We start from the raw sequence: 229,273 nt of genomic DNA, 5'->3' as shown, positions 1-229,273 counted from the left end.
GACAGCTATCAAGATAAACAAAATCCCACTTTGTTGGGATAAAATCCTTTTTTGGGGGAGAAAAGATAGACAGAAAAGTTAACTTCCCTGAAAATGCAGGTTGAGTTTTTTTTTTGAATCGACGTAGTCACTACTCCAAATGGCTAAATTATCCTGCATGAGTAAGTTAGAAATTAGATGTTCCTGAAAATTTTATACAGACTGCTACATAGGGCAGCCATCAGGGGGGGCAGGGGGAGAGTTATAGGGGGCCCGAGGGTAAGGGGGGCCCAGTCACGCCACACTTACTTGGCCACCTTACTGGCCACCAATTTTCTTATAATGTGGGGGGGGGCCTGACCACCAATATCTTTTTATTTTTTATTAACATGTGGGAACATGTGGGAGCAGAGCAGTCTTTCCTTGCAGAGAGCCAAAACCAGACTGACTGTTGCTGACTGGGGCCTGCCTTTTATACCCAAGGCTCCCAGCATGCTTTGTGGTTCTGTGATATTATACATTTTAAATTAAACAAATATTAAATTTTACAAAAACTACAATTGCAAGCCATACAAAGGTCTGTGCACAGCTGCCAATCATTAGGATACACCCTTGTATTTCATCAAACCCAGAGCAAAAAAAGGTGTTTCAATGCTGAGAATGGTGTAGGACAGACACAAGAAGTAATGAAAAGAGATTAAAGGGGTTGTTCACCTTCCAAAACGTTTTTCAGTTCAGTTGTTTTCAGAAATAAAGACTTTTTTTCAATTACTTTCCATTATTTATTTTTTACTGTTTTTCCAAAATCTAAATGTAAATTTTAATGTCCCTGTATCTGGGAGTCCGGCAGCTCAGTAATTAAGGTGCAGACTCTTAACTGCTACAATTTTGCAACATTTAGTTGATGCATTTCTCAGCAGCATCTCTAGAGTTTTAGCAATTATTGTATCAATTCTAACAGCTGCCTGTAATGAAACCCAGAGATTCTGCTCAGCAGGGACAAAGATAAGCAATGTATCAACTAAATGTATCCATTTAGAACATTTTACAGGGTCCGCTGCTTTAGAAGGTGAAAAATTACACTCTACACTTCAATATTAGAAAACCGGTGACAGAAAATTGAAAGTAATTGGAAAAAGTTGTTATTTCTGGTGATCTATGTGAAAGCAACTAGTTGTTTGAAGGCAAACAACCCCTTTAAGAAAGAGATTGTTTTTGTTTGTGCTGGCCAGCAGAGGTAGAAAAGAGAGAGAAGAAAGAAAGAAAGTAAGTACTGTCCTTCACAGATATCTCAGAAAAAATATATGTATTATTTAAGCCACATGACATGGGGCCCCTATGCCTCCTGGGAAGGCAGGGTCTGCTTCATCTGTAGTTATGCCCCTGTTTGTATCTGATAAAACAAAATTGTATGCTGGCACTGCACATATCAAATTTACACCTACAAAAATACTTCCTAAGTACAACATATCAGTTCTTCCAGGACAATGTAAATAGATGCCCCTCTGCTGTTCACCTTTAAATTAACTTTTATAACTGTTTTAAAACTTGTTAGAGAGGGTGATATTCTGAGACAATTTGCAATTGGTTTTCATTTTTTATTATTTGTCGTTTTTGAGTTATTTAGCTTTTTATTCAGCAGCTCTCCGGTTTGCAATTTCAGCAATCTGGTTCCTAGGCTCCAAATTACCCTAGCAACCATGCACTGATTTGAATAAGAGACTGAAATATGAATAGGACAGGCCTGAATAGAAAGATCAGTAATAAAAGGTAACTACATTTGTAGCCTTAGAGGGCACTTGCTTTTTAGATGGGGTCAGTGGCTCCCATTTCAAAGCTGGAAAGAGTAGCAAGAAGAAGGCAAATAACTCAAAAACTATAGAAAATAAACAATGAAGACCAAATGCAAAGTTGCTTACAATGGCCATTCTGTAACATACTAAAAGTTAACGTAAAGGGGTCTTGTACCTGGGACAGCTCACTTGTTCAAATTCCAAATACCATTTTACAAAACATATTAATTAAACGTATTGATGACTGTGCAGCTACTAAATACCCATCACAGGGTTGCCAAGTTGGCGGTTTTCCAGCCAAATTGGACTACTAATTTAAAGCCCAGGCCAGTTTTGAAAGTACAAACTAGCCAAGATATTGATTTAGGCTACTTTTTAGTTCTTTGGCTGGTTTGTACTTTGGAAACCAGCCAAAGTTTTTTGGGTTTTTTTTGCCCTGATATGCCAAACCTGTGTCTCCCAATGCATGTTGGGTGATGTAGTTTTTGTTTAACAATTTGCCAACTGCTTAGTTTAATGTAAGGCTACAATACAAAGCATGCAATGGGACTGACTTGTGTAGAAGTCGGGCGTTAACAGATTTTGGGTTCTGTACCCAGGGGCATCCTGGCCCCTTCACCGCCCAAGGCAGCAGCAGTTGTGCCGCCCCCCTCCCCTGTGCGCCTACCTTTTTAAGCCTGAGGGGGTCTGGGGGGGGGGTTCACCAGGGCAGCAGTGAGGACCAGTGCACTAGCTCAGAGAGCCTAACTGCGCTCTCTGCGTTAGAAGAGTCTAATTTCCGGTTTGAAAACCGGAAATTCGGTTCTTAAAGTACCAGGAGTGGCATTTTTGCTGCCCCTGGTACCTAGTGGGGAGACTGTCGCTTGAGGCGACAGTCTCAAGTCGCCTCATTGGCGAAGCACCCCTGTCTGTACCAGAGTCTCCCTTCACTCTTTTCTCACATTATCTGGTGACTTTCCTTAATTTTAGACAATTTTGGGGCAAAAATCAGCTTGCCACCAAAATGTCTAGAGCTTGACCTGTTTTACCAATATTTATTGTAATTGTATATGTATTATACCTCCTGGCTCCCCCTCTGTAGTTACACCCCTGGTTACGGGCAAATCTGTCCCATTTTGCTTCATGGAAATATTTGAGAAAATTAAAAAAAGGCATATTTTCACATACATTTATTTATTTGACTTTTTTTTTCACTGCACATATTGTGCAACTTTTGAAGTGCCTCTTGGCTAGTTTTGTAGTTGACTTTGCAACCCTGACCCATTAGAAACGAGTTGGTGGAGCCACAAAGAAACCCTTTAAAACCCTTTTATTTTTTTGACGTTACTGTTCCTTTAAGGCCACTGGTTCGCTGCACAGCGCTGTTTTTGCATTTCAGTGTATTTATTTTGCCAGCTGTAACAGTATAAAATATACACTCGTACGAGTAAAGTAGCTAAAAGAAAATATACTTTTGAAATGATATGTGTGTCGCAGCGAGCCAGCGATAAAGCAAACAGGAAGAATAAATAGCCTGGGGCGGAAAAACCTGACAAGAAAATAATTCGCAAGTTCCAGCAGGTGGCGCTGCGTCCCCTGCAAGTGACACTTGGCTCGGTCTGAAGCGCTTTAGTTTGTGTCGGTACTGATTTTGGAAAAGTGACAAGCGAAAGGGGGGTGGTTGAGAAAGTTGAGAGAGGGAGGCAGAGAGTAAAGCCAGCTCCTACCTTTCAAAGCCCTCCGGAAAGGAGAAAAAAAAGTTTGGCTCCATTAACTCCATCAGAAAGGCAGAGGTAGAGTGGAGCTCGCAGCCTGAGGGACCGGGAACGCTCCGAGGCACCCCCAAAGCGAGCAGGCGAGAGGTACATCCCGGGGAGTGGAAGGACCCTGCATCCCGAGCCTACGGATAAATGATTTATTGGCTCTGCACATCCAGAGGAATGCACGCAGCCAGGCACCCCTGCACCTTCCTACTCACGGTCGCCCTGCTGGAGGCTGCCTTATGGGGATACACAGCACAAGGTAAGGGGGGCTTTCTCTGGGGTTTGGAATTGCAGGTTTTCTACTACAGCAGGGCTGGGACTTTAACATGATGGAACCATCCATTGTTATGTCAGGGCTAATTCATGCACTTCAAGGCTCCAGCTCAGAAATGCTCAATTCTTCATGTACAGTCAGTAATAACTTCATAGTACTTCATGTGTGTTTCATAACATATATTTACCCTTCCCTAGTAATAATAGTATATCTTTCTTGGGGGAGGGGCCCCATCACATACAGGGTAATAAAAAGGACATACAGTGACATATTCACAGCATTTCAATTTGTTTGTTTCTTTGGAAATATTTTTTTTTAATAATTGCAATCCGTAGAAATTCTCTGACATCTGTAGAAGAAAAAGGGTAATATTGGGACTGTTTAGTATTATGTGTATCAAAAATGTCGCCTCTTTCTGTGATTTATAAATATTACATGAATATAGATATAAATCTCAATGGCCTTAATTCCCCTTTCAACCTTTTAGCTACTATAATACTAAACCATGTCATTTTTATGATTTAATAACAGTAATATTAATACTGTGCATAGAATCATCACATAATGCTCTCCTGTCAGTTGGTTTTGTTCTGGTTTCTATGAATGTAGGTCAAGCTAAGGCCCTCAAAGGGTGCAATGTTAATGTACAGCCAGGGCCCCTTGAATAGCATGCTGTTCTTACCCAAAGAGCTGGCAGTCAGAGGCTTCCTGAAAAGGAAGGAATGCTGCATAGCTGAAATATTCATGCATGCTGAGAGTAACTTCATACTTGTACCTAGTGTGCTGCTGAGTTTTGCTATTACTCATTATTGTTTTTATTTTTAAAAAAAATCCTGAACTGAAACCAGACAAGTCCCAGTAAGACATTCCGCATGTGCCCATTTTTTCTCTCCGGCAGATAGATTTCAATTTCTTCCAGGCTCCCAAACCCCCCCCCCCCCCATGTGCTTTTAATCTGTTTTAGGCAATGACAGAGATAGATGTAGGTATCTATCATTTACACACTTTTTTTTTGTTGATTGTCACCAGCAATCCACAGGGGAGAGAGGAATACAGATAACTGGTCACTTAGTGGGCTCATTTACATTTGTCAATACAGTAATATACAGTTAGCTGAATGTGCTGATTTTAACAGTATTCTAATGCACAATTAATAGGGCATTCTTAAGCAGACATAAGGGAAGAGTTCACGAAAAGCTAATAGGAAAACCTAAGGCATTCTCTTTTCTCTGCAGGGTGCCCTTAACTCTGTGGCAACACATAATAAGAATTTAGGGCCCCAACTGAGCCTTTCTTTGAAGAATCAAACAGGCTCACAGAAAGTATTATGCTGCTGTCCTTTAGGTTCAAATGTTTAAATGTCACGATATGCCACTTTCTCCCAGAATCAAGCACAGGCCTTGAAATTGTGAAATCTGCCTCCATGGCAATGGTCCAGGAACTATGGACCTAAACCCAAATGCCAGGAACACTCAACTGGCATGATTCATCTGTATTTTGCTTGTGATTAGTTTCTCTAAACGGTAATGTGCTGCTGGACACTGAAAGCACACCACAGCCTTGCCAGCACATTTCCCAGATGAAAAAACCTGGAGATTTTGCTGGCTTCTACCATCTCCATCAAAATAAACAAATTATCATATGTCTGTAGAGACTAATTCGCGTAAGTGGAAAAAAAATTTCTGTGGCTGAATTACCCTTGCTGTTTCATTGGTCCACGTTTGCTGTAAAAACGAGAGCAATAGCAAAACAAGGGTTAAAAAGTTTACACTAAGGACAATTTCTGCTTTGCACTTGGAGAACTGTGGACTTAAACTGATTTTTACTGTCTCTTTTTGTTGTTTCCATTTGGAATGAAACATAAAAGCAGTACGGTCATTACTGTACAGTACCGTATGATTAAGTGGAATCAGCATGGCTGCGCAATTGATTAGAACCAGATTAAGGTTTTGGAAAGGAACAATGCCGTCCTAATCAATTTAAGAGATGCATTTGACACAGCTGTCATTGTTTTACTTCTGAGCTTCTATTATATACAGTGGATCGGGCTGAAGCCTTTTGCCTCCAGTCACCAAAAATGATGCCATTCATTTTAACAGGCCAGTTGGGTGGCATGTTTACTTCATTAGTTCAGCATGCCTCAGATGTTTTGCATCCAGTATTTATTTGTTTCTGCAGTGCTGACTTGCTGCACGAAAGATTAGATACGCTGTCCGTTATTTCTTTTACGCAATTTTAAAGGCGATCAAAGGTTTTGAAACGACTGTATATATACAAACTATATATACAGTATTAATTTTACCGCACAGAAATGCTTTATAGGCCCATATGCAAGGGCCCGCTCTACCTATTTTATAGTTCATTTCCTGTTTTTCATATGTATTTGTATGTTCAATGCATACATGCAGCACTGCAAAATATGTTGGCACTCTATAAATATGTTTTATAATATATCCATAATAAGAATGATAGCAACATTTTTATTGAAGAGAATAAGCCCCAAGGTATTACATTCCTTCCTGGGTCATCTGCTCTGTGGCCTTTCTCTTACTTCATGGCGTCAGCTCACATGGCTTGTGTGACACATGCAGACTGCATATCTGAACAGTTTTGCTCATGTGCATGTTCCCGGCACCGAGGGGATTATCACGGGTTGCTCTGGATTGCTGTACATGGCAGATACATCACCTCAGTGCTAAACTCTATGCTCTGAGGCAAAAAATTTTTGGACTTTTGTTGCCTTTGAAAGTTTTACATTTTTGTTGGGATTAAGTGACCGCATGCAGATGGGACAGTTTGCCCCAAGTGAACCTTTTTATATTCCTGAAGGTAGAACAGGTCTATGTAACTACAGGCTTTTGTGCTGGTAATTAGGCCTTTAAAGGTTTCTCATGGCTCTAGGCCTGCCCTAGAGCTAGAGAGATTTTTGATGGTTTTATGGATGAATTTGACATCTAACTCCAGTATATTGCTATTATTATTAACACTTATTTACATATCCTACAGTTCTGCACAATAGAATGATTTATATATCAAACAATTTACTACAAAAAGTAATCCATACATACATTAGGCCCTGCTCAATAGAGATCATAGTCTTAAGATCATCAAGCCTGGATTTGTGGAGAGGCCACCAAGCCCTGGGCCAAGGGCAGCAGGATTTTAGGGGGCGGCACGCTGCCCAACCACACCCACATTAGTTCAGAAACACTGGGGATGCGCAGGAGATGCGATCGTTTTTTAAATTTCCCGTAAAAACATTTATCAGCCAGGAGGCGGTTCCATGAGGTAGAGGAGTGTGATGTCACAGGGGCATAGTTGTGATGTCACATGGGCGGAGTAATGATGACGAGGTGCAAACCTAAGTCATGGAGTGTGGAATCGGTAAGTATTCGGTAAGAAAGGGGTGCTGGGGATGCATTGGAGGCAGGCCGGGAGCAGTTTGAATGGTGATCACAAGTTTACCGGCAGCTATTTTGCCGGTAAATTTGTAATACTGGTCCCGGGCCTTGGCTGGTATTTTACCGGCTAGGTCGTTGAAATACCGGTCACGTGGCAACCTAATTTCTCTGGTCCCGATGATGAAAATTTGAGCGAAGGGAGGGGGGTGACGAATTACAGCGGGCCTAGGGGTGCCAGCTATGCAAATCCGGCCCTGAAGATCATGTGGTTATTATGGTGCGTATAATGTGTCCTTTGTAACAGTTTGGAAGCTCTCATATAGAACCATCATTTTCTGTTACTGATTGCTCCATTTATCATACCCACCCTGCTATGATTTGTTTACTAATTTCTTCTCCAAATGTATTTTGATAAGTCAGACTATTGATAAGTCAGACCTTACATTCTACCTCACTGTTATGCAGTTCAATTATAAAAGTCTGTGCAAGTAGGGAGTAAAAAAAGTTCATAAGAACAGTAGTTAAAAGAAATGTATAATACAACTTTCTTCGTAAAGTTTCAAAATATTCCTAGAAATAAACAGATTCCTTCCTGAACAAAACAAACAGCTATTTCTTATACTGGCCCCTTTTCCTGTATAAATATTCACATGTGAATCAAAAGCACAGACATCCAGAGTAAAGTCATTTTCTACTTAGGCTGACTTAGGCAGTAATTATCTTCTCCTTAAGGACTCCAAAAATTGTACTTTTCCCTGCCTATTCTTAAGGATTTAATTTTGCTCTGAAGTCTGATGGACAGTATTTAATATCACACCTCCGGGATGCATTCTCAGAGTCACTTTGCTATGTACATGGATGGAGCGTTACAAAGCAGTGGGTCTGCCCTCACTTTAATCTAATTTACAGAGCCTCAGTTAAAAGTAAACAAGGCTCTATGGTATGTATTAAGCATATATCAAAAGTCACCTGGTGTAGTGCTTAAGATACAATGGGATCTGTTAAATTACTATTCATTACTACCTGCTGTTGAGCCCTTGTGTCTATTTGCCTGCTGTATTGAGGCACAGAATACATATGCATGTGTTTGTCAGCAAAAGAGCATCATTGTTCTCTGTTAACTGTCAAAAACAGCAATGAAATAACTAATGGGATTGAATTTATTGTACATCTGTATATCTTGTAATTGGTTTAGATCATCTGTGAATCTTAAAAAAGAGAGGAAACAAAATAAAACAAGTGGTATCCAGCCGCTTAGCCCTGTTTGTCCCGCAAAGGCTTAAAACATGTTGCAGGCCTCTGGCTGTAGAAGTGTTATCAGCTGTGCCAATACTAACATGCACAACCTGCAGCCTTCTGGCTGTTTTAGAACAACTCCAGAATCCAAGCTGTCAGGATGGGAGGGGAGTCTGCTAGTTTTTATTCACAGCAGCTGGGGGGGCAAGTCTGAAACTTGGTATCAGGGTCAGACTGGGCCGTTGAACCCTGCTGGCCCAAACCCGCTCCCTGCCGGAACCTGTCACTGCTGCCTCCAACCTCCCTCCTCTGTCCCGATTGAAAAAAGGTACACACGCACGAGGGGGTGGGCAGGAGGGGGTTGCTGCAGGGGCCCAGAGGAGGATTTGCTGCAGGGGTGGGGTGAGCCCCAGGCACCCCAGTCTGACCCTGCTTGGTAATAACCAAAATCAACATTGTTCAGGTAGGAGAGAATATGGGGCTCAATTATGTCTGCAGACGCAGTTGGCAACTTGCAATTTTCGCTACAGAGATCTGCAGCTAATACCACTTTTATTAAAGGAACTAGTGTCGTAATACGCTCTTACACTTCCGTATAAATCCGCTTAGAGCTGCGCAGTCCTTGCAGCTGACACAGTCCAGCTCTATTTCTAAGGCAGTAGCATACTGAGGCAGCTTTTTTGCTGCCCCTGGTAACCGGCTGGGCACTGCCAACTGGTGCAAATGTTTCTACTTGCTTCATTGGTGCAGTTTCCCTGACTCTCTCTTAATCAATGCCTATATTGTGTCCAAAATGACAGTGGAATTTTGGGGAGCAAAACAGAGCATTGTCAAAACTCAAAATGGCACTTTGCTCACCCTGTCAGGGTAAGTGAATGCACCCTAATGTTACTACAAGGATAAAGTGCACTGAGATGAATATTAGTGTTGGGTCTCTTTATTATGTACTCTTTTTCTCATTCTTGGCAGAATTTGTCTCTGACTGTAAATATATACAGTATATAGACAATATTAAGTATTAAGCACCCATTTATTGTAGAATAATATACAATGAGATGGCAATATAAAACAGTACAACCACATTTCATGCAAACACAGACAAAAACATGTGATAAAGTGGCCCTGCTGTTTAGAGCTTTGTATAAAGGCATGGGATAGGCACCTTTCCCATTGAGTTAGACTGGTCTAAGATAATAGATTTTCGGATTTGGCCTTTTTTTCAGCATCAGGATATAATAAATCTTGAAAAAAATTAGGGTTTTTTCCTCTAAAAAGTCGAGTTTTCTAGTAAAAAAAATAGAATTTTTTGAGATTTCACAACTCAACCTTTAATACATAACCCCCTAAATGTGCATACAGCTAAGTGAATAAAGCACGAGGCCGAAGGCTCATGTGTATTATAATATAAGATTATAGTCTGTTCTTACAGACTATACACATGGGAGAACAGGCAAGGCATCAGTTGCACTGCAAGTAGTGTAGGCCCAAAGCTGTGCTTACTAACTGTTGGGGGTGGGAAAGCACTGAGGAGACTGGTCAATTACAAGATGTGGATTGATTGCACTGCTGGACATGTCATTTGCATAAGAAACTTAATCAAACAGCTCACACATTCTTATGCATTCATGGACACACACACATCCTCACAAGAATGTTAAAGGAATATCTAGGATAGCAAACTAAATGCAGTGGTGGCAGGTTAATTGTTTAAAAAAATTATAACAAAGTGGCCCATCACTGTTACACTGTACATATCTTTAGCATATTCCCTATGCAGATGGGAGTGGAAGCATCATTTTGCAGAAAGAGCTGGTGGTTTGGTTCTCTGAATAATTTTTCATCGTATGTTAGTTTAGAATTGAAGAGAACTTTCCAGCTGACTTGCACTGATGAGTGCTCTGATTTATACTGTACATACTTCAGTTGCTATGCAATCCATTTCTTTGCCTATAAAAATAGCAATTCATTACCAGTTTTATTCCTTGTCATATTTTTTTGTTACTTCTGCTAACAGTGCCATCAGCAGATTTATTTTGGTAGGATAGAGATCATATTAGCAAAACAAACTTATCACAATCCATTATTTGCAAGGTAAAAGGAGATAAAAGAATGTATTAACATTGTCATTCTCAGTATTACAGTCTCTTTTGCCAGAGCATAGTTTATGTCCTACACTGAGTTTTGACTTTTGTGTATACAGCTTTTTCTTGGTGCAGATTGTTTTCTATTTATAATGTTTGGGAATTGCCTGCAAATTTAACACACTAATGAGGGAATGTAATATGTTTCTTCAAAGCGTGTTTGTAAAGACCATTGTGAATGTTAGCCACCATGTTTGTGTCCTTTTTGATCAATTACAGACTTCCTCACAAAGTTTGTGACCAAATGGCTTTTGCGACCATTCTAAGTGTATGAAACTCCAGAGCAGGTGTTAACGCTAACCTTTGCTTAGCAATGTTATATTCGACAGGAATGATTTTACATTGCGAGCAGTGCTAAGCATTTTAACATTGCTTGCGATATTAAATTAAATTCCTCCTTAAGTGATTATTTTCCAAAAAAAATTGGGCAGGAGTATTTCATTTGAAATCACATCCATGTGCTACACTTTGCTGCAACTTCCATTTATTAATTTGGAATTCATTCTGTAATGATTCCCAACATCTTGGCTATCACTGTTAGGATGCGGTTATGTCGGAGCTCATCCAGCGTAACAGCGTCTCCCAGACGGCCGCGGCTCTCGCGAGAGTTTGGTAAACTCCAATACTCAACTCAAAAACTATGACCCGCATCGAGCGCTGACCATCACTTCCACCAGAGTCGCTAATATTAATATCAATTCGGCTTTATTAAAACACACATTGTGACAATAATATGGCAGTGGGTGTACAAAAAACGTATGCGGTCCGTGCCTCTGTGCTGAGCATAGAGGCATGAAATGCGTACTTTTTTGTACACCCTCTGCCATATTATTGTAACATTGTGTGTTCAAGGTTCAAGAGTTTTTATAAAGTGTTGAATTAAGATTTATCATAGAAGCAAAGGCAATGAAATAAAGGGGCCTATTTATTGAAGCTTGAATATTTCTGGTCGAGCTTTTAAAGCAGAAAACTCAAATGAAAATTTTCTGGTTGAGCTTTTAAAGCGGAAAACTCATTTTTTTATTAATAAATATTTCTTCTCTATGGCTTGGTAGATCTCAGAGATCGGAACAGTCCACTTTATAAAACAATAATATTGTGTGTGGGTTTTTTTTACAATATTAATTTCTGAATTAATAAGACCATTATTAATTTTCAGACATTTTTTCTGTTATATAATTGGGTATGCTTTAATAAATGGGCATACCAGGACAGAACTGCTATTCATCATTTTGCCAGAGATATTTATTTCTGACCTTATCTTTCTATTAGAAAAAATTTCCCCAATGCACAGAAAAGTAGGTACGACTGTGGGGCCCTGCTGCCTCTATATCTAAACCACTGGTTATGGATATTGCAACATGCAATCCTAAGATAAACAAATATGTATGAATTAAGTAGGGTTTGGTCCACCCATGCCCCATTCAACCATATTTTTTGCATGAAACTGTGATTTGGCTTCTTCACACAACATTTAGGGGCTGATTCACTAAATTCGAGTGAAGGATTCGAAGTAAAAAACTTCAAATTTCGAAGGTTTTTTTGGGCTACTTCGACCATCGAGTGGGCTACTTCGACCTTCGACTACGACTTCGAAGGATTCGAACTAAAAATCGTTCGACTATTCGACCATTCGATAGTCGAAGTACTGTCTCTTTAAAAAAACTTCGACCCCCTAGTTCGGCAGATAAAAGCTACCGAAGTCAATGTTAGCCTATGGGGAAGGCTTGCCTAAGTTTTTTTGATCGAAGGATATTCCTTCGATCGTTGGATTAAAATCCTTCGAATCGTTCGATTTGAAGGATTTAATCGTTCGATCGAAGGAATAATCCTTCGATCGTACGATCGAATTTTCTGCGCTAAATCCTTCGACTTCGATATTCGAAGTCGAAGGATTTCAATTCCTAGTCGAATATTGAGGGTTAATTAACCCTCGATATTCGACCCATAGTGAATCAGCCCCTTACTGTATTTGTTTCTTTTTTGAGGAAAGACCTGTTTGTGCCTAGTTGTCCCTCTTGGAAACCCAGTGATACCAATGTTCTTGTTTAAAATTTCCAGCTCATTTCCAGCTTTGGAGTATAGTGACTTTGTGATACTATTTTTCTAGACTAGTAATAAATATGGTGGCACTGGCTAGGGAACCTATACCTTCTGTGACAAATAAATTTTTTAATGTAATTATGTTCATTAGATTACACTGGGAAATGTATTTCCGCAATGCAAACTTGCGTTAAAGGTGGTATTAATTTTTATTTTTTTGGTGCAAATTAGACTTTTTATTACATACTTTGTGCACTGGTGCAAAATAAGATTATTCATATCTGAAAATAACTTCATCCATATTCAGTCAACTTAATGGATCTTGTTACCACCTCCATTAATTATCCGTGTGTGTGTATAAACTTATGCACAAATGTTTATTGTTGAAATATTGTGAATCAAGTGGCAACAAAAACGCAGTCTAATTGTTAGAAATTTGTTCATCCTACCCAATTTTAAAACAGGCAAAAAAAAAAAAATACCCATTACGACTTTAAAATGGGTACTTTTGATTCTAGTGGAAATAAACACTTGTGCGTTAATTTGGCAAGCTGAAGACTCTGCAATAAATCAAAGCACATCTAGAATAAATTTCCCCAGTGTTCTGGTTAATGTACATCAAGCATTTGTGCAGATCAAGTCCTCATGCATTTATGAAAGATTTCCCCCAAAAGTGCTGTGGATGTTCTTGTTTAATTTTTATTTCTTCATCCCCTCCAGCATTCATCATTTCTTCTATACAAATATCTTGAAAGAAAGCATAAGGATTTCATTTATCTCAAAATAGTTGTTTTTACAGTGTCGAGAAGGCCTTGTGAGGCCGGTTGCAGTTCTGAAGTTATTTTGGTTTAGCAAATGCTCCTGAGACATACTGGAACAGAATGGTCTGATTTTCTAAAGACTGAGCAGTGAATGAGGATTTGCTACTTGCAACCAGACCACCTCTTTGTACTGTTTAATATCTCTCATGCAGGCTCAAAGATCATGAGAGGGAAGACATGCAACCTGTGTCTGGAAAGTGCAACACTTTCGGCATATCCTCCTGGATCATGTTGATGAGTGCCATGCCACTCAAAACATGCGGCCAAGCACAGAGTAAAAGAAAGCAACCTATCTAATACACATAATGTTGAATATTAAAAAATAAACAAAAGCTTAGGGCAGAACAATTAGCCCATTTATGCATGAAGCAGGTCTTTATGTTGCTCTGTGCATGTTGTTGCATTCACATGCAAGCATGCTCTGTTTAACAGAAGTCTGCCCCAAACTTGAAAAATATACATCTGCAGAAACACCATATGCCCCTAACTTTTTGCCTTTATTGGACCAATATGTACAATAAATTATACTTCTATTTAATTCAGGCTCAAAGGAAAGCTATACCCTGAGAATGAATACTTACCACCAACATATAGTTTATATCATATTAAGTGGCATATTAAAAATCTTACCAAACTGAAATATATCAGTAAATATTGCCCTTTTACATCTTGTAGCTTGAGCCACCATTTTTATGATATTGTCTGAGATCACCAGAACAGAAATAATGCAGCTCTAGCTGTAACAGGAAGAAGTGTCGGAGCAAAGGACATATCTTTGTCCATTCATTGGCTGATATAACCTAACATGTATGTGTGCCCTGAATCGTATGATCCCAGGAGGTGGCCTTTAGTACTTAAAATGGCAATTTTCTATTTAGGAATAACTGCCAAAAAAGTACCTACCAAAAAAGTATGTTTTTACAAAAATGGTTTATTTATATGAAGCAGGGCTTTACAAGTGAACTATTTTATGTGATGTATTTTTATAGTGACCTGCATTGTTTTATTATTTATTTATTTATTTATTAGCTAGTTTTAAGAATACAAGTTAAAACAAAAAATACTGGGGCATCACTAAACAGGAAGCAGAGCCTGCAGCTGTAGGGGTGCCCAGGAGGTATAGGTGGCCACATGAGGCCCTAATTAATAAACAATTTCAACATATATTGGTTAAAAAGGTCAACCTTTGGATATGTTGGGGGCCCTACAATTAATTTTCTGTAGAGCCTGGTAACATCTAGTTATGCCACTGAAAGGATATGTCGAATAGCAAAAATGAACATGTCACATTTTGATCGCTGTATGGTACAGGACAGCTGCCAATTTTGGCAGGATGTAAACACCCACCGATTATAGTAGTATATATGGCATAGCAGTACCACTGTGTTGCCTTCAAAGATGCTACTGTTTTGGGTTCCACATTGATCTATATCACAGAACAGATTTACTGGTAACACACATTGTACGGTCATTTGATCATACATCCTTTGTATGAGGTAGGGCGATATTGAGTTAATCCGATTGTTCTGCCCTAGTGCAAAACAATTGGATTACAACACAGGAAATGGACGCTGACGGGACGAGGACCACATCAACTAGCCAATGCAGTCCTCGATTGCCAAGAAAAATCAAACCTGCCCAATCAACATCTGGACATTTTTTGGCCTGATATAAATCAAGGAGACCCTTCGGAATGCCCCATATACTCACACATACAAAGACTGATATCGGCAACTTTAATCTGCCTGTGTATGGCCACCTTAACTCTTGGAATTGCTCACTGGTCATCAATGTTTAATCTAATATGGCGGTTAGCATTTTTGTTCTGTGTATGCATAAAGCTTTTGTGTGCACACCGATTTGTTGTGTTTACAATTGTCACAACTTATTTGAGTGCATTAAAAGAAACACTGATTCCTTAAAGGCAATCTAAACCCAAACAATGAGTCACTGCATACTTACTGCTAATATCTCACAAGCCACTAAAAACAGAAATTGTATTAACGTTTGCAATAGTAGTGGAGGAGTGCTGTTTTTATCCAAATATTCATTTTTTTGGATTTAGATCCCCTTTTGATTAAATTAACTTAATTAAAGGAACATTGTATGGGCACTTTAGAAAATTTTGAAGTTCTGAAATTGTTATAATTGTGATATATTGTAACAGAACTATGTTTCTATTAAAAGGTACAGTTTGGTGTAATCAATAATATTTATACCCTGGTAAATTCTTAGATATTAACAAGGTAATGAGGGTAATATATACATCTGACTACTCAAATATGTTCATTTATTTTTCTGTGCCTGTTTCCAGTTTTAACTTGTATGTGATTAATTCTTTTTACTCTTTTACAAAGCTTTTTTTAATACAGTCATACAGTGTAATTACTTATAATTACATACAATAAATCTTAGGAAATGAGACAAAACCTATGGGGAAAACTAGCTGCAACACCGTTTATATCCATCCTAATATATTAGTTTCATAGCTGTAGGTATATGGTGTTTTATGTGCCTGTTTTACTTTGCACAATTCTACATCAATGTGTTTAATGTAATGCAGTTAAATAAATATATAAACAGGTATTCATACATTTTTAAAAACTATGGATATGTTACAGTAGTGACTCTGTACTGTAGATATACTAAGATACTTCATTCAAGTGTACAGCTTTACTTCCACCTCGAATGCTTTATCAGAGCAAATTTTGTACATCTGTATGGATGAGAATGCCGTTGCTCAGAATGCTTCCCAATTAACATACCTTGCTGTTGGCATGCAGTACCCCCATTATTCATTCTTTATAACTGCCAAGTGTTGAACAACTTACTTGCAGGCAAGATGCTGAAGATACACTCAAATGGAGGCTGTGGATCAGTGCAGGATGCTACAATTAGGCCCATAAATCTTTGAACAGAGACAAGTTTTTTCTAATTTTGGTTCTGCACTTTACCACAATGAATTTTAAATGAAACAACTCAGATGCAGTTGAACTGCATACTTTCAGCTTTAATTAATTTGAACAAAAGGATTGCATAAAAATGTGAACTAAAGCCTTTTTTTTAACATCACTTCATTTCAGGGGCTCAAAAGGAATTGGATAATTTTGGTTCTGCACTTTACCACAATGAATTTTAAATGAAACAACTCAGATGCAGTTGAACTGCATACTTAAATGAAAACCCTTTGCTGGCAGCTTGAAGTCTTGAACTCATGAAACTACTCAGATGCAGTTGAACTGCAGACTTTCAGCTTTAATTAATTTGAACAAAAGGATTGCATAAAAATATGAGGAACTAAAGCCTTTTTTTAACACAATCACTTCATTTCAGGGGCTCAAAAGGAATTGGACAAATTAAAAAACTGAAAATAAAATGTTCATTTCTAATACTTGGTTGAAAACGTTATGCTGGCAATGACAGCCTGAAGTCTTGAACTTATGGACATCACCAGATTTTGGGTTTCCTCCTTTTTAATGCTCTGCCAGGTATTTACTGCAGTGGCTTTCAGTTGCTGTTTGTTTGTAGGCCTTTCTGTCCGAACTTTAGTCTTCAACAAGTGAAATGCATGCTCTATTGGGTTCAGATCAGGTGACTGACTTGGCCATTTAATAAACTCCTGGGTTGCTTTGGATGTTTTTTGGTCATTGTCTATCTGTATTATGCAACACCTCCCAATCAATGTGACTGCATTTGGCTGGATTTGAGCAGATTTGATCAGACTCTGAACACCTCAGAATTCATTTGGCTGCTTCTGTCCTGTGTCACATAACACTAGTGTCCCAGTGCCACTGGCAGCCATGCACATCCAAGCCATCACACTGCCTCCACCGTGTTTTATAGAGATGTGGTATGTTTTGGATCATGAGCTTTTCCACATCTTCTCCATACTTTTTTCTTGCCATCATTCTGGTAGAGGTTGATCTTGGTTTCATATGTCCAAGAAATGTTTTTCCAGAACTGTGCTGGCTTTTTTAGATTTTTTTTTTTTTTTTTTTTTTAGCAAAGTCCAATCTAGCCTTTCTATTCTTGAAGCTTATGAGTGTTTTTTGCCTTAAAGTGCAACCTCTGTATTTACTTTCATGCAGTCTTCTCTTTATGCTAGATTCGGATATCGATACGGCTACCTCCTGGAGAGTGCTGTTCACTTGTTTGGCTGTTGTGAAGGGGTTTCTCTTCACCATGGAAATGATTCTGTGATCATCCACCACTGTTGTCTTCCGTGGACGTCCAGGTCTTTTTGCGTTGCTGAGTTCACCAGTGCTTTCTTTCTCCGGATGTACCAAACTGTAGATTTTGCCACTCCTAGTATTGTAGCAATTTCTCGGATGGGTTTTTTCTGTTTTTGCAGCTTAAAGGCCCCCAAACACAGGTAGATATAAGCTGCCCGGCAGACCGAGTAGGCAGCTTATTGGCCCATGTGTGGGGCCATCCGACGGGCTTCCCCGATCGTCATCTTGCCGAAAGTCGGGCAGATCTGGATCGGGCAGGGTAAAACATCCCGTTGGATCGCGACCGCATCTGTGCATCTATGCGATCCCGCAATCCGACTGCCTGTTTCAGATACATTGTGATCCGATCATTGGGCCCTATGGCCCACGATCGGATCAGCTAAATATCGCCCACTTCCATGTGGGCATATCGGGGAGAGATACGCTTGTATGGCCACCTTAAGGGCTCCTACAGACGACCGTTTTAAGCTGCGCTCCCCTGCGTTCCATTTTTATGCGTTCAGCCGCAGGGGAGCGCAGGAGTAGACGCATTCAGTTTTTTTCAATGGGGCTGTACTCACACAGTCGCATGTAGGCGCCGAACACAGGAAAATTGCAGCATGTTGCGTCTTAACCTGCGTTCGGCGCCTACATGCGCCTGTGTGAGTACAGCCCCATTGAAAAAAACTGAATGCGTCTACTCCTTCACTCCCCTGCGGCTGAATGCATGAAAACGGAACGCAGGGGAGCGCAGCTTCAAACGCTCGAAACAAGGATGGCTTGTTTCATCTACATGGAGAGCTCCTTTGACCGCATGTTTTCTGTTCACAGCAAAATCTTCCACATACAAGCACCCCCCCCCCCTCAAATCAACTCCAGGGCTTTTATCTGCTTCATTGATAATGACTTAACGAAGAAATTGCCCACACCTGCCCATGAAATAGCCTTTGAGTCAATTGTCCAATTGCTTTTAAGTCCCTGAAATGAAGTGATTGTGTCAAAATAGGCTTTATTTCCTCACATTTTATGCAATATTTTTGTTCAACCCACTGAATTAAAGCTGAAAGTCTGTAGTTCAACTGCATCTAAATTGTTTCATTTAAAATTCATTGTGGTAATGTACAGAACTAAAATTAGAAAAAATGTCTCTGTCCAAAGATTTATGGGCCTAACTGTTAGCATCAACTGATCAGTGTACTGCAAAGATTTATTACAACTGACAGCAAGAGTATTTACCTTTTATTATTTAGTGATGGTGAACCCTTCACAAATAATTCAATTTTAATTCTAAACATACTGTGTATGATTAGTTTTTATTAAATTAGTTAGTTGGTGTGCCTTTATGCCTCTATAGACATATATTTGTTAAGGCCCTCCTTAACTCATAGAACTGTAAAAACAATTAAGCTCAAAGATCACCCAAGCTATTATTCAGGACAGGTCTCCCATTCTCTGCATCACTAACTACCCCCCCCCCCCAGCTTGGGAACCTCTGCTTTAAAGAATTTAAGGAGGACAGGTTTATAGTTTTCTTAGTGATTAAAAAAAAACGGCAATGGCAACAAATTTAGTTCCCTAAGTAAATAGGAAAATCAGCAAACAGTACAAGACACAGTATGCAGAGTGCAAAAGAAAGGCAGGGATTGGCCATTTTTTTTGCATACTGCGTCTGGGTGTGCGCAAAAAGCTGCAAGCTTCTACGCTCTGAAACGGAGTGCAGAGGCCTTAGGCTATTTGCACAGACCTATGGCTTCCTTCACTAATAAAGCACTGTGGTATATTAATGAAGGGCAGTCTGTGAAGCAAACCCCCTCTCACCTTATCTTGGGTGTCTGAGTAATGGCAGGAGGCGCAGCCCACATCAGGGCCCTGTGTAAAGCGTTTACCTGGCGGTCAAGTGGGGGTGCAGCGGGAACGCCTTCCGTGTTTGCGCATGTCCTGCTGAATTTGTAACGTGCCGCTTCTGGGTTTCAAGCGTCGATGCGCGTGACGTTGTAGTGCATTGTTGCGAAATTCAAATATTTAAAAGGCTCACGTCCAATTGCTCATTGCACAACACAAGGTCTATTCTTACAGTTCCTGGGTGCGTTTTCTTAGTGTTCTGCCCAATTCTTGACCCTGCCTGACCCTGACCAAGCCATACCCGTCTTCACTATTGCCTGTACTTTGACCATTCTTTTGGACCCTGCCTATAGCAGTTATATTGTGAACTGTCTCTGCCTTTCACCTGGCTCTCGATTTTGTAATGCACGTCCTGATTTGGTATTGACTCGGCCTGTCCTTCAGCACGCTCCTATTCTCTGTTCCTGTTGCACGTCTGGTTCCCTTGCTCGACCAGAACTCTCTCTTAGGTCCTCTCACATTAAGACCTGACGGCATCCGAGTAGTGGAGGGCTCCTCCTCAAGCTAAAGGTGGTTGATATAGGCGAAACAATGAGCTGTGACCAGGACCTTGGGGCCTGTTCTGGGCTTTGAATACCTAACGTCACACCCTGTCCTTACCGCCTTCTCAAAAGCATGCTATAAGGTCAGGGCTAACTGCCCTGGAGTTAGTGTCATTGAGCACCGTATTTTTCATCCAGCCCTCAATACAGAGTGTAGTGCACAGGGGGGAGCAGGAATGACCTCTATTATATGCAGATACGCATCCATTGTTCACCAAACAAAAGTATTTTCATAGTTTTTTTTAAATTCAATAGTCATTTTATGCACCTTTCCAAAAGTGAGCATTCCATCAGCAACAAAACATATACAATGTTTCTCTTGTGGTATATTTTTATGCACCTCAATTTTAGCCTATATCATGACAGGCTTCCAGATGGTCCCAGTCATAGCTAACTGATAGCAATTCATTTTGGACCACACAGGTTTAAACCTCATAGTCATGATGTTGACATTATACATTCTTGGTTAAACTGTGACATTTTCATGACCATTTTCTATTCCCTCTTAAGGTCTTATTGGTGTGCTAAACCAAACTAAAGCTGGCCATAGATGTAAAGATTTTTAAAAGATCCGATCATCATCGTGAGACCACGATTATCTTGAAACGATCGTACGAATTGTCCATCAACTAAAAAGACCGATTTGCCAGGAAAACAAAGGGTAGCTGCCTGCTTGGCCCTGCAAACATAGATAGATTGCACTGGGGCCGATAAAGATTTTTAAACCAGGCTGATCAATTTCCTGAGATGTGGGCCGAAAAATCGTAAGATGTTCGATCGTTCAAATCCCACTAACCGCACGAAAATCTCGAAGGATTGGTCTGACTTCGGTAAAATCGGTCGTTTGGCAAGAAAAATCTTTGCGTCTTTGGGGAGCTTAAAACACTAAAGCAAAGTCCTTTTTAATGAGCCAGTACATACAGTGTTGTATGTAGGTGTTAGGTATTCTGCATTTCTAGCATGAATATTTAAAAACATTTACTTTTTTACTTATTGTAGTGCTTTTTGACCCATGTCATGAATATGTATTATCTACAGTTAAATTGAAAACAACTGGATCCTAGACTGGGTATTTGTTTATGCGACAGATTAAAGATGTTTGCAAACATAAGACATATGAACAAATACACAAGAAATGGCAAACAAAAAGGGTTTCAGTTTCAAAGTGTTTTTTTTACATGTACTGTATATAAATAACTAAAATATGTCTAGACAAGTGGACCATCTTCATTTTTTTGTGATACTTTTTTTGTACTACAGAATGTGTTTCCCATTTAACATTTGGGAATATGCCACTGCATATTCCAAAAACGTATTTTACCTTGTCTTGCCATTCTTATTTTAATTAATTATGATGCATAAATGGGAAGAGTTACTCACAGGACCTAAGTATACATTGAACCTCTTTATTAAGACCATCTCTGAAGTACAGGTTTATCAGCAGCTGCTGTTACATGGGTGATTCACCCTATGCGTATGCATTGAAAGCAATCTAATCGGTCTGTCACTGTGTGAACAGGCACGATTTTGGCCCTGTGTGCACAATGATAGGCAGATTCAATTCCTGTAAGTGGATACACACATAGGCTGTAGGGGGCCGAATAAGCAACAGGCGTCTAGTAGTGAGGCAGTAGGGGGATGCATTAGTGTTTTCTTACTGCTGGTAGAGAAACTGTGTGACAGTAGCCTATATGTTATTATCCTGACCATTCTTGCTTTTGCTATTTACTAATCATGATGCATTCATCAGTTCTACAAATCTCAAATTACCACTTCACAGATGCAAAGCGAATTTTACTGCACTACTGATTTATTAGTCCAACTCTCTGCACACTAACTTTCATGTGCTAAAGCAGGTCACATACATAGCAGTTAGTGATGTGCGGGTCAGGGTTTTCCTGACCCGCACCCGACCCTAACCCGCCCTGCTCCAGCCCGCGCTCGCCCACACCCGCGCTTCCGGGGTCCTTTTATATACCCGACCCCCCCCCCGCCGATGACATCACAATGACGTCACAAAAGAGGCGGGGCGAGCAGACGCAAGACTATAAAACCGGAACCCAGAAATCAGAACCCGGCATTTGAATGTGACGGGCGGGGAGAGCAGGAGAAGAGCTCAACCCGCACCCGCCACCCACGAGGAGCAGTCTGAAGTCGACCCGAAACCGCGGGTCCCGTGGGTATCGGGTCGACCCGCACATCACTAATAGCAGTGTTTAAGGCCCCAGACAAACGGTTTTTGGTGCGGTCCGCGCGGTGGTTTTAAAAAAAGCTGGCTGCCGCGTAAATATGATAGCGTAGTGTGCCATTGCCAATGCTTGAAACCACTTATCGTATTTACGCAGCGGTTGGCTTTATGTAAAACCGCTCCTCATTTCCGCCTTTTCCGGGGCCTTAACGGGAAAATATACCCCATTTCTGAAATGAGATAATTCTGTTTGCATATGTAGAAAGTGCATAAATGCTCCCTGAGTGTATTTTTATTTTTACACATACATACCTGACTGCACAGATTGAAAAGAAAACATTACCCCATTACCATCCCCAAACATCCCTTAGGCTGGTTCAACCCCTCCCTCAACTTCCCTCAAGTTACATTGTGAAGTGATGGATTCTGGGAATTGACATTACTCTTTGTGTCGGGGGGCAGATGGGCTGACTTTCACCTCAACTACAATGTGGCCTAATTCCACTGAATTGAGAGGTGGATTGCTCCACGGTGGTGACCTGTACATTTTCGAATTGTCAGATGACCCTGTAAGATTAAAAATTTTAATATTTCTTATAATTGCAGAATATGTTGGTTCTTTATAAATACATGATAATAATAAAAATTGCATATTCAACTCTGTGAGTAAAACTAATGGATAGAAGTGCCTGGCTGTTATATGTGTACATGGAATTTAAGGCAATTACAAACAAATTACATCCATTTTTTCCCCATTGCAGTCAATTGGCTGTGTAATTATTGGTCCCAATGACAAATATTACTGGGGAAGGGAGAAAGTCTGCTTACCTGGAACACTGACCTGTTCACCAACCTCCATGCTGCCTGTAAATTAAAGGTGTTTGATTACACTACTCACACACACAACTGTCAGAACAATATGTAAAAATACAGTAAATTCTTAATTCAGAGTGTATTGAAAGTAAACTCAGTATTTTACATCCAACCATGGGTCATGAATAAAAGCACTGGGCATTTTAGTTACTTTGAAAAGAGGAAGGGATATTGATAATTCTGATAATTCTGCAACCTCACATGTACCTGAACCCATATAGGACTTAATGATTCCCTTTCTTTAACTTTAAAATATTTACAGTCTGGTTATAATTTGTATTACTTTCTTTATCCTCATTTTAATCTGTTTGTATAACAGGTCCTAATTTATTTTACCGTAAGATTTACAAAAAGCTATCAATGTGAAATTACACCCATAGCTTTCCATGGCCTTGTCAACATATAGCACGGGTATAGGCTCGGTTATCCGGAAACCCGTTATCTGGAAAGCTCCGAATTACAGGATTAAATTAAAGACTCCATTTTAACCAAATAATTCAAAATGTTAAAACATATTCCCTTTTTCTCTGTAATAATAAAACAGTATTTTATACTTAATCCCAACTAAGATTATATTAAGCCTCATTGGAAGCAAAATACATTTATTGAGTTTATGTAATGTTTAAACAATTTTATGTTCTTCACTAAGGGGTTGATTTATAAAGGATCGAGTAGTGTTGTCCACGAAAATTCAAGTTTTCTATTTTTTTGGGGGGATTTACAAAAAAAAACTTCAAAAAACTTCAAAAACACATCATATAAAACCTGTCGCAGTCATGTAGGAGTCAATGACAGAGGTCCCTTGAACCATTTGGATGTTAATAGCCTTCATAATGTTTGGGTTTTTTCGGAGGGTTTTGCCTGAAAACTATCAATTTGGGCAATTTTAAGCTTTTTTTACCACCTAAAACTCCGAACTCATCCAATCAAGTTTTTTCCAGTTTTTTATTAAAAAAATCTCTAAAATTCTAAAATCCCAGTAATGTATGGAGTTCCAAATTACAGAAAGACCCCTTATCTGGAAAACCCCAGGTTCTGAGCATTCTGGATAACAGGTCCCATACCTGTGTTCTTAGAAAGGGAGCATTATATAAGTTTGCTTTACATGAAAAACATGTGCATAGCAGATGAAAGCAGCATCATTGTCATGCAGAGAGGATTGACAAGAATGGGAATGTTTGTAGACAGTTAATAGAATTAGGAAGTGTCAAGTAATGAGTTCTTTAATTGCTTGTGGTTTTTCATTAATTAGTGAGGATGAAAACAGTACTCAAGGACAACCACAGATTATGCAAGCTTGAGCACATCAGTTATTTCCATTTTGTGGAATTGCAGGGGTTGGCTTCCCATAAGAAGACCAATGTGTATACCTGCTGGGAGAAAATGTGCCTTCCTATACTGTATCACATAGTGTTGTAATCACTGGTGTTAATTATGACTTTATAAACCTGAATGTTGCTATCTGAAAAAAAGCTGGCAGCAAGATAGACAGGGTTTTTTCCTGGGAAGGCTCAATAAGATTTGCTGCTTGCCCTCTTGTAGTGCACTTGCCCTTTTATCTGGATAAAAGGCCCATGACCACCAGTGCAGGTTTAGGTCTCCATATATCTGGAGACAAGGTGCCTCACAACTAGGTTAGCCACCTGTTCGGTTTTTTATCGGTCTGGTTGATCCCAATGTTAATAATAGGGAAAAAAAATAAATATATAGGAAGGCCAGTATTTTTTTCCAGAAAAGGTGGAAACCCTACTCGATCTGAAAGCAGAGTTATAAGTAAGTCTTTTAACTGACACTATGGGACTGATTTATTAACATTAACATGGATCTATAAATGAGCAACTAGTCTTGAGACATTGCATTTCTGATCGAATTTATGACTATAAACAATATATATATAGATATATATAATATACATTTTTGTTTTTTTAAGCTATGTTTAGTTACCAGAGATATTATATTTAACATGATATTGTGTCTGGACTTCTATGTATACATATTTACATGTCACAAGTAACCTAATCATCCTACCACACCATTGTTTGGTATCCAGCTTTCTAATGTCATGACCATAAACCTTACATCTGTGTGAATGGTTATTCTTATGCACCATATTCAGTTTTGCACTAGATCGGAGAAACCCCAGTACAGATTTTCAGTATCATTGACCCCTTGATCAAAATCCTACAACTGAATGATGGATTTAAATGGTCCAATAGAATCAGAGCCGTTCCCATTGATTTCAATAGCACCTCGACAACTTTTACCTGGCGATGGTGGTTTTTACACTTAATAAATCTTAAATTTTTAGAGCTTTTTAAATAATGGGAAAACCACAAGTTTTTAGAGATTAGAGGGCTATTTACTAATTTTCGAAGTTGAGGGGAAAAACCGTGCAAAAAAAAAAAAGGTGTCAAAATTTGTCTCTTTTTTTTCTTGAACACTAGCTTATTTAAGAAATAAAATGTGATTCCTGCATGTGATTCTTCTCAGAAAAAAAAGTTGCATGCATATAAGAATCACATTGTTCCATTAATTTTCCTTGAGGCTAGGAAACTCAAATGTTTTAATGAATTGGGAAAATAAATAAAGTTCTTAGGGACAATTCCCATTGACTTCTATTGAACCTTGCCTTGAATACTGAGTATTCAAGGTTCTGAAGAATATTCTCAAGTATAATCATGTTCAAGTTTTTTCCTTGTGCTTTTCCCTTGAATTGTAAAATTAAAAAAAATGTAAAATGCTAATTTGAATTTTGATAAATGGGTCCCATAGGATTCAATGACCCATTTGCTACTTTCAGGAGTGTCTGCTTCTGCTTATGTAAGGGTGGAGCATTGCTTACATCCTCTTCAATACACATGATTTATCCTAAATCACCACCATAACAAATAACTTCCTAAAACATGTTAGGGCTAATAAAAAATGTTGTGGTCATCATGCAAAATCTATATGGCGAGACAGTGATTTGTCCAGCACAACTGATATAGTTAAGTACAGGAATACAACTCATACTCCTCATACTAAGCTTACACCTAAAAATGTTGTAAGAGATGTGGCCTACAGCAGATTTTAAGTTTTTGGGGTTCTTGCGCTACTATTTGTGTTCTGGCTCCATATCTGAATTTAAAAACTATCACTATAGACAGGCTCCACTGGCAAATGCTTTCCCACAAAAAGCTTTTGGATCTGTGGCATTTTTGCCAAGGAAGAATAGAGCAAATATAGTACCTTGTGTCACTAACACTAATGAAACATTGTTATTTTTTTGAATATATCAACTATCAGATAATAATATATATACATATATATAAAAATGCGTATAGTCCGCACACCATAAGATAGAAATAACCTGGGTGCTAGTCCAAGAGGTAAATGGATATAAATGTAAAGAGACAGCACTCCAAGGATTTAAAAGACGAGATATAGTGTCAAAAATAGGTAGGTTTATTGATACCTGAGGTATCAATAAACCTACCTATTTTTGACACTATATCTCGTCTTTTAAATCCTTGGAGTGCTGTCTCTTTATATTTATATATATATATATATATATATATATATATATATATATATATATATATATATATATATATATATATATATATATAGATATAGATATATATAGATATAGATATATATATATATATATATATATACAGGAAAAAAACGAGCACTCACAGGCTTATCAGTCTAGTAACAGTGTTTTATTTAGCAAAAAGAAGCTTCTTATGGAGAAAAGCACTCAAACAAGTATCAGAAGAAATGTACATACTTCTGAGCAACTTTGGGTGAATCTTGACCATCTGAAAGATCGTTCCTGCTCATTGTGTGTGCAAATCTTTGCAGCACCCCTGCTGATCCCCTAATGGGAGAAAACAAGTGAGGGGGTCAAGGTTTTATGTTTTGCCCCTGTACTTACATATACTTGGCAGGGGGGAAGCCATGCCATCATGAGATTTACCTTGTCTGTCAGAAAGAAAAAATCAAAACCTTGATATATTTTCTGCACATAGCCCTTGTTCAGCATCATTGTGGGGCAGATTTACAAATGGTCGAATATAGAGGGTTAATTAACCCTCGATATTTGACTGCCAAATGTAAATCCTTCAACTTCGAATATCGACAAAATCTCCCTGAATCTCCTCGTGTGGCCTTACCCTTAGGTGGCGAAGTAGGGGGTCGAAGTTTTTTTTAAAGAGACAGTACTTCGACTATGGAATGGTCGAATATTTGAACGTTTTTTTAGTTCGAAACGTTCGATGCGAAGTTGTATTCGAAGGTCGAAGTAGTCAATTCGATGGTCGAAGTAGCCAAAAAAAACCTTCGAAATTCTAATTCTTCACTCTAACTAAGTGAATGTGCCCCTGTGTGTTAGGAAAAATTCACAGGAATATTATCTACATTTATATATTTATCTTTACTGTGTTAGAACTGCAGCTTTTCATAGAACAATTTGTAAACATCAGTCTTTGTTACTGTTGGATAATAGCATAGGCACCGATGTACTGCTTCTCCTGTCTGTCACAATAAGTTTAGGTAGTGATTTTGATCATGCAGTTCAACCAGCTGGAAATGCACAGATCAAAAAAGGAGTGGTGATATGAAAGGTTTGATCCTTTTTGAAGTTAATTACACCTAAGTGATTCTTGCATAAAAGTTCTTGTAACATTGTGAGATGACCACATGCAGGTCAGTTTATAAAGGGTATGGGTCACTGCATGCCACAGTTTTGTACCCTCCATTGTCCTATTTCCCTATTATGTCACATAAGGTGGAATAATTAGGATCAGAAAAAGAATAGAGATACAGCATGACATTGATGAGCAAGGCATCACAAGTATAACTGTGCACGTACTGAGCTACTTTTCACAAAATCAGCACCATATGTAAATGTAACATATTCACTGTCAAAAAATTGTACCTTGAAATCCTAAAGGAAAAGGTCCTGTCACTGGAAAAAGGGCAGTAGTATCAATTGAAAAGATCAAGATAAATGTATGCCCTTTTTAAAAAAAAATTTTTTGAATAAAGTTACACAGTGCATTATGATGTTCTTGTCCAGGAGTTGACTCTTTATTATTATTATTATTAATAATAATAATAATAATAATAACAATAACAACAAGTTTTTATAGAGCGCCAACATATTTTGCAGTGCTATGCAATAAATGGCTGTATACTTATCTCCCAACATTCTGGAAAAGGAAAGAGGAGCACGCGGAACAAGGCAAATTTTTTTTGACCATGCCCCTTTTTGCGGCCACACCCCCTAATTACCACACACCCCTAATTACAAAGGTGCCCCATTGAATGCATTTAGCCTATTCGTGCTGATTTGCAAGCTGAAGAGGGTCGGTGGAGCATGGAGTCTCTTTGTGGAGAAGCTTGCTGTAAAAATGATGTGTTATACAGATATGTCAGCTTGCCCGGATTTACAGGGAGTTACATGATTTTTAAGCTCTCTCCCCCCACTCCCCATACACAGAAAGTAGTGCTACACAATCAATCTCACCGATCTTTGCAGCGTCGGGTGCCGACTGTGACTCTGTCTGCTCAGGTCTGATCCAAACTCCAAAACATATTTCAGCAGCACTCACGGTTCAGTAAAAATATGAAGTGAACGTTTCGGGCATAACCAGCCCTTTATCAAGCTTCCCCCACTCCTATTACAGTGGGCTAATCCCCTGTATTTTTTTTCTTTACAATTTCTTTCTAATTGTGCAAACAGAGTTTTCCATGTACGCATGTGTAACACATGTTGGTTAGGCCATGCCCCTTTCCCCAGGCTACGGCTACAAGGCTGGGTTTGTATCCTGCGTACCCTCACACCCTGCAGTCCTAGCACGCCAGCTGTCCGAGGCCTTGTGGTCCTAGCGCCTGCGGTCCACGTGTACCCCCGCAGGAACGCTGCATTCCTAATGTGGCTGGGCGGCATGCCACCCCTAAAATTTTGCCACCCAAGGCCCAGGCCTTTGTGGCCTTGTCACAAATCCGGGCCTGCCTGGCTACTCCATTGACATCCCCGGTTATAAGTTGCGTTTATGTTTCAATGTACCTGTTTTTAACTCAAAACTTTGAAAAGGCTTTAGTGCCCATATAAATGCTTAATGTAATGTACAAATCACCCCTTTATAACCACCGGAAACGTTAACTCAGCATAGTTACCTAGAATTGCATTTTCTTTCATTATGCAATGAAAAGACAATACAAGTCTGTACTTTAGTTAGGTAGCTCTGACTTATACAGGTCACCCCTAAAATGACTTAATTGAGGCAAGAGCAGGGTAAAATTCCAGGTGTTTGCCCACCCCCAACCCTGAGAAGAATTAATTTCTGATGGTGATTTGTGCATTTCTGGCTGCTAATGCACACTGGTGTGATTTGTAGACTATCCCAGTATTTGAAACATTTTATTTGAACAGAAATAATAATTATTATTATTATTATTATTACTGAAAACAATGCTAATGGCTATATTTACATGAATTCGACAATCTTGTATCAACTTTATCAGAGCAAATATCTGGTATTTTGGTGACTTATCAGTAATGCACCACTACTCCACTACTTTTATAGACTTTTTAATGGATTTTCTGCCAAATTGCTGCCCATTGTTAAAATTTATTAGGACACAGTGACTGTTACTTGAGCTCCTTTACCTCCCCTCTATAAATAAATTAGCGGTTAATAAAAAATGCGGTTAGCCAGTACTGATTATACACTTTTCCCAGTGAACGAACTAAAAAGGTAACTTTTTGTTATCCGTTAATTATGAACCTCTCCCTTAGGCACAGTAATTAAGGATGAGCTATAATGACACGTATTGCACAAATGCAGAATACAGTCTGCTCTGAATGTTTTGACAAACCAGTGCAGCTAATAACATCTCTGAGGCTTACTTTGTATGCAGGCTCACTGGTCCTTACATTGCAGTTAATTTATTTTGTTTCACTGTATTGAATTTCATTTAGCCCTTTTTTCCAAAATGCATAATCCATTATGTATGGTATGCTTAAAGGATTAGCATCTTTACAACCAGTTTTCTAAATGTTTTTCACTCTTGGATTAAAATATCTTTTTATGCAGAGCAGACCATTTCATGTTCAGTATTCGGCACTGGGTTCGGTTTTCTTGAAGACTTAATAAGAATATCTGTTCAGTTTGCATGGCATTGTGACCTCAGCATTGGCTCTCTTTTTAGCAAGCAAAACATGTAATGTTTTTATCTATCATATATCAAGCTTGGAATAATAAACATTACCTGTAACTTGGTCCTAATATCGTTAGTTGCTGTATACTGTACCTCAAGAGGGACCAATGGAAAATAAAAAAGTGTTAGGGCTCTTTATTGTTAGCAAAGAACAGAGCTTGAGATAGTGGTAAGCTGGCCCCAAAACTTCATGGCATGTTGTATTCCCAGAACTGTTATACAAAGCCAAAGACAAGCACATTTGACAATAGGGTCATGGCAATGCCCTATGCTGTCACAAAAGAAGCTTGGTTACTACCCAAAATATTACAGAATGAACATAGACTGCTTCTATCATATCAATTTATGGGTGTAGACATCACAACATGCAACTGAATTTTCCCAGCCACGGGACCAGAGGTAATTATAAAAGTCCATATCACTAATATTTTTCACCCCATAATATTAACTCTAAATGGGGTTGCTACATTAGAGCTTAAACAAAAATGCAGACCTCCAGTACATTTATTTACATTACTTTTCCTAGAAGAAACACAATTCATTCTTTACAGCCAGCTATCTCATGTTTGGTTTGAACTTTCTTTGTCTATTTTTACAATAGCTTTGTAACACAAGGCTCCAAATGTTTTCCCAAGCCTGACAATAACATGTTTATAAAAATGTCAGAAAGATAAACGTTTTAAGGTTGTTAACTGACAAATTAGAGATTCTATTCTGTCAGTCTAAATTAGAGATTCTTCTCTGTCACTCTAAGTTAGAGATTCTTCTCTGTCATGCTATTTTTTCAAAAATCTACAACTGTATTAATACAGCTGTGTCATAAAGTGGAGTAAAGCTGGCTATATATGGGCCGATAAAAGCTGCCGACAGACAGAGTTGGCAGCTTATCGGCCCGTGTGTGGGGCCCCAACGGGCTTCCCCGATTGATATCTGGCTGAAAGTTGGCCAGATGTTGATCAGGCAGGGTTAAAATCTAGCCTGATCGTGGCCGCATCTGTTAGTTGATGCGGTCCTGCGATCTGACCACCCGTATTGGCTGCATTATGATCCTATCGTTGGGCCTTAGGGCCCACGATCGGATCAGCCCTATATCGCAAAATCGACAAACGAGCGGATCTTTACGTGTAAGGCCACCTTAAGGCTCATGGGTAAGAATCACTTGCTACTTAATTCCACAGAACAATGATTATTATATCCTTTATTTATATAGCTCTGACATCTTACACAGCACTTTACAGAGACTGTTCATCATTTACAGCAGTCCCTATGCCAGTGGAGCTTATAGCCTAATTTCCTTATCACAGATTGGACAGGTTTTTTGCAAACCAATTAACCAGTCTGTATGGAATGTGGAAGAACATTAGGTAACTCTCAGAAATCACATTTCTGGATGATACCCATGGGTACATGTAAGAACTCCATAGTAAATAGTGCCACCCAGTGACTAATGGTTATACAATGTATTGTTTGATCTCAGTAATGATTACAGGTAAAAATACATAGGTGAGCTACCATTTGCAGTTTGCTTTTACACAGGAAGATAAACGGGAATCAAATGCAATTCAAAGCTCTCAAGTGAGCCATTGAATTAATTTTTTTCTCATATAAAATAGGACATTTCTTGCCAATAAATATTTGTAGGTCTCAGATGAACAGATTGTAGTTATTGGATGAACAGATATAAACTTTAACTGTAAAACAAAAAGATAAAACACGTTATGGTGCTTTAAATGGATTTATAGTTTAACTCATACAGACAGAGCATTGCGCCTCCCATTCTGAATTGGACTGTTTAGATCACTTGAGATCGGTTGAGTGTTGTGATGTGATCACTGGCAAACAGTGTTGTGTAGAGACGCACAAAGCCTTTTTTTTTTTTTTTAAAGTTATCTAAGCTTGAAATCTGTTGTTTTGATGACTGGATTGATAGAACATGTATTTATTTATTTATTTCAATTTAAGTGCTGTTTTCAGACATTATTCAAAAGAAAATATATCAGATTTAAGTGGCAGATGTGTAGGAAGGTAAGGTAATTTTACATCAATGAGAAGCTGCTATGAGATTCAAACTTACACTATCTTGATTCTAAACTGTTGTGGCCCAATGTTTTAAGCCACTGAGCTACATTTTTATATCCATCAGCTGCACCATTTTTATCTTTCAGCAATTTGCAGTTAAGCATGGAGGCCATATAGTTTGGTTAGCTAATAAGCATACAATTGCTGATAAATATACATTTGAATATGAATGTATGTTGATTGGGAAATGCTATTTATTTTGAGTCCACACAGACTGGCCCATATTTGCTAATTAAGGGTTGAACAATTATTAACTGTTTTTTTAACCTCCCTCCACCAATTCCAGTGGTTGATTTTAAAAAAATGTATTACACACAAAGAAATGTATGTAATAACTCCTTAACCATATGATTGCCACAACTATGACAAAGTCTTTAAATTAGAAGTACACGCTCCTCCCAGTTCTCTCTGTCACCAAACACTTCACTCTGAATAAACCATGCCAATGCCTTTGGAAAACTCAGATCTGACCACTACAAATGGATTTATATTTCCAGCCGGGCAGTTATTTAATTTCCTCTTGGAAGTCTTCAAATGTTGGCACTGTTCAGCAGCTGGCTACTAGCCAAACCCAAGTACACCATCATTAACATTATATATGCTGGAGTTCAAGACATTTAATAAAAGATCCATCCGTGTTTAGTTTTCAGCTTCACTGCTTATTTCTGGCTTAATCCATCTAAAAAGCAAAAAGTAAATGTGAATGTGCAAAAATGTAAAGATTTTTTAAATAAGACTGAATTGTCTTTTTTAACTTTACACTTATTTAAATTGTTACATTGTCACCTTATGCTTTGTTGACTGTCTTCAGAAATCTTTGTAGATCAGAGATTGTCAGTGTGGGTTTTTTGAATACTTTGTACATATCACATACTGTAACTCTACTGAAATGGAAAAATGTTGATTTGTGGTCTGTCACTATGTAATTAGAGGGATACCATGGCTCAATTTAGCAGTTATTCCAGGAATAATTGTGTACTTAGTGGAGTGTAAATATGTTTTCTTCCTTATTTTTAGAACAAGCTATTAAATTAGAATGTGCAGATCATTTAATATGGACTTTTATTTGGATAAGTGAGTAATTGGTATGCACATTTGCAACTGACAGCATCTTGTTTGTGCATTATTTACATTACATGACCAATATCCAGAAATATCTACACAACGTAAAGGCAGTTATGTATCATGTATTGAATAAATCTTGGAACCAGGCTATCAAAATCAGTGTGCCATTTATTAACAGATTTTTATCTAATTTTGTGTTTTGAATAGTTTTCTTTATTTCTTGAGAATTACTTTATCTGACTATCACTCACTTCTTGATAAACTATGATACCTTAAAGCTGGTGGCACACGGTAAGATTCGAGGGAGATTAGTCACCCAGCGACAAATCTCCTCTTCTTCGGGCAGAAAAATCTCCCTGCAATGTCTTCCCGCCGGCAAGAATGTGAATTGCCTGCGGGATGGCACACGTAACGCTTCATTTTCCGAAGTCGCCCAGTTTCACAGGGAAACTTCAGGCAACGTCAGAAAACCAAAGCACTACGTATGCCATACCACCAGTCCCCTTCTCCTAAGAGTCTGTGTGTGCATGCATGCACAAGATTTCAATTGTTGTGCCTAGAGTGCTGGGGATTTTATGTGGGAGATTTAAAGAGGTATGAAATCTCCTGCACATCCCTAGTTCTCCAGAACAAAATTTAGATGTGCTCGTTCTAAATCCTGGCCTTTGTGGCCTTCCCACAAATCTGAGCCTAACTGCCAACATTCTGCTTCACTTCCTGTTGTACTTGTGTTCAGGAGTATTATGTTTGCTATCACTAGTGCGGAAAGGGCAATTGGGCCATCCTACACTAAGAGATTGAATAATATGTTCTTGAAGTCACTACCCAATCAAGGTTCCCACCCTGTTTGCAACTTGCCTCAAGGCTGTGCCCAGTGGTATGAAAAATAATGAATACCAATGGCAGTATTGCCAGTGCGCACCTCAATCAGCCTAGACACATGAATATGTCACACAGACACATCTGTATTTGCTTCTGCACAACAACCTAGAAGAAGCCACTTCCTGGATGAAAAGATCTTTCATACATGCACCAAGATAAACAAATTGGGAGGTAGAATGATATGTTATTTGGGGTGGTTATTATCTTTACGACAGAAATTTTAATTTTGCGTAGTTCCTTAAAAATATTTTTTTTATACTTAATGAGCAAAGCAGTCATCACTTTGTACATCAGTGTGTACACTTTCTTTTGCTATTCATTCTACTCATACAAAAGAGTAATGAGCTGATGACTAATATGTCTATTTAAAAATAAACACGCCATTGCCAATAATACATAAAAAGGATTTTAGAAAGCTGGCTATTACTTAGAAATTATTCCCATTACTCTCCGGATAACACTTTTAATGATCCGAATCACATAATATTATGGATTGCTGCTGAGATGCCATTTTTCTGTTTTGACAAAAGCTGCATGTTATGCTTTCATATAATGTATTACTTTCACGATACTACTACACATGAATTTGGTTACCTTGGATTCATATCACTCTAGTATTACCACACAAAAGCTGCAGGTGCTCAGTGGCTCTTGAATATGTGCATTCATGCATGGATAGCGTGTAGGTTACATGACTATTGAAGGTCACATCGTTGACCACTCAGGAAAGAAGAGATTGAGATATGAATCCCTTTTATTGCACTGGCCAGAAGTGTTGCTGGCAATGTGCCAGAATTGCCTAAAAATGACTATATTTTGGGGGATCCATTAAAGCCAGTATTTAATTAGGAATCTGGCTGCCAAATTCCCAGTTTTTGTATAGTGCTGAAATGAATGCTCAGCATAATCCAAACCTTAAAATGATTTTAATTCAGTGGGCAACTGATTGTGGCACATTTTTTTTCCAGATTATATTATTTTTATGCATTTTTCTCAATCTGACTATGCATATTAGGTTTCCAGTTCAGTTTGGTATTTAGCCAGATCTTCTGTGGAGCATTTCATATTAAGCCAAATAAAAAAGCTGAATTTGCTTCATCCCTACACTATATCATTCAAATATGTATTTAAACCCTATCTTACTGATGTGTTATAAAACATGATCTGTTTTTCTTTTAAACATTCTACATACGTTCCCAAGAATGCCAGCATGTAACCTAATCGTGTTAATTCCAAGGGACACAAGAAGGTTTTCCATGTTTGTGTGTAGGGTTTTGTCTTAGTTCTCTGGATTTTGTTTGTATCTTGGCCAGAGAAATGAAAATTACATTTGCACTGATTGGTTTATCTGGTAATGGATATATCAATGTTTCTTGAAAATAGCTCATAATCTTTAAATAACCAACAGAAGATTACTAACAAGGAAATTACTTTTAGCTTCTTTATTAGGCCTTGATCTCAAAGTGAGCACAAGGGAAAGAATGTACTCGTGAATATCTATGGTTGGGGAGTTATAAGAATGACTTTTAAACATAGTTCATTTCTGGCAGGAAATAGCAATTCAGTCCCTTACAACATTCTGAAGAACTGCTAAGCACATTTTATGTGTTTAATTTTGCCTGAATAGGCCTGATACTAGATATAGACTGACAGAAAGATTGCTGTTCTGCAAAACAACAAAAGATTCAACTTTAGTCACTCAAATATTTGCAGGGGTTTTGTCCTCATGGATTATACTCCCTCCCACTGTCGTTGCACACGGAATACTTAGGTAATAAGTATGGGAACAGGAAGCAAGGTATGTCAAGTATAAAGCCTGACAATGAACACAATTCTAGTAAAGGAGACATAGACTTAAGGGTTGAGGAGAGTGATGGATTACTCTGCCTGGCTTAATCTTCATGTTTATTCACAGGCATTTTATACAAGGCTTTAAAGCAAAATATATTAAGGCTCATTTACCTAATAGGGCAAAGCACTAGGTGCAAAAAAATGTATACGAACATTTATAGTGGGTATGAACAAAATAGTGTGCTCAGGCACAAATTATTGAGAAGGCATTTTTGCATAGACATTGTGTTCATGAATGCAATCACTCAGGGGTAGGCACAAGATGCAAAGAGCATGCATAAGCGTAGGCACCATATTGTTTTTTACAAAGGTGCTTTTCATTACAGACACAGCAAGAATAGGATTCAGAAGGGCATGATCACGAATAGGAAAAGGATCTCTTGGATTTGGCAGATGATCTGGAGATCATTTGAAATTTTACACTTTTGTAATATATGTAGCACAAATCCAAATTGCAGTATCATGAAGGTTATGGGCATATGAGAATGTAAGACTTCCTGGAAACTTTGAGGCGGAAGAGGGAGACAATACCATAATTAGAGAAAAACCACGGGCAGCCATAGATTTATAAATCTGATCAGTCCATGCATGCATAAGCAAAGCAACATAAAACGTAGAAGCTAGAGAAGAACTGACCACTTGGACCGTTGTAAGGAGCAAGTTGTGAGTCTTATTATTACAGATATTGGTTCTTGGGACCTAGAATCTTCTGGATAAGGGACCACCATACCTTAAGTCTACTAAAAGTAATTTAAAAATCAATAAAACCCATAGGACTGTTTTAAATGGTGTAACTATAGAAGAAGTAGACACTGTGGTTTTGGGGGGGGCATGGGGCTTGGCGCTGAGTTGTTACCCCACTGCTGTTTTCCTATGATGGATTTATGCAGCTTAGTTAGGGTCAGTAACATGGTACTGTTTTATTATAAAGTAAAAGGAAATCATTTTTTAAAAATGTCAATTGCTTCCTTAAAATGAACTATGGTAAATGGCCTTCCCCTAATTCGGAGCTTTCTGGATAACTGGCATATGGACCAGGTATCCCATGCCTGAATTATTATTTTGTATTTATATGAGTAAATGAGGTAGACAGTGCTCATTTACCACACATTATGTTAAAAAATGGGATCACATGTCAAAAGTACTGCAAAAATGTCTGATGTGTTTCATGGCAGCTTGCCACCACTTCACTTCTCCTGAATAAAGTGAGTTTTAAAGAAAGATATCCTGAGTGGTAAATGAGCACTGTACATCCCTACTTTCTCTTTTGAAATATATGCATGCATGTGAACCGGACATATCTGGACATTGGCTACTCTTCCCCGGTGTTGGCATTGTAGCACTAATTAGGGCTAAATTATTCCTTTTATACAAACTCTTCCAAGATATATATATGTAGAGCTTTTATTAATCCTATGCAGTGCATCTCTGACACACCAGAAAACAAGGAAATAGCTTTTAATTAGTGATGCACCAAATCCACTATTTTGGATTCGGCTGAACCCCCAAATCCTTCGCAAAAGATTTGCCGAATACCGAACCAAATCTAAATCCTAGTCTGCATAGGCAAATTAGGGCTGGGAAGGGGAAAACATTTTTTACTTCTTTGTTTTGTGACCAACAGCTAAAAGGCCATTTAAGGCCTGAAACTTTGCTGTGATGCCCAGAGATCTGCAATAAAGGCATTTTTATCTGGAAAAGATTGAGTGGTGCTGTTCTATTCTACTGCCGTTACATGTGCCAGTGGGCAGTGGCCACTGGGGAACGTGCACCACAACACCAAAAGAAAAGGTGTAAGTAGCTGTGCTGACTATTCTACTTTCATTGTGACAAAAAGTCACACGATTTCCCTCCCGCCCCTAATTTGCATGTGCAAATTATTATTTGGTTCAGCCTGGCAGAAGGATCTGCCTGAATCCGAATCCTGCTGAAAAAGGCCTAATCCTGGATTCAGTGCATCCCTAATTTAATTCTGCATGGATGCAATTATGTTAGCCGCATAACCCCCTTGAGCCATCAATGACAATTGGGGTAAAAAACATGCCATCTTGTGCACATTTTCACTGGTAATTGAGCCGTAATGTATAAATCCTGATTATTGCTTTAATGGTGAATATATACTATTCCTTACTTTCCCAAATGAATAGTTTATCTTACCTTACAGAAGGATAGTTCTGCTATCCATATGTGTTTTGATGCTACTCAGTCCTGCGGTATAAGGGATAAGAGTATTACATAATGTAATTCTTATAAGTTCTACAAAGTGGACTTGGCTCTCTAGTTTGCAAATAGTCAGGAAACATAAAACATTGTAGCAGTATGTTTATCTCAATGTCAGTGAATAAATGTATTGGTATGCAATGTGTACATGTGCTAATGGTGGGGGCAGCAATTTTGTGATGTTGCCATATGGTTTGATTTAATATTTTTGTATTAAAAAAAAATCCATTGCATCCTCTTTCATTTGTGTTGAAATGTTGTATATAATGTGTAGGCCGCAGCACAACAACAAAAATCCATATATAGATATGTCAAAACTACAACTTTTACAATGTTAGTGCTCAAATTTGGACTGACTAGCTGTGATTGGGCTGTCGAGGGGCTGTTTGGGTCTCTGTGTACTTGGAATTCCAGGGCCTACTCTGACTCCCAATCTGGACCTGGTAGTGCTAGATTCTAAACTCTGCATCTACTAAGATATTAGTTCTTTAGAATCACCAAAGGTAAATAACTATAAATGTACGACCACTAGATGGGATAGTCAGTGTCTACCGTGAATCAGCTGGGTCAAGCAATATATGAACTCTCGTTTATAGGCTAGGGCCAGATGATGTATATATCACGGATTCTCTGCAGGCCCTGCTGCACCCCTAGCCTTTTACATGGATGGATGGATTTTGCGGCGAAATGCAAAATGTCACATTTCAGTGCCGAAATCTGCTGAATCTGCCTTCACCCAAACAGAAACAGTGCTTCCGGGTGCAGGCAGAGAAGGAGCAGAAGCTCATTCGGGGAGTCGATTGTTTGCCTGCAGAAAAACGCAGGTGGAGGTACACCTGTGTTTGGCCCTAGCCATAAGCAACTATGTACACCTTATAATCTGTGCACACAATAGTTTACAACCTTATAATTTTTGCCACATGTAGGGAAAATCAATAGAAGATAAAGTCTATATTTTAATGTACAAATATTTACATACAGCTATAGGAAACCAAACACACACACACACACACACACACACACACACATATATATATATATATATATATATATATATATAAATAAATATATATATATATATATATATATATATATATATATATATATATATATATATATATATATATATATATATATATATAGTCCACGAGGTAGCCAGCACTCTCAATAAATTGTCCAGATTGCCTGGGTGCAGTGTCAAAAATTTCAATTTAAATCCACTAAAAGAGATCCGCACTCACAGGTCTTAAAAGATTATAAAAAGTTTTATTATTTAAATGCAAGACTAATGTTTCGGCCTCCTCCGAGGCCTTTCTCAAAGAGGAGGAGGCCGAAACGTTAGTCTTGCATTTAAATAATAAAACTTTTTATAATCTTTTAAGACCTGTGAGTGCGGATCTCTTTTAGTGGATTTATATATATATATATATATACCATGTACATGTATGCAGTATACCGCTTGTATAACTAAGTCATGATCATACTGCCCACTGCCTTGTTTGCTTTCAATAATAGCATTCTCTTAAAAATGAGAGAATGGTTTGTTTCACCAGAGAGCCTGAGGCCGTGTCTCTTCCTCTCCCATGCCAATATTTTGTTGCATTTGTCAACATTAGCAAATGTTACGGCAGCATTGTTTGTGTTTTAAAGCCTTGTACTCCCTTGTAACTTAAATTCTAGCTGGTGGTCTTGGAAGCAGCCCAAAAGAAGGTTTGCTTGATAATTTGTAATGTGTCTGCAATTAGCAGTGGTTTCTCTAGATGAAAAGAAAGATAATGAAAATGAATGGGCTCCAAGTTAAGGTCAGGCCTTCAGCTTTCATAGACGTTCCATCTTTCTTCTTTTAGGCAAAGTGCAGATAAATCTAGCAGCTTTAAAGTAACAGTCCATTCCTGAGATTAGTTTGGAAGCTGTAGCTCCTCGTGGCACTTTGTAAGCATATACCTTGTGATGTTTTGCAAGTATGTCCCACTCTTAACTAAACGTATTCAATCATAAGGGTTCTTGTGTCTGTCTAGAGAAAATCCTCTTATTAAACATTCTTCTAACTAGAGCTGTCAGTGTGAAGGGTATTGGCATGATATGTCGACTGACAAATACTGGCATGCAACTTAATAAGAATTAAGAAAACAGTAGTACTAAATAAAATCAAATTTTTGGCCTGTGTGAATGCACAGTATATACAAATAAACAGGCAGGATCAAACAGGCCCATGATATGAATATGTTACTACCAACCTGAGGACCTCAAAATTTGGTTGGTATCTGGAAATGTAGTTCAACACCTGAAGGACTACAGACAGCGCTAACACCATATGCCTCTGATGTATCTTTATAGGTATAAAATACAAGATAATCTACATATTGGCATTCAGATGAGCAGGAGCTTCCATACTGCTTGCCGTTGTAGACGACAAGACAACAGCTTTGATGTTCTAATTTCTATCTGAAAAGAATTGTCAATCTTACTTCTATTAAGGCTCACTTGTAAGTAGGAATGCCTGAGAAGGTGCATACTGCATACTGCTTATACAGCAATCTGTGTTTCTGTAGTAGCTTCTCTTTAAAATAAATGGCATGAAATATAAACTGTCATTATTTTTAATTTCCAAGATGATTAATTGCCCCTAGTTTACAGTAAAGCTACTTTTTCAACATACCCACATTACAGTGGAAATGCGTGTATTGCACCTTCAAGAAAATTGTCAAAAATGCACATCTCATTAAAAAATGATTATGAAGGCAAATTACACTACAGGGCTGGATTACAAGCCATTCATTATATCATTTAAGGCCAGACTACCTGATTTATTATACTGTCAGAGAAGTAACAATTCAACAAACCTCCACTGGTCTGTTTTTCAATGAAGCATCTGAGGTGAAACAGAAAGGAAACATTCTTAATTCCTATATGCTTAATCATTCTGAAATACTTAACATGCTGTTCTCATATCCTAAAAACTTCTAGTTCAAACCTGCCATGAGCATATAGCAGATCTTTTGAGGAAAATGGAGAAATCTTTTATCAAATTTACAAATTTATTCAAAATGCACCCTAAAATTAAGAACCTAACAAAATGCTCAACTTGAAGTACCTTGCACTTTATGGTTATGGTAATTTTGATAATAGTACGTTAGCTAGAGTAGATAGGATTTATTGTAACTTACTGTATTTAGAGGAAGACAGACCTTTCAGTAACTTAATTGTATATAGCTAGAGTAAACAGAACTTCATTGTAACTTTATTATATCATTGTAAAGTTGCACTATGTTAATTGTCTAGTCTGTGAAGAAGGCATTCAAGTAAGAACTTCATTGTACTATGTACGCTGTACTCTGTACATATGACAATAAAACTCTGAATCTTGAATCTATATAAATATATGTATTAAAAGGCTACAATGGGTCTAGCTGCTTCGCTCCTGCATCCTCATTGCCTCCTGCACTCAAGTTAATGAGCCTACACCATACATAACATGCTGGATAAGGCTCACTTAAGTGCTTCTTGCCCAAGCAGACATTAAGAAAGGGGTAATATAATCAGAGGAGCAAAGTTTGCCCCGATTTTTATAACCCATATCCTCAATTAGTGGAAGCATCAGTGGTGTACCAACATGGTGCAGTAAACTTTGCTCATGTTGCTACATCACACCTGATGCTCCCTTGAAATGGAGCAGACTGCGCTTTTCTCCGTAAGCATAAAGAACAGGGCAGCCATGAAAGCAAGGTAGGTAGCATATAATTGTAGCATCATAGATTGGAAGCTCTTCAGAATAGACTACAAATGGAGGCACAGTATTATTAAATATTTTGGCATGGGTATTATCCAGCAAATGTATCATTCATTAATATGAAATTTTTTCCTAAGTAACACTAGGATACTATGAACATTCACAGTAATTATATGAAGTACCATTTTTATAAAAGCTTATTATTGATAATACCATGCAATACCTCCCAACTACCCCTTTTTTTTACGGGTCAGTAACGATTTTGACAGCTCAACCCACAGTTTCGGATTGTTACTGAAATGTCCTGACTTTCTCTTTGATCTCCTGCACTGAACAGCCAGAAAAAGATACAACATTTCTTAAACTTAATTGGCTTTTTTCAGAGAGCCAGACATTGGCTTTTCTGACAGGTGCACTTGGATACTTTTATAACAATTTAAGATAAGAAAAGAAGCAATTGTAACAATTTAAGATAAACAAATCTCTTGGGGAAACTGGCTTGCAGCTTAAAGGGCAATTCACCTTCATTAGCAAAACTACAAGAAATAAAAACCACAGAAATGTGTTCAAACTTTCATAACCTGCCAAATTTCGTAAAATTAACATTATAATTAGGGGGCAATTTTTTTGGCTGCAAAAGTGTTCACCACACTACGCGCGGCAAATCTTTTTGTCCCTCTTTCTGTTTCCAAACTGTTGGGAGGTATGCCATGTTCCAGAAAATGGCATAGCGGGTTCCCCATATGTTTATATGCATTCAGAAACACATACAACCATGTTATCTATTGTTTATAGATACAAAGTAAAAATCACATGTAGAATCATGTGATAGCGTTACAGTCTAACAAAATTCAATTGAAGAGTCTAAAGCCAAGGAAATCCAAGGCATATTTTCTCATATTCAGTTCAAAAAATGCAATTCAAGCAAAATGATTTTTCATATGGGAAGTTTAAGTATTATTTTTGTTTTACAATGTGAAAGAGAAATCCAGAGATACCTTAGAATTCAGTTCACATACAAGAGCAGAGGGGGAGAGAAGTTTAGCATGGCCATTGCAGCAGGGGGCTAATAGAATTTTTCTACTTTATTCAGAGTAGCAGAAAAGTTCTCATCAAAATTCTGTTCTCCATTCTAGAGCTTAATGACAACAAGATGTCTTACGTTTTCAGGGCAGTTGGTCTATTTTTTAAGCATTTAAAGAGAGGAGAAAAGGCTTGGTGGAAAACCTGGAAAAATAGAAGCGCTGCACAATGTCACAGGGAGCCGTTATCAGCAGAAACAATGAAAGAGTTAACTGTAGGAAATTTTATTTACATCTGTAGGAAGAGCTACTGTTTAATTAGCAAGTTTCAGAGGAACAACATATGAGCACAGTATGCTGGATTTCTTGTTTTGCATGGCATGCTACCAATGTTATCAAAGTAGAATAATCAGCTACTAAAATCAAATCGATTGCAAGCTCTTGCAAGTTGGGCCCTCTGTGTTCATTAGGAAATGAGCAAAAATTACTGAGCATTCCGCTCATCCGCAGGTTTGTAACCAACAGTGAATAAACTTGAAGCCGAGACAACCACGACTACCAATTCAAAGACATCATACCAATGTGCTTTGCATCTACTTCCAGCAAACCAGTTCAGATGGTGGATGTACAGTATTATCCAGTTAAATCCTGACTGCTTAAAACATAACCTCTATTAGCAATTAGCAAATGTTTATGATTGCAATTAGCAATAATTAGCTATCTTCCGGGCACATGTTACTGTGCGGTATATGCTACAGATATATGCTACGTGTCTCTCCTAAGTTTAAATAGGCACCTAATGGCATCTTACAAATTCTCGCGTTGCGAGATTGCATGGACGTCACATGATACTGCGAGGTATAAGCTACAGGAACTTCCCAAATCTTCCACCCTTAAGGAACAGTAACACCAAAAACTTTAAGTATCAAAGTAATTCAAATACAATGTACCATTGCTCTGTACTGGTAAAATTGGTGTGTTTTACTACTATAGTTTATGTAACCAAGTTGCTGTGTAGCCACGGGGACAGCCATTCAAGCTGGAAAAAGGGAGAAAAGACGTAAGGTATAAATATCCAAAATACGGAAAGATCAATTATCCAGAAAACCACATGTCCCGAGCATTCTGGATAACAGGTCCCATACCTGTATTAGACTAATCACTACATTGACTGGTGTTTCAGACCCATTGCTTGGAAGTGGTATATAAACAACTGAAAGTGGATGAAATACAATTCTACTAAGGAACAAACTCACATTAAGAAAACCAAGCTAATAAAATCCAACATCTCAGGACAGAACATAGTCTTTGTTTTCATGCAACTTTTCTCAAAAATGCAGAGCATAAATGTATTATTGACTAACACAAATTACAATGATGGCATAGATCTAAATGTTGAAATGATATTTCCACTGACTAGAAATAGGAGAAAATGGATTTAAAGATTTGGAAAATCACTTTCCTTAACTATGAAATGTGTATTTTCATTCTCAGTTAAGACTTTAAGTGCCAACTTTTGTGGCAGGAGAATGAAATGAAATGTGTTCGCTACATGAAAGTTCATCTGAGATTCTCTTGGGAATTTTATGTTGACTACAAAAGTCAGAGCACAAGAAATGAGATATTGAGGTATTTTACCTTGGAAAAAATAACTGCTTTAGAATGGAAATACTTAAGGGCATTATTTGTGACTGCATCTGTTATAGGGATTTCATACAAGGTGGTTTTAACTGCCTCACCTATTGTGAAGGAAAACAACCTCCACGGTGTAAATGAGCAGCTCAGCAGCACAAAGCTTTGAAAACTGAAAAACAATATATGATCCAGCACCATTTTACTAATGCATCGGAGTGGCCAAAAGTGTGACATTTTAAATATTAATAAGATGGAAATGTATTCTTGATTTATCCCTGTCTTTTATAGCCCTTGTGTAAGTTTAGTATTTAAGCCAGTACAAATGATCTAATTCTCCTTTAACGTCTTCCATTGGTTGATGGGGGATTTGGTCTCCATGGGTGGCAAAAGTCAAATGAAAACATTATTCGAGAGCGTTCTTTTCTCTAATTATGTTATTGATTTTAAATTGTTGTAAACCTGACTTTTTCTGTATAAGATGTGATTTGTATTCAGTTTTTATTAGCTTGTGCCTTCCACCTTGCACAAGAGTGGTCTTAAATAAGAACAAGCATAAGGTAAAATCACAACTAATTTGCTATTATAATAGAAATATTAATATCACTCGAAAATAAGTTATCCTCACTTTAGCATATGATATTCCACATAAAGTATAAAAAGTGCTTTGGTAATCAGTCAAAAATCTGGCAGTGTTGTGTTTCACAGTAATGTTTTTAACTTTGTCCATAATTCTGCTGTTCTCAGAAAGAACCCATTAAAGCAAAATGCGTGTTTTATTATAAAGCCAATTATTATCTCCTTTCAAAAGAAAAGAGGTTACATTTTCCATGTAAATGCTAAGGACTGAGCCATGCTAAAGGTTGGAAAAGTGCAACCATAAAATCTTTCTAGGGCATGTGAATAACTTTTGACCTAATAGAAAGCAACTATTTGGCATAGGGAAATGGGGAGTCTGAATTGAAATGGTTAGAGGGAACAAAACTGCCTTGTCTTTAGTTTCTGTGATCCCTCGGCTGGAGGCTTTTTGAAATTCACAAGGAATTAGGCCCAGCTCTGAAAGACTGTCGGGTTAGATATTGTTTGAGAAAAACACTGTTTCGAAAGAACCTAGGGCCCCTGGTGATTTACTAACCTTGCTGAAAAGGCTAGCTGAGGCAGAAATTCCCAACCGGGTTAAGTGAAGGCAGGTGTTCAGCGGACTTGGTAAGCTATCCCTCTCAGTACTAACAAAATGAACTCCTTCCCTCCCTGTCTTGCAGAGAGCAAGAACCTAATGTAGCTAGCTAGCCAGCTTGTCTTGCATTTAAAATAATTAAAGGGTGATTTGGCATTGGTGTTTAAACACATTTACTGATTGCCAAGCTCACAGCTGTGAATTATTTAAGTACACAAAAATGTTATTATGTGTGGAGTGACATGAGTATTGTCACACAAAGAATAAAGCAATACAGAATGAATCGCTTCAAGTATATTTTAGAGCAGTGATGTTTAACCTGCGGCTGTTGAATTTCTGCTGAAGCATAGCACTTAGCAACATCTAGGGTGGGTGGTACACAATTTAGGCATCCCCACATCCCCAAGTAAAAGGGAAGCTGAAGTATGATAATGTGATAACAAATATAATCCATGCTGGGGGTTGTTTTCCATTAACAATAGTTCTCTCTGATTCTATTAAAGGACACCTAAACCCCAAAATAAATTGATGTAAAGTTTCTCACAGTGATCATTTGAGCACTTTTGCAATTTACATACATGTTCTATTTTTAGTGGGGTTTCTATTTAAAGGACATAATGCCAGTGACCCTAACTGTCTATCCACTTTCTATGCTGTTCCATTCAGTTAAAGAGGTCTTTCACCTTCCAAACACTTTTTCAGTTGAGTTGTTTTCAGATTGTTCTCCAGAAATAAAGACTTTTTTTCAGTTGCTTTCCATTTAAAGTTGAATGTTCCTGTCTCTGGTGTTCCAATCTGGCAGTTGAATTCAGGTGCAGATTCTGAACTATTACAATTTTGCAACATTTAGTTGATAGGAGCTTCTCTGGAATATTAGCAACTATCAATTCTAACAGCTGCCTTTAATGAAACCCAGGGATTCCATTCAGCAGGGCTAAAGATAAGAAATGTATCAACTCAAAATATATCAAATTAGAACATTTTAGAGAGTGAACACCCCCCCCCTTCCAAAAGCTGCAACTCATAGAAAATAAAAAGTAATTGAAAAAAGTCTTTATTTCTGGTGAACTATCTGAAACCAACTGAAAAAAGGTGAACAACCCCTTTAACCTATGGGTTTTCGACTAGCAAATGAAAACGCTGAAAGTAGAAAAGTAATGTAAATTGCTAAATTGCTCAGATAAGGAACACAAGAATATGAATTTTGTGTAGAAATCTGTTCCTTGTGTATGGTCACAGGCCAATGAAATGCCTGTCAGTGCACTTACACCACAGAGCAGATGGAAGTGGATCACCTTGTGTGGCATTAGCATTACACAGGAGAATTAATGGAGTCGTTTGTGGAACAGCCGCTGCTGTGATCTACGAGTATTTTTTCCACCAACTGCCCAAGAGTAATTTAAATGAAGCCATACCAGATTTAATGGACTGTGACTAGTTTCACCTAGGACTAGATTTTATAGTATACAAACAAGGAACTATGGTGCATCTAAAAGCGAACATTTGAAAACCCTTGCTGTATAGTATAAATAAGAGTAAACTCCCATCACTGTTTATAGTTTCTGTTAGAAATAGTCAGTGAACCGTGGAGCCTGTGGAGACACTGTGCTGTAACAATTTACAGTAAGCCATATATTTGTGCCTAGAGGCAGATTACAGTGGAATCGAGTATTTCTGGAAAGGGTGTATAACAAGCTGAGTTGTAGATAGTGTTGATAAAGCTACAATGGAATGTCTTCTCTGTGATGTGCAATAAAGATATTGCTTGGATGGTCCTGCTACTGTTGACTTTTTCTTCCTAGGAGATTTCCCTAATGTGAAATGATAGCAGCTCTTTTGTTTGTGTAGAATACTTTGTGCATTTACAGCTCCCACCATTGCCTCGTTATCTGTTTTTTTTTTGGGGGGGGGATATGAGTTGTTCTGCAGTATAATTTCCAAGGCCTGTCTGTCATTGGTTTTAAAAGTCATGTTGCATGTACATCGGCTTCATGGTGAATGGTTTACTTTATATAAAATAATGGATTGAATTTGGACAAATTGGCAGCAGGGAAATGAACTGCATGTAATAGTAATTGTCAATTCATTAGTAAAATATGTTAGTTCTAATTTAATGAACCTGACAGCAGCACACTGCAAACCAGTGTGAAGCCTGAAGTAACCGATAAGGTTTTCCAGTAAGCTGAGAAAACTATTTCCCTACTGTGTCCCCATACAATGGTAATAGGCAGAATTATATGAATTCCCAATGAAACAATATAATACAGGTATGGGTTCCGTTATCCGGAAACCCATTATTCAGAAAGCTCCAAATTATGGGAAGGTTGTCCCATAGACTCCATTATAATTAAATAAACCAAATTTTAAAAAACGATTTCCTTTTTTTTTTAATAATAAAACAGTAGCTTGTACTTGATCCAACCTTAGATATAATTCATGATTCATCTATTTTGAAGGCAAAACAAGCCCATTGAGTTTATTTAATGTTCACATGATTTTTCTAGTAGATCCAAATTACAGAAAGATCCGTTATCCGAAAAGCCCCAGGTCCCCAGCATTCTGGATAACAGGTCCTTTACCTGTAATATAAAATACAAGCAAATGGTAATTTTTCCACTGGTAGAAATATTTATTCTATGTATGAAAAAAGTAGAATTTGTTATGGAACATTTTTGCCAATGTTTGTTCATGCACATTTTTTTCCTAGAACAATTTGCTGAAACACTTTTCAAAATTTTTTTCAGGCATTTCATGGTTTTCTGACGTAACATGTTTCACCTGTTCTGATGGGGCTCAAACCCTATGGCAACCGTTCCTTTTCTTTCATTTTTGCACATGAAAAAATACTCTTTTAGGACAAACAATATTTTTTGTTTGTTTGCTAAGCTCAGTTGTTTTGCATGTAGAATAAAACTTCACCAATGTAATTTCACCATCCATTTCCCCTGCTTGGGAAAACATGTCATGGCAGGCTTATTTCCACTTTAACTGCATACTGCATCATTTAATAGTTCCACTCCAGCAGAAGTCTGCACTGAAATCTGTTTTTTAAAAGAGCAAACAATTTTTTTATATTTAATTTTGAAAGCTGACACGGGTCTAGCCATATTGTCAGTTTCCCAGGTGCCCCAAGTCATGTGACTTGTGCTTTGATAAACTTCAGCCACTCTTTACTGCTACACTGCAAGTTGGAGTGATATAACCTGACACCTCTACTGAAGGATTTGTTTGCATTGCTAAAGGTCCCACCTAGTGGTAGACATGAGAATAGCACCACAACCCAGGTAGTGGTTAAATGCAATGGGAAGGGGAGAAGCAATAGCTGTCTCAAATCAGTTCCATAGTGATGTGCTGCCTCCTTCTCAAAGCTCACAATCAGGCACAATCCATTTAGATGGCTGTAAACTTTTAATTCAGCAGCTCTCCAGTTTGGGTCCAAATTACCCTAGCAACCATTTGAATAAGAGACTAGAATATAAATGGGAGAGGGGCTGAATAGAAAGATGAGTAATAAAAACAATACATTTTTGACCTTACAAAGCATCTGTTTTTAGATGGGGTCAGTGACCCCCATTTGAAAGCTAGAATGATTTAGAAGAAGAAGGTAAATACTAAAAGGATTACTAAAAATAAATAATGATGGACAATTCATAAGTTGCTTAGAATTGGCCATTCTATAACATACCAATAGTTAACAGAAAGGTAAAGCACCCCTTTAAATGTTTATCTTAATTATATGTAGATACATACATTTGTTTCTTAAATCTTTATTATATAGTTGTATGTCTTCCATCCCACAACATTTATGCTTGCTGCAAGCAGGAGTGTATATACTTCTAGAATTATATAAAGATCCATAAAGTTCAGAGAACCATCTCATGCAGCATCACAAATACTTTTTTTAACCTCGCTGCTGGCTTATATTAATTCTGTTGTATGTATGAAATCTACACCGTGGTGGAATTGATCCCAGACTGATCTGCTGGACTGATAAACGAGTAGGGTTGCCACCTTTTCCCCCCAGAGGAGACCGGGCAGGGGGTGGGGCTGTGACACGGTGGGGTGGAACCGTGACATTAAGGGGCAGAGCTATGACACAGCAAACGGCGATTGGCCGATAGCTGTGTCAAACCCAATTTCTTCTTTCTTCAAATTTCCTAAGGCAAACGCATGCACAGTTGTTGAACGAAATAGCAGAGTTTTTAGTTAAAGTTTGGCTTATCTTTCTACTGCGCATGAACAGCGGCGCAAAGAAAGCGGAAGACGGAAGAGGATCGATCCTCTGGTATAACCCAGTGCAGTTTTCTGCTGATAGGAACACTGGCCCGGGGTTTCAGGCTGGTCAATCCCTAACATTTTGCACCCTCACGTGCACCAAGCCTTTCCTTCTCCTTTAAGTCTATTATAAAATAATTTAAACATGAAATAAACCCAATAAGCTGGTTTAGCTAACAATAAGGATTGATTATATCTTAGTTTGGATCAAGTACAAGGTACTGTTTTATTATTACAGAGAAAAAGGAAATCATTTTTAAAATTTTGTATTATTTGATTATAATGGAGTCTATGGGAGACAGCCTTTTTGTAATTTGGCGCATTCTGGATAATGGGTTTCCGGATAACAGATCCCATACCTGTATAAGCCACGCAAATTGCATGTTTACCCAATTATTACTTCTGACACAAGCCACTTTGTTGCGATTTCAGCCTAAGGTAGCTTTATTGTCATTTAATCCATGCAACAAAGTTCAATCATTTCTTACTGGTGATGTTAAAATAGCAAGTTCATTGGACAAGAGGTATTTTCAGTGATATTAATTTTCTGCAGGGTGATACAACATTTTACATTTCTTCTCAAGAGATTTTTATCAGTGATGCTGCAGCCCTCTTGCTTAGTAATTCTTACCACATGGCTTTCATTTAATTTGTTTTCGTCTCCTTGCTTTCCTGCAAGGTTTTTTTTTTAGCCCAGATAAGTTAAAAACTATTAAATACATATATCTATATTCAGATTTTGTGGTTGATGATACACAAGCCAGGATGGCAACCAGCAGATCAAAAGGCATTTGCCAAAACTTGCTTGCGCTGAAAAGCTCACTGGGGGGGCCATATCATCAGAAACAAGACCATTATAGAGCTTACCTTTAGAAAAACGTTTATATTAAGAAACTGAACAAAACCTTACAAATGTGTTTGAATGCAAAGCCGTTTTAGTCTGAAGTGGCTGCTTTGTACCTTCTGACTCTATACACAAAAGCTGTAATAAGGGCGCTCAGCTGAAGCACATTCCTGCTATTATTGTCAGTGCACTGATCCATTAAGCCTAAAGCAACAAGAATTGTTTTTGTCTTATGCTGGTTCATGCACATGGTTCAAAATAGTTCCTATTAAAAGGAAGATAAAACCCATCAATGAAACTGGTCTGTAGCGCTGGGACATGTAGCTGGCAATCAGGGTTGTACAGTATTATTATTGTGAGCATTGTCCTTATAGTAGTGCATCTATTCAGAGTCTATAACATCACTGTCATTACAAAATATTTTATGTGTATATTAAGCAGCTATAGGGGATATTCATTATTATGGGCAGCCTTAATAATTTAATTTTTTTTATTTTCATTATTCTAGACCAAAAAAAGCTAACTGCTGATTGGGCATTAAAGAAACAGCACTGGGGAAAAATTTGCCTGTGTTTGTGCATATGGCTTAGGAAATACTATTATTTTGGTTCTTCTGGAGAATACATAATGAACAACGACAATAATAGAGTTGTCATGTTTTGGCATCATTGCATCTAAAATGGTTAGATTTAAGGTGAACCTTCACTTTGACATAATCCTATCAACGATAGAATAGGGTCAGTATCACTACTAAAGTTACTGACCCTCTTTTATGGTTTTTTTTCACTTACCTACTTACTATTGCTGGGCTGGTAGCTTGATCCACATGGAGTACTGTTTACAAATGTACACTATGTTGTAGGAGGCCATTAGCACAGCTCTAAAATCCCAAAGGAAACAGTGAGAACTGAGACCATTGGAATCTTCAATCACCTGCATAGTTGATTAGCCCTGAAACCTACTTAGCTAAAGGGCCCAGTATTGCAGTAGAAACTGCTAATCATGTTTAAATGACTCAGTGTAGTAAAATTAGGGTAAATGGAAAAAAGTACTCTGAAGCATTGTCAGATTTTAAATTGATGCGCCCCTAGGCCAGCCTGCAATCGGTATTCTAAACCGACCATTCCCCGCACCTTTGTTTATGGCATTTAAGCATTTGGAAAATTGTGTTTAATTTCATACTTTACAACAGAGCCCCTTTTATTAATGGTTTTGTCCAGGGCCCACCAGAACAGAGGGGCCCGCCATCAGCCATTTCATTTGGCTAGCATTACTTTTTAAGTGAAGCAACCCCCAGAGACAGTTGGTCTTGGTTTGAATCAGTTGATATTTTATATATATATATATATATATATATATATATATATATATATATTATATATATATATATATATATATATATATATATATATCCTTTTCTTCTTAATTACATGTTTGGTCTTCTTTTAACCAGATACATGCACAATGATTAGGTGGTCCATTAACAATAATAACAACAGAAACTAACATAGCACTGAATAGTCAGCTAGCCCTAATATAAATATGAATGTGGGCTGGCAATCTGCTAAGCTCATATCTTTGCCCTGGGCCCAGCAGCGCGGCCCTGCTTCATTCTTGTGTTTGAAGTCACTGTGACATTGTGGATTGCTGTCATTATATTTAGAATTCAACATCAGTATATCAAAATAATTTTTTTTTCCAGGAGTGATAAAATACATATTATTTTAAATGTCTCACTGACACCTTAAACATTTGCCACCAAGCAATAGATACCTACTTCTACCTGCATATTTCCTGCCTATAAACCATTATTTGCCATCCTTTTTTCAGTTGTAAGCTGCAGTTTATAGAAGTCAAAGCTGTTTTATATCACTGGGATGCAAAGCTTGCCTGGGCTTACCAGTCAGTTTTATTGCTGCGTTCTTGTGTGCGCTATGCAATCATCTGATTTCATTGGCATTTTACAGCTATTTCAAAGGAAATTTATGAGGGGCAAAATAACACCATAAAAAGACTTTCAATTGTGTGCTTGTGCAAGCCCGTTCCACAGAAACGTAGCCAGGTTAAACAGGCCTTTGCGCAGTGGTAGGTAAAATTTATTACAGAGTGTGTGAAACCAGCATTCAGCAGGTCTAAGGAAAGTAAAAATGAGCCAGTTTTCAAACCAAATACAGAAGATTCTTCAGTCTATTGGAAACCTTAAGTACAGCCTTAACACTGCTAGAGGCTGCATACAGGTTGAATATATATATATATGTATGTATGCATGTAATAGAGCTTCAAATAATCCTTGAAGTGGGCAATTTTTCATGGCTTGCCAACAGCAAAATATAGGACCAATCTATGTTAAGGACAAACCCAGGGGACATCTGATGCCAGTTGTTAATCTTATTTCATGACACAGTGGTGGTCCCCAAGTATTTAATGACAGACAGTGCTGGTCCCGAAAAATTTCATGAGACACAAAAGTACCTGCTCCTAAGCAGTTCCTGACATGCACACTGCAAGCCTGTGCCCATCAGTGGCCCCATTCTCTCATCATCAGGCGGCTGGGAATTACTATGTGGGTGAGACTTTGACAAGCTGCCTGGAAAAAGGAAGATTAAGGGACAGTCTGACACAGTGAGCTGGTAGGAACTGTTTCAAAAAAAGGAGGACTTTTGGCAGTTAGGTTAGTGTTGGATGTAGTTCAGCACTATCATTGGACTAGGCAGGCTATTACTATTTACTGTTTATTATCTCAGGGTAACCCAGAAAAGGAATTTATCCAGCAAAACTCAACTGACGAAATCATGATGTGCAGCAGTGGAGGTGGAAGGTGGAAAATCCAGCACTTAGGCCAGGTCTAAAAATGTCAGTCACGCTTGCAATCAAGTTTTAATAGCTGGTAAACTTGTAATTAAGCAATAAACTTTACTCTGTGTGTTAAGCTAGCCACAGACATAAAGATAAAGTCGTACAACGTTTGGTTTTATACAATTTTTGAATCATGTGCAGATCCTCCCGACGTTTTTCATGCTTGGGCGATCAGTCTTTTAGTCGATCAGACAGGTTAGAAGATTTCTGCCGGATAACGATAATATTCCTGCATGTATTGCTTATCTGACAATATCAATGGGTACCTGTCACTAATATTTGTCGGACATAACTTCCCTACAATTGCTGTCTGTCAATTCATGGCCAGAACATTGTCTGATTTGTTCTCTTTACCACTTTAATTAATCCGAATGGTTAGTGGTAGGTTGGAAGATTGCACGGCACGATCGTTCGTCTGACATAAGGCTATATCTGCACGTCTATGGCCAGCTTTACTAAACAGTCCTGAAGTTCAGCAGATTGGCTGTAGCTAAGGGTACTAGTATACTGCAGTGGTGGTGAAATTTAGTCTGTCCTTGGCAGCAGTTATTTATTGTTTGAAAGTGAGTGTCCAGCTTTATGGGTTGCTCATTAAAGATTCCTGCAGGAAGGAAAACATCCTAACACATATGCAGCATGGCCTATGAGTATAAAGCTATTTCCACAGCTGAAGACTGAATCCCTGTTGAATACAAATAAAACTAAGTAAATGCAAGGATTTAAAGAAATGAGCCAGGCTGAAGAAATGCCAGAAGTAAAGCCTATAATTTACAGAAACCACAGATAATCAATGATAATGACTCTACGGGCCAAGAAAGTGAAATGTAATAATATTAATTATATCAAGCAGGAAATTCCCGAATGAAGAGTCATAAAACCAGGGCAACATGCAATAAACAAACCCCTCGAGGCTGTGATTTTGAAGGCATTCTGAAACATTAAAAATAACAGATTCTAAGAACTGGTGAATGGAAAGAGTGAACACATCAGCTCATACATGACAGTTTAGAGAAGGGATGTCACACCTTTTTTGAGCCCTCTTACTAGAGCCTTGCGGAGCATGCTGAGAGTTTTAGCTCAGTTTATTGGCCAAACTGTACCCGTGCAGCACGTAGCATCCTTTTACTACTCCACTACTACTAGCCAGTCCAAGTGTACTTTGAGTGCAGCCTGTGTATCTGGTAGCCAGAGCCTGGCAAAGATAAAGATCTATATTGTTAGTTTGAGAGCAAAGTACTCTTATTCAAAAGATTCACTCTTATATTAAGCTATTAGGCCCTAAGCTTCACAGATCAGTTTATTTATTGTGGCTAATAAAGTGTGTTTTACCCCATTAGTGAATATGCTGATTTACAAAACTTTTTTTATGCACAAATGTTACTAAAAATGCTTTATTTCCCCCACATTTTTGGAATTGTATTGTTAACATTTCAGGGATTTTATATAATATAATGGTAAATATAATATATATAATTATAATAATGGTAAAGATACCTGGTGCTCCAAAGGTAGAGGCTCGGCAACCTCACAAGAACAGTTCAATAGATAAGAATCCAATGGCACACAGGATTGATGTAAGCAAGACTGCCTTGCGTGTTTAATGCGGAGTGCAACGTTTCGGGGTCACGCCCCTTTGTCAAGCATGCAACGTTGCAGTCTTGCTTGCATCAATCCTGTGTGCCATTGGATTCTTTTCTACAGATGGAAGATCAGCACACTCTGTCGAATAAATGCTCTTTTATTTCACATACTGATTTAGCATCTTATCTGTTTCAGCCCCACTTGGGGACCTTTCTCAAGTACCCCCTAAAGTAAAATATAAGGATATTGATGATATTATAAGTTACAGAGGAGTTCCATGACCATATAAAAGGTTGAGTGTTTTTATACAGGTCATGGAACTCTGAGGTGGCTTCTAATATCCTCATATTTTGCAACAGGGGGTACTTTACTTATTATAATACACAGGTTTCAGTGAGTCTTTTTTGACAGAAATGACATCATTAAGCTCAGATTATAACCAATGACATCACTAAGCACCGTTTATAAGGATATACGTTACAGGATATATATATATATATATATTTATTTATATATATATAGCGCAAGAAATGAAGATCGCACTCGCAGGTCTTAGAAGTGATAAGTGTCTATTTATTCAGTGGACAATCGCTGACGTTTCGGCTGACACGATAGCCTTTCTGCCTTTGAGAAAGGCTGTCGTGTCAGCCGAAACGTCAGCGATTGTCCACTGAATAAATAGACACATCACTTTTAAGACCTGCGAGTGCGATCTTCATTTCTTGCTCTACTTTTAATCCTCAACAACGACTGCACCCAGGCATAATTAATGTCATTATCGTGAGTGCCAGTTTTCTCCCTTCACTATATATATATAGTTCAGACGACGGTTCAGAGAGAACCGAAACGCGTTGATGTGGGGTAGTTTGTAACACTCCAATAAAAAAGTATTCTTCACAACACCCATGAGTGCTCTTAAATGATCTAATATATATATATATATATATATATATATATATATATATATATATATATATATATATATATATATATATATATATATATATTTACACACACCATGTCACATCTGTTTTTAAATGCCTTTTACTGATATTGTATGCACGTAATACTCTTTTTGCTGGATTCTTTTATTCCCTTTTATTCTGAGTTGACTATATATATATATATATATATATATATATATATATATATATATATATAGCATTTCTGGAATGCTGTGTTTTGCCACATCCTTGCATGAACATTTTATGCGCTTTGAAAGAATGATTTCAGTTGTAACCAGAATTGTACCAATTCCCAGAAGACACTTCTCCCAAGTAAAGTTCACCAAATTCATTTTGAAGTCCATTTTCCAGACGTGATTCTTATTTGTTTTCAAATTTTTCTGGCACACACTTCTTGAGATGAAATTAACAGTACCGGTAAGTCTTCCAAATGCCTTTGTGATTTCTGTTGCACAGAAAATGATTAACTGTAGGAGTGCAAGATGGGCAGTGACTCACTTTTTACTCATTAATCATAGCAAAAGAGACGTTCAATTTATGCCTTAGAAGTTTTGTCAGTGTAAAATGAAAACTTAATTGATGTCTGTGAACTTGGCCAACTGCAAGATGAGTAAAACGGAAGCCTACCAGATGTCGACAATACCTAATCCTGTAAAAAAAAATAGACATTTTATACTAGATAACAATTGATGTAAGCAAGTCTGAAATTAGACATTCTCCCCTCACTTATTGCATTTTTGCAAATGAGTGGAATATGACATATTCTTTGTCAGTTGATCACAATTGAATTTTGCCATTTACAGTATATATACTATTGTTTGTTTTTGTGGTTTTTTTTTTACAATGGGCGTTATGAAGTAGTGATGTGGGGGTCAGGAAAAAGTCAACCCATACAAGAGCCTAACCCACAAAACCTTAACCTGCACATGATCGTAGCCCTGCACCTGACTGTAGCCTGCTACTTCTGTGTACGCCTTTGGTTCTAAGATTGGGGCGTTCGTTTACTAAACCGCGTTAAAATGATGCTCATGAAATATAGACAAAACTCTTGCCAAATATGTGTCGAAAAATACAAATCGAGAATTTTCTTGTGTAAAATATGTGATCACCAGTTCGCTGAAAATAATTGTACGTAAAACATTAACACCAGGTTAACTATTCAGCAAAATGTGCTAAAGACAAAATTGTTACTAAAATTTACTGCACCTATGTAGTGGCATTAAATTATTTTTTTTGCCAGAAAATTCTCAAGGGGACAGGAAATATCCTATAACACCTTTTTTGTATGGTATCTGTATAATATATCATGATGGCTGATAGTATTTTCACAATCACTTAATAAAGTTTATCAGTTTTGAAGATGCATATCTGGACAGAAGCCATATGTCAGTAAAAAACTGCATAATAAACGCCACAAAAAAAAGTTATTTTGAAACTCGCTGAGATAAAATCTAACGTAAGCTGGTACATTTGCGTAATTAACACCAGTGATCAAAATGATTTCCAAGCGCATCGCCATTTAGTAGACTAGTAGAAAAATTTTCGCAGTGATAACTTGTGGGAAAAAGATGGACGCATTTACTGGTTTAGTAAACAGAGGCCAGGGAATGTTTGGCAGCAGTGGAAGAGTGTTTTCCCCCAGTCTGGCCCGCAATCCAACCCTAACCCGCAGTGGTTGGATACATTTCAACCTAGACCCGCCCCACTGGTGGTAAACACGTCGGTCACCGCCGGTTTCAAGTCAACGTGCACATCACTATTATGAAGGTCTGCTAAGATTAGCTAAGGCGGCAAGCAATATGTTAGCTCCCATTCAAATGTTCTTATATGCACAAATGGCTTTACCTTATACTTTCATATGATAAAAATAGCACTCATTAACATGGTGGTTAAAGGCAACAGCTGTAGCTCCCCAAATGTTTGCACAGCGCATACATTCTTTACTGACATGTCCCTGATAATTGACAATTTGCTTTCTCCTCAGAGGATGGAATTTTGAAAAGCATAATAGTCCACGTTATGTTTATCACCCTTGTCAAGCATTTTTTTCTCTATATTATTATTTACATGTTATACTTGAATCTGGTTGCTGAAATGTTAATATAGCAGTGGCTTAGTTGGGTCTCTTCTGTGGTGTTTGTGCTGCACATCCTATAACCCCCAGCTGATTCACCTTAGTGGGTTATTTATTAATGGTAGAATGTTAGGTTTTTTTATACCTCAAATGAACTCGAATTAACTCACAACTCAAATGGTATCTTATTTAAGAAAAATTGAATGGAAAAAAACTTGATTCTGCGAGTTCAAGTTGCAAAACCTAAAAACTTGAATTAATTGAGTTTTCCACGTGCTCTTAACATCTTGAAATGGTTCAAGGGACCTATACCATTGACTCCTACATGACCGCAACAGGTTTTAGATGGTGTATTTTCAGATTCCAGCTATTTCCGGGGTCAGGGTATAATAATATGACAATTTTTTATTTTTTTTTAAATTCGAAGTATTTTTTGACCACTTTTGACCAAAAAAAATAACCTCGAAAACTCAGATTTTCGTGGAAAACACAACTCAAAAGTTAATAAATAACCCCCTTAAGGGTCTGGCCACACGGGCAGATCCGGGGAGATTAGTCGCCAGGTGACAAATGCACTCTTCTTCGCGGCGACTAATCTCCCCGATCTGCCTTCCCCTGCCTTCTGCCGGCTAAAATGTAAATCGCCTGGGGGCAGGCACACGGAACACTTTGTTTTCCGAAGTCGCCCATAATTGCCTCACAAGGAAACTTCAGGCGACTTCTGAAAACAAAGCGCTCCGTGTGCCTGCCTCCAGGCGATTTACATTTTAGCCGGCGGAAGGCATGGAGAAAGCAGATCGGGGAGATTAGTTGCCACGAAGAAGAGGAGATTTGTCGCCTGAAAACGAATCTGCATGTGTGGCCAGACCCTAATGTCAGTAGCAGCAGATTTAAATGGCTTGGTTTTATGTATTCATAAAGTATTTAATTTTTTATGTAAAATATCTGCATAGACATGAAATGAACATATACAGATTCAAGCCTTTTTTAAACTCTTTTATCTATTTACAGTACCCTAATAAAGACAGCTAAAAATACGGCAATACTGTTGTGAGGGTAGGGGGCGAAGAATAATGTTAGCACTTCTTTTTTCGTATTACCTTATTTGGTTTTAAAGGGTTCTGAACTGACACTACTCTACCTGGCAGCATACCCCAGTTTTACCCACCTGGCACTATATATTATTGAGGTAGCAAATGACATACCTATAGCAATATATGGTTAGATATATTTCTAAAACATATTGTTAGTCCTGGCGTCTGAGTATGTGTGGTAACGATCATACATCAAGTAAATTAACTATTTCATGCTGACTGTAACCTATTTTAATTGTGTTTGCACATCTGCCAAATAAGATGGAAGTATACAAGTAAATTTGCTGTGCTTTATTTTTTATATGCAGTTTGCTTTATTAATATTCAGCTGCTTGTCCCATTGCTGCAAAGGCTTCCCATATATTCGTACCTTGTGATTCTCGGTAATGGTGCACCTCCATCCCATGTTGTTTGTTATATACTAGTGTCACGCTTTATAATAAAGCAGAATATGATCATTTTATATGGTGTAAATATGTTTGCTTATTTTATTTTCACTTTTGCATTGTAAGGTGGCGCTTGTAACAGGACAGTCTTGTGTACTTTTGGATTGACTGGGGTTTGCCAGATATAAAGAGCTATTATTGTAGATGAAGATTCCTGTGATATAATTTGACATAATGATAAGATTGCAAGGTTGAATAACTTCTGAGATGTTTGAAGAAATGAGCATAATTACAGGCCCCAGTGTATGAAGAGGACAATGAACCAGTCATATTGGGCTATCAATAGCTCCTTTCTTTGAAAACCAAGTTACCACAGTTAAGGCTCATATTTGCAGTATCTATTAAAAATAGCGATTAAATACACATGTATCCACACACATGCCCTCACACACACATAAACCCGTGCACACACACATTAACTACCAGGATTATGTACTCAAGACAAACTGGGGCAGTTATGGTATTAACTGTGATCATAAAATGATCACAGTTAATGCTTTTAAAATAGACTTTCAATTTTTATTCATATAATTTTAATACTGGTATTACTTAAATAACAAAGCATAACGAATATATATTTTAAAGGTATAGTGATTATTTTTTTAAGAACTATGCATCAGGCTAGGGATGCATCTGTCCCATAGAATCCAGTATAATAAAATCATCCACATTTTTAAAAAATGTTTTTCTCTGTAATAATAAAACAGTACCCTGTACACAAGGTGCACAAGTACACAAACAGCCTATTGGGTTTATTTAATATTTACATGATTTTTCTAGTAGAATTAATGAATGAAGATTTAAATTACGGAAAGATCTGTTATCCGGAAAAACCTCAGGTCCTGAAAATTCTTGATAACAGGTCTCAAACCTGTATTATGTTCTTCAGTCTTCAATAAAACCAAATACTTTGGAGAAAGGACAAGGATCCCAAACTCTATTTTAAAGCAACACTGGCGTGGTTCACACTCAGGGTCTAAAATGTCCTACAGTTGCCCTGTGAACACTTTAATCTCAGTCTAGTTGAGAATCTGTCCACTGTCCACAAATTTGCATGAAAGAATGGGCCAAGATTACAGACAGTGTAAAAAGCTCAAACAGACCTGCAACTGCTTTATGATAGATATATATATATAATACAAGATTCCTCTGCACTCAACCCATTATCAATATATTTAAGACAGAGACATTTTGTGCATACTGCTACTAAAAAATGCCTTACCCTTTAAACAACACAGGGATTGTTTGTCCATATATTGCAATATATTTAAGCTGGCCAACTACGTCAAAGTCATCCCATATCTGGCCAGTCCTATGCTCAATTTTCATCTGATTCATTAAGAATTCTATGGTTTAATTATACATTTTATAAAAGGGACGAATACGTTTTACCTGCAACTTACTAGCTGCTTTCAAAGTAAAACTCCCAAACTTGGCTGCCCTTTTATTAGACACCAGTGGGATCACCTGACTATAGTTGGAGGGGGTGGGAGCTACAACATGGAGCTGGTCACTGCTCCTGTATAACTATAACAAACAGGGGAAAGTTGTGCTCACCACTAGTTTTTAAAATCCGTCCCTTTTATAAAATGTATAATTAAACCATAGAATTCTTAATGAATCAGATGAAAATTGAGCATAGGACTGGCCAGATATGGGATGACTTTGACGTAGTTGGCCAGCTTAAATATATTGCAATATATGGACAAACAATCCCTGTGTTGTTTAAAGGGTAAGGCATTTTTTAGTAGCAGTATGCACAAAATGTCGCTGTCTTAAATATATTGATAATGGGTTGAGTGCAGAGGAATCTTGTATTTGTCTATATGTTTTTGTGGTCACACCCTCATTGCACCCCCGCCTAATGATTTTAAAAACTAGTGGTGAGCACAACTTTCCCCTGTTTGTTATAGTTATACAGGAGCAGTGACCAGCTCCATGTTGTAGCTCCCACCCCCTCCAACTATAGTCAGGTGATCCCACTGGTGTCTAATAAAAGGGCAGCCAAGTTTGGGAGTTTTACTTTGAAAGCAGCTAGTAAGTTGCAGGTAAAACGTATTCGTCCCTTTTATAAAATGTATAATTAAACCATAGAATTCTTAATGAATCAGATGAAAATTGAGCATAGGACTGGCCAGATATGGGATGACTTTGACGTAGTTGGCCAGCTTAAATATATTGCAATATATGGACAAACAATCCCTGTGTTGTTTAAAGGGTAAGGCATTTTTTAGTAGCAGTATGCACAAAATTTCTCTGTCTTAAATATATTGATAATGGGTTGAGTGCAGAGGAATCTTGTATTTGTCTATATGTTTTTTGTGGTCACACCCTCATTGCACCCCCGCCTAATGATTTTAAAAACTAGTGGTGAGCACAACTTTCCCCTGTTTGTTATATATATAGATATATATATATATATATATATATATATATATATATATATATATATATATATATATATATATATATATATATACAGGTATAGGATCCCTTATCCGGAAACCCGATATCCAGAAAGCTCCGAATTACGGAATTGCATGGAATGTCTCCCATAGACTCCATTTTATCCAAATAATCCAATTTTTTAAAAAGGATTTCCTTTTTCTGTGTAATAATAAAACTGTAGCTTGTACTTGATCCCAACTAAAAAATAATTAATCCTTATTGGAAGCAAAACCAGCCTATTGGGGTTATTTAATGTTTAAATGAATTTCTAGTAGACATAAGGCATGAAGACCCAAATTACGGAAAGATCTGTTATCCGGAAAACCCCAGGTCCCGAGCATTCTGGATAACAGGTCCCCATACCTGTATATATTGGGTTTTTTTTTTAACTTCCCCCTTCCCCGGGATCTGTTTTGGAATGCCAAAAACCTCAAACTCAAGTTGCTTTAAAATAGTTATTTCTAACATTCATAGATCATAGATATATATGTGTAAAAGTTTTAAGAGATTATCAGAGGTTAATTATGGCAAGTCCAGTTGCCCTATAAACAGCAATGAGCACTTCTAAACGTAAACAATAAAAACAGAACACAGTAGGGGGCCAATTCATTAACTTCGAGTGAAGGATTCGAAGTAAAAAAACTTCGAATTTCGAAGTGTTTTTTGGGCTACTTCGACCATCGAATGGGCTACTTCGACCTTCGACTTTGAATCGAAGGAATCGAACTTAACTTCGATATTCGAAGTCAAAGGATTTTCATTCCCAGTCGAATATCGAGGGTTAATTAACCCTCGATATTCGACCCTTGATGCATCTGCCCCTTAATGTAGGTGTAAGGCCACACACAAAGTAAATCAGCTTATATCTTTTTAGAAAAATGCACCAGAAAGTTATGAATATGTTATAAAAAATTATACTGGATCAACTTGAACTTGTGGGCCTGTTAACATAATTATTAAAAAAAATGCACCAAAACAAAAAATGCAGAAACTACTTTATTTGAAGGCAAGGCTGACAATCATAAAATAAAAGCACCATGTATTAAAGTTGCAGATTAACTAGCTCTGTTAATTATATTAGGCAGATGATTGTTATTACTGTGCTGAGATTTTGTTCTTTAAGAGTTCGGGCTCATCATTAATCCCTTTGCGACCACAAAGTCCTACAGAGCTGCACTTCATAACCTTTACAATGTGTTGTAGGTCCCTGTGGCTGGGAAAGGACAATCTGTAATATAATAATGAAAGAGAAAAAAAATCTGACTTTTGGGAGCCAGTGACCCATAACAGGTAATTTCCTGATGCTGGCAGCAATGATTTCAAACCAGAATGTCACCTAATCATAGTGTAGGTACTTTAATAATATGCTTTTTTCTTAAAAAAGTGTGAAGCACAATGACATCCGGCAGTAAATATACATTAAGATGTATTATAAAAACATAATTCATCACAAGTGTTTTCAAATGAGAGCCTTGTTACCGTATTCCACTTCAAAAATAGAATGAAAGCTTCATTTCCTGTATTTTTATGTTTCTTGTACCATAAATTTGTTCTGTCTTTATAACGGGTAAATTTTATAGGATTTGCTCTCTTATACATGAACCATGTACTAGAATATGACTACATTAGATGTCTGTTTGCTTATTTTTTCTGAAATAAATCCATCTCAAAGAAAGGTCAGTACATTCCTCTATTTATTCAGTTAAAAAAAAATCCAGATCTGTCTTGGCGAGTATAGTTCAATTTTTAATCAGTGTGGTATTTCCTCTTCCTGGAGGCCACTGGGAACACCTGTGTTTTTCTTAAAGAATCTGGGAAGGATGGTGGGACATCCATGAATTTTAAAAATGTGGAGAAGATGAGGATTATGTTAAACCTAAGTCATTTGCCTTCAAAGGGGACAATTCCTAATTACTTATTAAGTGTGGGTGAAAAAATTGACATCTGTGCTAATTTTATGGAAGTTTCCTTCCTTTTTTCCCTTCATACCCAGATTTATCCTAGGCCAGAGATTACGCTCGCACCCAAAAAGTGTTTAGGTAGTTTTGTGCATCCCTTGCATATTGTCATATAGCTTGTTGTGCCCAATGCAGAGGATGCACAATCAGTCGGAAGCCTCTATAGGCTGTAATTGAGTTGAACTTGTTCTTGTGTGCCTGCAGATACATAGGGGCAAATTGACTAAGGCGCGAAGCGCCGAACGCTAGCGTTTTTTCGCTAGCGTTCGGCATTTTCGCTACTGCGCAAATTCACTAACGAACGCTGGCGTAGTTTCGCTAGTGTTACTTCGCAACCTTACGCCAGGCGAATTTTCGCTAGCGACGAAACTACGCAAATTCACTAACTTGCGCAGTGTAGCGAACGCTACCTTTTACGCTAGACTTCCTTCGCCACCTCAGACCTGGCGAAGCGCAATAGAGTAGATAGGGATTGTTTCAAAAAAAGTCAAAATTTTTTCTAAGTCCCAAAAAACGCTGGCGTGTTTTCTACATGATGGCTGATAGGCTGAAAAAAGATCGAAATTTTTTGGGGCTCCCCTTCCTCCCCCCTACTTTTCCTGACTCATGGCAACTTACCTAGACAGTGGGCACATGTGTAGGGCAAAATAAAATTTTTATTTGCAGATTTGAAGGTTTTCTAGGCATTTGTAGTGCAGATACGTGTTCCTCCATTGAAATTTGAATTTCGCGCCGTATGCAAATTAGCCTTCGCTAGCGCAACTTCGCTTTATATAGCGAATCAACGCTAGCGCAACTTCGCAAACTTACGCTACCCCTGTGCGCAACTTTGCATTTTAGTGAATTTGCGGAGCGCTGGCGAAAATTCGCCTGGCGAAGAGCGGCGAAGTTGGGCCTGGCGCAACTTCGATTCTTAGTGAATTTGCCCCATAGTCTCTGTCTCCCATTTAATACTGTCAAGTTATGTAGTACCTGTATATGCTGACAGTAGATGCTGTTTTTAGACAGTTTTGCTTCTGTTAGTGAATCATTGTTACTGTTGCCACTGATTCATGTTTAAGTCAGAGGTGCCATTGGTGAATCTGACCATATTAAAAGAATTGAACTGAAGTCCCCAGTATTTAAAATCCCCCCTTTCTGATCCCCCCTATTACATATCAGGAATTTCATTTTAGTCAAAAAAAAAAAAAAAAAAAAATATATATATATATATATATATATATATATATATATATATATATATATATATATATATTTATAATATATATTTGAGCTTGAGTAAAATCTCCACTCCAACATCAACTATAATTTTTATACCTAGATTTATAGCAAAAAAAAGTAATGGAATGGGGTACTTTATAATTGTAAGGCATACAATGATAGCAAGGATACAATAATATTTTTGCTGTCACAAACCTGACATCCTGTATTCAACACTGATTTTATGCATCCTCTTGTGTAATCACCTTTCCCCTACTCTCTCACATATGGCTTTCATAAAGCTGCATGGCACTGCTGACACTATATCCCTCCTTTTCAAAAACAACAACATTGCATAGGCAGGAACAGGCCGTCTGTCTCTGTGCTATCAGCATGTATCCTGGGCCTGCTGTTTCTGACACTGGGGCTTTTCAGTTTCTTCTGAATGTTTTGGAAACATTATGAAACCAACCAGGCTTTGGAAAAAAATGTATCTTCCTGCATGAATGATGCATATACTGTAATGCCAGTGGCACATGGTAAGTTTTGCCGCCCATTCGATTAGAGCCATGTGTCTTTACCCTAAGGGTTGAGATGCTAGAAAGGTGCACTACATTACATTACTTTCCCACATCTTATGTGAACATGATTAAAGGAACAGTAACACAAAAAAAAAAAGTGTTTTAAAGAAATGACAATTTATTGTACTGTTTCCCTTTACTGGCACAACTGGTGTGTTCAGAAACACAACTATAGTTTATATAAATAAGCAGCTGTGTAGACATGGAGGCAGACAAGCTCTATAGTGTACAATGGGATCTCTTATCTGTTGAGTATCCTGTGCCCAGGGCTGTATTTTGGTCCAATGCTGCCCTAGGCATTGGACCTAAACAAAGGCCCTTACGTCGTGCGTGTAACGTCACATGGTGGAAGTCACGTCGGCACGTCGTGCGTGTGACGTCACTTCTGTGCAAATCCTCAGGCCCTACCCCCTCACCCCCCCAGCTCCGTCACCAGATTTCCTATGGAAATCCGTGGCGATGGGTTGGGGATTTTTTTTTTTTTTTTTTAAAAACGTAACAGTAAAAAATAGCCACTTAATATGAATACGCCCCTGTCTATGCCTTTTCTGCTTTTTCAGTTTTGAACGGCAGCCCCACGGCTACACAGCCACTTGTTTATATAAACTATAGTAGAGTTTTTAAAGCAAACACACCAGTTGTACCAGTGTAGCCAAAACATTTTCATTGCTTGGTGTTACTGTTCCTTTAAGCCCTGGATAAACAGATATTGGATCAGATTTAATTCTAGGAGATACATTTTTTTCCTAATTTAATTGTAGATGTCCCATCTACTTTAAAGGAGTTATCCATAATGTCATCTACTTGATGACATAAACCATGAGAAAACGGTAACGGAATCTGCCCAATTATGGAAGTTATTTATTTTAGGTTTTTTTATACCTCAAATGAACTCAAAAGAATTCACAACTCAAATTAAATTTTTTTCTTTTACCCTAGAAAACTTTTCGTGCAAAAGACAACTTGAACCTTAATAAATAACCCCCTTTGTGTAAGCCCCATGGCACTCTGTACTATTTACCACTGATCAGTTGGTTAGTTAAGTCCAATTAAGTGATAGTCCAAGTGGCAACAGGCTACAATTTATATTTTTCAGCCTAATATGCATGTCACTCAGTGTCGGACTGGGACACCAGGGGCCCACCCAAAAACCTTTGACCAGGGGCCCACCAAGTAATCTTAGACCAGGAGCACACTGCTATTATTCTTTCTCTTCTCACTTAACCTCTATTCTCCTAGTCTCTTTTCTTTACATACTATAATACTATAATCTGTTATTCCATTTTATTTAGCCACTTTGTTCTCATTGAAATAGGGAATGGCCATGAAATAGGCCAAATGTCTAGCAGCATGAGGGCCCACTGGACTTTTCCTGGTATCCCGGTGGACCAGTCCGACACTGATGTCATTACTGGTGCAACTTCAATGGCAGCCATTACTTGCAATGTCGTTAGCTGCTGCTGCAAATAAAGAGCAAAAACATAGTATTCTGTGGGCCCAAAGGATTCAATAAGCAGTAAAAAGGCTCCATGCCTCAATTCATATTTAGTTCTCTTGAACACCTAGGGGCATATTTATCAAGGGACTAATTTCGAATTGAAAAAACTTTGAAATTCGAATTCAAAAAGACCAACCGAAATTAAGTTTATTTTGGTCGAATAGGTCCGTTTTTGATCGAATAGGTCAGTATTTGGCCGAATTCGAATCGTATGAATTGAAGGAATAGCGCATTTGATTGAATTCAATTCAATTTTTTTCCACAAAAAAGTCCACCAATTGATTCCAGATAGGTTCTAGGAGGTCCCCCATAGGCTAAAACAGCAATTAAGCTGGTTTTAGATGGCGAATGGTCGAAGTCAAATTTTTAAAGAGACAGTACATGATACATTTCAATATTTTCGAAGTACACAAAAAATAGCTTGAAATTCAAATTTTTTACATTCGAAAATTCACCACGACCTGTGATAAATCTGCCCCCAAAAGTTTCTCAGGTTCATGAAGATTATGGAAAACTAACATTGTCACATCACCCAAGTGGGTTTTGGGAGTCAGGTTGTGGTCTGAATCTCTATGAGTTACTTTACCTTCTCTTCTTAAGTATATAGCCCTAAGCACTAATTTTCTTTGCTCCACTGGGCCCCTTTTCTCTAACTTCTTTCCCGATCAGTGAACTCTTTGAGTTTGTCCTTCATTTCCGTGACCATCTTCAGGGTTTCTGTGTTATTAATAACAACAGCTGGAAGGGAACTGACATGTCAGTTCTGTTATCTATTACACATATTATATGTGTTCTTTTTACAAGGTTGGCATATTGCTGGCAGCTTACAAGAGGCGTGCAAAGCAATTGCATTTGTTGAAAGTATTATAAATGTAAACAGACTAATAGTATACTATAAAGTCCAAAAGAGCATTTAATTTACAAATGATTCATATATATTTATTATAAAGGCTTTCCTGAAGGCAGCCCTACTACTTACAGAAAAAGTGTTAATGCAGTAGGAGACAGTTTTACAGCACAATGATGGCTCTGGCTGAGCTGAGGTCAATAAAATGGCAGGCCACTTGTAAATCTTGATGAACACGCACTTAATGAAGTTCTCGTCACAATTCCCTTTGATGGAGGAGATACCTGTGGTGCAAGAGATGAAAGTTGCATTCCTACCTCTCCTGGAATATTTAACCTTCAGTAATAACTCACTCATGCAACACCTTTTTTGTGAATCCTGCAAGCCTTTTCATGGAGGAATATGTTGTTGCTGACATATATCAAACAGAAACAGATACACTACTCACCTTTATTCTAGCCTTCTTAGGGAAGAGACACACAGCCAGATTCTGGGAGATTAGTCACCCGGCGACAAATCTCCTCTTCTTCGTGTCGACTAATCTCCCTGAACTGCCTCCCCTGCATTCCCATCCATACGATTCTCGCCGCCAGCGGGATGGCACTCAGAACACTTAGTTTTCCGAAGTTGCCTTGCGACTTCAGTAAACCAAGTGACATCTCACCGGTGATTTACATTCTAGCCGGCGGGAAGGCAGGGGAAGGCAGTTTGGGGAGATTAGTCGCCTCGAAGAAGAGGAGATTGTCGCCGGACGACTAATCTCCCCAAATCTGACCGTGTGTCTCTGCCCTTACAGTCAGTGCGGGAATCCAAAATTAACCATGACTCCGTAACAAGTGATTTATGGCAAATTTAGGATTTTAGAAAAATGTCAATATGGACTAATATGGATCTCTCTCCAATAGTTAAAATGTTGCTAAAGATTTAACAGTTGGTGCTTGTGAGTTTTTATACCTCAATAATCATTACAGCAAATTGAATGTGATTGCAAAATCAAGCACCTGTAGACACAAAATACAAAGGGAGCTCTTTACCAAGAACATGGTTCCATAGGTCCATGCTAAGTCTTGCACCTACTTAAACATTGGTGCAACAGATCAGTATAGATTACTTTTTTTGTTATGGCTTTTTAATCTTAGTACTGTCTTCTGATAACGAGCCCACTGGGTTTTTCCTCTGATGATTTGTTTTTCCATATTGTTTCCTTATTTAAAAGGCTGTGGTGTATTTTCTGACATATATTTGGGGATGTCTCTTGAAGCTGAGAATAAGATTTGCCATGGAAACATAGGAATATGAGACCGTTAACTCACTGTAAGACTGGGGTGTAAAGCTTGTAGCCCCCTTAAATCCTTTTCCAGTCACCCAGCTGCAAGCAAGATATCCCAGCCCTAAAACCTCTATGCAGTCAATATGAAGCCCCAGAAGCTTTACATCCAGTTATCTTTTGTTATCCCAGCTGAACTGATTGAGATGGATATATTTTAAAAATGGAAGTTGCTCTTTCTATATTTCTTGTATTCACAAAGGTATTTTGATTGAAATAATGCCAGCAGTTTGTAGAATCCCCTAAGTAAATATGCTATACAAAACACATGCTGTCTTGCATGGAACAATAGATTTTTAAGGCTATATTTATTATATCAAGTTTTGAATGCAGCACTACTTGTGTGTTAAATGAATATAGTAGGCAGTGCAGTGGATATTGGAATCTGTGAGCTGTAGTTCATAAATAGCCAGGGGGTCGATAAAGTCTTACTGCAACTGTCTTGGCCAGCTCTTACAGGTGCAGCAACATCCTGGAAAAGACGTACCGTATATACTCGAGTATAAGCTGTCCCGAGTATAAGCCGAGGTACCTAATTTTACCTCCAAAAGCTGGGAAAGCTTATTGACTCGAGTATAAGCCTAGGGTGAGAAATGCAGCAGCTTCTGGTAAGTTTCAATCAAAAAATTGAGGGTTTCTGCTCCCATTGGAGGTGCCGACGTCTCGTTTTTGGATGCCGGCGACCATTCTTGGACGCCGGCTAATATTCTTGGAGACTGTTCTTGGATGCCGGCGACTATTCTTGGGCGCCGGCAACTATTCTTAGGCGCCGGCGACTATTCTTAGGCCCCGGCGACTATTCTTAGACACCGGCGACCGTTTTTGCGCTTGACCCGAGTATAAGCCGAGGTAGAGTTTTTCAGCATATTTTGGGGGCTGAAAAACTCGGCTTATACTCGAGTATATACGGTAGGTCTGAGGGGAAATTGATTTTCTTTATTTTGCCTCTGCATGCAACTACTGCTCTGTGATACTTCCCAAAAGATTCCTTTTGGGTCCTCCTGTAATTCTGCTCCAAAAATGGCAAGTTTGTAATTATAACATACATAGATATATAGGAGAAGGAAAGGTACGAAAGCAATTTATTGTCAACAGATTAGCCACAATAGTGCAAGCTATAACACTATATTTATTCTGTAGAATGCTTTACCATACCTGAATAAACAGCTCTAGAAGCTCTCTGTTTGTTTAGGATAGCAGCTGCCATATTCACTTTGTGTGACATCACTTCCTGCCTGAGTTTCCCTGCTCCCTGAGGGAAGGAAGGAGGGGGAGAGAGGAGCAAACTGAGCATGCTCAAGACCTAGCCCTGGAGGTTTAAGCTGAAAACAGGAAGTCTGATACAGAAGCCCATGAGTACACAATAGAAGGAAAGAAATGTGGTGCTTCTTTTGACTCAGAGCAGCATTACTTTGAGGGTTTACAGGTGTATTTATATAGACCTTTCTGATAAAGCTTACTAAGTTTTAGCCTTTCCTTCTGCTTTATGGGCAGTGCTTGACTGCAGAGTGGACATACCAGCGGTAGGCAACCCGCGGCTCCGGAGCCTCATGCATCTCTTCATTCTGCTTGCTGTGGTTCGGTCTTTCGGCTTTGCCTGTCACGTCGTCTATACAGCCCTCGCACTTGCTGGCGGCTTCTTGAGTGTGCGACCGTGGTAAGCTAGCTAGCGGTGCGAGGGCTGTATAGATGTCCCAGGAGTGACAGGCAAGACCGAGCTGTAGCAAGATGATTCATCTTGGTTCTTACCGCGGTCACACACTCAAGACAAGAGAGGGAAGATCAGAGCTTCAGAAACACAAGTCACATTAAACAGATGAGAACACTAGCATTTAATAGGGCTATTCAGTGTTTCATTTATTTCAAAGTAGACCTACACATGCACACCACTTCTGTTTGTTGTATTCTGTTGTTGTAACAGTAACAATTAAAAAAAAAAAAAAAAGGTTAAAACTTTTAAAAGTTTGTAAGCTGTGTTGTGTTTTGCTGCTCCAGACTATTTTTCTTTAGTGGGGGCAAAATGGCTATTTTTAAAGATGCTGACCCCTGGGATATACTGTTTAACTTAGAAACATTTCCACGAAAAGTATACCAGAAATCAGTTTTTTTGTTCCTTAATGTAATATAATTTGTAACAGAGGGTTTTTGTTGAGAGAGTTCAACCATGCTTTGATCCATATATTTTTCTCTTGCAAATGCTGTGGCCATAGTTGATCTAATGGTAAACATCTGATCTTTTTTTGGTTATAGCATTATTATTATTATTATTATTAATAATAATAATAATAGCATGCACAGTATATAAAGCACCAGTATCTTCCACAGTTCTGAGTGTTACCACATGTATACACACAGCATATGGAGTCTATCAGTGCATGCTGCAACAGAGTGTGTGTCTTTGTCACTAACCATTTGTAGACTGCTAGACATAATTTATTAAACACAAGACCTAAATTTGGGGTAATTGTCAACATTACTATTTAAATTGTCAGTAGTCAATTATTAGTTTCATATGAACATCACGAATGTCATTATTGTTTGGTTATACATTACCAAGCAGTGCTGAAACTGTGTGCAAATATGAACAATTTCATAAAAATATTAATACCAAACCAAATGTTGTCGTCCAATAAGAACCTGTCAACCTTGCATTAGACAATATTGGACCTTAATATTGATTGTGAGGCTTGAAATAAAGGAAGGCATATTTAAAAAGCTCAAGAAAACTCACAGATGCTGCAATAAGATTGAGTTCTTTTGAGGTTGTGCTGTGCTTATCAGTCCTGCTTGGCATGCCACAATTTATATATTTACATAGTTAAGTTGAAGAAAGATATAAGTCCATCATGTTCACGAGCTAATCCTGTTGGGTTAGGTGCATAAACGCTATCTGAACTTTCAGAACTAAATATAAATGTTTTGTTTCTCTACACCAGGCCCGGGCCAAGCCGGCTGGGTACCCAATGCAATCCAGCCAGCCACTTTGCCGCCTCCCCGGCCAGTGGTAGGCGAAAAAAGAGGTACGTGCTTGGTGCTCCCACTTTCATTGTACCTTAGGCATGTACCTCTTCTGCCTACCCCTAGTTCTGGCCCTGTTCTACACATACATACCTGATTCCATAGATTGAAAGGAAACTGTATGGTTTTCAATTTACATTTGGGGTATATGCTTTCTTGTAGCGAGCACTATATAAACGGGTCCAATCAGGACCTGATTTGATGAAGCGGCACCCAAGCTTGTGCCACTTGCGACCCCCCCTGCCCACAGGGTCCTAGCGCCGGCCACAGCGATCTCAGTCACAGAAGCACTGGGGAGCTTGAGTCCCCAGTGCTCCTAAGGATGCAGCTGGGTGGCATGCCACTCTAGGCCCGGGCCTTTTTGGCCTCGCCACAAATCTGGGCCTGGGTCCAATACCACGTTTCATGTATTAAAATTTTAAAGACATGCACAGTATCTCACTTCAAACATTTATTTGTGCAAAATCACCAATAACAATATACATAACTCTGAGTCATTGAAAAACCTACCCTGTATCACACCACAAGGCAATGTATCCCCCTGTCTGCCTACCTCATGTCAGCCACTCGTGACGTGTTTCACGCTATTGGGCTCTTCATCAGAGGAGGACACTGTCTTGTGGTGTGATATGGAAAAGGTTTTTCAATGTTTTTTTATATTGTTATTGGTGATTTTGCACAAATAAATGTTTGAAGTGAGATACTGTGCATGTCTTTAAACTTTTAGTACATGAAACTGTATGGTACTGTAGCAAATGATTTATCAAAATCTAAGTAGATAAAAGTCTTCTTCTTATATCCTCATAGAAGGCAAATTACATTTGTTTGGCAAGATCTATTGCACATAAAACCATACTGGCACAAACTCATAGTACCTGAATTGTCAGTTATGTAAATAGGGGCACAGGCCATGCGTCCCCCAAACCCCCCTGTGTTCTGCCTACCCCAGTGTTTCCCTCTATAGCTCCCTCCTCCCCTCTCCTACACCCGCACCTCCCTCCTCCTCTTCTTCATTGCCGATCGTCAGCCGTGTTTGTGCGCACAGTGAATAGCGGGCTGGCCAGCTGGGTTGTCTAGGGGCCTGGTTGGCTTGGCCCGGCCCTGCCATGCATCACAGAACTGAGCTCTTTTAGTATCCAGGACCGGATGGTATACATCCAGTCCTGTACCTTTGTCTACTTTCACATGTTCTATTATTTTTAGAACCTCCTCCTGAGTAAACCAGCCTTCATTAGAATTGTGTCTATTAAAAAGATACCCATAGTTAACTGGTGTAAACAGTTCAAGGTCTCTTTTTCCCCTACTCACATCAAACTATTTATTTCCCTCTAAAGAGCACCATCCCTTCTTGCTTAATTTTTTCTCTGGTTACATATTTAAAAAATTATTTTGGATTTATTTTGCTCCTCGCAGCAATGCACTTTTCATTTCCTATGTTCACTTGTCAAATGGCTTTTTTTTTTTTGCATGATTTATTGGCTTCTTTTCACCTTATAAAAGTTTCAGCTGTCCCAGCGAGCTTGAATGCTTAAATAAACATTTTTTTCTTACTAATCTCATAGCTAAACATTTTATCAAATCATAAAGGTTTTACATTTTGAGGTCTTTCCTTGCTCACAGTGTTGATAGTAAAATTGTTAAGCATCATTTTAACAATATTGTATTTTCCTTCTGTGTCTAACAGTGTGAAAAGTATTTCCCAGTAATATACTGTATATCAGAGATGCCCTTATATTGCCAAAGTTTGCACACCTAAAATTTAAGGGCTCATTTAAGATTGCTCGTGCTGAAAAAATGTAACCCCACGTGAGTTTCCTAATCATACAGGGGTTTGTGCCAAATAAAAAAGCTAATCTTTGTAAGTTTGCCTGAATGAGCTTTTTTACTGAAGAAAAACAAGCAGTTTTAATGGGCCTCCAGTGTCTTAGTTACTTTGTTATGGAGGTGGCATATCATTGGCAGGGTTTTTTTGTGTTTGTTTTTTTTAATTAAATTGTATTGTTTCCCTTGCGGGTTCTATTATGTTTTTATTGCTTTCAAGATTTGACCTAAAGAGCAATGAAGTTGCTATATAAATTGTGATATTACAGCAGACAGTTGCCATTGTAGTTCACCTTACAATGAAGAGTATTTGATGTGTAGAAGGACTGTATTTGAGAGTCAAATCCTTATTGGTGGAGGGGGGGTGCGTCACATATTACATCCTGCTGTGCCCTTTATGTGACTGGTCATAAAAAAGTCAGTTCGGTGAATTCTTTTACTACCTCTTTGCCCCAAAGGGAATGGAAAAATACTCAAAATAAATGCAGTCTTTAACCCCTTTCTTGCTGTGCTGCCTTCTCCATCAGAGAACAATAATACCATCACAAGGAGTGAGTTTTCAAAGGCGTTTTAGTCATAAAATTCCATCCCAAGTCTTGTTAACCACATGGCAACTCATTTCTGTCCAGTGGTCTAAATACAGCTGGACAAAAGATAAAAGAAATGTTCTGTGTTATTGTTTTTATTAGATCACTGGTGGATACTCTTAAAGATACCATTTTCACAAGCATTTTCTGTGCTTACACAAACATAAGAATGGTCATATTTATATTTATAACTATTACCTTGGACTTAAGAAGAATATACAATCATGAGCTGTTAAGAAATTGAGCAAATATTGTCATATATTCATGTAGTGTCAGCAAGTTAGGCCTTGCTTTATAATTACGTTATCATACATGATTCATAAAAATAGGGCTAATAATTCTTCACCAAGGATTACATTTATGATTATTCAAAAATAGTTAGCATGCCAGAGTATCATTCCTTATGAATGGATGGATCAGGCACACATTTCTAAACTATCATTCTGTGGTCCTTAAAGGAGAAGGAAACCCCCTGGGCGCAAACACCCTCTCCCCCTCCCCGTGTTGCCCCCCCCTCCTACCTGTCCCCCTGGGCAAATGCCCCTAACTTGTTACTCACCCCTCTGCGCAGGTCCTGTCCACAGAGTTCACAGTCGCCATCTTCTCCCACGCGTGTCTTTTTCCTGCTTTGACCGGCGTCTTCTGGCGCATGCGCAGTAGGAACAGTTACCGGTACGGATCTACTGAGCATGCGCCGAATGTCACAAAGTGAAATCTGAAAACTTTGTGACATTCGGCGCATGCGAAGTAGATCAGTACCGGTAACTGTTCCTACTGCGCATGTATCTGAGACTTGTCCACTTACTCCTTTATAAGTTATAAAATTAACTATTTAGGGGGTTATTTATCAAAGGTTGAATGTTAGAGTTTTTATACCTCGAATTAACTCACAACTCGAATGGTATCTTATTTAAGTAAATACTCAAATGGAAAAAAATAGATTCTGCAAGTTCGAATTGCGAAACCTGAAAACTCCAATTAATCAAGTTTTGAGCGGAAAAAATTGGAATCCTTAAAACCCTCTGAAAAAAATCATAAAACATCAGGCTGTTAACATCTGCAAATGGTTCAAGGGACTCCTGCCATTGACTCCTACGTGACCTTGACAGGTTTTAGATGGTGTATTTTTGGATTCATGCTATTTCCAGGGTCAGGTATAATAAATCTCCAAAAATTTGAGTGTTTTTAAAACTATATAAACTTTTGTAATGTTTAAACCTAAACAGCCCTGTTACACATTTGTCTATATATTGTTTAGGTTCTAAAACAGTACAATGGCTGACATGTTGCTGGATTAGTCAAAACAGTTAATGATTGCAGTCCCTTTACGTAACATATATACTGCTTCAACTAATACTAAAATCACAACATTCTGTTCAGGGGTAATTTTGTGCTACCTGCCATTTAACTCAACAAACTTTTTTTTTTCACAGTACAAATAATAATTATCCATGAAATTGTCTCATTTTCCGTTATCAAAAGAAGCTTGAAGATCTTTCAATACGGATCCTTGTCTTTTTGAAGTCTCAGGAGAATTAATGAGACAAATATTTTCTCAGGCCTGTAAAATAAATGAAAGACCAAGTAATGCGAAAAGCATTTGTCATCATGGCCATCCTCTTTTTCTGAATAAGGGGGAGTGTGCAGGGGAAGAATTTGACTAATGTGGGTACTCTGTGCTTGAGGGATCACTGTGCACATGTGGCCATGACCTTGTGCTGAGAATCCATGAAAGTGAAACTTTCCTCTGACACATGATCTGCGTTGTCTAACGTATGTTTATTCAGCTATCATGAAGTGAGTACTTAATAACCTCAAACTTGTTAAATTCCACAAACCTTTTTCTCCATGCCAAGATTTATTTCAGTGGGGCACTAAGCAAACAGATTTATTTCAGTGGGGCACTAAGAAAACAGATTCAACCAATTTGTCAGTGCAGCTTTCTCTTCTGTAATTATTATAGCAAAGGATTGTGTTTGCTTTAAATGGTTTCTTGTTGTTGCTGCAACATAGTTTAAAGTGGGGGTTTTAATGGTTTTCTGCTAATAAAATTGGACAGTTTGTAGAACTACTTAAAAAGAAATTTCTAAAAAAAAAAAAAAAGTTTTCTAAAGAGAACTAAATATATGGTGTGCACCTCAATAGTAATCTAGGAATCAGCAGCATTTGTTTTAATATAAAGCCATGAAAAAAGCTGTAAAGCTATAGTCTCCATAAGGCTTAACCCATGTCATGTGTTAATCTGCACATAATCATATGCAATAACAGTATCATATGTAGACAGGGTATTTAAAGGGATCAACCAACCTCGTCCTGAGATTCCATCAATTCCAAGCTAAATCACAATGACTCTTTATCCATAACTACTAGCAATTATTTTATAGTGTAGGTCTTTAATACTGTGTTTCTGTAACATTTATATACTTTTTTTGCCTCACAAAGATGGACATGGTAGAGTGGTCTCTTTAAATATCCAGGCTCCATAATAGATTGTTTATGGATGTGGTTTAAAAATAATTTAAAATATATTTATTCAAAGAAGATTATGGAAAAAAATTACATAGTATACTTCTTGTCATATAAATACTGACATTGCCAAACAAGTTGATCTGAGACCGATTTGGCCACCCACATGCTGGGCCAAATCAGGGTGGCTAAGGTGCTTCTTGGGGACAGGGTTTAAAAGTTGCATGATTAATATCTGCTATTTTTGACTAGATTTAAAGGGATACTGTCATGGGAAAAATTTTTTTTCAAAATGAATCAGTTAATAGTGCTGCTCCAGCAGAATTGTGGAAGAGCAAACAGATTTTTTTATATTCAATTCTGAAATCTGACATGTCAATTTCCCAGCTGCCCCAAGTCATGTGACTTGTGCTCTGATAAACTTCAATCACTCTTTACTGCTGTACTGCAAGTTGGAGTGATATCACCCCCCTCCCTCCCCCCAGCAACCAAACAAAAGAACTATGGGAAGGTAACCAGATAGCAGCTCCCTAACACAAGATAACAGCTGCCTGGTAGATCTAAGAACAACACTCAATAGTAAAAACCCATGTCTCACTGAGGCACATTCAGTTACATTGAGAAGGAAAAACAGCAGCCTGCCAGAAAGCATTTTTCTCCTGAAGTGCAGGCACAAGTCACATGACCAGGGGCAGCTGGGAAATTGACAAAATGTCTAGCCCCATGTCAGATTTCAAAATTCAATATAAAAAAATCTGTTTGCTCTTTTGAGAAATGGATTTCAGTGCAGAAGTCTGCTGGAGTAGCACTATTAACTGATGTGTTTTGAAAAAAATCATGTTTTCTGATGACAGGATCCCTTAAAGTTGGGCAAGCCTGTCAGTTAGCCACATACACAGGCAAATAAGTTGCCAACTCAGTATGGAGATACCAAGTCAGCTTTTTTTGAGCCATTTATGGCCACTTTTACTTCCTAATTCTTAACTCAGACCAAACGGATACTGCCTGGTGCTGGGTCAGATTGTAGTTTAATATTCATATTTTTTCTCCACTGACAATATACTGCATTCCTAGTAGGACTACTGACTGATGCAGCTTTAATATATGTCATGCACTTTATGTTCTCAAATGGTTCTGGGTGATGAAAAGGTTTTGTGACAGGGCCCATAATTTATAGTTGTGTCCCTATTTAAGAACTCTATTAGTGCAATTGCTCCCTCCCCCCACTTAAATGTATATAAAGGTATTTTTAGTCAGTGGAGTACTCTTGTTTAGTTCAGCATGCAAAGCAAATTGTACTTAAAGGGAATGAACCGTTCCAGTCCTTGCCTAGAAATGCAAAGGTTTGCACTTCTATGTAATGTTAACCCCACACCACTTAAAATACTTAAAATGGACCTGAATATAGCTCAGAAACAAGTAGTGTTGGGCATAACTGGGTATAATCAGGGAGACATAAATAAAAATACAAAACTCCCTAATAGTTGCAAATTGGTAAGGGTTTATGTAGTTTATGAAGTTGAATTCACTTTTTAGTGCTACAGTCTCCCCATAATTAGCAACCCTTTCTATAGTGGTAGTACATTTATGTTGCAGAACTGTTGTGCATTGTGCATTACACACATCAGGCAAACTAAAGGAGTTAAAAAAGCTATTTATAATTCATTCTTATCCAGATAATTACATTATTTTGCTAACAAATGTATGCATTTTATTCAATATTGTGAATTGTGAGGAATTTTAGGCATATATTTGGTTTAATGTCCCTTAAAGTATAAGAAAGATCAGTTAGCATCATTAAGTTTCATTAACATATCATTAAATTCAGCCACAAATCAGCTTAGCGCAGCATAAGTATGAAAGAGGGTTCTGGATATTGTCAATTTATATGGCATTAGTAAATACTATGTTATGATTAATGACCACTAATTTAGTTTAATGCAAAATTAAAGAGGCTAAAGAAGTTCATTGATTCAGTTTTTGGCGGTTCGTGTTATTTTAATTTTCAAATAAATTCAGAGCAACGTTTGAAAGTGTGATTTATAGTTCTGTATAAACATATTTGTGGTTTTAAAAAAAATATATATTTTATAAAGTCTTCTTTTGATGTATGTAATTACAGTGTAGAGTTGTGGCAATTGCATTTTGTTTTTGTTACATTACTCTTCTTTGGTGCTTGCTTAGAGGCCTATGCTGTGTAGGGGCTAGTTAGCTATAAAGTTATTCTGATTATGTCCTCTAAAGGTTTATAGCCAATATAAGTCATTTTAAGAGGCATGTACCACAGATGTCTAACAGATCATGTTTTAAGCTGTAAAATTTGGTGCTTTATCCTATTTAACATTTGGAAAAAAAAGAATGGAGAAAAAATGTAGAGTCCCACTAGTAAGTAATCTACATATATACTAATATTGGGTATTTGGTAGATTTTTTTCATTTTACATATTACAGCCAACTATGAATTAAATGTGACTGTTGGAAAGTCTATTAATCTTAACTAAAGATTAACATTTTTCAATTAACTCATTATTGTTTTGCTTGGGGTTACTGACCCTGTGTTACCTAAGGATTATAGCATTTGTAGCTATCACTAATTTGCTTTGATGAATCACCATTCATGAAAGAAGAGCAACAGTCCGCCCCAGAGCCAAATCCTTTGCCTTTCACGTGACAGCAGGACAAGATGTATCATCAAACCAGCTTCTACTTTTGAGAAAAGTGCCAAAGGAAAATAAATGTTGCTATGTCCATTCAGCTGAATTTAGCTTAAAATAGGCTAATGGATGAAGTCTGCTTTGAACTCTTGGATTAACAGTTTTACCAACATCCTAAAGAAATAATGATTTAATTTAGTAAACATTACAAAACTTCCTAGCTTTGAACAGACATATAAAAAATAACTGCTTGGTCCATGTTGTCTGCAGTTGTCTGCCAATTAAGTACAGAATTCTAGTTTTTAAAATGTATTTGTATCCTTCCCTTGAGTCTTTGAGTTCCTTTGTGGAGGTAGTCCCCACAACATCTGCGAGAATACTATTCTATTTGTTTATAATCTGTTTTTTGAAGAGGTCTTTCTTTTACTCTAGTTTCATACTGTGTCCCCTGGTTCTAGTCGTGTTCCACTGCCAAAAATGCTTCTCTTATGATCTCTGGTAGAGCTGGGTCACAGGTTTTCTATGAAGAAAGCAGATGAATTGCCAGAACAATAGCAAATGGGTGCAAATAGGATGCAAATTTGGCCAGATTACAGGCATGTTGGGGCATTGCTGGGTGAGATGGCTGGGGCAAAGCTTGACCTGAATTGTCAAAACTTTTCATTTTAAATGCTAACAGGGGTAAATGAAATTAATTTGTATGTTTAAGACTAAATAATGAACAAGACAGTTTATTACAGTGAATTAGCAAAACTTTTTTCATTTTCACTGTGCAGCTTTCATAGTCTTCATTGGCCTGCGCTTTATTTTCTCATTTAAGGTTGACTTGATTCCCACTATTTAATACTGTGGTTTTTGTTTTGTTTTTGTGTCTTCAGAGATTATTTGGCCCCATGCTATCTGCCAGACCCCAAACATCCTTACCAGTTATGCCCAAAACATGTCTAGAAACTTCCACAATCCCTGCCCATTTATTTGCAAGCCCTGACCCTATCCTGGTTGCCCTGGTCCCCTACCAGTGCTGAGTCCGTGACTGTCACCCCCTCCTCAATGAAGCACCTGTAGCAGTCCCGGCTATATCAAAGAGAAAATACAAGGCTGCAGTTATAGCTTTTTATAGTCCCACCATGCCTTGTAATGTTTTATTATTTTGGCTGGAAAAGCAAATGAGGGATGCTGTATTTACATCTTGGAAAAGTCTTACTGTGATGGCATGTTAAGAAATAACAGAATATACCAAATACTAGTAATGCGTAAGTGCGTCAGAAGAAAATTAATGGAGCCAATACCAGGAAACCTATGTGCTCATGCTAGGAAGTGGAATTCTTAAATTACTTGTTAGCTTATAGACTTTCTTTTAGGATAAACTCCCAAGTAGATTATTTAAATATTCTGCAAACGCACAGTTTTATTTCATCCCACAATTATACTGTTTGTATTCTGTTGATAAGTAGTGCTGGGGTTGCTATATATATTGGCTTCTAGTCCCTTAGTATTATTATTGTGAGGTAGACACCATGTTCAAGCATTATATATACAGTATATAACTTTTATAAATGTACAATAAGGCATGGTCAAGTCACCAAGGCCTATATTTTATATTGAACATGGATTGGACATGGATGGGCACAACTGATGCATGTTGCATACAGAATGTCCCTGTATCTTTGCATTACATACATTTCAGATTTGTGCACAGTTGGTTTCCAGGCAGTGGAAAGCACATACAGACACAGTCGATACATGGTTATGAGCTTTAGTTTCCCTTTAAATGTAAATAAACCTAAGTACACACATACACTCATATTTAATGAGCCTCACTTATATGTGCTGACATTTATTGAGGAGATCTTACCATTCTTAGCTGGGTTTAAAAGTAAATCATGTCCCTAGCCTGTATGATTCCATAGTTTAACTTTTGTTGCTGAAAAGTGAACTTTTGTGAAACAATTTTGTAGTACTCTAGAGCTCTATAAAGCATACAGACAGCCATAACATGCCTTTGTTTTGATAACTATATCCATAATGCCTTTGACTGAAATGTAAAAATATTGCTGATTCCATCTCTTAATATCAGGCTTTTTACTCCCTTTGTAGATAGTAAAAAAATGTTTTATTTGCAAGTGGAAATATAAGACTAAGCAGCATATGACTATTTCCTCATTGGTCCTCAGAGGATGATGTAGTTCTCTTAGGATTATACTTGATACTTTTTTTGGACCATTTATCTGGCAAGCATCTTTTATCACAGTGTAGCCGGCTAGTATGAGGAATGTTAGGTCTAAATGTGTGTTGGCTGGAATGTTAATTCAGAAATCTCACAGTCACCAGAGTGTTGTAGGAACTGTTAAACCTCAACCCATTTCCTCTGGCTGTAGAGTTGAAGTCTAAGAATGATTGCATGACTGTAAGCCCTAACAGTATGCCTGTCAGCAAATAAATAACATAGCCTACCTGTGGGTGATGTCATACTGAACAAACTATCCACACCAGTTCACCCCAAGGGAAATCCACCAAGCTGTGTGCATTTGCCCTAATGTTCAAGCCACACAAACCTTTCTCTACATGGGAACTTGATCATCAGCCTCCTTGAACCACTGCATTATAGTGCATCCATCTTATGTCTGTAGATACTGTGGGCTTGTTGGGCACACTTGGTCACTAGTAATCGTCTAAATGGTTTTGGGATTAATCTTGTTGGACACATTGTCGCATATGGCAATTCTTTGATGGCGATTGACCAGTCACAGATACTATGCTAGGACGTCATGAGTAATGGTGGTGATGTTTTATCTGGCTGCACCCCCTTTTTTTCTTGTAGGCAGGCAATGTTTTACCACTAGTAGTATATAGTATAAGATTCAGACTTGACAGAATACATTAATAAAACAAGCTATGTTTATTTGTCTTATGCTGTAGTTGCTTTAGAGAAATTAATATAGTTTATTGCTTAGAATTCACTGAAAAATTCCTTCACACTAATTTCAGTCGCAATTATCTGGACCTATTTGTGCACTCATGGGTAAGGTATTTGTTGCTTGAAAATTATGACTTGTTTTTTGCTGACTTGGTTGACCAGTGGTGGAACTATTAACTACCAGTTCAACAAAAGTTCTGGAATTGCCCTGTGTGCTGTAGCACCAAAGAGTAGGTTACCGGCATACATGGGACATCTGACAAAGGGCAGCTTGCAATATAAAGCATTTCCATTTGCATGACCTTTGCTCACTTTAGGATTATCCTTTAGGTGACATTTGCTTTCAGCACCTCAAATACACAGCTATTAGTTTGTATGTTAAACATGCCACTGATCCATAAAAAACTCTGTTTTGCTTCTCTTCTTACTAACCGCTGGCCCTGCAGTAACAGCATGAACATGAACCGTTTGCTTGGGGCACTTTTATTTTACACATGAATGAGGGTTTATTAGTTAGGGTGTGAGTTTTAGTTGTGGATCACAGGTACTCATATCATTTGTTGACATTCACTTTTCACAAGTCTCTCTGTGCCTTTAATTTTTCTGCTTTTGGGTTGTGGCCACAACGTTGAGGCTTTTCAATAATGCATTTAAATGGCTGCTGTTTCCTCTCTTAGGAATTAATGTTTTTTCTAGTGAAGATTTACATCCATACTCCCTAAACCTTTCTATCTTGAAGGTTACGCTGCTTTCCTGCCATTTTCTCAGGATGTTTGTTTGGAAGGCTTAAAGATTTAAGTGGTGTAGGATTTGCTTTTCATTTCAGATCCTTGTGTTGGTAAAAGATTTCTGAATTTGTGTTGCAGGCCACCAAGTGGATCCATTGCTGTTTAGTAATTGTTTTTTTACCTTGTCTTCAGATAACTTGTAAAAGTGCCAGCAGAGTGTTAACCTTTAGTTCAGTATTGCATGATAGGCAATACAGGTATTGGATCCATTATCTGGAAACCGGTTATCCAGAAAGCTCCATTTTATTCAAATAACCCACATTTTTAAAATTGATTTAATTCTTCTCTGTAATAATAAAACAGGACCTTGTACTACTTAAACTAAAATATAATTAATCCTTATTGGAAGCAAAACCAGCCTATTGGGTTTATTTAATGTTTACATTATTTTCTAGTTGACTTAAGGTATGAAGATCCAAATAAGAGAGAGACCCATTATCCGGAAAACCCCAGATCCAGAACATTCTGAATATCAGGTCCCGTACCTGTATCACAATACTTTTAGTTAGTGTAGCTTTAAAAAATACAAATACCTTGTTAATTACTTAGTGCCATCATCCTGATGGTAAGCTCAATAATGGTCCAGTTTTCTTATTTTCTCCAGCAAATCAAACCTAGTTTTATTATAAATCCCAGTACCCCATGCTAACCTAATATTAATATGTATTTACATTATGTAATTTAAATATTATTACAATTTGTCTTCCCAAAGTTCAAAATTGGAATGCAAACCACCCAAGTTTATCCACAATTCAGCATTCTCCCCCCTCCCCCAGTGTAATTGTGGATGCCTGCTAAGTTGCTATATTGCTGTCCATTTTATTCTTATTCTTCTAGTTCTTATATATTTTTTATCGTTTTTTAAATATTTAATATGATGCAATTATATTACAGGTACATATTTCCTGCAGCATAGCCATAGCAGAATATGTCCAAGTGCTTTTAGTTTAAAATATACAGACATTCAGAAAATGTTATCTATCTAATTGATTTTCAATTCTCCATTAGGCCTGCTTGTGATAAGATAAGTATAAATGTATAAAATATTGTTATTAATGACATTATTAGAGCTATACAAAAACTCTAAAATGTTGAGTATTAAATCTAAAGCTTGGAATGTAGAAAGAATATCTGTTTTATTGTCTGCTCACCATTCATGTTTAATGACCTTTGCTTATGATGTTTGACCCCAGTTGCAAACACCAAGCGATTCTGTCATTGCAGTGCTTTGTGATGTAAGGTGTCAGCAAAGCGCTCTATAAACAACGTGTCACTTTTATTTAGGTTGGGCTTGGGAGGAAACAATAATAAACAGAACCATGAGACATGTGAAACATGAAGTTGGTGCAGAACATTTATTTTTAAGAGAGTTTGTAGACACCACTACCACATTTATTATGTACCGTGTAAATAAATAACTCCATAGAGACCTTTAGAAAGACCAACACTACCTATATTTATGCAGTGGTGTATGTTTTGCTGTAGCTTATATCAGTGTGTGTCTAAGACAATTTGTATTCTTTAGTGCATTTATTCACGTGAGAACTGTTCTTTTATGCACTGCTGAACAGGCATTCTTGTGTATATGTAAAATCTGTAGCATTAGTCTTGCTTTGGAAGAATAAAAATTATTATATTCATCTTGTCCTTTCACAAGAATTAAATATTTAGTGAATGTTGGCTGTATTTGCAACCTTATCACAGAGCTACTCTACATTAGAAATACAGTACATCAGATCATTCACATTTGAGGAATACCCAACAGTGGTTCTGTTCCCTGGGTGTGCCTTCTTGTCACCATTCCAGCATACATACTGGGAATCTTAGATCAATTCCCAAGATGCTAGTATCTTTGATGTTGTAAGGCCCTGTACTTCCAGAAATATACATCAGTTTTAGAGCTGAAATAAGAATTCTGGATAAGCCCCATCCTAAGAAGTAGTTTTTGTTTTATCATTACATTTAGCTGGACCTTGAAATGAGAGCCTAGGCTGGAGTTTAAAAGAATTCACATATTTTTATATAACACTAGACATCACTGCTCAGTGGTGGGATTTTATATATTCTAAAAGAAATGCCACAACAGATAAAAGAAAGCGGAAGACCAACATATGGTATGAGTTTTGAATGTTAGAATGTAGCTAAATAAGCTACTTATGACCATGAGGATGAACATTTTAAACTGATGTTTTTATGCTTGTTTTTTTTAGCAGATATGTTTAATCTGGTCAGTAAGCACTTTCTTGACATTATTCTTGGAGCCATGACAGAGAATAAAAGAAAGCTCCCATTCTCATTCAAGAATGAAAACAAAATGTGTGCCAGTTTCAGGTATCACATAGAGGGGTCAGTTGGAGTTCACAGTACATGAAAATAGGTGCTAAAGCCTTCTATGACACAAAGATGGCAGCCATGATATTGCAGCATCGGCATTATGGTGATTGTATAAATATAAATACTTTATAACAATAAGACTATATTCAAAACACATCAGATAATAGTGCTGCTCCAGCAGAATTCTGCATTGAAATCCATTTCTCAAAAGAGCAAACAGATTTTTTTATATTTAATTTTGAAATCTGACATGGGACTAGACATATTGTCAGTTTCCCAGCTGCCCCCAGTCATGTCACGTGCTCTGAACTTCAATCACTCTTTACTGCTGTACTAAAAGTTGGATTGATATCACCCGCCCCCCAGCAGCCTAATAACAAGACAATGGGACGGTAACCAAATAGCAGCTCCATAACACAAGATAACAGCTGCCTGGTAGATCTAAAAACCACACTCAATAGTTAAATCCAGGTCCCACTGAGACACATTCAGTTACATTGAGTAGGAGAAATTGCCCGCCAGAAAGCAGTTCCATCATAAAGTGCTGGCTCTTTCTGAAAGCACATGACCAGGCAAAATGATCTAAGATGGCTGCTTGCAGTGTAAACAGTGCAATTTAGAAATAAACACTACATCATAAAAATCATGACAGAATCCCTTTAAATGGACATCTATTTCGATTAGATGCTCTCAATAGGGCCTGCCTAATGTTTTCATTAAGAAATATTTTTTGTTATTCATGGCATTTAAGAAGAAAATAAAAGCACTTCCTGTCACTTCCTGGTTCAGACAACCGGAGGAGTAGCTGATAAAACGTATAACTAGTCTACTGAGAAGTGCTCAGATAATAAGCTGCTGAAAGGTTGAAGCTTAGGGAAGAGGAGAGGTCCCTAAACAAATTGCTCTTTTATAGTGGCAGTGGTAAGAAGACATATTACTAATTGATGCTTTATAATGGCAAAACAAAATCCTATATAATAAAGTTGAAGTGTCTCTGCGTCCAGTCCCTGTGCCCGTGGGATTGCGCTACTGCGCATGTGCCCCACGGACCGTCTCTGGCTTTTTTCATAACCCGGAAGCTCGACCCTGTGATTTCCGCTTCTGGCTAATAACCCCACTAAGGAACATGGGGAGCCCAGAGTTGTTGTTGGACTCCAGTATCCGCCTGTGGGTCGTGCTGCCCATTGTTTTCATCACTTTCCTGACTGGCCTTCTGCGCCACCATGTCACCCGCCTGCTGCAGGGGGAAAAGCGCCCCAAACTGGAGGCCCTGATTGACAGCCAGGTGCTGATCCGGAGTCGGATCCTAAGGGAAAATGGAAAATATATCCCCCGACAGTCTTTCCTCATGAGGAAGTCCTATTTCAATGATAACGAGACTGGCTTCTTCAAGAAAACCAAGAGGAAAGTTATCCAGCGAAACCCAATGACCGACCCTACAATGAGGACCGATATGATGAAAGGGAACCTCACCAATGTTCTCCCCATGATTCTGATTGGGGGCTGGATAAACTGTGCTTTCTCTGGCTTCCTGACAACTAAGGTTCCATTCCCATTAACACTGCGATTCAAACCCATGTTACAACGTGGCATTGAGCTGGAATCACTTGATGCATCATGGGTCAGCTCTGCCTCCTGGTATTTCCTCAATGTCTTTGGCCTGCGCAGTATGTACACTTTGCTCTTGGGACAAGATAACGCCGCTGACCAAAGCCGCATCATGCAGGATCAGATGACGGGGGCTGCCTTATCTGTGCCACCGGACACTAACAAGGCTTTTAAGGCTGAGTGGGAAGCTATGGAGATCACAGAGCATCACTGGGCTCTGGAGACTATTGAGGAAGTTCTGATCAGTCAATCTGGCACTTGCCAGTGAGCAGTAGATCTGTTGTACATTCACATTCATGTGCCAAATAAAGAGTATTTTTCCTACACATGCAATTCTAAAAAAAAAAGTGTCTTTGCGTCCAGTCCCTGTGTCCGTGGGATTGCGCTACTACTGCATGGACCGTCTCTGGCGAATTTTTTATAAACGTTTGACTACATATGTTCTAGCGCCCGTTAATCTAACGGGCTTAATGTCTAGTAGTTTATATAAATACATTTACATTAAAAGAATAGGCAGAAATGGCCAGCTGGAGCAGCAGGACAAAATGTTAAGTTAAGGGTACATGATATTACACCAGTTCTATTGAATACCTGCTGACATTATGAAGTGGACAAAAATATCTGCTGTTACAGAGCGATTAAAATATTTTGACCATGCCCATTTTTTGGCCACATCCCTCAAATACCACTGCTATTTTACACATTTGGCAGGTAACATATTGAACATATTTTTGAGGGGTTTAGGGCCATGCTTTATGTATTATTACAGTTTTGCTAATAAAGGTGAAAGTCTCAGTTCCCCCAAGAGACTTATTAGTTCAATTGTATCTAAGTGCAGATGTTGAGTATTCTGTGCTCTCTACCAAAACTTCCTTATCTCAAATGTTTAAAAGTATGACTCGCTGCTTTTAAGAGGATAGAGGATAGAGGAAAGTTCTACAGTTGCAGAAAGAGAAGGATAAAAACACCCATCTGGTTACATTATTTAAGCAACATTACCACACACCACTGTGGACTCCAACATATTTATGTGTGCACTCACTTGACTAGAGACATCTCTACCAAGTATAACATGTACATAATGGTAATGCTCTAGACATTTCATTAAAATAATCCTGGCCTCTTTTCATGGCATCAGTGTTCTGGTCTGGTTCACTTATCATTCTCAAGATACAAACATATGAATGTAGGAATGTGTATAACACAGCCCTAATCCACAATGTTTCTTTTGGCTTTTCTTTCAATAATATGGTTACATTTTGCATGTTCTGGCATCAAAACACATTGTTTGCAAGGGAAAGACACAGGTTTCCTCCGTGAATGTGGAGAATGCATGCTAGAAAATTACACTTACTAGTGGTGAAAAATGTATTCACGACTGGTATGTCTAATACATCTTAAATGTCTACATGTCAAGCATCAAGACACTTGAGATATATATATATATATATACATATATATATATATATATATATATATATATATACACACATATATATATATATATATAGTTGAATTGTATAAATGTATAATGTATGTGTAAATGTCTGTTTGTTATAATCACGGCTGGTTTTAGGGTAAACCCAGTATCAGTGCGGCATCTAGAAGGAACAAAACATTAGTAGAAGTGCAAAGAACACATATTTTCAGTATAGCCACTGGGGTTGCCCAGCCTGCAGTTGTCCATCTATTGTTAGACTGCTGCAGCTAGAGGGTGCAAGCTGTTCTGCTTCAGTTGTATACCCCCCCCATATGGGGACCCTAGCCTTTCTACACTGCCAACCCCCCTGCTGTCCTGTTTAGAATGCTCTTCTACTGTCAGAGCTTGCATTTAACTGCATTTCCCTTTAACACTACTGGAAAAGTTAATTAGGTTGACCAGAACATCAGACACTCAATTTTGGATTTTATTCAAGTTTTCATTAATCTCATGGCTTCAGTAATCATATCTGTCCAATAACATAAAACATTTTATAAAGTCAACTCCTAATTGGGCTTTTTTACTTTACAGCCGTGTAAAGCTGCAGGGGTTGTAGCACAAGTACAGGTTTAGAGCTGCTCAGCGATTGAGACCAGCGTTGGAAATGGCAGTCTCCCTGAACCACAGCAGTGTTATTACACTATTTATTGCAGTTGTTAAAGTGGCTTACACTTGATCTTGGGCAGTGCCTCATTAGGAGTATTTATTTTATTTACCAATATAGTTAAACTGTCCTTCCTACGTAACAAATTTAAATACAACAGTGGCATGACTTAAAGTTAAAGGGGTTGTTCATCTTCCAAAAAATTTTTTAGTTCAGTTGTTTTCAGATAGCTAACAAAAAATAGACTTTTTTTCAACAACTCTCTATTTATGATGGTTTTTCTTAAGTTTAAAGTTAAATGTTTCACCTTTTTATGTCTTTCTGAAGCAGCTCTGTGAGGAGGGTGACCAGCTCTGTAAACTGTTCTAAATTGATATATTAGTTGGTCCATTTCTTATCTTTGGCCCTGCTGAGCAGAATCCCTGAGTTTCAATAAAGACAACTGTTAGAATTTATACAATAGTTGCTAATATTCCACAGATGCTGCTGCAAAATGTATCAACTAATGTAGCAAATTGTAACAGTTCAGAAACTGTGCCTGGATCACTGAGCTGCCAGACTAAAAGAACACAGATATATTAAACTTTAGTCTTCAATTCTGGGAAAACTGTCAAAATTAAAATATGGAAAGCTACACGAAAAGTCTTTATCTGACAATGCAAATAGGCTCTGTACCTCGCAGTAGAAAATATGCCTAATTCATAAGTGGAAAAAAAGACTGATCATTTTTCCAAGGAAGGGGCAACTCTGTCTGCAAATGTGTCTTGAAAGTGCTCATGAGCCAGGACAACAGCAAACCTTCTATGGTCCTCTATTTCTAATAAGCTGTTGTACATCCAAAAAATGATATGAACAGTAATTACACACCAGGCAAATATAACAGCTTAACACACCATACCTATGTCATGAGGCAACCCTATATGGCAAAGATTCTGGGGAATTTGTAGTTGTGCTTTTCTAAGTGTCATATCATCATATTAAACTTTTCTAAATATGAATATATGAGTGTTTCTTAAATCGGACCCCAGCATCAAAAATTTTGCAGGAAATTCGCAAATTTTTCTGTGAAACACCCCAAATTTGCCCATCACTATTTACAATGTAAACCCATCTTAATGGGTAAATATAGGTAAACAACATAAAATATAGACTTCATATTTTTGCAATATGTTTGAATGTAAAAATATACAATATAAAATATTCTGAAGTACCACATGTAAGTACTGTTATAAAAAAAAAAACCAGTACATCTGGCTGTTGTTGAATTTTGAACAGTTCTCACATTTTACACAAAATCAATAAACCCCTTTCAGAGAAGTTGTGCATTTGGAATTTCTTGGTATGTTTAAAGGTAGCATTTGGTCACAGAAATTCAAACATATGCCAATCCAGCTGTTTTTCTCTAGATCTCCCAGATGAATTCACAATGGATTTGGTATTCCCAAACCGGTATCTATAAATTCATTGTTATGTCACAATAGCACAAATTTCAAGGGAAAGCTATTTTTTTCCATTTGTTTTTTTTTTTAAAAAAACAGTTTTTCCCTTCAATAAAATCAGGGAAACAACTGGGCAAAGTCCACTGGGAGGAAGGACAGTGTATCTGAGTTGAAACATCTAAAAAAATTAACATGTTCATTAGGCATGTATATATATCATCAACACCTTTTAAAGGGATCCTGTTATCGGAAAACATGTTTTTTTCAAAACGTATCAGTTAATAGTGCTACGCCAGCAGACTTCTGCACTGAAATCCATTTCTCAAAAGAGCAAACAGATTTTTTTATATTCAATTTTGAAATCTGACATGGGGCTAGACATATTGTCAATTTCCCAGCTGCCCCTGGTCATGTGACTTGTGCCTGCACTTTAGGAGAGAAATGCTTTCTGGCAGGCTGCTGTTTTTCCTTCTCAATGTAACTGAATGTGTCTCGGTGGGACATGGGTTTTTACTATTGAGTGTTGTTCTTAGATCTACCAGGCAGCTGTTATCTTGTGTTAGGGAGCTGCTATCTGGTTACCTTCCCTTTGTTTGGCTGCTGGGGGGAAAGGGAGGGGTTTAATATCACTCCAACTTGCAGTACAACAAGTCACAAGCTGGGAAATTGACAATATGTCTAGCCTCATGTCAGATTTCAAAATTGAATATAAAAAAATCTGTTTGCTCTTTTGAGAAATGGATTTCAGTGCAGAATTCTGCTAGATCAGCACTATTAACTGATTCATTTTGATTTTTTTTCCCCATGACAGTATCCCTTTAAGTAAACTCACTGACAATTATGTTCCAACATTTTACTGGGCAGGATTTACTGTTAAAGCAAAGAAAATAAATGCTTACAGTTGTGAGATTACGTTAAAATAATTTCATATCCAGTGAGGACAGTATTAAGGACAGCTAAAACCCCACCAAATTCATATTTATTTGTATTTTGACACAATACTTTGTTACCATTTCCCATTGAAAGCAATACTATTCATCATACAATAACTTTTTCTAGCATACACATTACATAGGTCATTTTGCTTCTCCTGCTCTAAGCAATTCTATGCTCACTAAGAACCTCTATCTTGGAATATTTTGTTTAGATACTGCTAGCATTTATAGTTGCTCTTTATTCAACATAGCTGAATCTGTATTCAGGCCTTAGGTCAAGCTGCAGTTGTTGGCTAAGAGGGAAGTCAGTGAAGATACAGAGAAGGATTACTGGCTGTTGTGACATGAGCTACTGTAGTAAACATATGCCCTGGTGCTCTGTAACCCCAAAGTCAATTTCAGAATGAAATCTTGCTGAAGCTACATGTAGTATATTCCCTTGTTCAACATGAAGTCAATGAATTGGGCTTGTGCAGAACATAGTTTTGCCTGTTGTTCAATCCTGACAAATGTAAGGTTTTTGTTATTTTTAGAGCTAAACAGGGCAAACAGGGAAATTTAAGTTAGTCCCTGAGGGGTAGATAATTAGGGGGAGGGTGTTAAAGACTGGTATTGAATTACTTACCTTGTAAGGAACAGACATGGAGTAGCTTCAATAACAAAAGAGGAACATACATTTTGGCAAAAAGTAATTAACTTATTGCCAAAACAAATTGTTTGTGTTTAGTTTCAGTATGCTAAAACAGTAATTTTCTCATTGTCTTTCACTAAAGCAATCGCTTTGCTTCTACATTGTTCTATTGTCTAATTCCATCTCATAAATGTGTGTGTGGTATTTTGGAAAACTGCTGAATGAGTGTTAATGTTGATCAAGGTAGTGATTACATTATTTAAATTAAAAACATAAATCTAGCATATGTGTTTGTTGGCAGCGAATATAGTATAGCAATTGCTTATAAATCCAAGAAGAATGTGAAATAGCTGTCACCTGTTATGTATCCTATTCTGCCTATTCATATTTATACTATTGTACATTTCCAAAAGACACTAGATGAGACATCTTCAAAATGTACATAAACTTCTTCAAATCTGGCATTTAGCATCAGTAGTAGTAAATGAGCAGTGTCAGACTGGCCTGGTGGGACACCAGTAAATGTTGTTGCTATAATTTGTAATCCTGAATGGCATATGGATTATACTGTACAAGGCCGGGCTGGAGTTAGGGGTAGACACAAGAATCCTGTGCCTAGAGCTAAGAGAGCAGTGCTGCAATGCATTCCTACTTGTTTAAGAAGCCCCTATACCATTTAATGTTGTATAAAATCTATACTGCAATTTCTTGTAGGGTAAATTCTCCATTTACTTTCCTTTAATGGTAAAAATGGCTTGGCATTATAATTGAATTACGTGTAATCCTACTGCTTCATAAGGACAGCTAGAAAAAAGTCAGCATTCTTTCTCTCTGTTACAGTATTTGTTTATAGTTTCCTGAATGGTACATTCTTTTGCTACTGCATTCCAAAACAACTCAAAGCAAAAGCCAACCAATTATGGCTTAAGATCTAAAGCATTTAAAATTGCAGATAAATGTAATGTTCCTTTTAATTAGCAGGTATTATTTTAATTTGAGTTTCAGATTTTATTTAGGCAGTGGTGCTGATAATACTGAGTTGATTTCTGTTAACCCCTTCTTATACAGCCTGGCTGTAAGATGAACTGAGAACGTTTCTACTCAGTAATCCCCTTTAATTTTGGAATTGTTGCCAACTGTCTCTAATTTTCAGGGTCTGTCCCTGGTTTTAATTAGCTGTCCCCTGTAAAATGATGACCCCAGCAAAAGGCTTTGGTTTATAAAACTGACTAGCTGTAAAGAATAATTTTCAATGTATAATTCTCTCTATGTATAATCAATATTGTATCCACAACTTTTGTTTAGTTACTGTCAAGGTGTGTCCCACTATGCCTATTTTCACAAAGTTATCATGAAGCACTAAGGCCTAAGCACAAAGTGTCCCTGTAAAATAAATGGATGGAATATAGGGTGGGTTGGAGAACCAATTCGTATGCGTTGTTTTATGGTCACCAGTAATGTTGCTTCAATGTGTAACAGGATGCCATTTTAAATAAATCTTGCTAATGGATATTTAACCACATATAAATACTGTTAAGTGATATATGATGAAAAATACATTTTATTTACGTGCCACTTGCAAGAAAAAATATAAATGCCTTTTAACATATGAAAAAAGAGCCCAATCATTTAGACCTCAAGTAGTTCTTATGTTCTAAGCTTTCATTGGGAAAAAGGACTGCAGAAGGAGAGTAAAAATTATATTCTTTTTAAAAAGCCTTTTCAAGGAAACATATACCCCCCAGTTAGATGCAAGGTCATTCAGTTGTTGTTAGGTAAAAAAAAAAGGCATACGGGTAACACTGGATGAATGTGGCGTGACAGGTGGCATTTGGGGGATTTTAGTATCCTTACAGGACAGATTTTGTAATAAACCTTTTCATACGTTTATATATGAACATTTATATGTATGTCCAGTTTTAGTTTTATGATCTACAAATATAATTCGGTTGGCTAGTGTTACACTTCTCTATGTAGCAGTCTTTCAAGGAGTCTATGAAGTAGTTAATTTGGTCAGTAATGCCTACTTCATATCAGGTTGTGCTCATAGACACAATACCTATAATTGTCAGTTCCTAAAAATATTATACCTATAACTGGCAAATGGGTGGGTTTATGTGGGATGTGATCTGTGGTAAAACAGTATTAAACTAGCCTAATTTACTAAGTGTGAAAAAATGGAGGAGAGGCTTCCAGAAGAGAAGGACGGACGGAACATCATCAGGCTCATATAAGATAAAAGGTCAGGCAAATAAGAATACATAACTCCCAACCGTTTTTCAACAGTACCAATTTTGACAACTCAGCCTGCAGTCCTGGATTGTTATTGAAATTTCCCAAAATTTTCTTTGATCTCCTACACTGATGATGCCAGAAAAAGATGCAAAGTTTCTAAAACTTAAAGGGGTTGTTCACTTCCAAACGCTTTTTTCAGTTCAATTGTTTTCAGATTGTTCACCAGAAATAAAGGCTTTTTTCATATACTTTCCATTTTTTACCGTTTGTCCAAAATCTAAGTTTAAAGTTTAATGTCTCTGGCAGCTCAGTAATTCAGGTGCAGACGCTAAACTGTTAAATTTTGCAACATTTAGTTGCTACATTTTTCAGCAGCATCTCTGGGGTATTAGCAAATATTATATCAATTCTAACAGCTGCCTGTAATGAAACCCAGAGATTCTGCTCAGCAGGGACAAAGATAAGAAATGTATCAACTAAATAAATAAACATTCATTTTATAGAGAGTCGGCGACACCCCACTTCCAGAGCTGCTTTAGAAGGTGAAAAATGTAATGAAAAATGAAACTTTACTCTTCAATATTACAAAAACAGTCACACATAGAAAATATAAAGTAATTGGAAAAAGTCTTTATTTATGGTAAATTATCTGAAACCAGCTGAACAGGAAAAAGTTTGGAAGGTGAACCTGAATTTAATTAAATGAGGCTTTTTTGCCAGAGAGCCCAGAATACTCATCGTCTGCATTTAGATACATTTCTAACTATTTAAGATAAGCAAAGATACAATTGTAACTATTTAAGATAAGCAGGTCTCTTGGGAGAACTGAGACTTGCAGCTTAAATGGCAATTTACCTTCATCAGTAATAACACATACAACATTGTCCTAAAATCCCCAGAAATGTGTTCAGACTTTCCATAACCTGCCAAATTTTGTAAAATGGACATGATATTTAAGAGTGGGGTCACAACATGGGCATGGTCCAAAAAATGTCCACTGCACTACACGTGGCAGAACTTTTTGTCCCTCTTTCTGATTTTCAAATGTTGGGAGATATGTAGCATATCGTTTAGCCTTACAGTGTAATGCAACCACTTCTTCACCTTGTTACATTGGTGGAGTGATGGTCTCTGGGACTTTGCATTCTATAGTGGGTGGTGCACAGATTCTCTGGAGAGGCTTCAAGTCCTGAACCCATCAATCCAAAATGGAGCATGGTGAAGTAGAGGTTGCATTACACACTGAGCCTAAGGATACTAAGGTACTGGCACAGATACAGGCTATTGTGGTTTTCTTTTAATCTGTGTGAAAAAAATAACATTTTTGTAAAGTTTAGGTAGTTTGGGCATTTATGCACATTTTTCTAAATAAGCCCAACTGAATGAGCTAATATCAAATAGGGGATATATTGCCTTTAAATAAGGACTTGCAACCATTTTAAACTTTTTTATTTGAGATAGCAAGTCTAGTATACATCATACCAATTTTGTATTTGCATTCTTTATAATGCGTTTAAAAACAAGGAATAAAGACAATTGTCCTAATAAGGGATAGGTTAGGATTACTCTGTTACTCGAATGTGTATTTTATTTAGTATCCAAAATACACCAGAAGCAAGATTCACCATTCATTAACTCTCATTTTTACATACACTAATATAAAAAACTACTGTACTTAAACCTTTTCTTTTCCTTAGGGTAGAACCTGTTTTCTTTCAGTGACTAATACATAAAATCATCTAGCAAGTTATGATTTGTGACGGAAATATTAAACAGTTAGTTGATAAACTGGAAATAATTCAATATGCTAATCCTTAAGGAGGAGGACATTTAACTTTAGTAGCTACACCCAGCTTAGGCAATTTAATTTTATGATGTCATTGTTGATATATGTTTTATGGGACATTTTTCTTTCTGAGATACTGTCTTGTAGAAAAATATTATCCAAATTTCTTGGCAACATGAATAAGATGCCAAAATACGGAGATCGCAAATTATAAAGCTGAGAGTTTTTTTGTCCACATGTAAAGTAAAAATAGCCTTATATTGAACAAAAAAATTATATATATATATTTCTTTTTGATGAGCACTTAAAAAGAAAGTGAATGTAACCAGGTCTAGGAATTATGATTATTTTCCTTTGAAGCAACTACTTGACTTAACTGGCGATGATTCTGAAATTTCACAAGAGAAACTCTTTCATGTAAAAATGCTGTTAAAACATTATTTGTACCAATGTTGTAAACCTTAATTTTAGACCCTAAAATTTAGAGAGCGCAAGGATTATTTTGATATCAAGGAGAGGCTGTGTTATGTCTTCAAGGAAGGGTGGGTTTATGTAGTTAAAAGACTGGGGAGTATGGAATATCAGAACCTAACTAGAAAGAAGGAAATGATAATGCTGGTTATACAATAATGTAATGTGATTTGCATTAAAAAAAACAATCACAATTTCTGAAACCTTGGTCTGACCTTTTCAGTCATTGACAACAGTTGGAGAATAAGATGTAGTTTATCTTATATGCTGTAGCACCCTTCCCATTAATGGCTTTAGAAATCCCTTTCTTTTAAAGTGCAGCAAGTTATTGCAATAGCTCTCTAATAAAGATGAATCCAGCTATTTCATTTTCATTAAAATCCAGCCGCCTGTGCTGCAAGAATTTCAAGTAACTCCAAGGGGCAGATTTATCAAGGGTTGAATTTCGAAGTGCAAAAAACTTCGAAATTCGACCATCCAATAGGCTAGTTCGACATTCGAAGTCGAATTCGTAGGATTTTTAACATCGTACAATCATACTATGATCGTACTTCGAATCGAACGTTTCGAACGATTTAATCGTACGATCATACAATTTCACTTCGACTTCTAAAAACTTAGCCAAATGCTGGCTATATGTTCTAGGAGGCCCCCATAGGCTAACATAGCAATTCGGCAGATTTAAGGTGGCGAAGTGTCAAAGTCGAAGTTTTTCAAAGAGACAGTACTTCGATTATCGAATGGTCGAATAGTCAAAGCATTTTCACTTCGAGTCGAAGTCGAATTTGGCCTATGCGATGGTCGAAGTACCCAAAAAATACTTTGAAATTTGACGTTTTTCAATTCGAATATTCACTTTGAATTCACTTCGACCCTTAGTAAATGTGCCCCCAAATGTTCTCACATCATTGCCTGGTTAGAAAAAAATAAATAAACAGCGACGGGATTTTTTTACAGTGTAAAACTAACTGCTAGTTTATTAGTAATGTATAAAAAATGGTGTTCTATTATGTAATGACCACCAACAGAGGGGAAAGGGGGTTGGAAGATCAGCAGCAGAAGAACCAATGGGCCACTAAAGTGGATTGTGAAGTAACATGCCGCCTCTCTTAACAGTAGAACCAAAGGCCTACTAAAATCTATTGAATTAGAAACATGACAGGTAATATAACAAGGAGAAGTGGAACGTGTGGAAAAATGAGCAGTTTGTATATATGAACATTTCTTTAAAATTCCCTTTATGATCTTAAACTTGATCGTAGGCATCCCAGTAAAGCAAAGTGGGAGGGAAACCGTGACAGCTAGAAGCTGCACTGTACATAATGATAGCTCCAACCTGCTTACATGTAAGCTGTCACGGCTCCCCCATGTAGACCATGTGCATTTGTTTAAGGCATTCTGGTGTTTAAGAATGGAGATTATAAATATCTGTCACTTCGTGCTTGATCTTATTCTTTAGAAAGGCTTGCTTTTTCAACAGTGAGCAGTTGAACCTCTAAACCACCAATATATCACAAGATAATTATTTATTTATATCACACAACTCATGTTCCCCAGTGCTGTGCACTAGTGAAAGAAAATGTAAAAGTAGAGCTATGCAAATGCATGTTGACTGGCTCCTTATAATAAATAAGTATACACTCACCGCTTGGGGTTTTTTTTTATTCTTTTGGCTTTTTTTATAGGGTAAGAAAGTGGAAACCTTGTGTTGCATGCTACAGGCCTACAGCAACTGCTGGATACGTATGCTGGACATAAAAGGACCTCTTAACACAAACAAAATACCTATTTACGACCTGTGATGAACATCAGGTTTTTGGATTGACAAAAATTAAATTTTTAAAACTTATTGCTGCATTTTTGTAGGTGTGTGTGTGAATGTACAATGTGCATAAAGGCATTTGGTAAGTAAGTTTAAAATGCATGAATAGTAATATTAAAACATTAATAAAAATGTATAGACTCATAACTTCAAATGGTGTTGCAACCAACAGGTTAATAGGCACTATGTACCCAGTGTCACTGTCTCAATAAACATATAAACATATTTTTTATCATAATTATTTAAAGCATAAGAATATTCCATAGTAGTACAATGCCTTTTAATTCACTGTCCCTAGAGATCTTACACACTGGATTAACTATGAATCCATCAGAGCAGCCACAATGAAGCCATTCAACTTTGACTTTCGTGTTGTATTGCATATATCTTAATTTTCCTGGAACAGTAATTTCCTTTTTGACCTCTATGGACATTAAATGTGGAGAGCACAGCAATAAAAAAAATCTTAAAATGTCAGATGAAATTGCATTAAATGGGAATACATAAGCCAAGTAAAACATACTTAAGTTTTGAAGAGCTCTACACCAAAACATTAAAAAAGCTATGTTCTGAATAGGCTGCATCCTGCTTTGAGCACTTCACCTAGACAAGCAGTAAACCATAGTACACATGCCAAGTTTACTAAAACTTAGTATTCAAGAAAAAAATCAAAAAAAGTTTCCATAACAGCTCAGGCAATGGAAAAATAGATGCAGACAAGGCCTAAGCCCTTGCCAATTAGCCCATCTGCCTGCAAATCAGTGTCATTCTGTTTCACTTTAAGACAGCTATTTAAGAATGTGGGTACAAGCTGACACATACTTTATTGCAGTTTTATAATTTTGTGCTTTTGCTTGCAATTGTTCACAAGTCATCGTAGCTTTTATCCAGTCCTCAGCATTGAACCCATTGTCATCAGTTTATATAAAAATGAGAAGGTATCTGGTGCCGCCTGCTAGGAAATATATCTTTATAATCCACGCCGGCTCTTCAGGCAATTTCTTATTTGTGGTCTGGGACTGAAAGCATAATGGAAAGTTAATGTTAAGGAAACATCACATGAAAAAATGTCTGTAGAATCACTTTGCATGGTAAAAATAGTGAAATATATTAGGAAAGCTGATGGAATCTCCATATGAAGTCATACGTCATAAAATTAACAGTTCATTCGATTAAGTGATTTTTTTCTCACCCTATACATTATTATTAGTTCTTGGTAGAAGGGAGCTAGGCTTCATATCAAAGTTTACTCTTTCAAGGATGAACTTTAATTTCTTAAATATAGATATGTGGCAATATCATTTCCAGCCCTTACAGGCTTAAGCTTGATAAAGATCTTGAAATATTTGTTACCCTGTTTCCTTACCTACAGCAAGTGCTGACTGCTCTTTATTAGGGATGTACCGAATCCAGGATTCGGTTAGGGATTCAGGGTTTTTCAGCAGGATTCTGATTCGGACGAATCCTTCTGCCCTGCTGAACCAAATCCAAATTCTAATTTGCATACGCAAATTAGGGGCGGAGAGGGAAATCACGTGATTTTTTGTCACAAAGCAAGGAAGTAAAAAAATTCGGCCTTTTCATCTTTCATGACGGGTTCGGCCGAATCCAAAATAGTGAATTCCATGCATCCCCCTACTCTTTTTGCACATCACTGGACTAAAAATCCAGAATGAGGTGCAGAGAGCAGTGATCAAAAGTGCAAGGGAGCCTTTTACTTTATGACTACCCTGACCACTGATATGCATTGTGTTCCCTGTAAATCCTTCACTGTGTATAATAAAAGATGGGCAGAAGGGGCATACTAGGCAATATTCCTCCTCTCTAGTATGCAGCAGTGGCAGGCTTTAACTCCATTTCACACAGAAAGATGTTTCTTGAAAATTCTAAGCTATCTTCTTCTCTTCTTTCTTCTTTTCTTTGAGCACAGGCAGGGTCATGCACAGTAGAGTCAAAAAAGTTGACATTTTGTTTCTAAGCAGAAGAAGGTAACGTACTACAGAAATACCCTGGGCTAGTGCAGATTTTGGAGAACGGGAGCACTGAGCCAGGGTGTCAGCAATGCTATTGTTATCACTGGGGGTGCCTAACATTTTGGCACCTTCAGTGATTTTAACTTAAAGGAACAGTTTGGTGTAAAAATAGAAACTGGGTAAATAGATATTCTGTGCAAAATAAAAAAAAAATATTATTTTAATTAGCCAAAAATGTAATCTATAAAGGCTGGAGTAAGTGGATGTCTAACATAAAAGAACAGAACTCAACTTTCTGCTTTGCAGCTCTCTAACTCTTAGTTAGTCAGCGACTTGTAAGGGGGGGGGGCACATAGGACATAACTGTTCATTGAGCTTGCAATTGATCCTTAGCATGCAGGTAAGATTCGAAAGAAAACAGTTATGACCCATAAGTCACTGATTGGTCATTGCCTGGTAACCAATCAGTGGAAACCAAGAGAGTTGCAAAGTAGGAAGTAGTGTTCTGACTATTATGTTAGACATCCAGTCACTCCAGCCTTTATACATTACATTGTTTACTAACGAACTAGATTGAAAACATTTTTTATTTTGCATATATTTGTTTACCCAGTTTTTATTTTTATACTGAACAATTCCTTTAAGGAGCATCTTACCTACTTTTCCTATGTAGAAAGAAGTGGCAAATGTACCTACTTCTCTATGGAAGGTTGGGTAAAGGAAGTTGTTTATACTTTTGTACATTGGTAGAAATCACTTCTACATATTTTACACAATTTGCTGTGCACATTTAATGAAGTCCTAACGTGAGCGATAAATCACGTTAAATCTGCATGTAATGCAGATTTTTGTTTCAAGTTACAACTAGCTTGTATGTACACTACAGCCACTTATTTAAAATGTTCTGATTCAAACAATCAAGCCAGAGGACACAGTTTTTTTCTGGCTATAGAACATCATAAAGCGGCCTTGCTGGGTCTGTAACATGTTTAGAGTCACTCAGGCGGCAGAGCTAAGATAACCAATGTCTGAAACACTGATTTTACCATGTACAGATGCTGCCGTAATCTTTTTGCATTAGGTACTGTCAAAGAAGGATCACAAAGTGCAGATAAATCTATGACAGACCTCCAACTTTTTTAGTAATCAATACAGGGTTTTATCTCCTGATTACTTCCTTGGTTTTCAACAGGAGTTATGACATTATAAAGGATGAGCCAAAGAGGAGGGACAGTTGAAATTGTGTTTTACAGTGCTCCAGGCATGAACAGTGTTTAGTATACGTCACGCATGACTTTTCTTAAGCTGATTAACATTCTTTTCCAGGCTTACAACAGGCAAGAGTAACAACTACACTGTAATATAGACACATTTCAGTCATCAATGTGCCTCACTTTTAAATGTCATTATGCAACTTCTAGAATCGTAACATTTACATTTCTTCAGCTATTTTTATTGTTTGGGAGGGGAAATGATACAATCTTTATATATTTTACACTATTGCAGAATTCCTTGTTATTGTCTTATGCTTAAGTTTGAAAAAAATGTCATAATGTATTAAGTGGAATGTAAATTTAATATAAGAGTAGATTCTAGTGGCAAGTCTCAAAGGGATATAGGTATAGGATCTATTATTTGGAATGTTTGGGACCAAAGATTTTCTGGATAAGGGTTGTTTCTGTTATTTGCATACCTTTATCCTGCTAAAAATCATTTAAAATGTAAATAAACCCAATAGGATTGTTTGCCACCATTATGGATTCATGTAGCTAATTTAGTACAAGCTACTGCTTTTTTTATTACAGAAAAAAGGAAAATCATTTATGAAAATTAAAATTAACGATTAAACGATTGTATCACATTAGAGAACATTATAATTTTAATTATTGCACTACATTTTCTAAAGTAATACATTGAAAACCAATTACTAAAGCAGAGATTTATATTTATGCTTTCTTAAAAATTAGTAGAATTGGTGCGCAGCATGCAGATGTGTGAATGAACACTGTAATGACTGAAGCTAATTTATATATTTATAGGTTATGACTTGGTCAGATTTTACCAAATGTCATGGCAATAAGGTGCCGTTTGCGGGATGGTGTTTTGATACTGTTTATGGATGAAGTTTTCTATTCTGTGGCTATGTAAAAGTAGTATATTAACCAACTATGGCTTACTGAATAATGCTAGTTAAAAATGGGCCCTATTTTTGGTTATTCCCAGTACCCTCTGATGGATACCCTGGCCGCCATACCAGCAATACATACAAAAATGCAGATATATAAGTCTTTTAAAGCGGAATTATGTGGCCATGTGCCCACTGAACCTGTAGAAGTGACTTGGGCTGGTTGCACACCTTTGCACCCTAGGCAGCAGCCTCTATTTCCTAACTCTTCTTACAGCCCTGATATGTTCTTAAGCTCTTTGTGCTGATTTAAATAGGGGCAATGACATTTTTCTGCCTCTGGGAAAAAGTTAACATAGCCATAGCCAGTGTGTGGTCAGCTGGATGTTCAGAATCTTCTTCATATATGGTCATTATTGAAACATCAAGGAAAAGTTCTCTAGAACGTATATATATATATATATATATATATATATATATATATATATATATATATGTGTGTGTATATATATATATATATATATATATATATATATATATACTTTTTACAAAATTAATCTATATTGGGAAATTCAGGCTAGAGGCCCAAGGCATTCCAGATGACACTATTCTTGAGTTCATAATTGTAATTTTTTATTAATACTTCAGAGCTGAATAATTTTACAATATTCAGGAATGCTACAGCTGTCTAGTTCTGGGATGAGAAATTCTAACATAAGTACAAATGGCACCATTATTTATTTAAACAGAGCCAAAACACATTTTCAAAATACTCAAATAGCATGTGTGCATATTTACATGTTTCCTGTTTATTATGTGACTTGTATATTGTTCTTTCACAAGGCTGATGGCCTTTTCTCTGCTGCTAATATGTAAGAATTTCACAACTTTGATTCAGGGTTTTGGAAAAAAGTGAAAATGAAATGCCAAAGTGCATGCTATGCAGAAGGCCAAAAGGGCCAATTAGATAATAGACTGTATACAAAGCATTATACTAGAGAATAGTATAGGTTTGTTGTGTTGTGTAAGTGCTTGCAATGTTTCAGTAGATTAGCAAACAAATATATTTTAGCAGATGGAATTAAGATACTGGAATTCTGTTTAACTTTACAATTTAGGTTTAGTTGTTGCACAGGAGTTATTTGTTGTTAAATAAGGTTTATTTAACTCTGTGGCCAAACTATTAACTTGCTGCTTGAAATAATGTATACTTGGCTTTTCAACATTCTGCTTTTCATAGTTGTTTCAGGCTGTAATGACCAATCTTGTAGATTTGTTTTTTAATTCAGCATTATAATGAGTCATGATGAGAAGTGAGTTCCATTTTTCCACATTAAATAGAAAATGCATTTGTGGCTATAAATGTTGGTTATACTCAGCTCAATTAAGCAGAATTTATAAATCTACCTATTTTTTTTTTATCATGTTTCATAAAATCACTACATCAGCCAATGTGAAGTTGTCAATTAATAAGTGTATAATACACAAGAGCCATGAATATCCTGTAAATGATATCTTTATAAACTGTGCTTAGTGATGTCATTGGTTATAATCAGAGTTTAGTGATGTCATTTCTGTCACATAACTCTGTGAAACTTGTGTATTATAATAAATAACGTACCCCCTGTTGCAAAATATGAAGATATAAGAAGTCACCTCAAAGTTCCATGACTTGTATAAAAAAAAAACTCAGCCTTCGGCCTCCTGCTTTTACATGGAACTCCTCTGTAACTTATAATATACATATATTAAACAAGAGGGAGTACTTTATTCACTATATTAATCATTAATCAAGGAATACTTGATAAATTCGCCATTTATTTTACACATCTTTTTACACCATTTTTTTTGTCAAATTTAGTTTTACACCCGAAAATTAATATTCCCCTTCTTGTTCTAGTTTATGTGCGGCAGCCCTGTTTAACGCTATTTTTTTTTTTTTTAGAACACAGGGGATTCTTTTAGGAGAATTCTGTTGCAGAGGAAAGTTTCCAGTGGTTAGAATAATTAATAAACCATGACTTATTTGCCCTGAAAGAAAGGGTCATATTTATGGGAACTCACTATGCCTTGGGTTGGCATGGAACAAATATATTTGTGTGATTAACTACCGCCTAAATAATGAGCCATAAGGGTTACGGAGTAAGAATAAAAGATCAGCTTTATGCACTGGCTGGAAGGTTTCCTCAGCTTACCTCTTTATTTCATCTTTCTGTGGCACAAGGTCATGCTTTGACAGTGTGGTTGCTCAGAAACACTTTGCAGAACACTTTGGTTTCACACATCAAGGAGAAGAGTAACCAAAACCAAAATCCACTGCAGAATATGACTCACATCTGTATATTTACACATTTATACTTATATTTAGAATTGCATTTTATTAATTCTTTTTAAATAGTGCCTATACTTTTCAAAAAAATGACGTTTGCTATTTTATGATTTTTTTTATATTAGCAAAGCTCACTTAAAAACATTTCTACTATTGAACAAGGGTAAGGGTTTTTTTTAATGCAATTTTGCTACTATAACTATTGGAATTGTATCCTTTTGTTTATTGTTTTTATATAAGTGGTTTATACTAAACTCTGTAACTGAGAAAACTTTTTGGGCAATTTAGCACTTGCTGACAGCAAATTAATTTTACAAATGGCATTTTATTATACTGTTTTATGGCAAGAATCTAAAAATGAAATGTAAAGTAGATATTGCTTATTCTTACTATTAGAGCAGTGATAGAGCTAACACTATTTTTGAAAAAAACATATTTTTTAATTTGCTACCAGTTTGGAGCAGACAGCTGAGCCGTCATTCTGCTGAAACACTCTGGACCACTCTCCAGATGAAGAGCTCGCAGTTTCCTGCTGCTATTTAGAGACCAGACAAACTGACACTTGTATAAACATCTCTAGTCTCACCGGATGACTTTTCTGCTGTTTCCCTTAAATTGGATAATATAGCCCTTGTATGGAAGTCTTATGTGAGAGAAACTAATAGACCCTCTGCTGAGCTTTAGGATATGTATTATGCATTTCATGTGTCTGGTACACATAAAGTGCTCCCTAGGTGGGCACACAGATTATAAACCAAATATTTATTGTCACATTTAAACAGGTTTTTCTGGATCCATAGCAGTGTGGTATTCATTAGCAGGATGATATGGGGCAGGCATGCTTGAGTGGCTGGCCTTTTTTTTTTAACTGTTTTAAAACATTTGTTTTTTTATTTTAAAAGGATTGTTACAGTATAAGGTTCAGTGGTGGTAATTTTAGTTTGAAAGTCCAATTTCGGTTAAATGTCTTTAAAAATATAGTTTATGACACCAATGTATGTATTAATGCTACAGAACATTGCCCAAACCTGTGTTCCAATACAGAAATGCATCAGTGCACTTATACCCATGGGAAGAAACACAGAAAGATTTCAAATTCAGGTCTTCGTCCTGAATTTGAGGCTTGGGTTAAACAGTTGAAGCTTGGGTTGGCACCTGTCCAGTTCAAAATTGCCTGCCCAGATTTCAGAACTATGAAACCCAACCAGGACTCTCCCCTGATTGACCTGCAGTTTGGCCAATTACAAGCCACAATGTGTTGCCATATATACTGTATGTATCTTGTTTATGCCATATTGAAACACTGGTTACTTTTTAGTTAGATGGAATTCTCTAGACACCTGTATATAACTTCTTGTTACATTTATGTATTTGATTTATGTGTTAACATAGCCTGTTTTTGGCTCAAGGCAGCTTTTTATTATGGATGGTGTTGTGTGTACATCATGTTGTTAGTCTAGGAATATTTATGTGTGTGTGCATACATATCCGTATTTTTCCCAATAACAGTTAAAACAGCTCTGTATTCTGGATACTTTTTGTGTTTCTTTACAACTTGTGTAGCTGTGTGGTAGCAACTGTTCCCTTCTATTGTATATACTGTTGCATCCCAGGTGGTGCTGCATTGGCACCCATCTAATGAGTGCCACAAAGGTATTAATGCTTTCCTAGGGTGTGTTGGTGACACATGTAACCTGATTTTAATTATATATGTATGGAGAAGGATGGAGAAATGTAGAGTAAGACCCATCTGCTTCCTATAGTCGATGATCTAAAAAAAAATGGTGTCTTTGGGCTGCATGGAGCAGGAATTTATTGAAACTCACCTTGTTCTGAACTTGTTATTTGATTTCTGCAATTACATTGTTGATTTAGTACACAGCTTGCTTAATTACCTTAATTTCACCCCATAAAACAATTTAACCTATTTTTTTGACCCAATTTTCCAAGTAAATGTACAGAAGAGGTTTTGAGCCGTTGTCTTTGGTTCAATCTTTGGCTTAGTGCCATTTAAATTATTTTAGCTTTATCTTCCCAATCCATGTATTAACATTGAAGTCAGTTAGAACAGTGCAGATTCAAACAGCAGCCTGTGAACTTACATTTCCTCTGAAGAGGGGCACGCTGAGTGATTGACATCCAGGAATGTGAAGCCTGACGAAGAACAAAGTTGCAACTCAATGTTGTCTGGCAGATTAAAGCAGTCATGCCACCAAAATTTACATATTTGTCCTGAGTTTTTATCGAGGTGTTCCTGATTAGCAAAGGCATATCATTTCAGGATCTTAGGCCCTCCACAGAATCACTTTAGACACAGGTGTTCTTCCTAACAAGACAAGGGGAAGTAAACTTAAGTTTAACATTATGTAGGTAAATTTAAAGCAATGTTTTCATAATTATAAAAGTGTTCAAATGCAATTCCCGCCTTGTACTTTTTTGATTGTAGTATAAAGTCCAGTGGTGGTAACTTTAATTTGAAAAAATAGTTTTGTTTAAATGTCTAAAAGGAATAGATTTTTACCTCATTAAAGAATTAAAGAACTTGCAAGGCATTGTGGGAATTTAATACTTGGAAATTGAATTTTTCAGTGTTACGTTGTTTATTGGTATGTGTAGTTAGAACCAGCTGTGTAAGGGATAGCAAGGGACAGGCTTTGTTTGGAATTATATTAACAACTATTCTTATTTGTATTAATGTCCAGTAAGTTGGAAAATAGCTTGAAACAAAATCTGCTTTCTTTTAATAGAATGTTATATATGAGTTGCACTTAAAGGGAATCTGTCGTCATTTTAAACTTTTTTTTTTTTTTGCATTTTTATAAAAACAACACATCCATAAACACTGTCTGGCAAATAAAATGTTAATCCACAAATCCATATATAAGTTATTTTAGTTTGTATTTTGTCATGGGGGCTTCCATTTTTGCTCATTACACATTCATCCTGTGCTGCTCTAACAGCAGGCTCATCATTACCTGTGTGCTTGGAGGCAGCCACTCTGTAATGAAAAGCCAGGTCGCACTACGACATGAGAATCTAGCTGTACACTCCCCCTCCCCTCTCTGCCCATGCGTGTGATGTTTGGAGGAGAGAGGTCACATGGTTTGCAGGGAAGCAATTACTTTCACTTTCCTACGTTCTGCTCTACAGCTGCACTAGCAGCCCCTCCTCCCACAGACACTATCAAAGCTCCTGCAGTTCTGTAAGTTTGATCTCTGCTTTCCTTTGGAGGGGGGAACTTTGGAGGGGGGAACTTGCTTTCCTAGTTTGTTTTACTGGTTACTAGATGAGGTAAAGGAGCTGTGAGTTCCCTCTGCTATCCACCTCACACACACTGCGCTCCTTTCCTGCCTGCAATACTTCTTTTTTCATTAACTACTTACTGCCTCCTTTCTCCTGAGCTATTTTAACCCTTCCTAGACTTCCTCCTAAGTTTCCCTGGTTTTCAAGTATGTCCTCCTTATTTTATCCTTTTTTTCTATTCCCTGTCATCAGTCCTGGGAGTGTACTCCTGTGTTTCTGCCATTCATTTTTGTGTAAACAAATATAATAAACTATCTATATAAAATATTTTTTCCAGTGCCCAAAATGAATTGTGTGTGTATGTATGTATATATATATATATATATATATATATATATATATATATATATATATATATATATTTATTTTTGAAACGTAAGTGGGGGCAGTGATCACAGGACTATCTTATTTCAGTCCTTCTGAAGTGGTGTCAGTGGGAGCTTATCTTGATTCCTGCCTATTGTTCAATTGACAGGCTCAGCAGACAAGGCTCTATTTACATTACAGCAGCTTGTAGGAGGGAGGGGTAATGACATCACTCCAACTTGCAGTGCAGCAGTAAAGTGTGATTGAAGTTTATCAGAGCACAAGTCACATGACCTGAGGGCAGCTGGGAAATGTCAAAATGTCTAGCCCCATAGCAAATTTTAAAATTAGATATAAAAAAATCCATTTCTTGTTTTGAAAAACGGATTTCAATGCAGGATTCTGCTGTAGTAGCACTATTAACTGATACATTTTGTAAAAAAAAATTTTTTCCACGACAGTATCCCTTTAACTATTAGTATGTTATAGAATAGCAATTTCTAAGCAATTTTCCAATTGGTCTTCATTATTTTTATTTATTTTTTTAGTTTTGGAATTATTTGCCTTCTCTTTCCAGGTTTTCAATGGGGGTCATTTAGCAACACTGGGCAAATTTGCCCATGGGCAGTAACTCATGACAACCAATCAAAATGCTGCATTAATTGTTCTACTTGCAAGTGGCTTTAAAAAGCTAATCACTGGTTGCTATAGGTAACTGCCCATGGGCAAATTTGCCCTGTGTTGATAAATGAGCCCCACTTCATCTAAAAAACAAATGATCTGTAACGTTACAAATGTATCGTTATTGCTACTTTTTATTGCTCATCTTTCTATTCAGGCCCTCTCCTATTCATATTCCAGTCTCTAATTCAAATCAATGCATGGTTGCCAACGTCATTTGGAACCTAGCAACCAGATTGTTACAACTACAAACTGGAGAGCTGCTGAACGAAAAGCTAAATAACTCAAAAACCACAAATAATAAAAAAGGCAAACCAATTGCAGATTGTCTTAGAATATTACTCTCTATGTCATAATAAAAGCTAACTCAAAGGTATATTTAAATTGCCAGGAGTAAAAGGTCTTGCAAAATGATCTATATGTTTCATTGGCTTTGTTATTGAAGGGCACCACTTGCCCAAGTTCCCCTGACAATATCAACAGAGCAGTGAGTTTGTGGTAGGTGGACTAGAAAGAAAGCTAGAAAACAAGTGCAGGAACACCCTGTAACTAGTTGCTGACTTAATATCACTATTCTGCATTGGTATTGAAGTTGGGTAGAACAGTAAGAGAGTATGGGTATGAGAGCAAAACAGAAATAGGTTGAGAAGCATGTGATAAGAAGTAACTTTCTTGGACATAATTTATAATCTTTCTTTTTAATGTGTTGTAGAGTATTCACAGATTCATCTAATGTTCTTGTAATGCTTTAAATATGTAATCAATAGTCTAAAGATAATGATAAAAGTAGATATGCTAAATATAAAGGAAACTTGTTGTTTGTGGGCGGACTTCACTGGCACAAGATCACTAGATATAAACCAGTAATTAATGATTTATGTCTTAATCCAATCCCAAAGTGTTAAACAGCATTAGGCCATAACCAGAATAATAATAATAATAAACGTCTTCATGAGAAGGGGATAGAGAGGCAGACTACTCATCTTTTAGCAGCTTCAGGGTGGCCTGCCCTCTATATGTTTTCTTATCACTAGCTGCAGTACAATGCATTCTATATACAGTCAATTCAAGAGACTGGAAGATAAGAGCCTTATAGGAAAGTATCAAAAGGCATATTATTCTGCAGAAAAAACACAATATACAAGAATAAACATAATGTAGTTTCTTTTCCCCCCACAGATTTAGATGTTTGATTGTTGGTGAATTAACCAATATTAATCCAACTTGGATAGTAATTTTGTAATATTGACACATATATACATAAAGTTCCCCTCTTGGCTTAAACTTGATCTAAAACCCTCCTCTCAACATGTTTGCATTTTACATAAATATTTTATTTTCAGTAGTTTGTGGGATGTTTGTCTATGTGTAGCTCCTACATCACCCCTACTGTCTGAGCTATTTGAGCTTGACATGGGCAGAGACTGATAATAACTATCTCTGTAAATATGTTGGTGCTGTGTAAATAGCTCATTGAAACAATAGTACTAAACAAATCACCTCTTCTGACGTTTTGTTAATATTATAGTTTTAGTTCTGCTGAGAGGCACTGCAAAATTGCAGACCACATGGAAATATAAATCAACAATCTGATTTAGTTAAAGGGGAAACTCACCTAAAATGTAACCTTTAGAATGATGTAGATAATATTAATTTGCAATTAGTCTTCATTTCTTTTGTGGGTTTTGAAAAATGTATGGTTTTGTTCTGCTTTATTTTTAAATAAAGGGTATGTATTTTTACATACCCTGGCAACCAGGCAGCAGTTTGAAAGTCAGAATGGAATCTTAGTAAGGGGGATTGTAGAAAGACAGCTAAGCAATTAAGAATAGAAAGAACAATAAAACAGAACCCTTATTAGATATCTGTTTTTCGTTGCTAGGTTCAAAACCAACTGCTTTAAGCAATCCAGTATAATTTTTTTTAATATTGTTTATGTCTGTAGGGTGCAGTACATTGGGCATTGCAGAATGCTACTGTTCAAACTAAGATTTAATGGCAGCATAAGCATGGATATATGATGTTTTTCTCTTTCTTTACCCCCACAGGAACTGATCTGTTCTTTGCTGCTGATTTAGTGCCCACCTCATCATGGAACATGTCCAGAGACATAGACAAAGGTAAAGATGTAGATTGAAACTGAGTTTGGTTGTTTTAATTCACCCATCTTTGATGTGACATAATTATAATCTCAAACTAGAAAAAGAAATCCTGTTCACCCAGCAATCATGTTGACATTTAATTACTGACATTTCGAAGATTTGATGTTAATGTTTGTTTTTCTGCTAATAAAATGTTCCACATGGCAAAAAATGTTTCAAGATGTGAATAACTATAGAATATGACCTGTGTAAAATATTACTTTGTCTATTTTGGGGACTATAATATTCAACACAGTGAAATTCTTGGGGTGGCGATTAAGCTCCATTAACTGCAACACAATTGCCAGATTTGACATGGGAACTAACCGATTAGTTACGCAATGCTCTTACTGCCTTAGGATTTCAAAAACCTTTGGTTTTATATTTTGGCAAATAGTGTGCTTATCTGCATTAAGAACATCATTACAACCTGTTACAACAAACTTAAAAGAAAATACATGCATTCCTCCACCAATATATAAACTGTTAAACAGCACCTTGTACTTGTTCGTAACCAAGCTAGAATAAATCAGTGTTGATTACTAAACAAGCTTATTGCTTTTTTATGCTTACATGTTTGTACTAGCCTTAAAGCATGGTGTTCTAAATTACAGAAAGATCATTTCTTCACAAAATCCCTTGTCTCAAGATTTCTGAATGACTCAGTATTCAGTAGAAACAATATTTGTGCAAGTTGCTCATCGCTAATCTAAATAAAGAAAACCATGTTTCTGTCTGCAATGCATGAATGTATAATCCTGTATTTTTTTTGCACTGTTATCTGTAGTATAAAATAGATCATATGCCATGATACATTGTAGAGGAAAAAAACTAGAAATAAGTGCTAAGTGTTTGTACCTTCCATAAATATAGCAGAACCATATATCCTGTATAATGCATTATCACCAGTTTTGGTTATGGGCTTGCACAATTCAGAGCATCTGCTAACCCTCTTATTGAAAATTGGTTCTCTTATTGCCTCATAAATCCAACAACTGAGGAAGTTCCTTAATCCAAGTGTGATAACAAGTGATGGTTGTGTGACATATTGGCTCAGGCTAAGTTACAGGTGTAGCAATCTCCTCTTGGCTGCAGCGTACCTTTCAATAGACAGATGGAAATTGGATAGAATTCTAGAGTTTTGAAATTAGGAGTATCTGCACAAGCACTTGTGTTTGGATTCCAGACATCCCATGTCTGATAACGAAACATATTTCAAAATAGGTCCCATTTCTGGCAGGTAAAGGAAGTCAAATGATTTCTGTTTTACTGTTTTTCTTCACAGCACCCAAAGTGTTTTAAAGGGTAAGGATGTACAGTTTCTTCCAATTAGCAAATAAAGACTTTTTGGTATAGAATGTATTCTTTATTTATGTTTTAAAAATTGTCTCAATAATAGTTGCACCATGAACTGGAGCCTTAACATGGCAATAAAACAGTTCATTTGATATGTTATGGTGGTCTTGATGCGGTTGAGAGGATGGCAGGAGAGCATGCAATTTAATGCTGCATTTTTTGCACATCTTTATAAATTTGCCCCCTATAGGGCAATGACACATGGGGTAGTTTATAACCTGTGGGAAAACATGTCACCCATGGGCAACAAAGCTCCATTGTGCCATGAGCCTCAAATCAAAGAAATGGGAAAGATACCAATAGGCAAAGAGGTTCTGCTGCAAAAGGTGCTTTTATTCACCACCTTTTTCAGCAGAATATCTGCTTCTATTGGTAGCTTTCCCATTTCTTTGATTTAAGACTATTTTGCGGTGGATGAGAGCAAAAGTATACAATTCCTAATTGTATTCCTAAGCAGGGTATTTATACTAGCTCTATACTATTAGTCCTGTTTGACATTAGACTTAAGTTGGCCAGAGATACACCGATAATATGGTACAAAACTAATTTTCGTATGATATTGGTGCATGGACGGTGGGGGACAAGCTGACCAATATCGGCAGAAGACTTAGCTCGTTGATCAAGCTGCCTTTGAAGGCACCCGAATATCGACCACTGTGCTGAATCGTTAGATACAGGTACAATGCTTTTGTTTCTACATGTATATCTGACGATTCAGCTCTAACACATCTATATTGAAAACAACGATCTATGGGGTATATTTATCAAAGAGTGAAGTTAATAGTGAAGTTCCGCCACTAGAGTGAAATTCCGCCACTTCCCATTCATTTCAATGGGGTTTTTAAAGTCGTATTTATCAAAGGGTGAAATTTCACGTTCACCCATTGATAAATATGCCTTTCAAAATCCCATAGAAATGAATGGAGAGCTGCGGAATTTCACTATAGTGGCGGAACTTCACTCTTTGATAAATTTACCCCTTGGGGTGAAATGTAGGTTATCTTTCTAATGCTTCCATTCAAGAGAGCAGATGCAGGACAGCTAGAAAATACAGCAAATAGTTTAATATGCCTAGCTAATGTAAAAAATGGCAAAGCAGATTATTTCACTGCTGAGCATATACCGGAAAATGCTATTTTTCTGGCAAATGAAATGTAATTCTGCTATCACTTCATAAAGCATTTTTTTATTAGGCAGATTTCCCCATCAGCCTATGTCATTAACAGATGGATTCTAATGTCCCTAATGCACATCTCCCTGTGATGTGCTGTCTCTTACCTTTTCCATAGTATTTTTAATCATACTCATAAAACTGAAAAGCACAACGAATAAATTGCATGTACTGCATGCAGTATGTAAAACAGACTGAGATCAATATTTCACAACCAGAAGAATTGGGTTTTATAGATAATATTTAGCTAATTGTCCCCAGAAGTAATTCAATGCAATGGAATTTTGTGTATTGCTTTCTCATTAAAACACCTGTTGGCAGGTGAGAGATTAAATGGGCTTTTAGAGAGTCATTTGGTGGGTCAGAGGGTGGTGCATTAGTTTGCAATGCTGCTTGGCATTGTTTGGGTTTGTTTTGCAGTATTTTATTTGCATTACTTTCCTCCTACTAGTCAAAAACTAAGATTAGTTGGTTTTTGAAAAACAGCATTTAATGCCTTGTGCAACTGGGGCATTATGTTGGTTGTATATTATATGAACATGAACAACTTTTCAAAAGTATAGCTCTTGCTGCTTGTTATACACTGGCAGGAAGGGGATGCTGGTTGCTGTAGTTCATAAGACCTCAGTTGCTGTGAGTTGATGTGGCTGTTGTATTTATTGCTTCCTCAAAGATCACACAATTTTTACACCTCATTAAACCATTTAGGGGAATGGTCTCCAATGATCACATTATTTTAAGCCCAGAAAGATTGTATATAATCCTGCTGTGATTAATTTGAAAATAATCTTGCTTTTGCAAGTAACCACCAGTATACAGTGCTCCCTTTGACTTACTCTAGGTGTATGATATTAATCACATATCAAGCACATCTATAATTCTAAATTATGGAACTATTTTGCACAGAAGGCCAATGTATGCATGACTCTTGAACACTGTTGGGCTTGGAACTAGTGGAGTACCATAGGGGGCCTAGTTTCATGAATTTCAAAATATATTCAGCTCACCTACTAGTAAATGATATTTACCTGACATGGGGAAGCACGCATCCATCCATTATATGCACAGTTAACTTTTTCTTCCCTGCTTTCTCTTTTCCGCTTTCTATCTTGAAACATTCAGTAAATCATGTCCACTAATGATCACGGGATTTGGGTTTATATATTTAAATGCTCTGTTAGCAACCAAAGCAGTAAATTACTGTGAGTCTGTTTAAACATTATTTCAGCTACAGTACATTTGCTTCTATTGTTTTTTTTTCCATTGAAGTAGTTGAAAGTGCATTTTAAATGATAATTTGTGTTTCATTTACAGCACATGTATGAATATTTATGGGATGCAAAGTACTGTACTGAAAAGCTATAAATAAAACACATATGTTCTCAGGGTCCCCAAAGTCAACATCACAGTTAATTCTTGCTGATATATTTGTCTTGAGCAGCATAGTAATAAATTAGTAATTAAACACACTATATTAAAAATATTTGCTCCCTTGTCTGACACCCCTTCCTAGCTGAAGACATAAACTGATGAAAAGGTCAAGAGATGTGGTACATTTTTCATTCCTGCTAGAACAGACACTAAGCAGGTGAAGTTATTGTTAATAGAAGCCAGATCTATGGAAGCCATATGTATATTTTTGAACTGAATAGCTTTATTTTTGTGGCATAACATTCCCCAAAATACTTGGTTACTGGCTTCAATTTATTAGCGTTGGCAAGCTTCTGTTTTCAGGGTCAGTAGGTTCCCTCTCGGCCAGAAACTGGTAGAAGCACAAATTAATTGCTTGATATTCTTAATGAAGGGGCCATACAATGAAAGTTGCCAAGTTTGTATCAGGTCTGGAAACCCAAAGCAGCCAGTCAGATGTTGGCTTTGAAACAACTGACCAGTAAATCCTGCCTTCTGATTGGTTACCAGACATTTCCCATACTTTGACCTTTATTATATTTATTTATTATTATTATTTATGTCAGGAACATCTGGGGTTATGTCAATATTAAGGAAGTAAGCTACGCATACCAGGGCCGGGCCAAGGTATTTTGGCGCCCTAGGCAAGAGCTTCCATCAGTGCCCCCCCCCGCTGGGTCTTGCATTACCATTTCCCACCTTACCATTCATATTGCCCCATTTGTACCTGTGCCAACGGCAGTCAATCCCTCAGATTGCCCCCAATCTGTACCTATTCCAACAGCAGCCAAAAAAAATCCATCATATTGACCGAATTTGTATCTGTGCCAGCAGGTGCCAAAAAATCCATCAAATTGCCCCAAATATCTGTTTACCTGTGCCAGCAGCCACCCTATTGCCACATATACCTGTGTCAGCGGCAGCCAAAAAATCCACAATATTTCCCACAAATATGTACCTGTACCAGCAGCTGCCAAGAGGGAGGTGGGGAGTGCTTCTGCCCGAAGAACGAATCATGGTCAAGAGGGGGGTTGGAACATCGGTTTATAAAATTTAAAAACTATTAAAGGTCAAGCAAAACAGAGTTTAAAAAAATCTCCCCTTAAAAGTGCGCCCCCATCATGATTGCGCCCTAGGCGGGCGCCTACTCTGCCTACCCCTAGTTCCGGCCCTGACGCATACAAAAGTTGTGAGCTAGAATTCCCACCATGCTCAGTCAACTAAAAGTGAACTGAAGAAGAGCAAGAGGAGTTGTGGGTTTGACATCATTGATTTTTATGATGACACAGATGGTTTTGGCTATGAGAGAGCACAGATCAAAGACTGTGCATGCATTTGAAGGTTCCCCATATCATCCGGTTGGAATAATTGATGCTAGGAGGAGCTGTCTGTGCTCTAAACAGGGGCATATCTATTACAAAAGTAGCCCCAGAAGCTGCTGGGAGGTGCAGGAGTTTATAGGTTGTAGTGGGGTCCAGACCAATATTAAATAAGGTGGTCTTCTGGTTGGCATATAATAGTAATAAATGCATCACTTGCTACTGGTAGATTCACTTTGAACTGTCCCTGTCACTCCAACCACAAATAGAAAATTAATAGATTTTAACCCAAACTGTAGAAGAATTGCCCTTATATGTTACATAGTTACATAGTTAAATTGGGTCGAAAAAAGACAAAGTCCATCAAGTTCAACGCCTCCAAATGAAAACCCAGCATCCATACACACACCCCTCCCTACTTTCACACAAATTCTATATACCCATACCTATACTAACTATTGAGTTTAGTATCACAATAGCCTTTGATATTCTGTCTGTTCTAAAAATCATCCAAGCCATTCTTAAAGGCATTAACTGAATCAGCCATCACAACATCACCCGGCAGTGCATTCCACAACCTCACTGTCCTGACTGTGAAGAACCCCCTACATTGCTTCAAATGAAAGTTCTTTTCTTCTAGTCTGAAGAGGTGTCCTCTGGTGCAGTGATTCTCTTCATTGGTAAAAAGGTCTGTATTTTTATATCAGTTGCAGAGTAGTCTGTAAGTGAATGTTTCTTTTTCCTCATGGTTTATAGGTGTGGGGTTTTAATTACTACCTTATGTGTTTCTCCCCGTATGCTTTCATCAGGGTGTTCTAGTGCAGCACTTTGCACTTGTTCTGATGTAATGGGATTTGATCTGAAATAACACATGAGGTAAAAGTGAGAGTCCATGAACATGTCAATCATCCAAATGAGTCAGTACAAAGAGACACCTGTCTGGGCTTCAATCACGAGTTCATGGTTTAGCACTTTGTACGTATATTGTTTTAGAACAGGTCCTATGAATTTAATAATGCAAATGAGTTTAATTATTAAAGAGTAAACAGTTAAATTTGACTGTAAGAGACAATTGTCACAATTTCCAACAATAAGTGGTGCCCAAGGCAAGTTTCTCAGAAATGGCAGCCATGGCAGTAAAAACAACAGGTGTGGTTTTTGCCCACAAACAAGGCAAAGTTAAAAGGTTATTCACAAACACAGTGCAGTGTCCATAGTAAAATTTCCAGATACAAGCTGCCATGTTTTTTACCCGCAATGCAGCATTTTTTTCGCTTGATTCCAACATAATTGCAGCTACATGTGGTGTTCCATCTGATGCATCAAAAGGAATGCAATTGCATGTATGCATTTTTGCAAATTAGATGCAAATTTGTAGCCAATTTCACCTTTGAGATTGCATAATTTTATTTATTTTTTTCAAAGGGAGAGAGTCTACCATACCTATAGCCTATATACCGGATGCAACATGTCAATACATGCATCCACCTAGTGTCACAGCACCACCTGCTGAGTTCATAAATGCCCTGGCATCACAATCTGTGAGTGGCAGATTGCAGGTCATCTGTGTATTTATTTTAACAACCAATATTTGATTTCCCTAAGAAAGTTTAAAAAAGAAGCTTTGTATAATTTCCTTTTGTGCAATTGCTACATTTGACAGTGTGACCTCTGCGCCAATGCTCTTCTGCAGCACACTATATTGATATTCTGGAGGACACTTTTTAGAATTTCATTTTTTCATTCTAATATGAATTCCAGCTGGTTTTGTACTTGAATAAATATATTATGTAAGTTTAAGTGGGTGTTAAGTTAAACTCCAGCCTTTGGCGAAATACTAAAACAGTATGAATTTCCAAATCACTATATCACTGGAAGATGGGTTTCCTATATACTCGTAACCTCACAGAGCACAGCTGACTACCATCATTTTGTTAATCATGCGTGAGATAGGAAAGTTCAGTATTCTATCAGGGTCTTCCAGTCAGTGTTCCAAAGTCACTAGATTATCCAAGTTGATTATTTCAAGAGCTTGCCATGAAGGGCTATAAAAACTGATTTACATTCTTCTTTCTTCATACAAAATAATGCAGGAACTTGTGAAACTCATATTTTGCAACAGATCAAAAATGTCGGGGGTTGTGAAACAACAAAATAGAATATTTTATTTCATTTTGAAGAGCAGCTATTTAATTACTGAAACTGTTTTGTATTCAGGGTTAAAGATATGGCACAATAACACTTACTAAGGCGGCCATACACGGGCCAAGAAAAGATGCAAACAGACAAAGACTTTTAACAGTCAGTGGTATTAAATAAAGAATGCCTTCTATCTCTTTGCCGGGACAGAGAGATCTCCTGTAATCCTCTGTATAAACAAACCATATAGAAAAATGTCCATAGCGCATAGAAGCAGTGATTTAGTGTTGCCCCAGATTAGATGCTGGCCTTGAGCAGATTTAGCACATATATAATTAGATTGAGGGCTTCAGTATAGTTGCTTAAACTCTCCAAGGTGTAGAGTAGTGCCACCCACCAGTTTGCTGCCTTCCACCCAGTCTTTACTATGCACTAAACAAACATGGCATCTACCCGCCAGTGCACAAACAGCGCACATATTCTTGCCCAAATCAAACCATGTCTACACAGACAGGCAGATGCTTGGTAGTATTTTAGAAAGTTGGCAACCTGGGAACATGAGTTTGGGGTCAAATAAACACCTTAATTTTAAAAACAAAATTGTAAAGAAAATATAACAAACGCTGTCTTGACTTTTGCTTATAACTGGATCCTTAATTCTGTTCCATAAGAAACAGCCCAAATATTCTGCCCAGAGTTCTGCCCTGTATGACAAAAAAACAAGTTTTTGAAAAGCATGAATGTTATAGACAAAAGTGTCACTGTGGTGAAGGCTGGAACAAGGAGATAGTTTGTATTGGAGCAAAACGAAACCGCTATTTCCCATATGTAATAAAAGGCACAAAGTTTATCCAAGTGCAATAACCCATTGCAACTGTAAGGCATTTACTTTTAAACAGGTGCCCAGTGAAGGCTGATGATTTGAATTTGGGAAAGTGGAGTACTGTCAAATGGGGACACACAGTACATGTTGTAGACATACAACACAATTGCACCCATATAAATTACTTTTGTCATATATGTTTCTTACTTTAGGTCGATATATTTTCTCAATACTCTTCTTGTTCTCAATAACTTCTTTTGACAATGCCTCTCCTATTATGCTTACTTTCAAGCTTTTTTTAAAGTGAATTTTCCAGCAGCTTAGCTAAATACTGACAGCTCAGTCTCAGCACATGATAGAAGTGCTGCTACAGCACAGAAGATAAAATATTTTCATGTAATATTGTATTGCTATGCTCAAAAACCTTGCAGCCTCCCTTGCTTCCCTCCCTGGCTTTTTAACCTCACATTCCAGTATGCTGTATCCCGTATCCAGAGTTCCATTTGACTCTTCAACACAGGCTCTGTGCTACTGTGAATGTGGGACTTTACAGGCAGGAACAAATCCACATCTTCCCATGGTGCTCCAACATACACAGGAAGTTGTCAATCACGCACCCCCCTTCCCATTTTCTTTTAGACATTATGCTATGCAGATCTCCAAATGTAATAATATGTTATCATATTTGTCCATATTAATGGTGAGTATTTTAGCTGAAAGCAGAAGGCTCCAGAAAATGAGCCTTGTGTGGAGGCAAAATATTTTGTAACAAAAGAGGGATCTTGGATATAGTGGAAGGTGGAGCTTTAAAAATTCTATTCTATATTTCATGTGTTACAGAGAGTAATATGTGTAATCTCTCATCTTAATAATACATTTGCGGGTTCCAGGTGTTGGCCTGTAGGGTGAACATGTGAGCATGACACTGCAGATGCGTTTCTAGTTATTATACCTTTAACTTGATTTGTACATAATTCTCTAGAAATGGATACCTTACCCCTCCAATGTATATATAGCTCAACATCTCATGTGCCAACAGCAATTCTCTCTCTAGTTGTTGTTGACACACACACACATTTCTGATCATTTTGTAGGTGTTTATTGCAACTCACTAAGCCACTGATATAAGAGAAATGAAACTGTTCGCTATTCATTTGATTGGATCACTATTCATTTGATTTTGTGATCATTAAAATATAATTATTGAATTGTCCTGATTGCTTCAATGTGAAAATATAAATTTCAAAGTTATTAGAAGACAGGAACTTAGTGAATTATGGAAGCCAGCGAACTTTGTGAACTGTGAGTGGGAGTTTGAGTTGTATACTGAAATATTACCTTAGCACAGTCACTGACAATTCAGTATGTTATATGGCATTTCTTTACGCCTCATAATTCTGCCTGAAAAAGCATCGTAACTCAGCTCATCAACTCCTTTGCTAACACAAAAATAATATTCCTCTCTACTGTTGGAGTGGGATTTGGGCTAAATAATGGTTGAATTGTGTGTTTGTACATATTTACATGTATAATTTTTTTCTTATTTCATTGAACGTAGATCAGCAGCAGAATATTTACTCCTCATTACTCTATCTGCATCGTCAACATTGCAATATGTAGGCATGATCTTTGGATGGCTATTGATACATATTTGAAAGGCATATATTTGTAATGGGTTAAAAGTACTGAAGAACTCTTTTTTTGTTGTGGATAAATGCTGACAATAGAAAGACCCCCTGTTTGGAGTCTGGCTTACTCCCCAGCTACGCATGCTGATCTGTTTCATTTCCATAGTTTTTTCAATCAACTATAGTTTGTTTAGACATCGAATATTACAAAAATGCATTGTTGCCATATTTTACTTTTTTTCATGCTTTTATTTGACTTATAGCTACAACAACAGTAAATTAAATTAGGCGTTCACACAAAAAAGAAAACCAAATAAACTCCAGGCGATCAACAATTTCATTTTAATAGCACATATTTTATAAAACCATAAATATTTTAACTCAGTGTTTTTAACCTCAAGAGAGGTATTCCTTGCAATTCTGATTGTAGGGTGTTAATAAATGGCAATGCCTGTGCTGATTTTTCCATAATCTGGAACCACTATGTAGTTTCTATTCTATATCCTACAGTAATTTGTCCTTAACTGATTGTCTACAACTTTGAACAGTCCCATAAAATGACTGTTTTTTATGAGCATAAACTTTTCCAAACATTTGAACTCATGGGAAGGCTTTTGTTATTAGCCAAAAAAAACTTCATACTCCTTTTCTCTCTGTAGGCCATAAACTCCCACATCTTCGCCTGCCAGTAATGGATCCTCCCATTTGTTTTATTGAATGTATTTTATAGAACATTGAAAACATTCTTATGTCTGTTTTTGAACAAAACCTCTTAGTAGAACTGTAAATCAGATTTCCTGATGATGAGAATCACATATTTGAAAGCAGCATATAGTAAAAGTTTGCCATGTATGTCTTGTATGGAAGCAGACAATTAGTAATTGACTATGCACCGCAACAATCTATAAAAAAAAAATTCTGGTGTTACCACCTTTTAATGTAATAATACATCATAAACTGTAATAATAAAATGTGTAATGTCATATTCATGCATGACTCTTACATTATATTTCACAATTCAAACCTCCCCTCTCTTCAGAACCTAATGTCTTATATGATGTATATATGTATATAGATATATATATATATATAGGTCTATATTCCAAAACTTGAAGATATTTGAGATAGACTTTGTAGAATGGAAATGTGTTATGAATACCAGAATATTTGAAATATCACACGAAATGTATCTGAACCAGTTCTTTTTGCAAGAGCAGTCTATGTTTTAGCTACACTTTCTGTTTAATGCTGCACAACAAGAGACCGCAGGCTGTATTTATTCATATCTTACTAGGCAACCTAAATAAATCTGCACTCATACTACTGCATATAACTAATCACTGCCAGTACAGTTACAGATGTAGCTAATTAAGCAAAGAAATATGTAATAGAAAATAGTATTTAGTGGCCCCTTTTTCTCACCTTTCTGTACGAAAATGGAAATAAGGCATGGGCACAGCTGCTGGCAAGACTAATAGAATACTGGTATCTTGGCCATGGAGCTGAATAGTAAGTTGCCCACAGCACTGCACAGTGAAACAAGTGCCAGGAACATACATTGCAGATGTCTTGGCTCCAGCAAATGCATTTATATGAGTAAGAAAGTCTCCAGTGTTATTGGACTGTTCTCAAGCAACCAACCCGCTAAACAATAGCAAAAAGCCTTTTTTTTATTTAGTTGAATGCAGGCCCAGACTGTCAATCTGTGGGTTCTGGCAAATGCCAGAGGGGCTGCTGTAAAATGGCATAGAAAGTGACTATTTAGTGGGCTGGTGGGGGCTGTTTGGGCCTCTATTTACTTGAAATGCCAGGGCATATTTTTAATCCCAGTCCAGACCTGGTTGAATGGTTTTGCTGTAGCTATTTTTTGCATGTGGATAGTATTAGTAGTTACTTTAGTTTAAACCACAACACAAATTATTGGAACGGCCTATAATATTGATTCACCATCTAGGATGCCATTTGACTATTTTTGTTCCTTTGTATATGTCTCTTACTTATTTTACTGAGTTTTTTTTTTTTTGTGAAGCCTTCACTTGGATTCATATAAACCAGGAATTCTGTTATATACTGAAAGCAAGCCTATACTATTAATTTCCTTAAGACTAGAGTGATATTTACATGAAAGGAACACTTATAATAATGATATCTGAATAATATATTACCTGTCAAAAAAGAGAAACTGCTTTTTATTTAACAAGTTGTTGGAATGCTTCTGTTTTTTTATTCCTGCTTTGATCTAAGTATCATATCCTAACGTCTGACCAAATGCCGGCTTTCTTGGCAAAGATCAGGAATGCCATTAGAAAGACATCTTTTTGTTAATTAAATGGTACTTAGAAAATCTTTTTTCCCCTGCTGAGTCAGCGTTTAAGTCAAATCCAAAAAGTAATAAATCCAAAAACAGGTTCAGGAGCAGAACTTCGCTGTTGTTTGTATCTAGTACCCAATATTTCCTAGGTTTTCGTATTTCTCTTTTTCTGTTTCTGAAGAACAATTCTGTTCATTTTTTTCCACTTGTATTTATGTAATACAAACAACATATACCATGAAACAAAGGAATTGTCATGCTTTCTTTGGGAAATGGTGCAGCAGTGAAGGCTCAGCATTTCATAGTAACACAGCGGAAACTGTTTTCATTATTAAAGGGATCCTGTCATGTTTTTTTCAAAACGCACCAGTTAATAGTGCTACTCCAGCAGAATTCTGCACTGAAATCCATTTCTCAAAAGAGCAAACAGATTTTTTTATATTCAGTTTTGAAATCTGACATGGGGCTAGACATTTTGTCAATTTCCCAGCTGCCCCCAGTCATGTGACTTGTGCCTGCACTTTAGGAGAGAAATGCTTTCTGGCAGGCTGCTGTTTTTCCTTCTCAATGTAACTGAATGTGCCTCAGTGAGACATGGGTTTTTACTATTGAGTGTTGTTCTTAGATCTACCAGGCAGCTGTTATCTTGTGTTAGGGAGCTGTTATCTGGTTACCTTCCCATTGTTCTTTTGTTTGGTTGCTGGGGGGGAGGGAGGGAGGTGATATCACTCCAACTTGCAGTACAGCAGTAAAGAGTGATTGAAGTTTACGGAGCACAAGTCACATGACTTGGGGCAACTGGGAAATTGACAATATGTCTAGCCCCATGTCAGATTTCAAAATTGATTCAGTGCAGAATTCTACTGGAGCAGCACTGTTAACTGATTCATTTTGAAAAATTTTTTTTTCCCATGACAGTATCCCTTTAAATAAAATCAAAATAAGCCCATTTATTCACTTTTACCAATAACTGCATACCCCAATTATTCCAATTTTAGTGGGACTGTTTTTTAATTGCTCTTTATGTTAAAAAAAATGGAAAGCAATTGAAAATTTTCAGGTTTATGATCAGAAAACAACCAAACTAAGAAAAGTATTTGGAAGGTGAACAACCACTATGATTATGCTATTTTATTTTAAGTAATTCTTGCATATCTCTTTTATGTCTTTCACAGATATTTACCTGCAACTTGATGAGCCCATGAATAATATTACAACATCACTGGGTCAGACAGCAGAATTGCATTGTAGGGTTTCAGGGAATCCTACACCTACAATACGATGGTTAAAAAATGATGCTCCTGTTGTTCAGGAGCCAAGGAGAATTTCATTCCGTTCAACTAATTATGGATCGAGGCTACGGATAAGAAACCTGGACACAACGGACACTGGGTATTTCCAGTGTGTGGCAACCAATGGCAGGAAGACTGTGTCTACAACTGGGGTGCTGTTTGTCAAATTTGGTAAGTTTGTAGATTGCTTTTTGTTTTTCTCTTAACTCCCTGCAGTACATATTTCAGTTGTGTGTATATCAAACAAATAAGGAAAATATAAACTTGATATATATGGCATTTAGCTCCCCCATCCAGTTATTCCTAACTATACTCACCATGTTATGTATGGCTTATCAGATGATTACTTCAGAAGTCAAATCTATGTCTTGGCTCTGAATAGCTGTTCATAGATTCATATACATTTCCTGAAGATAGAGGGCTTGTGTCTCTCCTATACTATATCTGCCATCACTTAATTTGCCTAAGGGTTGTATCACTGAAATGTTCCTAAATATCTGTGCCTGCTACGTACCTGTACATATAATGACTGTTGAATCAACATGTGGTCTGCTTAATTTATTGATGTATAGAAATGGTCCCCCATATGTTGCAAACTAGACCTCCCAGCATCCTCTAGAAGATCCTTAATATCCTTTCCAAAATATTCTCACCACATTTGCAGTATATTGTATACTAAGACATATTCTGTTTCTGCTTTCAGGTCCACCACCTACTGCAAGTCCAGGATCAGTGTAAGTAAATTTTTTGCTGGATCTTTTTATCAGCTACTGAAATGTAGGTAATTGGTATCACAATCCCTTGGAAAAATAAATGTTTTGTGATATTTATTTAATAAGCAAAGCAAGTGCTGAAGAACTGTAATATAGTAAAGGATGTGCGCCTGCAACACTGTATATAAGTGAGGGAGGAGTCTCTGTTTGTGCTGCTGAACTTTAGGCCAAAGCCACTGAGTTGTTCAGTTCTTTCCTCCAACACGGAGTTAGACACATGCTCTTATCCTAAACACCTTCCATCCCCTGTAAGGTACGGCAACGTATAGGTGGTTTGGAAGGTGAGACCTATATGAGAGATTCACCTATATGCATTCACCAGCCAACTACTTCAGCTTGTGTTTATGTTGTTCAGTTCTGAATAAAACACAAGTTCATACTATGTACAGCTCCTGCTTTACTTAACGTGTTTAAAACAGTTCATGTTGTGTGTTGCTCTGAAGGAAGGCCAGAGTGTCAAAGTCTCTTGCACTACCATGTGTGAAAATTAAATGTAATTAGACTTGAATAAAGGTAAACTCTAATTAGAGCCAGGACATATTTCTCAGACCACTCTATAAGATGCCCAGACCATAGTCTAAAAAATAAATTGCATATGTGACACAAAACAACACTTCAATACATAGCATGTGTTTGGGCCATCAGTGGAAGGGTGAGGAGGCCTGTTTGACCTGAGCTTTAAAGTTCAGATGGGGCCTCAAACTGTTTCATCCCACCATAAATAATTTTAATTACACTGTACCAATGGAATGATTGAGTATATAACATATATATTCTCCCACGCAATACAACAACACATCTGTTCTGAACTAGCAGCACCATTTTTTTTATTATGGCTTTGGGCTTTAGTGGCTGGGGGCCTCTGTGGACCTCTGAGAGAGCCTGCATGTAATATGTCATGTCAACTGCATATATTCTTTATTCTTCCTACTAAAGAAAATCCTAGTCCTTTATGGGGCAAATTTAGGGGAAGCTGCTTTGCAGAAATTGCCAGACAAAATAATTCCAGTTTCTGTTACCTATACAACACGCTTGCTGTTTTGAATTTTCCAGAGTATTTAAGGTTTTAGAAGCAATATAACTATTTTAAAATACATGTGGAAAATGAAGAGCTGTTAAAGTTTTTCGTGGGTGGCTTTTAATGTTTCATTGCAAGAGGGAGAGATTTATCAAATGTCAGGAAGTTCTCTCAATGAAAAAACATTTTTCCTCCTCAGGTTAAGTTTTTTGGACATTATGAACGTTTTTCTTTTTATTGCTTCTGAAAGTTTTTCTTGTTATTGCTTGTTATTACTGGCTTTCCCAAACATTTAAGAGATCCGTTCAGAATAACTCTGTCAGTGGTTTTCATTGAGAAATTCAAGAGATCTCCTTAAGCATCTGTAATAAATGCTTATTATGGAAGCTTATAACACATTTCTGAAGAATTTTCTCTGTGCAGATTTGAAATGCTTGAATATTTACAGGGACAATATAATTTCTTGGGAAACTTCCCCAAGTTCTGACAAAAATTCCATTAATTAAATGTACTTGCATCAAAGGTTACATTTTGCACTTCTGTATAGTTCGGACCAACATTTTGGTCCAAGTTTGGGACCTTAAAAGATGTTGAATGACAACTCTGTGTTGAATGAATTGTTGAGTGACATCTGCTAGTAAAAAGGAAAGGCCACTGGGCGATACCTGGGGGGCACATTGATTAAAGGAACAGTAACAACAAAAAATAAAAGCATTTTAAAATAATTAAAATATAATGCACTTTTGCTATGAATTGGTAAAAGTTATATGTTTGCTCCAGAAACACTACTATAGTTTATATAAATAGGCCACTGTGTAGCCATTGGGGCTAAAATCTGAGAAAAGGCTCAGTCCACTTAATAGACAAAAATTTTTTAAAAAAATAAACAAATAAGCTCTGTAATAGAATACAATGAGATTCTACAGAATGCATCTGTTATCTTCTATATAACCTGTGCTGTGAATGGCTGCCCCCATGACTACACAGCAGTTTGTTTATATAAACTATAGTAGTGTTTCTAAAACAAACAGTTGTACCAGTGCAGGGAAACAGTACATTATAATTTAACAATTTAATTTTTTGGTGTTATGGTACTTTCTTTAAACCTCAAATTTCTGGTTGGGTTTAAAAAGATAAAACTAATTTCTAGAGAAAAAATTCTCAAATTTTTAAAGATTTATTATACCCCCAAAGCTGCTAAAAATCCAAATCCAAAAATACTCCATCTCAAACCTGTCAAGGTCATATAGTCAATGGCAGATGTCCCTGAAGTTGTTTCTTCACATCGTGATCTGCACTGGATAATCTGAAAAGGTTGAGTTTTTGCAACAATAAAATCGAGTTTTCAGAGCATCAATCGTACGATTCAAATTGGCGGCACAAATTTATTTATTTATTTCTGCTCTGACTTTTTTTAGAAGAATTGTTGATAAAAGAGTTCAATTGATGGATGGGAAGTAGGTTGACTTTGTTTTAATAAAAATGTATTAGATTAATTCAAGGTTTAGTAAATAACCCCCTGGAGTTTTAGTTTGTTTACAGCAGCTAGGCATCCATTTGGATACTTATGATTTTAGCCCAGTTTATAGTGATCTGTGTGTCTAAAAGGCTTGGCCTAAAAACTAGAAGAGAAGTTTTTTTATGAGATTTTAGAATATATTAGAAGTAACATTCTATTTGAGTTTTCTGGCTTTTAGAAAGGTCACATTGTCCTTGAATTTATAATAGCATGAATCTATACAGAATAAATTGTGAGCATAATTATTTCAAGTGCTAGACAGCTCTGCTACAAACTTTTGTTTCAGCTGATAAGCATGGAATTTGTATTTTTCCAGTGCTGCTGATTAAATAATTTCAGTGACTTGCTTGCAGATGAAATTAATCAGTGTTTTGTGCTTGAAACACCACCTGAACAAAAAGTAACTCAATATGAAACCAAAAAGAATGAAACACTTTTTCCTTATAACAATGAATTCAATTGTTCTGCAGGCATGTCAGTCACACCAAGGGGAGCTTGGTGTTCTATGGTGGACATTCTTTGGAGCTGCCAGTGACCCAAAATGAGTCCAATGAAAATATAAAAGAGTGAAATAAATACCGCCTATCCTATTTATGTAGTTTTCAGGGTATATTAAAATGCCATCATAACATGATTTCCTTATTATGAAAAGTGTTGACTGCTACCACTAAACACCGATGGTTTTCAGATGATCTTCTTTAGTATTTGAAATATATCACCAGATAATTCCTATTCATATTGTGATGTGCTCTGTTATATATTTATTATACATTATTATGTATATGCAACATTGTTACAGACTTCATTAAAAATAATATAGAAGGTGCAAATACCACTTGCATTACTTACTATATGCAGAACATATAGCAATGCAGTGCATTCTAGTTGTTACTGTTTCTTTTTGCATGTTTAATAGTGTGTGTTTTCTCCTTCCACTTCAGCATGTAGCATGCAAAAGTCTTTCCCAGATTGCAGTGTAATTGTATGTGCCTGCAAAATAGCATACAATGCAACTTTTACCAGCTCACTCACTGATTAGTGTCCATGCTGGTAAATCACATGCAAGTTCAGGGGTTCAATATATCTTGTTTAATGTGCATGTGCAATGGTGTTAATTCCATTATGCAGAGGCAAAAACACAGAACAAGCATACGGTTCAGTTGTTAATTCCAGGGCTCCCATACCTCTGTAAACCCTGTGCTTTGCACCATATGTATAGTTCATCAAAGCAAGCTGAACTGGCATGCTGTTAGGTGCACATACCAAGAAAAATGTATTGTAAAGAAGTTTAGAAATTGTATTTAAAGGTGTGCTTTTTTGTTCAGTAATTAACCATTGGGCAGTAAAATATGGTGGTGGTGGTGGTAGCATCATAATGTATACATTTGTTCAGCAGGATCTAGGAATCTTTATGGAAGAATAGTTGGTGCAAAATATATACAATACTACAAGCTTTCTAAAAAATAATGCTTGAGTGAAAAGTCATCTTTAAGCAACATGTCCTACACTGATTAGTCACAGCCTTAATCTCAGTACAACTGAGAACACATGGCACTACTTTAAAATGTCCACATTTATGTGATATGCGGACTGTGGGTAATTATGGCTATGTTGTTCATTATAACTACTGAACCTGCAGAAAGAGTGGAAAAAAAAAAAATATATATATATATATATATATATATATAGTACCTTGAGAAAGATCCAAAATGGTTACGGAAACATTGGTGTACATACAGTATATGTTTGTCTAATACAAAATTCACTTTTGAAGTCCCAATGTTTCTGTTCTTTTTTTTATATACAAAGTACCTTACCGTGCAGTAGGGCAATCTTTTAAGCGATTGGGTGCTGTCCATATGTTTGATATACATATATTATCATTTATTTATATAGCTCCAAGATACGCAGTGCTTTATATATATACTATTCTACACTTCCTGTGGGGATTTTGCATGCAACAAGTACATGTGAACTTACTTCACCTTGAAAGGAGGCTCCACAGGATAACGGATATGTAAAAAGAGACACCTGTAACATTTGGCTTTCCAGCTGTTGCTGAACTACACTTCCTTTATCCCCATGCTGAAAGTTCATCAACAGCTGGAGGGCCACAAGATCACTTTGCTGCACATCCCCACAGATGTACCGACTACAGCTCTTTCAACTTATACGTAAATGGATATTTTATGGCTTGTATATATATAAATGAAAGGAATTCGTTTTCATGTGTATACTGTTTAGTGGTGTCATGTAGTGCAGCTATATAGTGACGGTTTTATGCTTTGGAGACTTTTATTGACCTAGAACTCTTGACTTTATGTATACACTTTCTTTTGACCGAGCTGTTCCTATACCTTTGATGTACTGCCAAATTCAATAATTGTTTTATACAAATATAAGCCAAAATATCTCAGCTGAGGTCTAACTATATGATATAATAATATTTTTACTAAAGTAGAATGGTTGATTAGTAATATAACAACTTCTGTTTAGTGCACATCTATCATTTCCTTTTCTACATAACTTAATATACCCTTTGGGATACTGTAAAAATTTCCCCTGAAGAAGCACATTGCAACAGCACAGCTGAATGTGTGCAAAGAAATCCCTTTTGTGGCAGTTCTACATAATATGAGGAACAGTGATATTATATTCCCTTATTCAGGTTAGCTTGGGTGAAGTTATCATTCAGAACATATGAAGTCATGTCAGTGCTTTCTCAAATCTTCTACTTCACAAACATAAATGGAGCCTAAACCCTTTTTCATTAAAGCAGCTGCTTATAAGATCATATATACTTTTGGATCTCAGCAGCCTATGGGTTTACTTACCACTATCTTCAATATGACTTAATATAGCCCTTCTGCCTAGTAACAGCTTGAGTCACAAGAACTCATGCATTTGAGCCATGAATATTCTATGAAATATATCATTATAAATTGTGCTTAATGTTGTCAATTTTGTCACATGGCTCATTGAACCTTGTGTATTATAAAAACAATGTACCTCAGGGCCTTATTTACTATATAGGCACAAAAGACTGGTTCCTAGCGTCTTTAATATACTGACCCCCTTCCTATTTGTTCTCAGCCATTACAGAGTAACGGGGGAATGTAATAAAAGTTGGTAATGGAAAAACTATTCACAATGCAAAAAGTTATGCCTTTGCACGAACAAATTTTGCTTTGCGTGAATTTAATACAGCTTTTGCGACTTCGAAACTATTTAGCGACCACTTCCGACAGTGGAAGGCCGTTTGCGAATTTTATAGTTTTCGCCAATGTGCAAAAACTTCTTACTGAAATAGTCGTTGGGGCACATTTACTAAGGGTCGAATATCGAGGGTTAATAAACCCTCGAATTCGACCCTCGAAGTAAAATACTACGGATTTGAATATCGAATTAGAAGGATTTACCGCAAAAGATCGTTCGATTGAACAATGAAATCCTTCAAATCGAACGATATGAAGGATTTTAATCGATCGATCGAAGGATTTTCCTTTGATCAAAAAAACCTTAGAAAAGTAATGGGGAAGGTCCCCATAGGCTAACATTGTACCTCAGTAGGTTTAAACTACCGAAGTATGTAGTCGAAGTTTTTTTTTAAAGAATGGTCGAATAGTCGAACGATTTTTATTTTGAATCGTTCGAATCTAAGTCGAAGTCGAAGGTTGTAGTAGCCTATTCGATGGTCGAAGTACCCAAAAAAATACTTCGAAATTCAAAGTTTTTTTCATTTGAATCCTTCACTCGAGCTTAGTAAATGTGCCCTGTTATGTTTGCTCCAAAAGATTACGACACCTTCAAGCACTTGCTCAATTAAAATTAATAACAGTTTAAGGAACAATGTTACATTACGAGATGTGGATTTTTATTCTTATTGGTGTGAATTGTTTTTCTTTTTTTGCTACTTAAATTACATTCCCCCCTAAGAATCTAAACGTATATCTAATATATACATTTCCCTCTAGTAAGTAATATTAGGCAAAGAATTTGTTTAAGGTTAGAGGGCTTGTGTTTCTCTAGGTTATTCTACAATTACCACTGCAGTAAGTAATTAATATTAAAAAAAAAAAAAACATGATTAGGTACAGAATTTGATAAAAATTCGAGAAAATTGTGGTGAAAAAAGATGATTCTGATTTTTTTCTGTCTATTTTTCCCAACTTGAAGCTTCGAAATTGAAAATGATCAAAAATCACAATGAAAACATTTGAAGGTGGAAGGTGTGTTTTTAACAGATGAACCATTTTTTTAAGAAATGTAATTGATTTTTTTTTGTTTTGCAGCTTCTAGTTGTTTTTTGTAAATATTGCAACATAGGAGTTTAAGTAAAATACTTGATTGCAGGAAAAAGCTAATTTGAATTTTTTTTTCTCTACAAACACATTTTGGAAAAAAACAAAACAAAATTTGATAGAGGCCCACATAACACAGAAACCCACTAATATACCCATTACCATTATAGGTTTGTTCAAAAAGTATGAATAAATGCAATTTTCTATGCTTTTTAACAGTTCTTCTCTTTCTGTATCATTTGAAATCCTGGCAGGGAAGGAGGGACTAAATACTGATGTTACAAATTGTAACAACTTCTCCACAGTTAACAGACAGCATGCAGGAACTACATAATCCACTATGCATTGCTCTGTGATCATGTGTGCAGGGAATTGTGGGGTTTGATACAAAGCAACAGTAGTCAGCCAGCTAAGCAAAGTAGTCAGAGAGATCAGCAGGAGAGCAAGGGGCTAAGCTTAGGGAACTGTTCCAAACCATTACAAATCATGAAAACTCTGCATATTTTTTAACTGATGCATATTGCAAAGTTGTTTAAAATTGTGTTTACTTTTCAAAAAGCTATGTTATGTTTTTGTGGAGTTCCCCTTCAAAACATCTGTATGCTGCATTTGTTTTAAGATATTTACTTATGAAGATCTGGCTTGGGTTATACTTTAGTGTGTTTTGAAATAAATGTGTACATTATGGGGCAGATTTATTAAGGGTTAAATTGAAAATTCGAATTTTTCGATTTTTTTTTTATGGTCAAAACTGTCAAATTCGACTAGGGAAATATCCAAACTCGATTCAAATTTTAAGATTTAGAATTCGCCACCTAAAACATGCCAAATTCATGTCAATGGGAGAGGTCCAGTGACCAAATTAAGATGTTTTCAGCCTTCCTGACATTCAAATTTTTTTTAATTCGAGTTTAGTCGTATTTGAGTTTTCATGGCTGTAAAACATTATTATTATTACATATTCGATTTTTTAAATAAATAACTAAATAATAGAATTTTAAAACATTCTAAAAAATCTAATTGATTTACTTGAATTCAAAATTCGATCCTCGATAAATCTGCCTCTAAGAGCCTGAATTTGCTGTGTATAATGGTATTTAACACAATTTCTGAGTTTATTACCAAAGTAATTTGCTGTTGTATTCGACAAACGTTAAATACAAAAAAATTATGTTCAGCTTCAAATCTGAGAGATTTTGCATCTACTTGGATATATCATGTATAAATGTTGGACCGTAAAACTGCCACACTCTGACATGGCAATAAAAGTGCATTTTTAATTCAAGACGTATGGATTGATATAAAAAATCTCAGCAAGGGAGGTGCTTATATGTTTAATAAGAAGCGTCTGCCTGTCAGTTTGAGCGTTTGGATCTCTGTGTCTGTGGAAATGTCTGGCACTGGTTCATGCTGTGAAAGTATTGCAAGTAGGCAGGATACCTTGGTTCAGATTACACAGACAAAATTAAAAGTGTCATGTTTTGATAAAAAAAATTTTTTTCTATACTAAAAATAAATAAATGTGCCAATTCAAGTAGTGCACAGATGAGCTATACACAGGGGGGTTTCTTATGAAGTAAGTACTAGGTTTGATTTCTGTGTCCTATTCAGTATCAAAAGAATATTCTATGTGCACAGCTGTGCATAATAAGAAGTCCTATGTGTAAATTAAATTAATAATTTAGGTGCAATAACATTTAAAGGACAAGGAAACCATAAATCACTAGTTTTTAAAATCCAGTCTGTTGATCCTTTTCAGAAAAAAAAGCACCAGGCCATGGAATTTCCTAAAGCCGCCATCTTCAATGTCTCTCCCAGGTGTCTCTTGTGCAAAATTAGACTTGGCATGCACAGTAGTGTGACATCAAAAAAAATGAACTGTATTGTGCATGCACAAGTCTAAATCGGACTAGAGGGGATACTTGGACAGTGAAGATGGTGATGCAGTTCTGTTTTAGGAAGTTTACTTGCCCAATACATTACTTTCCAAAATGAAGCAAAATGTGAATCCTTGCCCTTTAAATCACAGATGTACAAGATACAAAGATCCAAAGTGGCTGTCGGGGTCATTTTTTATTCTCTTTTAATTAGGAGAAATTTGAAAAAAAAAATATTTTTGGCTTTTTCTAAACCTTCTAAACCTTCTATAAAATTACTCATATTGCAGTTTCAGTTGTGCCTAAAGTCCACAATCTTCCTTATTTCCGATCATACCCTTACTGTATAATTCCCTTATTAGAAGACTACAGTGTGGATTATTATCAACCCAGGAGGTAATTACTGAAGTTACTGGGTGTGTGTGACCAATTGAAAGAGTCCAGTAATGAAATGTTCCAGGCAGAACATCATTGTGGACATCTCCTCATTTTAAACTAGCAATTATCAGTTGTACTGTTGTCTTTGTAGTAGAAAAACCCCTGATAGATTGCTGGGCATTTGGGCAGCATTGGTGGCTCAGTGGGTAAAGGTTTGCACTGGGTGCCTGAGTTCCGAGTGAGGCAGTGAATAATATCTATAAAGCCTTGAATACATGCATTATGTAAATATCAGATAAATAAAAGTAAGGAAAGAGCCTTATAAGGTTTATTTGAAAATATGCTTTATGGAGCTGTGAATTTGCATTATAACATTGTATAAAGTGTTTGCAATAACTCTCTGATCCTTGGATATTATCGACACACAATTAATACTTTTTTTCTCAAACATTATACTGAGAGACTTTCATCTTTGGCTTAACTAGGTGAATTATAAATTATTATTCTTCTAATAAGAAAGAAACCTATTCTAACTGTGTATTTAATAAACTTTGATCAATGAGATGTGACATTTCTGCGCTCACACTCATTCACTTGTCATCTGAAAGAGGAGCAATCTAGTGGCAGCTATTTAAAAACCATAGCACAGATTAGTCCCAGATGTGGGCCAAGGTTTAATTGACCAGTGGCTGAGGGATTGCAAAATTTTGGAACCATTGTGACATTTGTAAAATTGCTGCTTTGCACTCAGGGCCAGTTATTCTATAGTCGCCATGGAGTATAACAAATATACTTATTCGAGTACAAAGGATTGAGAGAAATATCAGGCCTGCAGCGTTGTACATTTATATTGTCACGGAAGTCCTCAGTAACATCTAATCGCCTTATAAATTACAGTACGGAGTACATAATGCTCCCTCTATATGTATATAAAAGAAAGAGGGACCACAGAAATCAAAAACATGCATTTCCCATCACATGAAACTCAGCACCCTGATACAGTGTAACATCTAATAGAAATCACAAGAAACTGCAAGAAGAGATGGCATACAGTTCTGGTGAAATAATGAAAATGAAAGTGTCTTAAAGTACTGTTGCCCTTGTAAAACTGATCTGTTTGCTTCAGAAACACTACTATAGTTCATATAAACAAGCTGCTGTGTAGCAGGGAAGGGAAAAGCTGAGGTACAGCCTACATGCCTCCTGAAAAATATAGAATTTACTCATGTCCCCACTAAATTTATCAGGAGAGGAAATTTTTGGTTCATGTAGATTACTCTACCATCCAAAGCAGCTGAAGTGGAAGAACTCACGGGAGCTGCAACAGAAGGTTGGGCTGCAGGGTTCAGCAACTGTTGCACGGCTTCCAACCTGAGAGGCTGTGCAGGCCTTGAACCAAATAATCTTGTTTCCGCTCTTGTTCCTCCAAGCACTGAAGAAGGGTGGTGAGGAGCGCTTCAGTGGTAGGAGGAGCAGTGCCAGCATGACCTTCGGCGTCAGTCTTGGGCCCGTTGTACTGACATGATCGGCACCCTAAATCCAGAACAAGTGCTAGGCTCCCTGGTCTCGGCTCTGCTTTCGCCTGTAGCAGCCGCCTTTCACTTTGGGAGGAGCCCTCCGTTAATAGGATGCCGCCAGGTCTTCAGAGAGGAGCCAAGCAAAAGTTCTGGACGAGCAAAGGGGCACGATCATTGTTTAGGTTTTTGGATGGAAGACACAGTACTTGGAATAGACAAAGCGTGGTCAGGCAGGCCAGGGTCGGTGCGGGCATAGTTCAAGCAAGATCAGACAGGCAGGGATCCAAACCAGGAATCAAACACAATATAAGCACACCCAGGATACTAGCAAGTAGAACCTTACAACAGGCAATGATTTTGAGCCAGAAGTCCCTTTAAATATTTGAATTTCGCACCACACTGCGTGATGACGTCACGCGGCCAGCTCGTAAACCCTGGAGTGTTGCGGCCACATGAGCCTTAGAGAACCAGGCGCTTGAGGAGAAAGGACTCGCTAGACCACATGGTAAGCCCTTACAGGACTTAGCTGCAAGAGATTGCGATCTCTAGAATTTTTAGACTGTTCCCAAACCAACTGCAGCTGTTCTTTGAATTTGTGACATTTCCAGCATACTTGGGGAAGCTAACTGATGTTGACCAGTCTCTTTTTTAATTTAGCTGTTGGCACAATAATTTGTTGCCTCACTCATGTAGATGTAATAATCGTACTTGTCTAGTTAAATGTTAATATAAAATGAAACACAGTATCTTCCAATGTATGACTGGTTTCATGTTCTAATTTATCTTGGAAGCAATGGTGGAACACATTTTTGTGATCAGCTGAATATAGGGAATTTTATATTATACCATTTTATATTGTACTTGCAACTTTTGAAATTTAAAACCTTTATTAAATCTTTAAAAAAAACCTGTACTAGTGTGCATGTTGCACAATGTGTATAGCGGGATATTTTCTCTAGACAAGTTGAATTGAGTCCAAGGTCAATTTGTTAAATAAAATGCAGAAAGCTTGTAATGTATACAATCTTTATTGCAACAATGTCATTAGAGCTACCAACTGGCAGTTTTATACCAAATAAGCAAACTTGAACTATTTCAGTAGAATAATTGTTTTTGGGGGGCATACAGTAATTAATTTAGGCACAACAATTAATGAATGAACAGGCAGCCATGTAAAGAGGTTGCCTTTTCTTGGCTATAATATATAGAATCCTCCTTGGCCCCAGGGCTAAGATCTGGACCCATCTTTATCACTACAGCTCTTCATACAAAGATTCTTGGAGCCAGCACGTACATTTGAGTTTTTGGCTTTGTTAGAGTTCCCTCAGCCCTTTCTCACACTTCACTATCAATAAGTATCAGACATTTCTTTTACGAGATATAATTAAAGCTGCTGACAGCATTGGATGCATCATGTAGTTGTTCTGTTCTACATCGGGTTGTGTTTAGTGTTGTTGCTGCATCAGCGATATACTGATGACAATACTGGCAATGATCATGTAGGTAAAATAATGGATATATAAACTGGAATGACTGCTGTGGAAACAAATGTATGCAGATATCCTTTTCCTGTTCACAAAGTAGTATTTCTGTCTGTTTTAAACTATTCTTTATTCCCGTAACTCACAAGGTAGGCAAAATAAGAAGTGACTCGTTCCTATATTTTCTGGTGTACTTTTCTTTGGAACAAGAGTATCATTATTGGTAAATGATTACAACTGATGGACTCATCCGTTAGATTTATTAGATTTATTGTGTTAAATTTTTACTATGCAATCAACAGGAGGGAAGGATTTTATCAGTGTTGATGCAGGACAGATGGATCAGAAAATGTTCAAGTTAGTTGGTAGTTCAAGCTTGTTTGGACTGACTGTAACCAACAACATGTCTCATAAGTGAGGTGGTGACCTCCAAACAGGACCCAGATGATGTTTTTGCAGCCGTTAGTATTTACAAAGTCCACACCCTTATTGAGGCATTCTGCTCATTTCAGAAATACTAACCTGATTATCACAAGTATCAGTTTATGTCAGTCCTGGGCAAAATTTGCTAAGGATGTACACCTGTCTGATATACCGCCTACCTTTTTTTCCTTTTAAAATGTTTTTATTTTATTCAGTCAAGCAAACAAACAAATTACCCTCAGGGGCCATGAGATTAGCCAAAAGTACAAGAAATATTTACATCATATACAAGAAGTAAAAACAGAACATGTACCACTTAACTTCCAGACCTGACTCACTTTAGATAAAGGGGAAATTGGCTCCCAACATTGCCCTACAGCAGTGATCCCCAACCAATGGCTCGTGAGTAACATGTTGCTCAGCAAGGTCTTGTCAGGGGCCTATCGGCTCCCAGCAGAGAAGTCCAGACCAAGGAGGAAGCCTCGGGTTAAAATCCAAGTTTGCAATAACCAGAAGGGGATCAGGAGTAAACATAGTCAATTCCAGGCAATCTTCGGCATGTTGATGTCACGCGCCCGGCGCAGCATGATGGCTTCACTGCGCAGTGCTGTGCGCCACCATCTTGGACGAGGAGCAGAGCACTCCTGACAGGTCTTTAATGTTGTTCCCAGTGGCCTCAAAACAGGTGCTCATTTTTCATTTGTGACTCCCAGCAGAGAAGTCCAGACCACGGAGGAAGCCTCGGGTTAAAATCCAAGTTCGCAGTAACCAGAAGAGGATCAGGAGTAAACATAGTCAATTCCAGGCAATCTTCGGCATGTTGATGTCACGCGCCCGGTGCAGCGTGATGGCTTCACTGTGCAGCGCTGTGCGCCGCCATCTTGGACGAGGAGCAGAGCACTCCTAACAGGTCTTTAATGTTGTTCCCAGTGGCCTCAAAACAGGTGCTCATTTTTCATTTGTGACTTCTAAGCAACTTTTGAGGCATAAAGACCATAGATACTACAATACAGACCCACCTGTAGTCTGTAAGTGCACATAAGGGCTACCAAATAACCAATCACCGCCCTTATAGGGCACCCCTAGGAACTGTTTTCATGTGTGTGCTGCATCCCAACTTTTTTATATTTAAATGTGGCTCACGCGTAAAAAAGGTTAGGGAACCCTGCCCTACAGTATATACAGGTATGTCGGTAGCAACCTGACTAGCACCCATATGTGATAAAAGGCACAATGTTTGCTCATAAGGTGCAATAAAACATAGCAACCAATAACATTGGCTTTCAAACAGTTAACTAGTAAGTGTTACCTGCTGATTGGTTGCTAGATGATTAGACCTGTATACAACAGTATCATGTTTAGAAATACCCCTAGGTGTCTAAAGTGAGTCCAGTGTTTTGAGTGAAAATAAGGGTACCAAGGAAATGAGTCATAATGATTTGGTTACATTAATTATGTCAATATATACCGTATTAAGTAGAATTTGGTCAAAGGCAACTGGACATTTAGAGTTTTTCTTTAAAATTTTTCACCACTCATTCAAGTGACCAAGAAGTTTTTGCCTGAAAAAGTCGGATTTTCAGGCTTAAAGAGATACTGACACGTTCCTATAAAATTCATAGGAATGTGTCAGTATAAAGTAAATGCTGCATCCGTAATCGTTCCCTGAAAAGCCCCCCAGCAAAGCCGTCCCCAGCCCCGTGAACCTGTGTGCTGCCGTCCCGCTGACACTACTAACAGATCTTCCGGGTTGCTTCAGTGACGCTGGGCTGGGGGCGGAGCGATCCTTCCATAGGCTGAATTCTTGTTTTCATTCGTAATCAGCCTATGGAAGGATTGCGCCACCCCCAGCCCAGCGTCACTGAAACAGCTCAGAAGATCATTTAGCAGTGTCGGAGGGTCGGGTAAATGCTGGTTTGCTGGGGCAAAGGGGAACGATTACAGGTGCAGCATTCTCTTGATACTGACACGTTCCTATGATTTTTATAGGAACGTGTCAGTATCGATTTAACCCAGCGCAGACCACAAAAACTTCAAATTGAGGTAGGTGCCTATACTTATACAGGATCTTGACTTATACAGGATCTTGACAGGTCTGAGATGGCGGATTTTTGGATTTGGGCTTTTTGCAGCATCAGGGTATAATAAATCTTGAAAAAAAAATTCCACGAAAAGAGCCTAAAGAATCAGGCACAGATGGCACTCGCACACAGACTTTTGCTCACATTTGCATCCGCAATGACACTGGAATTCTGGGAAAAACGACTTCTAAAACTATCTTCTAATATCCTCCAAGAGGCTTTGGGGTTCAGGGGGTGCAGTTCAAAAATGTTTGAGGGACTAATATGTACTGTGTACAGATTTGAGCTTGTACATCAATGTAGATCCTGGAGCCAATGGAGATGGTCCTCAGCCCTACTTTAAAACAAGATCTATGTTGTTCCTTAAATTTGTTTTCATGGAACCAATTAAACACCTTCATAAAATAAAATCTTTATATAAATACTGCAGGATTATAAAGCTACAGTTCCCCTGTCTTCCTATTGCAAATTGGTATAATTTTAAGCACTCTCACATGCAGAAATGAGTCCACAAATTAGAAATAAGACTTTATGCACCTAATCAAAAAAGGTTCAAGCAGTTCTTGGCCTAAAGATGAGCATGCCCAAGTTAAGCCACCTTCCTGATCACCCCATACCTCCACCAACCACACTCACCACCTCGGCCGAATCCACCAGTAGTCAGACAGAACAGTGAACCAGGCGATTTGGTGGGCGAAAGACTTACAGGAGGGTCAAAGTGTGTGTTTACAGAGCATGGAGAAGCATGAAAAGGAAGCCACAGAGTAAATTACTTAATTTTTTCAATTTAAGTTTTATTTCAGGCATCTGATTATTTAATTGCTTCACTAAGGACTGGACATCCGGAATGTTTACCTCATTCATAATGCTTGAACATGTGCCAATAATGTGAATAATTTTCACTTTAGATTAGCATTCATCTCTGATGCTATAAAAAGCTTTTCTTTATTTTTTTAATTCTGTCATTTTGGTCAATCCCTTTCAAATTTAACTCTTTGAGTGTTAAGCTTCCAGTGAACGTGAGAAATGTTTCCATGTTTCTATCTTTTTGTATAGGTATAAGTAATGTGAGAAAAATGCTCAACATATGGAAAATTATACAATATTCACTGGGATTTGTCATCACATACATCTGTTTTAAAATACACAATGAAAATACACAAAGCACGAGTTATAAAGACATAGTGCATCAACAAACTCCCTATGGAAGCATGAATTCCACACCGGCCAATATCCTTCATTGAAAACCTGTGATCTCAGTATATTAACATCGTGATGAATTTGATCAAGTCATTATTTCTTGTTCCAGATATTTAGAGAGAAGTGCAAATTTACTAAACAAATCTCCCTTAAGGTCATTATAACACACATTTAAATAATCCTTGGCTATGAATGCCACATATATAAAAGGCCCACAGCTGTACTGGCCTGAATGTACTACACCCCTATGACAGCAAATATATGATTCCCTGAGCATATAACTGTAGCACCCTACCGTTACACCATCTGTCACGTCTAGTCTGCCTTCTTCTGCTGAGTCTGTGGTTTGGCACATGATTTGTGCTCTCCGGGGTACATGAATGTTCACCGATCCAATCCTCCGCACGTGTACATAGAAATTCTGTTTTATAGTAGTTAAGGCTACTAAGTATTCCGGGAATCCAAACAATAAGTAGCGTAAGCTTCTAAAGTAGTCACATTTAAAACTTGGGTGAGGTCAGCTTTCCTAACATTAAATGGTTTATGGGGTTTGCAGGACAAGCAGAGGAAATGTGTTTTCATAACAACTTGAAACTTCCAACATTAAAGTAAGGAAGTACTGGATATAATTATAATTAATAGAAATGATCTAATATGGCCATAAGAGTATTAGTAAGGGTGAGCAAGCCAGTCATTGTTTTCTGTTCCCTTATCAGCCAACCCATGCTTGTACATTTTACACTTTATGCATTAGGGGCAGTATTGTGCTTAAAATAGGAAATTCCCCAAATTGCTGCTACAAAGATGGAAGTCTGAAATCCTCAACATTTTTATTGTTCCCTGTAGTGTTTGTTCTAATCTAACTGGAACCTGGGGCCGTATCCCAAGTCATGAAAAACCAGCCCAGGACCATTATTCCTCCCACCACTAATTAATTAGTTAATCCTTAGCGAACACTGGAAGAATGATATTTGCATAATGTAAATAAAGCACCAGCCATTGACATAATTCAATTCTCCTTTTGTATGTTTATGGCCTCCACATTCAAGTTCAGACTACATAATTTCAAAGGATTGGTCGGACTTCACTAAAATCGGTCGTTCGGCAAGAAGAATCGCCGCGTCTATGGGGAGCATAAGCCGGTAATGACCCCTCATTGCAGAGTCAGCGCAACGGAGCTCACGGGCTCGGTAATCTTTGGGTCTTCTTCCAGCGCTTCGTTAATTTTCGTCACTTTAGGCGCATGCGCAGTTGTAACAAACCGGGAAAATGCTCCAACTGTGCATGCGCCAAGACGGCACTTACTTTCTGAAGATTACCGAGCGCTGAAGATGGTTCTCGCGAGCTCTGCTGAGCTGACTCTGCAACAAGGGGTAATTACTGGCTTAGGGGCATTTACTTGTGTTAACACCTTTGCGGGGGGAGCAGGGAGGGGGGCTATGGAGAGTAGGGGTTTTTATTAGCAAGGGGGTTTAGTTCTCCTTTAAGTCAAGTGTGGTACCAGTATTCAACAAAGGTACAACCAGGCAATTACAGGTATGGGACCTGTTATCCAAAATGATCGGGCCCTGGGGTTTGCCGGATAAGGGGTCTTTCTGTAATTTGGATCTCCATGCTTTAAATCTGCTTGAAATAATTTAAACATTAAATAAAACCAATTGTTTTGCCTCAAATAAAAATAAATTGCTGTATATATTAGGTTGGATCAAATACAAGGTATTGTTTTATTATTACAGAGAAAAAGGGAATATGTTTTAAAATTTAAAATTATTTGATTAAAATGTAGTCTATGGGAGATGCCCTTCGTGTAATTCTGAGCTTTCTTGATAATGGGTTTCCAGATAATGGATCCCATACCTGTACTGACCACCAGGCCTGACATATATAGTTGTAAGGCCTTTGAATAAATATTAAGAAATTAGATTTCCTTCCAGGTTCTGCAACAGAAACAACAATTTAGAAGTCTATTTTACATACATTCCTGTCAAATGCAGGTCTAAAGGGCGGAATAATGAAGACAAGTAAATAACAGGCTTAATTTACAGTACAGATTCTTATATCTTCTTTATAAAGCCCAAGATTAACTGCAGTCTGTATCCACTGTTAGTGCTCACCCTACATGAATTTTCAGATAAATCATTTGTAAATTCTCTAATCATGGAAGTACCCAATAATAAAACTTAAGTTTAGGCATGAAAATTAAGCCATAAAACTGTATGCTCAGCATTGACAGTACATGTTTATGTTTAATAAAAGGCTGATTTATACCTCTGATCACAATCTATATATATCTATGTCAAATGACCGCACTCTGAAAACCGGACTTTGTTTAATCTTTGTGGGTGCAGGGTCCAAAAATTCATATAGAGGTTTGTTTGCAAGGATCCGCACACCAATGTTTTCATCAAAATAAGTGTTTTATTTAGTACATAGATCTATGTACTAAATAAAACACTTATTTTGATGAAAACATTGGTGTGCGGATCCTTGCAAACTAACCTCTATATCTATCTATCTATATATATATCTATATATATATATATATATATATATATATATATATATATATATATATATATATATATATATATATATATATATATATAAATTATAAATATATATAAATGTCCAGACAGTACCTGCACTCTTTCCGTTGTTATATCCGTGGGTGCTAATGTCTAGAGAAATATATAGCCTTCAAAATGAACGAGCACACCAGATTCTCAAGTGTTCAAATTCTTTTATTTTCATATCACTCGTGTATCCTAGGATACACGAGTGATATGAAAATAAAACGAATTTGAATACTTGAGAATCTGGTCCATTTTGAAGCTATATATATATATATATGTATATATATATATATATATATATATATATATAATATATTTATATGTGTGTGTGTATATAGTATATATCTGTGTATATTTCTATAGCTAGTATAGTAACAGCTGCCCTTTCTTCAGATCCTGTTTATAACAGGGTATAAATCATGATAGATTTGTGTTTGCTTTTATTTTGAACATTTTCATTTTACATGACTTCATGGCAGATGTGCTTTGTAAGAAGAAAACATGCAGTGAACACTCAGTTGAAGCTTTGCTTTCTGCTCAGACATATTCCATTTGCCTTTTTTTCCCTCCCGCCATCATTTTGGCATTAGCACCCTATTAAACATGTTCTTGGTATCACACGGAAAAAGCGAAATATTACACACACATAGACATATGCACACGCGCACATACACACACTCCACTGTCTTGCTTCTGCAAGTCTGCATCCCGCTCACACTAATGCTTTTCTTGTAAAAGCGCCCAATATTTCAGACTCTGAACAATCTTACATTACTGTTACAGTCCTGCGGTGGAACCGAGCCAGGATGTTGAAAAGCCTACACGGAGCTAAGATCTTTGGCCAGAATATAATCTAAACAGAAAAAAGGAACTTTCTTTCATATCACAAAGCACTCTTGCAATTGGACATCGCTGGGATGTACGTTACCTACAGGAGTGCCAAAAGACAACATGATAAATTAAGGCTACTCACAATTTATTTGGCCACTTCTGAATGTCTTTCTGTATACCCAGTTAATAAATGTTGTAACCCTTGTGAATTATTTAGAGTGAAATTTGTTCTGCTTTGCTAGTGACGCCATTACACTTTTTTCACTAAAAAAGAAATACGACCTCTATTAGATGTAATAAAATCACACCATATTTTTTTTAATATGCAGTATATTACAGGAATGTGTTCTCCTGATCAGGATGACATATTAACATTTCAGAATTAGAACATTTTTGGCCATACCTCTCCTTACCCTGGGTGCACTGAACTGTCACCCAATATTTGAATTCAATATTCAACAAGTTAAAAAAAAATTAAATTTGCTTTCCAGTGCCCTACAAAAGGGGCTTGGAGTGTACAAATACCTAGGTTTGAAGAAACACAACTTAATTTCATATAGAGAGAGGTTTCGTACATTTGTTTGGTGGCTGATTCTAATAACATGGGCTTGGGTAGTTTTTGAAATCAGAACATTAAACTTACCCAACTATGAGGAATCCAATAGTCTGATATGACTCATATGAAGGAACGGCTGCATTATTCTTTGGCACAGCTGGTACACTGTGTTAGATACTAAACCAGGAAAGTATGCAAGGAAAAAGAGAAATACTTTTAAACTCAGTGGGCCCTTCTACTAGATGTGTTGCTAGCATGTATGCTATCTTGTTAAAAAGTGTAATGCATTCTTAAATTTAGACTCAATCAACAGAACAAACTGCACAATGACACCAAGGCTTACTCTCAGTCTGGATATTTCTTGATAAGATGCAGTTTTAATCACAAAGAGCATGCCAACAACATTAGCAATGAAACTAATTCTGAACCAGTGAAAACAACATTTCTAGTATATGTGTTAGGGAGCCGACAGCCAAGCCATCAAGGCCCTTTTTGTGTTGCTATTTGCACATATACAGCAAGTGAGTTACTAATTACAGGCAGCGTTTGCCCACCCATAATGATTGTGGCTAACAGCATCATAAGTGTGAAAAAGAAGAGCCATCAATTTAACTATTTCTAACCGAAATATTTGCTTTATAATAACTCAACAGACTGTGTTTGCATTTTTCCATTCTAATTTTAGCTGGAATTGGAGCAGAAGTTGTCTCATGATTATCCAGGTTTTAAGTTGCTGATCCCTAACACAGCTATGGAGTCAATTTAAAATGTAACTCCACATTTGCATCTACAGATAACTGTTGAATCATTGTTGTAACAGCCTACATTTCTACCCGTTAAAACCCGTTATCCAGAAAGTTCAGAATTACGGAAAGGCCATCTCCCATAGACTCCATTATTATCAATTAATCCAAGTTTTAAAAAAATGATTTCCCTTTTCTCTGTAATAATAAAACAGTTCCTTGTACTTGGTCGAAACTCAGATATAATTAATCCTTATTGGAGGCAAAACTAGCCTATTGGGTTTATTAAATGATTTTCTAGTAGGCGTAAGGAGTGAAGATCCAAATTACGGAAAGACCCATTATCCGGAAAGCCCCAGGTCCCGAGCATTTGGGATAATAGGTCCCATACCTGTATCTGTATAAAGTGGAGGCCTTGACAGATGACGTGTTAGCTCTGTGGTGAGCACTGCTGCCTTATAGCACTGGGGTCCTGAGCTTGTTTCTGATCTGAGCACTTATTACATACATAAAATTTGCATGTTGTCTATTTGGGTTTCTTCTGGGTACTCTGGTTTCCCCCACACTACAAAAACTTATAGGCAAATTAATTGGCACCACATGAATTGGACCCCCTAGTGTGTGTGTTTTGAGATATTGAATTTAGATTGTCAGCTCCACTGGGGGCAGGGACTTATGTCAGAGATAAACAATCTCTGAAAGGCACTGAGTAAATTAATCTACCCTTTAAAAATAAGGTATATTACTTAAAATAATATATCAGGGGCTGATTCGGGAAAAAGGAATACATATTTTTCACTGGAGAATAATATTTGTATTCAATAGGAAGCACCCCCAAACTCAACTTTTAGGTGTAAATGTCTGATGTATTTGATAGAGCTGCTTCTTCCACTGAATAGGTCAGAGGACTGATGCCATTTGTTGGCTTGACTCAATGCACTGCACGTTAGAAATGTACAAAGTGCCAATTTCCTAAGGTTTAAAACCATAAGATTAGTTTAATTCCTTTCTAAAATTGCCTTTTAATAGGGAGAAAGTTGTCATAAAGGGAATGTGTGTGTTAGATGCATTGTTTTCTAGCTCCCTCTGCTGGTCATATCTTAGCACACGTGTGTTCTGTTTCTCCAGTGATGATGAAGAAGATGGATACTGCCAACCATATAGAGGCATAGCCTGTGCGCGGTTTATCCTAAACCATACCATTTACGTTGAGTCTCTGCATATGCAAGGAGAAATAGAAAACCAAATTACAGGTATGTATTATTTTTTTAAAACTTTAATAGTCAAGAGTCAAGAGTGAGTTTATTGTGTTTTCATCCATATACGTTTGTACAACGTTCCTCTAGGACCATGGTACTGCACAACACAACATAGATGGAGACATTCAGAAAACCTGTTTTTTTACCTGCCTTTGTTTTTAGTAGTTCCCCTTACATTTTCATTGAACTGTAAATACTTTATATTTGTACTTTTACCATCCAAAACTTATATATAAATCCATGCAGCGTTTTGGTGCATTTGAAAAGTTCATTATTACAAAAGTGTATGCATCTGGGGGTCTAGCTGCGCTCTGCACCTAGCACTGAATGGGAGGGGGTATACTTTTGTGCCACCCCGCTACCACCCCTCATGAACACACTAACCGCTATTTCTAGCTGATGACATCACTAAACAAAGTTTACAAGCATATGTTTCACAGGATATTCATGGTTATTGTGTTTTATTTGAATGTATTTGATATTTGTTGAAATAGCAGAATCATCAAGTTTACATGGTTTGCCAGTCTGATACATTTTTGGAGTTGGCTTATATTTTAGATACAGTTTTGCCATTATATTACAATATTACAATATTCTGCATTCTGTATATATTATGGGTCGTGTGCCCTATGAGGCAGCCAATCAATTAAACCCCCCGCACTTAAACTGTACACATGGGTAGAAGGTAACCGCATCGCTAATCGGAATTTCGGCTCTTTAAGTTACCAGGAGTGGCTTTTTGCCTCCCCTGGTAACTTTTGCGCCGCTGCCTCCTGAGGGGAATTTCTAAACCTTATTGGCTGGGGCCCCTTGTCTATATTCATAAAGTGGTATCTCTTTAAAATAATCTGCACAAATGTATTTGTCTTTTAATGGTTGCACTATTGATGTTATGTTTTGCTCTGTTTTAGCGGCATTCACTATGATTGGTACCTCCAGTCACCTCTCAGACAAATGTTCCCAATTTGCAATCCCCTCCTTGTGCCATTATGCCTTCCCATACTGTGATGAAAATACCCCCCACTCCTCTCCAAAACCCCGTGATCTGTGTCGGGATGAGTGCGAGATTCTGGAAAATGTCCTTTGCCAGGCTGAATACATATTTGCCAGATCCAACCCCATGATTCTGATGAGGTTAAAATTACCAAACTGTGAAGACCTCCCACTGCCAGATAGCCCAGAGGCAAGGAATTGTATAAGGATTGGCATTCCAATGGAAGAGCCCATCAATAAAAGTAAGTGCAGTAGGCTGGCTTCATCAGAGGTGCAATTACCAGCACTTCTACTTCATGTCAACATTTCCCTTCTCCGTAGGCCAAAACAAATTGTATGGGATTCAAGCTTAACAAACTAAACATATTCTGCTGCCAAGGGACCAACCACATCCCAAACCAGAAGAGTTATCTCTTGGGCAGACAATTATTGTTATGTAGTTAGCACATTTCTTTGGTGGTTCTGTTGACATTCATAGAACATGATTTATTATTGAGAACTTAGAAGGGTACATTACTCCTGTTTCTGTATTTAATCTGGTAACACGGCTACAATATCCAAATATCCTTATACTTGGAATTCAGTTAAGCACAAAGCTCAGTTGTGATTCTCATAAATAATCAGGGCTGTTTGTGTATTATTTACTAATACTAATACATATACTAATGCCGAGATAAATGCACAAATATCTCTCCACTCTATTATCAACCATCACCTGAAACCTTCTGTGGTTTGTAATTTGATACTTTAGTGCAGATTTAAAAAAGGAAAGTGGCTATTTTTGTTTGATTTCTTTTCTATTTTAGCTATTAAAAATATATTTTGCACTGTGGCCATTTTAATTTATTACACCAGATTTTTTTACCCTAAATTTTAACACTTTGCAGCACATTTATTAGAGGCTGACATTGACAAAATATAATAAAGCCTTACAGGAGCTAATCGGGTTTGAGAATGATTCTGCAATCCGTGCCAGTCAAATCTAGTTTTCCCAAACCCATATCCCAAATTTTTAAGATTTATGATCTTGAATCAGTCAGCAGTTTAATCTCTCAATCTCAGTTCTAACTAGATACCATTGAAAACAATGGAAATTGGAATTCTAATTATATTATTTTCTTGAAAACTAGAATATTCAGGTTTTTGTCAAGTGGGTGGAGACTGCATGGAAAGTCCGACATTCAAGAAAGTTACCATGAACATTCAGTATAATATTTTTTATTGAATTCAGTTGAGATGAACTAATTTGAAGTCATAAATACTGTCATATTCAAGGAAATTCGAAAGAAGTTTATCGGTTGCTGAAATGTATCAAGATTATGCAAGTATATAATACAACAACATGATTTTTATAGTCTTAAACAATAGGATGAAATGAACATAACAAATACTATGTAGTTCCCATTTTTTTATTTGAAAATATTTTGCTTTACTTTCATGCTATAAAACTTTTTTTTGCCGCAAATTTCAAAAGAGCTGGAGTTCTGTTTCAGTTATATATATATATATATATATATATATTCTATGTTTTCATAAGGCAGGTACAGGCTGTGCTGGGGAACAAAGAAATAAAACTGAACTGCAATTCAGATATACAGGGATGGGACTTGTTATCCAGAATGCTCGGGACCTGGGGTTTTCCAGATTAGGGATCTTTCCATAATTTGGATCTCCATACTGCTAAAAAAATTATTAAACCATTAATTTAACCCAATAGGATTGTTTTGCCTCCAATAAGAATTAATTATATCGTAGTTGGGATCCAGTACAAGATATTGTTTGGTCATTACAGACAAAAAGAAAATCATTTTGACAATTTTGAATTATTTGATTAAAATGAAGTCTATGGGAGACGGCAATCTTGTATTTCTGAGTTTTACAGATAACGGGTTTCCAGATGACGGATCCCCTATCGGTATAAATTCTAGTAAATAATTGTTTGACCACTGGCTCACAGTGCTAATTTATTGATTGGCAACACAGTTGTCAAGCAACAAGTTAGTGACTGCCCATTTTTTAAAAGCAATCCTGTTGAGAACGGTAGTTACAGTAATTTAAGCTCTTCTTCCATACCTCAAATAACCCTTGTATTAACAAAATTGCTATAAGTCTAACCTCTCAACCCTCCTGTCTTTGTCATCTTTGCTTCAAGTCTCTTTATATCCTACACTTAATCATTAACTAAACCCAGATGTTTTTACTCCTAAAATCTGTCCAAAATTCAACTCGATCTCTCACAAAATGCAACTAAGACATTATTACACTCACACTTTATGGCTCATGTTGGCTTCTGCAGCTCTGCATAATGGATTTCTGTTATTGAGCCTGTTTCATTTCCAGCGTGTCATATTTACCTGCAACGTCATTTCTGCTCCGTCCTTCTTCCTACATGGACTATGTCTCTTGCGTTTCATATTCTAACCTACAAGATCCTCCGTTGTTCATATTTTGCAGTATAACAGATGGTGCCAGTTGTGTGCACATTTTCCAGTTCTAAAGTTTTTAAAACTACTACATATAACTTCTTCCTATACCTACAATTTGATTTTAACATTAGGTATCCAATGATGCAGTTAGTCAGTATCAGTTTAAACCCCCATCTCCCAAATTAAGTGTGAAAAATGTGTGACATCATTTTGACTTCAACTGTAATTGATGTAATTGCACAGCTTTTCTAGTGACTGGCTGGAAAGTATGAAGTTATGGATCACATGAGCTATAAGAGCATGATAACATTCTGTGTCCACTTAATGGAACTAACAGAATACAAGTGGATTGATTTGCTCCTTTTGTTGTGGGAAAAGCTCTGGGTAATGTTTGTCATTACTCTGAAAAGTCATTTTTTAAAGCTAAAATAGTAAATATCATGCCAGGATGTCTATAAAATAAGCAGTGCAAAACTGACCATTTTTCCTGAGCATTGCTTTGTCACTGTTGAAAGAATACTTCAATTCTTTCAAGTTATGTTCTGTAGGATATGTTCTACTTGTAAACCACATAGATCGCTCAGAGTGTATTCGTTTTCAAAGTCTCCATCTTGTACAAAGGCATTTACTGTAACAAATGCATTTTTGTTCACCTTTCAGACCATAAGTGCTACAATAACACAGGAGTAGATTACCGTGGTACGGTGAGTGCTACAAAATCTGGCCGACAGTGCCAGCCGTGGAACTCCAACCATCCCCACACTCACACATTCAATGCAATCCGTTACCCTGAACTCAATGGAGGCCATTCTTACTGCAGAAACCCTGGGAATCAGAGAGAAGCCCCCTGGTGCTTCACCTTGGATGAAAATGTCAAGTACGAGCTCTGTGATATTCCAGCCTGCGGTAAACATTCTCTTATTTTCCATTTCCATATTGGTGCATAAAGGCAAAATGGGGGGGATGTTTCATTGTGGGAAACGAAGGGCATGGTTTCATGTTTTCAGCAATACTGGGCTGTGTGACTCCTGTGCAGCTCAACACAGAGCGCCTTTGTAGTGTATGAAAAGAGATCTCTGCTAGAGAACACTGCGAGCCTGAAAGCAAAGCCACAGCATCTGAAACAGGAAATTCCCCCCAACAAGACAAACTTTTACCGCTTCAGCATCTGTTTGGCAACTTAAGCAATTACATCAAATATTTTCACTCTAACTATTTACAGGGAAAGCAAATATCCTCTATGATATATCATCTCTAAAGCATTTCTACAATTGCGGAAGGGCCTGAGTTATGGCAGTAATTGAGCCTATAAATTGCTATTTCCTATCAAGGGATCCCGTGGCCAGCATGTATGGCAATAATAATACAGTTTTTCTAACCATTATTGTATGAAAGCTTACACAGCACTTTCTGCATTTAGATTCCTACCACAGGCCCAGTCAATGTTCCCCTTTACATTTCAGAGGAAACTACAATTCCCATCATTCTTAACTAGTTTAGCTATCCTTCTCTACAGTAAAAAGAAGAGGCTATGTATTGTAAAAGTTTTAAAGGGAAAACAAAGTGTATGTTCATATAATATTACCAATTTATAATAAAAAAATACACAAAGTTTGCTTTATGAGTATAATCTCCCTTTGTGAATCATCTTAACCAACTTTATTTTTATTAATGTACAGTATATAATGGCAATTGGATGGTTTCTAAATGGAGAATAATTTACCATTAAATATCTCTTTTATAAAGAATGTAATTTTTAGGTGAGGGATTTCCATGGTTTATGGCAGGGCTGAGGGCCCCTAACCGGTACAAAGTTTGCCAGGTCTAGTAAATCATAACCAAATTAAGCCTTTGCTTTTCAACAGCTGATTAGTGAACGCTCCCTGTTTAATAGTTGCTATGGGTTACAGGACCTGTAGCAGACTTTGCACCTTTTATCACAATAATCCTAAAAATCTGGTTGCTTTATGCGATCAGCACTGAAATGCGGTCAGCACTGGTGGGAGGTTTAATTTAATTCAGCTCGTTAATGAAATTATAATTGTAGCAAATGAGCTGAACTTGAGACTTGATTGAATTTTCCACCTTATCTGTTAAAACTCTACAAAACTCAAAGTATTCAGCAGGTTTTTACTATTATTAAATCTAGTAGTGCCTGTAAAATGTATTTATCTTAGTTGTAAATTGTTTCTTCTTATTTTTGTACTTCAGACTCTAAGGACTCAAAGGAAAAGAACAAAATGGAAATCCTGTATATACTGGTTCCGAGTGTTGCCATCCCCCTAGCTATTGCCCTGCTCTTTTTCTTCATTTGCATCTGCAGAAATAATCAGAAGGCTTCGTCCCCACCAGTGCAAAGGCAACCTAAACATGTGCGAGGGCAGAATGTGGAAATGTCCATGTTAAATGCTTACAAACCTAAGGTATGGCATGAATATAGTTTATTTTTAATAATATGTGGATGTGTTATTCCCTGAATGGAATTTCACCATTACACATGTCTGAATACGATGGATATTTATCTAAGTGTATCAGAATCAGCAAATGGAACTTGCACATACAGTATAATATGAACTCATCCAGTCTGTGTACCTTCTATACCAGCAATAGACAACTTGCTGTACGTCACAGAATTCCTTCACAAGCTGAGAAGCCTGTGAATATTAGTTCTTGAGCACTGAACATTGTCCATCCTTTTTAGTGCCATGTTTTTTGTACCTGGAATCGAGATTGAGAAGAAGTAGTTTAGTCGAATTATACAGAATTATACAGAATAGCTATAGAATTAGAGGCCAATGACTCACACATGACATTAATTGGAACTTATTATTATTGTTATATGGCTACTTCAGTTCAGCTTTATCTTATCTGCTGTCTGCAGTGTATTTCTTCTGTGTGCTCTAGTTTCTGTGGTTTTGATCAGATGTGTCCATATTGTTCTACAACATCTCGGAGAATGTTTTATATCACAGCAATATTTATGTGACAAATTATCTCCAGTAATGCAATAGTAACTAATATACCTTTATGGAATATGTTATTTGGAAACAGATGCTAATTAAACATTTATGGCTACAAATGCATTATATGGTGCAGTGCTTCCCATTATAGCAAAGGTTATTGTTATTTTCATTGCCATTTCAGTAGCTTTATAATTTACTTGTTTTATCATTTTTACACTCATTGCAATGGAGGAGATCTTGCAAGAAACTCATATCCCATTGATTCTTTGTATTGTATTTCTAGAGATGGCCTCTTTTTTTACTGAGTATACGGAACTGCTAACCATGCTGTGAGCCGTGACGGGCAGCTGATGGCCTAGTTGACTTAGTGCTAGGCAGGGTGTGCAGGCAAGGAACTTATTTGTGTGGCTCAGACATTTCTAGAACTTTGAGAACCAATATATACTGTATAGTACTGTTAAGTACATAAACTAAAAACATTTGTTAGGAGGGACAGTGGGAGCATAAGGGAGGCTGAGTAACCACTGAGATGCTTTGTGATGCAAAATGAAGTGACTATGTGAGGGGCCTGTATATAGAATAGAAGTACACTTACCTTTCTAAAGTCAAACAAGGGCTAAAAGCATATGCAGAAAAGCATGTTTCACTTTTTCCAGATTTGTTGGCACAATTAAACAATACCCCTGGAATAACAAGTGAATGGATGACAACACCACTGTTGCATTTCTAGATACCAATTGTTACTGTTTTACTTTGGCTCTGATTTACTGTCTAGATTGAGTTTCAGGCTGGGACTCCCAGGGTCCTCCAGGAACCTGACATCCAGGGTCCAGAATCAAAATAGTGGAAATAGTGTAAAATTGTACAGGTGTGATATAAACCTGTGGTAAAAGTAAGAAAACACTGACTAGGATTGGCCTTGTTAAGGTCCAGTCAGTCCTCTGCTATTGGGGCAGGCATAGTTTTAGTTTAGATCTGTGCTTCTTAACATGTTGTACATTGTCATACAACACATCCTTATCAAACAAAACAAAACACTTTCAGAACTGTTTGGATTAAAGGGAGTGTGCACAGCCAAAGCTTTATGACTTTATTTTCTTTTATGGGGTTCCATAATGTTAGTTAAAACGGGCAAACCCCAACCGGGGTTAAAGAGAGGCCATTTCACTTTCATTACTTAAAAATAATTTACAATACACCAGACCTAAACAAGTTTGGCCTACAGGAGGATTTGTGTAATATAAACCATCTGTCCTCTAACAACACTGCTAATTTCCTGCCTTTGCCATAGACTCAGCTGGCTCCATTCATCCATTTCTTCATTTGTACGCAGATAATAGTTCCCTCCTTTTAATTATGTGACAAATAACTAAGTTTAATAGATCACGACTGTCCATCCCTAGAACACCATGCAGCGGGGTGCTTGTGTATTTGTATCTGACTTGCTGCATGCAACCCTATTTTTAAGTATGATACAGGAGCCATGTAGAGCATTTGTTTGCACTTTGCACACTGTGTGGGGCAATATAAATAAGCCCTAATATTTTATTGACTGCTCTCGTTTTATAACATGAGGTGATTGGTAAGTGCTTAAAAAGATATCTGGCTTTATAGAAGCAAATTGCAAATCCATTTCTGTTTTGTGTAAAAACAGAGATAAATCATTTGGTTGCTTATGGTAGGGATGTTTAGGCAGCACTGCAGTTTTTTCAGTGCATGGGATGGCATGAGTTGCAGTTAAATACCCACTGGAGGGCCACAGTTTGATTTAAGTACATTTTTACACAGATAAAGACTACAGTGTTTCTACATTGACTATAGCCTCCTGCTCTCTAATTTTGCCTTAGAGAAAGCAGCAATAACAAAAAAGGGCACGGTATATATTTTATGCTGTACAGGCTCTAAACCTTAGTTAGCTATAAAGTCATACATCATCGTTTAGTGAGATTTATTCATATATAAAAAAGACATAGGTTTATCAAGCCACAAGTCTGATTCATAACTGGTCTAATGGAAGTAATCCAAGCCATGCAATCACTTTGTTGATAATATGAAATAGCTTCTAGTTTGGCTCTGGGGTTGATATCTACTAGTATGAAACCCAGGGGAGATTCCACTCACCGATTGTTTTGCATAGTGTATTGTACCGTTGGCCATGCCTACTAAAGTAGCAAATGATTGGCTGCTGCTAAATCCAAAGTCTGCTACTCTCTCTTAATCCTGCTTGACCTGAAGACTGACACTGTTTATCACTCCTTGTTGCTCTCTATTCTGACTCAGTAGGGATCCAAGAAACAGCGTCTTAGCTTTTTCCTGTCTTTCTAATGGACCCTCCAGTACCTCCCTTACTGCCTCCACCTCCTCACCTGGCCCTCTCTAGGGGGTACCTCATGACTCCATTCTTGGACCCCTCCTATTCTGAATCTACACTACTGGTCTTGGTCAGCTGATCTGCTCATTTGGGTTTCAGTATCAATTATATGTTGATGATACTCAAACCTGCAATTTTCCACATTTATGGCATCACATTGTAAGAAATCAGCATAGACAAAACTGAACTGGTCACCATCCCATGTTCCATTTTGCTGCCTGACATCACTGTATAACACCTTTTTGCTGCTTAGGAGGCTCTCATTCATATTCAAATGCCCACTAATTCTTGTCAGTTTTATAGGAATGTTTCTCACATTCAACCCTTTCTCATACTTGTGGCAGGCAAAATTCTGATCCATTCTCTTGTAAATATCCCCTATAGGATAAACTGTAACTCACTGTTCTGCGGACCCTTATCTTATCTGACCCCACTCCAATCCATCTTGAACACTGCTGACAGACTCATACACCACTCCTCCTTTTCACAAGTTCTGCTCCCTCTACTGGTCCCTGCAATGTCTACCTGTTATAGATTCACTTCTTATACTTGCTTACAAAATTCTCAACAATGCCTCACCACCATACATCACTTCTTTCATTACCAATTACAGCCCCAGATTTACCTCCTCCTCTACTTCTTCTCACTCCCACATCCAGGACTTTTCACATACTACACCCAATTCTTTGGAACTCTCTGCCCATTCCATTAGACAATTTCAGAAGTCTTTCAAATTAAAACTTAAACCCCACCTTTTAATTTTAGCCTACAACCTAAGCTGTCACAATTTAACAAACCACCTATCCCCTTTACTCTTTACTACTTGTTTTCCATCTTACACTAGGCACCTACCATTACTATTCTAACCAACAGGCACTCTAGTCACACTGGTTACTATTTCTCTTACTTGCCATCCCTCTTAGAAGTCCTCATGAGAAGCACCCTTTCCCTATTGTCTTCTAATAGTATGATATTTTACTGTGCATCTATTCTGGTGAAATGTGTGTCTGGATATATAAATTGTTATGTCTGTGGGGGCTAATGTATTTATATAAATAATAATAATCATTTCAGCGCTTGTACTGTAGGGCTGATTCTACTGATTACAACTAGGGTACTTCCATTTCTTGGAGATGCCAGAGCAATTTCCAGGTCATTTAATTTCAAAAATAGGGCCAGAGAAAATTGTTTATCACATGCAAACTCATGGAAAAGAAAAGCTTATCTCACAGTTTATCATGTGAAAACTCTACTGAAGTCTATGGGGAAAAACTGGAACTGAATAAGGAGAAAAGTTTTTTCTCCTCAAATTGAATCCCATCCATAAGTTTTCACATTAACTTATTTTCACTGAATTGAATCTGGCCCATTATGTTTTTCCGCACAAGTTGCAGCTACTGGTGTTGTAATGTTGCTGGAAAAATATTAGAGATGGCCTGATTGATAGGCAGGGTGGCCAAAACACTCAGATTTGTTTGAGATTGTTGTGAAATTGTCTTTAAAATATAAGCTTTTGGCACACATGGCCACGCTCTTTATTCCTATACAAATCCATGTGTTTTGACATATTTACTGGATGTGTCTATTGCTATTAGTTGATATAAATGAATTAATAGAATCTGTATCACTGATGTTTTTAATCAGATGTCTCCCTGAAACAAAAACAGATTATGAAATTACATTTTTCCAAAGGAATTTTAAGTGGAAAATTCATATTCATTATACATATATGCCTTCTCATACGTGCTTGTTTAAAGTGTTGCATAATTTGGCTGATCATTTACATTGTGTTGTTTCATTTTACAGAGCAAAGCAAAAGAACTACCTCTTTCTGCAGTAAGATTTATGGAAGAGCTCGGGGAGTGTGCATTTGGAAAGATTTACAAAGGGCATCTCTACCTTCCAGGAATGGATCATGCTCAGCTTGTGGCTATCAAGACACTGAAAGATTATAACAATCCTCAGCAATGGTCTGACTTTCAGCAAGAGGCATCACTTATGACTGAATTGCATCATCCAAATATTGTGTGTCTTCTTGGGGTCGTTACACAAGAACAGCCAGTTTGTATGCTGTTTGAATTCATGAACCAAGGAGACCTGCATGAATTTCTCATCATGAGATCACCTCATTCTGATGTTGGGTGCAGCAGTGATGAAGATGGTACTGTTAAATCGAGCCTTGATCATGGGGATTTCTTACATATTGCTATTCAGATTGCTGCAGGCATGGAGTATCTGTCAAGCCATTTTTTTGTCCATAAAGATCTTGCCGCACGTAACATATTAGTTGGTGAACAACTTCATGTGAAAATTTCAGACCTTGGGTTGTCAAGAGAAATATACTCATCAGACTACTATAGAGTTCAAAATAAATCTCTTCTTCCAATTCGATGGATGCCACCCGAGGCCATAATGTATGGGAAATTCTCTACTGATTCAGATATCTGGTCATATGGGGTTGTGCTGTGGGAAATTTTTAGCTTTGGCCTTCAGCCGTATTATGGGTTTAGCAACCAAGAAGTTATAGAAATGGTCAGAAAAAGGCAGCTTCTTCCATGTTCAGAAGATTGCCCACCCAGAATGTATAGTTTGATGACTGAATGTTGGCAAGAAATACCAACCAGAAGGCCCAGGTTCAAAGATATCCTTGTGAGACTGAGAACATGGGAAGGAATTTCTAGTCATACAAGTTCAACTACACCTTCTGGTGGGAATGCTACCACTCAAACAACCTCACTAAGTGCAAGCCCAGTAAGCAACCTCAGTAATCAAAGATATCCCAATTTCCTTTTCTCACCACAAGCCATGCCACAGGCCCAAATTGCTGGCTTTATTGCCCCTCCATTACCTCAGAATCAGAGATTCATTCCAATAAATGGGTACCCAATTCCACCAGGATATGCTGCTTTTCCAACTGCTCACTACCAGCCTCAGGCACCACCAAGAGTGATTCAGCACTGCCCACCACCAAAGAGTCGATCCCCAAGTAGTGCCAGTGGATCTGCAAGCACCGGCCATGTAACAAGCCTGCCTTCTTCAGGATCAACCCAGGATGCAAACATACCTTTACTGTCGCACATGTCTGTGCAGAGCCATACAGGTAGTATAGGCATGCCACCTTTCGGAAGCAAAACAAACAAGCCTTACAAAATGGACTTGAAACAATCATCTTTAATAGAAGACTCAGATATTCACGGGCACAATGAATCCATGATTACTGCAGAGTTGTAACTCTGCAAAACTTTTGTAAATACTGTATGCAGTAAAAATAAGAAAGACACCAAATTTTATATGAAATATTTTTATTGACCTGAAGTCATTCCAGCTGGTAACAGACAATTCCTACAAGTATCTTCTGTGAAGTCAGAATCTGTGCCTAAAACTGGTGGAAAACCTTCCAGTCTGGAAAGTGGTGTCAATTTATCTTGTATTGATTGTACAGTGACAGGTTTCACAATACAGGGAAGAAAGAAGAATTTGGACAGCAAGGATTCACTGCAGATTAATGTTGTATTTAGGGTGTGCTAGCGTCATATACATTTATTTGTCATCACGTTGACACTAAAACTGCATAACATTTTTATTGCAAACAGAACTGCTTTCACTTAGCCAAATGTCTGCTGTAATGAAAGACACCATGTTTGGCCAGGTGCAATAACCCCGCCAATCAGCAGGTAGCATTTATTGGTCACCTTGGCAAACTTAGCACCTTTTATTACATATAGGGGAAAGAGTACTACTGAGCTGGAATCTGCCACAAAATATTGGGGAAGTCATTAAATAATGAACTGTAGTTCATAAGGCTAAAGGGGCACAAGCAGGTTATCGTCAAAAATAAAATTATTGACACTTGAAACCTGGTGAGGTTTTAATTTTTGTCAAAATCCTGCTCTTTCTAACCAAATTCCTAAAGTTAATTTAGATGAAGGTTGATTTGAGAACAATAGGGCTGCCATTAAAAATCAGTTTAGACCGATATTTGCAATGCAGAATTAAACAGTGTCCCAGATTTTCTGTGGAAGAACATGTCCAGAATTGGTCCTTTCTTCCAATTACCTTCCTTTCTCCACCTACTCTCCAGCCCTATTTTTCTTGCCAGGGACTTTTCTGCGTACCACTGCACAACACTCAGGTAGGTAAATGGCCATAACTAAGCACAATGAATAATTTATAAATTCACTGATAAACACATTTTCATGGTCAGAATAAAATATTTTCCGTTTTTCTTCTATGGTTCTAAGAAGATTTATTTCTTACCCCTAATTTTCAAGAGGCCAGAGGAAGCAATTTAATACAATCCCTAAATGCTAAAAGCAAGTGCCATGGTTTCATTTACCTTTTATTCAGTCAAACTGCATGTTTATGAATGATACAACGTACCTTTCATTTAGTTTTAGGCTCAAGGCACATGGGGGGTTTTCACCCAATGGTGTGGGGAATTCTCATCAGCAGTCAACAACAATTTCACTGGAATTCTGAGAAAAATTCTGAAACATGGTTTGTGCTGAGACCTTGCAGTTGGGCTGCTTTGGTAAATGAACCTTACTATCCACATTCACAAAGTGCCTAAAGCAAATGCTGAGTTTTATCACAGATATTAGAGTTTGGGTTTTAGGTTGTACATCTGAAGAACAAGTCCATTAAAATAGTGTGCTTTGTGTGAGCTTTACCTCTCTCGGACATCTTGAAAGTCTCCATAAAATACCCACAAGGTATGGTATGTAAAGTATGGTGACTTGACTGCAGTGTGATCTTTTTTTGTGGACATTACTTTCAAGTTCAACTGTTGTTATTGTCCTGCAGTCATTGTCATGGTCACATTGCCAGGTATGTGCTGTACTACATTAAAAGCACTATTCATTTCAAAATCATTTTTGTATCCTTGATAGAATTAGAGTTGTTGCCTTAGGGTTCCTCAACATGACAAGCTCTTTTAATTAGATCACAAAGATGCAGTTTATATTTTGCGTTGTTACATTTTTGTGGACACATTTGGCACCACATTTGTCCATGAATGCAGAGCTAAAAAGTGAAAAAAATGTTTGCACCTTCTTTTGAATAAAGAAACATCCCATATAGCTTTTAAAAAGTTATGGAGGAATTGTAGTTTTCAGGCAAAGTTATGCCTTTTACCTATTTTGTCTTTTTATTGACCAACCGTCTCGCAAGTGAAGAGGGTTAGATCCCATAGTGTCCGTTTCTTAAATTATAGCAGGAGAATTTAGACAAGTAGTTTTAAATGATCATAATAGTAGTCTTAACAGTGTGGATCTTGTTGTTGCTATGCAACTATAATATAATGTTTCATTTCAACATGACAATCATTGTTTCAAAGAATATTTATTTGATTTAGTATAGAGTTGTAGGAAATATGGGATATTCCCAACTGACTATGCTTTTTTAGGCCATTAACATTATGGCTTATATGTACAGTATAGTGTGCAGGATGAATCCTAGGGAAAAGAACCCTGTGGCCTGATATGGGTTGATCTTGCTCACAAGTAAAGGAATCTCAGTGGGTTCATTCAGAAGACAACAAAAACCCACACGCTTTCTTGGACACTACCCTCCTGATATTTTTAAGGGGCTCTTTGTATGAACAGTATTGCTTATGTAGCCAACAAGGACTGTTCATTTGGAAACCACTTCAACATTTACAATATTTTGTTAAGCTTATCACACTGTCAATGTTTATATTTAAGTAGTTGTTTATGGAATTTACAAAGTTGAAAACAGCTTATACCTGAAACGACATTTTTGTATTGAATTTATTTACAAATCCTTTGCACAAACGTGTTATGTTTTATACTGCAGAAGTTAAAAATACAAATCTGCATTTAATACCTGTGTGTGTGTGGGTGTTTCATTGGTAGTCTTGATCACTGCCTGCTCAAATATGTATTAACATCAAGATAGCTAGCGTGGCATAACCTCTGTGGTATCATTAAAGGGATACTGTCATGGGAAAAACATTTTTTTTCAAAATGAATCAGTTAATAGTGCTGCTCCAGCAGAATTCTGCACTGAAATCCATTTCTCAAAAGAGCAAACAGATTTTTTTATATTCAATTTTGAAATCTCACATGGGGCTAGACATTTTGTCAATTTCCCAGCTGCCCCTGGTCATGTGACTTGTGCCTGCACTTTAGGAGAGAAATGCTTTATGGCAGGCTGCTGTTTTTCCTTCTCAATGTAACTGAATGTGTCTCAGTGGGACATGGGTTTTTACTATTGAGTGTTGTTCTTAGATCTACCAGGCAGCTGTTATCTTGTGTTAGGGAGCGGTTATCTGGTTACCTTCCCATTGTTCTTTTGTTTGGCTGCTGGGGGGCAAAAGGGAGGGGGTGATATCACTCCAACTTGCAGTACAGCAGTAAAGAGTGATTGAAGTTTATCAGAGCACAAGTCACATGACTTGGGGCAGCTGGGAAATTGACAATATGTCTAGCCCCATGTCAAATTTCAAAATTGAATATAAAAAAATCTGTTTGCTCTGTTGAGAAATGGATTTCAGTGCAGAATTCTGCTGGAACAGCACTATTAACTGATTCATTTTGAAAAAAAAAATTTTCCCCATGACAGTATCCCTTTAAGTACAAATGGCAATATAATGTTAATGCATATATTATTATTGTTGTATAAACTAAACTGTGTTTTTAATATGACTAATGTAGGAGGGCTGCCTGATTGGTTGGGTCTCATAGTGAGCAGAATCCGGCTCATCCCAAAGTTCCTGCCTTGACTAATGAGGGCCCCAAACACTGTAATTTTCTGCTTGACTGACAAACCATGATCAGAACTCATTTATAAAGGAGATTGTTTTGGTCCTGTAGATAAGTGAATACGATATATGGCTTAATCAGTGTTCCAAAAACGACTATGCCTTGCATGTATATGCTGTATATATGTCAGGACCTGTCCAGATTCTTGATATGCATCACCCTATTGAGCCACTGTAGGCTTTTGAAGCTGACCGTTGCAAGTAGTTCAAATAAGTGTTCTATTCCTTCTACGTTTCCCCTGTCTTCACAATCCTTGGTAAGGCCAGGTGCCAGTAATGTAACAATCATGGGCAATTATATAAGCCTGCCTCTTGCTACCACTACTGCTTGAATGATGCTGCTTGTTCAGCTGTGATCCAGCCTGCTGTTTATTTACAATTCCTACTTTGTTCATGTGATCCTGTCCTGGTTCCTATATATTTCCTGATTTCTCTAGCCTGGACTCTGCCTTGCCTGCTGCCTGCCCTGACCTCACCTTTTTTCAGGAGTCACCCTGATGTAACCCACCTTCACCTGATTACACACACAGGAACAGCCCAGTTGCCTGCTGTTATAAATTTGCACCCAAATCTCCAGGGTCGGCCTTAGGCCAGTTGGACCAATTGGACCCAATAGGGCCCTGTGCTTCTGGGGGCCCTGCACCAGAGGGCAGCACACATAAGAATCCCCCCAGCACATAACGCTACCCAGCCCGCCCTCAACTCTGAGAGTCCAGCCCATCCCCAACTCCATAGGCCTAGCCCGCCCCAACTCTCATAGGCCCAGCCTTCCTCCAACCCTGATAGGCCCTGCCTGCCCCCAATCCAACCAAGCCTGCTCCCAAGCTGAATCAGCCCAGCCTGCCCCAAACCAATTGGCACAGTCCATTCTCCTATTTCCTCCCTCTCTCTCTTACCCTGTGTGCCTCTATTTCCTTTCATTCTCCCCCTGTTTGCCCTTTACCTTTCTATTTCGTTCCTGTATGCCATTATTTTCCTATATACTTGGTGTGTCAGTAGCCAGCCACAGTTTGTCTAGGGGGCCCCACCAACATGGTCCCAATTGTGCCCCGCATTTGATAGGGCCGGCTCTGCAAACCTCAATTTACCCCAACCATTGAAAAGCACACAAGTGTCACCTAAATCCAAAGAAGCAGTTGCAGCATGGAGTGATGTTGGACATGTAGTCCTGGTAATGCACGGTGTGCCATGTGTAGAACAGAGGCCTGGTCAAAACAGAGCAGACATGGCCAAGATGTACCTACTTTAATAAGGTTGGCATCTCTGTGATGTTTGCTTGTTATTGGATTCTGATCCATCTGCTGCTTGCCCTGACCTCTGCCCTACTGATCTGACTCTTACAGCTACCTTCCCTGAACACTTGTCTGTATTTGGACAGCCTTCAGCCTGTTAGCTCCCCAATATGAGAGGATACTATTTCTTGCTGCTTCAACCTCTTCAAGGAACTATTTACCAATGTTACCAATGTTACCTAGCATGTGGCCTCCAGTCTAGTTATCAGCCTGTTGTTCATGACATACTGTATATACTTGCATGTATTGCAGATGCTTTATTTTTATATATAAAATATATAGCACATGGTATAGCAAATGCAGCATTGTTATTTTAGAGTTTATGAATAATAATAATTGAAATATATTCTGCGTAAACAAAATATTGCATAGACAAAAGCAGATGGGGACAGGAAGATAAATAAACAAAAAAATATGCTACAAATTTAAAGGACTTGAATAAAAAGTAATCATGTCCCTTTAAATGTCAATTTAACACTGAGAATGGAAAAAAAAAATTGTTACTAAAAATGTATGTAAACACTGAACATACAGATTACATACCAAAAACAACCAAAAATAACCGATACAGAGAAGAGAGATTATAAATAATCATACCAATAAGAATCCAGTCCGATGAATAATCTGTTTTTCCAATTGAAACTCACATAAATATCAGTATTTTGAATTGTTGTGGGACAGTCCTGAATTGCTTGCCTTCCTCCCAACTTTTCTTTGCTTAGTAGCATTGTTAAAAGTTTTTGGACTTATGAGATTGAAACATGACACATTTGTAGATAAATAGAACCTGCATTGAGGTAAAACTGAGCAAAAACTTTCCAGACGCAACAGACATCATTTAAAAGGGCCTCTATTCCTAGTTTGGCTCATGTAAAAAAATAATGCAGGCCATGTGTGTCCAATTACAGGCTAGAGGTGATCTATTTCATGCGAGGCAGCTAATACAAGGAAGGTAATTAGATGCTGGAGTGTAATGCTACATTCCAAATATTTCTTTCTAGACTCCTCCCCTCTTCTGTAGGAAAAGTATTCACCTTGTGTCACTGCAAACATTTCCAGATTCTGGAGTTGGATTTGAAGGAAAAACAAAGAGGTGTAGTACTAGTTCTGCTCACAAAAACCTTTAGTTCATCTAAGGGACATTTATGCAGCTCATTTATGCAGCTCATTAATGCAGCTCATTGTATTTTATTATATTTGAAGTATGTGCTTCCCCAATCTTTGGGATATAGAGTAAGTCAGGAGGATGGGGGATTCAGTGCTACTTCTCATGCCCCATGTCTCTTATCTCATGCGTTATAGTAAAAAAGCAGTTTAAATTGAGGGAAAACGTTATATCGGGATGTAAAATTGATGTTTCAATGTAATTTTATTTATCTGGCCTACGTGGTGAATGGCAGTCGGTGTTGATCATGCCCAGTTTTAAACCACACATACTTTAAACCACACCCACTTTAAAGCATACCATGTTCTCACAAGCAATTTCAAGATCATAGCCACATTAATGACGGTAGCACACTTAAAGGAAAACTATACCCCCAAAATGAATACTTAAGCAACAGATAGTTTATATCAAATTGAATGACATATTAAAGAATCTTACCAAAATGGAATATATATTTACATAAATATTGCCCTTTTACATCTCTTGCCTTGAACCACCATTTCGTGACTCTATCTGTGCTGCCTCAGAGATCACCTGACCAGAAATACTACAACATTAACTGTATCAGGAAGAAGTGAGGAAGCAAAAGGCAGAACTCTGTCTGTTAATTGGCTCATGTGACCTTACATGTGGTTCGTATGTGTGCACAGTGAATCTTACGATCTCAGGGGGCGGCCCTTATTTTTTAAAATGGCAATTTTCTATTCATGATTACCCAATGGCACCTACTACTAAAAAAGTATATTATTATGATAATGGTTCATTTACATGAAGCAGGGTTTTACACATGAGCTGTTTTACTCAGTATCTTTTAATAGAGACCTACATTGTTTGGGGGGTATAGTTTTCCTTTAAAAAATCAAATGGGTGGTGCTCACTGCAGGGAGCATAGAGCAGGCAGAGTATGGCCCACACAGGGAGCATAGAGCAGGCAGAGTATGACACACAAAGGTAGAATCGGGTTGGTAAAATATGGGTGAATGAAATCAAATGGGGCCTGCGCTGTTTTGCACTTAGCTGTACTATACTTGCTACGGTTAGAAAGTCTTTGCCCCTATCTGAAGTGAGGTATTTTTAGAGGGTTATACCATTGATTTCGACTATGAATTCAGGTAATGCAACGTACAGATTTCATGGGAATAGTTACCAGGCATGTTGCCAGATGCTCTAACAGAGAACTTTCTTTCAAATACTTACATAGCTTTCCTTATTTCTGAAGTGGTAAGCACATTTTATTGGACCCAAAATGAGTTATCTGAAATCTGTCTAGAGCTAATCCAAACTTTCATCACAAATCCAATTATAGAAATTGTTCTATGCACACATGGTGGAACTTACCTACAGGGTACAAGTAATTGGAAGCAATAATTATTAGGTTTAATACATAGGTTTCTCGCTATCCTTAGGTGCATGAATCATACCAAAAGGGGACAGCCTGTAAGGTAAGTGCTTATTGTGCAACACTACAGGAAGCCAATGGTTGCCATGCAACGAAAAACAAATAGCAACACAGGCCACAATAGCAAATCCAAATCATCTATAAGGGTCACAGTCGATATTTAATATTTTAAAAAGCATTAAACAAAAAAATACATAAAGTAATTATAAGACGTGCCAGCACCTATGCATTAAGAAGAGACTGAATGGGAAAACAGCTATACTGAGTCATAATGAGATAGCAAGGAAAAACACAATTGCAAACTGTCCCATTTCATTTTCTTCTTGTTGGAATAGAATGAAATAAAGTGGCTAAAGAATTAGTAATTGCTGAAAACTATCTTTTTCCCATTGTCATGACAGAATTGACATACTTATCAAAATTAAGAAAAATATGTCAGTACAGGGATGGGACCTGTAATCCAGATTGTTCGATTGTGATGTTTTGCCTCCAACAAGGATTAACGATATAAGTTTTACTAAAAGGTACTGTTTTATTTCTACAGAGAAAAAATTACATAATTTAAATTCAAATGAAGTCTATGTTATACAGCCTTCCTGTGATTTGGATCTTTCTGTATAACAGGTTTCCTAATAACATCCCATACCTGTATATTCAAATTGACTACATTAAGTCAGTCAAACATGGAACATTCTACAATGCTCTATATAGTGTTAGGTCGGGTCAAATCTCATGTATATTACCATACAGTAAAACAAAGTGCTATAGATCACTAGATTGATGGTCATTTTTTTTAGTGGTAATTAAAATAATTACATGTCGGGGGCATTTTGTTATTAAACGTGATCACAGTGGGGAAAGCTCACAAAGTTGCCCCCTTATTCCTCCCGGAGAGAATGAATTCCATACTAAAACAAAGTATTTTTTTCTGTTTGAAAGATGTTCTAAAGGCTTAAAGCCCATGGCATGGGCTGAAAAGAAATGGCTTTAATAGAGCTTATAGGTTTTAAAGTCTGCTCACAATAAAGCAGTCGAAAGGAAAAGATTTCTCCCACCCTGAATCCTGCTAACCACATCACAGAATACTTTCATTAGTTGAAAGCAGATGGATAGATCAAAGGTGTTCACTAACAATGTAGGTGTCGATATGGTTGTTGCTATTAATCATTTGCTTATCATCCTTTCTGCATGTCTCGTGTTGCTCTGTAGCCATGCTCACATGTGTTTCTCCATTTACAATGCACTGGCTAGTCTGATTCCGTCAACACTTATCCTGTTTTAATGGCTTAGTGCCGGTAATCCTTTCCAACTCGTTTTTGGCAGGATGGGTCTATCCATGAGACACAAACATGAGCCAGTGCAGTTCTATATCATTAGATATTTTGAATAATTAGAAATGATCTCACATCTTGTTAGAGGAATTACATTTATTTTAACACTGTAAAAAACAGTAATAAAAACTCAAAAAGAGGAAATTTTCTCCTGTAATGGAGCCATATCACATATACAGGCTTTAGCGATGCATGTAAACCCCAAAGACCTGCTCCAGCTACAGTATGTTTTCTTTTGTGTAAAATGCGTTGAGAGCAAACATAATGTGTAAGTACGTCAGGAACTCTAAGGGCAAACTACATGCAAGATTTTGATTGGATTTTGAGGGTCAGACTCAAATCCCAGCCTATTCCCAGCCTGCTCCAGGATATTGTGCACTCCTCCCCCAACCCCTTATCATGGCACAATACAGGTTAGTGAGTGAGTGGGAGAGTCCAGGCCCAATGGGACTGCTGCATCAAGGGCCTGCTCTATCCCGCTCCCAAACCCCCTCTGCCAACTCCATGGGCCCCAGTGCCAGACGCAAACCCCCTCCGACCCCTCTCCCCAGCGCATACCTGTTATTCTTCTATCAATCAGGGCAGGGGGGGGAGGTTAGAGAGCACATAGTATCAGATCCGATCCTGAAGGGGGGTGTAAGTCGGCTCTGACTTTCACGACTTGGGTATGGATGCTATGGGGCCATTAGGTGACAGCCCCAGTGGGCTGGGGCTGTGCTGGTGGGTTTTGGAAATTGGACAGCCCCAGTGGGCCCAGTACAATCCAATCCCATTCTGGCAAAAAACCTGGTCATGCAACACCATGAGATTTTGTAGGATCCTACAAAATCTGATCCTTTCTGCTGTAATGCAAGTCAGATCACATAAAGCAGGTGCAGCATGCAGCGTTCCCTTCCAACAAGTGTGTATGTCTCAATGTATTTTACACTTTTATATCATTGCCATTGTATTTTGACCCATGCAACTAAATCTGACTTATAGAATGCCATTCTGATCTAACACCAGTAAGGTTCTGATTTCCCAGCAAGTATTTTATTCCCTCTTCCTTCAGGCAATTGACAAATACTTCTGCCAAACTACAGTTCTCAGCACCACCCATAAGACCTTCATTTTCAGCATCTCCCATCTGTTCTATATTATGCTGTATATTATTAATTTTATCAGCATATAGCACTCAAATAATAATTTATCGTTGTTTTTTTTTGTCTCTTTCCCTCCCACTTAAATAACAATTTAAGGGCAGTTATTAATAACAAGGCAGACATCTATATTATATACATCTGAATCATTTTGGGGAATGCCAATTACAGATTTCCAGATAATAGATTCAAATAATTCTACATGGATATTTTTTTGGTATTATATGTAAAACTGCAAAAACGTTAGTGTAAATTGCCTATAATATATACAAAATACTGCACATTTACCCAAATGAATGACATAATGGTCAGACTCAAAAGAGTTCAGTGTATGATTGGTAGTTGAAAAGAAATGTTTCTGCTTGTTAGAAGTCTTCCAGACATTACACCTTAGTAGGTGAAACACTATATTTTCAATTTAAACAGATGAACTCATGCTGCACTTCCGTACCTGGGTTTTAGACCACACATGCACACTCATGGATGCACTAGGAGCTTGGGTCAAGGCCTTCACCTGAAGTAGTGTTGGGGCAGCACATGCAGCATCATCTTGTCACACTTTGTAGCCACTTGTTTTTAAGTGACAATTGCACTTTATCAGGGTAAAAGTTTTTATTTCAAAAACTGATACACCACTCAGCCCAACAGGGCATTGCTCAGCGACATTGTTGTGCTCACTCATTCCTGATTAAAATTGCAATTAAGGATTTGGACAATTTTCCCAATTTGAAATGATTCATTCCAGATCAGAAAAAATGGTTAAATGTTTGCTAGGTAACCATCATTAGAGCTGGATAAAATGTATCAATATGTAAATTGCCCCCATAGGCGGAGGGTGATTTTTTTTGTTTGGAGAGGCTAACGTTGACCATATACTGGCTAACTTAAAGGGAACCAGTCACCCTGAATTTCTTTTACCCAACCAGAGGGGTGGGCTTATAGAGCTTGCATGATAGTTGGGTAAAACAGTAGGTTTTTTTCCCAAAATATATTAAGTGTATTGGAGACAGTGGGTCCTGGCACATTATACTCAGAGGGAGACAGTGGGTCCTGGCACATTATACTCAGTGGGAGACAGTGGGTCCTGGCACATTATACTCAGTGGGAGACAGTGGGTCCTGGCACATTATACTCAGTGGGAGACAGTGAGTCCTGGCACATTATACTCAGTGGGAGACAGTGGGTCCTGGCACATTATACTCAGAGGGAGACAGTGGGTCCTGGCACATTATACTCAGTGGGAGACAGTGGGTCCTGGCACATTATACTCAGTGGGAGACAGTGGGTCCTGGCACATTATACTCAGTGGGAAACAGTGGGTCCTGGCACATTATACTCAGTGGGAGACAGTGGGTCCTGGCACATTATACTCAGTGGGAGACAGTGGGCCCTGGCACATTATACTCTGGGAGAAAGTGGGCCCTGGCACATTATACTCAGTGGGAGACAGTGGGTCCTGGCACATTATACTCTGGGAGAAAGTGGGCCCTGGCACATTATACTCAGTGGGAGACAGTGGGTCCTGGTACATTATACTCAGTGGGAGACAGTGAGTCCTGGCACATTATACTCAGTGGGAGACAGTGAGTCCTGGCACATTATACTCAGTGGGAGACAGTGGGTCCTGGCACATTATACTCAGTGGGAGACAGTGGGTCCTGGCACATTATACTCAGTGGGAGACAGTGAGTCCTGGCACATTATACTCAGTGGGAGACAGTGAGTCCTGGCACATTATACTCAGTGGGAGACAGTGGGTCCTGGCACATTATACTCAGTGGGAGACAGTGGGTCCTGGCACATTATACTCAGTGGGAGACAGTGAGTCCTGGCACATTATACTCAGTGGGAGACAGTGGGTCCTGGTACATTATACTCAGTGGGAGACAGTGGGTCCTGGCACATTATACTCAGTGGGAGACAGTGGGTCCTGGCACATTATACTCAGTGGGAGACAATGGGTCCTGGCACATTATACTCAGTGGGAAACAGTGGGACTGGCACATTATACTCAGTGGGAAACATTGGGGACTGGCACATTATAATCAGTGGGAAATGAATGTTAATTTACATATAAAAAGAGCTGTGCTCTGATTGGACAAGCTACAAACCACATATATCCAATCAGAGTGCAACTGATCTCTTCAGCATCGTGGTTTGGAGGCGGACCTTAGCTACCAATCCGTGATTAAAGGAACAGTGCAGTCAGCAACGGAGCAGGTTTGATTTTATTTTATTTCTTTTTATTTATTTTTATTTTAGGGGTCAGACAGGTTTGGGGAGGCTTAGCCTCCCCTAGCCTTATTGTAAATCCGCCTATGATTGCCCCATATGTTTATTGAGACATAAACAAATAAAATTAAAATTTGTAAAAATGCTCAAGTTCCAAGCTGTCTCTGTCTGTCTCATGTTATGTTCCCCTGCTGCATATGTATTAATTTTTTCATATTGTGAACAAACACTGTAAGCGATATTTACTTAAAAGGAGCAGAATTATTCCCCATAATTCCCCATCATTTTGTTGCAACATTTAAATGAAACTGATAGCAATTGCTTCCAATGCATCAGATTACAAATTAGGTGGAAGTTGTGACTCAACTCCACGAAATGATGGGGAAAGATTTTCGGGCAGCGACAAAACACATGTGTCGGACCTGCCAAATATAATGGGACTGATACCGTAGGTACAAACTACATGTATCCGACAGTCGTGTGTGTAGTTTGTACCTGCGATTTCTCGATCAGTACTGTTATATTCGGTACATCCGAAACGCCACATGAGTTCAGCCCTAACACTAAGGGCATGTTGTGGCTAACATTCACATTCAGGGTGGTGGCTCCTATGTTCCCCAGCATCAGTAGGTGCACTTGCACATAATTCATCAGACAGGATAGATGCAATGTGGGCAGTACAAATATGCAGAAGTGCAAGGAGGGTGTTATGATGTAGGCACCTTTAAAGTCAATACTCACATCATTCAAGTGTGTTTTGTCTATCTATGCCTGCCCCATGTATTAAGAACAGTGAAGGAAAGTAATGCAGCAGTATGAGGGTATGGGTAGGGGATAAGTATGTTAGGGGCGTGTGTGAGAGAGAGAACATTTCAGTGTTCCATACTTTAATAACACTCATTTCAATCCAGTCTGCATTCCCTTATATTAAACTTCAGTTCTTTATCACTCCACTCTGATATCCCTGCCTTTATACCATTATTAAAAACAGAAAAGGAATCATATAGCACATTCACATCAAACAGACTGAAAGATCAAGTAAAGAACATTTCGGAGCTTTTTTTAAGGAATAAAATTATTAAAAGCATCTGTGTTTGCCCTTTGTTTTTTTTCTGGAAGTATAAATGGAATTATCTCCAAATGTGATATTTGGGCTTATGACTATGGACAATCTGCTGATGCTCAATTCCTTTACAATTAATGGGTGATCTTAAAGGGGTTGTTCACCTTTAAATTAAGTTTTAGTATGATGTAGAGAGTGATATTCTGAGACAATTTGCAATTGTTTTTCATTTTTTATCATTTGTGTTTTTTGATTTATTTAGCTTTTTTTTCAGCAGCTCTCCAGTTTGCAATTTCAGTAATCTGGTTGCTAGGATCCAAATTACCATAGCAACCATACATTGATATGAGTAAGAGACTGGAATATGTATAGGAGAGGTCTGAATAGAAAGATGAGTAATAAAAAGTAGCAATAACAATACATTTGTAGCCTTACAAAGCATTTGTTTTTTAGATGGTAAAAGTGACCCCCATTCGAAAGCTAGAAAGAGTCAGAAGAAGAGGGCAAATAATTATAAAACTATAAAAAAAGAAAAAATGAAGGCCAATTGAAAAATTGCTCAGAATAAGCCATTCTATAAAACTAAAGTTAACTTAAAGGTGAACCACCCCTTTAAAAAGATCCCTATCACCTCCAAACGTTTCCCTCATAAATCTTTCCTTCTCTAGGGGGAAGAAAATAATACTGATAATGACAGAGGGATGAACAACTGCCTTTTGCCAGCCACAATGGTAAACTGTCCATACCTGGCCATACCTTGGTTTGTCTGTGTAAATTCAGGGCCCACATATACTCCCAAGATTCCACAATTCACTGAAGAACTGCAAATATCTTCTCCAGTGCCATGCCAAGCTGGACGGGCACCCTAGGAAACACGGATGACCACCCCACCCATGACCCATGGAGCTCTAATAAATGAGTAGTTCCAGCATTACCAGTGAGCCCTGCACAACTACACAGTGAGCTTAACAGATATCAGGTTCTCTGGCGGTGCCTTGGAGGCCCAATCTGACACTATTTAGAGCTGTTGTAGCCAGAAAATATATCCTGGAGATTTGCACAGCTGAAATATTAAAATCATGTCAGTAATTATATAAAGCCTGCAGTTTCAGAAGTGGTGTGCTGTATATATGCCCCAAAAAAAGTTATGCCCCAGCTTTGAACAAGGGATCTTTTCAGGGACCCATCTTCTTATGATGACTTCCTTTTTTAATGTGAGCTTGTCTTCCTTCCAAAAATATAAGCTATGTTATTGAAAGGAAACTAATGTAATCCCAAAATCCCCAATGGTATGTAAAGTCATACAATAGAATAGTGTTTTTCTACTGTAATTATCCAAAATAAACCAGTGATTAACAAATGTTTCAACACATGTGATTAGAAACTACAATATATAGAATTTGTATGACAAGTGGTAAGGAAAAGGCTGACCTGCCACTAAATGCTGGGTTCTGCACCTCACGCTGGTTTTCTTTAACTGGTGTGAGGTGCAGAGAGCAACTGTTTCCCCAAGCAGAATTGTGCCGTGTATGAGTACTAAGTTGGGGTATGCTGTTGCGCCCAGTAATACTCTTGAACGTCTGCTCCGTGCATTGGAAATACCCCTCCTATGAGTCCATATTCATTCCATTAGTTCTACGACGTTATAACAATCCTCTAATAATCATTTCCTCAGCTGAGGAATCACAAGTATTATGAGGAATTATGCACCTCCATCAAAATATATTAGAGGATATTCCCCCTGCAAGGAGTGTCCTCACTGACATCTGCAGGTATAGAGCAAGGAAAGCTGTTGGATGCTACAGCAGTGGTCCACAACCTTTTTTGCCCTAGGGACCGGTTTCAAGCAAGACCATTTTTTCAAGGAAGGGGTTGTGGTATATAAAACACAAACTAGACACAGTGCATATATAATTTAATTATTACATATATAATGCAAATGTAATGATCACATTTGCATTATCAATTATTGTGACTTTTAAATATAGAAAATATAATACAACTCACTATAATAGAGAATCAGTGGGAGACCTGAGCTTGTTTCCATGCATTTTTGGGGGTCTGTAGAAAGCTTCAAGCATGGGTTGCCATGTCGCCACGTCCACCTCATATGTGCAAGACGCTGTGCAGCGGCCCTGTTCAGCTAAACCTGCGGCCCGCACTGGTTGGGGGTCGGGTACCCTGTTTTACAGGAACAGGCAGCAGAGAGGGTGCAGGTGGATGAAATGTGGGTCTGTGGCCATGTCATGAGATCTGCTCCATTAAAAGATTCTGTTGTATTGTATGTCATATATTTTGATTGAGGCCTGTGCTGTTCAGAAGTATTGTTTACCTTTAAGCATTCCACAAAACAGAATATTTTCTATGCATTGTGCACAAACATTAACAGGCAGTTGCTAGCCTAAGCTGTTGTACACAGAAAGGCCTATCAGCCGCAGCAGCCACAGTATATTAATGAGCCTTTTCTGTTCTCCACCCCCAGAAGGCAGTCCCCGTTGCTATGGAAACATGCACACGCTGCATTTTTCTAACAAACATCTCTGCCTATGTGAGAAACACAAATACAGGGCAGGATAATAAGCTGCAGTGATTCTACAGTGCCGGTATAACTTGTTAATGCCTACGAACTATATACACCTCTGACAGACAGTTTTTGTGCTTTAACACATTCCATAAGGAATTACAAAAAAACGTTGACAAAATAAATTGTGGATTTGTTTGTAACAGATGTAATATTATACATTATAGATAGGAACCCCATGATAACAGTAAAATGACTAGGGGGATGTTATAATTAACATTTTAATCTTTATTAAGTCGAAGATCCTACAGGAACTACATGTAAGTATAATTTTTTATTGTTGAGAATATTTTTTTGTTGTTTACTTCAACTGTCAAAATGGTTACTTGTTAATGTAAGCATAAAGGTATACTGTCAACTAAATACAATGTTTATTATTTTTTTTGGCCTGAAACAGTTGTAATACTGAAAAACAGAGTATAGCTTTATTTAAATAAACAAGATTTACTTATGTTTTTTTGACAGCGCTGCAGTATATGTTGGTGCTTTATAAATAACTGTTGAAAATAATAACAATGATAATAATAATAATAATAATAATTGTAACTAACTTACATGAAAGTTAGTGTTCATGATTCTTCTTGAATTTAGCTGTGTATTTCCTGGGTTTTTCCTTATAATGGATCTCTCTGTAATTTGGATCTTTATACCTTAAGGGTTTTTTTTTTATACCTTAAGAGAATTATTGGTATATAACAAGTATTAGATGGCCTTACCTGCATATCCTGTGCTGCTATCTCAATAACTAAAACGGCTGGTGAGGTTGGCTCAATCGAAAATTCTGGTAACTTAATTCTTCCTAGAAATGCAAGAGAATCTGAAACCAATACATCTTTACTTTCAGATCTGATAGTCTGTGACAGAAAGTCCCCAGTATAATGCATTCAAGAACTTACTTATTATTAGAGAGGGAATACCAGGAGCTTAAAGAAAGCCAACTATTTGTAAGTATATCTGTTTTTTGAGCTACAACTGAATACATTACCAATGACATTTTCATCTTTTGTCTTTCTGCTGTTTCTAAATGCATGTGTTTCCATAAGAAGATCCATATATATTGTAATTTATGCCTCTAATATCAACCTCTGAACTCCCCACAAGCTGTTTCTAGAACAAATTATTTGTGAATGCATAAAAGCCTAATCAAAAGAGAAGGAAAGCTACCGAAGTAGTTTATTGTCAATAGATTAGCCACAACAGTGCAAGCTATATCACTATATCTATTCTGTAGAATGCTTTATCATACCTGAGTAAACTGCTCTAGAAGCTCTCTCTGTTTAGGATAGCAGCTACCATATTAGCTTGACGTGACATCACTTGCTGCCTGAATCTCTCCCTGCTCACTAATAGCTCTGGGCTCAGATTACAGCAGGGAGGGGGGAAAGGGAGAGGATGAGAGGAGTGAACAAAGCATGCTCAAGCCCAAGCCCTGGAGGTTTAAGCTGAAAACAGGAAGTCTGGTACAGAAGCCCATGTGAACACAATAGAAGGAAAGAAATGCAGTGTTTATTTTGACAGAAGACTCAGAGCAGCACTTTGGTTTTATTTATAAAGACCTTTCTGATAATGCTTACTTAATTTTAGCCTTTCCTTCTCCTTTAAGAATAGAAAATCCAGTTATTCTTTTGTTTTATTTCTTGCACCTAGGTTTTTAGTACATGTGCCATTTTGTCATTAACTTCAAACTAGGAAAGATTTGTTGTGCTGGGAATTGTTGTGCCTTGTGCTCCCAGTTATAATGCTGACGGATCACAAAGACACGCCTCCTAGGGTTAAGAGCAGATTGGGTGCAATGTGCGAATAAAATGTCTGTAACTAAACAAAAGCATCAAAACTTTCCTGACTTAGCACATTTCTTTGAATTTCAGGGCATTTTCGCAGCACCCATCAGTGATAACTTGTTAGTGTGGATAGCTAAAGTGCAAGGACTTAAAGACTCAATCTGGGAAGGTCTGTATTATTTCACTACCATATAGTGAGTAAGCCGTGGATATTGTGCGTGTGACTGCTACAGGTATGGGATCTGTTATCCAGAAAAACATTATCCAGAAAGCTTCAATTACAGAAAGGCGATATCTTATAGACTCTATTTTATCCAACTCATCCAATTTTTAAAAAATGATTTCCTTTTTTCATTCCATATAGGAGCAGTTCTACAGCTTTCCATTACATACACAGAGAAGTACAATTATGAATCTCCAAGCATTAAATTTAATACAATTCCGTTTCATCCAAATGGTAAGGTAACAATTTTGTTCCTTGTGTTTATTGTAAACAACATTAGATATTTTAAGTGACATCAACCTAATCAAAACTAAAATTTGACCAGTAAGAAAATGCAAAGTATACTATTTATAGATATTCAAAAAGTCCAAACTCCTGGCTTTTAACATTTTGTATATATTCCATATATACTAGTCTCCTGTATTACTAGTGAGTTTAGGCTCAAGGAGGCCCTCCCTCATGCAGGTTTTTCATTAGCACAAAAAACTAATTTGTATAGAATAAATTGTTTCTTGGATGGTGAAAACTTTATTGCCTTTAGTCTTCTTGTAATAGTGAATGCCACAAGTGGCTCTTCAATCTTAAAAAGTTATTTTCATGGCAAAAATCGGTGAGTTGATTGTCAAGGATTAGGTAGGGGGCGCTGTAGAGTCTGAAGGGAAAGGGCGAGTCCTTGAGGCAGGGGCTGTATGTGCCAAGGGGAAACTTGAAGGGAAGCAGGAACAGGTAGATGAGGGCGAAGAGTCAGACTGGAACAGGACGGATAGGACGACGATCAGGACTGGACAAGACAGGAAGAAGAGGGCGACGACTCAACAGGAACGGCTTGGATGGGACAGGACGGTGCGGGCGTAGATCAAACTGGGGGATAGAGTGGAGAGGGAGACTGGAGCGGGATAGCAAGAGAGGGAGACTGGAGCGGGATAGCAAGAGAGGGAGACTGGAGCGGGATAGCAAGAGAGGGAGACTGGAGCGGGATAGCAAGAGAGGGAGACTGGAGCGGGATAGCAAGAGAGGGAGACTGGAGCGGGATAGCAAGAGAGGGAGACTGGAGCGGGATAGCAAGAGAGGGAGACTGGAGCGAGATAGCAAGAGAGGGAGACTGGAGCGAGATAGCAAGAGAGGGAGACTGGAGCGGGATAGCAAGAGAGGGAGACTGGAGCGGGATAGCTAGAGAGCTGGAAGCTGGATAGCAAGAGAGGAGTACAAGGTAGGGTTGGAACAAGGTCGAGGCTAGAAAGGTACAAGATAGGAAAGCAGGACAAGACAAGGCAGACTAACAAGGGAGAAGGGGCAAGAGCTAGAAACCTAGTTAGGGGCGATGCCGCAGTACTAGAAAACCATGCAATGCTCTGGCAAGCAGTGGTCTGAGAGCTGCCCTTAAATAGGGAAGAGGCAGCCCTGATTGGTTGATTAAGATAGGCAGCAGCTGAGCTGGGGCTGGAGAGGCCAATCAGGCGGCAGCTGGGCTGGGACTGCAGAGGCCAGGTTACACACAGTGAGTAACCCTACAGGCTGCTCACCTGGCCAAATGGTTAGGGTATCGAGCCAGAAACCCAAAGGTCCCCGGCTCAACTCCCAGCAATACCTGACAGTATCCCCCCCTCACAAGGCGACTCCCAGGCGCCACAGTGACCAACATTTTCGTGCACCTGGGGAACTGGCAATGCTATGGGCAGAACTAACCACATGGGTGCCCAACTAGAAGGTAATGCTATTGTATTAGCCACCCTGGAACTTGGCAGAGCCACCCTGGCGGGTGCCCTGATGCTCGGCAGAGCCACCCTGGCGGGTGCCCTGGGACTTGGAAGAGCCACCCTGGCGGGTGCCCTGGGACTCGGAAGAGCCACCCTGGCGGGTGCCCTGGGACTCGGAAGAGCCACCCTGGCGGGTGCCCTGGGACTCGGAAGAGCCACCCTGGCGGGTGCCCTGGGACTCGGAAGAGCCACCCTGGCGGGTGCTCTGGGACCTGGAAGAGCCACCCTGGCGGGTGCTCTGATACTTGGTAGAACCACCCTCACGGGTGCTCTGATACTTGGTAGAACCACCCTCACGGGTGCTCTGATACTAGGTAGAGCCACCCTGGCGAGTGCTCTGGGACCTGGAGGAGCCACCCTCACGGGTGCTCTGATACTTGGTAGAGCCACCCTGGTGGGTGCTCTGGGACTCGGAAGAGCCACCCTAGCGGGTGCTCTGATACTCTGTAGAGCCACCCTGGCGGGTGCTCTGATACTCGGTAGAGCCACCCTGGCGGGTGCTCTGATACTCGGTAGAGCCACCCTGGCGGGTGCTCTGGGACTCAGAAGAGCCACCCTGGCGGGTGCTCTGGGACTCAGAAGAGCCACCCTGGCGGGTGCTCTGGGACTCAGAAGAGCCACCCTGGCGGGTGCTCTGGGACTCAGAAGAGCCACCCTGGCGGGTGCCCAGGTGTTTGGCAGAGCCACCCATGCGGGTGCCCTGGGACTTGGCAACAGTATAGGCAACTCCACCCTCGCGGGTGCCCTCCACATGAGTGCCTGGGTTTTGAATGTTATTTTAAGGGTTGGTACAGTCACTGTGTTAAGACACTGCAGAAGCCCCACCTCTGAGGGCACAGGACAAGGCAGAAGCCCCCCCATCTCGGGGCACAAGATCAGGCAGAAGCCCCACTTCTGGGAGCACAGGAACAGGCAGAAGCCCCACTTCTGGGGGCACAGGATCAGGCAGAAGCCCCACTTCTGGGGGCACAGGATCAGGCAGAAGCCCCACTTCTGGGGGCACAGGATCAGGCAGAAGCCCCACTTCTGGGGGCACAGGATCAGGCAGAAGCCCCACTTCTGGGGGCACAGGACAAGGCATGGGTACAGGAGGCAGCTGCTGTTGAGCCGGCACAAGTGCAGGAGGCAGCCAGTCGCCGGGGAAGCCTAGCTGAAGCCATGGGCAGCGGAGGCTGCTGGGGAACCGGCTCTGGAGCTGAAGGCAATGGCGGTTGCAGGGAAGGCCCCTCTGGAGCTGTGGCCAGCCGATGCTGCTGGGTAGGCCCCTCTGGAGCTGTGGCCAGCCGATGCTGCTGGGTAGGCCCCTCTGGAGCTGTGGCCAGCCGATGCTGCTGGGTAGGCCCCTCTGGAGCTGTGGCCAGCCGATGCTGCTGGGTAGGCCCCTCTGGAGCTGTGGCCAGCCGATGCTGCTGGGTAGGCCCCTCTGGAGCTGTGGCCAGCCGATGCTGCTGGGTAGGCCCCTCTGGAGCTGTGGCCAGCCGATGCTGCTGGGTAGGCCCCTCTGGAGCTGTGGCCAGCCGATGCTGCTGGGTAGGCCCCTCTGGAGCTGTGGCCAGCCGATGCTGCTGGGTAGGCCCCTCTGGAGCTGTGGCCAGCCGATGCTGCTGGGTAGGCCCCTCTGGAGCTGTGGGCAGCCGATGCTGCTGGGTAGGCCCCTCTGGAGCTGTGGGCAGCCGATGCTGCTGGGTAGGCCCCTCTGGAGCTGTGGGCAGCCGATGCTGCTGGGTAGGCCCCTCTGGAGCTGTGGGCAGCCGATGCTGCTGGGTAGGCCCCTCTGGAGCTGTGGGCAGCCGATGCTGCTGGGTAGGCCCCTCTGGAGCTGTGGGCAGCCGATGCTGCTGGGTAGGCCCCTCTGGAGCTGTGGGCAGCCGATGCTGCTGGGTAGGCCCCTCTGGAGCTGTGGGCAGCCGAGGCTGCAGGGGAAGCAGTTGCTGAGGGGTGGCAGGCCCGGGAACCGAAGCAGACTGCAGAGGGATAGCCGGCCCTGGAACTGGAGCAGACTGCGGAGGGATAGCCGGCCCTGGAACTGGAGCAGACTGCGGAGGGATAGCCGGCCCTGGAACTGGAGCAGACTGCGGAGGGATAGCCGGCCCTGGAACTGGAGCAGACTGCGGAGGGATAGCCGGCCCTGGAACTGGAGCAAATTTATCTAGGAATGCCAACAGAAACTGAGCAGTATCGTAGATTATAGGGGATTTACTGCACAGTAAGTTCTCGGCCCAGTAACGAGCTTCACCTTCTAGCAGGAAGAAAATGATTTCCGAAACTTGCTCGACTGGAGGAGCACTTAGAAAGTGTTTTTTCTCTGAAAGGAGCAGGACTTCCTCTAGAAAGATAGGAATTTTACTTGGGGAGCCATCACAGTATCTGCGGGTCAAAATAGAATATTCAGTCTTTTTGGGAATCCGGTCAGAAGGCACAGGAACAGCCCTTGCAGACTCTTTTGGCCAGAGCATTCTGTCAAGGATTAGGTAGGGGGCGCTGTAGAGTCTGAAGGGAAAGGGCGAGTCCTTGAGGCAGGGGCTGTATGTGCCAAGGGGAAACTTGAAGGGAAGCAGGAACAGGTAGATGAGGGCGAAGAGTCAGACTGGAACAGGACGGATAGGACGACGATCAGGACTGGACAAGACAGGAAGAAGAGGGCGACGACTCAACAGGAAAGGACTGGATGTGGCAGGAGTGGAACGGCTTGGATGGGACAGGACGGTGCGGGCGTAGATCAAACTGGGGGATAGAGTGCAGAGGGAGACAGGAGCGGATAGCAAGAGAGGGAGACTGGAGCAGGATAGCAAGAGAGGGAGACTGGAGCAGGATAGCAAGAGAGGGAGACTGGAGCGGGATAGCAAGAGAGGGAGACTGGAGCGGGATAGCAAGAGAGGGAGACTGGAGCAGGATAGCAAGAGAGGGAGACTGGAGCAGGATAGCAAGAGAGGGAGACTGGAGCAGGATAGCAAGAGAGGGAGACTGGAGCGGGATAGCAAGAGAGGGAGACTGGAGCGGGATAGCAAGAGAGGGAGACTGGAGCGGGATAGCAAGAGAGGGAGACTGGAGCGGGATAGCAAGAGAGGGAGACTGGAGCAGGATAGCAAGAGAGGGAGACTGGAGCAGGATAGCAAGAAGGGACTGGAAGCAGGATAGCTAGAGAGCTGGAAGCTGGATAGCAAGAGAGGAGTACAAGATAGGGTTGGAACAAGGTCGAGGCTAGAAAGGTACAAGATAGGAAAGGAAAGCAGGACAAGACAAGGCAGACTAACAAGGGAGAAGGGGCAAGAGCTAGAAACCTAGTTAGGGGCGATGCCGCAGTACTAGAAAACCATGCAATGCTCTGGCAAGGAGTGGTCTGAGAGCTGCCCTTAAATAGGGAAGAGGCAGCCCTGATTGGTTGATTAAGATAGGCAGCAGCTGAGCTGGGGCTGGAGAGGCCAATCAGGCGGCAGCTGGGCTGGGACTGCAGAGGCCAGGTTACACACAGTGAGTAACCCTACAGGCTGCTCACCTGGCCAAATGGTTAGGGTATCGAGCCAGAAACCCAAAGGTCCCCGGCTCGACTCCCAGCAATACCTGACATTGATATTGTGCCTGTCAGTGTGCACACAAGACAATACATATGGGAGAAAACACGGTGCGCGTTACTATTCTAAGGAATAAAGTCACAGTTTTACAGATAATTATTTTCTGCTTGCAAATAAACCCACCCTGTCGTTGGTCATTCATTGAAATCAAATAGATTTATGTCCAAATGAGACGTTATGAGATGTTATGTCACATATGTTCTGTTTTGTCCCCAGAAAAATGGAGGAATCTGAGCTCCATTTATTTATGAACATGCATAGCCTGAAAATATCTTAAAAAATGTTGAATAGAACCTAGCAAAGCTGCTTACACATTGATATTTAATATTTCAAAGCAGTGGGAATAAGATTTAAAAGAAATCTCAAGGGTCACAGAAAAGTTTTGTAAACCTGGAATACATTTGTAAGACTGTAGGAGGTCCACAAGCAATGATTCTTTATTGCAAACATTACTCTATAGAGAAGAGATATCATTTCCCCCTTTCTCATTGATTTAATTACACAAATGAACAGCCTGGTGCAGTATGAGGAAAATAGCATATCTGGCAGGTTACATAGGTTGCCTCTCATTCTGCATAATGGATTAACTTGTAAAAACTGTCAACTTTATTTTTCTATAAGAACCAAGATTCTAGTCGTTGGCTCTTAAAAGCTGTTTCTGGAATAAAAACTAAAAAGCCCATGAAATCTGCATTAATTTATAAGAATGAAGAAAAATAAAATATCAAGCAGTGCTGAAACAGATATACATTCATGTGTCACTTTATTAGAATAGTTAATTAGGTGCAGACCTCGGAACCCTGGTTGTATAAGATGAGTTGGTCTAACATTGTTTAAAAGCACTCAGTGTGGATTACCACAATAGGATATGGCAGTTTCACATTACACAATTACGTTTTGCCTGTATTTAGTTGTAAGTTCATTTGTTAACTAAGCCATTTAGAACAGCCAACAAGAGTTATTAAACTTGTCGTATTTCCAAAGTGTGACCCTACCACATTTTGAACACCATTAACTTTAACCCTCAGAGGAGAGATCCCATCTGTCTTGATTGATAATTGTTTGGATGCCAAAGCCTAATTTGTCAAAGACAAATATACATTACCTAATATTATTTACATTGTTCATAAGGGACACTGAGCAATATTTGACATTTCCTGCTGAGCATTTAAATAACATTTATATTCAACACCCACCATTGGCAGAGGGGATACAAAGTGCTAGGATCTTGAATATTTTTTATTAATTTAGGGTATAGGTCAACTCAATTTTTCATCTTAATTTGTGCTGCCTTCTGTATAACTGGTTTAATCTCAATGAATTTAAAGATGCAGTACATGACTTGTAGACACAAATAGATGATGTTTTCATCAGACCTCTAGCTTTGTGATTCATTGGTATTGTTGTCATTATTGTATTCAGATTTGTGTTAAGTTAGGGGCCTTCAGCTTGAACGACAATTTGCTTTTTATTAAATAACACTAGCCCCTTATATTTGTAGGCAGTGCTACTATGGGCTTGCTCCTGGGTTGTATTTAGTCAAAAATAGTTTATTGGTTTTCATTAGTTTAAGTCAGATTATTCCAACAATGTGATCAGTCTGTAGCAATTAAAGACCTTTACACCCGAATCAGAGTTCTCTAGGGTGAAGACACACAGAGCTACTAGTAGCAGCTTCTTGTCATGACTACAAAATAGACAATAGTGATAATTGGCTTTGCTAAGAAACTACATGTGTTTTAGCAGAAGCATTTCCCAGTATTGTCTATGGCAGGGTATTTTTTGACATTTTGTAGCCACAACAAGTAGCTGCTACTAATAGCTCTGGAGCTACTAGTAGCAGCTACTTGTTGTGGCTACAAAGTACCCTGACATAGACAATATTGAGAATTGCCTCTGCTAAAACAGTGTCTTAGCAAAGCCAATTATTACTATTGTCCATTTATCACTATTATAACTATTGTGATCCATATACAATTGGTCAAATATCAAATAGGAGGAATTTTACTATCACAGACTTTGTGCAAGTTTGCAAAAGCTGAATTAAACTGTACTAAACTTAAAGCTGGAACAACGTTCACCCACCAAAATGGCAATTAGATAATTACACCTCTATACACAGTAATTGGAGCTCAGATGTATTTTTCAGAGATTTTAGGGAAAGCCATGGAATTTGATATTAACCACACTAAACAGACAAATGCAGAAGTCTGCAATTCAAAATATATTCTTTCAATCTTAATTAACTACGTATGTGGTTAAAAAATAAATTAATCCTGTTTCTTGTGACTTCATTGGCTAAAACAACACCTGGCCCCACAGATAAATAACTACTGCAGAATAACATAGTATTATAGATCTGCTCTTTAGATATTTCCCTGACTATAAAATGCTCTGTTTCTCAAATCTTGGCCAGACGCCTACTACAAACTGTTGTAACCTTAACCTACCATGTTTTTTTCATGCATGGGGAAGTTGATTTCCTGGTAACTACGTGATTGCATTGATTTCTCAATAACATTTCTTTATTCTACCATTTTTATTTTAACAGAGAGTGTAATTTGAGATTTGTTGTTTACTCCATAGTAGAACACCATTAAAATCAACCTAAATAGCATGAGAAAAGTGGTACTGGTTGCAGGGAATAAATAATGATACTATTTTTGATGTTTGACTTAAAACAAAGACGTAACAAAGAGGTGTCATTCAGTTGCCTATGGCAGGAATTAAGGTCAGGGATGAACTGTGCACACCAATGCTGCACTCTGCACCACTAAGATTTGATGAGATGCAGAGTGCAGCTAGACCATGGACAGATATGCTCTTTGAATTAGCACTAATAGGCATGCTATTACGAATAGATGCGGCCGCCATCAGACGGGATTTTTATTGCTGCCCGATCTACATCTGGCCAACTTTCAGCTAGCTATTGATCGGCAAAGCCTGACGGAGGGCCCTATTCGCGGGCCAATAAGCTGCCGACTTGGTCTGTGGGCAGCTTTTATCGGCTTGTGTATGGCCAGCTTTAGTGTTATTGCATTTGTGGTTGTGGCCTAATTAAATAACCCTTACAGTGCCCAATCTCTCATATTTGAAATGGAATAATTTCTTAATTTCTGCAATGACTTCCTTGATGGATGGATTTCTTTTTTTAACAATACAAAAGAGCTTAACAGCTAACAGTCCCACAAAGCCCTTAACATCAAAATAAGGTTAGAAAATGGAAGCTACCTGCTTTTAACTTAGGCTTCTCCCCTTGCTGGAGGAAGACATATTCATATCTTTCACTACCTCCATGAAATCATTTTTTCTTAATTTCCATTATTCCATCTTCAGTGGATCCAGTGTCTGGAAAGCCATGTCTTCCTTTTCTGGATATTCCTGAACAATGGAACCCACCTATCACAATGAGCAGTATGCTGCTAACCATACAGGTAGGACGTGCCTTTTTTATTCAAAAAACCTCACTGTTTACTAACATTGGAGATACATATCTTAGGGGATCTGTGGAGATGTTGCCCATGGAAACCAATCAGCAATTAGATTTAAACAGTCACCTACCAGTTAGAAAACAAATAAACAAATATCTGATGGTTGCTATGGGCAACATCTCCAGAGATCCCCGGAGATATTTATTTTCAATGTTAGTAAACATGGTGTGTTCTGTGCTTACCTGAATTATTTTAATGATTACATTATACATAACGAATCCCAATACTATAATGTTGTGCCATTATGCTTTTAGCCCTAATAGATGAGGAAGTGATCAGGAACCTAGAATGTGAATGTGAATTATTTATGTGAATGTATTACAAGATTTATATAAGTATGTGTGTATATGTGTAGTGTGGTTCATTTTGAGGGGTTGAACTTGATGGGCTTAACTATGACATACAGTTTTAGCTGACAGACTTTGTATAATCTCTTTTCATATATCTATTATGCAGGCCATGCTTTCTAACCCAGTATTAGAAAATGCAGTTAACCTAGAAGCTGCTCAGATGTTGAAGATCAACCCATCAATGTACAGGGTGGTTGTTTTAAACTGTGTACGAGTCTGTCGTTTGATTGAATGTAAGTTTATTAACTTATTATTCTACAGTAAAACAAAAGTCAGAATCATGGCATTGGTAATTAAAGTATGTTTATAGTATTATGGTACATTAAAGCTAAGCAGAGGTTTTAGAATGCAGTCCGGAATGTGACATACAGGAGTGACAGAAAAGGTACTTGCATGTACCTGGGATGCCTTAAAGAGATACTGACACCAGATATGTATTTTTTTACATCAATCATAATATTGTCTTTGCATGCTATCTATAATTTTGCCATAAAAGTATTTATAGATGCTTTTACATTACCCATTACCCATGTTCCTCTTTGAGGGTACTACCATATTTGAGCTTCAGCAGTATGTTAGCTTTAGAAACTCTAACTGAAGTGTTGAGAAGGGACAGTCAGGTTGGCAAAACAATCAGGTTTAGGAACTTCAAGTAACAATTACTTACAAAAGCAGCTCTATCAGTGAAAAACGATCAACCTGAGCTAGTCCATTTTCTTATCTGCCTGCAAGGTTCCCTAACAGTTACCAGATTATCAAACTAGAGGCCCAAGAGGTAAATGTGTCTGTATGAGAATATTTTACACTCCTAACTTGCCTGTCATAAATTCATTACAGTCAGTAAATATATACAGTGTCACCACAATTCTGATTTGCACCTGTAAGTTACCCTTTCATTTAGTCTGTAAACTCTACAGGGCAGGGACCTCCATCCTTTTGACTCCTTGACACTAAGCGCTTAATCTGTATTGTAACTATACTTTATATTTATGTATATTGTATTTTTGTACTTATTTGTATTTATTATTGCAATTATCCCGTTTGTTCTACTTCATTGATTTTCGGCAAGCACTGCATACACCAGTCATGAAGGTGTACGGAGTGGTGTACGGAGTTCTTGCCAACATCTTGTCACTTCAAGACTTTCCCCTCAAGTTACGGGTTCAGGGCAATGCACCCGGACCACTCATTCCACTCGGTGAGTGTGTCTTCCTCCTCCTGATCTGTGATTAATGTGTTAAGGTTCGCAAACTCAGAAGTGCAGGGACCTGGGGTATATACACCCAGGTCACTGTAAAGGCAGGGTGAGCAATAATAGTACATATGCATATACCTATCCCATAGAAGTCTGATTGCCACTACCCATAAGTTATAAAGCTACTTCAGCATTTAGAATTTATTTAGATACAATGCATTTGAGTTGAACGATATCAAATTATATTTTATTCATTGTTCTGCTGTACAATGCTTTGCCATCAAGGAGCGCTATACAAATAAAAATATACATACATACATTCAGTGCCTGCCATGAGAGATTTAACTAGAAGAAAGGGAGATATAGGTTAAATATTGGTTATCTGAGAGAGAGCAATCAAAATACTAAACATTTATACAATTGTATGAAAACCAGGCCTCCAATAGCACTCAGTGTGCAATGAATCTAATGAGTTAATAAAAAACCTGTATGTGATTACCAACCCTATTTATACTTAAATGTAATAGCTGCCGTTGAATTTCGTTTTTTCATTTGTCACCGTGGCATGCATCTCTTAACATTCTCACTGTATATTTATAGCACAGTCAACAGAAAAGTGAGTAAGTGCTGATAACAAGTGCAAGTTCAGTGAGTAAAAGGCAGATAAGCCTCCACTTTTCCATTAGTAATATATATTATTATATTAATAACAGTATAAATGTGCTTCTTATAATACAAGGACACCAGGCTCAGTATAATTTGATTTTAGTTGCTTATTATACAGTATAAAGGAAATACTTGGGAAGACTAGCTCATTCAACATTGTCATTGGAAGCCAAGTAATAAAACCATTCTAGGCTCTTCTATATATATGAGTGGAAGGAAAAAATGTACATCATTTACTTAATATTTAGAAGCTGAGCAAGAGGGGGACCTGCCAAACTGTTCAAAGAAACAGCCTATGGGGCAGATTTTTCAGTATTCAAATGTGACTTTATACCGCTTTCTATACTTTATAGCTTTTTTTTGCTACAAAAAAATCCTTTTCAATATGTTGGAAACTATTCTTTGGAAATTATGCAGTGATTTCAGCCTAGTAAAGTCCTTTCTTTGAATACAACAAATGGCCAGAGCAATAACTTTATGAGGATAAATAAACCATTTTTAACACTGGGCAAATTTGCATCACTAACCCATAGCGATCGTCCAAATATTTGTCCTCAGGGTCTACCTGAACAATGCTACTTTATGATTGGGTGCCTAATGTTGTAAATATTAGGGATGCACCGAATCCACTATTTTGGATTCGGCAAAGCCCCGAATCCTTTGTGAAAGATTCGGCCGAATACCGAACCCTAATTTGCATATCCAAATAAGGGGTGGGAAGGGGAAAACATTTTTTACTTCCTTGTTTTCTGATTTCCCCCGCCCCTAATTTGCATATGCAAATTAGGGTTCGGATTCAGTTTGGCCGGGCAGAAGGATTCGGCCGAATCCGAATCCTGCTGAAAAAGCCTGAATCCTGGCCGCATCCTGAACCGAATCCTGATTTCAGTGCATCTCTAGTAAATATGCTGATATGTATATGAAACTATTTATTCTTACACATCAGGAAATCTCTTTTTGTCATCAGTTGATGAGAATAAAATGGTTAACTCTTAAATGGAATATTACAGATGAGTCTCTGCAAAGTTCTGCCACAGTAAGAACAATAGAAGATGTAAACACCCCATCTCAGAAAAGGTCTGTAACGTTTTACTTACCAATTTTTATTAAAAAAAATTTCATTGCAAAATCAACATAATTCAAAATTAGTAAAGTCTGTCCCTATACCTTAGTTGTATTTTTCCAGTTTTCATTTCCCTTGAAAATAAGACATTTTCGGCCAAAGTCCTAGTTCTCCTACATTTTAATATGATGCAGACAGCAGTAGTCTGAGACAATTTGTAATTAGTCTTCAAATGTTATTTTTTGTGGTTTCTGAATATTTACATTTTTGTTCTGCAGCTCTCAGGCTTGGAATTTCAACTCCTAGCTAAGGATTCATTTTGAATTCAGAATGAAAGCTGAACAGAAAAATGACTGAAGAGAAAGAATAACAATAGAACTGAACCCCCTGCCCATGTGTGTTTTTGGGAGCCATCCGTTTCAATTAACTGTTAAATGGGGTCATTTATTATGTACAGAGCAGATTGTAAAGTGCAAAAAACTGATATTTTTTTAGAATTTTTCACCTTTCCCCATGTATGAGTACTCAAAGTCATGGGTCCTTCTGCTGAGCTGCACGCATCGCCAGAATATGGGTAGCCAGAAAAGGCTCATGGAGGGGTGCTAGACATGTACCTCTTCTGTTTCCTACCCATAGTCTAGGCCAGCGGTGTTTCAGGTGCTGCTGCCGCCTGAGGTAGTGTACCCTGACGTAGTACATCCACCAGGACCGGGCACCAGGGTTCTGCACCTTGTATGTATGTAGAACTTTATTTATAAAGTGCTGTAAGAATACAATTGTGGTGTTTTTAATTGTACACAGAGGGAAGACAAATAACATATAAATACGATAAAAATGTATAAGTACACAGAGCTTAAGTGCCATGTTTTAATGGAGACATAGGAAGGAGGTATTTGCCCATATAGCTTACAATCTAAGTAGGTGTATACCAGACAGAAAGATGAAGAAGGTGAACGTGGACAAGATTAAAGGACAAGTAAAATCAAAAAATTTAATTGTTTTAAAGTAATAAAAATATAATGCAGTGTTTCCCTGCACTGGTAAAACTGCTGTGTTTGCTTCAGAAACACTACTATGTTTATATAAAAAAAGCTGCTGTGTAGCCCCTCTCCTGATCTGCAGGCCCCACAAAAAAAAACAATTTGGAGCGCAGCTCCATTCAAGAATGTACGCTGTGCGGCTCCGTACGTGCATGCACGCGGGGGCCCCCGGGGTTTGTAACTCGAGGGTGACATGCACGGTGACGCAGTAGGGGGATCCAGAGGAGGCCCCTGGACAGCGTCATGGTGGGCCCCAGGCCCCCCAGTCCGACCCTGGGTTTAAACTATGCAAGAACCAGTTAATTTCAGTAATGATACCTTTTAAAGCTTACATAAGGTAAACAGTCACAGCAGGCAAACGTTTATGTGAGGGGACACACAGGCCGGATGCAGCCTGCGAGCCGCAAGTTGGACAAACCTGGTCTACTGTATAGGATAAGGGTGTAGATTAGTGTTTTGGCTGTTATGTGTGAAGGATTGAGGCATATCTTGGCAATATTGCTGAGGAAAAAGTGGCAGGTTTTGGCAGTAGTATAAATATGATTGGAGAAGGAGAGAGACAGGTCAAAGATGAACCCTAGCAGAATTAACAGGGTTAATGGTCATGCCATTAATAGCAATGGTGAAAGGAAGGGCTAGACGATGAGCTCAGTTTTAGCTAGGTTGAATTTGAGGTGGTGTTGGTTCATTCAGGAGGAGATACAGTATCTAGGAGTCAGTTCATAATCTGGGTCTGAATGTCAGTGGTGAGTGAAGAGGTGTCTATATATAAATATAAATATCTGGGTGTCATCAGCATATAAGTGACATTTAAGGCCAAATAAAGATATAAAGAGAGAGAGTACAAGGAGAACAACAGAGGGCCGAGTACAGAACCCTGTGCCTGAAAACAATGTGTAATGTTGTGTAAAGGTTTGTAGTTTGCAGGAAAAAATTTGAAACTTCTATGAAGAAATGTAACAGAATTTTTACAAAAATAGTAATTACAATGCAACCAATGATTCAAACATATTTTATCTTTTGAGCCATTGCATAGTATACAGTATGTAATAAAAAAAAGCAGGTTTCAAGCAGGTTTAAAAAAGTACACTATGCATAATTCAAATTCAAAATGTATTAACTGACCAATTATAATTGTAAAATGTTATTCTGTTGATAATTATGCAATTTGTTTATGACTTTTATTACATTCTTTTCCAGTTGCATTGTGCTTACATGGGGCAGTAAATTCCCTGGTACTGTGATTGGCAACCCTTACTTTTTGTCAACAATACTGTCTTGTTTGATGCTTGAGGCACATTCATTGCCATGTGGTTTCTGCCAAGGGCACAGCATTTTCTATTCAAATGAACAGAGAATTGGCTGTAAGCGGATACAAGTGTTTTAATCTCTGTCCCTGTTCCAAAAACCTTATGGTGGGGATTCTAAATAAACGCTAAGGATCAGAGCAACATGTCACACAAGACACTAAGCCGAATCAGTTAATATTTGTGACAATCTTGGAACTCTTGGCAGGGAGCCAGGCTGTGCAAGTTAGCCAATTCAGGAAACACAAGAGTGGCTAGGAAATTAACAGCCAAACATTGGCAGCTTGCGGGTAAAGGGTGGAAAGTAGCCCTGAGCTGGCTTACCAGTAATGCTGGTTAATATTAATAGATTAGAACCATTGCTTGTGTAACAGCTGTAAACAGAATTATTCGGCAGGTAGATATATTCTGTACCCCTCACCAACCCTGGGAATTACACAGGGTTAAGAGAACCTCAATGAAGGTGACTAGAAGCACTTATAAAAAAAACAACCTGCAAGGCAATTGATTTGACTGTTGGCATTAGGGATGGGTCTGAATATGGATTCCTATTAGGGCTCTTACACATGGGTGTATTTTGCTGTGTTTTTTTCTGCATTTACCGAACGTAAATGCAAATAAATAAGTGCAAATAAATGCATTAGCTAATTGATTCCATTAAATTCTGCCTGGCTGTACTAGGAGCATTCTGAGTTACGATTTACTCCATTTGCGTTTTATTGCAGATGCAGCATGTTGTATTTTCTTGCGCTTGAAGCATGTTCCGTTATTAATAGAACAGAGTGTTGTGTTTGGAATGGAAAAAACACATATAGTTGCGTAAAAAAAAACCACTTTTTAATGCAATGTTTGCGTTTTTTGCACTCAGTGGGTGTGTTTAAAAAAAAACACAGAATAAACACCTGTGTGTAAGTACTCTTTATAACTAAACGTTAAAGGGGATATATTGTGTGAAAAACAAAATTGTGCCAAGGTATAATATTCTTTTTAATACAGAATATAGAAAGTTAAATATAAAAAGTTGTGTTTCAGGTTGATTTATTGAAATTTTCCGAAAAAGTCTTCTAGTCCCACCCACTTCCTGTTGCCTCTTTTCCCAAGTTGTACAGGGGATGCGGCGGACATAATTGTCTACAAGTTTGGGGACTATTTTGTAGTTATATTTACGTCTCCTTTAACAGTAATCTCACTCATGCTCAGTACATGTGTACATATAATGCAATACCTGATTAATAGTGACATAATATTATTATAATACACAAAAGCCATGAATATCCTGTAAATTATATCCTTATAAACGGTGAGTTCTGATGTCATCAGTTATAAACGGTGAGTTCTGATGTCATTTCTGTCACATGACTCACTGAAACTTGTGTATTATAATAAATAAAGTACCCCCAGTTGCAAAATATGAGGATATTAGAAGTAACCTCGGAGTTCCATGACCTGTATAAAAACACTCGGCCTTCGGCCTCGTATTTTTATATGGTCATGAAACTCCTCGGTAACTTCTAATATCCTTATATTTTACAAGAGGGGGTACTTTATTCACTATATACGCAATATGTATTACAAAACATTCACTTGGTCAAAAACACAAAATTTTAGGAGTGCAAACGAGGCCCACTAAGTTTAGCTAAATACTGAATATATTCCTATTAAATATAGACTGTTAAACTGTACTCTAATATTGTACAATAATTATTGGAATTATTGCAGTTCAACACAACCACTTCTGTTGCTTGTCATGAAGAGACTTCGTCCAGCAGCAATAACTGTTGTTGTACAAATTATATCCTTAAACTATACAATATATGTTTTGAACTTCAGTCTGTTGAATTTGTGTGTAAACTCAAGTAAATGAGTCACACTGCACCCAAGTGGCACATTCACCTCAGTGCAGGACTATGATTATCAGCACTGCTAGTTAAAATCAGTACAATCTATGGTAGTATTATGTGTGTTTAACCTCATACTATCTAAATTGAGTGCAAACTTGTATATACTTGCTGACTAGCAGCTTCCTACTTTATAAAACCTACCATAGTCCTAGATAGTTCCCTGGTTTCCTTTTTTTGTGAGCCATCTAAATAAACATTATGAGGTAAAATTCTTCAGAGTAAATTCTGCAGGCTTCATGTTCAGAAGACATAATTACATATTCCCACAAAACATTTTATTTAGTGCCAAAATATTTAGGAGCTTTTTAAGTATTACCATGCTGTCAATACTACAGGCAGCGAATTGTTGTTTCTATCTAATAGGTATAGGTGGTGCTGCTGTAACAAGCCAAGCATTTATATCTGGACAACTCCTCTATAGGGATTTCCTTATTAGCTCACTCTGAGTCCCATTTGCTTCCTTATCTGCTCCCACACCCCCTCCTGATAATAATCTGCTAACCACCCTTTGTATTGTCACTGTAACAGTACTTCCCTGCTGCTTTCAGTACCTCTCTCTCTCTAATGAACAGGACCTGACTTAATTCGTTATCTCATGGTTTATCATGGGAAAACTCATGGACAAGATTCAGTTCGAGGAGAAAAATCTTTTCTCCAAATACAGTTTAAGGGGCAGATTTATCAAGGGTTGACGTGAATTCGAGGGAATTTTCGAAGTAATAAATTTTTTTGGATACTTCAACCATCGAATAGGATACTACGACTTTGACTTTGAATTCGATTTGAAGTAAAATCGTTTGAATATTCGACCATTCGATAATCGAAGTACTGTCTTTTTTTTAAAAAAACTTCGACTTCAATACTTCGCCAAATTAAACCTGCCAAAGTGTTATGTTAGCCTATGGGGACCTTCTAGAGCAGTTTTCTACGTTTTTTGAAGTGGAAGAAAAATCGTTCGATCAATGGATGAAATCAATTTTACTGCTAATTTACTTTGATTGCAAAACGTTCAAATTCGGTGAAAAAAATTTCGACATCGATATTCGAAAGCCAAGTAAAGCCATTCGATGGTCGAATTTCAAAGTATTTATCACTTCGAAATTCGACCCTTGACAAATCTGCCTCTAAGTGTTTTCTCATAGACTTCAATAGAGCTTTCACGTGATAAACAGTGAGATAAGTTTTAGTGAATTAAATTGTATCTCAAATCAAATCTCGTCCATGAGTTTTCACGTGATAAACCTTTTTCTCGATGGTTTGGATATGAATTGTATCTCAAATCAAATCTCGTCCATGAGTTTTCACGTGATAAACCTTTTTCTCGATGGTTTGGATATGGCCCATTGTGTGTACCCTGTAAAATTCCTTAACCCGCACCAGCAGATTTTATCTTTCCTGTCTGAAAATGCAACCTATCAACTTCTTTATCACTATTGCCAGTACATTGGCAATGTATAGTATACACACCCACTAGCAGATTCACTTGTCTGGCATAACATTAAACCCCCGAACTATGTTGGTCTCTATAAAAATATATTGCATAAAACAGCTCATATGTAAATAAACTTTTTTCATAATATTATACCTTTTAGTAGTATGTGTCATTGGGTAATCCTACCTAGAAAATTGCCACCCCTTGGATCCTAGGATTCATGGTGCACACAAACAAACAAGCCATACATGATAGGTCCCATGAGCCAATTAACAGACAACGTTCTGTGTTTTCCTCACTCACTTCTTTCTGTTACAGTTAGACTGCATTATTTCTGGTCAGGTGATCTCTGAGGCAGCACAGAGAATATCATAAAATGGTGGCTCAAGGGAAAGGATGTAAAAGTGCAATATCTACTTAAATATATATTCCAGTTTGGTAAGATTCTTTAATATGCCACTTAATATGATGTAAACTATCTATTGCTTAAGTATTCATTTTGGGAGTAAAGTTTTCCTTTAAGGATTTTTGTGTAAAAAAAATCCAGTTAAAAAAATCTACTTTCCTTTAATCTATATCCAAAGTTTAACTGTGTATTTCTTTGTATGCATGTGAATTACATCCTTTCTTTTACAGAACATTAAACACAGAGAATATTTGGGATCAAAGTATGTTTTTTAACAGTAATACATATACCAGGGGTGTCCAAACTTTTTTCACCAAGGGCCATATGCAGTAAAATACACAAACAGCCGGGCCACTCACTCGTGGTGAAGGATGTACGTACGCCGTGCAGGTCCTCTCCTGCCGAGTTCACAGCAGCCATCTTCTCCCGAGCTCTCTTTTTCCTGGATTCAGCTGCGTTTTCTGGCGCATGCGCAGTAGAGGCATTTGCCAGTACGGAGCTACTACGCATGGGTCCGAAAGTCACGAAGTTTCCGAAAAAAGAAATCAGAAACATCGTGACTTTCAGGCGTTCAGTAGCTCCGTACCGGCAAATGCCTCTACTGTGCATGCGCCAGAAAACACTGCTGAATCCAATTGCTGCGGGCCAATTAAAAATGGATATCGGGCCGCATTTGGCCCGCGGTCCGTAGTTTGGACACCCCTGACTTATACCCACTTAGACTGTAAACTCTATAGGACAAGGACCTACCACATGGCACTTAAGCTCTGTGTACTTACATATATATATATATTTATTATATTATGTTACTTGTCCACTCTGTGTTTACTTTAATATATTGTACAGCACTGCAGGTCCTTACAGTGCTTTATAAATATAGTTATACCTAATTTGTATTTAGCAGCATGAGAAATAATAGTGACTGACCACTACCCAGCGCTAGTAAATAGAGGGTTTCATCAATGCAGGTAAACAGCACAATAAAAATGAATGAATTGTATTTTTATCTATAGTCTAGCAAGAGTTTGGATCCCACTGAATGTGGTTAAAGTGCTATTCATTAATCCCATTAAAGAAGAACTATACACCCAATTTAAGGACCCATTTTAACTGTCATAAAATAAATAAAATTGTAAAGCAGCTACAAAAAAAAGCAAATCCTAGGTGGGCTGACTGAATTTTAAAGGCCATTACATCCCATTAACACTCACAGTGAAAACATAAAATTCTTTCAGTGAGTTATGATGTACTATAAGCTATCTGATAGATCTGTCCAGGCTTGGCAATCTCTCTTACATATGTTATAGAAAACAGAAATAATCAGCTGTGTATTTTCTGTTAGTTCAGGCCAATACTGTGAAACACTAAAAATAAATTAATATTTATGGAATGTAAAGAGTGACCAGATGATCTATCATTCAAGTTTAAAGCTCACCTTTGGGTATAAATAGTTGCTTGCATATTTCCTAAACTTGTCTCGGAGAGGACTTTTTTTTATCTTTAAAACGAAGATTTATAACTCCCAAAAGGGTCTTTTTCTTCCACACTAGGTTTCTGCCAATGTGTTTATTATACTTATGTAACATTAAGATACACCAGTATCCAGTCAAACATTGACCCTGTTACTCTAAGCAATCATTTTTGAACTAAGCATCTCCAACAAGGGCCCAACCTTAGTTGGTTTAGCGACAGAAAGGCCAATGACAATTTATATTACTGATAAGTCCCTATTTCTGAGCTTTGGCCCATAAATATTGCAGAATGTTACTTGTGGTGAGCTACATCTGCCTGCATCTTCTCTGTAGCCTTCTCTGGCTAACAGAGAATTCTGGGAATTATAGTTCACAACAGCTGCTTTGCTGTGATTTTGACATTATTGTCTGAAATGCTTGCAGCAAATAGAGTCAAGGTAATTTATCATTTGCAACAAAATATGGTTTCATTTTTACTTAGCATGGTCCATCAAGTAAGACATAATTAAAACCATATTACTTGCAAAGTGATTCTATTTTACAGATGCAGGGGTGTTATAAACACAAGCTCTCTGCTCACGAGACATGTGATTTACTCTTTACAGAAAGATAAAGCCCGTCTCGTTTGAAGATTATCATAGAAACTGGACTGAGATTGCAACATCTAAACCTGCAGAAGATTTAAACCATCTGAGTAAGAAGATCTAAGTACTTGATAAAATGTATATTGCTTGAAGTCAAATGTTTATCTTTAGTCTTTCAGACTTAGAACTTTATAAACATTCAGTATGATACCATTGTTTCTATAGTTACATTAGGGGTCATTTATGAACCCAAGTGCATTGTGCTTTTTTGTATGCAAATCAGTATGTTTTTTACCCACAATGCAGCTTTTCTCCCATTGCGTGACAGATACCTTTTTAAGTGGAAAAACTGCACCCCTCTCCCATTCAAGCTCTGCCCATACAATGATCTTGATCTACATGCCAGATGTAGCAGATTCTTGGCTTGCAGGTAAATGCGGGCTGAGGAATCAACCCTATACCAAGAATCAGTCCCTTCTTTGCCTGCACCCAGAACCACTGTGTCGGCCCGGGTGTAGATAAATGTGGGCGAATTCTGCCTCGAGTGCCTGCACCCAGCCTGATGCAAGAAGTCACAGGAGCAGGCAAGAAAGGGACTGATTCTCGGAGTAGGGGAATCCGCCATGTCTGCCATTAGCCTTACTTCTATGGCTTGATTGCAAATCTAGTAAGGCTTGAGTGGCCTTAGTGCAATTTTTGGGTTTGTCACTAGAGGGCAAAAATTCCTGAGCCTACCATGTAAGGGAAGAGAAGGCCTAAATGTTTTATTGAATCAAGTGCTAAAGAAAATCTGACTATCTTACGGGTTTTCCAAAACCCACCAGCACACCCTGGCCTCTATGGTACAAGCTGGCCTGGTGCACAGTTGAAAGGGATCGGCAACCCTTAATGAAACACGGTTAGCAAGAAGAAAACTGGCACTCAGAGCTCAATGCATGCGGGCAAAGCCCTGCGTGTTTATTGCAACGTTACGTTTCGGGGGCGTGCCCCTTCATCAGACAGCAAATCACACCACAAAGTGAACCTTTTAAACTTTTCTTAATGCATATTCATAAATGTACCCACACATGATTGATAACTTGACCCTTAGTTAATACAATTAGAAAATCCGTTCATGCATAAATAACCATCAGTGAAATCACCATAAATAAAAAAAGTCCAAAAAAAGTCCAAATAAAGTTCCCAAGGTATTAGACAAAATTTGAAAAAAAGTTTTTTTAAACACAACTTTTTAAAGATACTGAAAAATTCCTGTGAAAAAAAGTTAAATGGTATATCAATATAAACGTTAAAACATTCCTTTAATAGAGCTAAAAAACCATTAAAAACATTGTAGCATTCTGCCCAGGTTTGAAACACTATCTTGCCCTCAACCTTCTCACATCAAAAGATTATTTTTTGCCTTGCCTTTGCAACAAATCGATTCAAATTCTCAATATCTGCAAAATAGAGAGGAAAGGCAACATATTAACATTTTAAGTATATTTAAAATTAGCAAGGGATCTCAGAGATAACAAGCTAGATTGAATTCCTCATTCAGTCCACGTGGGACCCTTGTTTGCAATGCCCAGATCCAATGGCATTCCCTTTGTAATAATAATTTTTTATTATCTTGCTGATTGTTTGGGGTAATCTTTTCAAGAATCAACCATCTTAGTTGTCCAGCACAGAGGCAGGCATGAATAACTTTACTCCTGCCAGTGTACTTGCTTTGTTGTTTGAACATGCTTTTTGCTGAATTTAAAGGAAAAATATACCCCCCAAACAATGTAGGTCTCTATAAAAAGCTCATATATAAAACCCTGCTTCATGTAAATAAACCATTTTTATAATAATATACTTTTCTAGTAGTATGTGCCATTGAGTAATCATAAATAGAAAATTGCCATTTTAAAAAATAAGTGCCAAACATACCAACAGACCATACTTGTTAGGTCACATGAGCCAATTAACAGACAGAGTTCTGTCTTTTGCTTCCACACTTCTTCCTGTTACAGTTAGAGTTGTAGTATTTCTGGTCAGGTGATCTCTGAGGCAGCACACAGCCCATTACAAAATGGCGGCTCAAGGAGATGTAAAATTCTTTAAAGGAATTGTTCAGTGTAAAAATAAAAACTAGGTAAATAGATAGGCTGTGCAACATAAAACATGTTTCTAATATAGTTAGTTAGCCAAAAATGTAATGTATAAAGGCTGGAGTGATTTGATGTATAACAAGTCAGTCTGAACACTACTTCCTGCTTTTCAGCTCTCTTGGTTTACACTGACTGGTTACCCTGGCTACCAGGCAGTAACCAATCAGAGACTTGAGGTCACATGGGTCATTTCTGTTGCTTTTGAATCTGAGCTGAATGCTGAGGATCAATTACAAACTCACTGAACAGAAATGTACCATGTGGCCCCCCTTCAAGTCGCTGACTGACTCAGAGTTATAGAGCTGAAAAGCAGGAAGTTGGATTCTGGCTGTTTTATTAGGCATCTCTTCACTCCAGCCTTTATATATTACATATTTGGCTAACTATCCAGTATATTAGAAACATTTTTTATTTTTCACAGCCTATCTATTTACACAGTTTTTATTTTCACAATGAACTGTTCCTTTAATATGCCACTTAATATGATGTAAACTATCTGTTGCTTAAGTGTTCATTTTGGGGGTATAGTTTTCCTTTAAGAGTCACCAAGTGCACTGGTAGGGATAAAGTGATTTCAGTGCTTGGCAATTGGACAGTACGTGTTGCACTTCAGCATAGTTCCCTATAAAGTCATTGGGAACTGCAAAAGGTAGTAGAGTTTTTAGTTATTACATCAGTGCCCACTGCATTTGATATTAGACCTTATTATACATTATAAACCTGATAAGACCTTATTCCTTCACTTCAAGTGAACTATCTTTGCATTTTATTTTTCTTGCAGGTTGTAAAGAAGCTACTTCCAATACAGGAAAATCTTCACAGTGGAATTACAATGAATAGTATGTTTAAATATCAAATTCGTTTTTTCAACAATATAATCAGGGTGAAATGTTGAGAAATACACTTTTTCACTCTTGCAGTTTAATAATTCGCAATGCTGAAACATCAGCGAAGCATTTCATATCAGAGATGGATATCCAGTTCCACACACTAGACAGTTTAGCAGGTAATTCATGTGGAATTAATAAATACACTAATCATTTATGTTATTTGACTTTAATATTTAACCTTCATTTATGTAACTTTATTCATGGAATCCTTTAGATCTATATACAGTAGCACAAGATATAGTCACAATTGGCTGCAGAATAAAGGCATAAAAGGTATGGTAAACTAATATAGTTAGTTAGGCAAAAATTTAATGTATAACGGCTGGAGTGACTGGATGTCTCACATAACAGCCAGAACACTACTTCCTGCTTTTCAACTCTCTTGGTTTACACTGACTGGTTACCCTGGTTACAGTGACTTGAGGGGGGGGCTACATGTGTCATAACTTTTGTTTTTGAATCTAAGCTGAATGCTGAGGATAAATTGCAAACTCACTGAACAGTTATGTCCCATGTACCCCCCTTCAAGTTGCTGACAAGCTCAGAGTTATAGAGCTGAAAAGCAGAAATTAGTGTCCTGGTTACTTTAAGAGCCGAATTTCCGGTTTTCAACCCGGAAATTTGGCTCATCTAGTGCAGAGAGCGCACTAGCGACGTGGACCCCCCCTGACCCACGTCCGGTAATGAAAAGGTGAGTGCCATGGGGATGGGGGGGTGGAAAAACGAAGGCCTCCTCGAGCGGCAAAATGGGCATCCAGTCACTCCAGCCTTTATACATTACATTTTTGTCTAACTAACTATATTAGAAACATAATCTTATTTTGCACAGCCTATCTATTTACACAGTTTTATTTTCACACTGAACTGTTCCTTTAAATAAAATTTAAAAATTACATCAAAAACTTTGTGTTGATCTTATCCCCAGTATAGGCAATTTCACTGTGGGGTCTTGGCACCCTACCTGGCCCTGAGCTCACCCACTCGTGTCCCTACACTAGCTGCTTGATCAAAGCAGGGTCTTAACACCACTAAACACCTCATTGTAGCAAAGGGCTGCTCAACTAACTTCCCCTGAGCCGACCATTCAATCCTAGAGTGACTATAACCATAAACTAACGGTATACTACCTTAATCCTAGCTAGGCCTGTCACCTACCCAGACCAGCCACACGAGGAGATTCAGGGAGATTTTGTCGCCTGGCTACTAATCGCCTCGTCTTTTGAGCAACTATCTCCCTGAACTGCCTCAGCGTTTTTTCCCCATAGGCTACAATGAAAAGTCGCCTGCGCTAATGCACACACGGCGATGCGTTTTCAATAGTTGCCTGAAATTGCCTCACTGAGGCAACTTTGGGCAACTATTGAAAACGCATCGCTGCGTGTGCATTAGCGCAGGCGACTTTTCATTGTAGCCTATGGGGAAAAACGCTGAGGCAGTTCAGGGAGATAGTTGCTCAAAAGACGAGGCGATTAGTAGCCAGGCGACAAAATCTCCCTGAATCTCCTCGTGTGGACTAGCCCTTATCCTGTATCAACATCCCCGGCAAAGTGAGTTCCGAGGAAAGATACTGAGCACATGTGTGCTCTATCTTTTATATTCTATGGGGCATATTTATTATGCTGTGTAAAACGAAATTCGCTGACAAAATGGTGTAAAAAGCTATGGTGTAAATGGCAAATTCATCAAAGTGTGTGTAATTATACGCCACACGAACACCAGATTTGCTGCCGTTGTTTCACATTGCTTCCAGCGGAAGTCACTCTAAGAAAAAATGCGTAAAAATTTTCTTACATATTTAATTTTTTACATGATGAAGCATGGTGTTGTGAGGTGTATTATTCCGCTGTTTTTTTACACAGCATAATAAATATGCCCTATACACTGCCACCTACTGGCTAAATACAGATTTTCTTTTACATCACTTTGACCCTGGAAAGGGAAATAATCACCCAGTGCTTACTGAGAACAACCTTATGTGTCCAAACTAAAGGGGAAACTGCCTGGGTAAAAAAACTAACGCTCAGGGTCTCCCCCTCCCCGGGTCTCCCTCTCCCCCCCCCTCTTGGTATATATATATATATATATATATATATATATATATACGCAATAGATGTCAACTTTACTCCTTTTTTATCATTCATTCACTGATATAAGAACCAGTTGGAAGGCCTGAGTACTGTGCAAATGGTCTCAAATGAGCTCAGTGATCTCCTTACATAGCCCATAGTTGCCAGCAACTCATATTCCCTGTTTCTGCTCCACTGAAGCAGTAAATGAAAGGCAAGTTATACTGAACAGACAAGGAGATTATTATCCCTGTGTTGCTATACTTTATAGGAATAGTAAAGGCCACTGCCGGAAACTCCTATAATAAGGTGAAGTCAGATGAGTGATGGTGATCTAGGCAGATATTGTTTCCCATTTTAAACCATGCCAGGTACAGTGTGTGTACAGGCGTGTGTCTTAGGGTAGGGGGGGCCGACAGGAACTGTCTTGGCCTGTAGGGATGTAAACTCATTGCAGATAATGTCCAGGTTAAAAGATAAAAGTTCATTCCATTATTTGGATCTCCATAAATTAAGGCTGCTGAAAACCATTTAAACATTATATTAATCCAAAAGGATTGTTTTGACACCAAAACGTATACAGTATATCTTAGTTGGGCTCATGAAAATACAGTTTTAGAAATACAGAGAAAAAGGAAATTATTTAACCAAAACGTATACAGTATATCTTAGTTGGGCTCATGAAAATACAGTTTTAGAAATACAGAGAAGAAGGAAATTATTTAAAAAATTATTTTGATTTATTTGCTTAAAATGGAGTCTATGGTAGATGGCCTTTCTGTAATTCAGAGCCTTCTGGATAAGGGGTTTTCTAGATTACAGATCCCATACCTGAACTACACGATTAGCGGCTAGGTCATTGTCAAATGACCCACCAATACTGATTTAGGGTCTTTTATTAATGTACCTTCAGGTGAGTGATTATACAACATGACTGTCACCTTCCCTAACTGTATATCATACATATATGTATGCCTATAATTTGTAATATTTTTTTATTTTGTGATTAACTGATTTAATATACATGTAACTGCATTGCCATATGTTGTGTTATAATATTTCAAGCATTAAATAAAAAAAATTAATTAAAGGAGAAATCTGCATATCAAATAACATGCTTTACATTTTTAATATTTCAAAGTACAAATGAATAAAATAAAATGAAAAAAAAAATAAACCTATTACTGCTATTATTTTATGTTCAATATGACTTTTACATACTGCTAACTGAAAATGCTTTATGCCATACAGTACATTCAGGGAAACGCCGTTTGACCTCAGTAACCCATATTAAGAAGAGAGAGAAATTGTCCAATGGAAGCAGTAATATGAAGACTGTAAGCTCACACCATGGAATTGGGTCTGACAGAGAGCCCTGGGAAACAGAAGTGGACAAGCTGGTTGCCTGGACTGATAGCCTTTCTATAGCATTAATAGATGATTAAAAAATGCATGACACTGAATTCTTGAAATACACAGTAAATTATAAATGTTTTTCCATTGCTTCAACAGTTCATATGCAACTTTCAGTGCCTTTAAAACGTAAAGCACACATAAGAGGTGTATCCCCCTGTTAGAATAACTGCATGTGCTTGTCATAGGGTAAGCAGTAAGTACAAGGCTCAGCTGTGCAATCCCACTTAAAAGGGAATTAAAGCAAAAAAAAAAAAAAAAAAAGTAAACTAGAAATACTGTTTTGAGTTTCTTAACCAGCCATTTACCACAACACTTTATTAGTGAAGATATATGCTTCCAAATATGCCCCTAGTAGCTCCCCATCTTCTTTTCTTGCTGATTCACAGCACATGCTCTGTGCTGCTGTCAGTTACCTGAGCTTAGGGACCTACTGACAATATACAGTATATATACAATTAGTCATTTATCAAGATTTTCATTATATGGCATCTCAGAAACAAGATATAAAGAAAGTGTTATCCAGACAGCAGAACATGTCTTATGACTTAATCATAGTGTTTTATTGTAGTAATATCATGCACTACATATTTTGGCTTCCTCAAGTGCATATCAGGTCAAAAATCAGCTCAATTCACATCACAATTTGATAATCACCACTGTTACATAGGGTGACCAGACCTCCAGCTTTAGGTAGGAGTCCTATAAAGATATCCCATTTGGTACCCAATATAACAACTGTAGTGGACAGATATGGACATTGCCACATTTTACAAATACCCCCACATTTAGTAACATAATCTGTAAAAAAAAACAAAATTTGTACTGATAAATTTTTGGACATGAGGACCCCTAGTATGTTTTGCTGCATAGGTTTTACACAATGTCCAAGTGTTATTCAAAGACAGAGAGTTTATACATCCTGGAACAGGTTATATAGCCCAATTACATGTACACTATACCTGTGTTTCAAAATATGTTGTGTATGCTTTAACCTGTCCATGTGGACTCACCTATATTGGTGAGACAACACAAAATGGTTAAATCACGCATTTCTCAACATGAATCGTCAATTAACCTGGGCAATATTACATTACCGGTATCAAAGCACCTTATTGATAGCGAAAACAGTTCTGTAGCTAATCATAGCTCTGAGAGTTTTTTTAAATGTTCTATTAATCATGTGCTTTAACTTTCAGAGAGAAGAATGGACATAATTAGGTGTTCGAACATTGCTTTTGATTTCCCAAAACTAAAGAACCCCATACACGGGCCAATAAAAGCTGCAGACAGAACGAGTCGGCAGCTTATTGGCACATGTGTGGGGCCATCCAATGGGCTTCCCCAATCGATATCTGGCCTAAAGTCGGCCAGATCTCGATCGGCAGTTTAAAAAATCCCGTTGGATCACGGCCGCATCTGTGCGTCTATGCGGTCCTGCGATGCGACCGCCCGTATCGGATACATTATGATTCGATCATTGGGCCCTAGGGCTCACGATCGGATCAGCCCAATAAAGCCCACTTCAATGTGGGCATATCAGGGAGACATCCACTCGTTTGGCGACATCACCAAACGAGCGGATCTCTACGTCTATGGCCACCTTAAGACTACCACCTCTAAAGATTTCCTAAAACTAAGATTACCACCTCTAAAGATTTGGTAGATGTTGTTCAGATGTAGATATTGTCCAATTGTACACAGACAACATTTTTTTTAAATAGATGTATTTCTCTTAAATAAATAGGGAAATTATAGATACTCATACTGAGTAATTTACTATGTGCAGGACAGAGTGGAAAGTTTAAAAAAGTGGTGCAATCTGCCATGTCTTTAGCACTTCCCTGTCCTCTACTTCTCTGAATTTCCATGAGTTTCTGTGGTCCAAAATAAAGATGTCCATTCAACTCATGCACATGCATGTATTCAGCAGTCTTGTAATCATGAAGGGCAGGCATTCCGCCTCCTACCTATGCAAGTTAGGGAGAATCGGCAGGCACACTGCAGCAGAGCCTTATGGCAGACAATAAGGACAGTGCTACCTTATGCTTGAAGTTACTGTCCTCTGCATCTAGTCCTCTGCATCTAGTGCCTGATTTCACATCTTTCACTATGTACAGTACTTTTGCACCCTTTAGTGCTCTAGCAATTATATGTGGGTTGTAGAAAAGGACCCCTATAATGTCACATGTGTGTGATTGATAAGCATCTTCTTTTGGGACTCATTATTTGCACTAGTGCAGTAATCAACCAATCCTTTTTGCTCTCATTCTTTTACTTAAAGTTACATTAGTAAATCTGAACTCGGAAATGTGGTGTGTTTACCACAAGCGCCCTGCCCAAAACTACTAAAGGATAACTGCATTTCTCCAGTTCTGAATGAAATCACATTCCATCTATAGCCATTAGATGGCACTGTAAGATTTCAAAAATGAAAAACTTCAAATCCCTGATAAGGATACTATTAGTTGCCGTTTACTTGTGCTAAAAGTTATCATCTTATTGTTATCTATAGATAGATCCATGAATTACATACCACAGAGTTATGCATAAACATGGAGCCCTGTCCTCTAGAAAAAATGCAGCAAAATGACACGCCTGCTGACAGATATATTGAAACCTATAGAAACACAAATGTAAGTGTATAAATACAATCAAGCTGAATATAATCAATTAGCAGATGTGTTTAGGTGCGTTCAGACTCGTGTCTCAAACACACATGAAATGCACAAAAGAAACATCATGTGTAAGAGCCCTTTAACCTGCCGAAAACTGGAGAAGAAGCCACTGAGATATTTTGATAAATGACCAAAATCTTCAGATGTTAATAATTCTGTTTATAAATCACAGACATTTTCCAGCATCTCAAGAAGAGGTTAGTAAATGTGATAACATTTACTGGGAAAAATGCCAGGAAAATGTTAGGAATCCCAATTCGACCTTTGATAAATCTCCTCCTTGATCTTAAACAATTTCTCTGTGTTTATTGTTTTCTTAAATTCAGACTTACAGTGCAGAATGAAAGTTAACACCTGTATTGCCATGTGGCGGAACAAATAAATCTATCCCATCCACAACGTCATTATCAATTCAGCATTTAAAGGGGACTTGTCACCCTATAAAATAATTCCAAACCCTATTATATGATGTTAGTCAAGGTAAAAAAAAAAGTCACTTTCCCTATTTTAATCATTTAAATATTGTTTATTTACATCTTCGGGTGACTAATCTCACCAAAATGCTTTCCCGCTGGCCAGCAGGATGGCACTCAGATCGCTTTGTTTTTCTGGTCGCCTGAAGTTGCCTCCCGAGGAAACTTCATGCGACTTTCGCCCAAAGAAGAGGTGATTTGTCACTGGGCAACTAATCTGTTAATAAAGTAGCAGCGTGTGCCACAACCCTTAGACATGGGCATTTTGCCCTGCATTCCCTTGTGGTGGATCTCTGCTACGTCCCACTGCAGGGAAATGCAGGAAGAAATGCAGCCCAGTCTTCCAGATTGTCATCTACTTATTCAGGCACATGTAAGGGTGAACAACTTGATGTACAGACCATGCCTGTCAGTCAGTGCAGATGCATTCTAGAGCAGAGGGGAGCAGCATTGGCTTCTCTCTGCCTGCTAAGGCTGCACCTTGTCTGACATTAGCCTTAAAGTCTGTGAATTAGCAGGGGAAAGGTTAATGAATGCCAAATATATAAGTTGCAAAATTTGATTTTACAACAATTGTGAACAAAGTAGTAGAGGAAACAACGCCACAAGCTGCATACAATTAAATAGTTCTACACATGATTTGGGGCCTAAAAGGGATTCTGTCATGATTTTTATGATATCGTTTTTATTACTAAATTATACTGTGTACATTGAACGTGAATTCGTTCTACCATTTAAAATTGTATTCTTCAACAAATAAATGTATTTGTTTTGGTTACATTTGTGTGTATGCAGCTATCTCAGATCATGTTGCCTGATTAAGTGCTTTCAGACAGAACTGGTTTAAGACAGTTTATTCTACTCAATGTAACTGGAGGAATCTCAACTTGGGTTAGCCAGACTTGGATTTTTACTATTGAGTGCTGTTCTCATATCTACCACTTAGTAGATGGGAGCATTTTTAGCAATGCAGGTGTCAGGGAGCTGTATCTGGTTACCTTCCCATTATTCTGTTGATAGGCTGCAGGGGTGGAAAGGGAGGAGGGTGATATCAACTTGCAGTGCAGCACTTAAGAGTGACTGAAGTTTATCAGAGCACAAGTCACATGACTCTGGGCACCTGAGAAACTGATAAAATATCTAGCCCCATATCAGATTTCAAAATTAAATATAAAAAAAAAACTGTTTGCTCTTTTGAAATACAGATTTCACAGCAGGATTCTGTAAAAGAACATGCTTTCTCATTACAGAATCCCTTTAAAGGGTTTACTTTTCTCAGTTCAGATGGTTTCAGATAGTTCACCAGAAATAAAGACTTTTTCCAATTACTTTCCATTATCTATGTGTAACCGTTTTTCAAATATTGAAGTGTAAGTCAACTTTTTACCTTTCTATAGCTACTCTGGGAGGGGGGTCACTGACGCTCTAACTGTTCTAAATTGATACATTTAGTTGATACATTTCTTATCTTTGCCCCTGTTGAGCAGCATCCCTGAGCTTCGTTAAGGGTAGGGACACACTGGGCGATTTGGGGAGATTTAGTCGCCTGGCGACTAATCGCCGCGACTTTCCACGACCAATCTTCCCCGAATGCCTCCCCTCGCTCTGCGCCTGGCTAAAATGAAAAATCGCCTGCGCTAATCACACGCGGCGATTCGTTTTCCGAAGTCGCCCGAAGTTTCCTCGTGAGGCAACTTCGGGCGATTTTCAGAAAACGAATCGCCGTGTGTGATTAGCGCCGGCGACTTTTCATTTTATCCAGGCGCAGAGTGAGGGGAGGCATTCGGGGAGAAAAGTCGCTGCGATTAGTCGCCAGGCGACTAAATCTCCCCAAATCGCCCAGTGTGTCCCTACCCTAAAGGGCTTGTTAACTTTTAGTATGATGTAAAGAGTGATATACTTAAATAATTTACTATTGGTTTTCATTTGTTATTATTTGTGGTTTTTGAGTTATTTGGCTTTTTATTCAGCAGCTCTCCAGTTTGCAGTTTCAGCAATCAGATGCAAGGGTCCAAATTACCCTAGCAACCATGCATTCATTTGCATAAGAGACTGGATTATGAATAGAAAGATGAGCAATAAATGAAATAATAACAAAACATTTGTAGCCTTACAAAGCATTTATTTTTTAGAAGGTTTCAGTGACCCCCATTTGAAAGCTGGAAAGAATCAGAAGAAAAAGGAAATAATTAAAAAACTATAAAAAAAATAAAATAATGAAGACCAATTATAAAGTTGCTTAGAATCGACCATTCTATAACATACTAAAAGTTAACTCAAAGGCGAACCACCCCTTTAAAGGGCTCTTACTCACAAGCGGTTATAGCTGCGCTCCCCTGCGTTCCATTTTTCTGCGTTCAGCCGCAGGGGAGCGCAGGAATAGACGCATTACATTTTTTCCAATGGGGCTGTACGTGTAGGCGCCAAACGCAGGTTGAGATGCAACATGCTGCATTTTTCCTGCTTTTGGCGCCTACATGCGTCTGTGTGAGTACAGCCCCATTGGAAAAAATGTAATGCGTCCCTTAAGGTAGCTGTTAGAATTGATATAATAGTTGCTAATACTCCAGAGATACTGCTGAGAAATAGTGATGGGCGAATTTGCGTCGTTTCGCCAAAAAAATTATAACAGCGCAGAATATGCACCTGAATAACTGAGCTAAAGAAATGTAATGTTCAACATAACCAGTGTTGTGTGCAATATATCAAAAAATGCAAATTTAAGCAAAGCCTCTGGACATTTTCATTACTGTTTTTATTATAAGGTGTATTGCCACAGTGCTTTTGCATTTTTCAGTTTTGTAACAGAAAACTATTGAATGCGAAATGGCATCTCATAGCCATTTACTTTTGAGCTAGCTAAGGACAGGACATTTAATAACTTTCAATAACAACATAAGTTACCCTAAAGGCAAACTACCCCTTTTAACTGTAGTTTCAGATGTGCTTTTTCTACCTATTGTTTTGGGTTGTTTCTTTCTGTGAGGGATGTTTTTTTTTTTTCTTAATTGCCATATGTTTCTGTTTTAAAGCGTAATCTTATTTCTTAGACTATAAGAACACACAAGGATTTAATTTGCAAAAAAATCAACTTAAATTCAGTTGCATTGCACTTTGAAACATCTGCAATTGATTCAGGATTATTATTTTTTTTTCTAAAGTTGAGGGAAGTATGTATGAAGAGTCCATGTCTGAGCTGTTTAACCAAGACTTTTGAATGTAGAAATCTGTCTAATTCATATTAACTGGGGTGGCATTTTTTAATAGCTATTTGCCTATCCAGCTGCTCAAATTGGTTCTGTAAGCCCCCTATTTATTCTGTCATGTTTGAACCTTGGCGCCCAGTATATCTTGCTCAGTAACTATACAATAAAATAAAAACACTAGCATAACTATAGAGATAGTAGATCCCCACCATCATGTGTGGGGGGGGGGGACAAGGGAGCTGTATAAAAATCCCCCCAGCTGCTCTCCTACCTGAAAATGTGTGGTGCACACAAGTGGGTGGGGCAGGGAGGGGACTGTGTAGGGGTTACTCTGCTCTCTGAAGTTTTTTTTTTGCGGGGTGGCCCAACGCCATGTAGTTTTGCCACAGCATAAAATTATGTCTAGCCTAGATATTGGCTTCCACAATGCAGCAAGTAAATCTGAATTTAGTGTCCCTTTAAGCATTTCACGTCCTTGAGAAAGAATACTTTTCCAGCATAAAAGTAAATTTCTATATAGACTTTGGAGTTGATTAATCAAATATCATATTATATACTACAGAATTATATTCGAAGCCCACAGATCGGAACCAATTACTGCATTACACCAGTTATCATCCAGTGCATACTAGGGACTCTATCCCCATTAGTCAGTTTACTAGGGTTGAGAGGCTCGTTAGCCAGCCAGAGAGACGTGATCAGCAGTCAAAGGACATGTATAATAAGTTCCTTGTACGTGGGTATCCGAAATATGTTCTAGATAGAGCCCAAACCAGGGCAAGGAAAGCTAAGGTTCATCGTAAAGATAAAGAACAGTCTATACCTTTTGTCACTCATTACAATGATCGTAGCAATATGGTGGCTAACATTCTCCGTAAACATTGGGGGATTCTTCAATCCTCATATCCTGAAGTTCAAGAGTTTGGTCGACCCCCATTAGTGTCATATAGAAGGGGGAGAACGTTGGGTAGTCAGTTGGTTCACTCTGACACGAAGGAAAAACAAGTCTCGACACAATCATACATGGGTACAAAATCGCGGGGGATGTTCCCCTGTCTCACATGTTCACAATGCTGTTGTGTGCACAAGGGTACAACATTTGAGCATCCGACCACCGGTCGTAAATATACTCTGAGGGGGTACTATACGTGTTTGACTAAATTTGCTGTTTATGTGTTAATTTGTCCTTGTGGTCTCCTCTATGTAGGGGAGACCACATTGCAAATAAAAACACGCATATCCCAACATAGATCTACAATTAGGAAGGGCAATGTGATGTTGCCAGTCTCTAAGCATTATGTGGAGAAAGGACACAAGGATACAGATTTGAGATATATGGTTCTGGAATGTGTACCCTCCCCTAAATGGGGGGGGTGATAGAGAACTATTCTTGAGGAAAAGAGAGGTATGGTGGATACACCAACTAAACACGTTGGCCCCAAATGGGCTTAATAGAGACTATGACCTATATGTATTTCTATGACGGGATAAGCATTGGTCTCATTTCTGTTTTTTATTCTTTGTTTTGTTTCTTTTTAGCTGGATTTGGATATGCAGTGGACTAACGCTGAGTTGTTGTATACCTGCATGGATAACATTAAGCAATTAAGGGGTTAATGTGTGAGGATCATCAATGATGTCATTTGCTATATGTAACTTCCTGTGTTACCTTGTATAAATAGGTGTAAACTAATGCTTGTTAATTGAATGATGCCCTTGGCTTGAGAAAGGGGTTTGTATACCCCGAAACGTCGCCCTTTGGGCTTTGGTATGTTTTTCTACAATATATATCTTTCTTTGCACACAAAATTTGGAGTGCTGTGTCAGTTTTTATTTTTTCTATGATATTGGCTGCCTTTTTGACTACTTGCACCCAGAAACCAAGAGGGTTGTGCGGCAATATCTTCCTTTCTACAATTGATATCATATATGCATATATACATATATATATATAGAGTTTTGAGTACTGGCACTCACAGGATTTGCACAAAAAGAGAGAAAGATTGTTATCTGATGAATTAAGATGAAGGTTTATTATGCAGACGTTTCGGTTCCACACAGGAACCTTTCTCAAGGACAAACAGTGTGTGAAAGGAAAGAGACAGTTTAAATTAAAAAAAAAAAAGCGCAAAATTGTTGCTTGGCGACCACTAGTACCACCCCCACTCGAGGCTGTCAGACATTCTCTGTGTATGACAGCAATATACACCAAACAAATGTGAATAAAACATAGAAGCCATACATATTGGACCTGCATAGATAGAATGGAAATGATTACGTGTAATGGTCGTTACACCGGGTATCCTGATTAGAGGTAAATATATTAGACTCACTCAAGCATATTACGTGCAACAAACGGCCAACCTAAATGTGGGCTTTAGGAATAAGGGGGTATATGTGCCAGTCGTCCTGAGCTTGTGTTATTATTGTACGGTAGAGGTGGACTGGCTATTACAAGAATTAGCCCCGGGTATCGGCAACACGACTGTATACAGGTCCATTCACATCATAAACCAGGTGTTAATAATTAAGCCCGCTTACCACTATACAGAATTGAGTCAAGCCTCACCCTCCCTATTTGTGGGATAGGGTGCGTTGTGACAATGATGCAGTTAAGGCTCTTACTTGCTTTGGTGGTACATTGCGGGATGTCCGAACACAGACTGGGTGTATTTTGCCATTTACCACTGTCCACATAGCAGTACAGCACCTTGCTATTGACTTACCCCTTCCACGAAAGGCCACACACTTCTCTCAAATGCATTGAGCGCCTAGTCCTTTGGTGCATATCAGGAACCACTTACGTGTGTCCATGACCAAATGGATGGCATGGGCCCAGTGAGGTGTCTGAGAACATGAAGAATAGGATAAAAACAAAATACAGCCATGGTAGGAATCAGGAAATCAACACAATAACGGTGTAAAGTATAGTCCATAGTCCAACAGCTTATATGAAGCATCCTAGAGGCAAGGATTCATTAAGGCCCTTGGGTGCTAAAGTGTTCAATTTATAAATCCAACGGTATTCCTTCCTTAGTAGTGCACCGTCTCTGTCACCCCCCTGGCCAGGGGCGGCTGGTGGTCAATGGGCATGCATTTCAAGGTAGGCAGCCCATGTCCTTTATTGCAAAAAATTGCAATACCTTGATCAAATGTGGAGTGTTCCCAAATTTATTGTGCTCCAGACACGTGAGTCATGTTCAGACGTTTTGGGACAAACAACTGCCCTTCCTCAAGTGACTTGAGGAATAATTATAATTTATAACTTTTACTTGAGCACCCAGGTCACACAATAACATATAGCACAAATTGGGACAAACAGGTGTGATATCCTCTAATCTGCACAATTTCTCCTGTGCTCGGATGTACAAAAGTTTTTCCCTTTATCACGTTTACATTGTGTACAATTTAAACATTGGTACATACCCGTATTTCTGATACCTAAAAATGTGTTACTTTGTGTATCTCCTTTTTGTACTAGGGATCTAGATACTTTTGATCCAATAGTTGTGCCTTTTTTATAAAAAAAAAAAAGGTACAACTATTGGATCAAAAGTATCTATGTTATTGTGTGCCCCCTATTGTGGTAAGATATATGTTGGTGAAACTGTCCAGAAAGTGAAGTCACGGATTTCACAACATAAATCTACCATTAAATCTGGCAATTTGGCATTGCCACTCTCTAGGCATTTTAAGGAACAGGGCCACACGGTTGACCAGTTATGATTCATGGTCCTGGAAACAATACCTCCACCAAAGAGAGGAGGGGATCGGGAACTGAGATTAAAACAAAGGGAGGTGTGGTGGATTAATAAACTAAATTCATTCCACCCACATGGTCTTAATAAAGACTATGATCTATATCTGTTCCTTTGATATTTACAGGATAAAAAATGTGCTAAGTAATTTTCTATGTATATGTATCTCTAAAGTTATTTGTATTTTATTTTATTCAGAGTACAGGGTGGAATCCCTGCATAGAGTATGAACAAGAATATACTATGAAACTTCTCTTGCTGCACTATAAAAACTTCATGGACTCTGTATGTACTTTTACACCATTGTTTCACATGGCTTGAGAAAGAGCCTTTTTTGGCTTGAAACGTCGCTGTTACATATGTGCACATTTATGGTGATGTAACTGTTTTACTATTTAATACAAACTTTTGAGCATTATTGGCGAGTGCTGTTCATTATTTGAATCCCATACATTATGGAGGACTGACCGGAGACCTCAAGGGACGTGCACCGCAGTGTCACTACATAAGCGTGCTCTTACTAGTGTCTATAATTTGTTTATATATATATATATATATATATATATATATATATATATATATATATATATATATATATATATATATATATATATATATATATATAAAATGAGCATGGATTAGTTGGGGGGGACAATGTTTTCACTAACATTTGTTCTAACCCTGAGGCTTATCTGAAGAATATTTCGTACGCTACACCTCGGTTTGGACCAATTTGCACCTTCCCTGTATATTTTTATGTTGTGCATATTTTGCACTGGGTTGTGTTTTCTTTCTCTCTGTGTATATACATTTTGATAGACCTTCAGTTTGCTTCATGAAACTGTCAGATAAAACTGACAATTGAAATACTTGGTACATTTCAGCAGTGATGAAAGTTCCATCATTGAAACAAGCATCCATTCCCCACTGAATATGAAGTCTCATAAGACGAGGAAATGTAAATGTGTTTTCTGGGATGCATTCATTAATTATTTCTGTCTTTTGAACAAATCATTAGAGTTGTCATGTTGGTCTGTCATCCGAAATAAAATGTCCCCTGCTTCATGTCTGCTATCACTCTCTTTCTGTGTTTTCTGTCTATAACAACCCTATAACAACCCGCCTCTAACCAAAAATAAAAAGTATTTTGGTTGCCATAGCAATCAGCAAATTTACAATGCCTCTTACGATACTGGCCTCTTGGGTGTGTGGTTATTGTACAAAGATTCTTCCTTATACTGAGGTTTTATCAAATTCATCCTTCCACATTAGTGTGAGGTTTGGCATTGGCAGTTCTTAGGTCTAAACTCTGTTTTAGAAAATAATATTGAAAATTTCTGTTGTTGTTGTGCTCAGATAAAAATGGATTTGATTGTGACTCAGAAGAATGTGGTTATACTTCAAATACAGCTTTGTTTACAAAATGCCAGCTGTCATTGACGGTTAATTTTTTAAACGCAATTAAACTTTTTTGATGATTATACTAAACAATCATGTAGGCCACATGCATGTTTGAAATAAACTTTGCAGGTTTCTTTGTCTGATTACAGAGCACAGGGTTTTTCAATGCTTTTGGCATGGAATAAAAAATTCTGTTCTAAGAATCTGGGGTAAACAAAGATACGGTACAGGTATGGGACCTGTTATGCAGAATGCTCGGGACCTGGGGTCTTCTGGATAAAGGGCACTATCCCTCCAAATAGGGTATCAGGTTAAGACCCAAGACCAAAGCCAATGACAAAGAACAGCAGAGCTAGACTCCACAAACAACATGCTACTTGTGCTGGCAACTGTTGCTGGGAAGTTACAGTGAGCTAAATTCATAAACAATAGCCTTATGCTTGCTGGGAACTTTGTTACATCTGTAGTTATATCCTAATGATTTTAACCCTGCCCTTAACCTTTCCGCAATCCCATAACCAACTTTGTATCTGTGGTTTTAAGATGGCCAAAGATGTTGACGATCCGATCGTCATCACGAGACCACGATTATCTCGGAATGGTCGTATGATCGTACGAATTGTCCATCAACTAAAAAGACCAATTTGCCAGGAAAACAAAGGGTAGCTGCCTGCTTGGCCCTGCAAACATACATAGATTGCACTGGGACCGACAAAGATTTTTAATCGTAAGATGTTCGATCGTTTGAATCCCACTAACTGCACGATAATTTCAAAGGATTGGTCGGACTTCGCTAAAATCGGTTGTTCGTCAATCAAAATCTTTGCGTCTATGGGGACCTTTAGAATGTGTGGATGTGTGGTTTTCCCTAATCTAGTTGTGCTTAACATCAAATGAAAGTGGTAGTACACAAACAAAAGAAATGTTTCACAAGTCAGCATTGCACTACCAACTTTAAAATTCAGGTAAGAAATATAAAAAACTGCAACTACAACTATGAATGTATAAACAGAACATGATGTAGTGATAGGCGAATCTGACCCATTTCGCCGGAAATTTGCGAAATGGCAAAAATTCACCGAAATGCATTAAAGTCTATGGGAGAGAATTGCGCAACAAATTTTTTACGTGCAACTAATTTTTTTCACCCATTAGAGTGTATGGGCGTCATTTTCACTGTGAAGCTTGGAGAAAAATGTATTCCATAATGCTGTCATTTTTGGCATTAAAATCAACTCTCTCAAGCAAAAGCTTCTAGGTGCAGTGCCCCTACATTTAACAAAAGTCTTAAGGGGGGCATTCATTCACTAGTGAGACTGTAGATGCGCTCAACTATTGTTGCAGCCTTTGTGTGAATCTGCCCTATGCATTAAAGGTGCTTCTGTCACTTCTTGCAGTTCCATATAGTAGTGCTCACTGCTTTGCACCGTAGCGACTATATGAAGTGTATTTACAGTTTTTGCCGCAGTAAATTGGCCCACAAATTGGGTGTGCGTCTGTGATTGTTCTGCTGGCAGCTATGGCTGTACAATGCCACACTTTGCAGAGAATTGGCAGAGATCCTTCTGTAAATTTACAGCAGAGTACATAGTGCTGTTGTTAATCTGCTGGATGATGTCACTTCTGGTGCACAGAGATCCATACACAGAGAGCTGTGGAGTGAGACAAATGCTGCTGAGCCCCATAGAGAACAGTAGTATGAAATACTATTTATAGTAGTATAAAAGGAAGTGTGCAAATATCTATTGTGTGAAGACGGAGCATAATAAGGCTCCAAAAACAATCATATATATATAAAAATCAATTAACCACATTTGCAACTGTGCCCTACCCTGCCCAGTTCTGTGTTATACCCATTTGTGCTCTATAATTTAAACTACTTTAGGGGGCACATTTACTAAGGGTCGAATATCGAGGGTTAATAAACCCTCGAATTCGACCCTAGAAGTAAAATGCTACGAATTCAAATATCGAATTTGAAGGATTTACCGCAAATCCTACGATCGAACGAAAAATAGTTTGAAGGATTTTCCTTCGATCAAAAAAACCTTAGAAAAGTGATGGGGAAGGTCCCCATAGGCTAACATTGTACCTCGGTAGGTTTAAACTGCCGAAGTATGTAGTCAAAGTTTTTTTTACAGAGACAGTACTTCGACTATCGAATGGTCGACTAGTCGACCGATTTTTGGTTCAAATCATTCGAGTCGAAGTCGTAGTCGAAAGTCGTAGTAGGCTATTCGATGGTCGAAGTACCCAGAAAAATACTTCGAAATTCAAAGTTTTTTTACTTCGAATCCTTCACTCGAGCTTAGTAAATGTGCCCCAAAGTGTTCTGGCTAGGCCAGTCATACACTCATGATCTCATATCCCCCATGTTAAAGAGGAACAGGAAAGAATTGCCCTCTCCTCCTATATAAATTAAAATGGAAGGTTGAGTTCACCACTAACATCTTTTTAAATATTAAAAGAGAGTGCAGTGATGGCATGGCTACATATTAGAAACAACTAACCCTCTTCTGTTCTTACCAATATATTGAAGGACGTGAAGAAATATTGAGCTACAGTACATGCTATTAGCTATTGAATTACCTCAAGATTGACAAAGACTGCATAATGGCTACGCCAGTCTATTGAATATATGTATTTTATCTACAATAGAAGTGCAGTCCAATCTTCTGATTTCTGAATATTTTGACATTTGGAAAGCTAGTAGCTTGCTTATGCAATGGCTGAAAAATGCGGAGGATGACTTAAGAACCATGGGAGTATGTAAATGTTGGCAGTGTGCTTTGGATCAGGAAGGGTGGAGAGGTATTCTGGAGGAGGCCAGTTCTCTACAAGCACAGTAGAGCCATGGGAAAAGGTAAGTAGTTTGACACACATCATATTTACAGGGCACGCTATGACATTCTGTGTTCTGAATGCAGGTTACAAATATGTGCCAGGTGACAAGAATAAGCATTTCTTATGCAAGCTGTTAGTTATGAAGCATCAGCCCATCTAGTTACCCTACTCCTAATTTACACTTTAGAGTGAGCTATTAAATAACGTAGCAAAACCTAAGGCTATCTAACCCTTAATTTCCGGGGCCATTCTGCTCAGCTAACTTTTAGGTAATATTCTATTTCCATTGCTTTGAGGTGACAGGACCAAACATAATTTATACAAGATTTTTGTGCTGAGCAGAAGCTCAGCTTGCTAGCCTGCTCCTAGACTCGTACTACTAGATTTCTCATTTGCATGGACCTTCTGCCCAACCAACACTGAAGCAATGTTCCACAGTCAGCAAAATCCTCTAGGTAGCAGGGTTGAGTGTCATCTATAAAAGTAATTTGCGCTGTAACATCTGCCTGTAGAATTCTGAGAGTCTATAGATAGCTACTCATTGGGTAACTTTCAGGTAGATTTTAAACCTTGGCATTATTATATTAGACTCACTGGTAAAAATTATGCTCTACTATTAGGAAAGAAAATATAACAGATATAGAAAAGGCTAGCATTTTGCCAAAAACATGGCAGCTATAATTCTACTACCGTATATACTCGAGTATAAGCCGTCCCGAGTATAAGCCGAGGTACCTAATTTTACCTCCAAAAACTGGGAAAGCTTATTGACTCGAGTATAAACCAGGTATAAGCATAGGGTGAGAAATGCAGCAGCTTCTGGGAAGTTTCAATCAAAAAATTGAGGGTTTCTGCTCCCATTGGAGGTGCCCGCATCTCGTTTTTGGACGCCGGGGACCATTCTTGTATGCCGGCGACTATTCTTGGATGCCAGCGACTATTCTTGGAGACTATTCTTGGATGCCAGCGACTATTCTTGGAGACTATTCTTGGACGCCAGCGACTATTTTTGGACGCCGGCGACTATTCTTGGACGCCGGCGACCGTTTTTGCGCTTGACCCGAGTATAAGCCGAGGTAGAGTTTTTCAGCATATTTTGGGGGCTGCAAAACTCGGCTTATACTCGAGTATATACGGTATATGTAGCTGGTTAGCCTAATAAAATAATAATAATATTCCAAACAAGGTGAAATGCTGTACAACTTAATGGGGTACTATAAATGCTGCTTTAACATGACCTACTAATCTACTAATGAAAAGGGCTAGTGCTCAATATACTTTTTTTACCAATTTTTTTTATATTTTTTGAGCTAAACAGAGCATACAGTGAAACTGAAGCTATTCTACGTTTATTGCCAGCTCAACTTTTCTAAGACTGGTTTATCATGGCTGACTATCTCTCACCGTTCCTATGACAAAGCTCTTTCACAGCACAGTTGTTTACAGGATCCTCCAGTGAAACAAAATTCCATTTCTTGCCACTACTGACCCACCAGTACCCCACCATTACCAGACAGTTCCTTTCCTGATACTCACCTACCTTGGCAAGTCACTACTCTGCTTGGGACCGAACAGGATACTGACCTTACTACTCTTTTATTGAAACCCAGATCTGCTTACTTATCTACCCCAGCATCTCTTGCATCTATAGTGAGCAATTAATTACAGGACTAGGCCTAAGGCCAATTAACCCTCATTCACAGGGCCCAGAGAAGGGTATTTCTCATGGAGTGCATTAGATGTGCATAGGGAGCAGGATTGCTACCTTTTCCCCAACCTTCTTATATTTTTAACCTCCTTCCCTATTAATAACATCAACATCAAGTATCATTTTTACCGGCTAGGTGGCAACCCTAATTGGAACAGGGAAGGAAGCCCTTTGGGGGCCTTTTTATTATTATTTATTTATTTTTCTAGAAATAGTATTGTGCATCATCTTTGTCAGCTATTAGTCTCCAATTATAGGGAAAACTGTGCCAAAAATGACTGAGATTACTTGTCCACGGAAGGCAGGATTTGCTTAGCAACAATATTTAACAGCATAAGTATTGCCTTGCACAGGTATACTGTGTGTGTGTGTGTGTGTGTGTGTGTGTGTGTGTGTGTGTGTGTGTGTGTGTGTGTGTGTGTGTGTGTATATATATATAGATATATAGATATATAGATATATCTATATATCTATATATCTATAGATATATATATATATATATATATATATATTATTTTCATGCTATTGCTTTCTATCCTGCTTCCTAGTACTGCCAGTGAGAGAGCTGTGAATTTTACTGCTTTTGATGTTGAGAAGATAAGGATAAAATGTGATCTCACTACAAATTTTCAACAAGAAAGAAATATGATTTAAAAATATATGAGCTAAGAAATAATTTAACAGGATTTGCATATCATGTGTCTATTTCTGCCGGAAGAAAGACTGAAATGCTGCATCAGTGCATTCTCTGCAGAAATATCTTACCTTTGAAGAGTATAATCTAAATGTGTTGCCAAGAAAAACAACCTTTAAAGGCAATATATAGCTAAATTAATATTAAAATAAAGAAAAAATAGTTAAAGGGGATACATAATACCACTATATCAAAGGAGAAATTCACCTTCTAATAAAGGTTTTTTAAGCCCAGTCTAAGTAAGTTGTACATTAATGTTCATTTTTTTTTTAGATTTAGATTTTTTAAATTGTCTTCCTTCTCTAATGTTTCCAGCTTCTGGTTGTAAATTCCATCACAAACCCAAGCTGCCAATAAACTCATATACTGCAAGGCTACATTTTTATTGCTGTAACCTTTTATTGCTTAGCTTTCTATAGAGGTGCTCTCATAATTATCTTTCATACTGATTCATTCCAATGTTACTTTTCTGTGCTATGTTGACGCTATATAAATGTAGGATCCAATGAGGAGGAAAGGATCTGAAGCATTTAACGATTGACTCTTTTACATCTGATTCAACAGCAACCAAAGAGAATTTGTGTAATATCCATCACTAAAGATTTTTATCTGTATCATGGGTACCCAAGTTTATTTGACGATTCTAGTAATTGGTGTAGATACAGTCAGGTCTGGACTTGGACTGAAAATAGGCCCTGGCATTTCAAGTACACAGAGGCCCAACCAGTCACCCACCAGCCCATTTAATAGTAACTGTTTATGGCATTTTACAGCAGCCCCTCTGGCATTTGCCCGAACTCACAGATTGCCAGTCCAGGCCAGGATACAGTGTAATTAAGCTTGCAGCTAAGTGAGGAGGGCCTCTGAGAGAGAAGAGTGTCATGTACACTCAACCAGGAGTTGTACCACATCTAATAGCAAGTAATGCAATAGGGGGGGAAGTGAGTTTAGGCTACCTTGTCCCATTTACCTATTTCATAAAGAAAGAATAATAAAGCATATTGTTTGCAACATGCTCTTATAAGTTATTTGGCAGGCTTTGAGGCCATGGGTACACATGCTGTTGTTAGTGGCTGTGTATTTCTGCAGGCTGAGAGATGCAGATCTGTTCAGTGCTCCTGCTCCATTGATTTGAATTCAGTTGCCTGTGGAGCTAAAGCTGAGGTCAGTATTTGGGTTGACCTCAGCCTGTGTGCTCACACACAGGCTGAGGTCAACACAAATACTGACCTCAGATTCAGCTCCACAGGTGGACTGAATTCAAATTAATGGAGCAGGATCACTGAGAGATAGCTTTATTGTTGCAGACAGGAACTGCACTTGAGCACAAGCTTAAAGGGGACCCGTCGCCCAAAAAAATTATTCAAAATCCTATTTTATCACATCAGTCAAGCAAAATGAACTTTAATTACACAATATAAATTATTTGAATCTTGTTTCCTTTAGTCTGGGAATTCAATATGATAGCATGCAGGCAGTAGCCATTTTGTGGACACTGTTATTAAGGCAAGTCTTGTATCATCTCAGAATCTTGTTTGTGCACCAGAATGGGGGACCTGATGTCCATCCCCATGCCCTGGCTACACAATTAAACGTTGAAGAGAACGAGGGAATGTGGGGAGAGCAGTGACATCTAGGAAGTGCTGAATGGAAAGTGAAAGCAATTGTCTGCTTAAGGCATAGGGGAGGGGCAGAGAATGTTTGACAGCGGACATTTTTAAATGAGCTTACAACAGCTATGAATGCTTTAATACAAAATAGAAATTGGAGTTCATGTTTCATTCGAAAAGGAATTTTATTATACAGTTGTTTGTGTTTGGGTGACAGGTCCACTTTAACCCTTTAACCGCCAAGCACGTACGGCGTACGTGCTGGCGGTTCAGGGCTCAGGCTGCCAAGAACGTACCTCGTACGTTCTTTTGCAGCTGAGCCCTTCTCTCTGCATCGGCGGCTTTTGCCGCCTCTGCAGAGAGTCAGGAGGGTAGACAGCCCCCTGGGCAACGTGGCTGGGGGGCTGTCAAGTCGGATCTGCGACGCGATTGTCGCAGATCCGACTTCAAAGTAGCAGAAGCGCAATGTAAGCGCTGCTGCTGCTGGCTTACCTCCTCCTCGTCGCACCACGCGCCCAGTCACTTCCTGCTGCGCAGTAACTCTGCAGACACGCTGCCAGGAGTCGTCCTTCGGTTCCAGCGATCCTCCTGCTACAAAAACGGTAAGTGCACTTTTTTTTACACACTTACCTGCACTTACACATACCTACAGTACATTTATACACTTACATGAACATTTTAGTAAAAATTTGTGTTTTTTTATTTTTTATTTTTTATTTTAGCACACTTAGTCGATTTTGTACACTTATTTACACTTAATTACATGTATTTGCACACTCAGACAACTTTTATTAGTGCACAAATATGTATACACAAAAACTCACAAACAGGGTTTTTTTTTTTTTTTTACTTATTCATTGTACTGTTTGTTTTGCCTAAAAGCATGTTATTTTGACAGCGTGACTATTGGATAATCGATTTCGGCCACTAATTACGCTGCCGGATCAATTATTTTGTTATTTCATTGATTTACGCTATTTTTGTGGTTTTATTGCAATTTTATCCATGCATTATTGTTCCTTATGTATCTTTAGTATAGTTTTGCTGTTTGGTGCTTTGGTATAGAAAGATTTATTTTACTTAGTTTGATTCGCCAGAATATATGCTTTCCAAAAATATATGGGTTTCTGGGGGTCTTTTTACAGTTTTGGGGTCTTATGGCACATAACGCACAGTTGGGGCTCTCTTTTCTGCAGCTTAGTTGGCTAGCGTGAAAATTCATAGGCATGTTTTTCATTTGGGGTCTGTACACGCCACATACTTTGGTAAATCTATGCATATTGGGCATCAAACTATTTAGTAGACTCTGACGTCCATATTTAGGGTGATTTTTCTTTATACGTAAAACAGTGTGTGTGATAAATGCGGCAAACTGCAACAATTTTAGGCGATTTTCAGAAATGTAAAAACCTCTGCGTTTAGAAAAGCTTTGCAGTTTGGTGTAGAAAGACGTCTTTATCTTTTTTGGATTCGTCAGAATGTGTACTTTCCAAAAATATATGGTTTTGGGGGGGTCTTTGCTGTTAGGAGGGTCTTGAGGCATATAATATGAAGTCAAGGGTCTATGTTCACAGAAGGCGAATCGGCAGCAGAGAAAAATCATATGCACTATTTTCATTTTGGGTCCGCACATGCCAGCTGCCTTGGTATATCAATGCATATTGGGCATCAAACGGTTCAATTGACCCTTGGCATCAGTATTTATGGTGTTTTAGAATTGTATGTAAGAAATTGGGTGAGATAAATGCGGCCAATTGCAATATTTTTAGGCAATTTTCAAAAATGTAAAAACTGTTGCTTTTATCGCCAAATTTAGGAAAGGCTTGCGGCTTGGTACTTTGGAGTACAAGGACATGCATACCCAATTTGGATTCGTGGGAATGTGTACTTTCCGAAAATATATGGTTTTCTGGGGTGAATGCACTTTTTTTTACCTTTGCTCCCCCCAAAACTATGTATATGTGTTGATTTTGCAGTACCTGAAATGACAGACCATATGGGGGTCTTCCTTTTGGGGCCCCTATATGCCACGTGCTTGGGTACATCTATACATATTGGGCATCAAACTGTTCAGAGGACCCTAGGCTTTCATATTTGGGGTGATTTGTCTTGATACCTAAAAGTATGTGGGTAATACGATGCTGCAGGGTAGATATTTTGAGGTGATTTTTGGAAATGTCACCTAAATCACCAAATTTAGGAATGATTTGTGGCTTGGTACTTTGGCGTAGAAAGACATGCATACCCAATTTGGATTCGTTGGAATGTGTACTTTCCGAAAATATATGGTTTTCTGGGGTGAACTTACTGTTTTCTACTTTTGCCCCCCCCAAAACGATGTAAATGTGTTGATTTTGCAGTACCTGAAATGACAACTATATGGGGGTCTTCCTTTTGGGGCCCCTGTATGCCACGTGCTTGGGTACACCTATACATATCGGGCATCAAACTGTTCAGAGCACCCTAGGCTTTCATATTTGGGGTGATTTCTCTTGATACCTAAAAGTATGTGGGTAATACGATGCTTCAGGGTAGATATTTTGAGGTGATTTTTGGAAATGTCACCTAAATCACCAAATTTAGGAATGATTTGCGGCTTGGTACTTTGGCGTAGAAAGACATGCATACCCAATTTGAATTCGTGGGAATGTGTACTTTCCAAAAATATATGGTTTTCTGGGGTGAACTTACTTTTTTCTACATTTGCCCCCCTCAAAACAATGTAAATGTGTTGATTTTGCAGTACCTGAAATGACAGACCATATGGGGGTCTTCGTTTTGCGGCCCCTATACGCCACGTGCTTGGGTACACCTATACATATTGGGCATCAAACTGTTCAGAGGACCCCAGGCTTTCATATTTGGGGTGATTTGTCTTGATACCTAAAAGTATGTGGGTAATACGATGCTGCAGGGTCGAAATTTTGAAGTCATTTTTGGAAATGTCCCCAAAATCACCAAATTTAGGAATGGTTTGCGGCTTGGTACTTTGTAGTAGAAAGACATGCATACCCAATTTAGATTCGTGGGAATGTGTACTTTCCGAAAATATATGGTTTTCTGGGGTGAACTTACTTTTTTCTACCTTTGCCCCCCCCAAAACGATGTAAATGTGTTGATTTTGCAGTACCTGAAATGACAGAACATACAAGGAGGGGTCTTCATTTTAGGGCCCCTATATGCCACGTGCTTGGGTACACCTATACATATCGGGCATCAAACTGTTCAGAGGACCCTAGGCTTTCATATTTGGGGTGATTTCTCTTGATACCTAAAAGTATGTGGGTAATACGATGCTGCAGAGTAGATATTTTGAGGTCATTTTTGGAAATGTCACCAAAATCTCCAGATTTAGGAATGATTTGCGGCTTGGTACTTTGGCGTAGAAAGACATGCATACCCAATTTGGATTCGTTGGAATGTGTACTTTCCGAAAATATATGGTTTCTGGGGTGAACTTACTGTTTTCTACTTTTGCCCCCCCCCCCAAAACGATGTAAATGTGTTGATTTTGCAGTACCTGAAATGACAGACTATATGGGGGTCTTCCTTTTGGGGCCCCTGTATGCCACGTGCTGGGGTACACCTATACATATCGGGCATCAAACTGTTCAGAGGACCCTAGGCTTTCATATTTGGGGTGATTTCTCTTGATACCTAAAAGTATGTGGGTAATACGATGCTGCAGGGTAGATATTTTGAGGTGATTTTTGGAAATGTCACCTAAATCACCAAATTTAGGAATGATTTGCGGCTTGGTACTTTGGTGTAGAAAGACATGCATACCCAATTTGGATTCGTTGGAATGTGTACTTTCCGAAAATATATGGTTTTCTGGGGTGAACTTACTGTTTTCTACTTTTGCCCCCCCCAAAACGATGTAAATGTGTTGATTTTGCAGTACCTGAAATGACAGACTATATGGGGTCTTCCTTTTGGGGCCCCTGTATGCCACGTGCTTGGGTACAACTATACATATCGGGCATCAAACTGTTCAGAGGACCCTAGGCTTTCATATTTGGGGTGATTTCTCTTGATACCTAAAAGTATGTGGGTAATACGATCCTGCAGGGTAGATATTTTGAGGTGATTTTTGGAAATGTCACCTAAATCACCAAATTTAGGAATGATTTGCGGCTTGGTACTTTGGCGTAGAAAGACATGCATACCCAATTTGGATTCGTTGGAATGTGTACTTTCCGAAAATATATGGTTTTCTGGGGTGAACTTACTGTTTTCTACTTTTGCCCCCCCCCCAAAACGATGTAAATGTGTTGATTTTGCAGTACCTGAAATGACAGACTATATGGGGTCTTCCTTTTGGGGCCCCTGTATGCCACGTGCTTGGGTACACCTATACATATCGGGCATCAAACTGTTCAGAGGACCCTAGGCTTTCATATTTGGGGTGATTTGTCTTGATACCTAAAAGTATGTGGGTAATACGATGCTGCAGGGTAGATATTTTGAGGTGATTTTTGGAAATGTCACCTAAATCACCAAATTTAGGAATGATTTGCGGCTTGGTACTTTGGCGTAGAAAGACATGCATACCCAATTTGGATTCGTTGGAATGTGTACTTTCCGAAAATATATGGTTTTCTGGGGTGAACTTACTGTTTTCTACTTTTGCCCCCCCCAAAACGATGTAAATGTGTTGATTTTGCAGTACCTGAAATGACAGACTATATGGGGTCTTCCTTTTGGGGCCCCTGTATGCCACGTGCTTGGGTACACCTATACATATCGGGCATCAAACTGTTCAGAGGACCCTAGGCTTTCATATTTGGGGTGATTTGTCTTGATACCTAAAAGTATGTGGGTAATACGATGCTGCAGGGTAGATATTTTGAGGTGATTTTTGGAAATGTCACCTAAATCACCAAATTTAGGAATGATTTGCGGCTTGGTACTTTGGCGTAGAAAGACATGCATACCCAATTTGGATTCGTTGGAATGTGTACTTTCCGAAAATATATGGTTTTCTGGGGTGAACTTACTGTTTTCTACTTTTGCCCCCCCCAAAACGATGTAAATGTGTTGATTTTGCAGTATCTGAAATGACAGACTATATGGGGGTCTTCCTTTTGGGGCCCCTGTATGCCACGTGCTTGGGTACACCTATACATATCGGGCATCAAACTGTTCAGAGGACCCTAGGCTTTCATATTTGGGGTGATTTGTCTTGATACCTAAAAGTATGTGGGTAATACGATGCTGCAGGGTAGATATTTTGAGGTGATTTTTGGAAATGTCACCTAAATCACCAAATTTAGGAATGATTTGCGGCTTGGTACTTTGGCGTAGAAAGACATGCATACCCAATTTGAATTCGTGGGAATGTGTACTTTCCGAAAATATATGGTTTTCTGGGGTGAACTTACTGTTTTCTACTTTTGCCCCCCCAAAACAATGTAAATGTGTTGATTTTGCAGTACCTGAAATGTCAGACTATATGGGGGTCTTCCTTTTAGGGCCCCTATATGCCACATGCTTCGGTACACCTATACATATTGGGCATCAAACTGTTCAGAGGACCCTAGGCTTTCATATTTGGGGTGATTTGTCTGATACCTAAAAGTATGTGGGTAATACGATGCTGCAGGGTAGATATTTTGAGGTGATTTTTGGAAATGTCACCTAAATCACCAAATTTAGGAATGATTTGCGGCTTGGTACTTTGGCGTAGAAAGACATGCATACCCAATTTGGATTCGTTGGAATGTGTACTTTCCGAAAATATATGGTTTTCTGGGGTGAACTTACTGTTTTCTACTTTTGCCCCCCCCCCAAAACGATGTAAATGTGTTGATTTTGCAGTACCTCAAATGACAGACCATATGGGAGTCTTCCTTTTGGGGCCCTATATGCCACGTGCTTGGGTACACCTATATATATTGGGCATCAAACTGTTCAGAGGACCCTAGGCTTTCATATTTGGGGTGATTTCTCTTGATACCTAAAAGTATGTGGGAAATACG

At 38.1% G+C, this 229,273-nt stretch overlaps 3 protein-coding genes across 5 annotated transcripts; all 3 read left to right on the top strand.

Annotated features, from left to right (window-relative positions):
- The first annotated feature begins 3,405 nt into the window (after positions 1 to 3,405).
- On the top strand, positions 3,406 to 163,034 carry LOC108714227 (inactive tyrosine-protein kinase transmembrane receptor ROR1). The gene is made up of 9 exons (XM_018258240.2): positions 3,406 to 3,773; positions 112,369 to 112,440; positions 125,794 to 126,081; positions 126,614 to 126,644; positions 148,310 to 148,434; positions 149,352 to 149,675; positions 152,520 to 152,765; positions 154,071 to 154,282; positions 159,000 to 163,034. The coding sequence occupies exons 1-9, from the start codon at positions 3,662 to 3,664 to the stop codon at positions 160,422 to 160,424; spliced, it is 2,835 nt and encodes a 944-aa protein (XP_018113729.1). The 5' UTR covers positions 3,406 to 3,661; the 3' UTR covers positions 160,425 to 163,034.
- On the top strand, positions 87,704 to 88,483 carry LOC121403042 (ER membrane protein complex subunit 3-like). Its single transcript, XM_041590382.1, has one exon. The coding sequence runs from the start codon at positions 87,719 to 87,721 to the stop codon at positions 88,466 to 88,468; it is 750 nt and encodes a 249-aa protein (XP_041446316.1). The 5' UTR covers positions 87,704 to 87,718; the 3' UTR covers positions 88,469 to 88,483.
- Positions 163,035 to 176,097: 13,063 nt separating the features above from the next.
- On the top strand, positions 176,098 to 205,085 carry ube2u.L (ubiquitin conjugating enzyme E2 U L homeolog). Of its 3 annotated transcripts, XM_018258238.2 has the most exons (12): positions 176,106 to 176,198; positions 176,413 to 176,436; positions 177,021 to 177,120; positions 178,045 to 178,126; positions 178,322 to 178,414; positions 186,846 to 186,943; positions 187,457 to 187,583; positions 190,222 to 190,288; positions 198,438 to 198,526; positions 201,333 to 201,390; positions 201,472 to 201,557; positions 204,759 to 205,085. In XM_018258238.2, the coding sequence occupies exons 3-12, from the start codon at positions 177,055 to 177,057 to the stop codon at positions 204,950 to 204,952; spliced, it is 960 nt and encodes a 319-aa protein (XP_018113727.1). In that variant the 5' UTR covers positions 176,106 to 176,198; positions 176,413 to 176,436; positions 177,021 to 177,054; the 3' UTR covers positions 204,953 to 205,085. The 3 variants fall into 3 exon arrangements, with proteins under 3 accessions (XP_018113728.1, XP_018113726.1, XP_018113727.1); XM_018258239.2 differs by lacking the exon at positions 176,413 to 176,436 and having other exon boundaries at positions 176,098 to 176,198; XM_018258237.2 differs by having other exon boundaries at positions 176,101 to 176,436; positions 204,759 to 205,084.
- The last annotated feature ends 24,188 nt before the right edge of the window (positions 205,086 to 229,273 follow it).

Source organism: Xenopus laevis, chromosome 4L (assembly GCF_017654675.1).
Source record: "Xenopus laevis strain J_2021 chromosome 4L, Xenopus_laevis_v10.1, whole genome shotgun sequence".
Classification (NCBI taxonomy): domain Eukaryota; kingdom Metazoa; phylum Chordata; class Amphibia; order Anura; family Pipidae; genus Xenopus; species Xenopus laevis.
This window is presented reverse-complemented; position numbering and strand designations above follow the sequence as displayed.

Bases quoted from the DNA above. Each gene is read 5' to 3' on its own strand.
- LOC108714227 (XM_018258240.2), top strand. From the start codon at position 3,662: ATGATTTATTGGCTCTGCACATCCAGAGGAATGCACGCAGCCAGGCAC. The intron at 126,082-126,613 runs GTAAGTTTGTAG...TTCTGCTTTCAG, and splicing joins GGTGCTGTTTGTCAAATTTG to GTCCACCACCTACTGCAAGT. The intron at 148,435-149,351 runs GTATGTATTATT...GCTCTGTTTTAG, and splicing joins AATAGAAAACCAAATTACAG to CGGCATTCACTATGATTGGT.
- LOC121403042 (XM_041590382.1), top strand. From the start codon at position 87,719: ATGGGGAGCCCAGAGTTGTTGTTGGACTCCAGTATCCGCCTGTGGGTC.
- ube2u.L (XM_018258239.2), top strand. From the start codon at position 177,055: ATGCATTCAAGAACTTACTTATTATTAGAGAGGGAATACCAGGAGCTT. The intron at 177,121-178,044 runs GTAAGTATATCT...TTTGAATTTCAG, and splicing joins TTAAAGAAAGCCAACTATTT to GGCATTTTCGCAGCACCCAT. The intron at 190,289-198,437 runs GTCTGTAACGTT...TACTCTTTACAG, and splicing joins AACACCCCATCTCAGAAAAG to AAAGATAAAGCCCGTCTCGT.